This window comes from Buteo buteo, chromosome 3, assembly GCF_964188355.1.
Source record: "Buteo buteo chromosome 3, bButBut1.hap1.1, whole genome shotgun sequence".
Classification (NCBI taxonomy): domain Eukaryota; kingdom Metazoa; phylum Chordata; class Aves; order Accipitriformes; family Accipitridae; genus Buteo; species Buteo buteo.
Window position 1 is genome coordinate 64,286,966 of NC_134173.1, and position 243,793 is coordinate 64,530,758.

General features: G+C 40.2%; 3 protein-coding genes across 12 annotated transcripts in view; 2 read left to right on the forward strand and 1 right to left on the reverse strand.

The window, feature by feature from the left end:
- Positions 1-6,406, reverse strand: part of DSCC1 (DNA replication and sister chromatid cohesion 1) — a 15,312-nt gene extending 8,906 nt beyond the window's left edge. The window contains exons 1-3 of one of the 3 annotated variants that reach the window (XM_075023864.1): positions 6,159-6,406; positions 4,072-4,240; positions 1,529-1,663 (exon numbers count right to left, since the gene is read on the reverse strand). In XM_075023864.1, coding sequence (XP_074879965.1) covers positions 1,529-1,663; positions 4,072-4,240; positions 6,159-6,328 — 474 coding nt within the window. In that variant the 5' untranslated portion in view covers positions 6,329-6,406. Of the gene's footprint in view, positions 1-1,528; positions 1,664-4,071; positions 4,241-5,205; positions 5,997-6,158 lie in introns of those variants that run through there. The other 2 variants (XM_075023863.1, XM_075023865.1) reach the window with 2 other exon arrangements.
- Positions 6,407-21,276: 14,870 nt separating this feature from the next.
- On the forward strand, positions 21,277-99,416 carry DEPTOR (DEP domain containing MTOR interacting protein). Of its 2 annotated transcripts, XM_075023867.1 has the most exons (10): positions 21,277-21,345; positions 21,520-21,615; positions 51,620-51,798; positions 53,818-53,941; positions 59,636-59,814; positions 73,950-74,135; positions 74,768-74,902; positions 78,042-78,112; positions 78,779-78,883; positions 98,008-99,416. In XM_075023867.1, exons 2-10 carry the CDS (start codon positions 21,530-21,532, stop codon positions 98,134-98,136), a joined length of 1,194 nt encoding a protein of 397 aa, XP_074879968.1. In that variant the 5' UTR covers positions 21,277-21,345; positions 21,520-21,529; the 3' UTR covers positions 98,137-99,416. The 2 variants fall into 2 exon arrangements, with proteins under 2 accessions (XP_074879968.1, XP_074879967.1); XM_075023866.1 differs by having other exon boundaries at positions 21,291-21,615.
- An 18,794-nt stretch (positions 99,417-118,210) lies between these two features.
- COL14A1 (collagen type XIV alpha 1 chain) lies at positions 118,211-243,312 on the forward strand. 7 transcript variants are annotated; one of them, XM_075023875.1, is made up of 49 exons: positions 118,252-118,687; positions 122,512-122,633; positions 128,331-128,447; positions 129,564-129,707; positions 132,946-133,032; positions 155,403-155,558; positions 156,318-156,437; positions 157,849-158,013; positions 158,415-158,576; positions 160,022-160,173; positions 161,151-161,280; positions 166,578-166,723; positions 168,061-168,190; positions 171,401-171,540; positions 172,994-173,120; positions 174,198-174,337; positions 177,447-177,579; positions 178,641-178,712; positions 179,515-179,666; positions 182,920-183,049; positions 184,285-184,407; positions 185,830-185,979; positions 186,657-186,773; positions 188,654-188,800; positions 191,066-191,140; positions 192,499-192,638; positions 193,863-193,986; positions 195,028-195,171; positions 197,184-197,348; positions 198,871-198,909; positions 199,126-199,264; positions 201,590-201,732; positions 202,658-202,767; positions 204,437-204,595; positions 209,047-209,124; positions 209,400-209,486; positions 213,182-213,235; positions 213,637-213,732; positions 214,978-215,031; positions 216,258-216,311; positions 224,684-224,737; positions 225,673-225,744; positions 227,679-227,714; positions 228,138-228,204; positions 229,711-229,899; positions 239,760-239,837; positions 240,789-240,944; positions 241,741-241,814; positions 242,303-242,395. In XM_075023875.1, exons 2-48 carry the CDS (start codon positions 122,546-122,548, stop codon positions 241,776-241,778), a joined length of 5,379 nt encoding a protein of 1,792 aa, XP_074879976.1. In that variant the 5' UTR covers positions 118,252-118,687; positions 122,512-122,545; the 3' UTR covers positions 241,779-241,814; positions 242,303-242,395. The 7 variants fall into 7 exon arrangements, with proteins under 7 accessions (XP_074879970.1, XP_074879976.1, XP_074879971.1 ...); XM_075023872.1 differs by lacking the exon at positions 241,741-241,814 and adding an exon at positions 242,489-243,312 and having other exon boundaries at positions 118,253-118,687; XM_075023873.1 differs by lacking the exon at positions 241,741-241,814 and adding an exon at positions 242,489-243,312 and having other exon boundaries at positions 118,253-118,687; positions 179,515-179,657.
- Positions 243,313-243,793: the final 481 nt, after the last annotated feature.

Here is a 243,793-nt window from a genome sequence, read left to right on the forward strand (position 1 = left end):
CTGTGTACTAGCCCATTTATAAGTTTTCCTGTAGTTTGTTAATTCACATCACTATGCAACAGGCTTCCTTATAGAGCTATAGTTTCTTATGGCTCTTTTGCTGTGGTGCTCTGCATATGATACAATACAGAAAACCGTAAGAAGCTTACAGTAAACCACCAAAAGAGAGTAACCTGTTTTCAAACAGCTTAAAGGTGGCTTATTAGTTGCCAGCACACAATAAATATTAAGTGCAAGCAAACAACACAGTGGAAATCTTTACTACACATGCATTGTTTGGGAATCCAATGAGAATTACTCCCACAGGAAAGACAGCTTTCCCATGGAGAGCTTTCAGATTCATTTAAAGTTCCACCAGTGGCAAGATAAAATTTGTATACATTTATATCAGATATATCTAGTTGTTCTCCAGTAAGCTAATATAGGAAATACATTCTCCTTCAAAACAAACGGAGAAGATCAGTCCTCAAACTAGGCACTAATGTTCGGCGAGACATTGACATATTTTTATAATATTCGTTCAATATTGCCAATAAATATTATTGAATGTGACATTTTTTGCATTGCTAGCATTTGTCAACGTTTATAATTTCTGGACAATTTAAGCCCTTTTGCCTTTGCCATCCCTTACTTTGCTGTATGTAGTTCTATGCCTAGACCAGAGTAGGTGGAAAAAGGCAATGCTGGAGGAAAGATTCTGAAACTGATCAGAAATTAGTCTGTTAATCACCCATAAAGAGAGAGGCAGCATTTCTCTCCAAGGGAGAAAAGTAATATCCAAGCACACACAAATGATTTGTTGGTATCAGCTTCAGCCAAGCCTTAGTGTAAAATACTTTGGAGCAACCATTTCTGTTTTTTAAAGTCAAAAGGAAAACCAACTAAAATAACAAAACCCCAGGATTTTTATCAGCCTTTTATCTGAGATCATATGCTGCAAAATCCAAATATCTCCATTACTCTTTAGATCCCAAATTGGATTTCCTGGAAACATAAAAGGGCAGGAGGACAGGATTTCATTTGTGCTTTCCCTTCTTGTAGTGTCAGTCTTATATCATCCTTGTCATTCTCTGCAACTCCCTGTTTCTCCTTGTCATCACAAATTACTGATTGGCAAGTGACTTGCACATGGGTGTCCTCTGACCTCATACTTTGCTCATACATGACATGTCATACTTGACAGCCCCAAAGGAGGAAAGGCTGCATTATACCTTAGTAGACATATAGCTCTCAAAACTTAGAAAAGGTTCTCAAGGCTGTCTTCAAGAAACTTCCCATATAAAAAGCAAAATCCTTAGTCTCTTTTGGTGCCCCTCCTTTTCCTCTTTTTACTAAAAAAAGGTGCTTATCTGCTACTCAGTGGAAGTACTAATAATTACCAACTTGTTTAGAACAGTAGGCTTAAAAAATTGACTCAAAGCAGCACTGTGAAACATGGGAGGAAAGGCATTTTTCTAGTTAAGAATGTAAGTTCACTTTAATTTGCCCATTACCAATTACAAGAAAGTAGCTTACGTAGCTAATTTACCTTCGAAAATGTCAAAGTCTGATCTTTCCGACTATCTGGCCCTTCATATGGATCTTCCATTAAAAGCTTCCTCAGTTTCTTCAGTTTTGGTCGACATCTCCTTAATTCCCAGTAGTTATTAGAGAAGCCAGCAATCTACAAGAATAAGCAGTGACTCTTAAAACATTTTAATATAGCATTTGGATTCAAAGCAGCTTACCAAAATTATCAGCAACAAGTGTTAACCTGGTCACTGGGAACAAGAGTTTATTAATAGGGTAATTACTTTAAAGATGAAACAATCATTGTAATATTTTCAATTAAAAAAGTTTACCACAGGCAATGAAAAATAAAAATCCACTACTGGTTGATAAAAACACGTTCATAGTGCATATGACAAAGGGAACAGCTCACCTCTACATGCAAATGATAGAGTATCACCATTGGATATATTCCTGCACAATTCTTGTCAACATTTCTTTTCCACTTAATACTAAATTATATTACTGCCATAAAACCCCTCCTATATTATGAGGGGGTTTCCATCTTCCTCACTTCTTCCCATGCTTGGGATCTACTTCATGGTCTTTTTACACCTTAATGAATCATAAACAGACATTAATGAGACAGAGCTACACTTGCACACAACTAAAAAGACATCTCTGTTCCTTACTCTGATTCAACACACAAATTAAAAACATGCAACAGGAAGCTCAGGTGTAATTGATTCAACAGGACTAATCTAATAAAACTTTACTTTCAGAGCAATCCTGAGGTGTTTCACAGGGTACAGCCTCGGTTTCCTAGAAGTTTCTCTGAAGAGGACAGAGTATTGGAGGCCTTTCAGCATTGTTTCTGCCATCTACCAAACCAACAGAAGCGGGTACAGAATGGCAGAGGCAGAACAGGCACCTGGTTCATGACTCCTGACCCAACCACTAGCCCCCTTGTAAAAAAGCCTCCATGAAAAAGCATCCAGATAGTACTTTCCAATACCCTAAATGCTTTACTAGGCTACTTTTTTTTTTTTAAACGTCATCCATTAAAAACACCCCAAAACTTTAAAATAATGTTCCATTTAAATCAACTATAAACAAACCACCTATATGTAGAAGTCCTATCCAAATTCTGAGACAAAGAAAGCTCTCAGTTTTTAATCTAACTATTCCATAGCTTGCTTGGCACAAAATTCAGGTAAATACTAATTTCCTGATAAACTTCTAAGCTTTTCTTTCCCTCCATGTCAAATAGCATTTACCTAAGTGTTAGATTTTTTTTTCCTGCCAAGTTCTTTTCTGAGCAATTTGGTAATGCTGCGCAGGAAAGAAAATAAATAATTCTAATTTATAATCCAAAGCTCGTAACTGGAGCTGGTCTGTGTGAGGTGAATAAAACGTCAGATGCTTTGGCTGTGAGCATTAGCCTTGCAAGTGGCACAAAAAGCAGCACCAAGACTACAGAAAAGCAGTGAAGCCCCAAAACACTGAGTCAACATAGTATCTTTTGCTATGTTTCATAATTTGCAGTGCCAATACACTAGGTACGGTTTTTGAAAACACTAAGAAAGCTCTTAGAAATACAACTCAAAAAATAATTCATAAGCAAATCACATTTATATTATATTGGCATGCGTGACTTCAGAGAACTAGTGAGATCATTAAACATAACAAGAAAAAGAATATGAAAGAATATTACTTTCTCATTAATCTACTTTAGTTTGAATTAACTTTTTCCATTAGCTGAACTGCTGACCTCACAAAAGAAATTATGTTGTTTTGATTTATTATGTTCATCTCAGGACAAGCAGGATTACTCCTCAGTGATGTCATTATATCCTTTACAGCAAATAATGACCTAGTAATAATATTTGCCTAACTATTTTTAGTAGAATTCTATTAACTATGCTTCAGAAGAGCAGTGAACAATGAATTCTTTAAACTGAGAACTCTATAATCATTCACTCCAACAAATCTTTCCAGATGCTAGTTGAAAGAGAGTCACCTTTGAATTTCTGTATTTAAAAAAATAATATTCAGGCATGACATGGTGTAATCTGCCTTTTGGGGAAAGTGCTCCTAAGAATCAATTTGAAAAAAGCTTATTTTAAAAACAGCTGCTATAAAGAAATCAGATTTTCTTTGAAAGCTTTTAATACCTACTGCAAGTAATTACTATCCACTGAAAATAAACCAAAATTTTAACTTCTTAGAAACAATAATTATCATACATTATGGATAAAGTTCAGTTGCCTAAAGAAGGGCCCCAGAGCCATTTTGGACACCCTAAGGTATAGCCTGCCCCCTGTGTATAAAGCGTATTTATAAAGACATCCTCCTGGGGCTGTTCAATATACAAAGAACCTACAGGAGACTCATGTCCTTCTGCAGTGGCAGCTCGTAGCTAGACCAATACCACAAGGCATCTAAAATGGCATTAGAAGCCTATGTTTAGGCAACTGAATACCAGCTGGGTTTCACATGTGCATCTTGGATAAAATACAAGAAATTATAGAGAATAAGAACATAGAGAATTAAAGCAAACAAACAAAACCCAGAAAGACATACCTGTGAATGAATAACATTACAAGATGCTTGATCTGCTTTCAGCTGTTCTGGAGTTTTGCAACCAGGAATAAACAGCAGCATATTTGAGGTATCTGCTATTTTCATGTCATAAGTTTTATCTTTGCTGCACAACACTGCTTGTTCATGCTTTTCACCACGGATTACCAGGCTGGAAAAAAAAACAGCACCAAAATAAAGATGTATTTTTACCTCTATTTCAGGATGAACACCTATTAAACTTGTCTGATATTTTTTCACATTTATACATTGGTAAAGAAGTTACAAACTGCAGTTCTCTTTGGTAGCAGCAGTCACAGTATACCAAAATACAAAGACATAGTGTTAAGATATTTAGATTAATTGACAATTACGTTTTTTCCTCTCCTCTTCAAGTTTTTGCACTCTGAAAGACGAGCATTCAAGGTTTTTCTGCAGATCACGGTCAAACCACTTCACCTGCCTATTCAGATGACCCCCCTAAAACACTGATGAAATGATGCTTAAAGCCTGAACTAGTTCACTAATCTTAGAAATTAGATTACAACTAGAGTTGTTTTTTAATAAGGACTGAAACTAGCCCATTGTGAAACAAGAAAGCAAACAGAAATTGTGTCTGTTGCGCAGTGCCCTTCAGATAATTCTCTCTCAAAAGCATACACATTTTCTTGCAAGTAATTCCACACAGGAAATAAGACCATCTTCTAGAACATTTCAGTACAAAGAATCAATGCAAACCCCCTCTTCAGCTTACATACTTGATTAAATAGATTCTTAGTGAGGATGTGATAATACTGAAGCAGGACCACAACAAGGGAACATTCAGTTCCTCCCAGGCTACACTAAATTAAGTGCTCTCGTTCGATTTAATCAAACTGCTCAACTTGCTTCCAAAAGCTTGCATGCATGAACAGAGCTCAGCTGTGCCACAAGCGGTCCTCAGCAGGAGTCAGGCCTCCAACCAATGACACCTTACCAATGTTGCACTGAGTGTGAACAGGCTTAATAACATACATCTCTGAGGACTATTTTCTTTAGAGGGAATTCTAATATTGTATCATTTTAAACATTTTTATTATGTTATGTCCCTGGCATTGGAGCAAAGGAAGAAATTTTAGAACAGTACCAAAAACGTACCTAGAATCTGTTCTTGGTCCAGAGTTAGATGTCACGTAACCATGCTACCAAATGCCTATGCTAATATTGTACGTCCTTCGCTGTTCCGCTTGTCTAACTTGTAGGCACCCTGACATCCACCTGATGTCAGGATTTCCAGTAAGAAAAACTCAGAGGCCAGAGGGATTCTTTTACAGACATAATCTCCTTTCCTAAACACAAATTTTCAGGCATCTATCTTTATATGCCCGGCAAGAAACTCTCCTCAGTTTCTGCTAGAAATCTCATGAGAAGCAATTTTTCCATATGCAAAAAATTAAGAAAATGAGAGAACAGTCCTCCTTACAACAGCCTACAGAAGTGGGAAACCTTAGCAATAAAGTTGCTACTCTGATCAGATTCAACAGGCAGGGAACAGGAACTGAGCCTTGTTACTGACTCACACCGTAACACATGAACCATCCCCTATCCCATCTTTTTTTTTTTTTTTTAATGCTTACAACAGTTATTTCGCTGAAACACTCTAAATGTGTTGTAAATACCCATCATAAAGTGCTGGTTATGTTCGCTTTGTCCAGCTTATTTTAGGCGGTGCCAGCTTTTAATTTCCAATACAACTGAGCCAGGCTTAAGGGACAGTTACGCCTTCACCCTCTCAGAAGAATTAAAAGTCTGGGAAAAGCGCCGTTTAAGAGCCACGCCAGCTAACGGACGCTAAAGATGAGCCCCATCCGACTCTCCCACTCACGGCGAGGCGGAGCTGCAAGGGCGGGAAAACTCCAGCCTTCCACCGCCGGTTCCTCAGCCTGCCCCGGTCCCCCAACCTGCCTCCGATCGACGGCCCGGGGGTGTCGCCGCCTCCCGGGCCGCGCTTCGCCTCAGGGGGCCGCGGACGCGGCCCCCTGAGGCGAAGCGCGGCCCGGGAGGCGGCGACACCCCCCGCCCTCCAGGGGGCGCCAAAAGCCCGCCCGTACCTGCGTCCCGCCTCCAGCTCGGCGCAAAGACCCGGCTCCAGCTGCAGCAGGCAGCACTCGCCGGCGCCGGCCTGCGGACCGAAACTGAGGCAGTGCACGACCGGCACCAGTTCCGCCGGGTTCAATTTCGCCGTCCGTAACGTAGCCTCTACCTCCGCCCGGCTCCGCATGGCGCCCGACGGCTCGGGCCTCTGCCGAAAAAAAGCCGCGCCGCACCAGCCCCCGCCCACGCCGAGGGGCGGGGCGGCAGGCGGTGAGGCGGGCGCCGGCCGGGTGGATTCGATGGTTGCTCGCCCTGCGACCGGGCGTGGTCGGCGGGGCGGGCGGGAGCAGTTCGGGGTTACGCTGAGGGGAATCGCTCTCCTCAGGCGCAGACGGTTCCCGCCCGGCGAGGCCCGGCCCAGCTCAGCTCGCAGGAGTGCCGCTCCTACAGCGGGTCTGATCCCGATTCCTGTCCTCCTGCACTAGAGCCGGGCTGGGCTGCAAGAAAATATCTCTACGTGCCAATAAAAGGCCATAAAAACCCACAAAATGCCCTAAATAAAATATATCTATAAAATACAACAAAAAGAGGCCCAGTATGGGAGCCCCTGCCCAGCTCTGACTGAGGCAGCACCCTCTAGGTGTTTCCTTGAGACCAGAGCATGAGAGCAAGGGTGGAGAGAGAGAGGCCGACCCTCCAAGCCGCCATTACGGGGCCTGGCTGTGGCTGGGAAGACACAGGGTGAGGCAGCTGCAGGTGGGCACCCACTGGCATCACCCACCCCTGCTCGTCCTGTCAGGACAGCTGTGGGGACAGTGTGACCGATGGCAAGTATCTGCTGGCTCTCGTCGCCTCGTGATCCCTTAGGAAAGGGATTGCACAGGCCCCTTCGTCTCTCCGTGGCTCAGGGCCCAGCTGGGCTTTGCGCTGTGGCCTGACCTGGGCCCTGTCTGCTTGAGGAAGCTGTGAGGAAGTGCTTGAGCTAAAGCCATGACAGAGATGAGTAAAAAACACAGGCAAGCACAATTACTGCAATGGAAAATAGTCCGCAGCTCAGAGGTTCAAGAGGAAGTCTATTGACATCGTTTAACCATAAGAAAAAAAACAAAGCGGAGGCTCAGAAGACAGTGGCTCAGCACCGCTGAGAGTCAGTCCTCTGGAAGGAGCAGCACAGGATGCCTCTTCCCTGCCTCATCCAGGATGGCCAGCTTTGCAAACGCTGAGTTCTTGCTGCAGGGCATATTAACACTTGGCCTAGTAGCGTGTTAGTCCTAGCTGTCTGCTGTGTGCATTAGCTAACAAATAATTACTTTGTACTCCTAAGTTGTGTATATCTGCTTCCAGAGTTCCTCTGTGCTTGGTATAAGCCTGCATGAAATGGCCCACACAAGGAGGTAGTACCACGTTCGTGTTGGAACCAGAAGCAGGAGCCAGTGGGATGGAGCTGGCTTGGTTCGGTGCCCAGCCCAGCAGAGAGCAACTGTTGTCACATGTGACTGAGTCAGGCATCTTCTGCCTTCAGAAGGTCCTTTGCCTGAGTGGTGCCAGCAAGACAATTGGCCTTGGAGAAAACTTTGACTGAAGTAATGAGGCAGTTACCTCTATCACATGTGCAGTGGCTTGTTCAAAGACTCAGCCATCTATCATATTTTCATGTTTTATTTCAGTTACTGAAAGGTGGAAATACAGTCACTGTGTACACAGGAAACCTGAGGCACTCTGACTAGTTTCTACTAATTTGTAGGTGCAAACTGTTATGTGTACAGCCTTATCCGAGACTGTTACATTTTGCTTTAATGTAAATCTGTTCCTGCACACCTCTCAGGTAAACCAGAAAATCACTGTTCTATCAAGTAAATGCTCACACAATTTTTAACTGTTTAAATAGCAGCTTAATTATGCTGGTTTTAATTTATACCTTAATTTGTGCAATTTCCCAATGACCTCGCATGCCTGCTTCATCTTTCTCCTTTTCATTCTGTGGAATAAAAAAAGGAGATTCTGATATAGCCAAGGAACTTAACCCAGTACATGAATTCATGGAGTTTGTATCTTAAGAGCTCTGCTACATAACAAAAACCCAATGCAAAAAAAATCCCAAACCCGAATGTTAGTCAGGAGTTGACACTGATTTGTGGTCAGGAACATTTGTACTAGTTATTAATTTTTCCAACCAGTTTTGTTTATCCTAGTAGTTGTGGTTGTAGATGCTTTTCATCTTGTTTGCTAAGGAGCTGAAACGTATATGCTTGTGCTGCCTGCCATCTTTCTCTGCCTGTCCCTCACTTACCACGCTGGAAGTTGTTGTTCAAGTTCAGGCAAATTTGGCAGGTAAAGTTCCTAGAAGTTTTGTGGAAATCAGTGGCTGGGCAATATATTGGAGCCCCTACTTAGGGGGAAAGCAGATCTGATCCATTCTGAGAGGCAGCAGGCAACTGGCCTATCAGCAAAAATGTGGACATAAATCTATAGGAAACATGGCTCATTTCTCAGGAAACAACTTGCATTATGCTTCGGTTTTCACTGGGAATGCTTCAGAGCAGTGACCTAACTGACAAAAACTGGTTTGTGTAGGAACTCATGAAATTAGTTTCTTGAAACACAGATGAATCATTTAATGAATTTGAATTGCAGAGAAAATAAGGAGATGCTGAACTATCAATGTTGCTGTCAATATATAAGGAAATGCATACTATGGCAAGGGAGCTTGGCAGAATCCTGAAGTCCTTTTATAATGACACTGTGGGATTATTTATTTGCTCTGGAGTTGCTGTAGCATAAATGAGTACTGTTTTCACTTTGAGCTGGTGTGGTGGGCTGAAACTGTCAGGGTTCAGGAGCATGTAGCATTATGGTACAAGCAGAGGTGAAACTCTCCTGTAGCAGAATGGAGGAAGGAGTTGAGGAAGCAATTAATTCAGCCATCCCAACTTAACTGATCACCAACTGAAGTCAGGCCCCCAAGGTGCACGTCTTGACGCTTTCAGTGACTGCTGTGAGTGTACAGCTGAGAGGTACACCTCTCATTATAAGAGAGAGGTAGACAGAACCACTAAATAGCCTGCATCCTCAGCTGGGGTGGGGAGGGGAGGCAGGAATGAAGTCGTCTCAAGCAAGATAAGCTTTGGTGTAGTTTTTCAGTTGACTAAAGTTAGTGGAAATTAGTGTCAACGCAATCTGATTCACTAATATTGAGTGAAGTTAGCAAAACAGAAAATGGATTGTTGAAGATTATTGTAGTCTTGCTTTTGAAGTTCCTGGTCCTGTATAATGTTTCCCAGGACTCAAACATCAAGGATGTGAACAGCAAAATAAATGAAGGGCATCTGTGACAAATCAAAGAAAGGAAGTTCAAATAACTCCAAAGATCCACAACCAAGGCATAAAACAATGAACCACAAGATAACATAACGTATGTTGTAACAGTGCACATTACCAGTGTCAGGCTGTAGTTATCAGGCAGCACATTAGGAGGATGACTTCCTAGGTGTGATTTCAAGTGCTTGGGAGCTCTACAGTAAAATGTAGTGAGAGAGCTGGGCTACATAAAATGGGGTGTTTAAATGTCAAATAAAGATGTACACTCTAGAAACTTCTGAATGTCCTTCAAAGCACAACATAGGTAGTTCTGAAAATAAAAAGATAATAAAGCCAGCACTGGAAAAACTGACACAGCACCAAAGTTGAATACTGTAACATGCTATCAGCCTGATGATAATTACACAATTCATATTTACAGTTCTCGGAGATTATTCCACAAGAGAGGCTAAGTTTGATTAAAGCCTCACAATACTTGGTTCAAGGATTTATCTTTTCAGCTGAAATGCCATCTGCAATATTTAAAATTAGCATGTATGTTACATTTTCACCATTAAATGACAATTCCTCATTGTCTAGAAATACCTGTTAGTGGATGTGCCCATTGTGCTTCAACACAGAAGGTGATCGTGGCAGCTGGACCTGCAGGTGTGACTGGAGTTAGAGCACAAGAGCTCTGAATGCCGTTTCAGCAAGTCGCAGACACCTGTGAGACACTGGAAGGGAGAATAACTGTCTACAGTGAATGTGCTGCATTTTCTTCCTAGGAAAACAAGAAAGAGAAAAAAAAAAACCAAATAGAAAATATAATTATGCCATTGTATAAATCTATGCTGCACACATATCTTGAATAATGGTTGTCTAGTCTGTCTCAAAAGTAAGATCTGGGGAATATTGCTAAAATGAACAGAAAGCAAGTTATGGATAACAGGAGAGAAGACCTTTCTATGCAACACATTGTGGATCTCGTGATATGTGGTAGAAGTCAAAATGGGTGCGATCCACAAAAGAGTTAGACAAATTCATAAAGGTTAGATGTGCTTGTCTCTGTTAGTCACAATGTTTAGGTTTTAATCATAGCTCAGGACCCTAATAAACTCAGACCCTCTAAATCACCAGAGCACATGCTTTTCTGCTCTCTAGTTGGTTATTGAGTTAGACATGTTTCTACTTTTTTTTTTACCTTTTTTTTTTTAATGAATAGCTGAAATAGCAAAGCAGTGGCTTGCATATTCTATGTTCCAGGCATTGATTAATTTGCGTCATCATGTCCCAGTAAAACTGTCATACCTGATGATGTCAGCCAGCAAGCACCACAAAGCAGGACATAATGAGTCCAAGACTCAAACAGGGAAAATTCCAGCCATTTAGTAGAAAGAATAACCAGATAGCTCATTGCTACCTCAGATAACTGCTGTCTTGTCACTTATAACAGGCCAACAGGGAGATGCAAAACAGTTATATTCAGATTAGGAGAAAATAAACAGTTGTAACCAAACCTAAATATTTGTGTAAACTCTACAATAGCTTGGAGTATCTCAGCGACATAAAGTTGGTTCTGTGCTGGAAACAGTGGAGAAGAAACACTCAAGCACAAAGCTGCAGAGCACATGCCAAAATAGCCAGGGCACAAACACTATCAACACAGTTAAGAAACCACTTTGAGAATTTCATAGTACACAGTTGTAACAAACAAGAACCCAGATGCCCAATGCTGATGAGACAACTACTGCTAGATACCTGTTCCGTTGTTATGTCATTTCTCTGCAAGGCCAGCATGTGTAATTGCAAACAAAGCCAGAGGATCAGTCATGCCACAATGCTGTCATTCATGATAAGGAGGGGTAAAATCTGAACAAGCTGGTACCCAGCCTACATTCATAGCTTCTCCAGTCTCAGCAAGTCAGCCAGGACATTCTTAGCTACAGAGCGTGTCCTCACCATGTAAATGCTGATGCAGCGGGTGGGAAGGTACAATGATTTCTGTTAACATTGGCATGAAAGAGCAGGACGTTTTTTTTCAAGAATGTATTAATTATAGGGACACAGTCCCTTTTAGATTTAGAGTATATGACAGGCATGCATGTAATTTAATGCATGAGTACACCATGAAAATCTTTTGCTCCATCTACATTTTCCGGATAGATCTCCAGAGTGCTTCTATCACAGCAAAAATTGTAATTCAGACTCAGCTGATTTTGCTAGTTGGCAAAATTAACAGCAATACTTTACTGCGGGCCCTAAAATTTAATCACATAATACACCTGCTGCTAAAATTATTTGAAACAGTGTTATTGTTATTGTCTAGGAGATAAATGTCTATAGATAAATGAAATTAAATGTAATTTTTTTAAAATACTGTGTAGAGTGGTTTGTGGCTAATTCCAAGGCTCAGTCTGGAGACCTTATTAATAGTGACATACTAAACATCAGTATGTGTCATCTGGCAAGTTATCATATTGTCTCGCTTCTTGATTAATTAGTATCTGCATAGTAGTAACCTCAGAAAGGTTTTTTTGTGGTTAATGTATTATTATTTTTTAAGACATTGCTAGGGCTAAGCGTTACAAGTATATCCCAGCAAACTACAAACCTACAATATCGGTATGAATCTAAAATAAATAATACATTAATTAATTAACGTGAAAACCATAGCTATATTATGCAAAATAAAAAAATCAGGAAGATGCATCAAATGTTCTATTTGTGAAGAGTATACAATGGAGGAGTAGAGCGGTACAGAATAATGATAGTGGAAAATAGCTGGATGAAAACTCAGATGAGAACCATGAAAAAGCCGATATAGGAAAAGCTTGTGTAACAAAAGGAGCAGAAGCCTCACAGAGGGAAAAATTAAAACAACAATACCAATAAGCACATTGTAAAAATTCTGTCCAAAATACCCAATGTTGGCATGATCTATAAACTGCAGAATAAATACCTGGTGCTGTTAAATTCTAGTTGTTTCTCTTGTTTCTGCTTGAAGGGCCTTCTAGTCTCACCCTCAGTTCTGTTGAACAATGAGATCTCAGGCTGTAACCATCCAAGAATTACCAGTTAGCTCGACTTTGTCATTCTCATCTTTCCTCCTGGTGCTGAAATGTGAGATGAGCAGGGTATTCCCTTCCCATCCTGTTCCTCAATATACCTAGGAGTCCTTCTTTTCCCATGTCCTTTTTAGACCCAAACCATCTGCTTGACATGAAACTGCAAAAAACTCTGCAGACATCTCTGCAAGAAACACTTTGTTCTGAAGATTTCCATCTACCCCCCTCATCAGGTATTACCAGGGCCTATGCCAAAAGCATGAATGTTTCTGTATCAATTATATTTTTATAGGGTTTTTTTTTCTGTGTAGTTCCTAACCATCTGTAGGGTTTTTGTCTCCTGCTGCTGAATACTAGAGCTTGTCATGAGGCCAAACGTTTTTTCATTGTAATCGCTGTGTCAATGAGGAGCTGGAATTTTTTTCTTACAGCTCTGTGAGTAATGATTAGTAGTGAGTATATTACAAGGGATATCAATGTCTTAAGATGCTGAACAATTTGACATCATGGAGCAAGCTATAACTGGACAACAGAAGTAACTTTCCATTCATCGAATGTTTTGGCCTCTCAGATCTGCAGTGACTCTCAACTCAGAAAATAACTTCATTGCCTCCACAGTTAAGAGAGATCCTTAGCCTCTCATCTTCTCCCCTCTAGGTGTTGGAAGCTGGGTCACCAGTTTTGGCATGGACCTTACCTAACAGAATTGCCTTTCCCCGGGAAATTATTTGGTAAGTGGATGATGAGGCTGCTCTCATCATGAACTTCTTGAAAAGAGATGCTGCGTGAGGCTTAAGGGGAGGTACTACCCTTCAAACCCTCTTTGAAGAGCTAAATGAGTTTTCCCCCCACATTTAACAATTCAAATGAGAGAAACATCAAAGGCAATTAAGGAACTTAGAAATCTTTAATTAAAAATTCTATGCAAGTTCCATTCCTGGGGGAGTGGGCACTGGGGTCTGCCAAATTGGGTTATAGGAAAAGCACAGGTGTAGCCGATCCTATTGCATGGTAGGGATGTGCAGTAAGTGGGTCTCCTGAGATGCTTCCAGGCCAGTTTTCTATACTGACTTCTTTAAGAGTGACAATTTGGAGGGTTTCTCTCCAGAGAGAGGGGTCAATGCAGACAGGGAGGAAAGGTCTCTTCTCTGCTGGTTGCTGTTGAGACAGGCAGCATCCCACGGTGAAGACAGTGTAATACAGAGGGGAAAAGCTCTGAGGGACATCACAAAGACGATTTATTCCTTCCACCTCCTACCGCAGCCTGGCTCTCTTGCTGCTGTCTTCCTTCCAGCCTCTCTTCCCTTCCTGATTCTCTCCCTCTCTTTTCTTCAGCTCAAGCCCCACTTCTTTTCTTAGTGGGACTCTTCTCCCCATTCCTTTTCTCTTCACAGCTCTTTCCTGTACCTTTTTATCCTCATTTCACCCCTCTTCCCTGGGTGAACTTACCTTGGTGAAGTTTTCTTCCTGGACACAACTACAGACTATTTTTCTGATGCTTTTTTTCTGCTGAGATGTTGAGAGCAGGACAGCATTCCCACTACAGTTCAGCCCTTGGCAATATTGTTAGCAGGTTCTCTATTTCAAGAGACCTGAATTTGTTCTTATGAACAAGCTTATGAACAAGCTTATGAAAAGCTTGCTGTGTTTCTGCTTCATCCCCGTTGTGTCTGTTGGTGCCTCCTTCCACCATTTCCTTTGGCACCCAATTTCCCTGCTGGAGAGCTACAGCAAAACTCTTCTCCATAAAGAATTCTGTTTCTCTGTAGCACCAAAAATACCTTCTCTTTGGTTCAATAAAGGGACTGGTCATATCCGATCATTTTGCTATATCTCAGCGCAATGCAGTATCTGACTTATTTTAGAAGCATATTCTACTGAGTTTATCTCATTGCTTCAGCACTCTATGAGATCCATAAATATTTTGAGAACCCAGGAGGTCCCAGACAAACGCTTCCTTGCAGGGTGCTTTCACAGAAGACAATATTGACTTATCTAGTATTTTACTGACTTTAATTTTTCATTTTGACTAGATTGGGTAGTTATTTTGGTGTTCATTGCAGAGGGAGATTAGTGATGGAGTCAAGTATGTTTGTGTTTGTAATCCTGTGCAAAAATTGTATTGTCTAAACATTATTCCCTTTTAAAATTACCATTAGCTTCATTTAACAGTTCTTTTGTCAAGCATCAGTTCACAACGATTTTCTAACAGGCATTTTCATACTTAAATTCTTGAAAGGACCACAGGGTGGCAGAGTGATTAAACATATCTGCTGGAAACAGTTTATTTCATAGACAAACAGACCGGAGTTAGGTGAGCCAGAGTAGCTGCTGGTGGTGATTATCCCAGTGGAGCTGAGTGATGCCATCGGTTTGTAGTGCTGCTGACATCCCGCAGCACTGGTGCCGTAACTGCAACGCGGTGTGCCTGCCGCCTGTGCCCCAGAGAGGCCCGTCAGCCAGAGGAGCAGCTTCGCTGGCCGGGCGGGTGTTCCTCAGCCATGGGACGCCTCTGTGTGCCGCACAGCCTCACCGAACGACAGGATGCCATGTGGTTAAGGATGGAGACAATGCTGAAACCTCTGCTTTGTAGAGTGCTTTTTGACAAAGACTCTTTTTTTCTTATTAAAAGCCTCATCAATCATAGGGGAGTACAGTTCTGCAACTTATGGCAGCAGCTATTTGGCATCCTGTCAAACTGTTTGCATCTGTTCCTGCTACCAGAACCACGCATCCACGGATAACGTGCATGCTGCCTGCTTGTACCCACCACCCACCCCAACGCCTTGCTGTGGTGCTCTCTCCAGGGCACAGAAGAGCCAGATTGCCTAAAGCAGAGTGTGCTCCGCCACCGGCAGTGTGGAAAGAGCAACAGTCAACAGAAACTCAGGCTGAGAAGCAGCAATATGTAGCCAAGGACTAGTAAGGAACAGTGTCTTAGACTGAATCTCAGCTCTTAGGTGTCGCCTCTCAAAGGAGAAAAAAAAAAAAAAGCGCCTGAGCATTCAGGGCTGGTTACAGTGCAGAGTCAAACCGTCAGTTCAAGCCACGGTGGTTTAAGCTAACCTTTTTGATCTTGTGCATTAACAGAGATGTAGCTGGGGGACAGCTTAAGAAGCTGGCTTTTACCACTTAGCTAGTAGGTGTTGTCTTCACACTTGAGATGTGGTTTAGAAAGCAGTTCCTTTTCAGCTCTAAGTCACACTTCCCAGCTGACTCACACCTCCCAGCCAGTGCACTAAGCTGGATACTGCAAGAGTCCCAGACTACGACCTGGGCTAATCATACGATGTAGACAAAGCTCAGGCTGAATGAGTACGTAATTGCTATCAGTTAAATGCAAAATAAAATAGAGAGAAAACAAACCAAAAAAGAACTACTGGAAATACATATGAAATCTGGAAAGATTTAAGGTTGCTGCCAGTTTTACAGGTGCTTTTTGACAGGTAGATATTTTTGTGATGCTCAAAATTAGAGATTATTACAAAACTACTGAATATACGAAATAAGAGAAAATAGAAGATGTTCCAGGTATAATAGATAAGTAGAGGGACCTGTGTGTATAGAACAAGTGACATCACTGTCACTGGGTAGTGCAAAATGCTGGTTTAGCAGACCATGCCATCAACTTGAGTTACTGGCTCTGCTGGTCTGATGTGCATTTCTGATCTTTTTTCTTATTGAAGCTGTTTGTTTCCATAAAATATTTATGTGTTCACAGGAGCAAGCACTAAAACACATACGCATCTCCTGGTCATGCTTTAGCTGTCAGTCTGCACAAGAATCTCACTGTCTCTGGCCCAGTCAGTGTTTGAACATTTAACACAAAATAGAAAAGCTGAGTAAGGACAGGCTTAGGAAGTCCCTTTCAGATTGTCTCTGCATATCTCAGGATCAAAATGCCTTTTTCTCTGCACTTCAGCTCACTGTTATAACAATTACCAGGTCAATGCTGCAAGAAATATAAGAATCTAAACAGATATGAATCTCACTCTAGTGCTGAAATGTTGGACAGATTATGATAAATTCCTCCTGTTATCTCATCATGGTGGCCTTTGCAGGAACTTGGATGTTATAATAGAAAAAGAGAAGTTTAAAACATACCGATTTTTTTTTTGCTGAAAACTTACTAACTTTTCCTGTGGTTTATCACAAGACTAAAATTAGCTCGGCCAGATGCATTCAGTCCTTTGAATCACACAAACACTGATTCTTCTGACCGGTTCCTAGCAGACAACTTAAATTGTTTGAACTTAGAGCAGCAAATAAGCAGCAATGAATGTAATCTGTGCACTGCCAAGAATGGGAAACACTATTGTACATACCCTGAAAAGAGGAGGGGAGACTGGACAATACCTGGTAGTTCCTCTGGTTCCCCTTGCCAGGCCTCTAGAGCTAAGGAAGTGAACCAGTTGAAACACAAAGACAAGTCAGCTCTTTGCAAATAAGCATGGGAATATAGAAAAAAAACCCCACACTCATTTTGTGTGAGTGTTGCAAGAGCTACTTAAATGAAAGGCCAACTTAAAAGCCAAAAAACTATTTTGAATTTGTCTTCCTCAGTAAGAGAGGGACCAAATATTTCTAAATTTGATGTGTACATAATGCTGGCTCTTATACAAAAGATGTTAGGAAAACCAAAGCTGTTAACCCATCAAACAGCTTACCAGCTAATGTGTTTTCTTCCTGAAGTGCTTCGCCATCTTTTGCATGAGGTGATCAATGCCTTAATGATTTGTCTGTCATTTTCCTGTTTAAAAAGCTCTAGTCATCCCAGCAAGGGAAAGACAAACAACCTTATATGGGACTCAGGAGCAATGCCATAGGAGAAATGAGAAGTACACACATGAATATTAGTAGTTTTTTTATGCGAATATCTCATGCTAAAATAAGCTTGTGGAAAGTTAATTAGTGAGACTAAAAAACTAATTTATCAAATCTCACATTAATTTATCAAGTCAAAATGTAGGCCACAGATGCAATATACTCTAAAGCAGTGAAAGCAATATTCTTATTTCACTATGTAAATATTTAGCGTTTCACCACTTGAGCATTTACTCAGTGAGATAAGAAAGTTTATACAAATTACTAGAATGTTTTCTAAAACCAGTACTCTAATACAATGTCCCTATTCATGCATGATGTTCCACAGAGCATCATGACCTTGGGGGGTTGAAATGTGTAGCCTAATACCTCACTGCATGCCAGAGAGCCTCCAGCGTCATCAAAAGTCACTGGAAGACACTTGAGCTTCCCCTCATGCCTGCGGTACCAACTCTCCACCAGGCCTATGGGGCCCTTCTTATTCTCTTGATGTGGTGGAGGAGGAGTTTTAAAGTGTCCCAGGGCTCCAGCTCAAAGATCTGTCATGCTCCTGGCTGAGGAATGCCTTACTGTTAGCTAGCTACCTTCATCTCACTTAACTCCAGCCATGCTAAGGTAAAATGCAAGCATGTATTCATACCTAAAAAAGACACCAACTCCTAAAATTGATCCTATATCTATAAAAAAGAAATCAATCTACTTCCCGGAGGTTACCTCGGAGAGATGTCTCTCTCTCTTGCTGTCAGGATTTCAGACTCTGCACATGCTGTCCCACCTCTTAGAGGAGCATCTTAGTCTTGGTAGCCAGTCTCCCCTGGGAGGAAGGGTCAAGACAGCTTAATCTTTTGCTAGACCTTATGTTCTGTAGCAGTCTGTATACTAAAAACAATATACAAACATCTAACCAGGTTATTTTATGTAATTCATTACTGGCTCTTGGCTGAGATGTGACCCTTTGGGGTTGTGTTAATTAGCCATTTTTTGATGACAGCAGGTTTGGGGTGCCTGATACCTAATTCCCTCCTCTTAGGCACACTGTAACTGTAAGAAATTTCACTGTGAACATGTGGAACAAATTGCAAATGGGATATCAGTGCACAAAGGCAAACATGGCTGTGTATAATCATTAAATAATTCAGTGCAGGAAATTGCCCTGGCCTGCATTTTCCAAGCTGCAAGAATATGCAAGAAAAGTTATGCATTTCAGGCTGCAGTTTGCACAAGCACCCTGAGTCAAGCCAATAGCTTGTCACTGCCCAAAGTTTCTTCCCCCTTTTCCTCTCCCTCTTCCTCCTCTTTTGTTCCTGCTCCCAGCTGCCCAGTCCCACTCCACCTCGGTGTCAGCTCTGGCACCTGTTGGACCCTACAGCCATCTGCTCAGCTCTGCTCACTAGCCCAGAAGAAACTCCCCTCTTTGCAGTGCTCTTCCGCCTGTTCAGTGAATTGAATTGCAGCAAGCAGAAGTCCTAAAAGTGAGAAAACTGACATAAGACACATTTTCAGATTGTGCTGCCGGAGCCGAGAAGCACAGTGTTTCCCCTTTTAGTAGTGGTGAACGGCTGAATCAGGCTAACCCAGGTGATGGAGCCGAAGGCTTACCCAGAAATGGTCTGCAACGTACAATAACATTCTCTTGAAATTGTCTTTCCTTCAGTCATGTGATAAAGTGCTTGATAAAAATTACTGTGTAAATTCTTTGTCCTAAAGATAAGGTCAGATGAGACAGTTGTTTCAATTCCCTTTTTGTTTCCAGTGCTGTGAATCTGTACTTTGTATGTTTGCAGTATGAGTGGAATTAGAGGGTGTTTGCAAGTATTCAGATTAAACGCATGTCTTCTGAATTTACAGCAAGCAAGCTCAAGCTGTAGTGTTCACTGTCCTAAGGTGTCCTTCCTAGCCCATTTCATGAATGAAGTGAAGGTAGATTCTGTTTTTCTCCCTATGCCACCCATGGATCTCTAGTGGTCTTTGAGACCCACAAAGGGAAGTGATCGTTCCCCTGTACTGGGCACTGGTGAGGCTGCACCTCGAGTCCTGTGTTCAGTTTTGGGCCCCTCACTACAGGAAAGACATGGAGGTGCTGGAGCGTGTCCAGAGAAGGGCAACCAAGTTGGTGAAGGGTCTAGAGAACAAGTGTAATGAGGAGCGGCTGAGGGAACTGGGGTTGTTTAGTCTGGAGAAAAGAAGGCTGAGAGGAGACCTTATCGCTCTCTACAACTACCTGAAAGGAGGCTGCAGTGAGGTGGGGGTCGGTCTCTTCTCCCAAGTAACAAGCAGTAGGACAAGAGGAAATGGCCTCAAGTTGCACCAGGGGAGGTTTAGATTGGATATAAGGAAAAATTTCTTCACTGAAAGGGTTGTCAAGCATTGGAACAGGCTGCCCAGGGAAGTGGTGGAGTCACCATCCCCAGAGGTATTTAAAAGATATGTAGATGTGGTGCTTAGTGACATGGTTTAGTGGTGGACTTGGCAGTGTTAGGTTTATGGTTGCACTCGATGATCTTAAAGGTCTTTTCCAACCTAAATGATTGTGTTATTCTATGATTCTATGAAAGGAAACAACTAAAACAACTATACTGGGTTGAACCAAAGGTCCATCTAGTCCAGTATTCATCTCACAAGTGGCTATAAATAATGTTTAGGGAACAGGAGGGAAAGCACATATGAAACATCTCACAAGTGCTTGCCTAGCTTCCAATTATTTTTAGCACAGAGAATTTCCTGAGCTGGATGTGGCTGCTGTCAGCTTAGCAACCCTCTGTAGATTTCTTTCCGAGTACTTGTCCATTTTTTCCTTGACTCTAAGTCCATTCTTTCCCATCCAGAGCCTCATTTGGTAATAAACACTGCAAGTCCACTGTGGACTGTGCAGAGAACCACCTCTTTCCCGTTGTCTGCAGCCTGGCTTCTACTAGGTTCACTTGATTCCCTCTTAGTTCTTCTCTTGGTTCTGAAACGATGGTCTTGGTCCTGAAATGCTGACAACATTGCAAACATTTAAGCACATGCGGTTTCCATGCACACAGAGTATGTGTGGGCAGAACTAGAGGCAATGAGTAGGCAATCAAGGTATATCTTAATTGCACGTGTTTGTAAATGAAGACCGTGGTTGGACCACTGCAGACGATGCCTCCAGGACTTTTTTTAAAAAAGGCTGGTTTGGTTTTTTTTTTCCCCCATCAAAAACGTTGACAAGCAGTGCTCACGACCTTGCAATTCACTTCCCACCGCCAAGACTAAATGCTCCTCTGCCCTCCCAAGAATTCTGCATCCGCCGTCACCTGGAGACAAAGAGGTGAGGTGGGCAGGGGACCGGTGTCTGAAAATAACCCCCGGGTAGCAGATGAACAGAAATCCGGACAGCAGGAGGGCAGCAGCAGTTTTTGAGGGTGAAAATCCGGACCAACAGCTCCCTCTCTGACCGGCTTCCCCCCCCCACACCCCCAGTATCGCTGAGGAGAACTGCCAAGGCGCAGCTCGCACTACCGGAGCGGGCTGCAGCAGCATCCCAGCGGAGCCGGCGGCCCAGCGCCCACCAGCCCCCGCCCGCCCGGCTCCTCCCGACCGCCGGTGTCCCCCCCCCGGGGGGGAGAGAGGCCGCGGGGTCTTTGCACCCGCGGGAAGGGAGTCGCGGGAGGGAGGGAGGGCTGCGCTCCGCCGTGCGCGGCCGCCGCCGTCTGCCCCGGCCCCGGGGCAGGCGGGGAGGGGAGCGGCGGAGCTGACCTCGCCGCGGCGGGGCCGGGGTGGGGGGAGCCGAGGCGGCCGCCGCTCGTCTGGCAGCCGGCGGCGGGGAGCCGGCCCCTTCCCGCGGGGGCCGGCAGCGCCGACCCTGCCGTGTGACAGCCGGGGGGGGACGCTGCTGCCTCGGCGAGGCTGGCTGCGGCTGCGGCGGCCGCAGCCGTGTGTTTCTCCGCCTGCCTGTGACACAATAACACGGGAAGCGGGCGGGGGGGGGGGGGTGGGGGGTGGGGGGGATCCGAGCCTGCCGAGGGGAAAAGTGACCTGCCCCGCTCAGGTGAGCCGAAGCGGCGGGGGGAGGCTGCCGCTGCCCTCCCACCCCCGGCGACAAGGCTCCGCGGCCGCCGGGGCCGGGCGGGAGGCGCCCCGCGGAGCTGCCAGCGGGGGCAGCGCGGCCGGGGGCGGCGGCGGGTCCCCGGTCCCCCCTCACCCGGCGGTGCCGTGCCCGCAGGCCGGCGGCGATGGAGGAGGGCATGAGCAGCATGCAGCAGAAAGCGGCGGAGCTGGAGCACATGGCCGAGGTCCTGCTCACCGGCGAGCAGCTCCGGTAAGCGGTGCCTTCCCCCCCCCCCCCCCCCCCCCGCAACCACCAGCTCCGCTTTGCCGGGGACGCGTACCCGGGGGTCGGCAGCGGCCCCCCCCGAAAGGCGGGAGGGGGATCTGCGGGGCGGAGGGCGAGGGTCTGTCCCCTCGGGCTTCCCTTGCACCGGAGCACCTGCCCTGCTTCCAGCGCGTCCCCGGGCTCCGGCCCCGCTTTCCGCAGCGAGGAGGAAGAGGAGGAGGAGGAGGAGGAGGAGGGGAGGTGGCAGCCGACGCTGCCAGCCCGGGGAGGTAAGTCACCGCCTCGGGGGTCTTCTGCCCCGGGCACCTTTGCTCCCCTGCGTGGGATAGGAGGCGTCTGGGGGAAAGGCTGCAGCATCGCTAAAGGGATCAAGCGATGCAGAGGGACAGTTGCATCTTTAAAGAGGAAAAAAAAAAACAAACCCCAAGAAACCATAAGCCATAAAGTGTTTCAGCACTCCAGCGAGAAATAAGCAGAGCGCGGGGAACCGCTCCTGCACAAACGCCGTGTGCTCTCCGGCTCCCGCAGCGGTGCCGGGCAGTGACCCTGCAGAGGTGCTCCTTCTTCCGAGGGCTTGTTTTGATTTTGCATCAGCTGGTCCCAGCAGATGGAAGGGGATCCCTACTGTCAGTGCCAGCAGTAATTAACAGTGCTGTGTGACTGGAGTTGTGCACAGCACAGAAACCGTTAACAAAAATGCCTGACTCAGTTAATTTTTAATTTCTGTGATGTATTTAGTGTGCCATCTGTACCCATACACTACAGAGGAGAAAAAGAAATTTTAAGACTTTCAGCTTGTAGATGGAACATCTTGTGATTCAGGAAGAAAAATCCTATTTTTATCATGTGTTATATGTGTAGCTAGAAAGAGACTGTAGAAATATTCTCCCAGTAGTTTTTGCTTGAATTTTCTTTGAACTTTTTGCTCAAATGCCGGACAAACGCTGCAAAATGATAGAAATGTTGCTTGATTTAGGAGGTGCCATTATTGCTGCTAGTACAGACGCTGACATTGTTACTGGTCGGATCCACATGGTGAGGACCATTGACACCTTGTGTTGCACACCAGTGATACCTGTGTTTGGGGGGTAAAAGTTGTTTTAGTGGTCTGGCTCCAGTACACCAGTGTGTGCTCTAAGCTTGAGATTCCTCTTCAAAGTAGCCTGAAGTGAAACCTAGGGTGACAGGGTGCACCGGCACACAGGCTCTGCATGGTGGACTTAGTGCAGAATTGTTCATCCAAGTGCCTGATAAGAATCCTGCTGTTCTTAATTTATCTCACTAGAAGTTGGAAGATCGAAGGCTAATACAACATTTCTATTAAGATCACATTAATATTTTTATACCCCTCATAGTTAAATGTAAAAGCAAAAGCTTTGCAATCTTTCGGGAAGGAGAAGACTGAGGAAATTTCAACAAATCTGGCTCCTGGAATCAGCTCATTAGTCTCACAATCAAGCATGACATTTGTCATCTGATTTATTAAGGTAATGAAATATGGTGCTGTTTTGGGGCAGGACTATCTACAGATACAAAATAATTATTCCCCGTCCTGTGAAGTTACCTATGGACAGTCCTTTGCGGATCTGTAGGAAGTGGCCTAGATCTCCTTGGACTGTGGTTTCATGAACAGCTCAGCCTGCATCATGTCTAGCTACTGCTGAATGGGGAGATCCACTCTCTCCCTGACCCTTTTCCTACTCCCCACTCCTGACTGTGTAGTCCCACCTCCTCCCTCATGCCGCTTGCATACTTCTTGCACCTTCCTGGGAGCAGATCCAATGCGGCGATGCTGTAGGTCAGTTAGTTTTCTGAGCTGCTGACTGCCGGAACCCACAGAAGATAGGTGGTGGGAATGTGGAGCCAGGAGCAGGAAGAGGAGGTAGCGGAGAAGAAGCAACATCTCCCATTTTGGCAGCAGTGAGCTGTTGGGTCAGCTGGAACCGTCTTGTGAAACTGCACCCAAAATTGTCTCTCTTCCCCCAGTGTTTTGTTAGCTTTGTTCTGTTTCTCTGTCAGGATACTCTATGCAAAGTGTTAGTTGTCTTCAGTTTTCCAGACCATAAAAGCCACCAAATACGCAATAGAAAACTGGCCGGTAGACAAGTTTTAACCAACCCTGCATTTAAAGCTTCTCTTTTCCTGTCCAAGAAAGGTATATAATTGTTAAGTCTAAATGAAATTGTGGAGGATTTTCAGGATCAAAGACAGGCTATCTCAGCGGCCTTTGGGGCAGGCAAACAGATGATAGAAAACCAGCACACGCACTCAAGGAAACATACTGTACTCTATTCTTAGTGATGCTTACAAATGCCAGATATGCCCCCAGCGGGAGTGATGCAGCCAGACAGGTGATTATGTGTGTATTTGGGTGAAAGTGCATATGAGCAAGTGTTGCATACTGCAAGATGAACACTTAGGAGTAAAAGTGTAAAACGAAACTGTGAGCATGGTGTTGCTTACACAAAGCCAACCGAATGTAGGTATTTAAAGCACTCCTGTACTAGACCAAACAGTGCATGTGCCCAAACTCAAATACTTATGAGAGGTGCTCAATTTAAATTCCTTACAAAGTTCCTACTGCCAGTCTCACCCCAGCCTCACACATTGCCTCATAGCCCCCATTCCTGTGGCCTGTTTGTTGCACATCTGTCCCTCTCTGGCAGGGATTTTTTCATGCAGTAAGGGCTGAATTCATCTGAGCAGCACCTGGGCAAGCCTGGCTTTGCACGTGGCAGCGCTGGCAGTGGGGATGGAAGCCTTGTGCCCCCTTCCCCTCCCCAGGCAAGTGCAGGCTGGCTAGGGGAGGGAGAGGAGGAGGCCAAAGAGTTTTGTCCTTCTTGTTACTGTCCTTCAGTTGCTTGTGATCTGTATTTCTCCTTTGCGAGGTCAGGAGCCTCTGCCCCGGTGTGTGCTACGTCAGCTGGCAAATGCTGGCTCTGGGCTTGCACCCACCAGCTTCAGTCATGAGCAGTTTGTGGGAGTTGAAGCAGTGATGTAAATCCTGGTCCATGGGTGGCGTGATTTATGGAAAAAGAAACAGGACCTTGAGCTGTATTTTAGCTAATGTGGTAAGTTTTTACATTCAGTAGTGTCCTCTGCCTCTAACCCCAGTAGCTGGCTGAGTGAATACCTAACTAGCTCTTACTTTTGGTTAATGGGAACATAATTTTTAAAGTGAGGACCTCTGAAGTTTAGCTCTTGATAGGCCTTTTAATTATCAAGCTGACAGCCATGAAACAAAGCAAAAGATCTCAGCAGTGTGGCACTTCAGGACAGACCCTTTGGCAGCTTCTCTCTGCCACGCAGAAGACTAGGAGGAGCAAGGCGAGAGCTGCGATGGGCACGATCCAGCTGTGGGCTTTCCAGGCACCGACAGCCCTGCAAGGACAAACTGCCTGACAGCTCCGAACACCCAAACCCCCAGCTCTTCCCTCTGTTCTGCTGCAGTTTCAGAGACCCTATAGCTGTTCTATTCACTGGTCTTCCAAAGGTCTCACTTCAGGAAGATTATCACTTTAAGAAAACTTCTTAACATATTGGAGTGCATAACTTTCAGACCCTATAGCTCGCTCTTTGGAGGATGCCTGCAACAGAGCTGCCCCTAAAAGGCTCCGTAAATTACAAGTGAGGGGTATGGACCCGTCTCCTGAAGAAACTGCGAGCTCTGCTCGGGAGGCTCACGGGCCCTTCAGCTTCCTTGGCGCTGGGAGAGCCCTTGGAAGCCTCCCCCCCCACTGCTACGTCCCTGCCTGCAAACACTTGCCTGGGGGCAGCCCCAGGGAAGCGAATGGCCCTGAGCTTCCTCTGTGTCGCTGGCTGTGCCTGAAGGAGGGTGTCACAGCCTTAGTGCTTTGGATAGTCATTGTTGGAAGCATAATAATGGGAACGTAGAACAGCACTACCGAAGTCAACAAGAATTTTATCAGAAGCAGAGCGATTCCAGGCTCATTTCCCTCCCCGTCGAAGGCAACAGATTGTGCCCATTTCAGCACTGTTTGGGAGAAGGATTAAAGTATCTCTGCCTGAGTTTGAGCATTAACTTAGTTAGAGCTGACTCTTGCCTCTGGCAACCAAAAGCAGTTTCAATGGGCATGTTTTGATATACATGCTGGCTGCCTGTCTTACAAGTCAGGGGCGTCTGAAATCTTGCTTGTCTGCTAACTGGTTCTTGATGCCAGATTGTCACCAAAATCTGGTACATCTTCCAAGAGTCCCTCATTTCTTGCAGAAAATATGCCTAGTCATTCAGGGTGTCTTCAGGCTTCAGTTGTCCGAACAACAATATTAAAAGAGCACCTTTTTTTTTTTTTTTTTTTTAAATCAGAAATTGCAATTGTATGTATGGTGCAGTTCTCTGTAGTAGGTGTAACTTGAATGACATTTAATGTCTCTGCAGACTTTTGGATACCTCTTTATCACCAGCCTTTACAAGAAGCAACACCTTTGCTGATTCACACTTATGTTAAATAGTTGGGTAAATAATTAGGAAACTTGTTAGATAAGCCAGTGGTTTTGATAGAATAGTTCTTATAATTCAGCATCTTCTTTCTTTCTGCTTAGGGAAATAGGAAGCATGTTCCTTAGAGATTTTTCTTTCTTTCAGAAGAGACAAAATGCAAGATATGGTTCAACAGAAATTTGTTTGCCTTTTTATCAGAGTTTTTATATGAGTTTCATCTTACAAAAGAGGTTTTACACGGTAAACAGCTATACGTTTTGAAGCTGCAAGACATGTCAAAACCAGTATTCACTGGTCTTCCAAAGGTCTCACTTCAGGAAGATTATCACTTTAAGAAAACTTCTTAACATATTGGAGTGCATAACTTTCAGAGTCATTAACTTCTGAAGGGTGATAGCACCTACAGGTCCATAAATGTTTTTCTTATTCTGAGCAATAAATAGTCAACCTTTTTCACAGTGGTAAGGTTCAAAAGTTCATTGGCACTCTAAGGTGGAAAGAACCCAGGGCACATTAACAGTAACAGTTTCTAGAGGAATATAATCAAGAGAGCCTTACCGCTAATGTATTGCTATAATATAGAAAAATATTAACCATATAGTTCCATAATTTATTAAATGCTATCACTATGTTCGAAAGTATGTTAACACTCTAATGATGCACTACTACAACTGTGTAAGCTTGTACGCTCAAAGGAACGTAAGGATTTAAGATACAAAATTGTCTAGAGGTCACTTCCTCTCAAGTCAGGTCCTCACTGATCTTCAGATGTCAAACAAACCTATATGCCATTTTTAGAGACAGAACTCATTAAGATGAGATTTTGTAATCTGCCTAAGCCAATCCAATATTGTACTTCCACCTAAAGGGATGTTGTGTTTTTCTACCCCCTGCACCTTGTTCTTGCAACCTCCTTAGTTCTCCACCAGTGGTTGCATTTCCCTTAGCCAAGAGCTACTGATCGGGCTCAAAGGTAACCCTGAAAAAAGTAGTTTTCAGTTGTCTCACTTGAGAAGGCTCTTGTCTGCTGACTTCTTCAGGGCAGATAGGACAAAGGAGATTGTATCATCAGATCTCTGTGGAACAGAGTGCTCCAGAACTCTCTGTCCAAATAATTTCACTTTCATTAATTTGTTTTCCAAAATCAAGCAACCAAAAAATTGGCAATATCTTCTCTGTGAGGTTCCACCAGAGTAATACACTGAAAGAAAGGTTTCAAAGTGAAGGTTGGTAGAGCTGCAAAATGAAGTGTTGTGAAATCAAGAAGTTTCCCACTAACTCTACCCTATCACAACACTTTCAATTATATATTTTAATTAATACAAATTATTTTAATTTTAGAAAAAGCATGTGCTTCTCAAATTTATATGTTCATTTTTTCTAGAATCTTTGATACCTGGTGCACCTTCTCATGTGTTTCAATCTTGCCCATTTGTACTAATTTTAATGGCATCAAGTCCCATAGGTATACATAAGCATGCATATATATGCGTATATGTATATGTGTATGTATATGTATATGATTTTGGGGCCAGGAATCTCAGTTTCTCATGTCCTTCAGTAAAATTTGTGGCTATTCAGCATTTGTAGAAATCAAGACGTAAGGCTTTTGTTTGCTCAGTTCTTTCCTTTAAGCTATGCCTTTTAATAATTCACTCGTTCCCATCAGCAGCTTTCCTCAAACACAACTCAGAGATCAAGTAGTTAACAATGCATGTGCAAATAGCGATCGCTCTTTCGCTATGTACACAAGAAGGCGGATGTTGTACGGGTGGTTTGTGCTGTATATTTTATGTATTCCATTCCAGATGGAGTCAATCATTAACTTTTGTCTCAGGTTAGCAGAGATCAGCAGGCAAGCAAAGGATCCTGGATGTGTGTAGCATGTGCAAGAATATTTTTATTTATTTTATGTTGGAGGAGCTGCCCATGAACAGGTGAAGGAAACTGTTTTGATGTTGATGCTCGTGCAGGGAGGGCAGAATTAATGTGCCAAAAGCAATCTAGCTTCGCATTTACTACACGATCCCTGCTCCTGTGGGGGCAGTGGCCATAGGCTGGCACCATGACAAAGAAGTACTATCACTTGTCATTATTATTTACTATTTGTGTAGCAATAGCGCTTAGGAATTTGAGCTATTTATCAGGTCGTGGCAAGGGTAGGCACTGTATGCTCTGAAGAAAAATAAAGTCCTTGCAACACAAATCTTGGCTGCAATTCGTAGCAGTTTCTTGCAGCAGTAGCGGGCTCTGGCTGGTGAGGGAAGGTCTGTGTGGAGCTGCCAGACTTGGGGAACCAAAGTGGGACTCTGTCAGGATTGGGATTTCTGGTTTGGGAGGTCAGACACTGAGCTCAAGCGTGGCATCCCAAAAGCGCAGAGAACAATACCTCCCAAATGTGGAGATGGAGAGGTGGTACTGTGTGTGCCGGGATGGGTCAGGAGTTCTGGGTACCATGTTCAGGAAAGGATCCGCTCTTTTCTCCCTCCACAGTCACATCTGTAGAGTGAGAGACCAGACAAGCCAGGAGGGAGGCCAACCAGCTTTCACTATTGAATAAATGGACAAGGACTAGGAAGGAATCAGTGCATTTGTGCATTTCATTTTAATTGAGGTATTTCTTATACCTGTAGACTCCAGTACTTTTTGAAATGTAAAACTTAAAGAATTTCAGTACTTTCTGTGATGTAAAACTTAAGAAAGTGAAGGATATTGTCACAGCAGCAAACGTGAGCTTCTCCACAGTCCAGCTAAGTTCCTGACATAGACTTCGTCATCCCCATCACTAAGTGCCCAGGCACTGAGTGCTGGCTTGGGTGGTAGCTCTTGGCTTAGGATCTGCTCTCAGAAACAGACATTCCCTCCTGAGGCTCTGGGTCTTTCTATCTTTCTTGCCACTTAGTCTTTTTTATTTTCGTAACACTTGTATTGTGGTTAGCACTTTTGCCTCTTTCTTCCTTTCAGAGCAGGCTTGTGTGAGTCCTTTTGCTAAATGAAAGATACTTTTTTTCCTGTGTTCAAGGCCAGGGTTGAATACAGTCATCTCCTCAAAATAAACTTTTGTGGGAAGAGATTAAACTAACTGATGAAGAATTGGCAAAGGGGTGAAAGGCTGGGTAAGAAGCAAGAGCTAAGCAGGTTTGGTTTGTGTACTTGGTCCCTGAAGAAAAACTGCATCGAGGCTGTAAAGGTTAATAAAGACAGAAACTGCAAAGCTTCAGGTCTCGGCAGAACCACTGCCATTCGTTGAGTGAAGGATGCACTTCACATGTTAGTCATGGGTTGTTCCTGGTTTTCTTTTCTTAAGCAAGAGCAGGACTTATAAACCACATATTTTAAACAATTTTAATGTATTAACCACTGGAATTAAATACAGTTTAAACCTATTTGAACACAGGCTTACAAGGGTCTTTAGTTACACTGCTTCAACTAAGACTATTCGTATTATAATAGAATGGAGAGACAGATCTACAAAGGCAGTTTGCCTTCACTAGCTAGCAGAAGGAAAGCTGAGAAGGGATTTTTAATCAGTTTCATAAATATTAACAGTAATGCCTTTTTAAAATTTTTTTTTTAACTGTTTGGAGATTTGACCTTTCCCTTGAATCCCACATTTTTCCTGTGGCCTTAAGGAGAAATGACTGTATTGTGAATATACTTTTGTTCCTTGCAGCAGAAAGAATAAAACTGATTGCAGAGTTAAAGAAAAATAAAATATTTAAACCTACACTGCCAGGAGGGTGCTATAGCAGGAGTGGAAGTACAATAATGTGCAATCTTACTTTGTTATTTTTTTAAAACCCTGAAGCATTGAGTTGCGTGGAAGCATGGAGAAAGGGAAAAGATAACCCACAGACTGTGTCACAAGCTCACTCAGGCTCTAGAGAAACCTGTGAAGTCAAAGGAGCCTCCTCGGGCAGGTCTGCTTCTGTTACATCTATTTCTCTGTTCCTCAGCAGGGCTCTTTTTGTCATGGTACAGCTACACAGGGATCCAGGTATGCCTGGAGCTAGAGAGGCAGAGAGGGGCTAATAGTTTGGACAGCTAAAACTTCCAGCTAGTACTGCCACTGAAAGCAGTGGTCTTCTCTTTCTTGTACCCACACCAACATAGGTTTTTCTGCCTCCTGGTTCCCTCCTCTGTGCTTCCGCTGCTTTAGACTGGCTTAAGCATCTCTGGACCATCACCATACGGTAACCTGCTGTCGTGGTTTAACCCCAGCTGGCAACGAAGCACCACACAGCTGCTCATTCACTCCTCCCTGGTGGGATGGAGGAAAGAATCAGAAGGGTAAGAGTGAGAAAACTCACGGGTTGAGATAAAGACAGTTTTATAGGTAAAGCAAAAGCTGCATGCACAAGTAAAGCAAACCAAGGAATTCTTTCACCACTTCCCATCGGCAGGCAGGTGTTCAGCCATCTCCAGGACAGCAGGGCTCCATCATGTGTAATGGTTACTTGGGAAGACAAACGCCATCACTCCAAACATCCCCCTCCTTCCTTTTTCTTCCCCCAGCTTTATGTGCTGAGCATGATGTCCTATGGTCTGGAATACCCCTTTGGTCATTTGGGGTCACCTGTCCCAGCTGTGTCCCCTCCCAACTCCTTGTGCCCCCCCAGCCTGCTCGCTGGTGGGGTGGGGTGAGGAGCAGAAAAGGCCTTGGCTCTGTGTAAGCACTGCTCAGCAATAACTAGAACATCCCTGTGTTATCAACACTGTTTCCAGCCCAAACCCCGAAGATGGCCCCATACCAGCTACTATGAAGAAAATTAACTCTATCCCAGGCAAAACCAGCACACCTGCACTGGGGAAGTGATCAGCAGGGCTTTTGGATGGCTGATATTTCAGTTGGGTCAGTTTTACAAACCAATTTACCACATGACCACATAAAAGGTTTCTCTGAAGAAGTGCGGGGGGGGGGGGGGAAATGGGTGCTGGTTTACTCCACGTCACTGAACTACAGTTTAAGGCTGCGGTTTTCTGATATGGCAGGTCTAACTGCAGTCTGCTACTGCCCTGCTCTTATCACTTCTGTCGCACTGTGCACTGGCATTTGTCTGGGATCAGAAGTTCAGGCAACTAAAGCAGCTGAAGCCAAATAAGAAAAATTTAACTTTCTAAACAGGCTCAGCATGAGGTCAGATCAGTGCCAGCACTGGAGTGAGGGAGCCGGCAGAAACGCATGGTCAAGGACAGAGAGAGAGGGAATGGTGGCAGCAGCCACTGCTGGGTTTGCTTGGCCACCCCCTCAGTGCTTAATTTGCCTAAACTCAACGTGGGTTAAACATTTGCTGGATTCCCATTAAAAAAATTCAGACTCCAGTAGAAGACAGATTATAAAAATCATGTTGAGTTTAAATGCCCAATGCACATGTTGTTACCAGATAGGAAGAGAAACTATGTTTGCAGTTTTCCTACATTATTTCTCTTTCAAGGTTTTTAACTTTACTTCTGCACTCTTGTCAGGGTATTGTGCATGAATAGAGACAATTACTGACATTTCATATGTTTTGAAATTTGTACTATGTAATTTATATGACCAGCACATCACAGTGCTGCCAATGTGACAGCACTACTTCAGAATGTAACCCCGTACCTTAATTATCAGCCCTATAATTTTACAGTCTTCATAGTTTGCTTCTTAGCAGTGCCTCGATCAAGTAAATGCATTCAGATCTCAAAGGTGCATTTACGAATAATTAAAAAATATGCCTGATTGGGCTTGCTAATTCAGAGCAAATACAGAAGCTGATTTTCACACGACAAGGCCATAATTCTCCATTTCCTTGCAATTGTGTGGGTGATTACATGGGCTACCACAGCTGTGTCACAGGGATTTGCAGACAAATGCGAGTTTTCTGGTTTCTGTGGAGAACCGGTGGACTGTAAGTCACGCTGTGGGTTTTACAGCCAATGTGTGTAGCTGCGGCTGCAGAGCAGGGCAGCCCGGCTCCTCTGGATCGGGGCTCCTGCTGCTTGGCCCGGTGCTGCTGCATTGGTGCATGTCTGACCCCATGGTGAGCGGTCTGGGGAGCTCAGCCAGGTTACCGTCATCTCAAACTAGCACCAGTGACAGTGCAAAGGGTAAGGTCAGCTGGCCTGGGGTCGGGGGTGAGGACCCCCACAGACCCCCCTTCTACTGGGGGACCCTATAGTGAGATTGGCTTCTCATGGAGGCAAACCCTGATGTTAAAGCACAACTCTGCCAGGCCAGGAGCCCCTTCTCACCCCTTTCATCCATTCTTCCCCTGCCCAACCCGCTATTTAGATGTCAGGGTTTTGGTGGAGATGGTAGCAATGCTGGACGGGATTTGGGGGACTACATCCAGACAGCTCTGTGGCTGTTTGGGTGAGGGTGCCTCCTGTGTATTAAGGCAGCAAGCACAAAGATGCTCGCTTGAAGATTTAAAACCAAATGGCAAAACTGGAACTAAATGGCCAGTCAGAGCAAAAGCCAACACCACCTGAGAGACGGTGATAGCAAAGGTGGGAGCTTGAAAGTGAAGATAAGCATGGTAATACTGTGTTTGATGTGACGGAAGAGGTGGAGGCAGTGGAAGGAATGAGGGAGATGGGCAACCTTATTGAGATCAAGAGCTGTGGAAATTATCTTTCCAAGAGCATTCCAGATAAATAAGAGCCAGACAAAATTATGTTTGTCAAGGACAGTGCATAGAAGAAACCTTGAGGTGTAAGATGATAAGGTAAGAGAACTTGGAACAGAACTTGAACTTTCTGGGAGAGAAGTATGGCTCTCCTGGAGGTGCATTGCACCAGGAATCTGCAGAGACCAAAGTTCTTCTGCTGATAAGCAGCACTATCATGTTTATCATTTATGGAGCCTGGTTTGGGAAGATTCTCCCACCCCCAGTAGCACAGCTACCATCTAGCACAGTGGCCTTTGACTTGGAGTTGTGGAGGTTTATGTGGGTTTGTTTCATTGCTTCTCACACAAAGGGCCATTGCCAAAACAGGTATATTGCTGTAATGTTTCTATTAGTGTTCAGCTGAACTGTTGTGCAATCCACTGACTCTGTGTATGCACCGCTTTCCTGCATGTTGGGCCAAATGAGTTTATCAGCAGGAGTTAAAAAGAAGTGTTCGTATGTTTTATCTGTTGCTCTTCATGTTACTCATGTCTTAAAAGCGCTGAGGCTGCTTAGGGCAAGCCTGTGTATTCCTTTGTGTTTTCGCAAGCCATTCTCAGCTCTGATTTAAGACGCAAACCAAACACAAGGCATAATTACAATATGGTTCATAAAAGCAATGATTTTTAATTTAATTCCAGTGAGTATTGCAGAATATTCACAGGAAGCTGAAGTTGTGAGTGCTTGTCTGAAGAATCAGAGTCCAGCACTTATGCTCATCCTCTTTAGGAGGAGAAGCTGACAACATATGGCAAACACGTCACTCAAAGTTAGGATTGCAAATAATGGAAATGACTTCTGAAAAGATATTAGCTAAGCATTATTTTAGTGCTGATTGCCAGCGGTGGAACAATTGCCTTTCATTTTTTGCAGAAAAGATCCTTCTCTTGGTAATCACACATCCTTTTCTGCAGTAGCATATAATTGTATAGCTTAGAAATCAGGATGATATAATAGAGAGCTGTTAATTGTTTCCTGATGCTCAGGATGTAATTAACTTATACTTTCCTCTAGCTATTTTTAGTAAGATGTAGAAAGAATAACTCCTACCTTAAACTGCTATTTTGCTGCTTGGTCAGTGCAAACAGGGGAAATTGTAGTGCGAAGAAGCTAAAAGTAGCATTATCATGTACAAATCCCAAAAGAGATTGTACAAATACCATTTTGAGAATTGTTTGGGCCGAGAAGCTTAAAGACTTGTGGACAATTAAAGTATTTTCAAAACTAATAGCATTTGGACAAACTCAGACCTTTCAAGTCTTTTGGGAAATGGTAGAAATAGATAAGGTTAAATTAATACGTAGATCTCTGTGACAAGAAAAATGGCTCCATAATAGGAGCCATTGGTATCATACTGCTGCTTGTCTAATTAGACAAGGCAATGAAAGTAGGTTCTTAAAAGCACACTGAACAAAAAGAAATAAAACAAGGTTTATTAAAAGCTTATTATCTCAACCTTAATTTATGCAAAATTATGCAGTTATCGAAAATAGACAGCAAAAAGGTGGTTTCGTACAAGAAATGCATTGACGCACTGGAGCAAGCCCTAAGGAGGGCTGGCTCTCAGGATGGGGGAGGGCTGGAGCACACAATGTACGAGGAGATGCTGAGGGCTGGGTCTGCTCAGCCTAGAGAAGAGAAGGCTCAGGGGGATCTTAGTGCTGGCAACTGCTTAAACGAGGAGGTGTAGGGAAACAGGGGGAGAGTCTTCTCCAAGGTGCACAGGGATAGGACAAGAGGCAGTAGGCAAAATTTGGAAAGAATTATTCACCATAAGGGTAAGTAAAAAAATTGGAATAGGGGCCCGGAGAAGCTTGGAAATACTAAAATCTTGCCTGGACATGACCCTGAGCAACTTAGTACTAACTGGACATGCTTTCAGTATACTTTGGACCAGATGACCTCCAGAGGTCCCTTCCAACATGAATTACTCTATATTTCATGAAGGCATAGTGTGATGTCCTCTTTAAGCTGTAGTGGCTGATATTATCAGCATTTTGCTACTGGCTGGTAACCAGAGGTTATTATTCACTCAGTTGCACTGGTGGGAGGGCTTGTGAGAATACTTCCTAACCTATTTCAGTGCAAAATCAGCTGGGTTAGTTTGTACAATGAATGCAGTGGTGGAGAGTACCACTCCTTTCACATTGTCCAGCCTTTCAAGCAAATTTAAGGATGAGAAGTGTATCCACTTCCAAATGAATGCCCAAGAACTTTTGAAATCTCTCTGTTTCAACTGATTTTTTTTTATGCAGATGTGAAGGTGAGAACCTGATTCCTTTGACTGCACTGTCTTCAGTCAGGCCAGGATTTTACCACAGATCATGTGAGATTCATGAGATGTCAACATCACCACTCTTCCTGCCACCAAGAGAGATTTTCAGGGTGTCTGTGAGGTTATCTGTAGATCCATTTCTTAGGCTCTTGGGGGACAGAAACCAACCGCATATGTAGGACATACATACTGGTTTTATATCAGTCCTTGAAGGATGAGAATAGAGAAAAGGCTGGGGGCAGTGTGCAGAGCAATACATGCTGGAAGGCCAATAGATCACGTTAGTGCCAGAAACCTGCTGGCTATGTCGTGCTGGCACTACAAGAGGAACAGTAATCTCAGGGCAAACCACCTGCTCCTCCGTTCTCACTGCCTGCATGGCGGTTCAGCAAACAGATCAAGCACTCTCAGATGCTCTGACACTGTGCACAAAGGGCCCAGTTTGGGAGTTTATTTGTGTGCATAAATTCCTGGTTTTCCAAAGTCCTGCAGCTCTAGCTTTGCTTGTAGAAGGTGGATTTTCAGTCTCATGTTGAGGGAAGAAGGTTTTCGAACTGTTAACACTTTCTTCCCTTGGAGGGGCATGTCTTATCTGATAATCCATTTGGAAGGTATATTCCCTTGCCTCCACAGATGCAATCAAAGACGTGATTAAATCAGGCATGTGCCCAACCATTATCCCGCCTTTTTGAAAATAATACCTCTTTCAACATGCACAAAGCAATGAGATTTTTTGCTTTCTCTGTATGCTGTTGTGCTTTATCACAATGCTGCAAGGCCTAGATCCTTTAAAAATATTTCATAACAGGGAAAATCCAATCATTTTAGGTTTCTGTAAAGCAGTGGTTTTTCTGAGTGCTATACTTTGGGCCTACTGTAATGAATCAAACAGTGGTGGTTGAAAGATAATTGCTTGCATTCACTTTGGCTACAGAGCTGCTCCAAACTAATATATTAAGAACTTCATATGACATTTTTTTGTTAAATCTGTAAATCAACACCAGCTGAAACAGTGTATCCTACGTACTTTCACATGAAATATGTTTGTATTCTGTGTTGATTTCTTTTCTGATGAATATGGAACATCTGAGTTTATATGAGGCCAGTAACAACGGTACTCTTGGGAAGTACATTACTGGGGCACAGGAGGAAGAAAAAAGGATTGCGTAAACTGTTTAGGAGAAGCACAGTAAACACAGAAAGAAGAATTTATTTAAATATATAGTGGCTAAGGAAAAGTTCTAGTGGACTGGAAATTGTGACACTTTGCTTGCAGGCTGAAGACTATATGCAGCACATCTTTTCATGTAAAATATCAGTATTCCACCTCAGAAAATGACAGACCTGTGGAAGAAGGCACAGAAAAGTATTGGCCACTTGATCAATGATTTCATGCCTTCAGTGGCCACAAGTCTTTTGCAGTTTCAGCAGTTCATATATGCACAGCCTACTTACGTATGGAGTGAAATCTTGCAGAGTTCAGCATTCAGAAAGCTCATTGTAGTTACATTCAAATTAAGACCTAATTGGCACTGTTTGTATTGTGCCTTGATAACCAGGGCAAGTAATGGAGTAAACCTTGGCATACTCTTTAGCATGCCTCCACGTGTCTGGGTAGCTACAAGAAGAAGTGTCCGTGGTCCATCTGCCCAACTGTGGTTGTCAACACCATCTGAGGAGCAACCATACCCACGTTCCTACAGATCCTGCCTTTCTTCAGGACATGTGATGTCAAGGCTCGTCTTGAGTAAATGAATTGAATTTAGGATTAACACACAGTGTTGGGTCATTTACACCGATGGTAGGTGAGTACCTGAGTCTGTGTAAAGGCACAGTGCTGGCCCTAACCTCTCACCTCCTCTTGTCCTGCTGCCCATCTAAAGCCTATCCCTAACCGTCTGTGCAACATGTGTTTTGGATTCAAGTTCAGGCCTGACCCAGACTTTGGAGCAAGTTGTAAACATAACCATATTGTTGTAATCTAAGTCGACCAGCATTCAACTGAGGCTGATAGCATATGTAAAGCTGATGCCGTTACTTGGTGAATAAGGATCAGGGTGCATGTTCTGAGTTATTAAAGTAGTAAGAAGTCACGGTTTGAATTTATTGTCAGGGCACATAAATACCTGTTCACTGAGCTTTCTGCATGTGTGGAGAGGCAATTTTGCCTAGAATGAGAAATGGCAAACACATGGCCCAGCAATGGGAGCAAGCTGTTCAGTAGAGCAGCAGAACTTCTCTGGGCTCCTTATTGATTTATTTAGTATTTTAAAGGAAAAACTCCATTTAATCTTAAAAGCAGAGGAAGAACGCTTCGGTAATATTTATCTTTTCAAAGCTTATCTACTTGTGAACATTTAACAAGGCCTAATCAAACAAGACAAGATCCTTGATAGCATCCTGACAGAAGGAACTATTCTTAACGAGTTGTTATGCAGCAGCTGTGTATCTGTTCATATCATATATCAGATGCAGAAAAATGCTGAGCTCATCCGAAGAAACCATCTCCAGGCTAGATTTTTACAAAAGTAAAAACCTTTAAATAGAATTAGTGTTTAACTAGGATTTTTATCAATACGTTTTCCTTAATGATAAAGTTCTTCATTAGCCTGCCAGAATTTAAGCAGTGAGTAACTTCATGCCATTAATTCCCTTATATTCATATAGCATAATTCTTCATGTTGCATGTTTGTATGACAGATAAAGAAAGAGATTTAAAGCAGATAGGACAGATCTTTATCATTAAAACATTTGTGTCAGAGAGCAATTCTTGCTATGTTTAAAAAATGAATACAGTAGTGTTATGTTGCAGAATTGCTGAGTAAAATCATCGCTACCATTTGGCATAGGTGCGTTTGGAACTCATTCAGTGTAGTTTGGGGCAACCAGTAGCTTTCTGAGACATTTTCATTTTTTCTCTGTAGATGGTGATTAATTTCTTCTTTTTCATTTGGCACTCACAGTGAAACCTTATTGGATGTTACAGGTTTCTCTTTAAGAAAAACATATATAAATAAGCAGAATGTTAATTAGGATTGTACTGATTTGTTGCCTCCAGCTGGCTGTGAAGGTCATACTGGCTTATATGTTACAGTCAAAGCAATGTTTTTCTTAAGCAAACATGACAACTTAAGGGACCTGAAAAAGGCTATAACATGAGTCTATTTAGGCTTCTATCCTATTTTGATTTATTTACTTTAATAAATACATACTCTATATTATTTCAATAAATAATTTTTTGAAAAAATCATATGCCACTATATAAAATTAGACAAATTCCAGGCTTGAAAAGACCAGGGTGACTATGACTATATAGTCAGGTTCTTCGTGGTAGCTTCACAAGATCTCAGATGAGGGGCTGGAGGTTCCTGCAAACCTCATTATTTGGGTCCCAGCGGGATGAGTGGGTGTTGCATGTGGAGGCAGGAAAGCCAACTGAGTACAGGCATGTAGAGGCTTCACCCAAAGGTAAAATGCAGAGTTGGGCCATGGTGCTGGGAGAGGGATCCTCAGCCATTGCAACTTCTGGCTTCTATGCTTTGATTTAGCAAGGATGCAGACCAGACCCTTGGCCTCTATGCCTGCTGCTGGCCAGCTAATGGGCTTTCCTCACAGCAGTTCCCCAGCCATTTTTTGAGACAGTTGTATATCACAAAGGTCATAGGATTTCCCTCAGACATTGGAGGAAAACATGCCACTAGTTTGGTGTTGACTATATGATAATAGCAGGGCAGTTACATACCTATCTTCTCAATCAGCCACGTAAGGACTATTGTATGCTTGCACAGTGGAAATGAAAACCAAGTAATACCCTGTTGCAAAAGCAGGGAAGCATACTCACACATACGGACGTCTCTCGTCATACTTACAGCTCCTGTGCCTTGGCAAGCACATGAAGAATATCTGTGTATCTGCATACCCACTTTTACTGAAAGCCTTAATATAAACAGCAAATGTCTTAATATAGGCAGTGCTTGAACTTTTCTTTTTTGCAGCTGACATGAAACAGGACTTTAGAAAGGCTGTGAGTCCTGGTATAGTGCATTCAAAGGCCAGCCTCTGATATTCTTCCTCCCTGTAGTATTCCCAAGGTTGTTCACAGAAATTAGTGTAAAAGTCATGTAATTATTAAACACAGGACTTAAGGTCTTCTGCAGAATACTATAACACATGATCCTGTAGTATATTTATTACAGTTCTCTAAAAGTTAGGTAAGTTCTTGCCTCGAGTAACAATTAGAAAATTTTGCTCCCAACCTTTGTCTGATTTTTACCTTAGGATCACTCAGCATGACTTAAATAGCTTTTCTTGCACTCTGCTTTTAACTCACCTGAAAGATTATAGACAACAATTCTGTTCCTCTCACTTTTTGTTCAGATAAGGCTAGACTCCCAAGCCAGTAACTTTTTCTCTCTGTTCATGAGACTGGCTCATCATTTCTCATACCAGCGTAGCACTGCTTCATTGCATCTCTTTGAGCTTATCGTTTTTGAATGAGGATGGCATGAACAATGCAAAATATTTAGATGATGTCCTGTAGTATTATATACAATGACATGAACAACTGGATTTCCCATCGTTTCTGGAAACATCTCAGTTAGTTAGTACAACCTAAGATTGCCTTTGGTGTTTGTATTGTCTCAGCCTGTTGATAGCCTGTAGTCAGTTTTATTGGCTTTCTGTGGCAAGGTTTTGGTAGCAGGGGGGGTTACAGGGGTGGCTTCTGTAAGAAGCTGCTGGAAGCTTCCCCTGTGTCCGACAGAGCCCATACCAGCCGGCTTTAAGACAGACCCACTGCCGGCCAAGGCTGAGCCTATCAGCGATAGTGGTAACGCCTCTGTGATAACATTTTTAAGAAGGAAAAAAAGTTGCGGGACAGACAGAAACGGCAGCCGGAGAGCGGAGTGAGAACATGTAAGAGAAACAACCCTGCAGACCCCCAGGTCAGTGAAGAAGGAGGGGGAGGAGATGTTCCAGGTGCTGGAGCAGAGATTCCCCTGCAGCCCGTGGTGAAGACCCTGGTGAGGCAGGCTGTCCCCCTGCAGCCCAGGGAGGTCCACGGTGGAGCAGATATCCACCTGCAGCCCGGGGAGGACCCCACGCCGGAGCAGGTGGGTGCCCAAAGGAGGCTGTGACCCCGTGGGAAGCCCGTGCTGGAGCAGGCTCCTGGTAGGACCTGCGGATCTGTGGAGAGAGGAGCCCATGGAGCAGGTTTTCTGGCAGGACTTGTGACCCCGTGGGGGACCCGCGCTGGAGCAGTGTGCTCCTGAAGGACTGCAAGCTGTGGAAAGGACCCACGCTGGAGCAGTTCGTGAAGAACTGCAGCCTGTGGGAAGGACCCACGTTGGAGAAGTTCATGGAGGACTGTCTCCCATGGGTGGGACCCCATGCTGGAGCAGGGGAAGAGTGTGATGAGTCCTCCTCCCGAGGAGGAAGGAGCGGCAGAAATAACGTGTGATGAACTGACCGTAAACCCAATTCCCCGTCCCCCTGTGCTGCTGGGGGGGGTTGGTAGAGAATCTGGGAGTGAAGCTGTGCCCGGGAAGAAGGGAGGGGTGGAGGGAAGGTGTTCTGAGATTTGGGTTTATTTCTCATTACCCTACTCTGGTTTATTTGTAATAAATTGAGTTAATTTTCCCCAAGCTGAGTGTTTTGCCCATGATGGTAATTGGTGACTGATCTCTCCCTGTCCTTATCTTGACCCACGAGCCCTTTGTTATATGTTGTCTCCCCTGTCCAGCTGAGGAGGGGGAGTGATAGAACGGCTTTGGTGGGCACCTGGCGTCCAGCCAGGGTCAACCCACCACATCAGTGAAAGTTTAGCTACTGCATATTCAGCATTTTTTTACTCTCTGTTGCTTTTAGCGTCCAAGTTCTCAGGTTTCAGCAGAGCATTTTGTTGTTAGTGCACAGCCTTGCATTTCATAGTCATACCTGTTCCTCCATTTCTATTTTTGCTCTGTGAAGATCATCTGCTAACAATTAAATAACCTCTAGGTGACCCAGTGAAATGGATCATTACTTTCAGTGTTTAAAAATTTGCATCAGTTCCAGTTTTATTTTATAGTTTAGTGGTCAACCACTGGATTTCAATAGACTTCTGGAAGACAGTGGAAAGAACTCCCTTGAATCATGTCTTCTGTCAGTGTAACATCTTGCATATTACAATATTGCCAGCTGTAGGAGGTAAAAAAAAGCACGAACCAGTGCCAAAATATGGTAAGATTATTTTTTTTATTTAAAGAAATTCAATAGAGTGCCTTTTCTAGTCAGTATTTTTTCACTTACTGCTTTCACAGCTTCCTTGAAAATAAAATAAAACCCAGTAATGCAGTTATACTAAACATGAAAAAAAGGAAACTATTCATTTAGAATGGGAAGAGATAAACAAAGTGTAATGGTTTTAATACAACAGACTGTATATTGAAAGAGTATTGCATCTATACTCATTTTAAGATGAATCTACGTATTTGTTGGAAGTGAGTAAAAGTCTTGAATCATAGCCTCAATATAAAATTGGGTTTCTTAACAATAGTACATAGCACTAAGTGTTTTATTACTCATTTTATTACCTGTCAGGTACTGGCTATTTGTGCTTAATGACGCTCATGATTACACAGCACAGTAATTGGTTAAGAGTTTTGTGCAGAGATGGAAAACAATTGCTAAAAGCAATTGAGATATTACTGCAGTATGACACATTATGGTGATTCTCACTCTCTACTGCACTCTTGTGAGACCTCAGCTGGAGTACTGCCTCCAGCTCTGGGGCTCCCAACATAAGAAGGATGTGGACCTGTTGGAGCAAGTGCAGAGGAGGGCCACAAAGATGATCAGAGGGCTGGAGGTCGTCTCTTATGAAGACAGGCTGAGAGAGCTGGGGTTGTTCAGCCTGGAGAATGCTCTAGGGAGACCTTACAGCAGCCTTCTGGTACCTAAAGGGGGCCTACAAGAAAGCCAGAGAGTGACTTTTTACAAGGGCAGATAGTGATAGGACCAGGGGTAATGGCTTTAAACTGGAAGAGGGTAGATTGAGATTAGATGTAAGGAAGAAGTTCTTCATTGCGAGGGTGGTGAGGCACTGGAACAGGTTGCCCAGGGAAGTTGTGAATGCCTCATCCCTGGAAGTGTTCAAGGCCAGGTTGGATGGGGCTTTGAGCAACCTGGTCTAGTGGAAGGTGTCCCTGCACATGGCAGGGGAGTTGGAAGTAGATGATCTTTAAAGGTCCCTTCCAACCCAAACCATTCTATGATTCTATGATCATAGAATGTTTTCAGCAGGGTTGCCAAGGACTGCTGAAAGGAGTGCAAACAGTTGGTGCCCCTCTGAGGAGCATAAAATATCTGGGAGAAGGTCTCCTGCAGGTCTGCAGTGCTCAGGCTAAGAGCAGCCATGCCTGGAGGGACTTTGAGATCAGGGGTTACCCAAAGCCATAAAACATCTCAGCAAAATGATTTGTCACTCATCAACAGGGTGGGAGAAATATCACAACTGCACTTGAGATAAGGCACTTGGCTGTTTTCAGTTGTCCTGTGAATTTCTTGGGTTACCTCTGGCAGATAATGACAACTTTTACTGTTTGCAGTGCAAACCTGTTCAGTACTGCAGTGCTTTCTGGGTGTTAATGGATTTGCTCTTCCCCAAAGGCGCTTGGGAGATGAGTGGGTGGGAAGACCTCCTCATTTCTCAGGTCTAAAACTTGCTGCACACAGTGCAAGAGCGTAGCAAGGTGATACTCAGCTTTTCCCTATGGGCAAGTATAAAAGAGATGTCAGCCTTGGTGCATAAGGGACCTCAGCCTGTAGGTTTTTTTGGCTCCCCTACCCCCTTGGGATGGAACGTGCATCCAAGAGAGTGGCTGTCACACAGCAGAGCTTTCTGGCACCCACAGCCCCTTGCGTTCTTGCTGCAGCCCTTCTTCTTGATGCCCGTGACACAGACCTGTAGTCCAGCATCCTATTCCCCAGTTCCCAGTCTGTCTCTCCAGGTTCCTGAATGGCAGTGCTAGCTGGAATAGCTGTAGCAGTAGGGCTTGGGCTGTTTGACCCCTATTTGCCCTGTTTTGCCAGTTTAGCATTTCAAAGGAACATTTGCCTCTCCTGGCCATGTTACTGAGATAACAAACAGGTCTTCATTCCCTAACAGAAATTTCATTGATATTTACTGGCCTCCCATGAGACCTACACTGCTCCTTCCTCAGTTTTCTATCTGTAAAATACTTCCTTTATTGAAAGTGATTTTCAGCATAAGTCCACAGGAGTTGGTGGGCTTTTGGCTACTTTGTTAATCCAGTCAAGAGATTTCTACAACAACAGTTGTCTTATGGTTTCTGGTCTGCACTTTGAAATTTTGGTGGTTTATGGTAGAATTCTTCAGTTTAGTTTTGGGAAAACATCCCCAAGAAAATTAGTCCCCACAGTACTTACTGATTTAGTAAGCTTAAGAATATCCTTCCAATGGAGAAACAGAAAAATAATGTGAATAAAACCTAGTTGATGGACATAAGCAAAGAGGGCTTGTTCTTCAGTGAAAAGTACATTGGTTCTTTTGGGGATCCACATAGTAGTATCACAGAGATCTTGACTTGCATGTATTTGTCCCATATGTGCATCCCAGCTCATCCATACATGAGTGAGAAGCACAATTCTATTTGACTTCCTTATAGAGGAGGAGAACTGTGAGTTCCTGAGTTCTGACAGCTTCAGCCCAGAAAGCAATCAGCCAGAGCGAAACAGGCAGACTTCCACTTTCCTTATGACTAGGGGCAGGTGAAATAATAACTTGCCTGCCTTTTGTGTTTTCATCTTCATAAAACACGGGTTTATGCTTTCCAGCAAGACAGAAGCTCTCAAGGTTCAAATGCATAGGCAGTTGGAAGTATTATTCATATTTGCACACATTTTGATTAAAAGTGAAGTGAAAGTGAAATGGCTTGGCAGGCAGGGAGGTTAGCCACTTCACAGCTTCCTGTGGACATGAGGAGAAAGTATTGTTAGATCTGTAACCTTGCAAGATACTGAGTTTTCCTGCTTCTTGAAAAAGAGAGGCGAACAAATATTGTTCTAATTTGCTGATACTGTTAGACTACCCTCACACGTGGGTATACCATAGCCCAAAGAGAAAAGTGGAGGGGAGTCAGCAGTCCACCGAACACATTGCTTCCCCTTACAGGGTCAAACCCTAGAAAAATGCCAACATAAACCTTCCAAAACTTGATATAAAAGTTATCTAAAGATCATACTTACATTCACTGTTTTACCAGATCAACATTATGCTGTGTTGTTTTAAATGAAGACCAGATAGAGGCTTAGATTATACTCCTTTGAGGTTTAAAAATCCCAATTTTGGTTTTGCAAGTGGTCTCTAGTTTTATGACAGATCAATAGAAACACACAGATCTAATTTCCTCTGCAGTCTAGAGTACTCACAAGGGAGGCTGTGGGTCTGCATTTCTGGCCTGAATTTGTGGGCTGAAAGAGTGTCTCTAAGAGACGTCATTTTGATTTCATCCTAGACCCTGAGCCATGCTTGTGTCTGTTCCCCAGAGCTTGCTTTGACCCCTGCCAGTGTTGGTAAGGTGTTATGAGTATTGGGGATGTCCCTGTGCACGCTTGGTTGCAGGCTCAGTGACCTTATTACTTTTGAATTTATAAAAAAGGGCTTCACAAAAGAGGCAGCCCCAGTGTTTTATTTAAAGCCACAGGGGCGCTGGTGAACTGTCACTTCTTTGGAAGCTTTAGGCTCTCCTCCGCAGTGCACCAAGAGGTGGTTTATCTGATACCTCTCTATCTGGCTCTGCAACCTGGCATCTCCTCACGTTGACTACGTGGCTGTGGGCAGAACAGTGGAGATAAACACAGTGATGAGAACTGATATCAGGAGCTGCTTTGAAGACACCCTCTCTAACCCTATTTCAGATGGTAGAATTCCTTCTCTGCCACAGCTACCAACACAGAAATATATTCATCCTATTACCAGTATGACCCCATGTTTTAAAGGGTATTTCAGCTCCTGTGAATATCAAGTAACAGAACTAAGTGATTGCAGAGCTGGAGCATAAATAGAAAGAGGAACAGGCAGCAGTGAACTGCTGACACTTCAGCCGAGACTTGGCAAGCCCAGATGGAAATGCTTGTCCCAGCAATACACATCGCATTTGCAGAGTACCTTCACGATTGCCTCTCTGTACAAAGTTTATATCGTCACTGACCCTTTTTTTTTCTGACAGTGCAAAGGCAAAAGTTTAGTATAAAAGACATTTCGTGTAGTTCTCTATTTTCCTGGGTGTGTACATATCCACAGATGCTGCTATAGGCTCACTTCTTTTGTAATGAATTGGGTCTGCAGCTGACCTGTAAGTTTTAACTTTCAGTGGGAATTATGCTTCTAAGTCACTGAGACACTTTGGAAAATGCCATCTTTTAGAAAGATGCCTGTCTACCGTGCTGTAGACAGGTCATATGCTTACAATCAGAAAATAGCCAAACTTAATGACCTCTGGGAGGATACAAAACTGTTCTGTTTTCAACAGAAAGGGGCAATTCTACCTGCTGGTGGAACACCTGTGATGTCTTTTGAGAAGAGGTATGGAAAACCCATACTCTTTAGCCACCATGAATTGTCCTCATCTTTGGCAAGATATTTTTTTCTGTCCATGTATGTTTGTCACAAAGGAGGTTGTGACTTGCTTTACTTGGAAATAAGTAAATCCTTCTCTGACAGAAGTTTAAAATATATGAAACTTGTGAATTAATTTGAAGATGGCAGAAACCACCTGCAATGCTTTTTCCCTCTGCATATCACTGTTAATTTTCAAGGGATCTAATATGGTTTTGTCCACAGTTTACCTTAAGGTGATAAAAATGTAGTAGTGCAATGCATGCTGACTGGCAGTGCTCAAGCTGGGATAGTCCCTGAAACCAAGAGTATATGCTAAAGTGAGGTGTAACGCAGCAGTAACCTGTGGGCATGCTGGAACTCAGCAGCAGCAGTTGAGCACTCTGGGGCAGGACATGCTTTCTGCCATGACTAATTACAACATCAGTGTATATTGTTAAGTAATTAGTAAATTCTGCTAAGAAGCGCCATTTTAAATGGTCTCTTCACTGGTGTTTTGTTCTTCCATTAAAAAGAAAGTTGTTCTGTAATGATGTATTCTGTCATATAGATGATATATATCTCTCATATATATGATATATAATATATGCCATTTTACATGATATATACAAATATATCATACAAATATTATATATCATTTGTATATATGTGATTTATTTGTATATATCATAAATATACAAATATGTATGCACACATATCTATATATCTATGGCTTGGCTTCCCCAAGCTCAAGTCTTGCCTGACCAACCTAGTGGCCTTCTATGATGGAATGACTACATCAGTAGACAAGGCAAGAGCTGCAGATGTCATCTAGCTGGACATCTGTAAGGCATTTGACATGGTCCCCCACAACATCCTTCTCTCTAAATTGGAGAGATACAGATTTGATGGGTGGACTGTTCAGTGGATGAGGAATTGGTTAGATGGTCACATCCAGAGGGTGGTGGTCAACGGCTCAATGTCCAGGTGGAGATCAGTGTCTAGTGGTGTCCTTCAGGGGTCCATATTGGGACCAGTACTGCTTTAATATCTTCATCAGTGACAGTGGGATCGAGTGCACCCTCAGCAAGTGTGCAGATGACACCAAGCTGAGTGGTGCGGTTGACACGTCTGAGGGATGGGATGCCACCCAGAGGGACCTAGACAAGCTCGAGAAGTGGGCCCATGTGAACCTCATGAGGTTCAACAAGGCCAAGTGCAAGGTCCTGCACCTGGGTTGGGATAATCCCCAGTATCAATACAGGCTGGGGGATGAAGGGATTGAGAGCAGCCCTGTGAAGAAGGACTTGGGGTTACTGGGGGACGAAAAATTGGACATGAGCCAGCAATGTGTGATTGCAGCCCAGAAAGCCAACCGTATCCTGGGCTGCATCAAAAGAAGCATGGCCAACAGGTCGAGGGAGGTGATTCTGCCCTTCTACTCTGCTCTTGTAAGACCCCACCTGCAGTACTGCGTCCAGCTCTGGGGCCCCCAACATAAGAAGGACATGGACTTGTTGGAGCAGGTCCAGAGGGCCACGAAGATGATCAGAGGACTGGGGCACCTCTCCTATGAAGACAGGCTGAGAGAGTCGAGGTTGTTCAGCCTGGAGAAGAGAAGGCTCCAGGGAGACCTTATTGCGGCCTTCCAGTACCTAGAGGGAGCTTATAAGAAAGATGGAGACTTTTTAGTAGGGCCTGTTGCGATAGGACAAGGGGTAATGGTTTTGAACTACAAGAGCGTAGATTCAGACTAGATATAAGAAAGAATTTTTTTACAATGAGGGTGGTGAAACACTGGAACAGGTTGCCCCAAGAGGTGGTAGATGCCCCATCCCTGGAAACATTCAAGGTCAGGTTGGACGGGGCTCTGAGCAGCCTGATCTAGTTGAAGGTGTCCATGCTCATTGCAGGGGGTTGGACTAGATGACCTTTAAAGGTCCCTTCCAACGGAAATTATTCTTTGATTCCATGATTCTATGATATATGCATATGTATGTGTGTGTATGATTGCTTCAGGAAGGTTAAAAGTGGTGAATGAGTGGAGCACAATATGACAGTCTTCATATCACGTTGCCTATCGGGTGTCAGGAACCTACCTGTTCCCTGCACATTTTTACTGAGCCTTGCTGGGATAAACAGGGACTATAAAGGATGTACTAGGAAATGGTAGATGAATTATTCAGAAAATTACCAAGAAGAGCAGGAGGCTTTTTGTCCTTTCATGCATAGAAATCAGGACTGAATGGTGCTCTGCAAGATCTGTGTTAGCCAGGCACAAACTGCTAGACTTAACAGAGGGAAATAGCTGGGTGAGATATTTGGATCATGGTCCAGTTAGTGACATCATTACTGTCTTCAGCCAGCAGGCTGGCCTTTTCTGGGGTTTAAAAGGAAAGCTAGACTCTTGTGCAGGCATTGCCTTTGCAAAATCCTTAACCATTGGTTCAGAAAAAAGATGCAAGAAACTTCAAAATACATAGTTTCCCTGGTGGAAAACAAAATGCAATTTTCATGTAGCTGCAAGAGCGATTTCTTCCCAAGTTCGTGCCCAACTCTTCATTTCTGGGTGAAGATTCTGATTTTTCAATTTTCATGACTTTTCTGACAGTTGGCAAAGAAAATGCCTAATGGCCTCTCAACAAATAACATTGGTCCTGATTAACTCTGAGCGTGTTTACTGCAAAGCAGGAGCACTGTTTTCCAGGTTAGCCCATTCCACGCTATGCAGCAGGAAGATACTTCTATTTGGAGCAAGAGTCCCTACATGTTGTTAATTAGGAGCAACTCCTGTTTAGACAAGCCCCCAAGAAAACTGTTCCAGCATGCATGCTTGCAAATACAGACTGTCTTTATTTGTTGTATGTATGAATAAGAGCCATGGATATCAATCTGTAAATATTAAAGGGTTGCATATGCCTGTTACAGTTCACAGGCAATTGCTCAAATGCTTTAGTTCTTATGTTGTTTTCTGCAGGTAGGGGAGACTGTAGCCCCAAGTGCAAAATCTGGCAGGTAATCTTGAATAATATATGGAATTACATTCGGATGATGTACTGGTGTACACAAGATTGTTTTCTGGTGTTAAGAGATTAAGTTGTAGAAAGAGGGACAGCTTTTCAAAGGCTTGTTGAATCAAGGTGTCCTCCCCATCACCCCTTGTTTTTCACCCTCTCTCTTCTCCCCTTCTCCCCTCAAACTGGTCAGGGTTTGTCAGTGAGCTAATTCTCCTAAGCAGCTCTTGAGAAAAACTTCTTCTAGCGAGAGAAATGTGACTGGTGTCAAGTTAGATCTTTTCCAGTCATCATGCAGACTAGCTGACGAAAAGTGATTAACATTACGTAAAGGGAAAACATCAAGGTTTTTTGGTGAGAAGCCTGTTTCCCAATGCCAAGGGATAAAGAATTTAACACTTCACTTGAGCGTTGGTTCCAGTATATAATTACATTCACTGCTACCTTTTTTTCATTTTTGTCCCATTTGATTTGGCTCCTGATAAATATTTCTGAACACGGACACTTTTTTAGAATTCCTGCCTAAACTTTCGATTTGCATACTGCAATATATGCTTAATAACTTTACCCGAGGCATTTATATTTGTAGTTTACACTAGGTACAATTTCAATTTATTGAGCTACTTCTTCTCCATACAGCCTGATTTTTAGCAGGTTTGTAGAGGTGAGGGAGCCCTGACAGGGAGAACAGCACACACCACCAGGGAGAAAATCTGAATTCCCTTTCTGTTCTTTATTCCAAATAAATTAGCCTGGATAGAATTCAGTACAGATACAATTGCTATAGACTGCAGAAAAAGTTCCCACTTCCATTTGGAAATTGTGGATAAATTTGGTTTTTCAGGTTTCTTGAGGCTTATATGATCATGCTCTGTTTGACTTAATGATTTTGTAACCTCTTAGCAAATTTGCATCCACTTTAGCAAGTGGGTGGAGATCATTAAGATAATGAAATTTCTATGAGTTTTATGAATATAGGCAAAAAGGTACAGTGAGAGACCCTATAAATGCTCTGAGTGAGGAAAAAGGTTGTAGTTGGAAGCCATGTCTTTTGACATGACAGAGAACTTGAAATATTTATAAGCCCACCAACCACAGGAGAGCCTTCAGTCAGAATATAAGACATAAATACTCATTTCTGGGGCTCTTGGCTACTGGCTTGTTTGTGGAACACCAGACCAGTCCTGGCACACTCCTACACAATGTTTGGACAAAGGATTTCATAGAAGCGGGTTTCCGTTTTGTATCAGATGAACTCTGTCCATTTAAACTTACAGTGATGACTGAAAGCTGGGTCAAGCCGTCTGCATATGTATTATATGCTAGTTTTGTTCTCGCAGATTATCATGCGACATAAGACTGGCTGAACTTTAACAGAACCTGGAATATATTTTAAATGTAAAGGTCCATCAGACATACTGATCATTGCATGTTCTATAATTAAAACTGCGTAGGCTTTTCTTTCTAAGTATGGCAACAGCTGTTAGAGCACATCTGGAAAATATGCTTTAAGCAAAGGTATTTTAGCTCAGAGAATTTCACAATGCATGGGATATTACCAGCACTTCTTTCCAGAATACTGATCTGATTTATCAGTATTTTTAATATAAAAGTCTTCTTTTTTTTATGATGTTTGCAAAGCTGGTTTTGAATTCATATCACAGATTGGCCACTCCAGTGTAGTTCAAAGCTAAATGCTACAAAATAAAACCATTGCTTTGCTACTATTTTTAGGTAGAAGCCTACGTAGGCCTTGTCTAATGCCCTAATAATATTTTCTTCACTGATTTCAGCCAAGTATTTTCCCTTTCTTTTATTCTAAAAAGAAATAACTGTTTCATACTGGAATCAGATTGAGAGGAAAATTGGTTGAACTCCTGCTCTGTGCTTCCTGAGGCTCATGTTAATGCCCTTTTGCGCTATCTCCCTCTCTAGAAAATATAGTTGTACCCCCTACAGTTATTGTAGCATTACTCAGAACTTCTTTGAAGTTAGTGAGGGTGTTTACAAGGTAGGATCATGGCCACTTGGAAATGAACAGCAATATTTCTGTTTGTGATAGGAGCCCAAGCATTGTGGTTTCTATGCTTTGTTCAGAACTGCTGTATAGACATGGCACTACAAAACCAGTATGGTTAAAATTAGGAATTAAAATGGAAACATAAAAAATTTTTAAAACCTCCATCCATTAATTTATTGATAATGTTACTTATTTTTGGGGGGTGGGGGGGTAATGACTAAAAGTAAAGATGCAGAACTCCAGAACCTGTACTAACAAGGTAATACTCTAATCAAGATCTTGCATTCTGACCCAAGCATCTCAAAACCAGCCAACCAACTTGTTTTCAAAATGATGGGGGAGATTTTGCAGATAGGTAGCATTTACCAACAGTTCCCCAAGTGAGAAATCAGTTCTCCTTTATTTGGCGTAGGAGGCAACTTTTTTATGCTAGATAACATTGTGTTGGAACAGCTTTGTGCCTGAATTTTAAATCATACATGCTTTGCTTGTTGTGCAGCTAGAGGCAAAATGCAGTTACCCAAGGAAGAAACTACAGCTAAAAAAATGAATGAGTTTAAAAAAAGAAAAAAATCTACAGCAGAGATACCACAAAATAAAAGAGTAACATGGAATGTGTTAGTGGCAATGTGGGAAAATTAATTCCAAATTATTGACCGTTTAATTGACCTACAGGAAATATTTTAATGGGCTTAGTATGCTGCGCTGTTCTTCATTTTTTAATCGTTTCCACTGGGCAGAAGACCAGTTTTTCCAAGTATGGGGTTTAAAGTCATAACAAATGGTTGCTGTGGATTGCCTGGTGGTCAGATGCCAGCAGTGGACGTGTGACCGAGTCTCCTCCTCTTCCATCCAACACCTGCAAAGCCCGTCCTGTGAGCAGGGCTTGGGTGCCTCTTCTCCACTCTTGTCCCAGTCTTGCTAGTTACAGAGGCTCTTTGCACTTGATATTCACAAGGCAATTTGACCCCCAGGCTCCGACTGCATGAAGAAAAGGTCATTAAAGATCGGCGTCACCACCTCAAAACATACCCGAACTGCTTCGTTGCCAAAGAGCTGATCGACTGGCTGATTGACCATAAAGAGGCCTCTGACCGAGAGACAGCAATAAAACTGGTGCAGAAATTACTGGATCACAGCATTATCCACCATGGTAAGTGCAACATCGGCTGCTAAAAAGTTCTAAACTAAATTTTATTGACTGCTGTGAAACAAAGGGAAATCCCACTCCTGTTCTTCAGCCAAGTACAGGAGAGGTAGAATCCTTTCCCTGCCAGAAAGGGAGCATCTCCCTTGAACTGTGCTGCTCCGCAAGGTCCCCCATGTCTCGAGGGACAGCGAGAGGCTGAAGAGGTGTGGAGTGACATTCCCCATGTCAGTGCAGGGAGGGGGAAGTCACTGGAGACTGTGCTGTTGCTTCCTTGCCTCCAGAGCAGCCCCAGCTGGATCCTGTCCCCTCTCATCCCACTGCCCTCACCTCCCTGCTCCCCAGAGCACATTTTTACAGCTGAAAAACCCATCTGAAAAATCAGCCGGCAAAAAAAGGTCATTTTTCTCACGTGGATTAGTTCTCCGGCCCTGTCCCTCACACCAGCTGCACAAACATTAGTGCTGGTACAGCTGCAAGAAGGTTAGTGGTCTGGCTGTGCCCTGATTAATTTTCTCCTAAACTTGTTGTCTATTTGAGATCTGTTCCTTTCAGCTTCTTGAATACCAATTTACACTGATGAAAAGGAGACTGCCAATTCAGTGGTACCATTTAGTTGCCTTTTAGTACACAAAAAGGCTAGGAAGCACACAAAGAAGATCCAATCCCTTGATTTCAAACATATAGTATTACCCATTTCAAAAAGGCAAAATGTACCATTTGTTTCTTTTTTAAGAGAAAACTGAGCGACTGTGAACAGACGAATGTTGACTTTATGCAGGGGTCACTGTATGTGCAGCAATACTGCTGCTATCTGCAATACATTAACAACACCTTAATTAAAGTAAGAAATGCACATATTGAATGAGTGCCACTTCTACAGCTTCTACTTGGCTATTAAATTAAAATTCTGGGTTGTTATGGAAACTGCAACTCATGGTAGATAGTTAAAGAATAAAGTAATTATAGGGTATTCAAATCTGACTACTTAATCCTCTATTGAGAAAATGTCAGTGAAGAGTTGCGTGGATGCCTGAGTGGCTTAATTTAATTGAGCAATAGATGTTTTATTGCTGAATGCTTGTTTAAAGCTTTAACAACCTTCAAATGTTTTCTACCTCAGGATCCAATTGCATGCTGTAACTTCCACACATATTTTACATACATATATATGTGTGTATATATTACACATAGTGCAGGTGGCTCTTGAAAATGTTCATGTATTGCACTCAAATCTAAAAAAATAGTTTGTGAAGTGAGCTAGGGTAAATTCAGAGAGGTTCAGTCAGGTTCTGCAGGATGCTCAGAGCATCCTTGGGGTACCAGTTCCTGCTCCTGTAGTGCAGAAGGTGAGCCCATGTATGTGGCCTGCCAACTCTGCTAGGAGCAGCTTGGTTGGGATATCTTTCCCATTAATTTATGCCCTCGCTGGAGCTCTGTTCTGCATTTACAAGAGCCCATCGTCAGCTGCTGTCTTATAAACATTATTTAGCATTTCTCAGTGTGCTCCTGTTGTACCTACCATTTGCTAGCTGGCATGGCGGAGCAATTGAGACAATTTTAAGAGGGCAGTAGGCTTTGATTTTAACTGTTTCTGCAGCAAATCTCAGGCTGCCTATGGCATTGCTCAACTGATAAAAGTAACTTTAAGAAGTTTGCCAATCCTTAAATTATTGGGTGTTCTACACTGGTAACGTTTTAAACAAACAAGCTAACAGACTGTTTTCATGAAAAAGTTTTCCGGATATATAGCAGATGGATGCTTTTTTGCTCTTTATGTTCACAGCAATGCTCACAAAAATGATGAACACCTATCCCCCTCACCTAGAAATGTGGTTGCCTATCTGAAAGTTTTCTCCAGCCTTTCTTCAGTTATTAGAACTGAATAAAGGTGTATGCTCAGAAAAACAGGGGGTTAGGCTCCATATGTGCTTGCTTTGAAGTTCAGCAGGTGATACCTGCTAGATGGATCCTCAACTCCTTGACACCTATATGAAGATTTTTTAATTTTATTTTATATTTCAGTCTGTGATGAGCATAAGGAATTCAAGGATGTCAAACTGTTCTATCGCTTCCGAAAAGATGATGGGACATTTCCACTGGACAATGAGGTGAAGGTGTTCATGAGAGGACAAAGACTGTATGAAAAGTATGTTGCATTCAGTATCCATAATGTGTTGATAATAGTACCACGGGAGGCAAATTATACTTGTTTATCTATTTTTGAATAGTCAGAGGCTTTCAAATCATGCAGGAATGGGTCTGGGTAATCCTGTGACTTTAGCTGGTAACCCTTCTCTGTCTTTCCCATTTCTTTTTTACTTTTCTACCATATTCACTTGTAGCATTTTCTTTAAAATGAAATAGCATTTTCTGAATCTTCTGGGTAGTCCTATATGAGAACCCAATGTAAATTCAAGTCCTTGCACTCTATTCTGTAAAAATAATTACTAAAGGATGATTTGTCATGTAAAACTGGAATTACAAGACCTAAAACGTTAGTACATGAAAATGCACTGAACAAGTGGCTACATATCTGTTGAGAGTCCATATCCACAGCTTCACCAGGAGGTATGATTTTAAATAATAGGTGAAATTAATCTTCAGTGTTCCATTCTGCAAAGCTTCTACATCAGAAAGGTTATATTAAAAGTAGTTTCAAAAAAACCCCATCCAAGAGCATCTAATTAAGATTTGAAACAGATGATTTTGCTGAGATACTGAATATCCCACTGGATTACTTCTGTCAAATAACTAGGCAGCTTAACCATACTTCCCAATCTATAATTAATGACATTTTTATTCAGGATGTAGAGATTGTGACACGCTACTTTCAAGTAGAGAGGATAAAATACATGTTGGCATATGCTACAAACTAATGCAAAATTTGTGATGTGCTATTTACCAAAAAGCTGGAAGTACTGCTCTGGACTAAATCCTACCCACTCTCCTGCTTGGTTAGAGCAGAAGTGTGCAGCAGCTGGGAGAGATGCTGTGTTTTCTGGCTGGAGTAATTTTGTTTCCCTCTTAGAATAAAGCACTCAGAAAAATCCTAAGTTGAAAAGCTGATGACAAATATTATTTTCAAGGTTAGAAGGCTCTGAAGGTCAATTTGGTGAAAGAGCAATTAAACTGAAATGTAAACCAATAGTTGTAAATGCCACTCCTTTCGTTGCATCCATCATATAAAATTCCCTGAGACTCAGTGACTGTGACTATTGAAAGTAAAAAAAGTTGTGTAAGACACAAGAAAATACACCACTGGAAAAAATCCTTCATTGGATGCACTGAGACAGATTAATTGAATGACCCACCTCCAAAACCTTCTGTGCCTTACTAAGCACAGCATTTGCTCCTTTACTCTGTAACATGTAGTGCCTGCAAGCCTGGCCCATACTATGAAAAGCTGATCAGTGTGTCTACAGTAGCAAACTTTTTTTTTCCTATTTGTTTTCTATATTGCTATTTCTATTCTTCTGTGAGAAAAATATTTTTTGTTAGTGAAGCTGATAACATGAAGGAGCCACAGGGAGGAACTCTGTTCTACCAGTGTCTGCTTCCATCCCCATTTCTCTGCATGGAGAACTATCCCCAAACCAATGTCTAATGTCCACTTTGTCCAACACTATACTAGCAGAAAAATGTTCACAACAGTATAGATTGTTCCCATCTTGGAAAAGGAGTTAATGCCAAAAGCAGCACCTATTTCTAAATATAACTGCATCCTCATGAGGTGGTTGCTCCTAGGCAACGTATTTGAAGGGTTCAGAAACTTTTAAAACCAGCCCTGAGTGCTAAATATAGTATAGATTAAAAATACATGGCATTTCAAAACCAGTCTGTGACAGCCAAAGCTAGTAAAAATTCTCCATGGATCATTGGAAATATTTTATATTCATGGGAGATAAGAATGCATACCTGGGCTATCTGGGCCTCACTTTGTTTAATGTAGCAAATCCAGTGCGCAGAGCACTCAGATTTCGTTAGGTCCCTGGTCCATGCATGCTTATTAGTAACACCTTCATAGTTTCATTAGATGCATTTAAAATTCAAAATCTAATACTGAAAGTCAGGCTACTATGGAAAGAGTTCTGCAATTAAATGTGTGTATGTGTTGTATCAGTTTGCTGATAGTGTTGAGAAAGAAAATATTAATTCAGTGCAATTAAAATAGTTATTAAATGGCAACAACTGGAGAATAGTATTCATGCACAGACGTGAAGTTACTTACCAATATATTCAACTTGTTTATCAAAATGCCTGTAGGACTATTTTCAAGAGAAATGCAACTATGCCAGAGGAAATCTCTCTGAATCCAACATATTTGAAAAATCTGTGTCTAATTTTGTAGATGTTGCTGATCTTCACTAGGCTTTGCTAGTTTAAGACAGACATTATAATACTATTTCCTGCTCTTCTCCACCCACCGCATTAAGGCTGGAGTACTGTTACATTCAGAAGCCAGCGTAGTATGTGCTTGCCACAGTTGTGGACATGTTATCCAACGTCAGTCCGTGCAGATTTGTACCCTCAGTGGGTAAAATCAGCAAAATGCTTCAGGAGGATCAGCAGGTTGTTGCATGGGCAGAGGAATGGATGCGTTAGGCAGGTTCCCTGCATTCAGACTGTTTTGGGTAAATGCCTTGTGCTCTCCCCTGGGACATGGAACATGTCCCCCTGCTGAGGAGCTCCCTTACCCTGTCTCCCTTCTGTGTGATCACAAAGCTCCTCATAGCCTGGATTCTCCTCTCTTGTGGCATTACCTCCTTCACCTACTTGTGAACATCTTCGGTGGCTGTACCTGTGCAATTAGAAGATTTAAAATCAGTCTCTGATTGTATTCTCCCTTCATTTGCACTGAAAATCATAAATTTCTGATGTTCAGATTCCCTGCACATCATTGCAAACTTTGGTAGTCCTTTCTGTGAACATGTTTGAGGTTCAAGTTAATAACTAGAGATGAAACCTACTGGATTTCCTCCAGTTTTGTCTGAAAATTGTTGAATAGTTTATTAAGTCCAAGGATGATATCAGTTTTCATACTCTACAGGACTGACCAGATAGATTGAATGAGATAAACATGTTTCCTGTTCAACAAAACCCTCCCTGCAAATCTTAAATATGTCCAGTACAGATCTTTCATAGCTTAAAAAAAAAAAAATCAAGTTGTGCAGGCATCCTATTTTTATGATGTTTGCAATTCTCAGTAGGTTTTGGTCAGACACATGATTGTTTTTTCTGGTGCAGTCGAGTTTAGGAGCTATAAGTCATCTCATGATGTTGACTTCAACTGAGATTTTTCAACCCGATTTCACCATGAAGGAAATGCAGATTTATGGTTTTAATTTCAGGAAATCATTCAGATAATTTTGAGACTGCATTCTTTGAATCACTTTCATTTTAACTCATCAGTGGTTAAGTCAAATTTATCCTCTGGTGCAGTTATTTAGACAAAACAAGCTTAAAATTTTCTTTTGAAAAGGGTTTGGATTTCAGTGTTTGGCTAAATACATTCCCTTAATGCAGGATAACACCAGTTTTAGCAAATAATATGTTTTGACATGAATAGCCTCATGTTTTTTTGAAACAAGGAGAAAGTGGAAGAGATAGAGGCAGTTTCCAATTCTGGCTAATGAAAGGCCAGGTTCTTGGCTGATGTAAATTGGTACAGCTTTGTTGACAGCTGCGGAGTTACAGGGATTTACTTCAGTTAGCAATGTAAGTCTATGGACTGCTGTTTCTGGGTTTGCTAAACTGTCAATTTGTCGTGTCTATTTGTTCACAAGTCCAAATCTTTTGCAGTGCTATTCTAGGCACATGCAGAAGGGTGTGAAATGTCAAGCTGAGGTTTTTTCCACTTGATATTTTTCCAAATTTCTTTTGTGTCTCTGGAAAAATCTGACGATTAGCATCTCTTTTTCAAGAACCTCTCTATCTGTGACTTCAATGGTCAACTAATTATAGACTTATCAAAGAACAATCAACACAATCCTAAGGATTTTTTATTTGGTGCCCGCAGAGCCTGGGTAACCAGTTCTGGGTAACCATGCAGCAGATGGTATGAAAAGACACGAGCCTTGGCTTTGCACTTTTTTTCTGGGCGGAAAAGAGCTTGGTGAATGAGACACATTTAAAGATGGTCCCTTGGAGCACTGTCTGTATTAGATGTGGTCAGTGCGGGACAAAATGTTGCCTTGCATGCGGATGCTTGTAAATAAAAATATGAAAAAGAATAAAGTCTTTGCAAGAGCTCTGGAGTCAATACCTTGTCACCTGTGGCACATACTCTTGCCTCATCCCTGACTTCAGCTAATTTTGACTTTCTTAGTTCTTACTCAGCTCAGAGGTGCTGGCAATAATGCACCAACATCTAAACAAGGAGTTCATTATATCTGCCACTGACATACAGCTGTGGCTGAGCAGCCTTTGCCTGCTTTGATGATCTGTTGCCTGGTGGTCAGATCCAGGCAGGTCAGGCTTGAGGTTAGCTCTAGTTAAAGTCAAGGGAATAAATCTTTCAGGCGAAATCACAAGGGCTGGGTCCTGTAAAACCTCCTCACTGTAATTTCAAATGAAACTTTTCTCTGTGTTCTTATGGCACAGACTTTTCTGATGCCTCCCAGAGGAGGTGACATTATATTGCATGAACTCTGGACATGGTGGCAGTTCAAAAGTGATGGCCCATGTATGGTTTGAAATGAAAATTTTTGATCAGAAGGGCAAAGCTTTCAGAATTTTCCTGTTGTAGTTCAGTTGTGCCCTGAATTTCAAAATAGTTAGTAAAGGGAGGGGACTTACTTAGTCTTATATGGAAAACAAAAAAACCCCATGCCATTCTTGGGCTGTTATTCTGAAAGTCTTACCACTAGTCCTATTATTAAACTATAATAAATAAAATAATTATGAAGAAAAATGAAATTAGTAAACAAGGAGGCTATGGTGCTCAGTCTCCCAACAAAACAAAAAAAGAGTGGGATTCTGTATTGAAAGGGAGCAATTATCATTTCTTCTTTCAAACTGTCTTCTCTCTCCAACTGTCAACCTTACTTTTGCATCAACAAAATACTGAGGCCTTTTTTTCTTTTCTTTTTTTTTTTTAATACTATGTCATTTGTGTAGGTTACTTGAATGGAGAAGAATTTTATTAGTATATTTAAGCTATGTACATGCCAATTTCTAGAAGATTTAGAGACGTCTCAGGATGTTCCTCTAAACTCTGGTGTTACATGGAGCCAACTGAGGCACAGAGACTCTGAGACTCAGATGTTAAAATGTGTTCAGGTGTGTAACTTCACTAATTGCAGCTGCATCACTGGGTGTTGGACGCTAAATAGTTATCAAGCACCCAAACCACAAAACTACCTTTTTGTTGTTCCTCTTCAGTTTTTCTGCAGCTGTATTAAAGCTTATGGGGAGAACTTTCAAAACCACCTAAATGACTTCGGGGCATAGTTCTGCTAACTGTAAAAATTAATTAGGAATTTTTGAACACATTAGTCACAATCTGGTGCTTTTAGACTAATTTTGCTTCAAAGTTGATTATACAGTAACTTTTAGAGAAACTAAGGAACTAAATAGGGGAATTGTGAAACTGAGAAACCTTGTTTTCTTTTAGGGGAAAAAAAAAGGCATTAACTTCACACGGATATAAAGCCTAATTTTTTTGGCTAAGCAGTATAATTCACATCCTAAGTTTAGATTGATAGCTTGAGGAAAGATTTAGTAAGTCAGTGAAAGATTCAGATATGTGTGCTTAATATCAATGAGATTTGCCAGAATAGATCTGAAGTTGCCTTTTTGAAGAACCAATTTCCCTACAAATTTTTTCACCCCCCCATACCAGGCTGATGAGTTCTGACAATACCCTTCTGCAAGCCAGGGAAGAGGAAGGAGTCAAGTATGAACGGACCTTTGTGGCATCAGAGTTCATTGACTGGCTGATCCAGGAGGGAGAGGCCACGACACGGACTGAAGCAGAGCAGCTCGGCCGCAGACTTTTGGAGCATGGGATTATACAGCACGGTGAGAAATTTACTGCCAGGTAGCAAAAGCTACACTTTTTGTAGCCCTTTCTTCAGGTCAAATCATGTGGAGGGTCTCTTGTCGTCTTGGTCATAATATGTCCAAGTTCTAAATAATTTCAGGTAGGAGTCTATGTAACTTTAATAAAAGGTTGGCTTTTTCAATAGCTCGTTGTATTAGTTCTGAAAATTCTGCCTCAAATGTAGAATACAGCTAGAATTTGGGATTGTATAATAACAGCATAAGGATGTGGATGAAAATCCATGCTCCTACACTTGTAATTAACTTGTAGAACTTGTTATCAGTGTTATGTATAATTGAGGTAAATAGCTTTGTAAGAATCAAGTAGGGATTAGAGCCATAAATAAGCTAAATTTTCTATGTAGAATAAAAATGACAGGTTGTGTATATCTTCCTACTTGCGGACAGGAGCAGAGCACAGTCTGATGCCAGAAAAGCAGCTTTCCCTCTTGGTCATGTTGCGGAGTTGTTCTAGTATGTTTGGGCCAGAAAGAGGATATCGCCTTCGGCTGAAGTATTATTATATTTGTCCTGGCGGTGTAACTTCTTTGAGGCAGGAATTGAATATTTCTTCATGGTCCAGCACAATGTGTCTGGCAGATGCACCTTCACCAAGGAGCTCCCTCTGTTAAGGGTGGAGGAGACAGAGTTTTCTCTCCATATTGCCCCGAGGGTGAAGAAATGAATGCCCCTGGCACTAAACCCCATTTTACATGTTGTCATCATCTACTCTCGGTGCAAGCTGCCCTTCTGTGACCAGGCGTTTTCCACCATAAACGCGTTGCAGTGCCTCTGGGAGTGATGAAGGGGTGCCAGGAGGTGACAGAACAAGCTGGCAGAAGCTGTTCGCTACGTTGCTTAATGCACAACGGGAAAGTAATCAGATCCTGGTGGCCTGAATGTTGTCACATCAACGCTAATTCTGACAGAGAACAAACAATTCATGATATTAACAGGTTCTTAATATACAAGGTGCTAGATTGACTAGGTTGCTTGTTGCTTTGTGAGAAAACCTAGTTTCAAGGAATAGAGAAAAAGGGGGTGTAAGTGACATGCACCGTTCCTTCGTGGTTGTAATCATGCTCACATTATCTTTAGCTTCAAATTACTAGGAGCTACTTCTCAATGTTTACAGTAATCAGCTTCCAGTTCTATAATTACCCCTGTGCTTCCTATGATTTATAGGGTGCCAACTGCTTGGAGCTTGACGGACAGGGAAGGTATGCCACCCCTCCTCTTTATAGCAGTAATGATTTCATTCCTATTTTTACCCAAGCATTTTCTGTGTATTATATATGAAGTAAACTTTCCTTAAAAAAATAAATTAAAAAAAAGACAGAAGTGATATTTACGCTGCTATTGATGTTTTTGCAGAGGAAGTAAAGTCAGGACTTGACATTTGGTGCAAAGCTGGATTTACTTTGCTATTGAAATCTTTGCAGAGCTAAGAAAGTCAGGATGTGACTTTTATTGCAGATTAACCATTGTTTCAATAACTAAGGCAAATGCTCAGCAGTGCACCTTGGCAGGGAACTAATTTTGCCCCTGTCAAGCCAGGTTTCTGGGTGTATTCCTGAGCGATGCTGGCCCTGCTCACCTTTATGGATTGCCCTGGCCAGTTTTGCAGATTTATCCCCTGCCCATCCTCTTCTAGCAGTCAAAAGGGCACGCAAAGTGCTCTCTTAGAAAGAGTTTTGAAACTCATGAAGTGACCACAAAAGGAGTGCTGGGAATTGGTTGAGTGCTGAGGAAGGCACTCACGCCAAGGTACCGTCACCTTCCTCACTCAGCTTTTATTGTGTCAAAGGTAACTCTGGGGGTTTCATGCTGACTTGATGGGGAAGCTGGAAATAAAATAAAACTGAGTGATGTCCGTGAGATTCATCTTTACCAGTGGACATGCTTTGTGCATGCTCCTAAGCAGGAGATTTCATTTTCCTGTGGATTTCACAGAAACAATTTGACTAGATAGTGTTAGGAATATTGATGAAAGTACTAGCAGAATTAACACAGAGCTGGTTTGGGGTTCACCTTAGCAAGTGGATACGATCTGTACATTTTGAAGGTTTATGTAATGCTGGCTTCCTCTAAGAAGGGAGCTTGAAATGAGAACTCCCAGTACAGAATTGGGGCTATAAACTGTAAAACAGCAGGAGTGCTATTCTCTTTTTCCCACCCATCTCACTGAATTCTAGGTAAGCAATTACAAAAAAAAAAAGAAAGGTATTTTCCTGTCTCTTAGTACAGTAAATTCATTTCACCCTACTATGCTCCCTTTGTTTTGTATCTCATCAGCAGTACCAAAATGTTACTTGACACTAATTGGCATCCTTCTTGGCAGAACCAGCAGAAAGACTCTCGACTGAACAGGAGTGGGGAATAAAACATTTTCCTGCCCTAAAGGCAATTTTTTGCTAGCAGTGTTGTTTGATATCCACAATATGGAATAAAATAAAGCTTGCTCTACTATTCTTACGAAGTATTTATTACCTTACTTAATGCAATAGAAAGTAATAGAAATAGTTGCATCAAGCTGCCAATCTCAGTAGTAATTTTCCAGCCACAACTGAATTGTGCAATTTGTTTTTACGGATACTGACTTTCATTTCAATTACTCAGAGAAGCTCTACTCTGCAGCTGAGGTACTGTATTCAAAACAGCTTCCTGACACATTTATCTTCACTTTGATTGGTCAGAAACAAACCAGGTTTCACACAGGAAACAAGCACTGATGCTAATTTTAAAAAGGAAAAGAGCAGTTTAAGAGGAATTGTATAAATGCTGTAAAAATATCAAAAGTTTCAGTTTAAAAATAATCTTCCTGAGCTCTTTGGGCACATGTAACTATACATATTTCCCCTGCCATACACGAAAATGACGAAATGTGTTTAAGTGCTGAATTGCTTCCTTCCAAAATCCCACTGGTGCATACAAATCGAACCCACAAACCACCATTTTCACAAATGGGAGCCAGATGTCCTTTCCTATGGGCTGTTGCCCCCAGGTACTACTGAATAAAAAACATATAGGTAGCAGAGTATTATGCAGTGTACATTTCTTGAAGGCTTGTGTTGGCAGTGTAATTGCCGCTCGTTACTCTGCATTTGCGAACACTGATGGTCTTCGCCAGACTATAGGAATAAAGATTGTGCAAATAATTATAAACACAGTGATGCGCATTCAGTAAGGGCAGGGACAAAAGGTGCGCAGAAGACATTTCTCAGCTGTAGAAAAGCCCCTTTCTAGTACGGTGAGGTATATAGAGCTTTGCAATATTAACAGAAGACTTTCCTCCAGGAGACTGGATCTTTCCTAGTTCTTCATATGGAAATGGTAAGACAGATTAGCTACTGTGGTCAAAATTCACGTGCAGCACAAGAAGTAGGTTCTCTGCCAGTTCCAGGGTAGATCAGACCAAAGCAAGGATGGGCTGGAGGCAGGCAGAGGACAGTGTGAGCATCCACACATAGTCACAGCCCTTGCTCAGTCTGGAAAACAGAGATACTGAGATGTCCAAAGAGGAAAGAGGGTATCCACAGAGCTCTTTCTGGCATCATTTTTTGGCTCATACTTGCTTATGGCACTTGCTGCAGCACTTACTCTGCACCTGCAGCCCCAGCAGCAGAGCACCACTGACATGACAGGCTAAGTCCTCCTGTCCTCCTCCGAGGACTTGTTGGGTACAGAAGCTTGGGGGATGGAGAAACATCTGCCTGCCTTGCAGACAGGTTTAAGGACTGCAATCTCAAATGATAAATACTTTGCATTTTAAAATTTCTTTAATACTGTTAAGAGGAACCTATGCCTTCTTAGGATAGCACTTGCACTTTGCAAGATGAATATTTGCATTTCCTCTGTGGCAGCGACCAAACCATAACACATTTAGAAATACTTTTCAATGTGTTGTGGAGTGTAAACACGTAGTGATGGCCCTGCACCACAGACAATACAGCATGTGCCACTCTCCCAGTTGAGCCTGCGAGAAACTTGGGTCTGAGCAGCAGTGCTTGCCTTCCCTTGCCAGATCACATTCTCTCTCTTTTGCTGTTGTTACTTTCCAAGCTGCTGCTTACCTTTGCGTGGATGTGCTTGGTGTTATTTCGTCTCTGACATCCCTCCAGCACCTTCCCCAGGCAGTGACCACAGCACGGTTCAGCACAAAGCTGTTTGCACGGCTGTCTGCTCTGCTCCAGAGGGGTGGGAGGCAGATTCCCAGCCTCAGACCAGCAGAGGAACACATGTGTGATGGGTTCCGGAAAGGCCATAGACTTTGCTTTCCTCAATGAGCGAGGGGTGGAAAAATCTCTTTTGGAGATGACTGGCTAGCAGGTATCTTCCCTTGAAACATTTTATCAGTGCTAGGATTTTATAATGATAGTAAATATGTGGTAAGATGTCCTAGGCGTGATATAAGTGTCTTCTGCCCCCACGCCCCTTTAGAATACCTTTTGGCTTTAAAAAGTTTTATTGAGTTAATTGCACTTGGCCAGACCTGGTACATTCAAGGCAGGCATATGTTCTGCTGGCTTAGCACAGAAGCAGGTGCTTACCACCTCTCAAGAGTTAATCTCAAGAGTTAATCTTTTATCAGCAAAACTCCACTGTGCAAATTACTTTCAGAGATGAAAACAAACATTTTGTAGTGACTTAGTGAGAACAGTAAATATTGACATATGCTATCTCCCTGTCTCAGCAGAAAAGTCTTAAAACATGTATTTAATTTTCCCTATTCTTTGCAAGGACTCTGTACCTTTATACAGCAAAATTTCCTTTAACAAGACGATCAGTGCGTTTAGTTTTAAGCATCAAGATACATGGTGCAGTTGAGTTTGTTATAATTGTGGAAATAGTTTAAATATCTAACAAAGTGTTATTTCTTTTGATTTTTTTTGAAAAGCTTTTCCTCTCATCTAAAACTTCTGTAAACTGTGAAGTATGTGTTCTTACATTTACTTTTGATGTCCAATGGCTTATGATTAGCTGACATTTCTTACTTTGTAAGCGAAAACTTGCCATATATGTGAAAAATACCCTTCTTCCTTAATTTGAGATTTCTCTTTGGAACCCCTTTTTTTGGAAATACCAACGGCAGGTAGCAATTTATAAGTGCCATTGAACTATCCCATAAATCCTTGACATAAATGGTCATAGAATTTCTCCTCCAAAATTAACACACAGATTTTTTATATAATTTTTCTAGTTGATCTAACACCTGGATCACATCAGCTGTTGGATATATCCAAGCATTCATTGTGTATACTCCATGCTAAAAATTATAAAACATCACATTTTTACAGATGGTGCCTTGATTTATCTCAGTAAAACACAAGCCTTCAGTTAGTCTTTGAAGTCCTGCAACACAACTTTGTTTTTATTATAAGCCCGGTTCCCCCTGCGACGATGCCATGCAGAGGCACTCAGTTGTTTATTTGTGTGGCAGTTCTTCCCCAGCAATTCCCATACATAGGGACAGTAACGTCACCCACAGAAATTCAACTGCTTATCCTAAATCTGGAGACCACTATGCGTATTTTTCATGATTTTGCCCTGGTAGGAAAGTCAGAGAATAAGAACTGTATAATCTTCCAGCTTCCTATTCTATCGGCTTCTCATTGTGCTCTTCTTGGAGTTGTCTTTATCTCAATCAGGAATGGGTTTAGTTTTTGAAAGAGCCACATGCTGTATGCATTATGTAAATAACATATGAAGACTTCTTTTCATATTAACTACCGAATTCTATTTTTCTGACAGAGAATGGGTTTCAGTTTTTAACAGCTGCAACAGAAAAAAAGATACCCAGATGGGCTTTTTCATTTTCTTCCCTTGCCACAGACTGTACTTTCCATACTTTATTTGGAAGCAAAGAAAAGCAGTTGGCTCTGTTCTGTAAACTTGCTAAATTAAAGATGATAAATCTTCATATACAAACTGAAAAGACTACTGAAATGTGTGTGATTCAACACTGGCTTTTCATGCTAGAGTAAGTCGCGTGCATTTGAAAATAGACTGCAAATAGACAGCAAACCTACTGGAAAGACAAAATGTATAGAGAAACACTTATCTGCATACCTATTTTAAGGCAGCTGAAATAAAATGTTAATGCACTGAGCAGAACATACCACTTTAGTAAGAGCAGGTTACTCTGTATTTCAGTTCCCATGGAACTCTTGACAGTTGTCTATTGTAATCCTGATGCTTTAAAGGCAGTATAAAAGTTGTCTAGACTTTTTTTGCACTATGCAAATATACCACAGTCCATTGAAACAGTTCAGAAGACATGGTTCTCTAATGATATCACAGCTTTTTTTCTGGACCTACTTACAGGTCCAGGACCTGCTTACTTCTGGACAGATTACTGGCTTCACCTTTAGCTAGGATGAGCTGGAACGCCTCTCCGGATTTTGTATTTCAGGGCCAGGATCTGTCTTGCAGTTTTATGCAAGAGGGTCGGCGGAAGCTAGAGCAGTTCAAGCTTAGATCTGTTGTCCATTCAAAGTGAATTCTTTGTAATCCAAATGAGAAAAAAATACTATTTAGTACAGCTGCACTGCTAGGAGTTTAACATGCCTGTTGAGTACATTCACAGGTGGACTTATCTACAGTCTACGTAGCATATATACATTCATAAAAGGTGGAAACACAAGTGTTGTGCTTATACGGTGCAGGGAATCCAAGACCCAAGGCCCTGCGCTCCCTGAACATCTGTAGTCTCTCCTCCTTGATTTGAGGGAGCTCCAAGCAGGTGGAATTCATCAACGCGTAACAGGAAGCTAATCTGAATAGGTGCCATTATTAAAATGCATTTGCAGGTGCCAGATTAGCTTTGGAAAAACAGGAAGGCTTTAAGAGGAGCGGGAAAAGCATTGTCCGACGCAAAGTGCCGGTTATTCTCCTCCAGCCACCCGTGTGTCGGTGCAAGGTGGGAGCGGGACGGCCGTGGGGCAGAGGCGGGCGGCCTGGGGCTGGGGCGAGGAGCGGCCGACAGCCCGGCGGCCGCCCCGCACAGGCCTCTCGCCGGCTGGGCAGCCTTCTCCCAGCTCGCGGGCTCGCCCTCGCCCTGCGAAAGCCCGGGGGGACGCGCGCGCGCACTTCCGCGGCTTTTCTGGCGAGGGACCGAAACGGAGCTGGCAGAAGGCCCGAGGCACAGAGGAGACGGGCTCGGCGTGCTGTGCACTACCCACGGACAGAGGCGATCTTCTTAAGGAACCGTTATTTTGCCGCGTTGATTTGTTTCCTTCCCTTTTAAACACTGGTTCTGCTGAGGAGAGGGGGGGCGAGGAAGCAAAAGGGACAGGGGGCTGGAGCCAGACCCTTCCCCGGGCATGCTTTGGGAGCTCGCGGGGGCAGCTCGGGCCAGGGCCCCCTTCAGATAAACCAGCAGCCCCCCGTCAGTCCCTGCGGCCCACCGGCGTGCACCTCATGGTCCTGCCTGCGTCAGCTCTTCTGGGGCAGCGTCCCGCCGCTTCAGAGGTCAAAACCGATGCGGTCATCCGCAACTTGCTATATGAAGGCGCAGACTATTGCAGCCAGGAATAGTGAAGGTCCAGAATGATCTCCTGCAGCTTCCAACTGGGTTTAACGTCATTTTAATAGAGGAAGCTACCTCAGTAAAAAGATAAAGCGTACTGGCGAATAGACCGGGGCTGCTGCCTCGTGCAGCGAAAAGCTTGGATATGCGTTGTGCACCACCGGAAAGAGTTCAGCGCTGCTTTTGTCTTTCAGTGAGGAAAGACATGATGTATCAGCGCTGAAAACTTCGTATACTCTGCTAATGCTTTTCTAACCTCTTCCTCTTAACGCCAGCGCAAGCACACGCTCACACAAACAAACAAGCGCACACTTCAACGTGTCCTCTGCTCTCCTGAGGAAAGCCGCTCATCCGGCTCCTCAGGGAACTTTGATCTCTTTCCCACCGCTCCCTCAACACGGAGCAGCCGTTCCCCGGCTCCAGCCACAGGCTCACTTGGTGACAGCGCCGCGTTTCTGGGGACGTGCAGAGCAGCTGGAGCGCGTCACTGGATGTGTTCTACTGGGAACTGCAGCTTTCGGCTGGTAGAAAGCATTAATCACCGCGGTGGAGATGTACACAGATTATCAGTGCTAAAAATCAGGGGGAATTGAAGAGGTGGGAGGGATTTGGGGGAAAAGCCAGTTATGAAAATGGCCTGATTTTTAAGGCATGAGTCACACCATTTATTAAAATAGGCTTTTGTACTTTCTAAAGCCTCCTCAGTTCTATGAAATCAATGTCAAGCTAATATTTCCATCTCTGCTGTGCATCAGCCTCCTTGCAAAAGAAGAAAAGGCTGTTTGAGCCCCGTGCAGATCCCAGGTTTTTAGGTCAGAATCAGAAGCTGAAAGAAGATTTGCATAGATGTTGCAATTTATATTTTATGTATCTGGACAGAAACCGTGAAGCAGCCAGGCACAAGAAGCACCAAACCTGCAACATTAGGTACTCCCGATCGGAGAAATGCCAGAATAAACATTCTGATTTTCCTCTTCTTAACAGTAATGTAAAAGGGAAATGACCAGCTAAAATCCTTGCTAATGAAGTTTGCAAACTCTAGGGATAAATAAGTCAGTAAACAAATAATAGAACTCTATTAATTAAATGGTCATTACCCCAGAAGAGGCGTGGTTTTGTATAACTAATGGTATAACTAGAAGGCAATACATCTAGGAAATGCGAATACAGGCTCTGCTTTTGGGTGTGAAGCAACGCTGTCTAGGGAAAGGAGGATGTACAGGGCACAAAATGTTCCCATCTTATGCTTTTTGTGCAGTACAGTTGTAGTAACTGTTACTATGAGCCTGAGATGTACAAAAAGGACAACAGGAAGTAAGAGGAGGGGAGCGAGGTTGTAACTGAGCTCATAGTTCTGATAGCTGGATTTTAGGAAGGATAAAGAAATTCTGAAAAGGACTTGAGGAGGGCTAAAAAAAAAGTCAGAATTTAAGGAGTGTTATTTATTCAGCTGATCAAAGATGTGTTTGAGAGTTGGCTTCACCACTTCACAGACTTCTTTACAAAGATTTCTGACCAGATCTTATGTAACTTCCTGATAAAGGTGTGACAAAGTCCAGGGATTAGCAGCTAAAGTTAAATATTCAGCCTTGAGTTAAATCTTTATTGCCTGGCAGGGAAAGTAACTGAAGGCTTGAACAGCTCTTAAGGGTAAAATGGTCATTACAGGCTGCTTTAAAGTATGAGTAAACTATATTTTTGTAAGATTAAAAGATAGTTTTTGAATTCTATTTCTGGGAGAAATTTTGTGGCCTGTGTATATGGGAGATTAGGCTGGTGGGTTGTGACCGTACCTCCAAAGTTTGACATCAGTGACTGTGAATTAATGTTGGTGCCTTTCCCTCCAGGAATGTAAATGCTCTTGTGCACTTTTATGATTTTGGAGGTTGCCAGTCACCATATTTTTACTTTACTGTCTTTGGTACATTTCTTTCTGTTTCATAAGGTGCACGTCGTAACTTGAACATGTTGCCACATGAACACCGGTGAATTAAATTGGAACGAGAAACCCGTGAAGTCACCCCACCTTGCTCTTTACATCACCCTCATCATGTACAAATACAGGTCCAGATACTTGTCAGCCATGCCCTGACTTTTTAAGGCAAACTGAAAGGGGTGCCAGTTTGCTTTTCTGTCCTTCTTTATGAAGGGCAGTGAACTAATTCGGGAGTAGTTAAGACAACCCCTATCTGGAGGCAGCAACTTCCCCAAGAGGGAGATGTACCTGGAGCAAGAGACTTGTCAGCTGCCACAAGTTTATCTGCTGCTGCCTCTGAGTCAATACTCCACGTTAGCTCGAGGTAACAACCTCTAAATTACCTTTAAAGAAATCCCTTCCAAGCAAGTCTGTGCAGTCCTCTCAGCATTCTGCAGTCAGCTTGGAAAAGTTCTTCACTCCCACGTTTCTGCTGATTGCAGCAAAACACGGACTGTTAAAGCAGTGGAGCTGAGCACCCATGCCTGTGCCAGTACCTCTCACCCAGCATGTACTAAACCTAACAAAAACAACCTTCTGTGCGTGCTTTGCATCTGGCATTCACGTCCTTGTGATTTATGAAGGACGAGGGCATGTGTAATGACTCCTCCTGGTTAATGCTGAAAGTCAGCCACTGCACCTGAGGAGGGCTTCAGAGGCAGCCTGCACCAGTGTCTGCCTCCCCCTCCTCAACCTCTTCCTTCTGATCCACCGTCTGGAAATCCCTTTTTCCACATGGTTCCAGATACACTTATCCTTAGGCAGAGTCACAGCATGGACATTTCATCCCAAATCATGAATATGTCAGATGATTAAAAAAAAAAAAAGCCCCACGGGGCACACCAATAATTTTGGTGCAATACTTCATTTGATGATGTATGTACAACAAGGCAGTCTTAACTAACTACTTCTGTTTGTTTTTTTAGCTTCCTCTTAAATATGCAGAAAGTTACATGGTGCTACAAATATGTTATTTGCTCAAACTGAGGATGCAGGCTGTTATTCTAACACTGTCACATGAAATGTGAACTGTCAGTAGAAATGAGGAATTAAACTATGAAAACCAATGAGCACTCCAGATTCTGTACTAGTGCTACTTGTCATAAGCATTCTGGCTACAAATCCTTTGTTGTGTAAAACATATACAAATATTCTACAACATACAGTCACTGGTCTTACCTTTTCCACTTGTATTCATTTATTGTATAAAAATTCACCCTTCCATGGACTAAAATAGTTACAGCGGGGATGAATTACTTCACTATAAGACCTAAGCTTTGCTATTGTAAGTATATAAATATTACATTATTTTGGTCAAAACAAGTATTCTTATTCTAAAATATGTTCAGTATCCTGGCATAAAAAAAAGTTTACATTATCTAGTTTCATGGTCAGTAATTATTGTAGAATTTCAGTGCTTTACCATGTCTGCAACACGAGTGTGTGTTATCTCTGATTATCATAATTTCTGAAGACTGTCAGAGCACTTCAGTTAATGACATGAACAGAATAGTTTTAATTAAAAACTGTAGTGCCATAATATTTAACTTGAATCAGAAACCATGCTGATATATCTTATATTGCAAATGGTTGGCAACAGTCATTCTACTTCCAAGGCAGTATTTGTGGGGACCTCTTTCATTTAAGATTATGGACCTCTTGGAGCAAGTCCAGAGGAAGGCCACAAAGATGATCAGGGGGCTGGAGCCCCTCTCCTATGAAGACAGGCTGAGAGAGTTGGGGTTGTTCAGCCTGGAGAAGAGAAGGCTCCAGGGAGACCTTACAGCAGCCTTCCAGTACCTAAAGGGGGCCTACAAGAAAGCCAGAGAGTGACTTTTTACAAGGGCAGATAGGGATAGGACAAGGGATAATGGCTTTAAACTGAAAGAGGGTAGATTGAGATTAGAAGTAAGGAAGAAGTTCTTCACGGTGAGGGTGGTGAGACGCTGGAACAGGTTGCCCAGAGAAGTTGTGGATGCCCCATCCCTGGAAGTGTTCAAGGCCAGGTTGGATGGGGCTTTGAGTAACCTGGTCTAGTGGAAGGGGGGTTGGAAGTAGATGATCTTTAAGGTCCTTTCCAACCCAAACCATTCTATGATTCTATGAATCCCAGTAGCGTGCTGAATAAGTAGAGCTTATCTTTTTAAGTTTCAGGGAACCGTTTAAGATGTCATAAAAAAAAAAAAAGGAATTTTTTCAGGTTATTCTAATAATGTGGTAGGATATTGCAGCTATTGCTACTTTTACTTATTGTGTTAGTGATCTGAAAATGAGACTGGTAGCTGCAAACACCTACATACTAACTCTGCCTCTGATAGCAAATCCTTTTGTGGATGTAGGCAAGTCTCCAAATCTCTCCTCCTTTATTTCCGTTCTTCAAAAATAGTAATTGTTAGTAAGTGTTGTTTAATAGTATTGCATACTATATGTGTCCAAAATGAGGAGCACAGCAGCAGTTTGTGCCTGCAATAATTAACGTGTCAGAACACAGTAACGAATGGCTTGCAATGCTATACTTTATGTACCAAAGCCTTTTTGCTCATGGAATATGCATATGGCTGATTTGAGAAAACAACAGGTTCAGCACCAAAATGAAGCAGAGAAAAGCCAAGTGTCACTGGCTTTTCTGAAGCTCTTCAACAGAACCAGGCAATCTAGGTAACAGGGGTCTTTTGTGTAGATGGTACTTGAAACGTCGCAGTTTGGCTGACTGGCATGACCCTTTTGCTTTATTCATGAAAAAAAGGTAGAGTTTCAAAACTCTACCTTTTTTCAAAACTCTAAGAAATGCCTTACAGCCTACACCATGCTGTGGGACTCAGGCAGACGGTCTGCATGGCAGCTCGGGCACAAACGCGGGCAGTTCAGAAAGCTCCTGTGTTCTGATTATTCCTTGTGTCCCAAAGGCAAAAGTCCATTTGTACAGACAGTGTCCCCTCTCTGGCAGTGGCCCAAGCAGGCAAGAGACATTATTCTTTGCAAGACAGACATATGGTCTGATCCCATATGGCATTTTCTATATCCGTATGGAGGGCTGTGCCCTGAGGATCACGTCTAGGACTGGCATCTTCTTTATTGTCTGCATGGCTTGACATCCCTGGCATGAATATATTGGAGAAGGTGACTGGGTTTTTTCCTCCTTGAGGCTATTCCTTCAGCTCACAAGCATCAGATAGCAGTTTATGTCTAAATACAGCCTTTTTTGCAAGGCTACCATGTATGTGATATACTTCTGTAGGGCTCATGGAGAGCAGTCTGAGACACATGGAGGTATTAAGAAGGGATGAGAGCAAGAAAGAGTGTGCTGGGGATATGAGGACGAAGGGAAAGCAGGCCAGCAGGGCTCCAGGCTTTGGATCTGGTGTAGCACCTTGGGCTCTGCTGCTTTTGGACCCCACATGTTGGGCAGAGCAAAGAGCAAGGCAAAAGTTCAGTGTCTGCAGTAGGAGACTGAGGCCAAATGACTGAGTCATATACTCAAAGACTTGACTGACCTCTGAGTGCGTATCTATGTTGTTTACACTTCACATATAAATACATATAATCCACCAGTTCTTATGATTCAATATTGGAAGACATGCAATTTGTAAACTAGGTAAATCCAGAATCTAGATCCTTCATGGAAAAGGTCAACTGTGGGAAGTCATTTCTGTGGAACGTGATCGCGGGAGCTAGGTGAAGATGGAGAAAACACAGCCAAAACATCTACTGCAGCTATTTAAGATGCTGCAATACTAATACAGGGAGTACGCCAGAGGGCTTTCCTGCGACCAAGCCTTGAAAGAGTCAGAGCACTTTTGGGACCTGGCACAGAGCTCCATCTAACTGCTGCATTTTTCATTGCTATTAAGATGCAGCATCAGTGGCAGCAAACACGCAGACGTTATGGTGATGCTGCAGTCTGCGGGTAGGCTCGGCTCTTTTGCTCTGACACCAGCAACCAGGGATTTGCTTTCAGGTTGTAATTAAGACTTCTGCTCATTATGTAAGAAATGATTTTTGGCAGGGTGCCTGTTCCCAAACCTTGCATATCCGTGCAAAGTGGGGGAAGGGGCCTGCAGGAAGTGTCTGGGACACGGTGTCTGTGGTGAACAAGGCAGAGGAAATACACAAGTCTTGATTCTTTGCTGCCCTGTAGCTCCAAACAAGGTAGTCGGTCGGAGCTCCCAGGGGCTACCCTAGACTGATGAATTTACAAAATCTCGATGTAAGGAGCTAAGCCTGATTTGTAGTGACCAGCAGCAGCAAACGGCATAAAGAGGAAGCATGCGTGGAGATGGACCATTATGCAACCTGTCACAGAAAGATAAAATACTTCCATTTCCACTTTACAATAAGAAGTGCTTGTCATTAATCAAGGTAATGTAAAAGATTCCTCTCAGCAGTGGACACTAAGGTTCCTACATTGTTATCGATGCTATAAAAGCGTGTATATTGAAGCTACCTGCATGAAGCTGACCACCTTCCTTCTTTTTCTGAGTCTGCAGAGGGAAGGTGAGAGCTCACAGTGTTGCTTCCTTACACCAAGGTGTGCAGTGCATACACTGCAGGTAGGTATGCTCTGATTTCAGTCCTACAAGGCATAGACTTTCTATCCATTTCTTTTCCTAGTGTCCAACAAGCACCACTTTATGGACAGCAACTTGCTCTACCAGTGCAGAATGAATTTCCGCCGGCGGCGACGATTAATGGAGCTCCTCACCGAGAAATCTCGCTTGATGCCAGAAAGCCATGACAGCCCGTTTTGCCTGCGCAAGCAAAACCATGACAACAGAAAACACACCAGTTTTCTCTCAGGTGACTCATCAACTATACTGCTGTCTGTAGAGCAACTCCATGGGATGTTAAAAAATCCTTTTTTGGACAAAGGTTTCCAGTATTTGTCTGAAAAAAAGCAGGGCTTGTTATCATGTGTGCCTGTTCGTAGGGATTATCCATTCACTCTACCAAATCTTTAGTGAGCTGGAGTGGTTTTGTATCTGTATCGATAGCATTTCAGATCCTGATCTAAATTCGGTGTCCATGAGCAAACAGGACTGGTTAAAATCCCCCAGGCCCAACGTAATTTGTCATATATACTATGTGGAGTTTTTGAGAAGATTAGAAGTGAGGGGAAGGGGTCCTGCAGCATTTGCTGTACAGCAGCATCTAGTAGGAACTGAAAGAATAAATGTGAAGTAAAACTGGAAAAACTTACTTCCCTACATTGAAATGCCTCTGAGAAGACACTGCAATGGGAGCAGTTCAGCCATCGTATTAGCTACAGCATTATACTCATGCAGTGACTCTTCTAACTGTGTAGAACACATTAACCCCTTCCCAGTGTTGTTGGCGCAAGCATGGCTTATTGCTATTGTTTTAAAGAAACCAGGGAAATGGGTTTAATAATTGATACCGGTTCCCATTCTGTATTTTCTCTCTGTTTGCAGTGAGTCCCACCAAGGAGATAAAGATCGTGTCAGCAGTACGGAGGAGCAGCATGAGTAGCTGTGGCAGCAGCGGGTACTTCAGCAGTAGCCCAACGCTCAGCAGCAGTCCCCCTGTGCTCTGCAACCCTAAATCTGGTGAGCACCAGCATCGCTTACGATGCACACGAGCCAGGGCACAAACATCTGTTTGGGGAGAAGGCAACATGAAGAATGCCTAGCATCGCATCTAAGTTTATCTTTTCAAGGATACATTAAAAATTCACAGCGTCACAGGTTTTGTAGGCTAGAGGGGACTATTATCATCTTCTAGCCTGAAGTCCTGCTGAACACAAGCCAGACGTCTGCCTCCAATAGTCTCTGCATCAAGCCCATAATTGTGGTTTGAGCTACAGTTTATCTCGTAGGAGGACATGCAGTCAGAGGCCCAGATTTGCCTCTTCATTGCCAAGCTCTGAACCGATTCAAATCTCCTCCTAGAGACATTCCTTTGGTGCAAGTCAGAGAAGAGTTTAACTATCCAGTGGCTGGTTGAGTTGCTATGAAATAACACAACTCAGAAAACAGCAGCCTCTAAAAAAAGGGGCAGCATTGTTTCAGCCTGTCAGGGACCATTTCAACATTTTCATTTGTTTAGGTCTTACACTGGTCTGTTTAGAAAGGTAAAAGTAGTGTTGAAGCTTATTTTCCTTTTGAAAGGATTTCCTATCTCACACCGGAAGGTTAAACACACCCTTTCTTCCACAGTTCACTTAAAATTGTTTCTTACTGTATGTCTGAGAAAGGGAAAACAGACCAGGATAGATACTGTTTCAGCCTCTCTGTTTCCCTCAGAAACAGCCCTGAATTTCAAAGCAGAGTCACTGCTGCCCTTTGTGCTCCTTATTATTTCAAACTTACCGGGTCTCTGCCAATGGTGTGGGGAGTGTTTTGCAATAGGGGAAGGCTTCAGAGGATATGTGTAAGCTTTGCTTTCAAAGGGATGCTGGCATTTGAAGTGATTGCTAGAGAGTACCTCAAGCTCTGTATGAATCCTGTTCAAAACATTGACAATTTACTTTGGAGATGAGTGAGCTAAAGTGCATTTCATTCCTGCTGTGCAGAGTGGCCATCAGAGAGGCATAGTTATGGGTATATTTTCTTTCTCTCTCCGTTTAGCACATTTCCTTCTGTCTCCTTAGGGTCTGCTGGGAATTCAGTATGAGGCTCTAAATTAAAATAATTGGAAGGACTCAGTAGGATTGCATGCCCAGAAGCCATAACCCCCTACACCAGACTTGCTGTCCAGCCTGGGGGAACGCTCTCAGTGCTGGTGGTCATTGCATCTTTGGAGTATGTTGCTGTGGGGCGTTCAGTACCACCTTCCAGTGTGTTTACCCCCATATGCAATGGGTTTGCCCCTATACAAAGAGTGCCACAGTGCCACATTTTTGCAGAATCTCTCTCACGTATACTTCCCAGAAGTGGTCTGATAGATTTTGTATGGGCAGCTCTTTAGCCCCAGCACATCATTAATTACATCCTGGAAAATTTGCTGGGACAGATAAAACAGCATTCATGCACTGTCCATAAATGTGTGTATTATCTGAACTATGCCGACTATTCCGTTCATTTATGGTTCTGATTATATATGAAGTGTCAACCCATGGATAGTGAGAACAAGTTTATTTTAATGCAGCTGGTTACACAACACTGGAAGAAAAAGGATAGGCTGATGTTGCCCTTGCATAAATTCTTTATTTTTTTAAAATAAATTCTCCCTTAGGACTAGTTTTCAAACTCTGAATAGCTTTAACAGGCTCATATTTGAAAGAAGACAGCAATGGGCTTATAAACAGACTTATTTTTAAGAATTATACAATTACCAGCAATGTAAGGTAATTTCTCCCATAGCGCAAGCACAGATCCACATGTCATCTCGCTTAGGTTAACATAAGGTTATCAGATGTAAACGTGAGCAATTCTTAATCCTCTGCTGGACTATAAAGTGATCTTTTTCACGAACAGTTTTCTGCTATCCAGACCCAGAGCATGTCGCTGAACTGTGTGCTGATAAACACAAGGCAGAGGTATATTTATTGTCAGATGAGTTCTCTTGCAGGCAAACACTTAAAAAAAACCCAGGTCATGACCTAACCAGTCATATAGAAAAACAATCATCAAACAAAAAAAATTTCTGGAGATATAATGAAGAGAGGCACGCAAGGGAGTCCTGCATGGATGATTTACCTGATTCTGACTTGTCGGATGAGCATAATTATTCAGGTTTTTTTACGTTGACGAGGCACGCTCTGCAAAGTGTAATGCTGGCTAAATGGCAGTTTGTCAGAATCCATGGGAAAGTAAAAAAAAAACATACTGGTTTGTATGCTAGAATTCTCCCTGCTCCCATGAATGTCATTAAGAAACTTGTTAATGTCTTTGAATACCATCTGTGGGAAATTTTATCTTCCACCTGTGACTGAAAAGGCAGACATCATCAAAATTTTTTATCACTGAAAGAAAAGCAGCCATAACATTAGAGGTGAAGCAGGCAAATACAGTGAACAACATATATCTTTCCATTGTACTCCATCTTGTGAAGCATTTATAGACAGATGAAAAATGGTACACAGAATGGTATTGATTTGATTTGGCAGAACTTTACATTTAATTTGTTCAGGGGAAAATTATCCCAATGCATAGCAAGGCAATGGGGAATCACCTGCAGAAACTCACTGGTATTTCCTTTCATCTAAAATCCCAGCCAGCTCTAGGTTACCTAGGTTGTCCCTGGATAAGATGAGGTTAGATGTCTGTGCCTACAATTGCAGAAATCTCTTCATTGGGATAATTCCTGACTCAAGCAGAATTTTCTTATTACTCAATTCTGTGATTCAAACCTGACTCATGAAATAGCAGAAAGCACTCAACATGCACAGAGCAAGCTGGGAAGAAAAGCTGCTCCATGTCAGGAAGGTTGGTCACTAGTTTCAACACTGGACCCAGGAACAGCCACTTCTGATGTTTGTGAGAGTGTTTAGTGGATCTTGATTGCAGACAACAAAGTCTGTTGGCTAAATGCCCTGATTTTCCAAAGCTCTTATCATTTGTACTTGGAGTTATTCTGCTGCCTTTTCCTTGGCCCTTTTACTAATTTCAAGTAAGTCTGCAGGAACTGAAAGACTGTATGGGAAGTGGGACCAAAAAGATGTTGTACCCCAACACTGTATTTTATTTATTAGGAGGAACTCCAGGGGAATGTTTATATTGAATATTCATTTATGTATCTCCACAGTATTAAAGAGGTCTGTGACTGCTGATGAGCTCTTGATGCCTGGAGCCCCATATGTAAGAAAAACTTTTACGGTATGTCTCCAGTATTTTTCTTTATTTTCTGCATGTTGTATGCATAAGGTAATCCAAACAGCCATTTTCTGATGGAATAATTAGAGCTTATTTGCATTTGCAAAGGTTTGTACTTTAAAATCCCACACTCCGTTATCAGTACTTCCACACATTTCAGGTCTGATTCTGCATTTGTTTATCCTGTCTTTATGCCAATGTAGTACTGCTGACTTAAATGGAGTGTAAAATTACATAAAGCCAATAACATTTGTATTATACAAACTCATCTAGCCTTTGTGCTCCTGGTAATACTTGCTCTGCAGGAGTGGATTACCTACCCAAATTGAAGTTTCCTACTTAGGTCTTTCTAGACTATGATGGGACAGAAATTTCGATTCATATTCACTGTTAGAGAAGGCCTTTCTGTAAAGATATTTTTGAACCTAGTCATTGGAAGCATTGCTTTTTACAGCCTCCTAGTTCAACAAAAAATGTTCATTAAAAGCAAGAGGAATCACTTGGATAGAGCCTTTCCCATGAGTGATATAGCAGCCTGTATACAATGCCCTTTACTATGTGTTGGAAGTATAGAGACGTTGAAATTATGTCTTGCACCATTTGGATGTTACCCCCTTGAATTTCCTGGAGCTGCTTGAAGGTGATCATGTCCTTCTTTTCTCTTTCCAGATTGTTGGCGACGCGGTGGGCTGGGGCTTTGTGGTGCGGGGGAGCAAGCCGTGCCACATCCAGGCCGTGGACCCCAGCGGGCCAGCAGCCGCGGCTGGGATGAAGGTGGGTTTTCAAAAGGGGATGATTTACCAGGGGTACTTGTGCTGCTCAGTGAAGGTCTTGGGCTGGGGAGGGAGAAGTGGTTTTGTTTCCACAGTTGAGTATCTTTGTTTCAGTTTCAGGCATTTGTGCACAGTGAGTTCTGCTGCCTTTTACCCCCCTCCTCTTTCTTTTCTTCTGTCTTTGAGATTCTTCAAGTCCCTTTTCCACGTGAAACTTGTTTATCCTTTCCAATTTGCTTTCTTGATCTTTTCCTTTTTTTGTTTTGTTTAGGGGTTTTTTTTGTTGGTTAGCTGGGTTTGGTGGTGGTGGTGTTTTGGTTGTTTTTTTTTTTATTATTTTCACCTTTTTCCATTTCTGCACTATTTTAGCTTCCCTCTTTACTTTGCAATTTATGTGGTTGCTGGTATGCAGCTTCTGGACTTTGCCTATGTAGGAAGAGGCAAAGTCAGACATACCTATCAAAAGTGAAGCTAGCATAACCTGTTGTTCACTGTAAAACAGTTAAGATTCAATATGTTTTGGAAAGAAAAATTTATGACACTTTCATATTTCATAAAGAGTTGAAATAGTTTCATACGTGATTTAAGAATAAACAAATACAAATTCCATGTGAAGGCTTTTGTACTGCTAATGCAGAGCCCATTGACTTACCTGTGGGTTTGGATCACATCCTGCATATATCTGTGAATAAATCACTCTCTTGTACAGTGGGAAAAATAAAAAAAGCATTATGCCAAGTATAGATAAAAGCAAGAAAGGGAAACTAGCTACTACATCTACTCCAATGTCCAAGCTGGGCCAGACACAAAGATTAAATTATCAGTTTATGTCATGCTTTATTGTATGATAACACCACAGATGAAGGCTTCAGATGTATGCCACGTGCAGCCCAGTTTGCCACAAATTTTGTCCTGCCTTCTAATTCATCTCCCTTTTCCATCACACTCACCCCAGCTGCCTCTTGCCCGTATATTCACGCCCACCAAGCTGGAGGCAGCACGTGCTGCCGCGACTCCTGGGATGCGCATCCTGCCCATCGCGCGGTGCCAGACCTGCCATGGCACCCTCCTTAGCAAATGCACTACAAGGGTTTCTCCTCTCCGGGTGCTGCTTTTTTTTTTTCAGATGAAACTTGGAAGAAGGTACTGTCTTTGAAACATTTACTTTTTTTGAGCATGGGCAGGCAAAACTCCTGGGAGGGGGAATGGCAGCTGCAGAGCCTGTTGGTGCACGCAGCACCCTGACGCATCCTGGCAAACAGCTTGATTCCTGAGGGAGCTGGAATTTTTTATGTTTTATACAATACCTCAATATAATGTACAGTTACATTTTTTATATGAAGAGTATCATTTTCAAATGGCAATCCTGCCTAAAATTTAAGGGACTTAAATTGAAAAATAATTAATTTATTCACATGTATGTTCTAGATCTTGAACTTGGGAGTATAGTACTTTACAGCATTTTTTACTCTCTGAATATAGCAGCTAGCAATAAAATAGATCTATTCTGAAACCTGACTTGTAAAAATAACTGTGGTGTCATATGTATAATCTTACAGATTTCACTTCTGCACTCAGCAGCGTAGAGCTGAATATGGTGGGACTTTGGTTTGTTTTTACTTTTAGTTTCATGCTGGCGGCCCTGTGACTAGACACTAGGATGTTTCAGTTAAGCTGGGTTCTTTCATAGTTCACCTCTGAAACTGGTTTTATGTACCAAATTATGTCCTCATATCTTCCATTTGTGCTCTCCATGCACTCATGTACTCTGAGGGGGTTACAGAGGTTTGCCTGAACCATTCAAGACATAAGAATGTAAAATAGCTTACTGTCCTGAGGGGAGCAAACAGTATTTTAGACAGTAAAGCTGGAATATATTGCCTTGAATTTGCACAAAGGACAGATCTGATTATTTGCAAAGGTGCTATCTTTATATAAAATCACTTTTCAGAGCAGAATTGCACATAAAACATTATGGCTATATACTAGATGAGTGCCTGTTTAGACACCAAAATTGGCACCCCATTTTCAGAAACGCTGAATACCTTTAGCCCCTGGTGAAGAAACGCCAGTTTTATTTGAAACTAAGGGGGTTTGTTGAGGTGTTCCCATGGCAATAGGTATGTAAATTATAGTGCAGTATTTGAAATTTTTAAAAATCTATGTCACTTAATCCATCTGTTTACAGTACTCTTCAATCTGGCGAATTTAAAGGAATCGCATGACAGGCTTTAGATAACAGCTCCTTGAAAATAAACCTTCCCCTCTGTGGAAGCTACAGGAGGAGCACTTTGAAAATAGACTATTGGGCCTGGTAACTTGTGGTGGGCTGGTGCAAGAGGCTTTTGTCTGCCAGTGTTGCTCTGAGTGCTACACCAAAGAAGCGCTAACAAGGAAAGTTGGCTATGATGAAAAGGGCAAGAATTTGAAGAAGAGCCAAGACTTGGCGTTGCAGTTTGTAGAAAAGTTCTTGGCAGTAGCAGCAGGGTTTTTCCTCCTAAGGAGATGTATCCAGTGTAATCGTTTTTGGAAGTGTCTTTGTTTGTAAAGCTTGTGATTTTACACTTATCTCTCTTGGAGAGCGCTATAGTCCTGCTCTGCATTAGGCTGGACAAACTGTTGAGAAAGGACTGCTGCCTACAATCTCATTGTCGGACCTCAGCCTGTGCACTTAAAACTCTCCCGTGTATTACATATGGCAGTAAACATTACAGGCTCAACCTACCTGAAGGACTTTATGGTGGCTTGCTTTCAGTTTGACCTTGGCTGGGCTCCTGGCCTGCTCCAGAGCGCTGTGAATTGGGGTCTGGGTAGAAATCTCAATGAGCTTGGGACGGAGCTCTGACCGCACACAGCGGCTCTGCGGTGGGCACGGCGCTGGGCGGCTGGGATGCACGGGTCTCCGCAACACACGTGCACCTCTGCATGGCAGCGCTTGCCATCTCCTTATACGTGGCATCCTCTTCTGGGGGAATTTTCAATTTAATTCTGAGAAAATTGTCTGCTGAAGAGGTGTGAGAGTGTGTTACATTTTTTTGGCTTTAAGTCTTGATACCTCTTCTGGGGCTGGTAAATAGGATTACCATTTGCAGTCTGAGGTTTCAAGTATGAAGCTGAGCAAATAATTTAATAAATATCTTGTCTATTAGCTTTATTAAAGTATTTTTAGACATCATTTGTTGAAGTGCGGTTGCCTGTGACCGCGTTGTGAAGAGCGTGGTTGCTGTAAGCGCATTAACAAGTGGGAGCTGGAGGCGGCGCAGGGCAATGAAAGGAGTCAGTGTTGCGATGCGTACTTGTAAGTTATTTGCAGCTCTGTTTTGCTGTCTGCTGTCGTCAGCAGTGAAAGACAGGAACAGCAGGATTTTGAAGTTTCCAGGTTGCTTTAATATTCAGTATTGACTGGCTGCAAAATTCAGGTCTCTGCAGATGACACTGCTAAATATTGCCAGTTGTTGTCAGGAAAACTCTTTTTCCCCTTTTTTCAGTGTTTTATTCTGTAAGTTAATTTCTGTTTTTAAGGTACAAGTATTCTTTGAAAAGTTACATAGCTTGACTTCAAACTAGTGACTTAAATTATGCATTACATGTTGTTATTTAGTGTGACGTCGCTGCAACAGAGTGTGACAAAACAAGCAGACCTAGATTAGTGTGAGGCTTGTGAAAGAGACAGATTAGTTACTCATTTTGCTGATTATCTGTTCTTTCCTTTGGCTGGAGAAATCAGTGCCCAGCTCTAACCTTTGAGGCATGCTAAAGAATATCTGATTCCTTAAACTGATTTTGAGCAAATTAGTATTTATACTAAAATTGCCAACAGCCACTTGAGCTTTTCTATCCTAGTCTATTTCTTCTTCATTTCAGTTAGGAGCAGGGAGTTTGGGGACCATGTATAGTCACTGGTACCAACCCCTTCTGTTTTGAGCTCTGCTTGGGGATTACAGTTTACAGCCAGGACCATTTCAGCGTGGTTCTGCTCTCCTGATCTTTAAAGACTGGTGCAGGGAGGAGGTCAGCCTCATAAATTTTCTGCCGGTGCTGTTGTCTTCTGCATTGACAAATTATTTTTTCAGGTCTAGGTTCTCAAGTGATTTCACTAGCAGAATAAGAGCCAAATCTCAAGTGTAATTGAGTAGCCACTGTGTCATGGAGCAGATTGCTGTCAGGTTCATCAAGGTCATCAGGCTCAGTCTCCCTGCCATCAAAGGAACATAGGTACTATCAGGTTAGACCAAAAAGTCCAAATACTGCCACAGTCACAAAATATTACAGGCTTGTAACATAAAGAACTAAAAGCTATGCATTATAAGGTGCCAAGTGGGGGGAAAACCAACCCCAAAACATGTGATGTCAAAGAAATTGCCAATGCCTTAGATTCTTGCAATAGGAAGAAATTTGAACTGTGAGATTTTCAGGAGGTCGAATGTACCCCATGCTGCAGAGAAATGCAAAGCCCATTCCATGGTCCTTGCCAATCTGACCTCAAACCTAGGTCTCCAGTGTTTTACAAGATAGTGGGAAAAGCAGAGAAGCTTGGACATCATAAGTGAGAAACTTCTTTGTAACTCCTAAAGGTAGCCTAGTGGGAGCTTGAAGGCTGGGATTTATATTGTATAAATAAGGCACAACGAACATGCCTCCATTTAACCCTCTCCATGAAGCTTAGGAAGGGAAGATACCTCAGTGTTTGGTGCTGGGACTCTAACTCTTTAAAGCACCAGGGAGATGCTTCAGTGCTAATTGGAGGTATCCGAAGGGTACTTTCACTATCTCATGTGGCTGAGCTTTAAATGAGAAGATGAAGTAGGTTTGGATAAATATTTATACTCTGCACTAGCATATGGTGTTGTTGAAGCAGATGCAATTCAGTCTTAGAATTCTTATCTTATACCAACATGTTACTGATTGTAGAAAAGCATAAATTACACAAGTTGCCATCTGTTTTCAATTACAGCATGAAAACGCTGAGGCAGGTTGGTATTTTCCTTTAGCTGTGTTATCAGCTTGCTGCTGAATTTGATAATTACATTAGAGTGAATTCAGAATGAATGTATTTGGTAATGTGAACACTCAAAAAAAGCTGCTGACAAACTGCTTTCATAGCTTGTCCATAAATAGAGAAGCAGCAGAGTTAAACGTGCATAGCCCTGCGTGCCATGAATGACACTACTGTAGGGCTTGAATATAAATGTGTATATGAGTTTCAAACATGTCTTCATGAGTGCCTCATTTTCTGATAGTATTTAAGTATAAACTATAACATAAAGGTCCATTCTCCTCCATAGAAATGTGGAAGCTGTATTCAAGCACCTATGACTTTAGAGAAATCCAATTTTAAGAAATCAGATTTGATATTTTACCATAAAATCAACTCTGGTTTTGCAGAACCAAAGAAAATTCAAACAAATTTTAGCTCCATCTTTCACTTTATGCAGCTGTAACCAGAACCTCAGATTTTATGTGCTACTATCCATCACAGAAATTGGAGAGAGTGAGCTGAGTAGGGTAGCCATTAGCCTCGAACATCTTGTAAGTCATGCTCGAGAAGAGTGGTTGTCACATTAGGACGTGTGTTAAGAGCATAGTAAGAATATAATGGTCAAGTTTGGATGCAATTTTTTTTTCATTTGATCTTTAGTAGAAATCTTTCTAAAAGACTCTAAAGAAAAATTTAGTAAGGCAGCTGTGTTAGTTGGTGGCATGATGATTCAACAGAAGTTGGAAGAGATCAAATATTTGTGAATGTGAAAATACTCAGCTCTGCCATCGAACTTGAAAAATGGATTAGTGGTTGGTTGTCCTTGACAACTGTTTAGCAGCATGTATAGCACTCACCGTACTTTCCTGATCGATGCATGAATCTGTGCCTGGGTGTTCCTACTCTGTGTCTGCCTTCTCCTTTTGGTCTATGGTCATCATTTGCTCAAGGAGTTTGCTGGTGAGCTGTGGTGATGCCTCTGTAACTGTCCCAAAGTTTCCATTTCCAGGGGGTGTGTTTAATTAACCTCAGTGAGTAGTTCCCAGATTTTTTAGAGAGTCCTGCTACCACTTTTCTATCCTAAAACCATGTTACTCTAACTATACTGGGATTGTTGCTATCAAAATTATCATAGTAACATAGTTCTGTGAGTACTGGGCAGCAAACTGCATTACACCCATCTCCTCTTGTCTGAGAGTTTTCTGAATTCAGCCCTCTCACCAAACTAGGGGCTTCTCTTACTGAAGGAAAATGTGATTTTGGGAGCTGCATTGTGTTTCACTGCCAGAACTTTGCCTGGTTGCCAAAAGGAGACAAGGTTTGGCAAATATTTTCTTTGCTTTCATTACAGAATACTGCAAGTGCAACAACAGAGTCCTTATGTCCTTGATCATCCTTTGCATTAGCACAGTGTCTTTAGGCTGATTGAAATCATTAAATGTGCAGCGTGGTATGAGCTGCTAATCAGTCTCTCTTCTGCCCCTTTGCTGTACCAGCTACTCAATCTGTTTTATTCCTCTTCCATCGTAGAAGCCCTATCATTGTTGGACTTCTCTGAGTGTCAGGAGACTGTCTCAGAGACACTGTGCCACTGGCCTGCTGGTTGAACCTGCCCCATGGTGGTCACATGGAAGACACAATTTGGATTTGGATTCTCTTCTTTACCTTGTCACAAACCCTCTATGCAACTACGCTGACTGTTTTCCTACCAGAATACATAGGTATAGTAGTTTGGGTTTAAACAGATGGAAAATGCCAACAAATCTGACATATTATCAAACATAATCAAAACATTTGATGAGTAGATCCATTTTGATACCAGTACAAATGAAAAAACCTCTAGGTTTGCTTAAGTTTCCTTGTGTTTTGTGGGGCTGTGGTTCACAGTGTATGGTCTAGGGTTCCCAGTCTCAGAGCAACATGTAGATCCAAATTTACAGACTGGACCTACCAACTCCCATGCAGCAATGTTACACTGGCACAAGCTCCACTGAGTTTCAAACTTCAGTTTGTACAAGTGCCCTCTTTCTAAGCCAACGTCTTCCCCTTCCTGATGAGAAATTTGTGTTTGTATTAATCCCAAATACTTTCTTTGTGATGTAACACTCTGCCATCCCTGCCCAGGTTGTAACTGTTCTGGGGGTAGAGACTTTCTATTTCCAATGCTACCATATTCCAGTCTCTGCTAATCTTTACCAAAATTATCCTCTGTTTTGCTCTGTTTTCCACTAATAAATCATTAGACTCTAAGTATGCCATTTTAAAGCCATGATAAAGCTCCTGTCATCTTCAGACATGCCAGAATTTCATTCTATGTTCCTACTTCTTTTGGTAGATCTCCATTTTTCTGCTTGTTTCCTTTGTTTGCCTTGCTTCTTTCCCCACAGAGTTGTTTAAGGTTCAGTTTGTTTTGAAGACATCTCTTCTGAGGCCGCAGTACTTCTATTGAAGTTGTTTGGGATGGTTAAGTGAAATCCACCCTTGTAAAGATGCCTCTGAGTGCATAGTCACCACCAAGTAGATGGGGTGCGGGACTGCGCTTCCTTCAATGGACTATGGGCTTCTGTTCTTCTGAGTCAGTGAACATAAAATCACCTAAAAAAAATCAGACAGCTTTATATTGGACTAGAGACTAGGTGCTTGCTGTGGCTATCAGGGACTATTACATGATAAAGACATCAAAACTCTGCGTGTGAAAAGTCACCCCCCTGAAGTATAGAAAATATGGGAAAGATCCACTTTCATGCAGACGGGCAGTGCAGTGCTCAAACATCACTCCAGCAGGATGTAAACCGCAAACTGCACACACGAAAGAAAACAGAAAAATTCTTTTTCTGATTTTCAGTCCTGTTTTTGAATGACAGGGTCCATGATAGTCACTATGGAGAAAGGAATTAAGGCAGTGGGAATTCCTATGTAAAATATAAAAGGAGTTAGTTTAGCTTTTCTGAGTATAAATGTCACCTTTAAGAGTGAATTTCCTTCCCCCCCGCCCCTCCCCCAAACTTACAGGACACAGATTTAGCAAGGTTTTACTTGCTTATCCCAGACCTGAATTTTGGCCTGCAGAACAGTATTAGGTTTCCAATAACTCTGTGTGATTTTTTCTAAAGACTCTTTTAACAGAGAGAGAGTTTTACTGGGCAATAAAATGACTTTTTTTTCTTTACAACAACTGAAACCTTATGCAAATACAGAAAGTTTCATAATACCTCAGAGCTCCTTTTTCTGCATTCACAGCAGTTTAGTTGACATTAGAATCGAACTTGTTTGTAGGCCAGCCACCTAAAATGCTGTTGGGCAACAAGCAACCTACTATACTTGTGTCTGTACATCGTCTCCTTCTCATCAACAGCAAGTACAATTCAGAAAAAAAATTTGTTCACAGGTTCATAATTGGAGGTCAGTGGTTTGTTTTTTTTAATTTAGTCACATTATTTTAATAAAAAGTAGGTTTAAAAATTCTTTTTGAGTAAATGGTGTTTTATGGCAGGATAACCCGGATAGCTGAACACCCTGCATTTAGGAAAGTGTTTTCTTGATTGTTTCTGAAGTCTTACAGCTGTAGCCATTCAGAAGGAGAGAAAGCAGTCTTGGTTTCAGCTGCACTGTAAAACAGGGCTGTGCTTGTGTTTTGATACAGCTTCCAAATTCCAGCATGGTCTATAGCCCATTGAACGGCGAGATTTAGTGCCAGCCGGAACAGCTGGGATCTCACCCTTGCTTGAGCTTTCTTAGGCTATTGCAGGTCACTCTTAGGTAGTCCAGGCTCTCTAAAGAGAGGGCTATCATCTGAAAAACTTATCTGCAGAATGGCTGAAATCTTAAAAAGTGTACCCTAAGTGTCTATAAAAAAGATACAAAATTTGAGGCCAGTACAGCAAATTGCTGGCATTTTGAACTGCTTTTACTCTCAACTGAGGTTGAAAAGCATTTTGTATTATTAGGTTCGGTTGCAATATCCATTTCACTTGAAGTCTTGAAGGGGTCCTCGGACGCTGTTGGGTTTACAGCATCGTGGCTATCACAGCTCTTTGCCGCCAGCACTTTGGGGATGCTGCTGCTCCCCGGCTGCCTGCTTTACAGACCCTTCCCCGCACTTCTCCGTGTCTTTTCTTGTTTCTGCTCAAGACACAAGCTGGCTTCCTTTCATGATATAAGCGAATGATTTGGGAAACATGTTGCATTAAAGCCAAGGCTCTGTTTAGCTAGTCAAACACATGGAAAAACAATTGCACTTTTGTCTGCGCAAACAGAGAGCAGCTGTTTGTCTCTAATGGCGCAGACCGTTCCTGCTCGTTACAGTCTTGATACCAGAGGGTGCTGAGGGTGCCCTGCATAGGTCTGACTGCCCTCGTAACTCCCTTGTTTGGGCTGGTTTAGGGACTGTTTTTAACTAATATGGGCCTTAAACAAACTACATTTAGTTAGTTTAGCCTAATTATATTTGACCTTGTAAGTAAACTGATACATAGTTTTTAAGTTCTTTACTCATTATATGTGTTTTCCTTTAGCAAATCTAGTTTAGGTATAGATAGACCAGGAAAAAAACAAAACAACAGAACACTAAAAGGTCAGCCCAAGCATAAAAAGACGTTATTTCTAAGCTAAGACTCTATGTTCTTCTGCTACTGATGCAGTATTTCACCCAGAGCCACCTTTAGCCATTTGAGTTATTTAACATTTTCAGAGCTGTTCTGTGGTAGGTATCAAATTGCAGTATACAATAAAAATGTTTATAAAGTTAAGCATGTAGTCACTGGTTTGCTTTCCTGATGTGGCCCAGTCCAGCTCGGCTTTACCTGTGGGTATTACCCGCTGCAACTCAGATTAAGTCAGTCATTTTACACACCAATTCCCAATTAGGGCCATGAGAAGCAGTGACCTGTATTTCCCTACTCCCTATTTATGGAAGGTTTGCATTTCAGGGTATTAGGTCCTTAGTGTTATTACCTTCCAGGTATGTACAGATAGCTTTCATTTACCTACGTGAGCAATACCCGTTTGCTGTGTCAGTGTTTGTCTGACCACTCCGTCAATCCATTGGGGAAACTGTGCCGCTGCAGAGCTGAGACTTGCATGCAGACTGAAAGCCACCCACCCCAGAACAAGAGTTGTTCTCATGGGCTATTAGGTCAGCTGTTTCCCCCTCTAATTTGTCCACTCTATTTGTGGAGTTTGCACAGCAATGGTTTCATTCTATTCCTGTTAAAAAGACTTAAATTTCCATTAATTCCCATCTGTGGGGGAGGGAGGGAGACAAGACACTATCTGAACTAATGATGAGGCCCTTTGAGAATCTAGGACTTAATTTTATGTTTTGTGAATTGTTATATTATGTTATAAGATATTTTATTAGATGTTTTTATGTTTTATTTTTATATTATGTAGTTTTTATATGATGCTGTTTAATTTCTGATTTTTTTCCAGTTACAGGCAGATGAGTTTGGAATACTATAAAAAATTTAGCCTCTTTTTTAAAAACAAAAAGAAGAATTATGTAGTGAATGTATGTAATGAAAATATGTAATGAAGCCTTGCCCAGGCAAACCATCCATACCAGACTGCAGCCACAGACCAAGATGGAGAGCCAGAATTACACGCTTATGTTTGTAATTCTGCAAATGGAGTTGGTTTTCTCTGCTATGCATTGTACCATGCTCTGCTGGTATCCAGTTTCTAGCCCACTGATGGGACAGTGGGCCAGCTTAACACTGGTGTAAAGAGTGAACAAGAAATGTGTCCCTTTAGAGAGAGAATCCTGTGTTTACGCAAGACCTGGATACTTGCCTACTCCCACACCACCCACTCTACAGCCAATTACACATTTGCTAGAGATATTTACAGAGCTGAACACACAGCTGCAATTTATTCTGTTTCATCCAGTAACCTCAATTATGTAGAAAAGGACATTGCATGATTTTTTAACCTTCTGGCGACACGCAGTAGGTTTTGAATTGTTAGGTTTCAGCTTTGATTTATTGATCCTAGCAAGATTGCATAAATTCTTTAAAAAAAGGGGGGGGGAGATAAAAATCTTAGCTGGAAACATAGTTTTCAGGACCTCTGATTTTCATCTCTTTTCCTCATTGCCATGTGACAACGTGCAGAGTGGGAGCAAATACTTCAATGCTGCCTGTGTTTGCTTTTATTTAGGAGGTTAGTCTTGTGTCTTGGGCTCTTCTGTGGCAGCACGTTCAGCATCTCTGTAGCCTGGGGTCTTTGCTGAGCACAGGGATTCCTCTGCTTTATGGCTATGGGTTACCTATTGAAATAGAAGAGACCGTGTATCAGCATAAATGCAGGTTGTGTGTGTAAGGGTGTAAAAGAAGTTGAGCCCTGCGCCCTCCCTCCTCCACCCTTGTTCTCCTGCGTCAGATTTCTCTGCGCTTGTTCCTTCTACCCTAACATCCATCTTCCCATTGATTTCACTGGGACTTTATGTTATCTGAAAACTTAAGCTGCAGTTTACTGATCTAAGTGAAGCTGCTGCCAGAAAGGTTGATTCTGTCTTCACCTCCTTTTCATCTCCCTCTTTCCCTTTGCCTCCAGCCAGATACGTATCTATTGCCTCCTTCCTCCAACCATGTCAGGCACATCAGGGAACTTATTTTGCCTGGAGACAAGTCCTTTCATTTATTTATTTTTGCTGGCACAAGATTAAAAGGGAGTGGTGCCTGGCTTTGGCGCACTGCTCCCTGGAGCCAGCGCAAAGGGACTGGTGCACCTCTTGGGAGTAGAGGCACCAAGTCCTGCTATGAACCTTCCTCCCCTTTAGAAGAGGTTTGATATCTGGATCCACAGAGTCCTTGGCAATTCAGGCTGAGGGTATTCCTTTCTGCCAGCAGGAGGGGTTGTGGGGTCCCAGATCAGGTTACTGCTCCAGCTTTTAATGAACAAACCTTTTTCTCCCCACATTTCTTTTAAAAGTAAGATTAGTTCTTTACACCCTAAGGAAAGGGAAACTTCATTCTCTGGTGTTGTCACTAAGGGTTTTGTGTGCAAACCCATGGTGTGGTGTGTGAAGTAGAAGATGATGATATGGTAATTAGCTCAGAAGATTTATTCAAGAGATCTAACAACTGGCAGGGCAACCCTGCATGGTTACCCACTTGTAAATAGCTCCTTTTTAAATGGTAACTGAAATAAAAAGTAGAAGCAGTGTAATTTTTTGTTCCTCTGTGACAAAATAATAGCCTTAAATGGGAGTGTTTACTTTCACTAATTTCTCAACTCCTTCTATTTCATATTTAAACTAGATTTTAAAAAATGACACCTTGGTTTCCATTTGTTTGCTTCAGAGTGCAGCAGTGCTTGGGAGGCAGGAGTGGGAGCAGCAGTTCCCAACATTCCCAGAGGAGCAAGGGGAATGTGAGGGGAGGAAATCCCATTGGAAGGGTAACTCTTCCTTTAAAATGTTGGAAGCTTGGATGTCCCCTTCCGCCTTGCTGAAGGCTGGAAAGCTGTGTTTCAGATGTTACATTCTTGTAGCACCTAAGCCTTCCTTCCCCCAATTTTGCTGAAATCTGTCAGCAAGACAAGAAAGCCAAAGCAGGTATATTGCTTTTTTAAACAAGTGATGGTAAAGAGTATCTTTTCTTTTTTTGCTTTGCTTTTTCCTTCTCGGTTTCAGCAGTTCAGTAACTTTCACAGGTGAGAGCTATGGCCATACCACAAGAATCAACCAGTAAGTTTTCTGTCTTAGAACTGGCCCAGAGTTTTAAAAAGTATCTATAAAGTGTGAAGAGCTTAATTTGTTTGGTATTCTGCTTAAGACATCTCCAGGTCACCGGCAGTTGCAAAATGTTAATCTTTCAGCCCCAAATTGCATGGGTGCCTGTAAGAAAGGGTTCTTACTGAGAGCATGGCCTGATATTTAATAGAAACCAGGGTCTTGCAGGTCTCTCATGCAGATTACACATAGAAAATAGATGGTTTTGCTAACTACACATGAAGAACCTTTCCTCTGGAAGATCACAGTGAGTTTCACAATACCATAATGAAACAATTATAAGCCTGAGCTACTCAAACTGGCCAGCTGATCCTTGTCCCTGTAGGATTAGTAGGACATGAAAAAAGCATTTATTTGTAATTATTGAGGATATCTCTAGAACAGAAATGTAAGCAGGCTGTTTCTGTAATGGATTTCATTTTAATTTTCATTAGCAAGAAGAAAACCCAAAACACTAACATTGGACTGTTCTTTTTGAAATAGTTATATTGTCAGTTCTGGTATCAATTTTATTCTGTAAAATTGTCAAAATACACTTTTCTTTAGACAGCTCTGAAAGAAGTTATACTTAGAAGCTTTTATTTTAGTTCTTAGGAAAATTGCTGAAGAACTTTCCAGTGTTGAAAATAACTCCTACATTTGCCTGAATTCATCATTTCTGTTTGATGCTAATAAGGTTTAAAAAAGTAAGACCAAAAAGAAACCAATACATTTTTCCATGCATTTTGGGAATGGCTTGTCTTAAAGTAAAAATTATCTGTGTGACTTTGGCATCACATCAGATGATAAGAAGAAATAATAGTCAAGGGAGTGTGTCCTAAACTATCTGATAACTAATGTAAATCAGTGTGCGTACAAATAATGAACAGAGCAAAGGGTGGATGACTGAGCCAGCCCTGATCCGCACACAGCTTTCCCAACAACTGCATGTTTCCATGCAACATGCTAATAAGTTTTGAAGTACCTTGGTTTCAAAGGGATCTGCTTTGCAGCAGGACGTGGCCCTGGTTTGAGCTGCCAGCTTCTAGAAATCTGTTTCAGATCTCCACAGAGTCCAGGGGTAAAATCCTGGCTGCTCCAGAGTGAAAGATTAGTGCAAGGCTGGATTTCACTCTTTCTCTCGCCAGCCTTTTTTAAGATTTTCCTTCATGCAGTTGCCACATGTACAATAATATTCGCACCTTCAGTGGAAATGGATTAGTGGCAATGTTTTCAGCATCTCTTTATGCTGTTAACACTTGATGCCAGAGCATCTATCAGTGTCAAACAGCCCGTGAAAACCTTGCCTTTTGGTTGACCTTGGTGCTGTTGGGGGAGAAAACTCAAGTGTGCTGGTAAAGACTTTGTGCTTTGCAGTCTTAGACCCTGAATGGTCCTATTACTGCCCAGATAATTGGGTAAAATATCAATACTGCTGAAAAACAGTATTTTTGCCACTAACTTTAATGTGTCATTGCATAATCTAGATTTGTATTCAAGAAATTCAAGACTAAGTTGTATTTGGTAACATTGATTTCTTTGGTACCTATTTGATCTGTATTTGTAATAGTCTTTATACTTTCTTTCTTAAAGAGAAGTTAGCAAAAAAAAAAAAAGGAGAGTGGATTCCGGACACTGACCTTGACACTGAAATGTAAATTATAAATCCATTGAGAATTAGAACCTTAACCCATGGCCACTGAAATGAGGTGCACATGTTTGCTGCTGTGGAGAAGGGCAGTCCTCCAGCCCCTGCCCAGCCATGCTGCCTCCTGTATGCTGGAGCAGGCATTTGTGTTACTCTTCATCTCAAGCTTTTTTAAAAATTTATGTCAAATTGAAGTGACTGTGTAATCATGGTCTTATTCTACTGTTTTGAGATGTATTATCTGTTGACTCTGCATAGCTGTTACTTGCTTCACGACCAGGGATGAACAGTTGCACTTACTGCTTCTTTAAAATCATATGCTTTTTTTGGGGCTGTCCCAAAGAACTTTGCAATCATCACTTAAACCAAATTCTGCAGTGGGAATTTCCAGCTCTTCATGATCTTTCACAGCACCCTTCTAAAAAGTGTGCCTAGAAAAAGAAAGGAAATTTTAAATGGATTTTTATATTTATATATAATATTGAAAAAAGTCCATCAAGCAAGGCCTGTCTCCACAAGGACGGGTGACTAAAGCCTACAGTGCAAACGGCACCTGAATATCCGAGTATCTGGGCTAAGTGCCTATCCTCAAATAATATTCCTGTAGCATTCACAAATATTAAGGTCATCCTGAGGCAGAATGCTAAGTAAGAATTAGTGACAGGTATGCAATGTTTTTAGTCAATAGTTTGCTTTAAGGTAGTTGTGCAATTCCATGCTTATGCCTGCAGCCAGTCCCTGACATCCCTTGGGAGCATCCGGCAGTCATCCTCACCACAGCTCCTGATCAATGCTGGCTCAGCCATCCAGCCCCAGTGCAGGCAGCCCCGGCGAGGGAGCGGGGCTTTGGTTTGGCTGGCGGGCAATTCTCTTGGCAGGAAAATCAAGGGGTGTGGATGTACATCTCCAGGGCAGCTTGGCAAGATCAAGGAGGGGCAGGCAGCCAAAGCTTGCTGTGGTGGGAAGAGCAATAACCAGTAAGGGGGAGGAAGGGTTGTACAGCTCCAAGTACAGCACAATCCTGATTTTGGCCATTAAACGTTATGGTAACTATTTATAATTCCTCTTCTCACCATCTTCAGTTTGATGATAAATGGCATGACAAACCCTTGCTAACTTCTTTAAGCGATAGGTTCCCAGATCCCTTCTGTTCAAACGTAAGCCCAAAGTTGAAGTTTTCCTTTTCCTGGGAACACCTGGATTTGGTTAAACGTTCTGTATGTGCTAGTGGAAACCTGCAGAAAGACAGAGGTGCCTTTTCTGCTATCCCTACTTCTGTGGGCTGCTGTATGCCAAGGTGGGAAATTGAAATACTTAACAATAAATGTTTATTACTGTAACATTTAAATATTTGAAATTAATTAAGGGAGTCTTTTCATGTCAGTGTTGCTTTATTTAACTGTTATTGTTTCTGTGGTTTTTAGATCGTCACATCCTGACCAACAAAATGGTTGGAATTTATTCTGGGCTTTTCATTTCTTGAAGTCTGAGGGATGCTTATCTCCTGTCAAGTTCCTTGGAGAGCGATGAGGAAATGAGCAATAAAAGGCTCTTTGAGGGTCTTTTAACTTTAGTTTATTATCTATTATAGTTATTGATGTGTGGAAACCAACAGAAATTTTACATGTTTGTAGTTACAAAGCCCTTAACAGCTGTAGCTATGAGCTGAGCACTTACAGCTTTTTGAAATGTGTTTTTATAAATGTAACATTAAATCATCATGATTTTGTAAACCAGTCTCCTTAAGAAAATTCCTGAGATAATAATATGTGGGTTGATATACTCAGTCAGGGCTGGTTTGTGGGTCCTCGCTCGCTCTCGCTCATTTTGTAATTCCACCAAGAGAGCAACCCATGATGTGGGCTTTTGGGGGCCAGGATTGATGATGGCCAAAATGCACAAAGCAGCACTGCATTTCATTTCCCCTTGCTGGATGCAGCACTGAATGGAAAAACAGGCTGGGGAGAAGAAAACTGGGTGAGTTGAGGCCACTCAGCATACTGAAGGGCCCAGGACTGTGAAAACCTCTTTCCCCTCATCACGACTGGAGGACACAGCAAATGGCTCCACATTTCTTTATCCCTGAGGGAGCCGGATCTGGAATTTGCAGAGACTCAGCCCTTGGGGGCACTGCCCAAGTGATGGCCATGAAGAGGGCTTTCTGCCCCTACGGTGACTGCCTCTTTATTATCATCTCCTGTTCCTCATGGGCCTTTCCATGCAATTTTAGGAGAGAAGTACGCTATTCTGTGCATTGTCCTCCTCTCTACATTTCTCTTCTCATCTGGCCTGGGTGGACTTTTTGCATCTAATCCTATCCACTGGAAATGGTGAAACTAATAAGCCATTTGGATCCAGTGCAAAGGACAGCACGAGGGGGACTGTTCTCAGCCTGTAGACATTGCTGATTAATAATACTGCCAAGGGCATACATTAAAACAAACACATCAAGAACGCAGACGTGTCAACTCTTGTCTTTTGCATAAGAAATTCACTCTTTGGGATCCAGATTGCCGTTCAGGGCTGCGGTGCCTGTACCGTCCACATTTACACTACTGCAGCCCTTGTGCGAGTGGCTGGCCAGTCTGGAAAGTCTGTTCCTCTGCCAGGGACGTTCCCTGGAGGCCCCTGAATGCCCCTGACGTGATCCAGCATGCAGATTTATCCATCACACGCTTGCATGCCTGTCCCTGGCCAAACACAAGTCCCATGCATTGGGATTCCAGTAATTCGAGAAGTCTGAGAATATGCAGCAGTAAAAAAACCATCAGCCATTCAACTTCCAAAAATTGCATTAAGCCAGAAGAGACAATGTTATTTCTGCAGGTCTGTTTTAAATCAACCCAAATATTATTCTGGAGCCAGAGCTATAATTCAGTAAAACTTGATACAATCTTGGAAATCCATAGAAAGCGTTAGGAAATACCACTGGAAGTTAAGAGACCTATAGATACTGCAATAATCTACATTTTAAACTAAATAGACATCCCTCTTAAATACTAATTGTGGCACACTGCAGATGATGGTGGGTTACTTTTTCAACCAAAATCCTTAAAATTCAGAAGGCTTTGTCTGCATGCAAAAACTGAACTGTTTTCCCAATGCTACTTGCAGCTGAAATATAGCATATGAATGTATAGGAAAGATACATCCATACTGCCATGGAAGTTGGCTAAGTGGTATTGCTGATTGCCATACTTTGATGATCATTTAGGCTACCAGTAAGGTTGACTTCCAGGATCTTCAGCTCTGCAGAGGAGTTCTGAGGGTAAGGGGTAAGGTGCAAGAGTGAGGTCTGCCCTCCCTTCAGGGACTGCTGCTGCTGCTCTTCCTGTGCAGAGGCTCTAAGGAGCAGAGATTAAAATAATTGGTGGCATTTTTGATGAAATTTTACATTTTTGGATTGGCTTTGCTTCCTCTATAATTTTCCTTAAATGGAACATCCATAGGTACATTCTGTACATTTTGCGCAAATACAAATTGAGTTTCACAACACATTTTACTTGAGAGGGAAGGTAGTTGATGCACAAAAGTTAAATGACTTGGCTTGCGAGAAAATCTGTTTTAGAGCTAGCACTGGAAGACACCAGAGCTGCTTCCCACCCCTCCTGCATACATTTCTGTGTTGTGTTTCTGCCTAAATAGGAAAGGCAAAAATATAAAATAAAACCTGAAAATTTCTAGTGATACTCTCCTCATAGCTTCTTTCTTACAGACTCAAGATGACTTATGAGTAAGATAACCTTCTAGTGAATGTATTGTTTTCATTGAAACATCAGGATGATATTACTGTTGCTTCAGGCTCCATATTTTTATCATTAAAAACACAGATCTAGACACTACACATTTTTTGCCTTTTTACCAATACCATAATGTTATGATTAGATACAGAGAAGGCTTAACGTTTTTGAGGAATCAGTACTGTTATCTTTCTTTTCCTCCTCTGTTTTTTACAATGGTGATGTGACTTTTTCTCTGATTAACTCTTTTAAGATATACAGTGGTGTTGGTCCAAGTATTTCTATCAAGACTTTTTGGACAGAATACGGCCTCTGATGATAAAAGACTTTCAGTGTTTGAATTTGTTATGGCTTTTAAAAACAAAATATTAGCATATTTGAAATTAATTAATGTCCCATACTTGCTGAAAAAAACCAAAAACCATTCATATAAAAAGTAAATCTGTGTAGGAGTATCTTCTGAAAATGGCAGTGACATCTTAATCCATCCTACTTAATCTTCCGTGATATTATTTCATAGAATTTGGATCCTTTGGGTTCATGTTGTACCAGTGGAGGTTTTGGTACGGAATCTAGTGAAGTCATCATCCAGACCTTGCCCTGAGCCTGGAAACATGATGCATAGTTTTACTGTAGCTACCAAGAACTGTCTAAAAGGGTTTCTATGAAAGTGTTTAAGACAAACTAAGGATAATAGACTCTTTGCAATGGCCAGAGCTGTCTTGTCCCACATTGTTTGCAACGCACCATTGATATCAGAAAATATCACTGTTCTAAGAAAAATATTGTTATTAGAAAAATGATTGATGTAGGACTTCAAAATTCCACAGATTTGAAAGTTGCAGTGATATTGCAAAAAATTTTACAGAAAATTAACTTGCCAGATTAATTCTAAAAGAAGTGTGTGTTTTTCTTAAGAATGCTGAATGAGATGGTATGAAGAATTATGGAGGTTTTGCACACTCAGGAGTTGATAGTACATCTGTGTAAATAACCTTACAAAAAAGTGTAATGCCTAACCTTTTTTGCTGGTCGCTTTTCTCCTCAGGTTTGCCAATTTGTTGTATCTGTCAACGGCCTCAACGTTCTCCACGTGGATTACAGGACAGTGAGCAACCTCATCCTGACCGGCCCTCGAACGATTGTGATGGAAGTGATGGAAGAAATAGAATCCTGAGAAGGAAAAAAACTCTTACTGGACATTTTTGTGAGAGAAATAGTGACGACCATGGAGCAGCCTGACACAAGGAGGCAGAACATTGCTGTGTCTAAATAGATGATTTTGCTTTTAGGGGAGGGGGGCTCTCTTTCATTTAACAATAATAGCACTGGTGATTATGCTAAGAAGTGAACAATACATACTGGCCTATTTTCACTAGGGACTTTTCCTTGCCTAACAGTGACAAGGTTAAGGCCTTTAGGTTGTCTTTCCAGCCATGCCTGCATCGGTCAGAATGGTTTCCCACCTGAGAGGCCATGCAGTCCACCATTGGATCAAAGCACTTCAGGAAATGAAAGAACCAAACACCATGGGGTCAGGATGTCACAGACAGTTTGCATGACATACTTACATTGGTAAACATCCTCCTGGTGTCCAGCTTTGTGCCAGGAGCATGTGCTGTCGCAGTTGCTCTCTCCTTGGGCTGAGGGACAGCTGACTAAATGCTGGCTTGATTGCAAACACAAACAAACTGCAAAAGCATGAAAAAAAGCTGTCCATTCTCTGTGGAGGGTACTCTGGTACGAATGTTTGGGCCTGACCGAATACATGGATTAGTCTAGAAAGAAAAATCATGCAAATGGAAAAGCGTGCAGTACTTTCACAAAACCTGTCTTTGAAAATCGGGCTTTTTGTTTAGATGCCTACGCACTGGTTTAGGTGCTCAAGTATAAAAATGTTGATCTTGTTTTTTTCCTTATCTGTAAAGGAAAGGTGTCTTGGCTTTGCTGTTTGTCACTTTGCAGAAATTTTGGACACCTTTATTCCTAGAAGAAGAAGATTTGGTGGGTTGAAATGGGAAATTCAGTGTTAGCATTAGCAATGATACATCGAGATGCTCCAGTAGAGAAAGTACATTTCAAATGGAAGCAATGTACTTGAATGTACATTAAGCTTGTTAGCACTTTCAAATCATCAAATGTTCTGCAAACTACAGACTTGGCACATGAATTGCATTTGACACTATTACTAATAAAACATTGTATTTAACTGACTCTTACTCTTTTTCAAACAGGATTTCTTTGTTGATGAATTAATGCATCAAATATTTTTTAAAAATGTATATACAAATTCCATATTCTGCAGAGTTAGGTGACTCCTCAACTCTATGACAAGAGGACTGCATGGGTTTTCTTTGATGTTTGAACTGAATAAACACATCCTTGTCCACAAACTTATAATCATATATTGCAGGCTTTATCTGCTGTCTAAATTTTACAATTAAAGCTTGACTTTCTATATGAGCATACCACAAATCCTTCAATTACGGGGTGGGGAAAGTATTTTTTTCCTCAAATAATTTTGAAATATGTTTTATATTAAAAATTGTTCTCACTAAATACATTGCTCTTGCAGTATGTTTTTCCCTCACTCAAACACTTCTACATCAGAGATGTAAAAACAGCAAGTCTTCAAAATCACATATGCCTGCAGCTTTGTAGGTAGAAGTCCATGTGTTCTTTGTTTCTGATATAGTATATCTGTGGTTGATTCTTCACCATGAAAATTTCTCATATTCCACTAGTATGCAGCAGTGCAGGGAGGTATAAAACTGCAGCTGCGAACTTGATACTAACAAGGGACAAAAATGTTTGGAGGATTCTTTCAATCTGTCTTTTAGTATGACAGTTGTTTATCCTGATTGCACCCCAAAAAAATTTGGTACACATGTATAACCCATAGCAGATTATACTCTACAGTTCATCTAAAATAAACAGTTCAGCACATAATGTTATATGAGATTGTAACAACTGTTGATGGTATCCACTAAGAACGGTTGGAAAAAATCCTGTTATCCCAGAAATGTGTCAGTATGATACAAGTTTTTGATTTTGTGAATCCAGGAATGCTTCTCTAAATACTCTTTTCTTTTCTTTTCTTTTCTTTTCTTTTCTTTTCTTTTCTTTTCTTTTCTTTTCTTTTCTTTTCTTTTCTTTTCTTTTCTTTTCTTTTCTTTTCTTTTCTTTTCTTTTCTCTTTTCTTTTCTTTTCTTTTTCTTTTTTTTCTATTTTCTTCTCTCTTCTCTTCTCTTCTCTTCTCTTCTCTTCTCTTCTCTTCTCTTCTCTTTTCTGCCTGGGTTGTTTTGGTGGCTTGCTTGGTATATACTTTGTACCACTTTCAAATAAAAATTCTACATGTTAGGCTAGGTTAAATATTAAAATGTGAAGTATTTCTGTAGCAAAATGCTAATGATACTCTCTAATGCCATCATGGATTCTTCTGTCTTACATCTCTTGCCTTAGTTAATATTCTGCTACAAGTTCCCTGTAGCTTACAGATAATTAAGAAACTGGGTCAGAATTTAGCTTAATAATGCATTATAGAGTGCACTTTAGAGTTGAGCAGAAAGAGTGGGAATGGGGGCAGGGAGAAATCTCTGCATATCATTATGTTACAGATTGGAGATGGCATTTTCATTTGCAAGATACATTAGTCTCTATCACAATTGGAGCACCATTACTTGCCTGCTGTTTAATGGGGATTTCCATACCGTGTTCTCAACTCGATTGGCAATACAGAATTTAATTAATTCTTTCCCTCTTCAATGTGACAAAGGTTTTCAAATTATCTCTGGTATGAAATTTTGTATTTTTGGAAAAAAGGATGCAAAGCTAACAATTAAGCTATGAAATGTATCATTTCTGATTAAATTGCAGTCTGTCTGCACATAGTGATACATACCATCCAAGACAGTCCACAGGAGTCAGTGTCAAACTCTCATGCACTTCAGAGGGCACAGAATTTTGAGTATAATAGAGCACCTTGCTTCCTGCAAAGTACCAGGGGAAATGTAAGATTATTCACGGAAGTGAGGCATTTCAAAATATGCATGAATATCGCAGTATGAACTGAAGCAAGAAACCAGAAAGGAAAAAAACCCCTGGCATCAGCAGTAATAACTTCTTTAAAAAGACAGGCATTTTTGTAAGACTTAGTCTCTTAACATGATCACGTTTTTGGTTACTATAGATCTTGTGAGATCCTCTAATAAATCTTTATGCCTTAATAACACAGATTAGTGCCAGTCCTCTGCACATGTACATTTGCAAGTCATTTATGGAGCATCTTCAAGCAATATAACAGTTAATTAAACTCAAGTAGCAGTTAAGCTAATTGGAGCATTAATTCATTGCAATATTTCTCCTATTTTTCTTCTGTTATATCTCCTACAAGATACACCATTTTGATTATCAAGATCAAATACCATAAGTATACTATTGAACACAACTGGTTGCACAGCTAGTCCCATGGAAGGCATTTCACTCATGAAATAATGCAATAATCAGGTGTATTAGAATTTGATTGTCTGCATTTTAGGTCTCCAAAGAAGCTGCAAATTAGATTGTCAGCATTGAAAAGACACAGTTGTGTCACAGCAGCATCTGCAATACAAGTGGGTCTGTCCTACTATCCTCTTCCGTGAGATTACCTTCAGGTAGAGGTCTGGGAGGAAAAAGTCATGCAGTAGGAATGTTTCTCTTGGTATTTTCTTCCTTTTCTGGTTATATCCTCACTAATAACTACAGAGTGCTAGGGACGTGTCAGACACTGTCCCACTATTACTGGTTTAATGGTCAGCATGTCCCCTCAGCATGGTCTAGACCTCTGAGAAAATTGCCTGAGCGTAGTTCAGAGAATAACATGAGATCAGAATTTGGGCATAGGGGTGCAGGCTTTGTTGTGCCTCTTGCCCTTAGGACCAGAGAACGGTCTCTATACTGATTTGATGTACTAACATAGACATAGCCAAAGAGAATAGTCTGAGGATGAGGAAGAAGGAGTGACTGACTGACTTCTTCATCTGCACTGACAGCTGTGATACATGGAGGTTTCCTTTTCCCTGTGGATGGAGACAGAATGATCAGATTATGGGGTAATGCTCTATTAATTTCAGGTAACACTGGGAATTAAATACTAATTTTTAATGTTAATTTTGCTAAATAAGAATTATTCTAATTTTAGAGACAGGAAAAACTGAGACAATACGGTTTGCAAAAATGTTTGCCTAATGTGAGACAGACTGAGAAATCGGTTGTTGCAATTATGAGTGTTTTCTTCCTAGTGTATAATTAGAACTAGAACACTTGTATAAGCGAAAAAGCATGTGTATGTCGCATGTATAAGTAAAGCTAGACCACACCACTCTTCAAACAAAGTGAGAGAATTTCTAAACTTTTACAATAAAACTGCCATTAAAAGTTTCCATAGATCATACTTTTGAAATTTGTCTTTCTTTATCTGGTGAGTGATGTGGCTTATATTTTTCACTTATATGTGTTACTTATAAAAACACAAATAGTAACTGCCAATGTAATAATTCCTTTTGTATACACACAGTGCAGATAAAAATATCATCGATGTTCCAGAGAAGCTGAGTGATTTTAAACCATTAGATTTCTCTACAAACTTGTACATAAATAAATATTTACACATCCATTTTTAAAATGAGCCATTAATGCAAGACATAATCTAAGAATGTCAACCAATGTCACGGGATTCAATGATACAGTTAATTTTTACTATAAAAAATGTTTCATGCATAGCTACTTAGTCTTTATACTTGCAGTTCCTCAGGAAAAATGCAGAAATATTCAGAAGGGACTAGCTATATCTGTCAAATGGAATGTCTACTAGAAAAATGGCTGTTGTTTTGCAGTTAGGTATCCATGCTCATATTGTCCATGGGAGCTGTGAATTTCCAGTACTGTTGAAACGCAAGTTGCATAGGCACACACTTAAAATTAAATGCTTAACTTCAAGAGCACGTGTTTGAAGCAGGCACTGTATGCTAGGTAGCACAAATCATTGTATTGCCTTGTATATGAAAATGCTGCCATACACGCATAGCTTTCCCATCCTGTGTCACCATAGCTCTTGCTGAACTTAAGAGTACAACAGTTGCCTACTGGCTTTTGCATGGCCTTGTCAGATAATAATCATTTCTTTTCAGAATTTGCAGGTGATTGGAGCCGTAGGAAATTCTCTTCTTTTTACGTGCAACTTCTTGCTTCTGTTCCTAAGGCGATTGTACCCAGAGACTTCTACAAAATGGTCTCTAGATTATTGTACGTGGACAGCTAGTGGCATGCCAGCCACTTCAGAGAGGTATTTACATTGTGCCTGAGCAGCTGGGAAATTCTCCCACTGCTCCTGCTGCTGCAGCTGCTGCAGGCACCCAAGCAGGCCAAGCTGAGGAACACTGGTCTAAAGGACAGCTCGTGCCCACCAGACTGTTTTGCCTCTACCAGTGAGTTATGGACATATTTTGTTTTCTTTCCTATTCTACTTCTTTTGTCACATAGTTAACAATGGTCATACTTTCTGCTTCCAGCTCAAAAATTGGTTCTTGAAGGTCTTGATGGCCCTGCTTTCTCTGTGATTTTTACTGGTCTGTTTTTGAGTGGCTCTTTACTATGATCATCATCACTAGCTTTTCATAAATTAGCAGTACTTATTTATCAAGCCTAAGATTTCAGAAAACGGGTGAACTGGATGCTACTTTACTATCAAATGATAACTAACATGCAAACAAAGCCTTGAGGTAAGAGAACAAAATAAGACAAAGTTACCATAATGTTGAAATAAAATTAATTTGAGTTATAAAATACCACTACATCTACTCTTAACAAAGCTTCATATGGTTCATAACACAGTATGGGCCATAGCTTTCATGGACTTTCTCAGATTACAGAGAGAAAAGGTGAGAGACCTCCAAAGACTGTTGTTTTCCTCCTGTCCTCTGGATGAGCTATCACAGATTCTCTGCTCCTTCCCTCCATCACATCCTGGCTGGAGCACTGCCTCCCAGCCATGGCTGGGCTTAGAACCACATAAACACATGTCTTCACTGCAAACTGTAAAACACTGGAGAATTCAATCATAAGGATTTTTGTTTTCCTCTTCAGGTTTTAGACTATCTTGTATTAAACAGAAAAAAAAAAATTCTCCCTCTATTCTATGCTTGTCCAATTAGAAAATGATCTTTTTCGCCCCTCATATTTCCAGTGGAACTCGTGATGAACAGAAATCATACTTTTCTCTTTGTGCCCAAGCGTAAGTCAGGGAACACTAGTTCTTACCTGCACTTCTTAGGCAAACTTCCACTGAGTCTCCCTGGGAAAATTTTACCTGAGCAAAACCTGCAATATGATGCCTATTACTAGATTGTAGCTGGAAAATACATAGTATGTACAAACCATTAGTTTTTGCAAAAAAACCAAGTTAGCTTGTTTTTAAAATCTTACGATTTTGAATTAGAAGCAAAACAAGTGTGGAATCCAGAGGAGCATCCATCAGGCAGGTGCGGTGATAGGGTGTAGTAGGGAAAGGTTCTGTCCCGTTATCTTTCTTAATAGCAACACAGAGGAGAAAAATGTTGTAGTTTTATGACTAAATTTACAATTTACATTCTTAACCCTGTCTTCTCAATAAGAACAAAGTTGTAACTAATACTTGTGTATTTAAGAACATTCAAGCATAAAATGCACTAGATAAGAATATAGTAAAGATATATGTTTGTTTGTGAAATACTTCAGTTTCAAATATAAGAAGCTACCCAAACAAAACATTTCCTTTAAAGAAAAAATTTCCATTAACAATATGAAGTAATTAAAACTTTTTTAAAAAATCTTTGATTTCTTCATAAAATATTTATATATATGTGCAAACACTGTGTGTATCAACTAAAAATAAATACACATGCAGTTAAGCACGCTTGACTGAACAACTTCTTTGTCAATGGAGTCCAGCAATGGGGCTAAGCTGAGCTCTTCATGTTTATTAGCAAAAGTTTAATTAAGCGTGATGTTGAGCAAAGCCTGGGAAATATTAAGTGATTTCACTTGGAAGAAGTTCTTAGTAGTTTGCAGGATCAGGAATCCATTTAATTTCTGTTCTCAAAGTACCCTAACATCCTTGCTTTACCTGCAAAGTATTTCTAGAAACAAGACAAGATTTTCTTAAAACTCATATAAATATTGCAGATGGAACCCACTAGCTTTTATGGGTTAACTTGGAAAGGAAGAATCATGAAAGTATTTAAGATCTTAATGTCACATTTTCCTATTGCCTGTTTTGTTTTATGAGTTTTGTCAGGTCAACTGCTTTTTGAAGATAACTTATTGCACCCTTTTGTTTGTTACTGCAGTTTGGGATGTGTGTGTGCTTTGTTTGTTTTGCCAGAATCAGCAAGATCCTGTTGAATATTAAAAAAATTCAATAATTCGTTTTCCATTACACTCCAGCAGGCAAATCGTCTACTACAAAATATGTTTAAAAGAAGCATTTACGGAAGGGTGCCGAGTTGCCCTGTTACATGTTTGATTTTCATGATGAAATATGTGTTACACTTTTTAAATTTTGTTTCATTACCCACTGTACACGTATCTGCATGATTGTATTATTGTTCATTCTCCTAAGAGATTATTTTCTGAGGGTTATTGATTCACCTTCCTTATAGTAGCATCAGTATTCCATTCCAGAGACCACTTAAATATAAATCCCATTGACCTCATCTCCTACATAGTCACAGAAAAAAATCTTTTCTTATGGTTCAGTTGGAAATTGTATTTGGAAGATGAAGGCACAGAAAACATTCACCTTAACTCTTGCTGATTAGTGTTTCTTTTGCAAAAAGCAGACAATGCTGTCTTAATGTGCAGAGCTTCAGGAAGCCACGTAATACAGGAATAAAAATTTTATAATTAAGGTCAAATTGTCCACATTTTAAAGGCTCTTTGATGATACCCTTTTCCGGTAGTTATCATGATTAACTCCTAACAATGGGTTTGTAATTGCAAAGATGACCTTTGGCACGTGGGCTAATGCAGTGCTCTTTTTGCCAATCTGCAGATAAACTTTTTCAAAGCATCACAGCAGGGTGATGGCATCTACTTCTACTTAGCTAATTGGAACCTGAACTCAGAAACCAGGGGCTTGGTTCTGTTCCATACATGTAAATGTTGAGTGCCATCAAAGGTGCTTTAGGGTATTTGAAATATTCTTATGGAATAGAGAGGACTTATGGGGAAGCCCATGCCTCTTGGAATCACATCTAGAGACTAAGTCTGAGAGGATGTCTTAAATACTGTAGGATACTTCAAATAGCACTAGACACCTATGTGTGAACAACTGAATGACATTCCTAATAACCACTACTTAATATTGGCTAATTCAGCTGTCTCACTGCTGGTAATTTTATTGGCGTTACCCAGCTGTATATTCAATTAGCGCTTTTGACGGGAAAGAACTTCCTGCCTATCCAGCCAATCCTCTGAGAAGTCGTTGCACAATTGTATCATGCAGAACTGAATGTGATGATGTGCTATTATTAAATGTCCCAAGAAATGTGTCTCCTTTTCCTTTCCTCTTATGCTTTTTGTCAAGATGCAAAGTGGCCCCTCACCCAAGGACAGCTTTGTTTCTGAATTGTCTATTGCCAGTCAAGGGGACCAGAGCCATTTGTCAGTTGAGCTGTAATCTGTATGTATAAGTGATCATACATAATTACTCTCTCTCTGTCTCAGCAGACTCTTCCTGCTTTTTGGGTGTTACTGTTTTGAAGTTGTCCTGAAAAGTACTAATTTCACCCAAGGAGGCACAGCAAGGCAGCAACCTGCTCCCATTAGGGAAATGAGATCTTAAGAACGAGTAGCAGATACTGCAGCCACAGCAGATGAGAACAGAGGCAGCAGCAGCTGAGTATTTCCACTTGAAACTGAGTTTTATTTCACTGCTTGCAATATGACTGGTATTGTAGCTCTCAGGTGTCCTGAAATATTTATACACCTCCAGTATGCTTCCCTACTATGTCCCTTGCACCACAGTCAGTCATGTATCTCAGTGCTTGACATCTCAGCCCTTGGTACAAGGATAGCTTCTGCTCACCCCCTGCAGCAGAAGCGGCACTGTGCCAGTGTCCAAAACTGAATGAGGAATTCAAAGTGAAATTTATAGAGAATTTAGGTGCTGACATAGGAAAAAAGTTAATAAAAAATACCTGTTAACCCACACGGGTGTTTAGAGGGCCACCAGCATTGAAGATTTCAGCAGTAGTCACCTAACGCGTTGTGACCGTAGCCCTACTAGCTGGCTTATACACCTCCACGTTCAGCAGGTTTTACAACTGGCAGCACATCCATCCACGGCAGAGAAGGTAAAACCCAGATAGGCAACCTGGATACCTAAAGTCATCCAGGAAGCCTGTGGAGAAGCAGAGCTGAAACTTGCTCTCTCAAGGCCTCGGCCGGCTGGCTGCCTGCTGGACCACCCTTCTACGCCACGGGCCTCAGCGGGGCAGCAAGGCGCCCGCCCGCTGACGCAGAAAGACAGCACTCCCCTGTATTGACTGCAACCCACGGGCTCCGTGGCTGTGGAAAACCACTACCGTTTACGTATTTTGAATCTTCGGTAGCCGTAAATATGCTGTTTGCGACCCTGTATGTTCGGTTTTGGCAGGCTCTCCTCACCAGTGTGCCAGGTACCCGCCACGTGCAGTCAACCTGCGAGCTCCTCAGCTCCACAGCCCTCTCCAGGCCCCTTTCCAAGCTTCCCTTCCTCCCCACCTTTCCGAGGGAGAGGCTCCCTTTGCAGCACACCTCAGCGCCAAACTCCGCAGCCTGCCGGCTGAGCTTGCTGAGGGCTGGATCAGGCCCCGGTCCCCGGCGCGTGGGAGGATGTGGAGGCCAAACGGCAGGCCGCCTTGCGCAACCGGCCCCGCGCTGTGCAGCCAGAGCCATGTTTGTGCAAGGAAAGCCACAAAAACAGTCTGCGGTTCGTAGAGAAGCCGGTCGTACAAAACACCTTCAATAGCTCTTTCAGTTCAGGGCTTGATTCGCCTGGCACGTTCCTGCCCATTGCTGAAAAGCAAGCATCGGGAAGCCCACAGGCTTTTTTGGAGGAATAACGTCATGAGTAAATAATGAGTATTGCTACAGTTCATATAATATTTTTAGTAAAATAAGTGGGAATTTGTAAGTAAATACGACAGGTTAACATCTTTTGAACTATGATGACTGTAAAATGTGGGTTTCACTCATGTAAAAAGACTGTGAATGATGAAGAGTTCAGGTGTTTAGTTTTACCTCCATCAATAATTCTATTACTGACATTAATCACATATAGAAAGCCCAATAAATCTTACACGCTCACTAGGTAAGTGAAGAAAATTAACACTAGTTTAAGAAATAGTGTTGAAAATTCTTTGAGAATGCAGTTAGGCAAATGACAATAGTGAATATAAATATTTATGGTGAGCTTCTGTTTTATTTACCCACTTGAAAATCGGGAACAAATCCATTAACTGTACAAAAATGCCACTTGACTATAAGAGTAGAAGCAAAATTACAGTCTGACCTTTCATTGGCAGGTTGATTTTAACAGCAGAAAGATAAAAGGCAACTCATATTTAGGAAATTATTTTGTAAATCTGAACTGGACTTGCCCACCAAATGCAGCCTTGGTTTAATAGGAAATATTATGCAATGTGAGAAGCACGGATTTGACTATGATGATCCTCTAAATCACACTAGGAAAAAAAAGACAACAAAGGAGAGAGCAGTGCTCATAGTGACTACTGCCAAAACAGAATTATGCTGTCCCTCTAAGATACAAGGTGGTTATTCAGCATCACTAAAGCACCAAGTCTTGTTCACTTATTTTAACGGGTTACTTTAAGCGTGGCACACTAGGCTCTCACCTAATCCTGTGAACCCAGAAAAAAATCATGCCACTGCACTCTTACAGTGTTCCTCTGCTGAGAAAATTGTATATACTATGAAATATTTTATAAGTTTTATGAGGAAAATTTTTGAAAATGAACAGAATGTACATAGCAATCTGAACTTACTTGCCCTGTCTTGTGGTTGTAATACTTTGTGAACATGGCAAAAGGCCGTGGGTGGAATTTATTTTAGAAGATAAAATACAGGAAGAATGTAGTACACTGGAGAAACAAAGGTATTCTTCACTTTTTCCCATTATTTCTTTTTTTCTTTAGCATGCAGGCAATAACTACCCAAGTTTTTAAAACTATCAGCAGTTACAATGCAAAGAAAATGAACTTCAGACAGTAGAGAAGGGCAGAAACATGATTTTAGGAAATTTACCTTTATGCTTAACAGTTGTTGTCAGTAACAAAATGCATCGTTACTGCCTGTTCTTTTACTGATACGGCACAGAAGCAACTAACAGACAGACACCTGGATGGTTCAGCATGACCTGGTGGAGAACCACTCAGGGAGAGCTGAGCCTGAAGCTTACTGAATTTCAAAGGTGCTTATACCTTTCTTTGAAATAAACTGACCCCATCCTCCCTCTTCCCTACCAATGAGTTTTGCTCTTCATTTTAATGGAATACAGTCAAATCCCAACCAAGTTGCTTTTATCGTTACATAGATTCAAGTCCTTATTGTAGACTCCTACAGTTTGCATATCTTAGGTCCAGTGAAGAATTATTTTACTGAGGAAGACTCATTGCCCCCAAACCCCATGCTCCTCCTATTCAGCTTCCCAGGTAGGCTTTCCAAGCTGGCAGTCTGAACAGCGATGGATAGCCGGGAAGATGAGAGGGGGAGCTTTCCAAAGATTAACGTCAGTCAAAGAATAGTCTGACTCCCCTATGGAGAGTTACCTGTGCTATATGGGAGACAGGGAAACAAGTTATTCCTTTGGCTGGCTTTGGGAAAAAAGAATTGAACAGGATAGAATAGGATCATGATCCATCTTGATTTAATTGATCTGCTGCCTAATTGTCTGTATACTCAGTCTCTTACACAGGCTAATATTAGCTCTAACAAACCAACATATGCAGAAGCAATATAAACATATGGTTTGCTACTACAAGGACTCACATGCTTGCTACTCAGTGCAAAAGCATTCAGAGCTTCCAGATTTTAAGGACTAATCCTCCAAGTCAAACCTTGCTAATATTTGAAGGGACAGATTGGCTGATGTCTCAAACACCAGTAACTCCTTTCATTGTGCTGAATAATAATAATAATAATAACAGCAACAACAATAACAATACTAGTACTACTACTAATAATAATCATCATCATAACCACCAACAACATTGCTAAATGCCCAGTGGCCTAAAGCAGATGTTTTGGCTATTCTTCCAAGACTGCAAACCTTGGGACAGAGATTTTATTTGTGCTTGATCGTGAAGAACATCTACTATTCCACCAGCATCTCTGAAGATTGTGCTGTAAGAAACATTGTGCTCTTCAAGGCTTTGTTTTCTGCAGGGCCCTGTTGTAATCTAACTTACCTTAAGCACTGTGCTAATTTAAACAGGCCATGGACAAGCTTTTTTCTGTAAACCGTAAGATAAATAACATTACTGCGGCCAGTGCCACTATTACAAGAACATTTAAACTAACATTTATGAAGGATGCCACTGGTAAATTAAAGATTACAGTAGGGCCCAAACAGCAATAATCTAAAGGAAACAGCAAAAAACAGATGACATGCCGATTACAGTACTTTCTCAAAAAGTCTAAGATGAAAAGTCAGTCACTACAGTTTAATGAACAAATAATGGAAAATGGTGTAGCATCATGGATGGAGTGTTGCCAAATGTCCTATTTTTACCTGGGTTTTGTGAAGAACATGGATTGAGGTGATGTTCAGTGCAAGATCCAGATGCTGCAAAAACTTGTACAACTGCATAAAATATAGCCTCTGAGTGTTGCGGGGGGGGGGGGGGGGAGGGGCGGGGGAAGGCTAACCCAAAAGCATTTGAGATGTTATCTGCTTTTTGTGGTTGTAGACTGCTGCCTCTCCTTTTTTCAGCTTCCACATTCTTTGTCACAATACCCTATAATTCTTTAAGTCATCAGATAATTGCTTTGGAGCATAATTACTGCCAGCTATTTGTTTAAGGCTAGTATATACACTTGCTTTCCTCCTCTGTAATTTCCTGTTATTTTTGGCTTTATGTTTAAGGTACTTAAATCATGTTCAATGCGAAGTATCCAAGCATTTCCTGGGTGCATATGCGACACAGAGAGCTAGTTCTGCAACACGTGCAGAGCTGAACCAAAACTTTGCCTCCTTCTTCTCTTCATCCCAGCAATTCTTGGCAAATCTTGAGACAGCAAACGGCCATCTCAGCCTTAGGGACAGCTTATTGACAACAGTCACACATACTCTTGCAGTGTAGGTACCACTCTGTGACTTTTGCAGTAATCCTGAGCAGCACGGCAGTCCATCCCATGGTAGCACCTTCTTCTCCGTAGAGGAGCTTCATATGAGTCAGCTTTGGCTGAGTGGAACCCTTCTGCACAGAAGCTGAGTAATACAGGTCTTTACAGCTGAAAATTCCTTGACTGTTACAATGTAGATCAAAGCACGGTGACTATTGAAGTGTTGTGTTTTAGCACACAGTACTTGAATTTGGATCCTCAGAAGCTGGATAAGTTGTTAATACACAAAAGAGATTTTTGTCCAAGACTGCCCCCCTCTGTTATTGCTTCACAACTGAAAAAGAATGTTTAAACCTACTGTAAATTCTTCTTGTACCTGATAAGGTGAGATTTCCAGTGTACTGATCTTTAGTACTGATATTTATTGAAAAAATTAACTGACAGTTATTTCGGCTGCTTAAATGCCCCTGAAATATAAAAATGGAAGGCATACTGAATTTCTTCAGTGAGTATTTGAGTGGGGGTAATTTTATTGAGCTGTCTGCAACAAATAAAAATATTAATGTTTCTCTTGGTTTTCTCCATTCACAGTATGTATAAAATTACTCTGAAACGCAGGCTACAGCTTTTTACAAGAACAGCTTTTTCTTTGGCAAATACAAATCGCAGTACCACTTCTCTTTTGTAAAATTTCTGCTAAGGTAAATTAATATTTTATGCATGGAAAGCTAACTTTATGTTTATATGCTTAAATAAATATTGGAAAACTAAGTCTATTCTTGAAAATTCCAACTGTAATGCTTAAAAATGTGTAGGGGAACAAAGCACCCATCTCTGAATCTCATCATCCACTTCGAATCCCTTGAAACGAAAGCAGCAAAGAGAACCAGGCTGCTTAAAACTGAACAAAGGAAACAGTTTAGATGAATAAAATTTGTGAGAAGTATCAAGTACTATCTTAAAGGAGAGTTTTGTTTGGGTGTTTATTCAGCGGCAAAAAACTCCCTATGTCTTGTCATGCAGTATTATTCTAGGAGATAACTCTGTAATTATTTTTCAGAGTGTAATGAACAGACATGCTTTTCTAAAAATTGAAAATTAGAAAAACTGAAAATTCATAGTTTTGCATTAATTGACCAGATGGAAAAATGGATCATTGGGCAGCATTTAACAAATTTTGTTCCTCACATCAAGCATTTTACTCTCATGGCCACGTGTACTAGAAGAGTGCCTGAAGTAGATTGAGGCAGACCAGAGATGTGTAATTATAGTGTTCAAGAGTGTATAGGGTAGGAGCTCAGACAAGAAGCTCAGTAGGAGACAGACAAGAAGCTCTGCTTCTTTTAGGAAATAGCTTAAGATACATGATATTTGTAAAGGAATTCTTCCTTGTTCCAGACATCTCTTGTATTCTTTACTCAAGGTATATATTACAGAGACCACTGTGGTATTGCTTCCAGCTCTTACTGGGTTTAAATATTAATTTCATCCTTGATTTCATTCCAAAGAAAATTACTTCTGGCACAGACAGACAGAATCTGTAGGTCTTCTGCTTATTCAGTAAAAAATGTGGGAAACCCTTCCATCACTGTGTTATATTGTACCACTGGGTGGTGGGCTGCAACTTAATCTGCACTGCAGCATAATCCAGTGAAAAGAAATCTGTGCTCACTTTTGCCAGCCTAATGCTGTATTTATCCCTACTTATTTCCAGCTAGTGGTAGATCCAAACATCCTAAAGTCTGGTCTTTCCTCTTTCCTCAGAGCACCCTGCCTCCATGCTGACAGCCTCCCAGGACCTGCCCATCAAATGCAGCGCTCTCTCGGGACAGTTGATGAAGTTTCAGCATGCAGTCTGAGAGCAAGTGGGAGCAGTGATTATGGATTTGGCATTTTGACTGCAATGTTGTTTATCTTAACTTTAGTAATGTTTTTCTCTCATAACTTCCTCACAGACACACTGATGAAATGTGGGCTAGATAAGTGGACAGTGATGTGAATTGAAAACTGGCTGAATTGCTGACCTGAAGGGGTTGTGATCAGCAGTGTGAAGTCCATCTGGAGGCCAGTCACTAGAGATGTACCCCAGGGGTTGATATTCAAGCCAATACTGTTTAACCTCTTCATTAATGTACTGGTCAATGGTGGAGAGTGCACTTTGAACATGCAGATAGCAAAAAATGGGGAGAAGTGACTGATACACAAGAAGGTTCTGCTACTATTCAGAGTGTCCTCAGCAGGCTGGAGAAATGGTGAAACAGGAACCTCATGAAGTTCAGCAAAGAGAAGTGCAAGCTTCTGCCCTTAGGGAGGAATAACCCCAGGCACCAGTACACACTGGTGGTCAACTGACTAGAAAGCATTTTTGCAGAAAAGGCCCTGGGGGTGGTGGACAGCAAGATGGCCATGAGCCAGCAGTGTGCCCTTGCAGCAAAGAAGGCAAACAGCCTCCCAGCCTGCATGGGCAAGAGCATTGGCAGCAGGTTGAAGGAGGTGATCCTTCCCCTCTACTCAGCCCTGGCAAGGCTGCATCTGGATGCTGGGTCAAGTGCTGGGCTCTCCAGTACAAGAGAGACATGGACTTACTGGAGTAAGTCCAGTGAAGGGTCATGAAGGTGATTAAGGGCTTGGAGCATTTTTCATAAAGAGACGAGACTGAGAGAACTGGGACTGTTCAGCCTAGAGAAAAGAAGGCTTAGGGAGATCTTATCCATATGGATAAATACCTGATGGGAGGGAATGAAGAAGAGGGAGCCAGACTCTTCTCATTGTACCAAGCACCAGGGTGAAAGGCAATGGATTCAAACCGAAACACTTTAAATTCCATCTGGACATAAGAAAATGCCTTCTCCCCCCCCCGCCCCCCCGCCTCTTTACTGTAAAGGTGGTCAAACACTGGAATAGGTTGCCCAGAGAGGTTGTCGACTTGACATGGCCCTGGCCAACCTGCTCTAGCTGACCATCCTTGAAGAGGGTGGGGTTGGACTAGATGTTCTCCAGAGGTGCCTTCCAATGATTCTGTGATCCTGTGTAATGTTCATGGGTCCAGAACATTGCCCAGCAGCAGACCAGGAAACTCTTCCTTCTCCTTGCAGCCTGGGGGAGAATGACCACACACGTGCCCTCCCTGTCCAGTGAGGTAAGATGGGCTCCTGCCCTGTGACCACATGCACATCAGAGAGGATAACATCACTTTTCTGGTGGACTGCCTTTTCACTGCAGCTGCAAGGAGGCTGTGGGTGCAGGAATTAGCGGCTGGGGCTCCAGTTTCTCAGCAGACTGAATTCTGCTTCCCTGCTGTTCACGGACCACAACGTGTGGCTGAACTCCCTCCCTAAATGGATCTAGATAAGCTACACTTGTCAGAGGCTAAGAGGGAGCTTAGCTCCTGGCCGTGTCTCCGGGCTCATACAACTATGTCTGTTCCTCAGCACTGGCCAGAAGAGGGCTCATCAACAAGCTCGGATGTTGAAGTGTAAGTAAACACAGGATAGATGAATCTCACCTCACAAATCTAAAGGGATCTAATTCAATTGGAGAATGAAAAACTAACTTTATGAAACACTAAACTCATTCTTCCCATTACCTTCTGGAAGCCTCATACCAAGAGATGAACAGAAAAATACATGCCTGAGAAATATTTGTATTTTTCCATCTCCCTATGCTGCCTTTGCCCAGTTTTGCTCCCTTTCCTGCAGGTTTGGAGGAGCAGGACCAACCCTAAACATGAACAGTTAATGGCATGGCATCAATCTGGCTTCCTATATATTCCTTTCACTTACCTCATTATGTGTAATAAGCTTCAGATGAATAAACCTAGCAGCTCACTAAAGTGCTGACAGCACTGAAATCATCTGCTAAAAAGTATCAAGGAAATGAAAATGACTCATCAGACATGCCAACTGATAACGAAGCAAAGCTGGACTACTGTGACAGTTCCTGCGTAAAAATAGAGCTGCAAAAAGCCACATTTGTGAGGTTGATATCAGAGAAATAGTTGTAGCACAAAGAAAGTCACTAGAAAAATAAAACTCACAAAAAATAGCTACCCTTTTCAGAAGTCATTTCACAGCATATTTGTAACACAAAATAATGGTGAAATTGTCTTAACTAATGAAGAGAAGAAACTTAAAAGTAAACATGGCTAATATGTTAGAGAGGGTGTATCACAACTACATTTTTCATTAAAATATTTTTTCTCTATTTTTAATTTTGGAAGAATACAGTCCCAAGTCCTTCTCCAACATCTCAGCTCATGACTTCATAAATCACTTAATTATTGCAAATGTTGACAGACTGATCTTGGCAAACCACTTTTCAAAGAAAGAGCATTGTATGCACCATTGTATTTAATAATAATTACAAAATGCAAAGTAAAAGTCAGTTATGCTTTACTTCAACTATTACCTCTGTCTGTGTTCTTTAGTTCTTTAAAAAAAAAAAAATCTATGAATTTTTGTTAGGACTGGGGACTAGTTCGAGTCATGCAAATGGACGCACCATAGTCAAAACCTTTGAATGTGACTGGAGTTTTTGGATGCTGGGGGAGAGAAGACATTTAAAAATTTACATCTCTATAAAATATTTTAGTTTAGGAGATAAAAACACTAGTCACCTTTAAAAACATGTAAACACCCCCCCTCCCCCGTAATAAAAGAATACAAGACTTGATTAGTTTTTAATTATTTGCAATTTAAAAATATCCCCCAAACTTGATATTCTGTTTTCCTAAGTCTTGTGAAAAATGGCATGGCAACAAACATTGCATTCATTACTATATCAAAAAAGTCAGCAAAATATTCTAAGTGTATCCTAAAAAGCAGAAGATATTTGAAAAAGGTGAGGATTGATAATTACAGCATACTTTTTCCCCACAGCCACCAAAAACATCCATTATTTTGGTTTCTGTTCAGTTCCCACAAATATTGCTGTCAGTGATCCGACACTGGTGATTGAACATTGGTTCCATTGTACCATTAGATATTCAGCACAGCTCACTTTGAGCTCACCAGCCTGCACTAATTCTGTTCTTGCATTGCATTAGTGAAATTGTTTTCAGCTGTATTTTCAGTATCATTCCCATGTAATCCTATTTATAGAAATTTTGTGGAATCTATGCTAGCCAAGCAAAGGATGGTCCATATCTTGTTGGTGTAAATACTTTTAAAATGTGGTGGCTGTAAATTGTTCTTTTGAAATCACTGAGAGTTGGCCAATTCGAAATAGTGGAAGGTAAATTCACACTCACTAAATTTCTTCTCAAAACTCCAGGGTTTTTTTGGGTGGAAGACAAGAAGGAAACATTGGTAAATTATTTGTACATTAATATTGTGCATATTGTGATCTTACTATATTTCCAATGTGCAACTTATACAAACTCTTTCAAGGAGGCTTTACCTTTTAACTTTTATCTTGAACTTTTGAACAACATATGCTCTTCCTTGTAATTATGCAAGGAGATCTGTGGTGCTTTCCAGAGACAGCTGAATAAAGCTCAGTATTAACAAGCATGATTCACTCTAAAAAGTGGACAAATAGTGTAAAAATAGCATTGTAAATAAGGAAAATAAACTGACCTTAATAAAATCAGCTGAGTTACCCTTGAAAGCGCACACTTCGCACTAACTTAAAATATTAGTTTCATTTCCGATGCAAACAGGTGATTAAAAATTAAAGTATAAAGTTGTTTGAAGGCTGCAGAGAGTTACAGAATCTATTTACCGGTCAGTGGGATCGTCAAGACTTTTTATTGTGAGTCCCAGTACTCTGACTAGATGCAGCCACAGGATGGTGCTCATGGACTTTGCATACTACATTATAAATCCGGGAAAAAAAAAAAAAAAAAGAAAAAAAAAAGAGCGCGAGAGAGACCCAGACTCTCCCTTTGGCAGGCTGTTCCTTGTCCTGCCCTGAAATACATGAGCCAGCAAGCAGTCATGGATTAGGCTGATTTATCTCTACATCTACCGAGTCTTCAAGGGCATTGCAAATAGAGCTATCCATCTGCTTCCTTGTCTTCTGGATATTATTGTTTAGCTAAATACATAAACTAGGGACTGAAAATGTACAAAATGTATCACATTAATGAGCTGAACATCTTACTGCTTCAGAGGAATTGTTATCTTGTAAGCTACTCTCTTCTTGACTGGTGCAAGTGTTGGCCATTGCACACAGCTGGCAACGCAATAGAATAACTGCAGATGATAGGATCTCCCACGTTCCTAGATGTGGGAGATGCTTTTTAGATCTAGGAATGCTTTTTAACCTTTGTTATAGAAAACAACTGGACTCAAACACTTCTGTAGTTTCAGTGGAAAGACATCTGTGCACTGTGAATTTGGACAAGAGTCTGCAGGACTGGGAATCCTACTTGGCAACAGAAGGTCCTGCTTTACAGAGTCAGTCACAGTCGTCTCCCTGAGACTTACTGCCTTCCCCTTCCCTGGAAGGGACTCTTACATTAAGAAAGGGATCCACATCTCTGTTTCACCTACGCCTGTTGTTTCTTCACTGCAGTCCTTCGGTGATTTCATTTGTAATTTTACACAGATGACCAGGCACGTTGTAACGACAATTTTCATTCATCTCTTAAATTCTCGGGACTTCCAAACTTTGTGCCTAGCAGCCTTAATTGTAGATTCAGTTGGGTATACCATAGGCTAACTCGTATTTCTGTATGAACAGAGATTCTGCAATTCCACGTCCCCACTGCAGTGTCTATGCATACGGCAAAAATGCGCATATGTACTACGAGGCTTTTAATCAAGGTTTATACTAAGCCAGACAAGTGCTGGAACACTTTAATATAAATGTTTCCCCGATGAATCATTCCTCCACACATCGCAATACCCGGCACTGGGGGATACTTGCATTCCAAGCCGTACCGCCGAGCAGGCACCTTCTAAATCATTTAAAACGCGGTGAACCAGGACCTTCGGGGAGAGGAACGTGAGTGGAAAGGTAGCAAAACCAGACGAAAGCGGACGCTGAAAAGCACAGCACCTGCACGCGTGAGGCTGCCCGAGCCCCCCCGCCGCCCACGCCGGCCCTGCCTCCCCGCGCACCTGGCCGCGCCCCCGCCGCGGAGGTCGGGCTCGGGGGCGGAGGGTTGGATCGCAGGCATCGCTCGTGCCTCTTTCTTTTTTTTTTTTTTTTTTTTTTTCCCCCCTTCTTTCCACCTTCTGCTCTATAACTGCCCGCCTCCTTTCGCTACCCTTTCGCCTTATCAGATGCGGCGCGGCGAGGGGAAGAGCGGCCAGAAGGGAGGGAAGCGGCTCTCCCGCAGCCGTCTCGACACCCACAGCCCCGCGTGAACACGAGCGGCCGTACCCCCACGGGCTGCTCCCCCGCTGATGCCCGCGCAGGTCGGTGTGAGCTCCGCTTCGTCTCCCTCCAGGGCTGGGGCGAGGCGGGCGGGGGGTCCGGGGCAGGAGTGGGAGTGGGAGCGCTTTCCACCCACCTGCCCGGCCACGGGAACGGCGCCCGGAGGGAGACTTGGGAGAAGGGAGGAGGAGATGGAGGGGTGGAAAGGGGCGAGCCCGGCGCGGGGGAGCCCCTTAGAAACTCGCGCGAAAGCCTTACTTTTAGAAATGATCCTAACTGAAAAATAAACAGTCACACTTGAAAACGGAGGGTCTGGCCGCTGCCCCCCCCGGGCGCATCTTCCCTCTCTCCCTCCCTCCTTCCCTCTCGCTCTCCCGCGGCGCGTCGAGGCAGATCGCTTCGCCGCGGCTCCTCCCGCCCGGCGCCCGGAGCGTGCTGTTGGAGCGGGTGGCTGCCCGGGCAGGCGAGCCCGCCCCCGCCGCGGCGGGCGGCTGCTGCCGGCGCGGGGGTTCCCGGCAGGCAGCCGCTGGGTCTCACCGGGCCCGTCCCTCGCTTCGGGCTCGGCGGAGGGCAACCAGCTCCCCGCTGTCCCCTTTCTCAGCGTGGGAGAGAGAGAGGCCCGTGGGTGCTGGTGGCGGGGAGCGCCCCGAAGAGGAGTCGGGGCGGGGGGTCGTGAGCCGCGGCCCCTCAGGCCCCCTCAGCCCCTCCGTGGCGGGGGGGCTGCGGCGAGGGGGACGAAACGCGCCCACCGGGCCGTGCCAGCGCCGACGGGTCCGCCAGACCCGGGACGGCGTCCCCGCCTCGCCGCCGGCCCCCTCCGCCGCCTTCCCGCCCTTCCCGTGTGGGGGCGGCGGCCATGGCGGCGGGCCCGGCGGCTCTCTCGAGGCCGCGGCGGTGCCGGGGCAGGTCGCGCTCTCCCCTTCGCCCAGCGGGGACGTTAACCCGCGAAACGCGGGCCCGTTCCCAGGCGGCGGGTGAAGGCCGGGTCACGCCGCTCCATAAGGAGCCACCGAGATAGGGAGAAATAACCCCCGGGCTCCCTTTCAGGAGGGCAGCGCCAACTCGCCCGCCTTGGGGAAGGGCGCCAGGCCTGTGCCGAGGCCGTACGGAGCACGGAGGTGTGTGTCACGTTTCTCCCGCACTGGGAGGTCTCAGAGGCAGGTCGTTCCCTCAGGAGAAGGTGCCTGTTGCCAGGCCGGTGCCGATGTCCCGGGCAGGCAGGCAGGCAGGCACCCACCCACCCGGGAGAGGAGCTGTGAGCACACGGGGGAGTGGGGCTCACCTCATGGGCAGGGCTCTTGGCTTGGAGGGTTTGGTCCCTGCTGCCAGGGCTATTCTGTCAGATAACTGTTTTACCAAATAGTTAAGAAAAGGCGAACTATATAGAAAGCTGGAGGATATTCCTTTTTATTCCCAGATGATGTCAGCCACAAGGTGGCTGCGGACTGGTGGCTGCCTTTCCTAGTTCGGTGAACCTTGAAGTGCCGGTCACGGCAGAGGTGAACTTGTGCCTAGTTTATCCAGCGCCAGTTGTATGTATCGCAATAAATCTTACTTCTCTGTGCAATGGCTTTTCTCTAAAAGCAGCAGTAGAGAGTGTTTTTTATGCAGGATTACCTGTCAGTATTTATAGCTCTTATTTGGGAGGAGGGTTTATATCAAATCTAGCAGATGGGAAATTGAGCTACCACTGTAAGTGAATATTTTAATGTCTGGGTTATTACATGGAAAGAAATCTGCACATTGTCAGCGCTGACTGCATTGAAGAATGAGTTATGTGCTGTTCTTTGAAGTATCTGCCTTTACTTGCTCCAGGTTGTATACCCGAGTGAGGGGAGAAGCATCGATACCCAGTGTGAGATACACAAGGGGTGGATTTCAGACTGTTTAAGACTTAACTCTCTTCGTTCTTCCTATTGCCCGTCACTAGGCAACTGTCTGCTGACTGTGCTGACTCGTCTGGATCTAGTCCTTGGGTGTCTGACTCTTTGTGTTCATGTAGTAGGAAGCCTGGACATTTTGCTTGGCTTTCTGAATTCCATCTAGAGGATGTGTCCTAAGAACCAGGCGTAGCAATACCTAAGTTTCTGGTGCACATTTTTGTTATTGGATCTAGCTATTTGCCTCTGTCTTGAGAGATTTATACTGTAAGAGATAGATTCAAAATATATATTTAAGTAGTGTGAAATTTGTTGATAATTTGGCTAAAACTTAGGTAACCTCCTGTGGGGATGGAATTCACAATGATTGAGCCTCCTATATATTTCTAGGTGGCATATCAAGCATTCATGATTGGGATTTGCAACAGTAGACCTACCAAGTCCTGGGATAACTATGGCAAACTGCAAATACTTGAAGAGAGAAGGAGATGTAGGTCTTATCCTCTTATCTGTTTATTAATGGTTGAGGTGCTTCAATCTGCCTTTTATATTAGATAGTGGTTGAACCACTTGCTTTGTGCCTTCCTCAGAAGACAATGAAAACACAGAAGGCAAATTCAATGACGGTATGTTGGGAATATTAAAGAAAATGACACAGGAGGTAAATGGGAGGACCTGCAACACAGAAATACATAAACCAAAATTTACTGAAGTAAACCTTCAAATGCTGACTCCTTGTTGACAGTAAGAAATGTACTATTAATTATCTTAATTTAATTCTCCTGTAAAATAGTAACAGGAGAGGGCAGCAAAAATTCTTCTTCCTGGCTCAGAAAATTGACTAAACTAGTGCAGTAAAGTTGAGTGATAGATAAATGTTTATAAGCACGATGTTATGAACATGTTGATGTATCTTGAGAGGTGCTTCTATATATGTTGAATAACTGTACTGGAAAGTGTTAAAGGCCAAGTTCAGATAATGAAATTTGTACTTGTTTAAACCTAGCTTCTGTGGGACAGATAAATCACTCCTTCTGGAACTTGTTCTTTGGCACCAGAATTGCTTCCTGTAACCCAATGAGTTCACCTAGGACTACCCTGAGTGTTCATATAGTGCTGCACTCTAAAAGTGTTGATGTGCGTAACTGATTAAATTAGAGTATTTTTGACCATGGTATTACCTACAAATGGAATTAATGCTTACTCAGCTGATACCCTGCATACCTTCTGAGCTGTGTCTGCTTTAGTCACTGTAAGTGCTAGGTAGTACAACAGAGCACAGAGTAAGTCGAATAAGACAGAAAAAGGAAAAATAGAGTAGGCTGTAGAGGACGGTGAGAAGAGGACTTGTGTTTCCTCGGAACAAAGTTCTGCCTTTTTTGACAACTGATGTGGAAAATTGCTCAGTTGAACTCATCAATGATTATTTCACTGCAGTTATTGAGTCCATGCATTTGCTATTTTATGGTAGGCTTGCAGGGCAGTTCTCATCTCATTTTTTTTATTACAGAATCCCAAAATACGTAATTTAACATCCCATTCTGGATGCTTTCTGGATATAAAGTAGATAACAGTTTCAGTCGTACTTTGTTATCAAGAGCTTCAGCTTCAGAGTTGTCTACCACAGGTATCTTGATAAGGTGCTTGCAACACTGGATTGTATAGAGATATCCATTTTACCTTGTTATACATAGCAAACTCTATTTCCAATACTCATGCAGGCTTAGCAAAGAATATCAGTTTTCTCTTTACATGGGCTGAATTTTCAGAACTGTCGAGTGGCCCAAATGGTGTTCTTCATCCCTTTCAGGTAAAATATGCTTTAGTTATAAAACTGCTGTCAGGACGAAATCTTGACTCTGCTGATGTCTGTGGCAAATTCCAAATTTTTTTTAATGGAATCCAGATTTTGCCGACACTCTTCATTAAAGTGGATGCCTTATCTTTGCAGGTCAAATAAGTCTTTTTGTTCTCTGTGTTTTCAGACCTGCTGATACTGTGTGTATTGAGGGGAAGAAGATGCTTTGTCGGTATGAGATACAGAGCTGTTTCTTCTTGGCTGTTTTAGCTGTCGCAGCTTTCTTCATCAGTGATGCCCAGGGCCAAGGTAAGTCATAAATAAGATGATGGAGCTTTTCACTCTGATGTACAGAAATAGACTTTCTTATTCCAAATGCAGGTGTCACTTCCCTCTTTGTAGGATGTGGATCCAGTACTACTGAAATGAAGCAGGAATTTTGCTGCTGATCTTGGTGGGGGACAGGGTAGAATTACGTGTTCATGTGTGCTCTTTGAACTTAGTATCTCAAATAGCAACTTTTTGCAAATTCAGGTGTCTCAAAATGAGTTATATGGAACATTTTTTTTAACTCTTATTTATATGACAGTACTGATCAGAAATTGTTGTGACTGTCCTTTACGTAATCAAGTAAGTTTGAAGGTCCAGCTATGATACTACGCTTGTATGGAATATATATTTTTTTTCTTTGTTGGAACAGTAGCTATTTTAACACATCATACAATATTGCACAAGACTGTTAAATGTCACAGACTCCTTCTGCAGCTTTTTTTTTAAATCTCCTTTGTGGGTATTAAAGACACTGCTGAGATTGTTAGGCTTAAATACTTGCTGGATCGTATTGACAGTGGTTTGACTTCTAGAGAAAATTTATCGTATTGCTTGGGGAAGAAGGGAGGAAGAATGCCAATGAATTTTTTATGATTTCTAAAGAAAGATGTTTCTCTCAACTTTATATTTATGTAATCCCTTTGATATGAGACTGCATAGGCGTAACTGGGAGCAGAATTTGATCCTGGGTCTCTTTTAAAACATCTTGTATAATGCATTATTCATGAGCACATTTGGAGAGTAGTGGTAAGTTGAGGCCTTCCAAGTTCTGGTAAATGCAAATAGCAGTGCTGTCCAGTCTGCGTGGCACTCAAGTACTGGGCAGGCATGCCATCTTGGATGTTTGGGAATCTGCGAGCGTTCTACAAGCCTCTCCCAGAACATAGGGACACATGTAAGCAGTAATATTTAATGTGGGTGATGTGAGGTGAATGAAGAAGTACATGTTCCCAGTGTTCAACACATAAATTCTGGTCAGAAATGAGGTCCAGAATGTTTGTGACTTAATGAGCCAATAAAGCAAAGCATATGGTTAGTCGTCTCTCTGTGTATTTCAGTACTAATACATATGGTTAAGATTTGCAAAAGAGGATTGGGGATTGAGATCCATCTCCAGAAAGTTTTGCAAGATTCCTTGAGCTTGGAAAACCATACTCTCCCTCCCACTCTTTTTTTTTTTTTTTTTTTAAACATTGATTTAATCGGTCATATATAAGGAAGAAAACTCTCATACTATTAATACAATGAAATGAAGGTCAGAGAGAGTTTTTTCCACAATCATCACACGAGCAGAAGCTAGAGTTGGTGTACTTGATGAATAAAGAACAATACTTCCCTTGTTCTTACACTCTTTCAGCAAGCATCAGCTGCTGAATGCTGTCAGCAGTGTGATACTAAGCTAAGTGGACTACTGACTTGGCGCAAAATGTCTGTTATGTTATTGAATGGGGTGATACAAAGTCTCTATTCCATGTTCACAGAATAAAAATATCTCTTGCTACACTTGAAGTAATAAGATGTTTCTCAAATCTTGTCTTTTCTCAAGGTTGCCACCCCTTGCAGTAAACTCTTCATGCAGCTGGCTAACTATTTACAATTTAATACAGCACTAACAGTATGTTTGTCTGTTTTAAGAAATTGTACACTGCCAAGTTGTAGGAAGAGCTGGTATTAGTTCCAACTTGTGTTTCCTTCCTTTGGCATAGATGCTTAGGTAGAGGTGTGTAATGTGACTTCTTGGAAAGGAGAATATGTTTTGGAGGCTGAAGTCAACATGCCTGAAGCTACAACTTATTCCTTCAACTGAGGAGTTACCTGCACTGAGCTACATGTTTTTATCTCATTTATTGCCTGAATACCTTAAAAAACACATAGTGCCATTCAGTTTTTACTCAGCAATTATTCTTTCATCACTGCTGTTTCTTCCTCATTCAGCATAATGTCACTTAAACAACAGCAACCAAAAAATCCAGCTTTTGTCTACTTATGTTCTTATATAGTACACAAAAATAGTGGTGGGCAAGAAAAAGACTTCAGAATTTTCCATTTATTCATAAAGTAACTTGCTTTAAGAATTTTCCTTCTGTATTTAAAGATGGAAACTTTTCTTTGTGTACCAGTTATTTCCATGTGTTACTAATGTAATTCCTATGTAATTGCAGTGCATATTAACTTGTTCAATTCTTATGACAAAAGTAAATTGGAAGCCACAAAGTTTAGTTGGTATCCAATCTTAGACTATTGGATGTCTTAGCAGCACATACGCAATTTATGGTATTTTTCCTTTCCATTAAGGTATGGAATAGTTCAAAACACTCTTTCCCTAGTTGTCCACAAGAGTCATGTATTTGGAGTGCTAATTTATCTGGTGACATAAACCAAAGCCTTGAACTTGTCTGTAGTTTTCTTTTGGGTGACTGCTCTAATGTTGCTGACGGCCATTCACTTTTGCATTCCTGTAAAACCACTTAACGAGCTCTAGCTACTGATTTTTATCAGTTAACTGACTCAGCTTGGATTAATTTTTTTCCCTTTCTGCAAGAAGTGAGATTTTGTTCCACAGACAATACAGGTCCAAAGAAATAAAGATATCCTCTTCAGGTTGGTGAATGTGTAGTAATTCCCATCAATATTTTGTTGTCTGTTCAAGTGTTAGATTTTTAACTTCCTTAGCTATATGTACTTTTCTATGCCAGAACGTTAGTCTTTGCACAACTAAGACACAGTTGAGTATCTCTCTCTGGTGAATAATTCTTTTATTCCTTATGGTTACTTGCTGTGTGGGAATGTCCATTCCACTGCACTGCCACCTTTGATACAAAAAGTACCCAGTGAAAATTGACTAGTTATGTAAAGACTATTCTGGCACAACTTTTCTAGTCTTTCACATTGTAACTCTGTAGTAAACAGAAAAACTTTTGGTGATTGTGTCCTTCTTTGCTTGTAAGATCTGTGATTGTTTTTTAGGGGCTCCCAAAATTTACCTGGTTTGGTGATGGCTAATAGCAATTAGACCAGAACTATGCTTCTTTGTTAGAAAGTGCTTTCATAAGCACTGTTAAGTCGAAAGTAGAAGAGAATGGAATGACAGGGGAAGGAAAAAGATGGCAGAGAAAACAAATTCTGAAGTTCTAAGACATGATTTTTTTTTTTGTCAGTCCTTGGTGTTACTTTGTTGCTCTCTGCTCTGCCTCTTAATCCCCATACAAATTTACCACTTAATCTGGGTAAAATCTGTAGCATTTTATGCATACTGTCACTGTTCAAAAATTTATTTGCTATTCCTTAGATGAAATAAATAATAAAAGGAATTGCATATTTTGCAAACTTCCAGGTATGATTTGTCACTCTTGGTTCATTCAGCCCCAATTCATTGTGACTTGCATATAGCTCAAAGACAGAATGAATCTTGAGAATGAATTAAAAGCTGTAATCCATAAGTACAGTCTGCTTGGCTTTCAGAACTTTTTGCCATAGTCTCTGTCATTTTATTACAATCATAGCATGCTGAATGTTCTTGCAGAAACCTGCCCAGAAAAACATTTTGCAATACAAGGGCCAAATTTTCAAAGAACTGGTTTTCTATTTGCAGTGATTCCTACACACACTCTTGCTTGCAGCCTCTCTTTCTCTAAACTTCAGGGAGGTGACAGGCACTCTGAAGACTAGGTCTGACAAGATTGTGCCCAGCAACTGGGGAAATGCACTGTTTGGGTGTAAGCCCAGTGCTGCAAATCAGAACAGTTTTGAGTGTGTGGAATTGGTGTGCTACCTGCTGTTTCTGTCCTCTTGCCTCTTCTTGAGCTTGTTCTCTGAAGTCTTTGAGAATGTGGAGGTGTTACTAAGCTGTTCTTGGTGCTTACATAGTCTCTGTTCTGCGTTCTGGTGTTAAGTCCCTTAAGGCAGAGAACTGCAGAACCTGCCTTTGGTCTGGCAAAACTGTCCCTTATGGATTGAGAGGCTGGGTGCAAGGGAATACATCTCTTGTATTAAACCTCCAGATTTTTACTTATAAGACCCAAAATGTTTTTAACAGTAGAAGACATGAAAAAAACATGACCCCAAATCTCAAAAAAAGTACAACCTGCCTCTTTCCTTCTTCTTTCTTCCCCCAAGCTGTTGGAAAAAGGAGCATGTAGGAAAAAGTAATCCGTTCAGGACAGGTCTTTGGCTGCTGCTAGTGCCAGAGCTGCATTGACTGTAGCAGGTCAAATGGAGAGGCCAGAGACTGTTGACTAGCACATTCGGCCTGTTGACTCAGATGTTCTGTATGCTGTAATCCTCATCTCAGAAATATCATGAGAACTCTTGGTATATTATATCTAGTGGACCAACCAACTGTGGGCATAAGCCTAGTCAATTAAGAGCTATCTTGGGTCCGGGGGAAAAGAAATTGCCACTTCCCCCCTTCAGATAATTTCCCTTATTTCCTAGACTTACTAACAGAAACCTTAAGGGGGGTGGTGGCAGAAACACCAATGGTTTGGAAAATGAAGGAGAAATTTCAGGGGGCTGTGGAGGTAGTGGGAAGAGGAGGAGTAAAGTTCATGGAGGAGTTTGTTAAGCTTTTCTAGCCCTTTCTGTTGTTGAGCCTCTGGGTAACTTCCCTGGCTGCCTTTCGCTCTACATCAGTTAGTTCTGCGAGCCAAACCCTGTTCAAATGTATAAAGAGTTCCCCTTATTGGCCGCCTTGGATACCACCGGCTGTACAACTGGCAGCTCTGCCTCAGTTATTTGCTGTGAAGGAGGTACGTGGCCCCCTGAAACAGAGCAGAAATGCTATGTAGATGTGTTGTCCAGCATTTCTGGAGCTTGCCTGAGCAGAGGGATGCAAAGCTGTGAAAAACTAGTTTACATGCATAGATACAAAGTTGCTGACACTGCAGTAAGAAGTAGGGTGGATTTTCCATTTGTTCCTCTGTGCATTGCTTCACTGAAATATCACCTCTTAATTGTTTCATGCTTTTATTCATTTCACCTGCTGCTTCTATCTGAAACCTAGGTGATGGCACAATATAAATAGAAGCCAGATTTGCTTACCATCCAGATTGCCCCTGTCTAAATCTCGACTAGCCTGTTCATGCCTTCTAGTCTTGAACGAGACTGAAGCAGTGCTTGCAGCTGGGCCAGTTTGTGTGCTGCTTAGGCCAGGTTTGCAAATTGGGCAGCTGATGTTCCCTCTGCCTTGTGCATGCCTGTCTTTCCTCTTGGTTATTGTGTCTTCACAAGGCTTTGAAAATTTGGCCCTGAGTGACCTTAAATGTGGGGAAACACCCATGGCAATGCGAGGTAAAGGAGGCTAGGTAATGCATATCATCAGTGTAAGCAAGGAGAGCAATTTTAATTCCCATATATTAACAAAGAGCATTTTTATTACCAGCTTTGCCTGCTAAACTAGAGTCTTAACATCTAACACTGTTTGTCTTTCTGTCCTCTGCTGTTAGGTTGTTAGTTTGTTTTTATAAAGAGATAAATAAAAGGTATGTCTGAGGGAAGTAGTGCACCTGGGGATGTCATTTTACAAACTAATAAACTGATGTATGTGACATTTTGAATAACTTGCATCCTTTATCATTAAAATTTTGTGTTGTCTTCCTATGTGTGTTTATGTTTGTTTAAAATTGGCGGTTGCTTTTTATTTGAATTTAAAATGTTGTTTTATTTCCCCACTTGCAGTGTCCCCACCAACAAGACTAAGATATAATGTAGTCAATCCTGACAGTGTACAGATCTCTTGGAAAGCCCCCAAAGGGCAATTCACTGGATATAAGCTTCTTGTCACTCCAAGTTCAGGTAAAACAAAAGTCTGTATGTTCTTTTTTAAGGTGAAAGGACTGTCTTCCTAAGGCTGAACAACTTTTCAGAGGCTAGGGTCATCCTTCAGGGCTAAGGAACTCTAAGCAAGCAGTTGATAATGGAGTATTGGCTGGTCAACAGAAGAGAAATCAATCTCACCAGAGGGTGGTCATAGGCATAGAATATGGCAATCAAATGCTTAAGCTAGTAGATGTGGGTGGATGCTAGTTATGCTTCATATGTAGTCCTTGGTAATTGTCACTGATCATCTGTCTTTACCTTTCTTCCAGTGGGGTGTAAGGAAGTCTAGGAAGTGTTCAAAGGAGAGCATAGGAACCCTATTTCAGTCAAAGCTTTGAGGTAGATCTCCGTGGGCTTTCTCCCATAGTGAGCTCCCCAGAAAAGACGAAAAAGATTTTAGACCAAACCTTAAAAAAACCCAAAACAAAACACAAAACCTTTTAAATTTTTTTTTGAAGACTTGAAATGTAAAGATAGGCAACAAAGTGGCTGTATCAGGCTACCTGTGTAGAGGCACTACTTCTGTACGTATTTAGATATAGATACACTTTTAACATACAGCTAAAATACATATTTGTACATATGTGTAGATGATCTTTATATATATGTATGTATAGAAATGTTTAAAATTTGTATTTATACACAAGAATTTCCTTGCTCAAAGGAGGTGGGCAAAGAGGCTATTCAGAGATGATGTGGGTATGATGGGGTCAGAACTGGCAGCCAATCACAGAGCAGTGTGAAAGCCTGTGGGTATGATGTTACCAAATTTGACAGCTCTTTGTCAAATGTTTCTTTCTTCCTTAATTAATAGTTTTGCTGGACACTGTGGCTATTCCATGAGGCCCAGATACAAAGGCTGATTAATTGATCTTAGAGTGTTTCTATCTAAGAAAACTGTTCCATGCCTTTGGTCAGGCTGCCTGACTTCTTACTTTTGTGGGATGTCCTCTGGCCTGGCTGTGTGGGTGGTCCCAAAAGTGGGAACACTTGGGTCATTGTAGAGCTTGAGGTAGTTGTAAGTTATTACATTTACCATGCTATAAGAAAAGCAAAGTTGTGTATTTGTGGGTTTTTTCTTTTCTCTTACAGGTGGAAAAACCAATCAATTAATTCTTCAAAACACTGCAACCAAAGCAATTATACAAGGTCTTATTCCAGATCAAAACTATGCCCTTCAGATCATTGCATTCAGTGAAGACAAGGAGAGTAAGCCTGCACAAGGCCAGTTCAGAAGTATGTGTCTTTTTATGCCTGACGTGTGGAATTTATCAGATATTTAATGTAACTTTTGAAATGTAACAAAGTCTGACACAAAGGGGGACAATGGAAAAACAGTTTCTTCTGTGGTGGAAGGCTAATCAGAGCCACAGATTTTAACTGGTACATAGACAGCTGGAGGCCTGAATTGATCGAGTCAGTCTTGCACAGGAGATTCTTGCTTTGGGCTATCTTTTATTTCCACTGGTTTGGAATTCCTTTCTTCCCCATTCTGTTATGAAATTAGCCAGTATCTTGTGAAGAAGAATCTTCAGTGAGCGGAAACGAGAAGGGAAGTGCTATATTCTGATACTTAAAAAATTTCCTTCTCTTCTTCCAACTTTTTGTTAAAACATTCTTATAGCTGTGCCAACTGGCAACTAGTTGCTAGTTCAATGATACTGTGAAAGGCTGAATTCTTACTGGTCTTCAGCTGTTAAATATGTTTACAAATTACATTTAAGACTTTTTTTTCTGACCTACACATACTCTTAATGTCTATATCATAGTGATATATATGTCTTAGCTGATTTGTTTTGATCTGCATCTGAAACAGTTCAGTTAAATATGGTCAGTGGAGATTTGGTTGATAAAGACAAAAATGTGACAGTCTGGGATTACAGATGAAAGCCTACTGAATTCCCTTAACACTGAATATTTCTCACTGTCATTGCTAAACCACCTTTCTCTTAGAACCAGCACAAGATAAAATATGCTGCTTGCTTGATGTGGTGTGTGTCAAAGTCTTTCTAGCTTTTCATCACTGCAACTGTGTGTTTACTACTTTCAATTCTATCCCGGTTAGGAAACCCATGAAACCACAGAGTACTTTAACATTAAAGGGCAGCCCACAGAAAGCTACACCGACTTCTATAATATTAGCTGTGGCTGTTTTTTAAACTACCTCTATTCTTCAGGAAAAGTAGTGCTGGCAACTTGATTTAAGAATAAGGGTGTTATGTTGTATTTAGTGTACTTTGTCTTTGCTGCAGGTGAAAACATGTAGTAGTTAATGAGGCTGGAGTTTCATTTGACAATATGATACCTTGCATGAGTAAAACCAAATACATCAGGTATACAAACCCTTTTTTGCTATCCTGTATTCTATGGTTTCTTCCCCTTCTCTAACAAGTGGTTGCTAATTCTTGAGATGAAAAAAGGTCAAACATATACAAAGCTTTGAGAATATCCTCTGGTTTAGTGCATTGGAAGTATGCTTTTAATGCTGCTGAGTTGTAACTGATGTAGGCTTGAGAATTCTTTGTACAATAAAATTCTATTGTTGAAAGAGTATTCTTCTTTATATAGTCAGGTATACTTTCTTATTTTAGTGTTGCTTATAAGTTATTGTACATAGTATGTAATTAACAAAGATCACTTGGAAATTTTTTCCTTTTAAAATGCAGCTGTAAAATCATGCACTAGGTAAGTTTTCTTGTCTGTGCAAATAAGTAACACTGGTGTCTTCTTTTCTGTTCTTCCTATGTGGTTAGAATTTTGACAATTAGAAATGGTTTTCCCAAATCCAGAAATCTCTGTCAGGATGTAACCAACTTGTCTTCTATGAGCATTTTCAGACTTTTGTACTGTTTCTCTGGAGATTTGCTGCTCAACAGCACTAGCGTTAGAGGAGGCCATCAAGCAGCTCCTTAGCTTGCTCTTAGCCTTTTCTCAAAGGAATGCTCTTAGAAGGCTAAGCAATGGCATCCTTTTTGACTAGTATTATTCTGGTAATTTAATGTCTTTTATTTTAGTTGGAGACTTGTTTAGGTAAGGATTAAACTCAGAATTCTGAGTAAGACCTGGCATCATCATGGCTTTATCTGTAACCCAGCTAATAACCAAAATGTACCTTGGTAAAAGCTGACTCCTCAGCAAGCTTGTTGACCTGAATTTTCTTCTGAACCAGTTTCACAACCATTTGCTAAAGGTAGAGGTGATGTACAGGTACACAAACTGTGTTAGTAAGGAGTGGAGTCAAAACTTCAGCTATTTTTTTTTTTTTCCCCACCAGTTTTCCTACCTCTATACCTGGAGCGTGAGGGTTATCACACTGAGAAGGTCACACTCAGATGTTTGACAACGGCTTGTTGTCTTCCTAAGACCTTAAGATGGTCTTGTGGTTACATTTTGGATTAGAACTTAGAGCACTCTTGGCTGTTTCAGATATTCTATATACTGTTGAGTAAATTAATGAAATGCATTTGACTTTGGTTCCACTTCTGTAAAACAGAATACTTGCCTATTTTATATCATATGTTTCAAGAGACAGATAACCTTCTTTCACCCTCTCACAGTGTTTTTTGAGCAATGTAGCACAGACAGACTCTGATCCTGGCTAAGACTCACTGCCTGCTTGGATGAATGTCAGTCATAATCCAGCTCTACATAAAATAAAGATTTTAATTGGAGTAGAATTTTATTTTCTATGAAAGATATTCTCTGTTTCATTCTTTTAAGCTGTTCCTGGCCATTGTAGACAGCTAGGGCGTTGACACCAATTAGCGTTCCAAGGAAATTCTGAAAGGATTTTTTTTTTCTAGTATGTGACTTTAGCAATGAATTTACCAGAATCTTTCAGACTATGAATAGAGTGGTACTGGCTACTAATGTAATATTAGGAATTGCTAATCAAGCTGGGTTCTGCTTGACTGTTATGAGAGATCTGGGACATAATAAGGTAGGTATCCCACCCACTTGTGGGACAGGACACTGTTGAAGTCTGAGCTTTGGAGCAACTTTGCTCTCATGGGAGTATTTGGTGCCCTGAACACAGATTTGGGCATGGGATCTAAGCTGATTCTTTGAAGAGGATAATGTAACAGCTGGCTTATGTGCTTTTGTGTTAAATGACTTGGAGTGGAACTCTGCAATGCTGGACTTACCCCAGCTAGCTTTGCCAATTTTCTGGACTATATTTCCAGTACTGGATCTTGTCAGCGTGGGCTTAGGTGCTGATGTCACTGTATTTGGACTCTCCTTGTGTGAGGAGAGTCACTTTCGAGAACTTTAATGATGATAGGATGGGGAAAGATTCATAAAAAGAATAAACCCAAAGGGAGGGAGGGAAAACCCAATAACAGTCACTTGTTACCTAAGCATATTGCAAGATGTTGCGTGCAACTTCTTTATCTGGCAGAAGAGAATTACATGCTTCTGACTGCACTGCTTCTAGTTTGACTGATTTTTTTTTTTCTCCCCCCTTACTTTTCAGTTAAAGATATAGAGAGAAGAAAAGAAACGAGTAAATCCAAGGTGAAGGATCCAGAAAAAACAAATGCGAGTAAACCAGCTCCAGAAGGTCAGATCATAACACATATGACTTGTGTGATATTCTGAAAATAATCAACTTTTTTATATAACTTGGCCATTGTATAGATTTTCTTTAAGTCAGTACTTTAAGTCTGGTTCCCAGGGTTATGTTAAACAGAAGGGAAAAATCAGTGTTTTCAGGAATATTGGAGAGTTGCTGCAAGAGAAGTATTGCTTTTAGTTCTGTGTTTTGCTTTACCACTTTATACAGTAAGGACTAAATACCACCATGAACAGCATAAAAGCAGTCTTTGAACCTGTATTAAAAAATCATGTTGCCTGTACTTCCCCACTGGGTGCACTTTGAGTAGTGAAAGAAGTGCGTGCGTGTGTATATACGTAATAATAATTTCATATCATCTTGGCAGCAAGACAGACTTGCAGTAATAATTCCCATCTAAGGTCAAATTGGTATTATTGTATTATTAGGCACATAATAACTTGATAACTCTGTCTGAATGTAGGTCATATATATATGAAAACATTTGAAATATTTTGTCCAGTTGCAGGGAGCCAATCTTCTGGTGAAACATGATATTGCTTGTCATGAGAAGCTCGTCTAGTATGGACAGGAAAATCTATTTCAAGCTTAATATATAACTCTATTTCCTGTTATTCTAAAATTCAAATAACATCTTATTTATGAAGTAACCCCAACAGTAATTATTCCCTTCAGTGGTTATTTATGATGTACAGAACAAGCACAGACGAGAATAGCTTGCTATGACCTTAAATAGTCTCTCTGTGAATAAATTGGACAGTTTCAAGGATCCCATTTCTCCCATCTCTTTTAGCTCTGTCTCCTACTAATGCCAGTATCAAAGACCTCACCCAAAGCTTCTTGAAGCCCATGCAAATTTTTCTCACTTCAGTGGGTTTTTCTTCTTACCATACATACTTGTGTCATGTTGTATTTATTAACACTGTACAAATTTGTTTCCATACAGCATTTCTCAAGCCAAAGCATCCTTGAATTCATCACATTGGGAGCATTGGGGAGAATGTTTGCTAGTATTTACAACACTTAAAGAATTAAGTTATACCTGCTAGGGCATGATGGGGTAGTGGATAGATGATCTTTCTTTCATGTGTAGAGGAAGACTGAGTTGGAAGAAATGAGAGAACTAAAGAAGGAAAATGTGATTTGTTTTCTTAATGAAGGACAAGTGATAAAAGTTGAAGGAGGGAAAACTGGGCCTGTAATAGGAAAATGTTGATTAACTGCAGACAGAGGAAAGTGTCTGCCAGACTGTGGGAGAGGATTTATGCTTTTTCAGGGAATAGGGGCAAAAACACAGTTGGCAAGAGAGATTGGATCTGCAGTCTCTCCACTTTTAGGATTCTTGTTTACTTGAAAGTCTTTAGCTCAATCACTTTCCTCCTCCCTGCACAACTTCTTACTCATCTAAACTTCAGTTGTATTGGGGCAGTTTGTATCAGGGCAAAATACACTTCCATCCAGCACTTGTGAAAAGCTATTGCCTTACACTTACTGTAGCAGGTTTTACTAGAAAACTAGGGTATATATTTGAGAGAAAGGCAAAGGTTACAAACTTCTCAATCAGCAAAACTGACCAAAAAGAAAAAACCTTATGCTAATTTTTATGAATTCTTGATTTTGTTTAGCTCTATTCCCAACCCAGCTATATTTTAATGTAAAGTAATAGACTTTTTTCCTACTGTCTAGCTATTGCATATTTCTTCCCTTTGCGCAGTATAACGATTATTCAAAGTGATGGAGATTCCAACTGAATGACTTCAGTGGGAGTAGAGTGAGAGTCCAAGCAAAAACGTTCTGCAGAAATAACAGCATCAGCAAAAAATGTGTAGCTGGGGTAGAAGTGAATTCAGAACCGATACACAAAGAGTAATGGTATCAAAACTTTCCTACTTTAATATATAAAGACCGTTCCACCTCAAATTGAAATTGGATCAAAAAAAAATAAATAAGGAAGAGTCTGTGAAAGAAATGGATTAAAGAAATAAGAGCAAAATTTTATGGCAAAACCATGAAGAATAACTTGATCCTCTGCAGATGTTTGGCAGGAAATTATCTGAGTTTGACCAAATGAATTCAGGCCAGCAGTTAATTGGTTTCATAACAATTTATTATGTGGCTAAATTTGGTGGATTTAATAGCAACCCTGCTTCCTTCTGTGGCTGTGTTATATCCTTGATCGAGTTGGTAAGACCTTAAGAGTTAACAGTACAAAAGAAATTATTAGGTAGTATTGTATCGTATCTGAAAACGAGAGCAATCTTTGCCCACAAAACAAATTGAAAACAACCGTTGTCCAGATTGGTATTGTCAGTGGTTGTGGCTTCTGCTCTTGTCTTGATTGAAAGAATAGCAAAAGCCTATTTTACCATTTCTGCAAGTATTAGAGTCAAGTTTTGATGTAAGGAGGTGCCTTCTGTGAACATCTGCCCCACTTGTTACAGAAGGATGTTTACATAAGAAGAAACTAGAGTGTCTTTGCAAGCCTTAGAAAGGCAGAAGTCATCAGTCACTCTTCTGCATATGGAGAATTTTCTGGCAAAATTCTCCAGTGTCAATATTAGGACAGATTTGGCAGTTAGTAGGCCAGAAAATCTGAAATCAATGTTTTGGGACAAAACTAATAAGGCACAGCAATACACTGCTCAGTGTGTATGAAAAATCATGTGGACTCTCTCAATAATGCAAGGTCCAGTTTGTGCATTATGATAACTCATGTATCCTGCTGATTTTCCTGAAAGGCACAAAAGGCACATAATCATAGACATTTGTTGTTTATAAATACTTAGCTAATATACTTGCTTCAGGGTCACATAATAAACCACAGAAATTTCACTTTCAGTTTCAGTGGGACAAAGATTTCACCATAACCCTTCTGCTCATAGAAACTAGCTCTTCATTAAGAAATACAAGATGGATAACTATATTAATGATTCCAGATGGTTTCAAAGCTTCTCACTCTTATTTGCATCTGTGGTTTGGAGGACTGATTCTGCAGTGCTGTCCACTATTTGATTGCCAACTGTCTGATGCTCTAGGTAGTGCTGGGAGGTATGGATGTCTTCTCCTAAACTCCCAAATCTACTTTTTTCTTCTGTCCTTAAATTAGACTGTACTTGGGTTTTGCTCTGTCTTTCTGGAACTCTGTCAGTGGCTTGTGTGGCTTGCTAGTAATTTTTCCAACAGCTTCAGTAACCTAGATTAAAATTTTCCATCTATTCTGTCCTTCCCATTCAAGTAGTTTGAAAAGATTTGCTCCTTTCTTTCCTGCTCAAAGTACTATGCTCTTATCTCAAACAAACCTCCAGTGTATATCCAGTAATGTCATTGTGCCAGATTAATTCAGGTTTAATGTCTAGCACTCATCCATCAAATGTTCACTTTATATTTGATTTCCAGAAACCTTCTCTAGTTCTTCTGCACAACCACTTTCAAGTCTTGACTCTCCTTTCTATATTTTTCAGAACCTGTCAGTTTTCAGCTTACTGATTTATTGCTGCTGTGCACGCTTATATTAATAATGTCAGAAGCCTTTTCTCTTTCTCTCTGTTGAGATAAAGCTCACAGACTCAGCTGCTTTCAGCACGCACTGATATTTGAGTACTTGTACCTTGGCGCTTCTCCAACTCCCTCATGTACAAAGCTCCTTTCTGTACAGCGACAGGGGTTAATACATTCTGTGCCTTCTCAGATGTTTTACAGTTTCTCAGAGAGCTTCTACGAGTGATTCTCTAATCAAATCCCTTTGGGGAGGGGAGAATCACAATGTTTTGACTATCTCCTGTGGCAAATATACGACTATATCCTTTCTCTGCAGAGTATTTCTCCATGTGTCTGAAATGTTTTTAGCCACCCATTTCAATAAAAACAACAAAATACTAAGGGCCAGTTTTATTTTCTTGCTTGTGGACTTTATTTTGGGGGTTTTTAGTTGAGAGCTGTGGTAAATTAGCCTAGGCTAGCAGCCAAACTCCCACCTAGCTGCTTGCTCACTCCCCTCCCCAGCAGGACGGGAGAGAAAATGGGAAGAACAGGAATGAAAAAGTTCAGGGGTTGAGATAAAGACAGGGAGCCTGCCTACCAATTACCATGGTAGGCAGACATACTCAACTGGGGGAAAATTTACTTGATTTATTGCCAATTAAAATAATAAAAAAAAATTAATAATGCGGGTGGTGGGAAACAAAAAGACAAACATTAAAAGCAACAGCTTTCCTCCCTGCTTTCCCAGGCTCAACTTGACCTCCCCCCTCCTCCCAGACTCCTTTCCTCCTCCCTTGTTATCACTGCAGGTTACACTCAGTCCAAGTCCCTTCAGAGAGGAAGCAAGCTGTGCAAAAGGGGTGTTGAGGGGTTATGATCAGGACGTAGTGATTTCTCTCTGCCATTCCTTTCTTCTCACACCTTTTTCCTCCTCCAGTATGTGTCCTCCACAGGCTGCAGGGAATATCTGCTCCATCATGGAGCGTCTCATCCTCCAACCTTGGGGTTCCATCTGCTGTTTCTCTCTTTTTTTCCCCTCCTCCTCTCTCTGCCTGGCATTTTCTGCCCTTTCTTAAATATGTTTTCCCAGAGGTGCCACCCACAAGATGTGCAAAGGCACAGGGGGGCCTCTGGTCTCTTCTCAAAAAGGCCACCTCTGCAGCTTCCCTGCTGCCAAACCTGGGCAGACACTCAGTACAAGAGATCCTCTATTAATGCTCTACTAAAGTGTTTACACAGTCTTAAACCTGTCCTGTTCAGAAATTCCCCTATGCAAATCTCAAATCGGGATGATTTAGGACAGCATAGATCATGTATGGACCAGATGTCTTCTGAATCAAGTTTTCACAGGATAAGCCTTCTACAGACTGTAGACTATTAAAACGATGAGCAATAAGCTCCCATAAAAGTTTATGTGATTTATGTAGGATGCAATGTAACAGTTACTTTCTCATCGTAAAGTACATGTAATGTAGTCATATAGTAAGTATGACTTGTTAGGGAGGTCAGAGTTCTTCACTGCATAGCACAGAACATGCTGGTTAGTTCAACCTTCCCAGATGAAAATTGCATTTTATAGCTGGAGCAGGTCCATTAGGGGCAGATGTGTTTTTTGGGTGTTTTTTTAACCGATTCCTATGAAAATCTAGTGATGTGTGGCCTAGTTAAAAAGCCTGGGAGAACTGCAACTTTTTAAATCCCTTAGATGGTTCTTTCTGATGGAGGCACCTTCACCACAGGTCAGGAACCAAACTGGCAGAACATTGCCTGAGCTGCCTGGGCTGGTGTGGGCCCAGCTGGATGACCTGAGGAAAGAGGTATTGCACCTCAGTTCCTTGCCCAAAAGGAGTATACGGGAGGAAGCTTTAGGGTAAATCAACTGACAATAAAAGCTAGGTTGGAGTTTCTCATCATGGAAGACTGAGATAAGCAGGTAGAAGCTTAGGAAAGAAAATGTATAGCTAATCTGTTGGGTCATGGGTATAGAAAGGACAACTAGAAATGGAAAAATTAGACACTGGGTGAGTGAAAAATAATGTAGAAATCATAGTGGGCCTCAGAGATAGAAAAAATTGCAGAAGCTTTTTTTAATGAGCTATGTAATGCCAAACCTTGTCTGCCACAAAGCATAATAGAAAGGTGCAGATGCCAGATTATATTATCTGTATGTAGGTAATATGAACTATTGTTAAAAACATTGAATAGTGTCTTTGTGTATCTTGATCGATATTCCTGCATTTGTATATTAATTTAAATATAAAAGTTTTTGAGGAAGAGGTAAAAATGACCTGTAAGGATAAACAAATGTTTCCTTTGAAAGAATTTAATAGTGATCTTTACTAGTGATTTTTAGTGAATTTAGTATTATTAGTGATATTATTATTATTATGGATATAGATATATATACATACAAGTTATAAATATTGTGGAGAATGGCTGCTAAGTCAGAGTTCACTTTGGCACATGCTGGTCCCACGCTTTTTGTGTTCTTCACTACTCAGTGCTGCCCAGAGAAGAGATGTTGGTTGTATTGTACTAAATTTCAAGTTTTTAGCACTTTCAGGGTTCAGTATTAAAGTCTCCTGGAAAGTGACCTTGAAGCCATCTGTCATGTGACACTTAGCTGCTAAGTATTAATAGGAATAAGTATGCGTTCAGTTTCTTTCAGGTGAGTGTGGTCTGCCAGTGCTTTGAATCATGCAGCAACAATGTCTTTTTGGTGCTGGATCTTTTGTAGTTTTTCTTGTGAACATAAATTTAGCTTCCTGATCTATGTCTAGAAAACAGGTGGAGTTCTCAGCTGACTGAAAAACTGTGTAGACATATCCAGAGTTATCCTGTTTTGCAGTGAGATACTTTTGGGCTTTTTTTGTCTTCCCAATGTATTTTACATTATTAGTGATATTATTTACATTATTTCTACAATCTTTCAAAGTAAATGTTTCTGAATGATTTTTTGTTCATATTTTTTCTTCCAGTGCTATGCACACTATCAGAATGCAAAAGGCATATCATTCCTCAAAATGACAAGGTATACATATCTGAGGTTTCTATTATAATAACTCTTGCAGTGAGGTCACATCAGTCTTCAGATAGTGACAGAAATGAGAGGTGCAATAAACTTGAAAAATACGCTGATTTGCTTTCTTCTTCCAATACTGCTATCACCTTTGATGCAAATAAGCTTTGACATTCACTCTGTAGCTGTTGAATGGCACTATTTAAGCAGAGTAGGAACAAATCTGCAGAGGTATATTAAGATACTATTCAGCAGAAGAGACTAATTATCTAATTTATTAACTTGTCTGTTTAGTTAATGACAGATGCTTCAGTAAGTATTACTAGACAGTGTGAAATGAGTGCTATGAGGTTTTTGACTAAGCCACAGGAATGAATACCTTCTGAACTTCTCTGTTGGCTGCATTTCATAGTTTTACTCACTTCATCCTGGCTAATGTAACTACAAATGTTGGTTTTAGTCATGACATTTTTCTATTTTTTTATTACTTACTGAACTCCTAGGCTATGGAACTCATTAACTATGTCTTTATGCAACCTATAATTGGCCTTACTAACAGTGTTTCCTTGAGCTTTCTGGAGGGCACCTTAGCTCTTGTATTGTGAGCAAGCAGAAAAAAGAGATTGTAACTATGTTGTGCGGGTGTTTTTTTTCCCCAGTGCCATTCTGTTCTTCCTAAACAATCCTTATCTTCTCAGCCCTTGCACTTTAATCTGCTTCGGCAATCTGAGGGTAAAAGCAAGGTTTATTGGAAAGTACTTGGCTTTTCCACTGTCAATATGATTTCTTTTTTGTGTTGTGTTAGGGATTACTGAATCCTGTAGCCCAGTAGAAGTACGTAGGGTTGCGCCAACTCCATGCCCCCAGATCCAACCAGCAGCAAGACTGAGCCTGTAGTCCCAATAGGTCTGGGGTGATCAAGCACAGGGCTTGGCCAAACAAGTACTAACCAGCCACCTCTGTAGATGGAACTGGCCCCCTTTATGCCTTTATCTTTCTATTTTCCCATGGTTGTCCCTCCCCAAACTACCTTGATCACTCCCTTTTGTTGCCTTTGGTTCCTCCCCTAAACATATCATACTAAATCTTGTACCATCCCCAGATACTCTTTTCTGTATCCCATAAGTCTCATTACCCCCTAAGCAGTAACCCCCACCAGGCTGAACCATGAACAGACCATGTTATGACGTACAAGTTATAAGAATGTGAGTACAAGCTATAAAAATGTGTTGCTGATCTTGGAAGATACCAGCAAGATGAGACCCCTGTAATTAATGTTTAATTTCTGGGTCTATGCTGTACTTATACAAGAGGCAAACACTGAACTACTTGGCCTGAGGCTGCATAATAGGTAAGGCACAAGGTTACCAGGGAGGTATCTTGTGAATTTTGATAATTCCATGATTAGTATTTGCTGATTAGTGTTTTTGTTTGTTTAAAGTTTCTGCTTACCTTCCCCCCCCCTCCCAATGTAGTGCAGTATAATATCGAAGAGTTGCTTGAACTAGATGCAATCAAGTTTACTACAAAACTAATTGCAGTGCAGCTATGTTGTCCAGTACAGCACTCTCCCCGGTGAATCCACTAGCCTGCTTAGAACTAGCTAGCTCAAGGACTTCTACCTTATTCTCTGTTAGAAAGTGTAGACATAACCCTGGCCATTAGTCTTTAGTATCAGTTTCTTAGATGCTGCAGAATAGGGGTAGATGCATTTCCTACTTCAGAGATATGGTAAGTTCTTTAAACATTGTGGAATACTTCAATATGATAGGTTCAGTTTTGGACATATGTAAATTAAAGTCTGCATCAAAAAGTATAGTGAAGTTTAGAACTATTGATTGCATTTGTCTAAATGGTAGGCTACTGTCTACGTTTTCCTAAAAGTTGTATATACATCATACTGAGACTTGAATATTTCATCTTTGTAGTGTCTGTAGGGTATGTGGATGCATTACCTTGTCGTGCATGAAACAGGATGCATGTCTGTTGTCATTTAACTGCCTCACAGCTGGGGACACATGCTCTGTGTAGGCTGTTGAGTTACTTCAGGACTGGTTTTTTTTCAGTTTACTTTTGAGTTCTGTGCTTACCATCTTGACAAGGTTTTTAGTAGTCTTTACCAAAAATTGCTTTTCAGCACTGTGTGGCATGCAGTGGCATGCAGTCCTTTGACATGATTGTGAATAGCTCTTGTGTGTGTGGTATATATCTACTTGTTCTAGCATTTGCTAATCAATTAAAGGTAATATGAACATAAAAATGAATCTATTATCTATGCTTCTTTGGGGGGGTTGCCTCAGATCCTCATGCCTGCCTTGAGAAGACTGAGGAATGCTTGGACCATGCTCCAGTGTTCTGAGAACATTTTGAACGACCACAAAGCTTTGGCAAGCATTTATAATTATGCTCCCCTCATCACACTCTTCGAACCGCTCTGAAGCTGCTTAGACCAGGAATAATTTTATATACCTATTTTGGTTTCAGACTCTGTCACTTTGGCTTTGGACTCACTTGGCTTTGTTCTGTCCAACCTTAGCCCAAGCAGAGGATCCATGATACATCCTATCTCAGCTTTCACTAGTGAAAGGAGCACCTGACCATCTGGTCTTTGCCAATAGGACTCTCACTTAAATGCCTGCAGCTGGTCTGTTGTGTCAGTGGTTTTGCTGCTGGTCAGATTACCATCCTGATGTGGTGCTAAAAGATCGCTGCTCTGGACTCCACTTAGAACCTGCACAGTAATCCTATCAGCAGGCCCCCATCCATGCTAGGTTTGCAAAGCATGTTTTTTTTGACAGTGACTATTTTTTAACTTGTGCCATGAAAGTGATGACTTTCCATTCTTATTCTGTGTGACTCCTCATAGACTTCTTCTTTCTCAACTTCAGGTGATGCAAATAGCTGTTTAAAAACAAGAGATGAAGTAGACTTATCAGAATATACCATTGCTTTTTTTGACGTATGAATTTAGGTTACCCCATCCACGCCATGTTGGTTTCTGTGCTTCTCAGAAGGTAGACTTTAATGAGAGGCATCCATTAAGTTTCCAAGCTAGTCTATAAACCTGTGAGCCACCACGCAGAGCTTTGTACATTAGAAATTCCTTGTTAGTCACTGGAGGACTTACTGGAGGACTCTGTTGCAAGGAAACTCATGGGTAAACTCCCCTTCACTGTCTGGAAAGTTTAGCTCATTGTGCTGTGGATGATCAATGCTTATTCCAGGAGTTCATCATACGAATTTCTCTGGAGGACATAGCTAAGCTTTTGTATTCTTTGACTACTACTTGCAACTTAGATTTCCTTTTGCAATGGCAATACTTTTATGGACCTGGCCAGGATCCTTCGGCAGACTCCTGCTTCCTGCCTCCCACGACTGGAAAACCTGATAGGAAGTATCAGCACTGCCATGGACAGAATTCTTAAATGCTTTTCCTTTGCCATCATTTTGGTAGTTGCTTTGGAGCAAACCAAGCAAGCTACATTTAGAGATTGCAGCATTTACATCTGCCATCTGGCCAAACTAAATAGCCATTAGTTTACTTGCAAGTGCGTTGAAATCATCTGAATAAGAGAGAAATACGTTCTTGAGAGAAAGCAAGCTTGAAACTGAAGACCCAAAAGTGGCTATGAAGGCTGGAATTGGGAAATGGTTCACTCTGAGTGGTGCACTTTGATCCTGACAGAAAGAACCCCTGACTGAAGTGAGATCAGGGAAGACAGAGGAAAAGAGAAAGATTGAGGAGGGAGTGGTAGATCTTAACATAAGAGTGGTATGATAGATATTTTGTAACTGCCTTGTCTGTTTTGGTTATCTTTAAAATTGTGAATAATTTTATTTATTTACCTTAGCCTGGTTTGAGATTCAGTATTAACATGGAGGTTGCTGGATCCCTTCTTCAATTTGTGTATGCCAGACAAACTCTGGATTTGTTCAGAAAATAAAAGGGTTAGCATTAGAAATTATGGCCAGTCTCCATTCTTACCCAGGGATTCCACTTATCTCCTGGCTCCTCCTTTCTGTAGGAGGAACTGCTTTTCTTCCATCTGTCAGTATGTTAACATCAAATAAATGGTCGTGGTTGTGCATTACCTCTCATACAGTGTTCCAGGCCAGGCAGAAGCTGGAGATTGGTCAGATTGCCTTTCTGTTATCCACAGTCTCTCTCCCTGTCCCTCTTTAGGAACTCTCCCTGAATGCATCTGCTTCATTGAAAAGTAAACACAGCATTGACATAGATATCTAGGGAATCCGTAGCTCAGGAAAAAAAGAAAAAAGCTTTATAGCTCTCTTTATACTCTCTCAGTCTGTGTTGACATGTTTCATTATTGAAATACTTTCGTTAATACCACGCTGAGACACTCCTTAACAGTTCATCATCTGGTAGCATGAATTCTCATAATCTGAAGTCTGTAGGCTTGCTTATGATGGTGTATATTCTAGGCAAATATCTCAGTTTATCATGAATGATGCTTGTCTTTGATATAAGACACTACATAATCTTTGAAACTGAAGCTACATAGCAAAGAGTTGAAACTGGGCAGGTTTTAAAATTTGTATGGCAACCTTGAAGGGAGAACCAAAAAAAGCTTTGGGGAGGTGGTAGCAGACAGATACATTAATAAACACTGAAGTGCAAGACCAAGACCCTCTTGTAAGAAAGCTACAATCATAAAGGATTGATGCATTCATCAGCAAACTCATCATGAATTTGCATTCCAGTTGTATTGTATACCCTGACGAACAAGCTGCATTGCTTTGTGCTCTGGGCAGCAAAATGGGAGATTAAGGTTAATGTTTTGGTATCTCTTTTCAGGGACTGTCATCCTTGAGATGGTCTTGTCTTGAATGCAACTAGAAGGTGCCAAATCTTTTGCTTTTCAGCTGTCTGCTGTACATGTTCCCTTTTAAGGCTGTTGCTTACACTTTGAGAGGGGAGGAGTCTTGTTTCACAGCCTGTCCCATTCATCTGATACTAACCCTGTTGATCAACATCAAGCAGGAGCTTGTACTGAGGAGAAAGGATTTCAGGGTCATTTCCACCGTCACTGCATAATCTGAGGTCTTCATGTTCTTTCTGGACCTGTTGATGCATTTTGTTGATGCTGATTCTGGGCTCTCTCATGTCAGCACCCTTTGCCTGGTGCCCTGTGTGCCGAGTAAGCCTTGGTGTTACAACTGAGCTATGCCTCTTGGTTAAAAAGGTGCTATTTAGTAGCTGAAACAGAACTTAACTTACCTGGCTGAGTGGTCCATGTTTTCCATCTCAAAGGTGTTCTTGCCTCTCTGGTTAGCTGTACTGCTCATACTAGTCTGTCTGCATATAACGAGGGAGTCCTGTTTCCTTATCTGTCTGCTGGGTTTCAGGCTTATGTCTTTAGCTTATAAAGTGTTTGTTTGTCTCATTATTCCTCAGTAAGTGGAGCCATGGTATTCTTGTACTCGACTCTCCTGGAATCCTCAAAGGAGCTTCTCTGGAGCACCAGCTTGATGCCTGAGCATATTCAGTTTCCTTGTATGCAGGAAAGTTAGCAGAATTAGGGCTGCATAGTGGTGCAGACAGCTGTTTCAGAAGTAAATGTTAGTCTCAGCATCTTTGCTTGGGTTTGGTTTGTTTATGTGGTTAAAAATGTGTGGTAAAATTTCTGGTCTTTTGCACTGATCTTTCTAGTAAGTATGACAAAGGAAGGAAAACTGTAAATTGTGAGCGTGGGGATGGTAGCTCCTTCAAAAAGACTAAATTGGCTGTGGCCTGTGAAATGCTACTTATCTCATCTATTGTCTCCCTATCCTGTATCTCATCTCTTCTCTCCATACCCTCAAGACCTTTCAAACTCATCATCCATATTTAGCAAATACTTAGGAAGCAGGGAGGTGGCATCAAACTGTGGTGGATGTTTCTGCCTTAAGAGCTTCATAATCTTTAGTGTTCTTCTGTTCTCCAAGAAGCAGTAATAAAGTATCAGTTGCAAGCAATAACGATGTGTCTGTTAGAGGTTGGTTGAGATACTTTTATGACTTTGATGGGGCAGTTCTGTTTAGCTATACCTTAAAAAAAGAGAATGATACTCAGAAGCTCATGTTTTTTATCAACAGAATCACAGATCGTTTGCCAGCCTTGCAATTGTTAGTATTTTATTAATCTGGGAATAGGAAACAGATGGTGGGAGGGAAACCCTAAAACTGATCTAATAGAATGTAATTATGCAACAATTATTATTTATTGGAAAAAATTGAGCAAGAACAACTGAAAAATACTTATTGAATATTGAATAATTATTTATTGAATATTGAACATTTTTTCTTTGGAAAAAAATTTAAAAGATCCTCTGTTGAGCTCCATAGTTGGTTGCCCTCATCCTGCATTTCAGGCATCAGGGTGTTTAACTATATGTGTGCATGTTGAAGTACGTGGTATTAGTTAAGGGCCAGCAGTTTCATTTTGATTATGGCTATTGTAAATTGCTGAGTAGCTACCGGCCAAACTGAAAATAAACCCAGATGTCTAAGCATAGTCTGTACTTTGTGATTGGACTCTCCTTCGGTTTTGACAGCTCCCGTAACAGTTGAATACTTTGGGTAGCAGCCAGTAATTTGTCTAAATTAATTAAAATAATTGTCTTTTCCTCAGTGCAAATTTTAAATTCACTCTTAGAGATTTAGAATTTGCCATTGTTTCTGGAAGGTGTTTTAAAAAAATCATATGCATGTAATTGTTAGAGTCTTATTACTTCCTATGAAGACCTTTTCTGTAAAATCAGATTAGTATTTTTCTCTTATGTCTGCAAATTAAAGATTAAAAAATTGCCTTTATCTGTAGAGTGAAATTGTTAAGAAAGTCCCTGTACTAAAGTCCTTAGGATAAGATTCTGCATTAGATTTTTGGTTTTATTTTTAAAAAATGCAGTTGGCTTTGGAGATAAGACTTGTCATTTTGTTGTAAAGCCTTTGAAACACTATGAAGAAAAGTAGCTATAAATGGTATTGAATGGAAGAAAATATTCTGTAAATTATTTTGAGATTTATTATTAGTCCTTCCATAGTTTAAAAATATAACTATCCACCATATATGATATTGCATAACTGATGTGCCTATATGCATTGTTTATCTGTCTAGCTGGATGGTACCATAAGTACAAGATCAAAGAAACAATAAGTGAATGGAAGATACTGGAATCTCAGACAGAAAGAAATGTTGCAGGCTTGAAGACAGGGGTGCAATCTGCCTGAGGGGAAAAATATGTAACATGGCTATTTAGTAATTTGTTTATGGTAGGGAATAATTATTTTAGTGGATGAGAGGAATTCAAAAGTCTGTGAACTAGAGGAAAAGAAAATCAAAGGTTATCTTAAATGCTCACTTAGGAAAAGATATCTGTGGCATGTTTATTGCCGCTCAGCCCACTGATTGGTACTTCAGTACAGGGCAGTGACACAGACTTTTGGGATTCTTCTTTTAAATTGCTCATTGGGACATAACCAAAGAACCGTAGAATCAAATCCTCCAAGGAAGACTTTTTTAATATTTGTCTGCTTTTGCTTAGTAGCATGTCTTTTAAGAGGTCGGGATTTAAATATATGGAAACTAATTATGGTAACCCTGTTGCCAGGATCTCTTTGCATTGGGTGGCAAACTATCAACTATGTGGCTCTGGGGGCAAAGGTCAAGGGCATGGGGGTTCAGGTGGTCTTCTACTTGATCCCACTTATGAGGGGAAAGGGCTTGAGGAGGACTGGGCAGATCCTATAGGTCAACAACTAGTTTTGCAGCTGCTGTCAGCAACAGGGTTTAGGTTTCTATAATGATGGGACCCTCTCTGAAGCCCAATAGCTGTTTGGAAGAGATGCGATCCATCTGACTAAGTGGGGCAAAATCATCTTTGCTAACAGGCTGGCCAGCCAGGCGAGAAGGGCTTTAAAATAGGAATGATGTGGGAGGGAGATAAGAACCTACAATCACATGAGGGCTGGGATGGCGGGAAAGAGCACACCCTCAGCAAGTTTGCAGATGATACAAAACTGGGAGGAATGGTTGATACACCAAAGGGTTGTGCTGCCATTCAGAGCATCCTCAGCAGGCTGAAGAAATGGGCTGACAGGGATGTCATGCGGTTCAAAAAAGGGAAGTGCAGAGTCCTACCCCTGAGGAGGAATGACCCCAGGCACCAGGACATGCTGGTGGCTGACTGGCTGGAAAGCAGCTTTGCAGAAAAGGCCCTGGGGGTCTTGGTGGACAACAAGTTGAACACTGTTAGCAGCAGTGTGCCATTGTTGTAAAGAGGGCCAACAGTCTCCTGGGCTTCATTAGGAAGAAAACTGTCAGTAAGTCAAGGGAAGTGATCCTTCCTCTCTACTCAGCCCTGGTAAGGCTACATGTGGAGTTCTGTGTCCAGTGCTGGGCTAGATCCTCAGTAGAAGAAAGATGTAAACTTACTGGAGTGAGTCCAGTGAAGGGCCATGAATATGATTAAGGATTTGGAGCATCTTTCATAAGAGGAGAGGCTGAGGCAGCTGGACTGTTCAGCCTGGAGGACAGCAGATTCAAGGGATATTTTTCCAATATGTAAAAATCCACATTTGAAGGCGTGAAGAAGGCACAGACAGACTCTTCTCAGTGGTGTCCAGTCAAAGGACAAAAGGCAGTCAACTCAAGCTGAAATAACTGTAAATTCCATTTAATCAAAGAAAGCACATTTTTTACTGTGGGGGTGGTCAAACACTGGAGCAGGTTACTCAGGTTGTGGAGTCTCCACCCTTGGAGAGTCTTTAACCTGACTGGACATGGCCTGGAGCAATCTGCTGTAGTCGCCCCTGCTTTGAGCAGGGCGCTTCAACTAGGCAATCTCAAGAGGTCTCTTCCCACCTCCACTACCCTGTGATTCTGGGAGTGGGAGATTTTTCAGAATAGGGTGTTCACTCAGACATCTCTGCTCATTAGACAATGGATGAATTGCTACATTCAAGAGGGCACAAGTTTCATCCCGAGCTTTTGTGGATTGACACATGACATCCCAAATTAGTGATGCTTCTGAAGATCACTGCATATTTATATTTATACAAGCATATACATTGGTTATGTTTTGATAATATCATTTCAAGAAATGCTTGAAGTTAATATAGGGACTTGTATTTGAAAGTCTTCTGCACTGTAACTGTACTGCACCATCTTTTTTGTTTCTGGACACACTGGCCACAACATCATATGTACCTGGTTCTATAATGCTGAGCTGTAATGCAACAGTGTTGTAGAAGTTTACTTCAACTAATTTTTTAATTAGTTGTGTTAATGGCTTTCATAGATAGGCAGCTTGTTCTCTCAGGCAGGTTCTTTTCTGTTACTTTAGCTATTGTGTTGCAGCTGTAACTTAGTTATAAGCTCAGGCACAGACCAGCTCTTTATCATGATTTAGAGGGATTTATACATAGAGTATAAATTAATACAGCTTAATTAATGTTGAGGATTTCTGAGTGATTAACTGCCTTCTAGCCAGCCAGAGAAAACTGTCTCAGGGATTTCATACTTCACTAAAGCAAAGGGAAAAATAACCCTTTTAAATCCTGGCCTATTTGTTACATAGGAATGGTGGATTAATATGACCATATTAATAAAAAATTGTAGTTCTCTGCCTTGAAAAGTGATTTAGACTTTGAGACAGCTGTTTCATTTAAAACATTCATGCACTCAGTTGCAGAACTGAGAGCAAAGAGAAGTAGAGGATTATCGCTGTAATCTGCAGAAGAGTTTCTTAGGTTTCATGTACTTTACAGGTGGGTTGTGGACCATCTTCAGTGTAAATTATTATGGCTAAATGGACACAGTATCTTGCCATCTTGAACTTCAGTTTCAGGAAAGATTTCAGCAGTGTGCTTTGTTCTGTGTTGACATGTTGCCTGTTGGAAGATAAACTAAAGTAAATGTTTTAAACTCTCAGTTTAAATGTAGGGGGATTCTGAAATATATTTTTCTATCAAGGTACACACACCAAGAGAGTTTAGTGTTGCTATTTGGGAAGCTCCTGCAGACATCAGGTGCTTCAGTGCTATCAATCAGCAATGGTCTGCCAGAAAACATCAGCACTTTCTTTCATAGTTACCTTTTATATTTATTTTGTCTCTCAAGTAAATTAAAAAGTTAAGATGTAGGAAAAAAGTGATTGCTTACTGCAGAAGTACAACTATCATTGAGTGTGTATGAAAAGGTGCATAGAAAATGGCTGTATGCTTCCTTCTCTCACAGTTGAGAATTATCACTAGTATAGGTAGGCAATTAACATATTTTATCAGCTACTGCTTTAATTAGTTTTGTGACTTCACATTTAGAAGGTACGCTTTAAATAATGTTTATTTATTGCTGTGTACTTTTTGAAAGAAGCAAAATTATTGAACTACAGCATTCACAGTCAAATGTGACATGATTAGACACAACAGATTCAGTAAATCTTAATAGTCCAACTCCACCAAATAACAAATTTGTAGGCCTGCCATTTGGGCTATATTAGTTTCCTGGAACAGAACAAGGTGCATGGGAAAGGGCTGGCTGCTTTAATTTATTTTGCTGTTTTTTCTAGGGAGCAGGGACAAACTTCTAACCTCATTGGGCTGCTCTTTCAACCTAATGATGTTCCAGCATTTGAGTCCTTCAAATTCAAGCTATGGTTGGATCTAGTTCAAAGAAAAGCAGTTATGTTGTATGCATTTGTCTGGTCTGTAGCCTGACATATGGGATGCGTTAAACTGAGGTCTAAGTGCAATGATGATATCACCAGCACAGTGCAATAATATCAATGTCAGAAGCGTGGACTAGTGAGTTGCTGAATTTTGGAGCTGAACCCTGCCTTACGTCCCTTTATGTTTTTAACCCTTTTTTTTTAAAAGAAGTGATGTAGATTTATATTGCCCTTGTCTTCAGTGGTGCTTCTGCTCTGCTGTGGTGCTCTCAGTCACTGTGGAGGACTGAGTTTTCTCTGTCATTCATGCTTTATTCACAAGGTATTTCTCACTCTCTTCTGTCATTAAGCTTCTTGCCTTTTGTGCTTTGTTACCCTGTGAATGAGTCTTCCATTCATACTGTATTATTACTGACCTCTACTTGAACTTTCTTCCTTTCTTTCCACATATATTATTTGACTTTTCCACTGTGACAGGGAGTAAGAAAGGAAACGACATATTGCAGGCTCAGAAAGAATTATAGTCTTAACTTCTTCTAAGCAGAAGAAGTGTGTGTTTTGGCTCTTGAAAATGAGAACAGGGTTTCATACCAAGGGGAGGCAAAATACCAAATGTGTTTCTGCAGAATGTATCATTACTGCATGCAAACTGAACTGGTTCTTCTAAGGCATTGAGTCCTCCTGGCTGGCAGTGCCTGTATTTGCTGCTTCTTCGTTTGCCTTTCAAAGAACTTTCAAAGAGTAGTAGTATTAAGTCCAAGAGCCAAAGAGCCACTACTCTAGTCTAAAAATCATAGTTTTGTATTTGTGTCAAAGTAAAGCTTGCAGGTTTTTTGGTCAAACTTCTGTTTTTCAGCATTGCTCGCTTGCTCACTGGATGCATGTGTGAAAGAATAGCAACAGGTTGAAAACGCAGCCTGAGAGAGGTGGTCAGTGTTTACAGAAGTTTGCAGACCCTGCTTTTGTTCTGTGCATCCCCTGTACTGCCAGAGCCCCTCCCAGTCCTCACTCTGCAGTCCATTCCCTTCAATGGGACGTCTCAAGGGTCACGTTTTGCAGGCTCCAATAACTCTCCCTCTATCCCAGAAAGTTCTAGCTGGATCTTTTTTTCAGTGTTGCCATCACTGGCTTCACTCTCAGCCAAATTCTGACATAGGTCTTGATAGTGCTATAGCACTTTCACATTGGAATTGCAAGCAAATACATCACCTTTAATGTCTGGGGGCTTGAGGGATCAAAGGCAGGAAACTTCATTTGGTAGATGCAAAATTCCTTCAATGCTAGTTATTCTTTGAAAGATTTCCCTGAAACAAAGGAACCTAAATTCTTGATGATGATATTACTGTTGGTAATACTGAAGCAGGTTTTGACTAAATAACTTGTCCTAATACATTGCTAGTAGCCTTTAGTTGTATGCTGGTGTCTTTGGAGGTGAAATTTTGAGCCTATGCCTTCATTTGTGACATGCAGAAATGAGCAGACCAAGCCCCTTCCTCCTCAGTTAGCTTCCTGGTAAGAGTGGCAAGTTTCTTATGCCAAATAATGCTAGGAAGATTGTAAATTTGTTATAGAAAGTCCATTAATTTTTTACTTTCTCCCCATAAAACTCCTCCACCTATTGTAGGTGGATGCACTGAATACAGTTGCTGGTGTAAAATATATAAAAGGTCTTTTTGTGACTTTAGGATGTTTGCAATTCTGTCATTTTCTCTACCCTAAAAATTGTAGGCTCTGCTTTTGTTTGTTGTTGTGGAATGCAGCACTTGAAATAGAATACTGCTGTCTATATAACATTAGGAAACATTATACAAAATTAGGTAACTGGTCTGCTCCCTACTGTCCTGCTCTTGAAACTGGTGAGTATTGTATAATTCAGAAGAAAGTGGTACCTTCTCTCTCACTACTGTTTTCTTGATGACCGAGTAAAAGGGAAGTAGGCACAACCTGATCACAGTATTGAAACTTGTAGTGGGCTAAAACACTGCGTGTTGGAAACTTTCTTTATATAGAATTATATGCTGTCATCCTCCTTTAAGAAATGTTTTTGAGAAAATTGCCTATTAAAGTTACATTTAGATAGTTGAAATGTTCAAAATTATCCTCAAACCCTATAGGAATTCATGACCATGTATGGTTGTATGGAAAGACTATTGAAAAAGACATTTGCTAGAACTGGTAATGGAAACTGGCTAATCTCAGTGGAGTGCGTAAATTATTTGCTACACACTGTGTCTTTTAGACTAACTTTATAAACTAGGATGATATGGTGTTTGTATTCCTACTGGGTTTTAAAGATTTCTGTACAGTATGTTATTCTGTTTAATATCTCACTGTTGTTTATTCCATTTTAGGGAACTTTCTACAATTCTATTAAGTACAACAAGGAGAAAACATAAGCAAATAGTGGGTGTACAGAAGTAACAAAACCTAAATGTTTTATGCAGAAAAGATTCAACAAGTATCTCCTATCTACGAAGAATGAATCAAATTTTCACATTTTGTGACATTGCAGTACAATCTTGGATCAAACCACACATGCTTTTTTAACAAAAAATAATTGAATGATACTATTTGCACTGATCTGATGATGTGGAAATAAAATATTGAAAGGAATGCTGTTATTGTTTTCTTTATTATTTGGGTTTTGCTTCACTGAATGGATTTACTAAAACCAATAAAAGGTTTTATTCACAAAGCCATCACTACAGGATTAAAGAAACCTTATAGGCAAAACTTGTTGATATGAAATGAGTAAGACCTAGGATACTAACTGGGTTTCATAGTAAGCATAAGATTTTAGAAGTAGAGAAGGGAAATACAGCCACACAAATCCTGTTATCCTCATTGGGCTATATGATTAAACTGCTGGGATCATACTGAAAAGGTACATCTGTGCTATAGTACAGCTACTTGGATGTGAATCAGGGGTCCAGTTCTATCATTCTTACTGGTGTTGAGTAATATTTTACTTTGCCAGTAGTTCTTTTAAAGCTTAAGAAGCTAATCATGGCCAGTGTGAGAATGGCACAATTGAACTGTGTGTTAGTGGAAGGCAAATACTGCAAGTAAGGCAGGCTGATTAACAGGAAGTTTATTTGGCAAAGAGATTTAAAACATGAATTTTGCCATGACCAGTAAGTTCCTATTAAATCACAAAACAGATTGCAGTCCCGCTGAAATCAAGGGAAGTTTTCCTGTTGACTTCAGTGATACAAAGATTTGGACCCCCTTTGGATTTATCTTCCAATTTAAGATCATTTTTCTGATGCTTACTAAATGTTCCCCAGTGTTTATACATTAAAATGTGTTGCCAATTCAAATAGCGTTGTCTTGTACTGTAAAAACTAAAATAAAATATTTGTTTTGGCATCTTTGTAAGTGGAATTTCTGTAATGTGTTTAGAACTTATTCTACACTGCTAGCTGCACGTAGGAAATGTTCCCTGCTCTTCTAAAAACATTTTTAGTACATGTTTAAGACATTAACTGTAACTTTATGGATTGGGTTTCTTGGTCAGTGGATTTGCACTACAGTACAAATCTAAGAATTATTACCAATTGTTTGAAGTCCTTCTGCACATCAGAATGTTTTTACCTGTGAGACTATAATTTTGTCTTTAATGAAAAGATTGTCATTAATAATATGGTGTTAAAGTTGCTAACCATGTGGTTAGTTCCCTCTCTGTAACAGGAGAGCTGCTTGTGAGCTAATGCAAGCACCTTTTTGATTATTTCTCATTGAGTAACTTCTTTTATTTGCTGAGTATCTCTGCTCAAGATCAGTTTATTTCTAACAATGTACTTGGTAATTCCTGTTGGTACGACCTTAGGTGTTGGTGTTCTTTGTCAATTAATTTATGTAGTGGATCCTGAAAAAAATGGTGATAAAAGTTGGGTTGCAGCTTACTTCACTACTCTGCAGGTTTTTTACTGTATTCAGGAACATGATTTTCATCTCTAAATGGTTTGTGATGCACAATACCTTTTCTACTAACATGCTTTGCTTTGACTTTCCTACTTCCACCTTATTCTGTAGTCAGTCTGGTGGGGAGTTTTCTATTTTTATACTTCAAACGTAAGCTCGTTTGGTATACCTGTGCAACATCACTCATTTGTTTTCCTTCCCTACAATATAAATCCACTATTTCAGCAACCTTACTTTTACAGTCATTCAGCCACTTCTATGGGATGTGGCAATTCTGTCTGAGGTTATGGAAACCTCCTCCTTTCTCTTACTTCCCTTCCTGTCATTTTCTCGAACTGAATGTGGCACTTTTGTTTACATTTCTTGATTTCTTAAAAATGTGTATCCCTAAAAACCTTCTTGTTGGCTTATCTTGCTATTTGTGTTTAATATCTATTTCCATTTCCTCTGATTTCCCCATTGGTTAGCTAAACCTTAGAGTCAATAATATGCATCTCTGCTGATTCTCATCAGGTCTTTTCTGTTGCTTTTTTTAATGCTCTTTTATTTTTGTGTACTTTTCCATATATCTGTAAGACTAAATCTTCATGTGGTGCTAGTTCTCATAATGATTGTGAATTTGAATCTAAGGTCTTTGCATTTTACCTTTGCTGTATTGAGTGCCTCCTACTTAGATTTAATACAGCATATTCAATTGACCATCAGTTTTACTCTGTACTCCCAGGGTGAGATTCACTTCCCGCTTTAGAAGTCTACAGTGGCAGCTAAAGAAGTTTTTCTACAGAGTTGTTGAGATGTATAGAAACAACTGTTTTTCTACGTTGACTATAAAAGGGGTCTTGATAACTGTTTTGGATGTCTGCATCTCTAGGTAGCTCTCTTGTCTACACCTAAGGTTAAGTGTCATGAACTGTATACTGTGTATGTATATTCTTGAGAATGAAAATGAACTGCTGTTTTGATTGTGTTATACAACAGTTAACTTTTTTCTTTCTGAAGTATTGTATTTTTAGGAGCAGGATTTTTTTTCACGGGTTTCCCAACAGTAATTTTGAACAGCTTAATGAAAGAACTGAAGTAGATAATGGCCAAACCGTTCTATTACTAAATTTAGAACAAATACATTTAGTGATTTTGCTTATTTCTCACTTTGCCCATGGAAGAAAGCTTTAAGTATTAAGCTTAGTGGGAGGACGAAGGTATACATTTATTGAGTTACAATTTTATTGTTGAATTAACAATATTGGTTTCATTTTAATGATTTACAGGAAGCCTGTTTACCTGTAAAACTCCAGCAATTGCAGATATTGTGATACTGGTAGATGGTTCTTGGAGTATTGGCAGATTCAATTTCAGGCTTGTTCGACTGTTCCTGGAAAATCTGGTTTCTGCTTTCAATGTGGGATCTGAGAAAACAAGAGTAGGTAAGGTGTCGTATTTTTTTCTTAATACTTCTGTAGCAATGTAAAAATTTCATGATTTCAGAATAGTTAACAGCTTAATGCTACTTATTTGTGCAAGATTCATCCTCACCTGGAACTAGCAGTTCTATCATAAGAGCACTTCTATCATTGCATGCTGCTGGAATGTTTGTAGTATCAATTCCTCACGTTTTACTGTGATACTCAGCTTAAGTAAACTCTACTGCAATGTCACTGGAAAAGAAAAAACAGTGGAAACAGTCTTACTGACTTCAGTCAGCATTAGATCAAACCCTTGCAGTTTAATTTTTGGAGGAAGAATGTGCCAATGGATGGCTTTTCTTATGGTTTAAACTGGCTCAAATATTATATTTCTATTCTGCTACTTATATTGTAGTCTATTCAAAAGCATATTATATTGTAGTCTATTCAAAAGTATATTAAATAAAATTGGTCTTTTTTCAAAAACCAATTTCTTGGAATCTTACTAAATTCTGAAAAGTTGTGTACTCCTCATTTACTTTCCTTAGCGCTTGAAAGAAAAGCTTTGAAAATAAATTGAGGAGTTGCCACTAAGAACAACTTTATACTATATTTTTTTTTTTTTTGGCATCAAGCAATGCAGTTTTTCTAGTATGGTAGCAAAGTTACTTATGGTATGCTTACTATGGTAACCTGTTGGTAACCAAGTACATAAAGTGTAGATGCTTGAGAAGAAATGCTTTGTTGTCTAATGGATTACCTTAATTTCTGGTTCTTTAGGTCTTGCACAGTATAGTGGTGATCCCCGAATTGAATGGCATTTGAATGCCTATGGCACAAAAGATGCTGTTTTGGATGCAGTCCGTAATCTACCATATAAGGGAGGGAATACATTAACAGGTACAGTGTATGTTTTAGCTTTTGCCTTTCACTAAAAAACATATTCTGCTGCACAGACGAAGAAGTGTTAGTGCTTATTATGAAGGGTAAAAAGGATAGGCTTTTTGCAGCTTGCTAATGGCTTTATCCAATGTCAGTGAAGTCTTTTCTGAAGTACTTGTCTCATTGGCTTCACTGGGAATCTTACTGGTCAGGACAGGCTCTCATAAAACAAAGTGTACATGAACTCTCTGTGTTGGAAGTAAAATATTTTACCTGCTAGGAAGAAAATGCAAAATCCATTCATAGTGTTCATGCACAGAGCTTTCTTCTGGAGAAGGAAAGAATGTTGTTTTAATATCTGACAACTGGCAATAGTAACTTTTCAAATGATCACCTGGGGCTTTTAGATTTCCATTGACCTTTTAGTAGTTAGAGCACTGAAGCCCCAGAAGACACTTAGTGATGGATAAATGGGGGTTGCCTGTCAACCTGGGAAAAATACAGTCTCTGAATACAATTCCAGTGTCATCAAAGCAGCAGTTAGTAATATTGGCTGTCTTGCCAGGAGAATGATATATCCAAAGACCCAGACATGGCTTTAAGTAAATTGCTCCTTCCTTTTCTTTTTTTTGGCGAGGAGGGAAGGGGAGAAAGATCATGAAAGATTCTCCTTCTCTTCTGCAACAGCCTTTATTTTGGTAGAAGGAGTGATTGCAGTGGAACAGACAGAAGGACTAGTACGATTCTAGGAATGAGATTACTGTGAGGTAGCAGGTAGTAAATTATTATGATTATTTTATATGGATTTTAGAAGAAAGTGAGTTAGAAATCTTTGCTTTGGGAGACTTAAGAGAGTTTTCAGATAGGATCTTATTGTGACATGTAGGTTTGTCCTGAGGAGTTGTTCTTCTTCCTTCCCTTTAAATAATTAACAGTTATTAAAATCAGATTGTTCCTAAGCTTTATTTAAGCTTTTCTTTAGCTTGTAAATTGGAAAGAACAAACAAACAAACAAATTAAAGTTAAGTTTGATGTGATTAAAGTAACTATGGTGATGTATTAAGCTATCCAGAGCATGTGCTTTCATATAAGCAAAGTAGGTAGAAGGAGAGGGGACTTCCTATTCTAACTTTGTAGAATAAGAAAGAAAAGATGATACATGCAGACAGAGTAAGATCAATTTAGGTTTCTATAGGCAGTTTAAAATACATTGACTGATCAAAAGGCTGCTAAAGATGAACGTCACCTTCTCTGTAGTTTAGGTTGCTTGTTGGAATTTAATCTTTTGGTAAATAAATTCTTTTATACTTAGTCTTCATTAAAAGATTTCTCACAATTTTTAAATTGAGTGGAAAGACAAACACTGTTATTAGCAAAATCAATGGACATTTTTCCCTCTTAAAGTCTTTTAAAATGTTTCCCTTTTTAGGTCTTGCATTAACTTACATTTTGGAGAACAGCTTTAAGCCTGAAGCAGGTGCAAGACCTGGAGTGTCTAAAATTGGTATATTGATCACTGATGGGAAGTCCCAAGACGATGTTATCCCTCCTGCTAAAAATCTACGAGATGCTGGCATTGAGCTGTTTGCTATTGGTGTGTATTCTGCCATATCCACTATATATTGTGTCCCATTATACTCTGGTGTATTTGTATCCATTGCCCTCTCTATTAAGGAAGTGTTCTTTTCTGTCTCTATCCAGTAAGTATCATCATTAATTTAAATCATCTTAAGTTCTCCAATTCATTGCTGCTATAACTAGAATTTAGCAGTATACATGGATGCTGCATTATCAGGAGACAGCCAAAAAATGTCAGTTATGTTGGCAGAAATTGATGTCTTGAAGTAACATCTTAACAACAGGGCAATCCGTAGTTGGTCATCAAAACAAAAGGAAAGAATTGGATCTTAGTAATTTTTTATCAATCCCTGTGCATACAAGATTTTTTTCTTTTTTTGTTGCAAATATTTTCTTTGTTTTTCTTTCCAATGAAAGGTGTAAAGAATGCAGATATAAATGAACTCAGAGAGATTGCCTCTGAACCTGACAGCACACACGTCTACAATGTTGCTGACTTTAACTTCATGCATACCATTGTTGAAGGTCTTACAAGAACAGTGTGCTCACGAGTAGAAGAACAGGAAAAGGAAATCAAAGGTGAATAAGAAACAAGATATAACGTAACTTAATATAACGAACTTAGAGCTACAAATCCTATTCCAAATACCTGCAGTTCTAAACTGGCTTCTGGCACTTGACTCATGCTGTATATTCTTTTGGTCACAAGAAAGTACATTGTCAGGGAAGTTATCTTCCTAGGTATGTTTCATTCTTGATTTGATATCTTTGATCTTTTGCTCTCTGTCTTTGATAGTGGTAAATATTATAGTATTTGGTAGTACCAAAAAATAGAAAAATTTACATTAATTCTGCTGTAACTGTTTCTAAGTGGTGGGTAAGGAAATTTTTTTTATAATACACAGCTTTGGGGATGAATTACTTCAGCAGCTGCACATGGAATTGTTACGTTTCTGCTGTGTTTTCCATCTTCTAACTTACTGTTTTTATTGTCTCATAAGTTTTCAAAAATTGCAACTATTACGATTTCTTTGTCCCCTCCTGATGATGGATTTTTTTTTCCACTTTCTTATTTAATACACAAAAAATATATTTCAGAGCATAAGGAAAGATGGTGGTGAAGAAAATTGTTCTTATGTAAAAAAGACTTCTCGGACTACAATATTTTTTTTTCTTTTCTGACCAAAAGAAATGTCTATGAAAAAATGTTGCAATTTGCTAAAGAAACAGTCCTACCTAAGGAAATTATTTCTGAAAGGCCTGAGTGGATTTTGTTTGTATTGCTTAGTTTGTGATTCTATAATATCCCAAAAATGCTGACTGATTTTTCAATAAGCTTGTAATATATATCAGTAAGGAAGGCTGTCTTTCACATATATTTCTACCTGTGCCATGAAAAAGTGTGTATTAGTGAGGCTTCATTCCATCTTTTTCCTCTTTTATTCACTTGGAAATTGGAAGAAATACAGAATATTAGGTGTGTCTTGTGGGGGGGATAAGCAGTCAGTTGGGAAATTGAGAGGGAGAGGATGGGGAAACCATAAAGAGATGAGACATCTTTGTGGAAAGAAATGATTGCCAGAGAAGATGACCCATTTGCTACATCTCTTCAATCTGCTGACAGGCAGCATATCAGTTTCCAACCTGCAGAGGAGCACAGGAGATCACAGCTGTATATGTACTTGGATGTTTTTCATGATTGGAAGGAAAGCAACCTGAAAAAAACACCCAGAAAGAAAGCGCTTGAAAGAGTAATGGGAGGAATGACAAGAAGGCTTAGTTCTGTATTTTTGTCTCTTTCATATAAAGGTTTATGAAAGACCAGGGAGGCTTAGTCCCAGTGAAAACTCCATGTGCAGTACTCACTACTAGTTCTTTGTTTCCATTGAAAATTACCTAAATAAATGTGCAGTAGCCAATTTGATTTTCTGATGAGGAGCGATCTTTGGAGCTTCAGCAAATACAACAGACCAAATCATTATTTTGCAGAGGGGAATAAAAAATTTGTGTTGTCTCTAACCTAGGAACAATTGTTGCTTCACTTGGGGCTCCTTCGGATTTGGTCACATCTGAGGTAACAGCTAGAGGATTCCGGGTTAGCTGGACCCATGCACCAGGCAAAGTGGAAAAATACAGGGTTGTGTACTATCCCACTCGAGGAGGACAACCGGAAGAGGTAATAGGAGGAAAAGGAAGAACTAACCAGACAGAAAATCCATGGTCTTATTTAAATCTACCCTGAAATTCCCTATGTGGGCTCTGAAGCCCACTACAGAAAGGAGATATGGTCACATTGAATGGTGGTGAAGGTTAGGTAGTAGTTAGGCTGCTTTTCTGTCAAGTAATTTAAAGTAAATGTGCTATACCAGTGAGTGCTTTTGGGGCAGGGTGGTGAGCTGCCTGCATTTTTGCTTACACATATGGTTACTTAAACCAATTCTATTGACTTCCCCTGCACTATTCTGTTTACAAGAACAGAAGAGGTAGGAGCTGATGGTAAGCCAGATTTTCAGTTCTAAGAAAAAATAATTCATAAAAGGAAGATGATATAGGTTTATGTTTTAGGACATCTACAATTGGTCATTGAAAATTTGGAGAGAGGTGTTTATTTGAATAGGACTTAAGCATTTTGGAGCTGGAGAAAAAAATGCAGTGGAACAAGCTTTTGGCTTCAGCTAACAACTTACAAAATTGAAGGGAAAGGCAGAAGAGCAAAAGGATTTAACTATGGATATATTTCTTTTTGTAGTATAAACTTGTTTAGCATGGATATATATTAATGTCAGTTTGAAGTACTGTGTGTGTACATACGTAGTACTAAAGAAACATTCGTGATGATATAGTAATTATATCAAAAAGTGCCCAATATACACTCTTAAACTGTAATCCATACACTTTATTTATCTAAGCAATTCTTTTGTTCTAAATGGCTACTTATATCAGCTAAACATTTTGGTTATGTATATAGTTGCTGTTCTTTTTCACACACCCCACTGTACATAAAGGTAGCAAAAACCAATTTGATTTATGAATTGAACTTTAGTGTATTGATTCTTAGATGCTAGTGTAAAAATTGCCTGAAAGAGGGATTGATTTGATGGTAATATATTTAGTTTGCTTTATGTGTATTTAGTTGAATTTTCTTCTAAACAGGTTGTGGTAGATGGAAGCTCATCAACAGCAGTTCTGAAAAACTTGATGTCTTTAACTGAATACCAGATAGCTGTTTTTGCTATATACTCAAATGCTGCTAGTGAGGGCCTCCGTGGAACTGAAACTACACGTAAGTATCCTTATCATGTTCATTATGGTTTTGACTGTCTACTTTTAATCACACTGTGTAAGCATTAGTCTTTGTGAAAAAGAAATACAGAAGGGAGTCTTTTTCAATTTAGCTTATTTTAATGCATTTGCCTTAAATTAATTTCTGTTTGAATTAATTCTGGGCTAAGTTCCTAAGGTCAAATGCTCCGTGGATATTTAAACGCTGAGAAAGGTTTTATCTCTGGGCTGAACTTTAAAGTTGGTTTTATTGAACCCTGAATTAGGACATTCCTACACTTTGGGTGTGCAGCCAAGCTTTATAAATTAGGTTTGTGGCTGAAGCTGATCTTATGAGTGGAGGATTAGGTGGGACCAGAAATACCTGCATGTGATTCTCACCAGTGCCAAAGATTTCAAGGTAACTTCTACAAGTTCTTTTCTCAATGATTCTGTTGTTTTCTGTCTATAAAATGGTGACTTGGGATATTGTTAGAATGAATACATTTACAGTTTGGGGTTCTATAATGAAAACTATGCTAGCACCTGAGATAATGTGCTGCTATTGATTGTATCAGTATTATGTACAGTTACTTTTTTAGTAAATATGACAGATATTAGGAATGGAAGTAAAGAGTAACATTTTAGTTCAAACTAGGAGCCAGGAATTCAATATGTGATATATCAATAGCTGATATCTGCTGGAAGAACTATACAGCAGGGCTCAAGCAATCTAGAAGATTTCTAAAGTGCTTTGACAACAACTTCCTGACACAAGTGATCAAGGAGCCAGCAAGAGAAGGTGCTCTGCTGTAGTTGATACTTAAAAACAAGGACGAACTGATGGGGGGGATTTAAAGTCACGGGTAGCCTTGGATGCAGTGACCATGAGATGGTAGAACTCAGGATTCTAAGTGGAGGGAGGAGTGCAAAAAGCAGGACCGCAACTCTGGATTTCAGGATAGCAGTCTTCAGTCTCTTCAGAGATGTGCTTGGAAGAATCCCAGGGAATATGGCCCTGGATAGAAGAGGGATTCAGAATTGCCACTTGATACCCAAAGATCACATCCTACAAGCTCAAGAAGGGTGGATACTGCCAAGTAGGAAATCAAGCAAAGGAGGCTGGCATGGATAAGCAAGGAACTCCTAACAGAACTCAGACATAAAAAGGTAGTGTATAAGAGATGGAAGAAGAGACAGATGACTCAGGCGAAGTATAGAGTTGCTGTCTGATCTTGCAGGGGTAAGTTTAGGAAAGCCAAGGCCAACCTGGAGCTGAATCTGGCAAGGGTTGTGAAGAGCAACAAGAATGGACTCTACAAGTGCATAAACAGTAAAAGGAAGACTGAGGAGAATATGGGCCCACTCCTGAATGGGACAGGGGACCTGGTGACAAAAGAAGTGGAAAACACTGAAGTAATCAATGCCTTCTTTGACTCAGCCTTTACCAGTTAAAATGGCCTTCAGAAATCCCAGGCTGCTGAGATCAGTGGGAAACTCTGGAGAAAGGAAGACTTACCCTCATTTGAGGAGTACCAGTATAGGGAGAACTTAAGCAAACTGAACACACATCAATCCATGGGACTGGATGGGCTGCACCTGTGAGTGCTGAGGGAGCTGGCTTATGTCATTGTCAGGACGGTCTTGATTATCCTTGATAGGTCATGGTGACTGAGAGATGTTCCTGAACACTGGAAGAAAACAAATGTCAATCCTTTGTGAAGCAGGATCTGGGGAACTACAGGCCGGTCATTGTCACATCAATCCCCAGGAAGTTGATGGAGCAACTAATCCTTGAAACCCGTTTCCAAACACATGAAGGACAAGGAGATGATTGGAATTAGTCAGCATGGATATATGAAGGCGAAAACATGTTTGACCTCATGCAGTTCAACAAAGGGAAGTGCAAAGTCCTGCACCTGTGGAGGAATAACCCTATCCATCAGTACACACTGGGGTGACCATCTGGAAGGCAGGTCTGCAGAGAAGGACCTGGGGGTCTTGGTAAACAACAAGCTGACTGTGAACTGGCAATGCACCCTTGTCACAAAGAAGGCTAAGAGCCTCCTGGATTGCACTTAGACAAGGATTGCCAGCAGGTTGGGGGAGGTGATTCTTACCCTCTGCTCAGCACTGATGAGGCCACACCTGGATGCTTGGTCCTGTGCTGGGCTGCCCAGTACAAGAGAGATGTGGACTTACTGAAGTGAGTCCACTGAAAGCCCACAAAGATGATTAGGGGCTTGGAGCATCTTTCATAAGAGGAGCGAATGAGACAGCTATGGCTGTTCAGCCTGGAGGAGAGAAGGCTCAGGGTGATCTTATTGATATGTAAAAATCTCTGATGGGAAGGAATGAAGAAGAGAGAGCCAGACTCTTCTCAGTGGTTCTCACTGACAGGACAAGAGTCAATGGGCACAAATTAAAAAAACATGAAATTAAATGTGAACAGAAGACAAAATTTTATTGTGATGGTGGTCAAACACTGGAATAGGTTGTCCAGAGAGGTTGTGGAGTCTACATCTCTGGAGATATTTAAAACCCAGCTGGACATGGTTCTGAGCAACCTGCTCTAGCTGACCCTGACTGAGCAGGGAAGTTAGTTGGACTAGGTGATCTCAAGAGGTGCCTTTCATCCTCAGTGGTTCTTTGATTCTGTGTCAGTGCTAATCTTCCCAATCTGAAAAGGAAATAAAATAGGGTCATATAAAACTGAAACTTCTATTTTAGTCTCAGTCTCCCAAAATGTCATCTTCAGCCACGTTATACTGCATAATATGGTGTTAGGACCAGTTTAATTTATTGAGGCAGAGAGAACAGTCACACACTGAGCCGACAGGATTGTTTTGTATTGCAGATGGTATTCCTTTGAAGTCACCTTAGTCAAGTTCTGACGGAGCCCAGCCCTGCTGGCTTTACACCCCAAGGTCATGCAGCATCAAGCATTTTATAGAGCTGTCTTTGATAGTGTGTTGGAAGTAATAGTCTGACATGTGCAAGTATTAATCACTCCACATGCTAAAATAGCTGCAGTTTGAAAGTAATTTTTTCTATCCTAATAGAGAACTATGGAAAACTGTAGTTTACATTCCTGCTTTTGTGTGAGACAGACTAAAATAGCCACCAATCATGTTTGTTCATATAGAACATTGAAAATAGTTTACCGGTATGTGAAATCTAAATAGACAGATTCAATATGCATAGTGTACAGATAATTAGAAAGGTTTCTGATTTAATAGTCGCTCCTAACTTGAAATAAATATGAAATGCATTCACATTAATTTGCTGCAAATATATTTTTACCTGTTTTAGTTTATTCCAGTTGGTTTTTAGTAGATTTAATTTATCCCTATGTTACCAGAGTATTAGGATACTCTGGTAACTGTCCAAGATGTAAATCAGCATTATCTACTGGATATTTGTATTTGAGATTCTAAGCTCTTCAGCTCAAAATTCTAGTAGAAAATATCACTTCTTTAATTTCCAGTCACCTCTTCGTTAATTATTATTTATATTGCCAGAGTATCTAGAAGTTCCTGTTGAGAGTTAAAATATGAGTCATAACTTAGAGTTAAAGGATACTTTTCTTGTAGATTTTTAGAATCAAAATAAGGAAAAGGACAGGTGATGGATATTCTTTCTGTGATCCTGGGGCAGTTCGAATAGGAATGAGACAATGTGGTAGAAAGTTCCTTCAGAATATCTCAACATGTAGTTTCTTTCTGTAGGTATCAGAGGTCTGAGTGGAGCTCTGAGGGAGGAGACTGAAGTACATTTGAAAATGTTATGGGTAGTTTCTTCCTATAATTAGAGGAATTGTGGGAATTCTTGGCAATACGTGTCAACACATCGACAAGGGTTTAAATAGGATAGAGGTAGGCTGTTAAAGGTTTGGAAGTGAAGATAGATGGGTAACCTGGAGGTGGAAACCTGAAGAAAGGCCTGGGCTGAAGTTGTGCCCATGGTTACAGACCTGAACAACAGATTGAGTGAGCAACCTCAATGAACAAGAAAGGACGAGGCTGGCATGTTTTGTACATGGGAAGTTAAGAGCTCTGTTAGACCTTGTTGAACATAATATAATAGATATACTACTCCTTGGACATGTCAGCTAGACAGGCTGCAATTTTTGTTTGGACAAGGAGATTAGAGAAGCTCTGTGAGTTATTAGCATTGTAATTAGAATTGCTTGCTGAATCTGTGTTTGCAGATCAGATTCTTCAGAAACACGTAAAGCAGAGCTTTGTAGAGGCCTAACATCCAGCCTATTACAGTGTCTCTGAGTTCCTAATAGGAAAGATTTGATATCAATTACCGATTGCCTTCTGTTTTTTTCAGACCCTTTGAGTCATTTTAGGGACTATTCTCGGTGTAGAAGTTCCAAAGGAACAGCCAAAGTTCCCTTATATCTCTCCAGTGACTGGATATTTTTGTGGGATCCATCAATGATTTAATAGCAATGGAGAGGCCTTGGGATGTTATTCTGTGAGAGGAAGAAAGCGAGGACAATCAGAGAAGTGCAAAATGCTACTCTAAAGAGTTACAGAAATACAAAGAAATATTCAGGAACCCAGACTGGTGCTATGTTCTGGTATTGGTGCCTTAAATTCACAAGTAAACCTCCTAATAATGTTTAAATTTCACTCAGCCTGCTTAGTTGTACTCACCAGGTTAGCATTTGCCGTGATTTGCAATGGATGATCTTGCCCACATTTGCATAATCCCACTGACATTGGCCTGGGAGCCAGTTTGGACAGTCCAGGCCTTAAACACACAACAGTTAGTCAAAATATTTTGATGTGTGCAATGTGCTCATTCAGGATTTCCTCCAGGGTGTGCTACCTCATGGCTGTCTCTCCCATGCTCTGGCTTGGGAACTATTGTCAGAGAGAGCCACCTCGGGACTGCTATTTGTTCCTAATAGCAACTGTGCCCATTATTTGATAGCAAGTGGTCATCCTCCTGCAGATCAGGGAGAAGGAAGGGTGAGATCTGAACAGAGTGATTTGGTGCTTAAAGGACAGAAGTCCTCCCACTTGAAATGTTCAAAGCCATTTAGGACAAAGAGCTGAAATGCTTTGTAAAGGCTAACTCTACCCTGGCATTAGAATTCATTAGACCATCATTTCCTTGTTTCTCTAATTCTGCGTTCTTTTATATACTAATCAGCTCTTCATAGTTGTGGCATACAGACAGGATACTTCCATGCCTGGAGATAGCTATATTCCTTTGTGTTTCCTGGGGTAAAATAAACTGTTTGAAAAATAGCTCGTTGTTGAAGTGAGGCAACTGAAGTGTCTGTCTCTTGTCCCACTGTAGTTGCCTTGCCAATGGCATCGGATCTGCAATTGTATGATGTGTCACAGAGCAGCATGAGAGCGAAGTGGAATGGAGTAGCGGGTGCCACAGGCTACATGATCCTATATGCTCCCCTCACGGAAGGATTGGCAGCAGATGAGAAGGAGGTGATGTATTGTGCTTTCATTTGAATAGCAATTATTAAAAAAATAAATATTTTAAAGAATAAACTAGTACATGGCCTTTAACCTCCAACTTGATCAGCAAATACTTTGGGTTTTTTTTCCATGACTGCCTTAAGTACTGTATGTGTTACAGACTTACGAATAAAGTGCAAGTACCAGTTGATTATTTTTATATGTCATTGCCATAAAAATACAACAATTTCAGCTGAATTAAAGTGACACTTCTGTAATGATATATGAAGTGATACTGTATCATCATATAAAACTAACACTCAAAGAAAGAAAAAATGAAGTAAAACTAAGATATTTTCTCAGTGTGTTATCAGAATAATATGAAGTTTAGCCTTTGTTCTAATCAGGACCTTTAAAAGTAAATAAAATTTGCAGGTGTGACCTTTATTGGTTTTCTTTTAGTTCTGTTCAACTTTTATTTTTAAATTTAAAAATAATGACTTCCATCAAAAGTGATTTTGAGAAGACATTTTTAGGAAGAGAAGGTGGAACAAGGTAAAGTCAAGTCTTCTGTCACTAAAATAGTAAAAAAAGTAGACTTTTCTAAAGTTGTGAGCATAATTCCAATGGAACTTCTGGTCTAGGATTTAAAAGTTTTTATGCTCAAGTTTCTATATGTATAATTAAGATTATGTACAACATCTCTGTTCAAGCAAGAATACTAAAAAGCATGCAGGGACATGTGAACTTGTGGAGAGTGTAGGAAGCTACTGAAAGCTCGCATAGACTTGTGCTGTCTGCTAAATAAGTGGCTGTGAGCACATAATTCTGTCAAAAATGGGGCCTCCCTGAAAACTAGCTGATTCAGGAGGACTGAGCCTTACCCTGAAGAAAGACTTTTTTTTCAATAAATAAGTCACTCCATGTTAATGTGGCTCTCAGTGAAGAGAGGAAGAAAATGATATACACCTTAAATAGCAACAAATCTGAGCTTCGATGTGCACTGAAATCAATTCCTCCTATGAAATTTCAGTCCTGTGACTGAAGATGAAACAAGGTGTAGCTGGGAATGAAAAGGCCTTAGTAGCTGCACATTCTAGAGAGCACTATTTTGTCATTGCTAATGTGACTAGTTACTTTTAAAGTTCTCTGACCTGTACGTTGGCTTTTGGCTTTTTGACAATTTTGTTCTTTTGATTATTGTGCAAAATCCCAAAATCTTGGGCCAAGTACTGCAGGCACAGTATCAGACAAATGCTCAGCAGAGCATTTGATCACATATCTCATTTCAAGGGTGTAAATAATGTTCTTCCCCATCACAAGCTAATTCAGAAATAATGTGTCTTTTTTATTCATGGTGTTTTTAGATAAAAATTGGGGAGGCCTCAACAGATCTTGAACTGGATGGACTATTGCCAAATACAGAATATACAGTCACAGTTTATGCCATGTTTGGAGAAGAAGCTAGTGATCCCCTTACAGGACAAGAAACTACATGTAGGTAGCACATATCTATATTCACTTCAGTGTTGATAAAACTTCAGAATAGTCTTTGCACACAGTAGAACAGACATCTGATTTTAAAATCTGATTTGAATAGTCCATAGGGCAAGGTGTTAACTGTACTTAAGTTTCTCAGTGTGAATACTTAATTTACAGAGGCTGAGGATGTGAGTTTCTACAAAACAACTTGATTTTGGAACAGGATTGTGAACTCTTCTCTCTTGTTGGTAGTGGTACTATGGATATCCCTGTTGATCTTGATGGAACTACTGATGGTTTTCTGAACTTGCTGAAGGTGAATGAAGGTCACCACATAGAGCTAAATTGAGACTGCTCTGTTTAGCCTCCTGTAGCAAGAGAACCAGGTGTGTGTGGGAGCCTGCTCAGATGGAGACGTTTATTCCTCTGGCTCAGTAGTAGTACAGATGGAAAAGAAGCAAAGAGAAGATTTCTGTCCAACCCCTGCTGCCTAACATCTGGTAAATGAAGGGTTGGAAAGTGCTGGTGCACTCATGATAGATGGTCTGTTTTTAATAAGCAGCAAGAATTTTGCCAGCTAAATTCTGTCCTCTGCTAACTGTACAAAGCGCTGTATGTCAGCTTTCTAAATAGCCGCAGCATTTGGAAGATAAAGGAATTGAAGATAAGCGCTTGTGCTGCTGGGGATATTTCTGGGACTGCATTCAGTGACATCTCTATTGCTCCAAGCAGTGGACTGATTGCTTCCTCTTGTTTTGTGCTCCTGGCATGAGTAAGGCAGTGTGAAAGTGACTTGCATTTAATAGGTGAGAGAAGTTCAGGCATGTGAGTGCTAAGAAAAAGAAGGGCCAGAGCAAATGCTTGTAAGGTCAGCAAGTAATGGTGGAAGAAGCTCTAGGAATGCTGTTTGAAATGGGTCACCTCTGAGAGGACAGCTGTAGACAGACAAGCGCCAATAGAAAACTACTGCAACTGGGCATGCTTGTGGACTTGAAATGAGTGTAGAACATTCTTAACACTTGGAGAATCAAACCTTTGGCTCTTTGTCCCTCTGTCCCTTTCTCCTTCTCTTTGGCTCTCACTCATTCTCTGCCCCACCCCCCAGCTTTTGGTCAATACCTGCCCAATATCTGGTTTTCATTTATCCTAAACAGTAGTTTATGTAGTTTATAAATGTGCCAGCCTGAATTCACTTCATGTCATATGATCTTGGAAGTTGCACAGCTCTAAACCTGGCTAACACATTGGATGGAAGATCACATGCAAATTCCAGATACATTGGCACAAGCTGAGGATTCAAGACCACAGCATTTGATCACAGAAGCCGGTAACATATGTTAGTCAGCCCATCATCACTGCTGTTACCAGACCAGAATAAAAAAAAAACCCCTAACTGCTCTGCAACCTTCATTTATTTTTAGGGTAACTCAATGCAGCCAACTCTGACTGATATTTAGCACTGTAATATGAAAGAAGATTGATTCTAACCTTCCACATGCAGCTATTCAATTAAGCCCTCTTCTAACAGGCTTTGATTGATCAGGCGGTGGGGCAATCCGGGAGGAAAGAAAGCTCTTGGTGAGCACACTGGTCGCATATAGTCAGTGTTCAATGGTAAAGTCTTCTCTGTCCAGATTCAGATTTAAGCTACTTTTTTTTTTTTTTTTTTTTTTTGTCCTTTCAGTGTGATTATTTCTGGCTTCCAACTAATGAATAGACTACCTAGTATTTTCTTCCTGGAGCATATATCTGCCTGGAGGGTGATCTGCCTAATTTGCTGCAGTAATATGTGTAGTATCTGCTATTCTGTATTTAGTAAATAATATTATTCTACATACTGTATTGTCTCAGTTACTGTAGTGAAATGTTTCTCTGTGCCAAACAGAGGCATGATGAGCAAGCTTATTCTGGGGTGGGGGTTCTTTTTGGGGCCAGGATTTATCCAATACTCACTGTAAATATCATGTAACTCTGGCATCAGGACTGCCTGTCTGGTTGAGAGCAACGTTGTCAGGAGATTAGTTCCAAAAAGGAAAGACCTGAGACTGAAGCATTTTTTGGTATGGTCTGATTGGTGAAATGAAGTGCATTCCACGACTGACAGAAAGTATAAAGGAAAGCCAGCACATGATACTCCCTTCACTAGACTTGGAGGAATACATTGAATGCTAGAAAGTGTGGCAAACCCATCTAATACAATTCCTATGTGTTCCCATCTTCTCTTGTCTCATAGCCAACTTGACTTGACCATTCCTAATCTGGTGAGGTGTTTGCTTGCAGATTCTGAGTTGATATATGGCCTGGCTAAAGATCCCACATAATATATGGGGTTTTTTATCTTTTGCTTTTTCCCATGTGCTCTTGTGTGAGGGAAACAGCTTCTGAAGTGCTGATACTTATCTGTCCACATGGAATGGTGAGGAGTGTGTGTGTGAAGGCAGGATGGATAGAGAAGGGTTTCACAATTCAGAAAAAATTAGCAGATGTTGGGCTAATACAGAACCTACTGCTGAGAGCAACAGACAGCACAAACTGCTTTCTTTGGTGTGACAGAAAAGTGGATGCGGTCTGAGACTGTCTCTTGCGTGACCTAGTTTTCCTTCAGCTCATGATAGTCAAGGAATATATAGTATATAAATACAGCTTTAAGCGGGGTTGCTGTTAGGAAACAGCTTCTTTCTGTAATAAAAGAAGAAAGGTTAAACAGAGGTAAAAAAATAGCATCTTTGGAGGGCTTCTGAGCTAGTTACGCTTTTGGGGCAAACTTACCCTTATATCAAGGACTTTTAGGATTCAAAAAGTTTTTTGCCAAAAAACTACTGTCATGAAATATTTTTGCTCGGACACTAACAGAAAACAAATGCATATAGGATAAAGATCTAGTTGAATTAAATTAATTCAGAAATACAAACACAGATTTATTGCAAGTATTGTGTAGGCTAGATCTTGCTATGATATCTGCTATGAACAATAACGTAATTTCTTTCTTTTTCAGTATTAGTTGAGATGCACTTAGCAAGACTGAAAGTTCTGTTTAAGCAAAAAGCTAAGCCATTTAAATGCCTTTAAGTACTTGTGTAGCTCCATCAATGTAGGTCTTTTAATCTAAATATTGGTGATAAAAATTTTTGAATGGAAAAATGTGCTGTTTATTTTCAAGACATGAAAAATTTCACAGCTAAAACCTGGAATCACTTTCATGGTTTCATCTCTTTCCTTTTCAAGTGCCTCTAAGTCCACCAGCAAACTTGAAATTTTCTGATGTTGGACACAGTAGTGCTAAGCTAACATGGGATCCTGCTTCCAAAAATGTAAATGGCTATCGCATCATGTATGTTAAAACAGATGGAACAGAAACCAATGAGGTAAATTATTAGCATCTCTCTTCCCTTAACCAATCTCAGATGACCCCAAACTTCTGTAATTATTAAGGATAACTTTTATAAACGAAAGCTACTTTGCAAGCTTTAACAAAAGATTTGCTGGAAAATTCTGAAACTTAGTGCAAATAAGAGCTGGCTTAGTATCGTTTATACATTCAGAGTGGATCATATGTGTGGGGGACAGTGCTCTGAACTTCTTAAATACCAGAACAGTCATTGCTGGTGCACATAGACTGAAGGAAACTACTCAAGTGAGCGATAGTTTGTAGGTGCAGTATCTTGACTAAATGTATGGTGTGGAAATATTTATTCTTGGTTCAGTCCAGATAATGAGACTTTTGATATATCATATGTCATGGACTCAAGCTCATTCAAAAAGACTGTCTGAAGGCTTCACCACATTTTCTTAATATTTATTGCTTTAATTATATATTGACAACTCACTTCCTAGAAACAGGATTTGGCTTGGAATGAATGATAAGATGATACCAAGATGTTTTAACTTAGACTCTTGCATTTAATGATATACTTATGCAATATTTAGTTATGCCTTGTTACTAAAGCTGCTTTATAATAGCTTTTAGCAGCATGAATTCTGTGATAGAATGAAAAATGGGATGGAATGATATTAATACAGAAATCTTAAAAAAAACAGAAAAAGTTTTTAAAAAATAATTGCAGTAAATGGGTCCAATCATTAAAACAGTCCAGATCCCTTACAAAATAAGTTGTCACGGAGAACTTAGCCCTCCAAAAAAGTCTTTAATAGTAGTTATGTGTAATTATGTTTCTTCTGGGTCATATCTGGCTTTTCATCCATACAAGATGGAATATTTGTGTTTAACCTGAAAAAACTGTTTCTGAGTTTGGAAGAGAGTATACCTGTGCAATGGTGCCGAGCTAACGTGACACTGAATAGTTAGACTGATAAACTGTCAGTTTTGAGCTGTATACAGCTTTGAGTTCTAAATCCCTGGCAAAGTAATGTTAACTGCAGCCTGGATAGAGACCAGATGAAACTGTCATCTTGTCTCTTGACAAATGTCAAACAATGGTTTATGCAATGATTATCCATGATAAGGGACTGGATTCATTAGCCCCAGAAATTTCTTCCCCTTCTGGGTTCCTGAACACGTTGTGCTGATATGTTAGTTAGTGAGTTAGGCTTACTAAGGCTGAATTCTCCTTTTCGCTAGTTTGTTATAATTTTTACAGATTTTTACAAAATTTTCCTTTTCTCTAGTTTGTCTATTTTAATTGATTTTGTCAGCTTTTGTGGCCCTGAATTTATATTTATACTTGTTCATAGTTTCACAGAACTTCTCTACTAATTAGATAACATTCTCTTTCTGTATCATTATTACCCAGCAGAATTTCAGACACTGATAATATGAAGTGTATGATCAATATCTATTGCAAATTACGCTTTCTGTAGGTGGAAGTTGGTCGTGTTTCAACCCATACTCTAAAAAGTCTGACATCCCTTACAGAGTATACTGTTGCTATTTTCTCCCTGTATGATGAAGGACCATCTGAACCACTTACTGGCAGCTTTACCACAAGTAAGTATTGCCGAACTTTTGAAGGCTTTCCAAGAAGAAATTTTATACTCTCTTACTTTACTGGAAAGTAAGACTAGTAACAGCAAGTGCCTCTGGCTGTGAATTCAGATATGAAATGCTTTCTGTTATTTTCATTGGAGTTTTCAGCTTCTTTGCTCCCTTATTATGGGGCCAATTGCATCCTTACTCATGGGAGTAATCTCTTGACATCATGAAAACATTTGTGTGGATAAGGTTCGTTTCTTAAGTCTTTCCACATTCAGCCGTTTTAAAGCATATTTTATTGCAATTAGGTAGTAAAGCATTTGTCTCCCCGGCTTTCTGAAGCATCATTCAGTGTGATGGCATTTGTTTCTCTAGCTGAAGTATGATGAGTTTTGTATTATACATTTAACCAGTGGACTATCTAGGCAATAAAAGGTAGAACCTTATATACATACAGAGAAACTGGAACATCAAAAGGAGAAAATGCGACATTTAAGGCTCCTGTAGTCAGTTTAGCACAGTTATAGTTTCTGTAACTGTAGTTCTGCATTAAACAAATGGCTGATGACACTTATTAATGCTTTCCAATGTAACAATGGGAAGAGAAGGACTTTGAGGGAGGAAAGAGAAACATGAGGTGGAACAGGAAGGAGAACATCCATGTACGGACCAAGAGGTCGATACTTACATGCAAACTGCAAATGGAAATACACACAGAGTGTCTGGAAAGGACAGAGATTGGGACTTTGCTTTGAGGTAGAGGAAGAGAAAAGACCATGGTGCACAGAGCTCTGAGCAAAGGAGAGGGACTGAGGGTTGCATGGAGCTCCTTCAGTGTAGAGAGGATAAGGAGGTTTGTCCAGTTAGAGTAGATAAAGAGCATGTATTGTGCATATTCCCCTCCCTCAACTACAAAACCACTTCCCTAAGTACAAATAAGTGTGCAAAGAATTCTGTAGTGCCTTTGTTATCTACCTCCCATGTTATACTCTTTGTAACAAACTGCAGGTAAAATCGTACATTCTTGACATTGCCATCTATGCAAGCCTTAGAGAATAATTTACTCTCACTTTTCTTTTGCATATTTTGCAGAAAGAGTTCCAGCTCCTCAGCATTTGGAAATTGATGAAGCATCGACAGATAGTTTTAGGGTCAGCTGGAAGCCCACCTCGTCAGATATTGCTTTTTACAGATTGGCATGGATTCCTTTGGATGGGGGGGAATCTGAAGAGGTGAGTTGCCTTGACTTTCTGAGGATGTGAAATGGAAGAGAGAATTCCATTCTGAGGACACCTATGCTGCAACTTTTGCCAATTAAATATGGCCAATTGACTTACAGAAAAATCTGCCCGGCTGCAAAGCTCTCTAAACCAAAATCAAACTAATATTCCAGTTTCTTTTTGAAGAGGAAGTGAGGAAAGAAGAGGCTTTTTGTGAATAGTCAATCTAATCTTTAATGTACCAACTGCCATAGAACTACCATTGCTGTTTGATGCTCCTTCAGTTTTTACTGGTTAATGTTCTTCACTTTGCTGTGAAGATGATGATGGTATCTGAGCCAGAGCAGTGATATCCTCACATAAGTCTCCACATCTGTCTAATGTGGTGGCCACAGTAAAATTGCCTGTGAAGCGTTAGTTATGTAATGTTACAAAGGGAAAAGTTTACACATAGTTAATTTATTAGATTGTTCCTTTATTGCTCTTTACAGTTCTCTTTTCCCCCCCATGCTGTATTTTTTGCTCTAGGCCCTTGTGTGTCTTCTTCATAGTGCCATTTTCATCAGTTTGAATTTTTAAATGATTTTTCATCCCTTTAGCCTTTCCTGGTTTATTCTCTTTTTCCAAGTAGAAAAAGACAGATACTTTATCTCCCTTTCCCAAATTTTCATCTTTCATAGTCTGTCTCATTTCCTCTTTCCTTTTCTTTCTTTATTTACTCATTCTTTTGGCTTCTTTTGTACTCCTCAGTCTTTAATGACTCTCTCAAACATCTTACTCTCTTGGCATCAGTACTGTGAAGAGAGGCCACATCTGCAAATTGTTTATCTGGGTACAGAACTCAGTGGGGAAGATGACATTTCCCACCTGGCCCTAGGTTTCATGCATCATTTTGTCATACATTAGGGCAGAAAGCAGTCATTGCAGCTTAGGTTATGTGGCATTTTTTCTGTAAATTTAGCTTAGCCTCATTCTTTCTTCCCTTTCACCTAGCGAGAGGTAGTCATGCAAGAAAGAAAGAAATTACAGGAGTGAGCAGGGAAAAGAAGTTGGCAAATGAGTGGACACAGGTCATTCCCTAGCATTTTCTCTTGCAGTAGATGAACTGATTTGTTTCTGTTTAAGTTCCAGTGAGTAGCTGTCAGTGAATCCTTTTAAGCCATGTGCATTTTTAAGTGAGATTTGATATCTTGTGTTCTTTGAGTGTGAGAATAAATGATCAAGAAATACTTGAACAGTTAAGGTTCCACTTGTTCATTGTATTCACTAAGAACTGCTGGAGGCCCTAATATTTTAGTACGTTGAGATATTAAAAATACCCGAGCTGCTTTCTTGTTCTCCTTGCATGACCTCTCTAATGGGGTCAGGCTTAGGATAGCACAATACCTCCAGGCTGTTGCCACTTTAAGCTTCTTTCCCAGCTAAGTGATCAGTCATGCAGAGAAATGACATGCACTCTCTCTGTCATTCTCCCAAGACCCAACTTGCCAATTAGCTGAGTGGGGTCAGGAGGTGGTGGTGAGAATTACACGCTTCTCGGCTTACTTCACCCACACTGCTGGTAGGTGAGGAGCTTTTCTTGGGTGTTAGCACTAAAAAGCCAGGACAAATTTAAGAGTGACCTTTTATTTCTAGGTTACAGTAGAGAATGCATGCTGTTATACTCATGTGCATGTTACTAATCTTGCTTCCGTTATTTGTCCTCTCCACTTGAAAGTTCAGCACTTTGTGTTCTTTTTTTTTGTGGTCTTCTCTGTGCTAAATTAGCAGGGAGTGGAGGGTGATGGAAGTGATTCTCCAGAAAGTATGCCAAAATTATGTGTGAGACAGTAACTATGTATAGATATTTTATAATGATTTGATACACAACTAGAGGCTCTGGGGAATTGAAAAATGTCGTGGTATTACTTATACCTTTTTAGTATACAGCTAGACTCGCTCAAGCTTGTTTCTGAAATTTTCCCAAGAAAGTCTGTGCCAGAAAGTGTGCAGCACGGGATGCCTAATTCATTACTTGATAGTTGTAGAAGGCATGGCCCCAACTCATTTCTTTCTGCTTTTGTTTTCTGTATCTGAGTTCAGAAGGTCTGTGATTGTTTTATTGGTCCCTCTTCCCCAGGACCAACTCAGGAAATCTCCTGTGGTAATTAAAAGAATGAAGTGTGATTTACTGTTTCTGCTAACCGCTGTAGTAGATTTTATGCAGCATATACCTATTGTTTGATTTCCATTATAAGTCTTTGTGTATACAGTGGCCACCTTTAAAAACTTGCCAATGTTAACCTTGAGAAAGGTTGTTGTATTGTAGTATCTGTCTGCGTAGTGCAAAAACTACTCCCCAAACCAGTCAGTCCATTTCACCAGAGTTACTGCTCAGGCTCCTTCCATTCTGCTTTACAGTCCCTTTAGCTCCAACTCCTGCCCATCTGTTGGTCCCTTCCAATAAAATAAATGAAACACACAAAAATCTGAAGTGAAACCTACTTAGAGTTAACATTGCACATGTGAATCTTCTGCTGCTATCATAGGTAGAAATAAGGTAAATTACTATTAAAAACATCACACCATATAGCAAATTTCTCATCAGCACATCTCCCCTAATCCCCAAGCCTGCAGCAAATGTTCTTTCAAGTTGCATTCAGATGTGTGGAACTGTAACTCGGATTATAGTTCTAGTATAGAAACAGCATTTTGTAAGGCTGTAGAGATGCTGAATACACTTGTCATAGTAGTGCTTGAATGGTAGAAATATGAATGAAAGTTAATCTACCCTGTTATGTTGCTTTAATTGATGAATGTTTTGAATTTGATTTTCAAATGAACTTCTTATAGTCAACTTAGTAATTAATTAGTTGTGGGTGAAAATATAAGACTACACATCAGAATAGTCAAGCTAGCCACAAAATAATAAATACATTTTAAGTATTCTTACCAGTGTTTTTTCCAGATGTACTCAGTGATACTTTTTATTTCAACATAGCTAACAAATTCTTTGGGCAGATCTGAGTGTAGATTTCATTTATTTTAAAGGAGAATCCATTTTCCTTCTTTCATTTCAGTCAATTCATATAAATTAATCAATTGCAGAACTGATTTTCTTTACTCTTACTGTGTTACTTAGGTTGTCATAAATGGGGACACAGACAGTCATGTTATTGAGGGTTTGTTGCCCAACACAGAATATGAAGTTTCTTTGCTGGCAGTTTTTGATGATGAAACTGAAAGTGAAGTTGTTGCAGTTCTTGGAGCTACAAGTAAGACAAACTCTTGATTGTAATTTTTAGAGATGTTTAAGTGATTTAAATTCAATGCATATATTCTATATTTAAAATATTGTCCATCTATGGGTAGCTATAATATTGAAGACTGTAGTGGTTTAGCACCAGGACTTTCCTGACTTCACTTTTTGCTTTTCTTATTTAATATTATGTGGTAGATGGCATTGAATCAAAGTGATGGTTTGGCTTCCTATGTGAGCTGTGATATTAATAACCTTTGGATCTAGGTAGATCCATCCTACACTTCAATATTTAGTCTTTGAACAGGGTTCCTTATGAGAAGGTATATTACATTTGGGGTGGGTGGGTTAAGTGTTTTAAATAATTTAAAAGAATTTCATTTAAGACATTTGGCATTTAGAGTATACCCTTTTCTTTCTTATTTATGTAATTTATACTTACTAGAGGTGAATTCACTCTTGGCTGAAATAGTGGTCCAAAAAGCTTACACAGGCATCCTGTGCCATTAACATGGAAGTAACAAAGACAAAACTTGAAAATCACGTACAGTGTATTTTATAGTTTATAATGGAAACAGTGGCCAGCATTTCAGGTAGATTGCTCTATCTATTCTCTTTTTATGCATAGTGACTTGGTTAAGTAAATGACTATATCTTTCATGTGTAAATTCAAAAATTTATTTGATTCTTAGTAATTTAATTGCAGGCTTAATCTTGAACCTTCCGTTAGGACAAGAAGCCCTTACTGATCCAAATGATGCTGATCTTGCCCAGTGTTGCTGAGTGGAAGTCATTATGCATAGTTCAGCCAGAAATGTGGGAAACTATATGCATTCTCATTTAATTGTACAGTTTATAATTATGTCTTATCTGTAGATTTAAGTGCTAATCCTGCAAACATATGTGCCTAAAGTAAACTAAATGAATTCTTCCCTTGTAGTCTCTGACATGCCTGAAGTGTGTGGGATACTTGTAGGTGTGAACACATAGTTTCATTCTTATAACTAGAAATACAAGATAAGTACTGTGACTTCCATGTCTTGTTGAATGGTTAGTGAACTGAGTATTGTTTTTCAGTTGCAAGGACTACCACAATACCTACGACGGTGACTACTACCAGTACCACAACTTCTAAGCCCACCACAGCAGGTAAACAGAGCAAATGTCAACAGTTTAAATGCTGAAGGCAAAGAGCTAAGACTCCCCACCAGCACACCCAGGTCTAGGGGCAGAGAGCTGTGATGTTCCCGAGGAGTTGTTAACCCTGCTTCCTGATCGTCCATGCGGTCAGCACACTGCCACGGCAGATCTTGTGGAAGTGTAGACGCAAGCAAGGGATATCACTGGCTAAAGGTGCACACTATTGCCCTCCTGCACCTCCCTTCTGTGTGTGGCCAGCTCCCTGCACATGCCATGCGTGGATGAGGAGCCAACCTATAACACAGTGTAGGGACTCTAAATGATACCAGCGATGTTACACAGCAATACAAAGACGAATTTGGAAAATTCAGCTTTCTCTTCTTTCCCTTTATAAATATGAGCTTGGAAACTCTTCAGAACTTTGTTTAGTTTTGAGTGTTCTGTTTGTTTTCCCTGGAATTAGAAAACTGACTTTTAAGGATCAACAGTTCTGGATTATTTATCTTCTGTAACATTCTAGCTGCAGTGGAGTTTTGATTATTCTAAAGCTCCATAAGCTGAATAATGTAATCAAAGCAGATGGGGTAATATATGTTAATGGCAGTGTAGGATAACTATTATTTTATTAAATGGTTAAAGTTTTTATGTTATTAATCCCCAGTATGACTGAACTGTATGGATTTGCCCCACCATGGATCTACAGACCCACTGTGATTTCAGTAGAGCTTGCAGCTACCTGGTGATAATTAGCACAATTTTAAATCTAAAAATATAGTTGAGAAAATATTAATTAAATTATTTTGGGCTTTAGTTTTTCGAACAGGAATCAGAAACCTTGTTATAGATGATGAAACAACCTCAAGTCTGAGGGTGATATGGGACATTTCAGATTACAATGTTCAGCAGTTCAGAGTGACCTATCTCACTGCAAAAGGTGACCGTGCTGAGGAAGCGGTAAGAATGGTCTGTATGGATTTTGCGAATGGCTTCATAAGCTGGAAAAGTTTGTTTAATAATTGCTAAGGCATAGTGTCTCCTTACATGATATTCTTGTTGCAATTAGTAAAAGATCCAGGTTTGGTATTACTGTGAGATTGAACTTCAAGGTTTTAATCATATAGCACCTGCTGCACTGCAGGCAACAACAGTGAAATATAAGATCAAGGCCCAGTCACGCAGATGTTTAAAGAAGTCATAATTAGAAGACTAGCTACCTGTCCTCTCTTTGCTCTATTTTTAAAATTTGTCTTAGGTTTTTTGGATTTTTTTGTTTTTTGCTTTTTGGGATTTTTTTACTCCTAGGCTTTTTTCTATACTGAGATTGTGTTTTAACAACTCTTAAATGTTTGTACAGGACAATCTTAAGTAATTTTTTTTCTTCAGCAATTTTGCTCCTTTGGTAAAAGTCTCATTTTATGCTAAAGCAATGTGATTAAAGTTCAAATGCAGAGTTTTCATACTGCTCGTTAACCTGAACATGTCACAATAAGGACAGCATTTTTTAATCTAAATGCCTAAGAATATTTGTTATTTTTCTAATACCATATGATAATCAAAATTAAAATTGTCTTACACAGAAAAGTTTCTGGTGATCAAGATTTTGGAAAATATTTGAAAGAATGAATAGTACTATATGTACTCTTGTGCATATAGCAAATAATTAAAAAAAGAAAGAAGCCCTAGCTGTATTTTTTTTTTTAAGATTTCACAATTTTTGAGATAATTTCAGAATTCTGGGAGGCCAAGTGCTGCTTTTTCTTTTTTTTTTTCTCTTTTTTTTCTTTTTGTTTTTAATTGGTGAAATCTTAGTATTGCAGTGCTTGGTTTCCACAAATACCATGTCGTAAAATTTTGAGATAGCTCTATAACAAAATAGATAAATTTAAGAGGTTAAATTGGATCGTTCAAGGTTATTTTCTTAGTAAATAGCTCATAATGCAAAAATATTCTCCATATCATTCTCCTTCTGTGTATGTCATGTGACTCACTTCTGTTCATAGAACAGTTATATCGAAAATATAGGATATTCTTTTTGATGCTAGGAGCTGACACTTTTAGCCCTGTGTCAGACTATATCAATAAAAAATATTAAAAGGATTTAATTGAGTATCTCTTTCCTAGAATAATATGATTCAGTCTTTTTTCTTTTTGGTTTCATTCATCTTTTATGAGGCCTTGGTAGAAAATTACTTTTTAGCCATGTCTTTCAATTATAATCTGAAAACGAACTTTCAATGTAGTGGTTTCCTTTTGGACTGGAAAACATGTTTTATGAATTTACCTTGACTATATGATAGTATAGTATATAATATAGTGGCAAACTTGCACAGCATAATGGCACAAATTGTACTGTCCTTCTGACAATAACCCGAAGTTTCTGAAATTCAGATCTCAGATCTATTGTTTCAGCCCTGGAAAGCTTAATCAAATTCAGTTGGATGATATAAATGTAGTTCTGTTTTAGTATTCACTGACTATTATTTTAAAAGGAAATTAAAACTGTAGGAAAGGTATTCAAATTCTGGCTATTCGAAGGATGTTAGAGTTAACTCAAAAACTCATTAAAGAAAATTATAAAATTGTAAGATTACGTATCTTGGCTCTAATTCCACAAATTATTTAATTTTAAGTACAGTCTCAAGTCTTCTTATCTTTGGTCGCAATTCAGCAAACAGATTAACCATGTGTTTCATCTTTGAAATTAATCACGTGCATAAATACTTTACTGAATAAGAAATGATGTAAGATTATACTTACATTTAAACACTTTTTAAATGGGAAGAATGTATTTTATAATGTGGCTTCAAGCACCTGAGAGGTGCAACACAGATGTCAATAAAACAGCACAGACGTTCAATTTTTAGGGGAGTGTTTATATGTTTAAGTGTATTTCTTAAGCAGCACCAAAAAGTTTTGTGGAATTTGGGCTTAAATATACTATAGCGTGACAATTCTGTGGTGGATGCTTAAATTTTTTGGCTCTGATTTCAGTGATATAAATTTCAGTTACTGCTCCCTTTCCATAAAAATATTAATAAGCTTTTTAATCCTTGATGCAATTGGCTGAAAATCAGGGACTAGAAAATGTAATAGAATACTTTTCAATACAGAAGGGTCAAGCCCTAAATTGCATGTGTGTTCTTGGGTGTGCTGTAAATACTGGAAGGATCAAATTTTTCTTCTTTCTTAAAGTCAAGAATGTTTCTCTGAACACTGCTGAAAACTATATTGTTCTGTAGAAGATCTCTGATGTGCATGTGCGGAATGGAGAGAGTTCTTAAGGCTTGCATCCCCTCTCCCTAAAAACCCCAAAAGTTGGTTGTTCTTTTTTCAGAAACTTGGTTTGTGTGTTTTGAGTATATGTATGGAAGAGTTTAGCATGGCAATCTTTCATGGACATGTATTTACATGGTTTTGTCCAGTTTTGATCAATGAGTGAAGTACTTTTTTGACAAGTCTCAACACCTGGGTGTACTAGATTAATTTCCTTCTGTATGTCACTTGCCAAAATTAGAAGTAGCTTGAATGTATCCTGGAGCATTAAAACTGGTGAGAGCTTTCTCGTCTGAGTGTATGCTTCAGAAAATTTTGCTCTGCCATCATCACATGCATCAGTCTTCTTTGAAACAACAAAACGCTTTTAGGCTCAGTTTCTGCTTTTTCCCCTTGAGTTTAAAGGGATTATAGGTCTCTCAACTTCTTGCCAAATATGTGCGGTTGCTGGCTCAGGTGATAGATTCACACAATGGACTTGGGCCTGGGAGGATCCAAAATATGAGGTTGGACCTTGGGACTGTTGCTTCCAACAACATTGCTTCAGAGCACAGGTCTGGTGCAGGAAACACAGGGATGGTTTCTTTTTTTTTACCATGTCCAGTCCATGTGCTAGGTAGCTCCTGTTCAGGCTTTGGAGTCTTTCTGAGATTAAAATTTTACTGTCACATTAAAAGGTTGCAAGGCTTTACTTGGGCACCTCTACCACCACTATTGTGATACTAGTTTTTGAGGCTCTGGCTAAAATACCGTAATCCATTGAATAGTTTCAGAAATAGCTGCTTATGGGGAAACCTTGTACTGTGTTAAAAGAAGCAGTGCTTAATTCAGCAGGTTGAAACATTTGCTCTAGTGGAACGTGGTGTCAGAGATCATGTAAGATGTACAAAGGTTTTGGCCCTAGTCATTAAGCTTGATTGTTTCTTTTTTCTTGACCATCCAGGTAATGGTGCCTGGGAGACAAAACACTCTTCTGCTTCAGCCTCTGCTGTCTGATACAGAATACAAAGTTACCATCACTCCCATCTATTCTGATGGAGAAGGAGTCAGTGTCTCAGCTCCTGGGAAAACTCGTAAGTGCAAACTTTCTGCTTGTCTTTGGCCATGATACGCATGAAGAAAGGCTTACTCTTTTGGCCTTTTTTCCTTGGCTGTAGTAATATATTTTAGTATAAACGTGGGCTTATTTTGCATGACTTATATGACTCGAGCTTTAATTAATCTCAGTTCATTGATTTATAAACAATGGGTTGCTTCTAATTGGCAAATTGTATTTTATATCCAAATACTGTGAGTTTGCAGAAACTTGTTGAGTAAAAAAAGCTGGTAAGTCTTTGATAGATAGCTCACCAAGGACAAGCCAACTAATGCAGAAAATAAAGTAAACAATGCCTGCTGGGATAGTATCAAACCAACCATTGTACTGTTAGATTTTCTTTTGTGTGAGATCATTACTTCCTAAAGGTCATTAGAAATGCTGCTGAACTTTTTATAAAAGTGATTGCATTATGTCTACAGTTCTGACCAAGTACCAAAAGATTACTCAGCTGTAGCTTAAGTTCCCTCTCTACTGTGTATTGGTAAAAAAATCATCTCATTGTGCACTGCTACTCATGATAGTATAATTTTATTGAATTATTCTACTAATTTACATAATTTCTGCCTAAACTGAAGTGCTATTTGTGCAGACACTTAAATCACTTGTAAATCATTCCTTTGATTCCATTTGAAAGTGTTAAGTGTTCACAAGAGCACAATTTATACAATAAAAGCTTTGGTGCACTTGGATTAAAAGAAACTATATAAATAAAAGATAATTATCTCTGAATTGTCTTAAGTTCTTAAAAAACTGTAGGGACAAAGTTGGGATTTAATTTGAAAATTCATTATAAGACTTGCTTTTCAAGTCCCAGGATAATGTTCCAGGTGGTGGCATGGGGCACGGGATGTGTTTCCAGCCGTCTGGTTGTTGTTTCCACCGTTGTAAGCACATGGTGTTTTCCTTGGCAGGTTTGTGGTAGTGTGATATAGTCAATCTGCCAGGCCTCCCCATATTTATATTTCAGCCATTGTCCTCCAAGTTCATAATTAATCCTTGGTATAACTTGGTATAACTTCTTAAATTTATCAATATTAATCCACTGACATAATGGCAAGGATGAATTTGATTAAAGGCTTTCATCCTGGCAATTTTACCTGGAAATCTGAGAGTACTGGGTATCACACTATTTTCTTGTCCATGTCTTGAGTTTTATGCATGTGCTTGTATGAGATAAACTTGTAAAAGCTCAGTTTGGTTTCCTTTTAGTACCCCTGTCTGCTCCTAGAAATTTACGTGTCTCAGATGAATGGTACAACAGATTACGTATCAGCTGGGATGCCCCACCATCACCAACAATGGGTTACAGAATTGTCTACAAACCTATCAACAGTGAGTTTTTAAACTGATTTTTTTTTTTGCCATTTGTTTTTGACTATACAATGTCTTGAAATCATCTTTTGCTGAATTTTGTACTTAAATCCAACAGTTGCAGTTACAGCCTTGAAAGTGCTATTAACTTAGGTGTCTCATGTTTTAAATATGAAAGTTTCATAGTCACAGAGTGATGCAGGTTGGAAGGGATCTCTGGAGAGCATCTGGTCCAAGTCCCTGATCAAAACAGGGCCAGCTTGGAACAGGTTTCGCTGGACCTTGTCCAGTTGAGTTTGTAATATCTCCAAGGATGGAGATTTCTTAACCTCTCTAAGCATCTGTTCCAGTTTTTGACTACCCTCATGGTGAAATTGTCTTTCTTAATATCTAATCAAAGTTTCCCATGTTGCAAATTTTGTCTGTTTTGTCTTCCTGTCTTCCTGTTTGCCTCAGAAGACATTCTGTCTCAGTCTTCTCTATCCCCTCCCACTAGGTAGGTGTCGGCAGCAGTAAGATTCCCCCTTAGACTTCCCATCTTAAGGCTGGTCAAACCCACCTCTTTCAGTCTGTCCTTTTATGTCATTTTACTATGACTCACTCTATTTATTTCAGAGACTACCTTTGTTGTCTTTCTGTTCCTCTCTTCTGTGTTCTCCTATTCTTCAACTTCCTTCCCCTCACAATACAAAGTTTTAGTTTCCTTGACTTCCACTCTACACCTTGCAAATACTTGACTTTTTATTCATTACCCATTTTGTCTGTGGTGCATCCTCTGCCCACCTGCACATCGCAGCTAGACAAGGCACCCAAGTTCCTGCAAATTTCTTTAGAAAAGTGTAGTTCTCTATCAAGAGTGAAACACAAAGGTGTGACCATTAAGGGACTAAAATACTGACCAAAGACAATACTGTTGCCTGGTTTCTGAAGTGTATCCAGAACAACTAAGAGACATGACAAAGAAGCTGTTTGCAGTTCTGATTTGGGAAAGTTTTATTCTTTTCTATTTTCATTATAATTTTTGCACAGTGTTAAATGATGCTGTTGTGTAAGAATCCCTTAGGGACTGTATTGCTGGCTGGCATCTGCTGTCCCCCCCCGTTGGTGCTGGCATACCATCAAACTGGGGAGATCTTTGGCTGCCTATTTAGGGCAGTAGTAAGTCACTGAAGCAGAACAAAAGGGTCTTAACAGATGCCAGTGTCTAGCCCTGCCCTAATGAATCCCACTGCTGAATTTCCCAAGTGTGTTGTGGCTTCTATCCATGTAAGGACTAAGCATAGTGTCTTTGTTTTTGTGTATGATTAAAAAAAACTAAAGGCAAAAAAATAGCAGTAACTTTAAGAGCACATGTAATTTTGGATGTGTCTTAAGATTTGTTTTAACTACCTGCTAATTAAATGGATGAGCAAATGATTTTCTAATTTATTTCATTTTTTGCAGTTCCTGGTCCTGCGTTGGAGACTTTTGTAGGGGATGATATTAATACCATTCTCATTCTAAATCTCTTCAGTGGAACAGAGTACAGCGTTAAAGTATTTGCTTCATACTCAACAGGCTTCAGTGATGCCCTAACAGGCATTGCCAAAACCTGTAAGAATGATTTCATGCTGTTCAGATCTCTACAGGCTGTTTTTTGCTATAACTATGGCTTTGTGCAGCTCCCTGAATAAATTTTCATATGGAAGACTTACTCAGTTGTGTGCAAATTGTTTTCCTGAAATGAAAGTCTCTCTTTTTTTTTTTTTTTTTTTAATCAGACTGTATCAGGCTTTAAAATAATCTGCGGGATGTTAGGAAGGCAGGGGTCATAAAGCAGATGTTATTATTTATCAGCCAAACATATTTGCTTAGTAGTAGATATCAATCTCCTTAATGGAAAGTCTATTCAGTGGGGTTTGGGGTTTTTTTCCTAGCTCCATATATATAATATGATTTAGTCTTTATATATCTAAAGCTCAATTTTAAATTGGATTTTGACAGAAATATTGCTATAATGATACTTTTATACTTATTGGTAGTAACGGAATTTTTAGTAGTGTTCATTATTTAGTTTTAATTAAATTGACTTATGTTCCAAACCTTTGGTCTAAAGATTCACTTTTTTGTCCTTCGTGTTTTGGATTTTCTGGACATAATTTTTTAAGCAGCTTTTGAAATTATTTTTTAAAAATGAATTGGCACAAGTGTTTCACTATAATTCTTTTGTAATTTTTTCCTGTATGTCTTATTAGAGGTGAAAATCTAATTTTCTGGTGTTTAATTTTCAGTGTACCTGGGTGTGACAAATTTGGATTCCTATCAAGTCCGCATGACTAGTCTCTGTGCTCAGTGGCAGCTTCACAGACATGCTACTGCATACAGGGTAGTTATAGAATCACTTGTGGGTAAGTTACTAAATCATTCAATATGCAGCTACAGCCTAACCCAGAGAATTGAATTGCATAAGTTAAGAAATTGTATGCAGTCGGACCTGTAGACTGACTCCTGAAATACTGAAAATGATGGACAGAAGAGAGTTGTGTACACATTTGAAGTTTCAGGAGTAGGAGTACCATACCTGTCCTTTTATATCAAACAGTTGTTGATAACTCGTCCTTTTTATGGGGGGGAGTTTTATCTACCTGTAGAAAATAGGTGATTACCTGAGTTTTTCACTAGTGTGAAGGACAAAAGATGGATAAAGGATGAACTGAATGCATCTAATACTGAATGCATCTAATATTGTAAATAAACCATCAGTGATAGCTCTGTAGGATTAGGGTGGACATGAGAGGAGGGTAGAAGGGCAGGGAAAGCTCTGATTGAATCTGGACCATGCTCACAGAGTTGGAACAGCATCCAGTTTTGTCTGTTCTCATTCCATTGATTGTTAATTACAGCTAGTAGTAATGTTACTCATCTGGATAAGCACGAGATATTTTTACGCAGCCACACATGGTGCCTTGATGCTTTTAGCATTGAATGTTTAGAAGGTGAATTAGAGCCTCTTCCATCTCACTGATTCTCAGGTGTAGCCAGAAGAGGTTATGGAAAAGTCACTATTTGTGCAGACTAACCCTCTTATCCCCAGTAGACATCAGTGATCTTTTGGATGGTGACAAATTAAAAGCTTGGATAACTTGAGAGAAATGCAGTAGTAACATTAATGGGATCTATCAAAGGTATCATGGAAAATAATCCTAATTTGGTTGCAAAAAAATAATGACCTTTCTGTGGAATGGCAAATGGATGGTGATATGGTTTATTTGAAGGCCTGGAATACAGACAAGCTGTTCAGAAAGCAGAGATCTTGGCGGGCACAAGACAGCACAGATTTCCTTCTCATCTGGGAGCTAGTCAACATTCTGCTTTCATCATATAGAACTGCCAGAATTGTTTTAACTGAGCCAAAAGAGCCTAAATGTGAGCAGAATGAGCTAAAGTGTGAACAATTGCTTCTTATTAACATCTATCATGAAAAGTTTCAATTGTCAGATTGGGTGTATGTCTCGTTGAGGCAGTGATCAATTATTTTTATACTAACGTAACACCTCCTGATAAAATGCAGGTGTTTTTTCCTTGGCAGTGAATGACTGTTTGGCACTTTTTGTATATACTCTGTAAAATGTGAGATCAGTTGCTTGTATTTCACTTCCTTCTGCCACAGATTATGAATTGTGCTGAAGGTTTTCTTATTATTATTAAGATATGCTTTATGCTATTTCCAGTACCTGGGCTTTTTCCATCGTCAACATGTTTTCCAATTCAGAATTTAGCAGACTTAATTGTTGAACCCTGTAAATACTATTCCTTAACCAACTTGTTAAGTGGTTACTAGTGGAAGCTGGAATGCAGTCTCTAGTTCAGTCTCTCTTGCAATTACTAAGCACATTACAGACTCTGAGAACCAGAGGCATAGACAAAAGATGCCGTAGAATTACATAATGCAACAATTCCTCATTAGACTCTGATAATTTAGGACCAGATCCAAAGCCCATTGATGACAGTGTTAGTGATTTTTATTAACTAAAGTGCATGGGGTGAAATTCATCTTTTTTCCTGCAGATGTCTTACACATTCCTCAGCTCCTACTTAATATGAAGGATGAAATGTTACAGACACCTCTGCACAGAGGTGAATTTCCAGAAATAAGGCAGCATTTATTAATTTATGTCAACCACTTGCCCTTCATCTGCTGTCATGTCCCCTTCTTATTTCAGACTTAAATTACATTATTCAATAAAACAGTAAAGAAATGTTTTAACGGTTTCTTTTATAATTCCAGATGGGAAAAAGCGAGAAGTAAATCTTGGTGGAGGGACGCCTAGACATTGTTTCTTTGAACTGATGCCTGGAACTGAATATAAAATCAGTGTTCATACACAGCTTCAGGAGATAGAGGGCCCTGCTGTAAGCATCATGGAGACAACATGTGAGTAAAATAGATCAGAGTTCAGCCAGCAGCGATAGTGCTTGATTGCTTCTCATGTTTTGACCTTTGCTCACAGATGTGCTATTCCTACACAGTTTCCTTTAGCTGAGTTTTTAATTTTTCAACTACGTTGTTACTCCTCCACAGAAATGCGGGATCCTTACACCACTGCTGTGTATTATTTGTGAAGTCACATTCACCAACTGTATTGGACTTGATGAGAATGAAACAGGGAGGATGGTTTAGCTTTCTTTATAAGTAGTCCCACTAGGGATACTCTGAAAATCTGTGACTTTGAGGAAAAAAAAAATAATCCAGAAAAATGAAGCAAACAAAAAAACAGAGAAAGTTTTGCATCCTGCAGCTCTTGTTATTTAGTAAAATTTTACCAGTGTCTGAGTAATTTACAGTTAAATGGGACCTTGATACCCAATCTACTTAGGTATTTTAAAACAAAGAAACAAACCTTTTAATTATTATTCTCAATAACACAAGACAGGCAACCCACCCTCACCCCCCCCCCCAGCTCTTTATGAAGGCAAGATCCCGCTCTCATCAGTTCAAAATACTGCAAAACAAAATACAGGATGAACAGAGTGAATATTTTAACATTATCTTTATTTTTTTGAGCCCATTTTCAATCTCGGTGATACCCTTCTTCTCATACTATATTACTATACCACAATGCTGTTACCCTTCTCTCAGGGTAGATAATGTTTATAATTTTCCTCTTCAGGTGAACCCTCCCACACTTATGGTTTCACATAGGAAAAACTTGTACAGATGCATGACTCCACTTTTCAGTTGTCCAGGGCTCATTCTCAGAGCAGTAAGGAACAAGCCAAGCTTCTCCTGCTTTTTGGAGGAATGCATTTTGTGTGCTCTGCAATTCAGGGACTTGGGAAACATAAGGAAGAACACACTTTGGCCTACATGTCCATTTGAGAAAGGTGGTTTGTGATGCAGACGAATTATTGTGTCACCTCAGAAGAAAACACTCTCCAGAGTGACCTGTACCTTTCTGGTGCTTAGAGAGCAGCCTTTCAAGTCACCTTACTGCAGTTGTGGCCCTTTCTACATGGGTCTGGTCCTAGTCGGTCTGTGGCCATGGAGGTCCTGGGCATTAGTTTCTTGTAGGTGTTTCAGAGTCTTGGCCCTTTCTTTTGTTGAAGCCAGTGGGAAAACCCACACCAGTTGCAGTGGGAGTCAACTTGGATGTGGACATGAGGCCTGTAATGAATCCTGTTTGCACTAATCTTTCCCAAAGATAGGTGCCTTTTCTGAAGTTGTTGTATCTAACTCTATCCATTGTCTATAAATGTAACTTATAGCAAATAAGAAGTGTAGTCTTACTTGAAGGAATGATGTTCTGTAACCTGTGGCTTCTTACGCTAATTCCATTGGAAAAAATTGGAAAAAATGCCCTTGAACAAAAGTGGAAGCTTTTCCTCAGATATAGTTGTGGGATTCAACATGTGTATGTTCTCTGAGAATTCAGCCAAGACTCTGTTGAAAGGCACTAAACAGAGCTTTTGCATTCAGCAAAGCTGTCCATCAGTGATCATATACTCAGCTAGGTTTCTGGGAGGTTGTCATTCCAAAGCTTGTTTTCAGAAGGATGAGACAATTTTCAGAAACTCTATATAGTAACCTTAGTAGAAGTTGCTGGAGTCAACAAAGCCACAGTCCTGTAGACTTGTGGTCGGAACTACATTTCTAGCTGGAAACATAACAAGGTCTTCCACCGAATTCAGGAAAATCTTGATCAGGGCAGTGATCTGCTCTGAGTGCAGGCACTGGCTTTCTTATTTCACTGTCTCTTTGTATTTTGGTTTGCAGGACTAATATCTTCTTCTTTCCAGGGTGGGTAGAGACCTATTTTCTGTGACTAAGGACTGGTTGTGGTCAGAAAGGAAAAGGACGCTGACCTTTTACAAAATGAATTATGGATAGTAGGTCAAGAACAGAGCTGCCACATGGTCTACTACACTGGGGAAACCCAAAAAGGGGCAGTTCTAGTAGTAGTTCAGTTGTATCACTGTGTCATTCACACTGAAATGCAGCCATTAATTGCTCTGTAATAGTACTATCCTCTTTCAGGTGGTCAGTAGAGTAGGACATTACATGCACGTGGTCACCTACATTTCTCTCCAATTGCATAATGAATTTTAAATCTGGAGATGAGTAGAAAATGCTGTGTTTGATATAGGTAAGATATATTGGGCTTTGAAGTTTTTTTTAATATTCCTTCTTTTTATTCTTCAGTACCATTTCCAACTCAACCGCCAACAACACCGTCAACACCACCTCCACCACCTACAATCCCTCCTGCAAAAGAGGGTAAGTGCTGCATGTGTGGGTTTATAATAATTTTAAGGTGTTGTTGCGATGTTTTTCTGCTTCTGACACTATTTTAGACCTGTGGGGTTCAGATTTCAAATTGTATTTTCTACAGTGACACTGTTAAGTCAGCTGGCTTAAATTTAACAAGCCAAAAATCTGAGATCATTAATGTATTGCTGAAATTTGCAGAAAGGAGGGTTAATATGTGCGAGATTTTCTTTTTCCAGAACTTCTAAACCATATATATTTTGCAACTGAAGCAGACATCCTAGGGTATTTAAACTTCTAAAACAGCATGATTTTTAAAAACATGTCTACTTTAGGTAATGTGAAAAGTGTTGGCCATGTTCAGTCTCTTCTCTCTTTAAATATAGACTTCCTTCTATTTATTATTTGAACATGTAGTGTTTTGTACAGCCTCATAAATATTTCTGTGAGGGGAGCATTATTGTTGGAGACTGAGGGTCAAATCCATCAGCTTGAAGTTGGTGGGTCAAACTGACATATAGTAATTGAGAATTTAATACATAAATAAAGAGAAAAAAGACTGTGTGTGTGTGTGTGTTTTAGAACTGCATAGCAGCAGATGGTTTTTTGTTTTTAATCCAAGGAGTAATCAACAGAAAACAAGAAATACAGGTATGTATCTTCCTGTCCCATTCTCTGCATTTAGATGAACATTTTTCTTCAAGATGAAATATGTTGAAAAACATAACTTTGCTTTGAGTCTGTTTGTTTCTGACCCCAAGCAATAGATTTGGATTCTGTAGAGTGTTGAAGGTTCCCAGTTCCCATGGAAGAGTGAGGAACTTCTGTGAGCAGGTGTACAGCTCTGCAGGCCATTTTGCATAAGAACATGCTGGAATAGGATGAGATGGGGGAAACCTGCATTGCTTCTAACTAATGCAGTTAAAGGGGCGAGCATTAGGCACTACAGAGCTTAGGGTAACTTTTTGAATGGACTAGTTTCCCACTGGCAACCTCCACAGTTGAAACTCTCTCATCTTGCTTACTGTGTCATGCTAGGAGTCTGGGATTGTATAAGTTCATGTGTGACTTTACTTAACAACCTAAATAAAAATAAAAATGGTTAGCCAGATTTTAAAGAACCGTTATGACCTTGAAGTGTATTCTGTGATAGGATCTGTCAGTGCAGACCATTTACCCCTTGCAGAGTGCAGCTGGTTCTATACCTGCACTGAAGTCAATGCCAGCAGGTCTGTTTGCTAAAGCATTATTAACTAACATTAAACAAAGGCTCTTCATGACAGTTGCATTTCTTAAGTGATTTATGAGATTTCATGAGGCGTTGAGGCATTGTTCTAATTCCAAAATACTTGCTTTTCCTTTCTCAGTGTGCAAAGCAGCCAAAGCTGACCTAGCGTTCCTGGTGGATGGGTCATGGAGTATTGGAGATGACAATTTCAATAAGATAATTAACTTTCTCTATAGCACTGTGGGAGCTTTGGATAAGATTGGTCCTGATGGAACGCAGGTAATCAACATGTAAAGAGACAGAAGGCGCAGGGTATTTTAGACTGGCACCCAGTGCATTCACTAGAAGTGAAATGAATCAAAAAGTAATTGACATCATTTCACAGTTCTTTTGAAAACATAAACTGCTTTAGGACACCATTTTTTTTTCAATATCATCTTTTAGACATACCATATGGTGAAATTCATGATATGAGTTTTGCTAGCGCAAAGGCTAAGTATCATTTCAGTCTCCTCTAAATCACTCTGAGATTTAAGTTGTGTTACTGTTTTTAGTATCGCTATGCACTGTGGTGTTTATTTCTAAATAAGCTAAAAATGGTGTTGATAAGGAAAATTAAAGGTTCATTTATTTAAAATCATGTGCTCTACAGAATCTACTGTACTTGAAATAAAATGCAGTATTTACAATGATTGTTCTATTTATGTGTTTAGAGAGATGAATGAATCTGCCCCAGAAAAGATTATTAGCAAATATATTATTGTTTTAAGTGTTATCTGTATAATATGCAGATTGGGATAGCATTGAAAATTATTTTTAACTTGTCCATTCCCTGAAGCATGCTCAGTTTTTACTGCTTCTTGCTGTACAGCTATTTTCCCAGAATATAGTACATGGTGCTTTAGAAACTTATGCACAAGCTTAAACTTAAACATGTGAAGAGCTCCTTTTAAATCAGGGACACCACTTATAGAATATGAAGTTCCATATATGTTTTATGAGTTGTAGGGGTTTAGTGTATAGGATTGAAATACAGGGTCTGGACTCATGTAGAATCATATTTGGGAGAGGCAATATTTCAGAATATTTTCTTGCAACTTTCCATTACTTGCTTCAGTATTGCTCCCTAACTTAAGTTACTTATGTGCAGCTATTAATTTGTGGAGCCTGAGTAAAGTCCCTGCAGTTCTATGTCTGAGTAACTGTACACATGTGAGGAGCTGTAACTAGGATTTTGCTTTTGGGCTCAACTGTGAGTGCTTTTGCCATAGTGGGTATTACTTTTCTCATCCTGTTTGCGGCAAAATGAAACCAAGGTGGCAGAGAGTAAAATTAAACTTTATTTAGTGAAAGCTTCTTGAAGAGAAAAAAAAATTCTAGCTTCAATTAAAGGATGAAGCAAAGTTACAAGATAAATCCTTGTTTTAAATGTGCTGATTCGGTTACTTTTTGCTTATACACTGGGTGGTGCTTTAGTAATGAACACATCTTCTGTGTGCACAGGTGGCAATAATTCAGTTCAGTGATGATCCCAGGACAGAATTTAAATTGAATGCATACAAAACAAAAGAGACTCTTCTTGAAGCTATTCAGCAAATAGCCTACAAAGGAGGAAATACCAAAACAGGTGAGAAAGGTCATGATTATGATGCAGAGTTTCTCCCTGCTACTCACTGTGCAGTATTTCTTTCCCATTTGCCAAGTGGTTTAATATAGCAGTGCAAAACCAGTGAGAACATGCTATCTCCACACTGGAGGTGAAAGGTTGGGCTTTGAAGTTAGAAAGTCTTCGTAATCTGCAGTTTACACCCTTCACCTCCTACTGCTGGGTATTCACCCCTCTGACCAACAGTGATGTCAAGGATCAGGGAGGAAGGGAGAGAGGCAGCTAGGTATTAGTGAATGACTTTGGGGATTGTGGAAGGTGGAATGGGGAGTAATATGAAATCAGCTTGGCAGTGGAAAAGTGGGAGGGGAGAGAAGGTGGGAGGGAGCTTGCAGAGCATGTAGAAAACAGCAGATAGAGTGGAGGGTCTGTATGGTGATCAGCCAGGACAGTTAAACCTCAGTGGTATGTTTAAGACTGGGCTGGGGGAAGATGTCTGTTAACTGAATGTAGTTACATTTTAATTAATCCCTTAAGATAGCTCTCTGATGTGAAGAAATTAAAGATGAGTGCTGAAAGGGTTAAAATCTGTTTTAGTTGGAAACCATATGTTTTATTATTCTCAGACTGCACAGAAATTTCTTGCAGCTGTTGCATCGCATCTAATCTCAGTAGTATCAAAATAACACCTTTTCCATTTACTCAAGAAAATGCTACAATGGCACTTTCAGTTGTTACCTGGACTGTGCCTTACAATCCAGTAAAGGAAGATTTTGTTGTCTCAGACCTGCACAGAATACCCTTTCCCACACGTCGTGTTCTTGATCTTCACCTTCTGGACTGAAAAATGGATGGCTGAAACCATCCAATTTCCAAAGGCTAGGGTCAAAATTAAACTTTTCTAAATTTCTATTTTAATAACTACAGAATGCACTAATTTACAGACTACTCAGGACCCAGCAGATTTCTCTTTTGATCACTGTCTAACATATGATATGAGAAGCCAATAGAAATTGGATTTATGTTACAGTGAAAGTATGTTGTCAATTTTTTCTGTTTCAGGCAAAGCCATTAAACATGCAAGAGAAGTCTTGTTTACTGGAGAGGCAGGCATGAGAAGGGGCATTCCAAAGGTTTTGGTTGTCATTACTGATGGGCGATCACAGGATGATGTGAACAAAGTCTCCAGAGAAATGCAGCTAGATGGTAAAATGTGTAGTTTTAAGAACTATTCACATTTTCCTTTTCCTCATTAATTCTAACTACGTAAGTGTGGGCATGAGATAAGGGTAACTTTTGCTCCAGGAAGATTTTGAAGTTTAAAGAAAACAGACAGCAATTACTGAGAAACTCAGAATATCACTAGGATATGTTTAGATTCTGGATTTTTTTTTGGTGATTAATACTACTATTTTTAATTTTGGCAGCAATGCTAAAATCACGTAGTAGTCAATGGAATTGCTCCCATGATGAATTTAGGGGATGTGATCCTGAGAATCTGGACTGTCACCTATGAAGTATAGTCTTGTGGTTACCAGCAAACTGAACTGTTTTGTTTTCTATACAAGAGGTCCTTTGAAAATTCTTTCATATATTCTTTTACTGATTCTGATCTGCTCTCATGTTACACTAATTACCTTTAGGAATTTTTTTTTTTTAAACCACCAATTTTAGAGCTTTAAGCAGCCGCACAGTGTTGTGAGTCTAAGCATAAAAACTGGGTTAGTTGTTGTAGAAATATCTGATACTGAGGTTTGTATCAAAACCCAAAAGGCACAGTGTGCCACATGGAACAAAACTGAAGGATGGAAGAAAAAAGCTATCATCCTTTTAATGTGAGGAGATCTAAGAAGAAATTACATTTGTGCTTTTTTATTTGCCTTTAGACTTTGGCAGCTATGAAGTTACCAGTGTATATTACTGATTCCTGAAACTCAATGCAATCATTGAGATTGGCAGCCTGCATGTATTATTGCTAGATACTGAGTGCAGTGGCTTCATAAATAAAATGGTATCACAAAATAGTAGAGCATGCATAACTTCTTTTAAGTAGCAATCAAGAAACCCCCATATTTGTGAATAAATTGGAGTCTATGTCTAAGCTGAACAAAAAATGTTCAACTGTCAGGTAAGTCTTGCAGTTGTCTTATTAACTATTAGACTGGCAACGACCTTGAGAGGAGATGGCATATGATGGAGGTTCAGTAGCTGACTGGGATGTGTCACCTTGGCCAAATTACTTCCTCTCTCCCATTTCCTTTTATGCATGTGGTATGTTTAGGCTGTAGATAGGTTGGAGCATGTACTGACTTGCACCTATGATAGAGACTGGCATGAAGACATGCCAGTCTTGGATAAGACATGCAGATATTGTTAATACTATATTAAGTCAAAGTTTTGTTATGCTAAAAGCTCTGCAGAAGGTGATGAATGCCCCTTAGTCTTCTTCAAACTTAAAGACAAGATTGCTTGACTGGAGTAAATTTGGGACTGAGCCATGCAAGAACAGTACGTCCATTAACAATATTCAGCCTGATGTAGACAGGTTTTTTCTTTATCTTTTATGGAAAGGAAAATGTTGAAAAACTTTTATCTAGTTTGCTGCTCATCGAACATAGAGGATACAATTTCCATTTCATTTAAATCTTTGAAGTCAGGCTCAGATTTCAAAATCTGTTCATGCAGAATATCTATTGAAAAGATTCAACCAGTACAGTTAAGTTGCTGGTGAAATGAGAATGCATTTATTTCAATGTTCATGAGGCAGCAGTGGCTTGAAAACTCTGATTAATATATGGCACAGAAAAAAAACTGTAAAAGGCCTACAGGAAATTAATTTCTGTGCTTTGTGTTTATGATATACTTGATACATGGATATTTTTGTGTGTATTACAGTATAGCATTGAATTAGAAAAGCATTTAAACATATGCTAAAACTTTAAACTACTGAGTAGTCTTATATGTCTTCAAGAAAACACTTAAGCATTAACTTTAATTAACTGATTAAGCATAGATAGCCAAAAGAAATATATCACAGAGAATGTATTACCTTTATTTTAGATTACATGCATGATTTTTTTTGTGTTATAGGTTTATAATAAAATTTCCAGCATTGTATTTAATCAGGAAAGGAGCCAGTGCAAATACGGTTTTGTTCATATTGTATTTCCACTCTTTAAATGAATGACTTAAAAGAGTGTTCTTTTTTTGTTTTACAGGTTTCAGCTTTTTTGCTATTGGAGTAGCTGATGCTGACTATTCAGAGTTAGTTAATATTGGCAGCAAGCCTAGTGAAAGACATGTCTTCTTTGTGGATGACTTTGATGCCTTTGCAAAGATTGAAGATGAGCTGATCACTTTTGTTTGTGAAACTGCCTCAGCAAGTTAGCCATTTTGACTTATACTTGTTTCTAAATAATAACTGCTACATACTGGGGGGTTTGTAACTATTATTTTTCTGTTAAGAGGTATTCTTGAGCTTTTTAACATAATTTACTGCAGATGATATAACTCTAATATTATTTCCATAATAGATTAAGGAAATGAAGGTGTTGTGACTTCAAAATAATTAATGGTTGTTTGCTATAAATCCAGAATTCATCCATTGGTTGTCAAAAAGTTATTTCAGATTTGAAACATTGTTAATGGTTCAGAATTTAGTCATAAAAAGTTAATTATATTTTATTTTCTAGGCTACTTTAACCATCTGTAAGAGTAAAGTTAGCTACATTCATTATTATTCATATCATGTGATTAATTTATTAATGGAGAGCTAATCATTAATGTTTGTATTATCAGAGAAAGTAGAAGAGTTGTAGCCTAAGGAAAAGCATAAAACACACTCAAACTCTTTGAAATCTGTGAAAATGACACACTTCAAACTCTTTATGAAAATGAAGGGAAAGACATTCTGGAACAACACCTAATGGTTAGAGGTGAATAATTCACATGCTTTTAGGTGTGTGCCCTCAATATGTTTCCTTATGTATAAGCCAGGAAGTAGGCAGTTTATAGCTGATGTTAATGATTTGTGATTGTAGGGAGTCCTTGTGCATAGGACTGTGAATTATCATGGAACTGTGAGTTATCAGAGCTGGTAAACACAAATACGTTGCTTGTGTTCCATCAGTTCTTTGGTTTTGACCATTAACTCTACTTTCAATGGTAGAGAGAACTTTGAATGTTGAGAATACTCAACAGTAGCATTTATTGGTCTCTTGTGCTTGTATTCTAAAAGTGATCTCCGAATATGAGTATCCTGGGGTGTCATATTGACATCCTGTGCCTAGGCTTATTGATTTCCCAGGGCACCTTTCCTTGAAGAGATTAGTGTGCTTTCTTCCCTGCTGGAAGAAAAATATAAACCAGATTTACAGCTATTTAAAATGGGTGCACACATCTTAAGGACTGCGTGCAATTCTGGTCTCTGTTGCTCATGAAAGCTATTGTGGAGTTTTAAAAGGTACAGAGAATGCCAGGTAAAGTAATTGAGCTTGAGCTGGAGTTAGGCTGGAGAAGCTCACAAATAGAGAACTAGGGAGCTCTTGGTTAAACCCCAGTATAAGACACACGTTTTTACACAACAGACAGTGAATTTATTGCCACAAGAGGTTGTGAAGGCAGGTTCGTAGAAGGATTATACAAATTCATAGACAACAGATCTGTAAAAGGGTATTATATGGAACACATAGGGATGTACCCTTTAACATCTTTGCTACAGCCCTTGTGGATCCTGAGTAACATCAACTGAATGGAGTGGAATGGGGCCAGATTTGCATGCCCTTTCTGAACAGCATCTCCTTTTGCTGCTGTTGGGGATAGAGCACTGGGCTGAGTGGAGGATCATTGTTCTGACCCAGTGGGACATCTCTTGTATCCTTAAATCTGTCTTTCCTTCTTTTCCAGCCTGCCCATTGGTAGTTAAAGATGGCAACAATTTTGCAGGTACAGTATTTTTGTGTTCATCTTTGTTCCTGATTTATGAAATTGTTTTCATTACCTGATTTTCACAATATTAGGCAATAAACTTCCCTTTACGCTAACAGCTGTTAAACAGATGGTGATATGAAACTCTTTGATGCAACTGCTTTGTCCTCTTTTTGTTTCCTGTAATGCAGTATTAATTTCAATTAATAGAATGTAAATTTTGATGCCTTCCAGGATTTAAAATGATGGAAATGTTTGGTTTGGTTGAAAAGGAGTTTTCAGCTGTGGAAGGGGTTTCAATGGAACCTGGTACATTTAATGTTTACCCATGTTACAGACTGCACAAGGATGCCCTGGTATCCCAGCCTACCAAGTATGTATTAACATATAAATATTCATAAACCCCATGAAGGTACTTGTCCAGTGCAGGCAATTATTCATTTCAGGGACCAGTATTTTCACGTCAGAATAGCAGAGATGCTAGTGTATATCTATGTTATACTAATGAATAGGAAGAGTGTTTGGTTTCCTGAGTCCTCAATCAGTTTCATTCAAAACTAGCAGCTGGGGATAAAAGTAGGTAAGCCCACTGGCTATTTTGGGTTTCCCGCATGAGCTAGTTTGGGGCTTGTGCCAGTTTAGCATCAGGCAGTTTTGTGCAGGCGTATGTCTGGGTGGATTCCAGTATGTAGTACTTTGTGAAAGGTGCCTCTGGAAAGCAGGTTGAAGTCTTATAGAGTGCAGAATGTCTTTGAAGTCTGAGTCAGAGTGGGAACCTGCTTTAGGTGTCAGTCACTTTCTGCATCAGCCTATGCCCATTCATTGATGACAAAGGAAGATTATCTCCTTATGCTGAAATGAGTCTGTGTGAAACACCATCTAGTACCTTCCTGGGAGGCAGGACATAGTTCAGTCACAAGGACTGTGTCCTGGGAGAGGTATGGAGGAGGCAATGCAGAAGCCTCCTATTGAACTTTTACAGTCATTCCTTGGAGAGGAAGTGATGGAAACTCTCCATTTTTACTATGAACAATGTGTACATTGTGTTTGGTTCCTCTCAGTCCAATCCCCCACTTTTGTATTAAGTGGCACCAGAGAAAAGCAGTAGCCCTGCTGGATTAAACACGGGAAGATGTAACAAAAAGTATTCTTTATCTGAGATAAAAAAGAAAGAAAAACAATGAGAAATTACTTTTAAGGTTTATATTAGATGTCATCTTAGTCTTTTTGTGTGATTATCCTGTTGTGTTCCAGTTGGAGCTATACTTCTTGGAGCTGTTTCTCATTCTCCGTGTTGAGTTTCCTCCTGGGTCTAGTTGGACTGGAATTTCCAGGGAATAGCATTTCTCACTTCTTTTTCCCTTTCTGCTTCTTTCTAATTGGATCTGCTGCATTTATATGCTCTTCTCTAGCTGCCACTCCAGCCTAATCTTACTGCTTCATTAGGCTTTCACTCCCTTTCATGGTTCAGAGAATACCTTTCTCTTGATGATCTACAGGTATGTCTGAATAATACCACTTGTTTTTGTCATCTCATCCGTGCACTGAATGTCATTAATGTTACTCTCCTTTTTGAGCTCTGTGTCCCCAAACCTTGTGTTTCCCCCACCTTGCTTATTGAATTTGCTTTCATTTCTGCTTTGTACAATGGGCATACTGTAAAGCTTTGTTCTTGTACCTACTGAGTTGCCTCTCTCTTTCTCTATGGGAAATGTGCAGTGTAACATCACCTTTGATCATCTATAGACACTGTGCAGAATATATTGATTATATATCACATTTAACTCCTTTTCCAGCATGATTCATATCTATATATCTTATATGTGCCAGAAACACTTTAGAAGCAATGGATCATATTTGGGGAAAAGAAATTGATTAAATAACCTCTTCAGGCTTCTTTCCGATCCCTTTACTGTAATTTTAAAGAATCAGGCTAATTAACATTTTCAAAATACTGTCAGTCATTTCAGGCACTTGTCCAAATGTCCCACTTTGGGATTTGACAATGAAAGCTTAAATTAAATTGGAAGTACTAAATAGCAAATTTTAGGAAATGGCATAAAATGACATACTTCTTTTATATCATAAACTTCTCTCTTCTGCAAAAATTCTAGGAGAACAGATTGTATATCTGTATGTGTGATCTGTTTTGACTTCACTTTCTTACATATTGGCTTTGAAATGTATAAACTACATTCCCTACAATATATAAAGCTTCCTGTAACAGTCTCTGTCAGTCCTAATTTCTATCCATTACCGATGATTTAATGACAAAGGATACATCTGTTGAGATTGGTCTTCCAAGCAACTTCTATTTTCATTGTCTGTTAAACCAGACAATAGCAAAGGTCTTGTGAGTTGCTACGATTTTTAAAAAGCTTTTAATATAATTAATTTCAGCTTTACTTCAAACTGACCTCCAATTTGATCTTCAAATTAAAAAAATAAAAATAAAAATAAGGGCAATTTTATACATTTCAAGGGAAAAGATAACTTCTCCTTTCTTCATAGGCATTCTTTTGATAGTTATCAAGTTGAGTAGATTTTGGAAACACTTATTCATATTGCTTCTCAGTCTTGATTTCCAAAGAAATATAGAGTAATAGAAAGTGAGAAAGTGTGTTAAGTAAACATCTGGTGAGTAAATCACCAAATTTAAAGTTCGTTTCAGTTTAAAAGACATTATTTCTCTTAACAGGTATTTGCATCCTGAAGGTCTTCCTTCTGATTATACCATTACGTTTCTCTTTCGTATACTTCCCGACACACCTCAGGAGCCATTTGCTCTTTGGGAGATTTTAAATGAAGAGTATGAACCACTGGTTGGAGTTATTTTAGATAGTATGTATTTTGTATTTTATCAGTGACTGTATGAATGATTCATTCTGTGTCTATATTTATTATTGCCAATGTTTGAATCTGCTGCCAGAACAACTATCTGAATCTGGAAGGTGGTAGTGTCTAATGGATATTTTTTAGATTTAATTTAACTGAGTTTAATTTGGAGGTAGAGTCAAATTTTGAATATGCTGCTCTAAACTGAGAGCAATGATGCTGAAATCCAAAGAGCTGTTCTAGATGTAAATTCATGTAAGAGAGCTACTCATTTGCTTTTAAAATTTCCACTGCTCTGAATCTGGTTCTAATAGAATCTATTTTGATATATGCCAGTGGTAGTGACAGTACGGTATACGTAGAGGCAATGCAGGCTGGTGGATAGCAGACTTAGAGCTAGAGACATTAACTCTTGATGATTCTTTTCATTTCTACTTGATTTGACTTCCATAACTGTAAAACAGGGATTATAACTTAGAAGATTTCCATATTCACTGTTGAAAACATATAGATACTCTGATAGCTGTTCTTTACAGCTGCCAATTTTAAAAGAGATCTATTAGTACTTATCTTTCTATCTTTCCTAGAATTTTTTAGATAAGTCACCTTGAAATAGGTGGGAATTAGGCATTTAGCTACCTTGAGGATCTGTGCCTCCCTTTCTTGTCCGAGTCCCACAGAGAACTAGTGGAGAGTAGGATCAGGTAGACATGGGTGAGGTAGACTCCCATCCTTCCTTGTCAAACCAGGAAAGAACATTTCTCCGAGATAACTTGTTACTTCCGGGTCAGTGTATCACTTATGAATGTGTTTTACTAACATTTCATCTGACATCTTTGGTTGTCTTTGTTAAACACAAAATTGACCCTTTTAAATAATGTATCCGGCCTTTTCTTCCTCTAACGGAGCCCTTATTTTTATTCTCACACAGATGGTGGTAAAACCCTGACTTTCTTTAACTACGACTACAAAGGAGACTTTCAAACTGTGACTTTTGAAGGTCCTGAAATAAGAAAGATATTTTATGGGAGTTTTCATAAGGTTAGTAGTGGTAACAGGAAAAAAAGAAAAGCATTCTGAATAAAGGTTTGGGAGTGTTTCATGTTTTGAAATCTTCTTTCATGTGGTCAGCTGCTGCCAAAAGGAATGTATTTTGCATATTCAGAATCATCTACCAAACTGTCTTAAGTCTCTTTGCAATATTGAATTAACATTAAACAAATCATAGCTTTTATGTTGAAGCTGATGTGATCAATTTTCATCTCATGCTTTGTGCCTGTATTTTCAAGTCAATTTAAAACACTTGCCTTGAAAAGTAATCTAGAAATACATTGGCTTTTTCTTTTAAGGTTTGGATTGGAAATGTCACTCAAAATGGAAAGAAAAAGTCCAGCAAAAAAAATTATCCTTCTTTCAACCAGAGTTGTTATTTTTAAACATATTTTAAGGGCTATGCCATGTCGAAATTTTCTTGGCTGTTAGAGAACTTGTAACATTCTTTCCAAAAGCAGATGAAGTAGTGCTGGGATCATAGCATATATTTGTTGTGGAAGGTGCTTCTGTTCTTCACTTTTATTCCTGATGTTTGCATATTTCCTAAACAAAAAAAAAGAGACTGTGGATTGAGGGATAGTATTTACAGACCGTAACTTTTCTGTACTTCCTTTTTAATTGATGGTGCGAGAAAGGGAAGGTGGGTCAGAGCTGGGGTCTAATTCTGACTCTTTTAAGTTGTGATTTGGAGGAGTATATGAGGCTTTACCAAATTCTTCTCTTAAAGCATTTTTTCTGCATTTTGAATGATGATCCTTGCTACACATGTGTTTGAAAGCCACAGGACACCAAATTCATTGCAGCTTTTCAGTTATTTAGTTCCAGCTGAGCCCAAAGCAAAGCAGCTTCAGGACTCCTTCCTGACATTCTCTTACTTTGGGCTCTGATCTCCACATAGTGTACTGGTATAGAGCAGATCCTGCATTTCTACCAGCTCTTCATCAGGTCTCTCCTCGCCTCCCCTCACGCCCCCCCGCCCCCTTGCTGTTTTCTTTGCTTTACTGAGAGTTTGCTTGTGGTTAGGATTGTCCTCTCTGCTGGGAATGTCTTTGCTGCATCAGCAATGGTCAGCAGAAAGAAGTAACTTTGTTATTGTGCTCTGCTTTTCTGTACTGTGTTTGATGTGATTTGATTCTTTTCACTGTAAAAACTTCACTATGAAAGGTTTTGCTGTGTGGTTAATGTATAATTTACAGGCTAAATTTTACTGTTTAGTTTTGGCTTTCGCAGGTGGCTATAAAATATGTATTGGTGAATTCCAGTGCTATGTAGCAGGATCATACAAGGCCCAGGAGTCATTACTGACCACATAAATCAAGGGTTGTTTGGGATCTGGGTGGTATACGAACATTGTGTAGATCTTTTGTCAGGAATAAATTATTTTCTTACTAAATAAATTATGTAAGGTGCCAATTTGTATGCAGATGTCATAAGCAGAAAAATAAGCTAAATTCATTAAACAGATTAGAATCATAGAATAATTCAGGTTGGAAGGGACCTCTAGAGGTCATCTAGATTATTTGCTATGGATTATTCTCCGAGTTTTGTTAGCAAACATGGAGTTAGGAGCTCATTTCAAAAAATGCCCCCTTTTCCCCGGCAATTAACATATCCTATGTGCTCCTTCGTATGTTAAAACATCTTTTCTTTTTCTTAGTTGCATGTTGTTATCAGCAAAACTACGGCCAAAATAATTATTGACTGCAAGCAAGTGAGTGAGAAGACCATTAATGCAGCAGGGAATATTAGTTCTGATGGCATAGAAGTGCTGGGAAGAATGGTCAGATCCAGAGGACCAAGAGACAACTCTGCACCAGTGAGTAGAACAAGAACAAAAATCTTTAAACCATTTAAAATATCCTAAAAACAAGTGTTAGGGATCTTTGCAGTTAGTTTTAAGTTGAAGCAGAGTGAACTCATATTTGAAACAGTAAAGTTCCAGCATTTCAGAAATTCTGCAAAAGCCTGCAATAGTTCTTAACTTGGGCAAAATCTGGTTTTGATTCTTTTAATAAATGACACTAGATCATCATTGTTCAAATGTTATTCTCAAACACATATGTGAACACAGTCGATACATTCAGATAGGACTTGTGTTTCAAACTTCATGACACAGAGTGATACAGTGTGTAGCTCTTTTGCCTGGAATCACTTAAACTTTGTTTTGAGTGATAATTATTACCCATGTCTCTTATTCCCTCTTACTCTTTGTTTGCCCCCAAGGTCACTGTCTGTTCATTAAATAATTGAACTGGTTTGACACAGATGGCCCCCAAGCCCCCTGTCTTGCTATATCCAGTTCTTTTAGAATATAAAATATTTTAAATGTGAAAGATCGTCCCCAAGATTAAGTACTCTTTCATTCCTCTGAGATTATTCTCGTAGAAGCAGTAATTGATCATTCTGCTTGCATGGCAACCTTTGGGAGTCTTTCCATTTTGCTTCAGATGTCATTAAGAAGGTTTGTTTGGGTTTTCAGGTACATTTAGTTATTGAAGAAGAATTGACAGTCTGGCGATGATCTTGGAAAGGCTTCTTTGCTATGCAGTACTGTTTGCTAATTTTCTTTGAACTTTCTTGACCCTAGAATGAGGTTAGCAGAGAATGTGAACTTTGAACTCAAGGCTTGATTTGAATAGGAATGAGGTTTCAAATATGTATTTACTTGCTACTGTATGGAAATACTCTTTTTTTAGTAAAAAATAGGCCCTCAGAATATATCTCTGTGTACAAAAAAGAGCCTTTAGGCCTCAAACTTATGGATAATAATTATATCAAGCCTGTAAAGACAATTACACAGAGAAACCTTTGTAGTCGCATTCCAATAGAAACAGAAAAAGGCAAACTTAGGATATCTTGGAATTAGAGAAGGCTTTGTAAAGAAGTGGAAAGAAATGGTGTCTTTTGTTAGAACCCAGGAATCTATAAAAGATAAGTCAGACTGTGCCCACTCACTGAAAAATTTGGTTTTGTGCAAATGAACTGTAAAACTGATGTAAGACTACAAATGTGTAGCTGAAGACAAAAATTCTTTACTCCATAGTACTGTTTAGCTGCCTTCAAGTATTACCACATATACTAAATTACAAGCAGGTCAAGAAAGCACCCAAATACCATTCTTCAAAGTCTTCATTCTGCACATTTTATTCATATTGAGTAGAACTTGCGTGAATAGTCACATTTAAGGCATGAATGAGTTAATTTCCGCTACTCCAAAAATTAGAGGACATCGAAGGAAGTTAGTAGGAGGCAGGATAAAGGTTCTTCTCACAACAGGTAATAGATCAGTGCAGCTCCTTGCCATAAAATTTTGTGGGTGCTAAATAATTACATAGATTGTAGGGAAGCCTAGACAAATGAATGAAAGGGAAATGTTGGTTGTTAACAAATCTGGGGCAGGAGATCCCTGATCTGAAAGACATTGGAAGCTAGTAGACTGTAAGGTAGAAGTATGACTTACACCCTTGAGCTTCATTAGATATCACTTGTGCCACCATTGGAAATAGAATACTGGGATTTATTCCATTCCAGTATCTTCACAGTTTTAAGAGGTTCATGAAGGCATGCATACAACAAAAATTACTTTTCGTAAAATGTTTTGAGAATTCTTTTGAATTGGTATGAAAATTGGTGTTTGTTGATAGTTCTGAAAAGTTCTTTTTTCATTAGCTGTATTTTCATGAAATGCTTTAATCTTACTGTTAGAGATGCTTATTAGAGAAAAACACGCAGGCAGTTATTTTGGAATAAAATTGTGGATGTTTTGTTCTGACTATTCACATGGAACAGTTTAACATTGTCAGAATGTTTTTAGTGAGGTTTTTTATGTAAATTAATCCAGTGCAATCACCTGCATTTTGCAAAATGTTTCAATTTTGAGGGAATATAATTGTATAATAGTTATTTTCCCATTGATGTGTATGGTGTGCAACAGGCAGAAATAGAGATAGATAGGATAAAAAAAGGACAAAAAGAGGATTGGGCTAAAGGTGCCTAGCCCTTTTAACATCCCTTAATAGTAAGGCATCTCTGGATTAGACAACCTAGCCAGCTAGAGCAATGAAACCTGACTGCAACATGCGGCAAGTAATGTTCTTTATTTGTTCAGTGGGATTTAATGAAAAGTCCAGCTTTAAAACATTGTTTATTTACAATCACAAACCTTCTCTTTATTGATGTTTCCTTTTTGTTGAAATTGTTTACCTCTGTGTATAAGTACTGTTAAAAAAAGTAATGTGTGATGTGATCTGGTCATGAGAAATCTTTGCAGAACTGTAGTCTGATCAGATGAGGATGGGCAGACTTTTCTGTCTTACTGGTTCTGCTTGCATGGCTGGATATTTAGAAAGCAAAATCACTGTGAATATAGAGAATTATGAATAAATGTTTAATGGTAGCAAAGAAAGCTTTGTTTAGTTATTTAGCTTGAGTCAGAGCAACCCACATAATACTTTAAAATAAGAATACTGAGTCATTCAACATTTGGATGGTGAATACAGCAATTCAGGGAATGTCTATTTGCTCTTTATTTTACACCAACATGCTTTATTGCTATGGATCTCTAGATTGTCTAATCCAGAGAAAATGAATGCATATACACGCCTGTGTAGGACTGCATAAATTTAGCCAATACTGTCAACCTTCAGTTGTTCCGGATAACAGAACAGCTTGGGATGGACTGTGTTATGGAAAAAGTGGCAGCAGTGCTTACTTCTGAACCTAAGCTGCTTGCTGCACAACCAGCTCAGGCGTTTCTGCACTCCTTTTCTGGGATGTCTTATTTACTTAAGTGTAGGATCATGCAAATGCCCAGGGTCATTCAGAGTCCCAGAGCAGTATGTTCATGTGCTACTCTGCTCACCTAATGAGTCCTCGAGGAATTAGTAGCTTTGGGATGTGTAGCGAAGAGGCATCTAGGTGGCTGCACCTGGAGCCAGCTTGCATTTGACGCAGCCAGGGATACAGACTTCTTGGACTTAGGATAGACCTTTGTGGAGCCAAACCAAGCGTCCAAAAGCTGCTTTCATGCTGCACTTCGACTGTCTAAGGTGTTTAGCATGGAGCCAGCTCACGTGTGCCTGCATCTGTAGTACAGCATATCTACAAATCAGCTGCTCTGCTGGCAGATAAGAAGAATTTCTATGTATATGAAAGTATTCTGTTGTTTAAAATATAATAATTGACTTATATAAGAAAAAAAATAAGGCAAAACTGAAGGTACACATATGTAGTTCATTTTAACAGCTTTAGAAGCAATGCAGTTTTAAGAAAGTCTTTAAATTCACTCCTCTGTTCTAGTGTTAAAATAATGCCACTGAAAATAATAATGGGAGCAAAACCAAAGAGAGTTCTATCTCTAGCAGTTCCTCACACTTTTTAATGTGCGGAGTTAATTTAATGTGATGTTCTGTTCCATTCCCCTCTCTATTCAGTATGCACATAAAAAATGCATGGAAAAAGAATAGAAATAGTAACAGAAGAAAGCTTCATCTCTCTTAGACCCCTTTGTTCAGTTCAAGGCTGTAAAGGAGACAACTGGTTTTACCATTGAGTCCTATTTAGTATATTGTTTCTGAGTACCTAGCATCCATTTTTTTTTACCAAATGTGTGTGTTCTTGTAGATTAAATTCTTGTCCAAACCATGTTCCCAGACCTGTGGTGGGAATTTTCTTCCCAATCTTGTCATGTGTTGAGCAAGCTTTTCACCATCGTTAAACTTTCGTTGCCTAGGGATAATATGGATAACAGTGGGCATATTCGAAAGTAAAATAAAACTGGAGAAGATGATAAATATTATTTGTGGCTCAGCTCCAGTGTAAGTAATAGGCTACAGGAGACCTTGTCCCAGATAAAATCTGAGCACCATACCAGTGGGTTAAGACAAATCACTCAGTTTTGAGAAGCTAAGCTCTCTTTTGCCTGTCTCTTGATGCCTCCTTTGCTAGAAAAAAGTATTGGGAGGTACCATTGGGCAAAGTCAGGAATTTAATCAAGGAGGTGGGGATAATCCAACAAATGCCTGCAGCATTTAACTGTGAACAGCTTGCTCAATCGACATAATGCCTGATAGTTCAGACAAGTTGGTTAGAACACAAGCCTTTTACTGTTTAAGTTACAGTATTTGTGGTTAGCTGCTCGAAGTCAATAGCCTTTCCTCTGTCTAATCTGAGTGCTTGAATTAAGGTAGCTTTTCTTGCTGATGGCTCCATTTTGCGCTGATCTTACAACTAACATTCATCCTGTACATCACCCTTGTTTTGAAACAGTTGCAGTTACAGATGTTTGACATTGTTTGTGCTACCTCATGGGCCAATCGAGACAAATGCTGTGAGCTTCCTGGCTTGGTAAGAAACCTCTTTCAATAATTGTAGAATTTACCTTTTACTTTCCCCTTTATTAAGACAAATGTTTTAATGGAAATGAATGGTTAAGAGTTTTCAAAAAAGCCCAAGTCTGCTTGGATTACTTGTCCTATTGAAAGTCAGTGTGATGTATGTTTCTAAATCAAGTAGGTGCTTTTGAGGCATCCACACAGTACTGTGTCTTAGATGCATAAAATTCTTAACTTCTGAATCGAAGTTTTGGACATCATTCTCTTCCTATCTTGATTTTTCCTTAGAGAGATGAGGAAAATTGCCCTGCCCTTCCTCATGCTTGTTCCTGTTCAGAAGCTAGTAAGGGTCCCCTTGGACCTCCTGGACCACCGGTAAGGTTTTATTCAGGTTTGTAGTCAACTGTATCAAATAGTCCCCTGCGTGCAGACATGTGTGTTTCTCTGCTCATGCTGTGTCCTGTATGCTCCAAGAGCATGTTTTGAAGAGAAAGAGCCAGTGAAGAATGCGAAGGAAAATAAGTTTCTGAAAAGGTTAAAGTATGCAAATTACATGAGACACATGTTCAACAACAAAATTAACTTGCACAGAAGACATTCATGTAATAGATCCTAGCAGACGTTTATCCTAGTAAAAACTCAGAGGTTAATCTTTCTGCAAGAACTGTTCTTCAAGCTCTGGTACAAAAACTTGAAAAGGAACTCAGGAAAAAATTCACTGAAGAGGTGTATCTTGAACAAGGAAAAAGTATTCTGTTCTCCTGCTTGAGTGTTGGTTATAAATCAAGTATGGATTAAGGTTTTAATTTCTGTATACAGGTGTCCAATTTGTGTTCTGTGAAAAAGACAATGGGATGGTTCACACAAAAATGAAACTGAAATTGAGTAGTTTGACCACATTTTACAGTAAAATGAAAAATGTTTAAAAATTATTTGACTGGAAGGATGTCTGCTACTATAGTTCAAAACATATACAGGTCAGGGATTGCCAAAGCTTAATCCAGCAGTAATGTAATGTACTTGTATTTATTACATTTAGGATTAACAATATTTTGAGTAGCATAGTGCCATGCAAGAGAAGGCTTAAAATCAAGCAGAAAAATCACTGCCTAGCAGGGGAGTATGTGATTCTGGAACTCAGCCTCTTAGGAGTGATACTTTTTTTGCCAGACAGTTAGATGGCATAGCTCTGCAAAAAAGTAAGAGGCCTAGGAAAAAGCAGAGCAAAAGAATAAACTCAGCATTCATCTCTGCGCCAACCAAAAGTCAGAAAGTCACATGTGCTATGTCTGGTCAATACTGCTCCAAGTCATTAAAATGTCATGTGACTTTTCTCTAAGCCAAAGATTTCTCTGTTTAAGGGATCAGGATTCTACCATGTAGCCAGTTTTAGAAATTAGATTCAAATACTCCAAATAAAAGGCTTCCATTTGTTTGGGATAGTATCTCTGGAAATATTTTTTAAACTCTTTTAGGAAGTGGGTCATTTTGGGTAAGACAAAGTATCATTTAAAGTTAAGATCATCTGGCAGATTTCATTATGGGATACTGTTTTTATGGCTTAATCTTTGCCAGAATTTGAGCATCCTGTCTGAAGTTCCCCACGCAAAGTAAAAGTAAGATATCACACAAACCTGATGCCTGCATTTTGAAAGGAGTGTTGCAGAACTAGAGAAGATGAAGAAGGAGATAAAAATTATTGGAAGACTGGAGAAGTTTAACTGCAATGAAAAGCTTTCAGTGCTTCATAGGTTTTAACTATTAAAAAGAAATAAAGTGGTGACTTGATAACAATTGATTAAGAACTGTTTCTGGGGGAAAGCGTTGGCTATTCAGAAGTTATTTAAAATAAAGAGAAAAAGGCATAGCAGGAATTCCTGGCTCAAAGTAGAAGCCAAAGAAATGAAAAATCTTTAATTAGTCACACAAGCTTAGTAGTGCTAGGAAATAACCTCCAAAATGAGTTTATTAGAGAAATGGGGGAGGCTCTTGTGATGTCTTCAACTTAAATCAATGGTTTTCTGGAACTTGTGCTTTTACCAAGCAAATGTTACTGGGTTTAAAACATGGACAAGTGTACCGAACTCAGTGTGAATCCAGAAGCATACAGTTTAATAGCTCATCATCAGGCTATTTTTAAATATATATCTTTACTCAGTAAAAAGTAATCGGTTTCTGAGAACAAAATGGGAGAAGACTCTGTGATTTTGTTTATGTTAAAAAGTTGCAGTTATTTTGCTGAGCATTTACATAGAAATTTTTAGTCTGAGAGAGAGGTAGGAGAAAGGGAGAGGCAGGAGAAAGGGCAGAGGGAAGCTACTGGGCTGGAATGCAGAGATGTGAGGACCCGGAATTTGGGAACTCGCAACTGGAACACAGTTCTGTGGAGAGCGTGGGATGAGATTTTAGGGTCAGAGCTGATGGAATGGGTCTTGGCCAAAGAGCTGTGGGATGGAAGTGAGAAGACTGAAGGAACTGGGAAAAGGAGTAGAAAACTGCTCTGTGATCACACATATGAAGACTGTATCATGATACCTTCACTGAAGAGCAAGAGTACTCTGGTACTTCCAAACATTTCTGTTATTGGCATTCCTATTTAAAACCTCATAGATACTACATATGCATTTAATCTGATAAGCATGTTTTCTATTTTTACATCTGTCGTGGTTTAACCCCAGCTAGCAAATAAGCACCACGCAGCCACTTACTCACTTGTTGAGATAAGAACAGTTAAATAGAACAGAAAAGAAGAAACTAATAATGATAACAATAATAAAATGACAATAATAATAATAACAACAGGATTGGAATATACAAGTGATGCACAATGCAATTGCTCACCTCCTGCCGACCAATGCCCAGTTAGTCCCCAAGCGGCAATCCCCCCACCCCCACTCCCCCCAGTTTATATACTAGACATGACATCACATGGTATGGAATACCCCTTTGGCCAGTTTGGGTCAGCTGCCCTGGCTGTGTCCCGTCCCAGCTTCTTGTGCCCCTCCAGCCTTCTCGCTGGCTGGGCATGAGAAGCTAAAAAATCCTTGACTTTAGACTAAATATTACTTAGCAACAACTGAATACATCAGTGTGTAATCAACATTCTTCTCATACTGAACCCAAAACATAACACTATACCAGCTACTAGGAAGAAAATTAACTCTATCCCAGCCAAAACCAGGAGAACATCTTTAATGTAACTGCTGTTATTTTTATAAGTACTTGTTGTTATTATAGCCTCTAAAGAACACTATTCAGTTATGGAGCCTAGTTGTACAAGGTCCTTTTTGAGTACAAAGAAGGGCAGAATCCCTGTAAAGCTTGTATCCCAAGAAATTAAGCAATATACTCAGGTGGAGTAAGAGGGAAATTGATCTGAAAAAAGTGGGGAAAAAAAAATCTTTATTTGTGCTGTCCTAGAGGACAAAGTACATCCATCATGTAATGTGCAAAACATGTTCATGGCAGCCATTCATAGATATATGCAACTCCAGTGTCTCAGATGATGCTAGTAAAGAAGGCAACAGTTGGTTAATAAATGATTAAAAGGTTTAGGCACCGCTGAAAAAAGCAAAAAAGAGAAAAATGGGCAAAAGAGTATTTTACCTAAGACTAGCTCTAAATTAAACCTTGGTATGTCTAGTAGATCCTGGAGTTGTCCTGGCTGAAAAATACTCCTGAGTCATTGGAAACTTAGCCTTTAACAATGTGGAGATCTTGGGGAGAACAGAAAGATGTGCAGAAGGTTTCAGCAACTGGAGGGGAACTTGTGACCACATGTATACATTTCCATCCCTGTGGTAGCTTTCAGTGTTATTTTGATGCTTACGTGGTGTGCATTCTTGGCTCTAGAAAGTAGTCACATCTGTGTTTAAATCTGTTCCTGCATATGGCCACGCTTAAGTATGTTCTCAGTTTAATTACTTTAGTGGAAGGATATGGACAGGATATTCACTGATTCTTAAACACTGATTCGGGAACAAGAAAAAACTGTTTGGGCTTCTCTGGATTTCGTTTTTGTTTATTTGAAAGTTTTGGTTTTCAGCAAGTCCTGTGCTTGTGCTTCACAGGGTGGTCCAGGTGTCAGAGGTGCCAAAGGTCATCGTGGTGATCCAGGTCCAAAGGTATTTTGTACATCACTTTACAGTTGACAGAGGCACAGGTTCTTGGTTTCTCTCTGCTGCATGTAGACCTTGAAATTAATTCCAGATTGTGTCTGATGTCGCTGAGGAAAAAGCATAGTGAAATGCCATTGGCGTTTGGTGTGTCTTTTTTCATAACAATTGCTTGTCCTGTTTGTTCCTTGATAAAAGATATAAAATTCAGACTGCTGCTGTCACAGCATAAATCTTCATTGTTTTGTATTTATAAAGGAACCAGGCAGTTTTAAATTGAACCCTAACTGCTCAATGAAATGTTAACCCATATTTCAGATGTTTTTGAGTCTATTGGTATTTAATTCTTCAAACAGAAGCTGCCTTTGTCCATATGATAAGAGTTTAACTTATGTCCTGTGCTACTTTAGGGACCAGATGGACCTCGAGGTGAAATTGGTGTTCCTGGACCACAAGGACCTCCAGGACCACAAGGACCCAGTGGACTTTCTATTCAAGGGCTTCCAGTGAGACTTATAAAATCAATAGGTTCTTTCCTGTGATGTGTTGAACAGCACATATCTTAGACTAGACTGAAATATCTTTTGGTGTCCTGATCTGAATCTGAATTTCAACATTTGAGGTGAAATCACAGATTTGAGCTTGACCTATAGTGGATGTGGGTTCAGTGCCAACATTCCTGTTTGTATTTGGATCTGAACTCTTAGTTAGCTGGAAGGATTTGATCGCAAGTTGAATATGACCCAGGTATTAGCATCCAAGCCTGGAGACAAGTGAAAAAAATTGCAGTGGGGGTTTGTAGCATGGCCCCAAGCCAAAATGTTAATGTTTTATCTTTTTCTGATTGTGGTATTGCTCATCACAGATCCGTTCTAACTTGAAAGGTATACCCAAGCAAGAACATCATATTCACTGCCAAAATTAAGCAATAGTATTCACTACACTTACAGAGTCTATCATCAGAGGAGATGATTAGGCCTGGAGTTTGCAATGCTGTTGTGAAATAAGGCTCAGAATTTCATCATAAAGATACATTGGTAGAATAATGAACCAGTAGTGCTAATCTTGTTTCATATACATCTCTGGTAGATGGGTACACAGAAGCCTTGAAAGGTAGTAGATACATATCTTTTTCGGCTAGACTTTTTTTCAAAATTTACAACAGTATAATACACTTTCTTCTTTTTACCCAGTCTGTATGATACTGCTGTACAATATAATGAAGTGATTTACCAGAACTGTATATTCTTGATGATGCTGTCATCAGAATAATACAGAATACATTAATTATAAGAATAGTTACTTGATAGAGAAATTGTGTTTCTGCATAAAATTTAATTAAGATTAGTTTATTATCAGAAAAGTAGATCTTTGTCATGCGTATGTACTGTAGAAACATGTCTAGTTTCCATAGAAATCCCTTGGTTTCATCATTATAGGAAATACTGAGGGCTGAAGAGAAACAGATTCCTTTGAGGAAAAAAGAAAATAACTACCTTTTTTGTAACATAACGGCTATAGTTTTGTCACGTTAATTCTGAAGTATTTTAAAATTAGTTTTATTTTCTATATTTGTAAATTCTTAATTTACAGTTTTGCAAACAGAGTCTGTAGGTTTGCTTTCAGCAGGAAAAATAGTCTGTTTTCTTATTGGTTGCTTGGTTGTTTTTTTCTAAAGAAGCTGAAAGGAATATTAAAAATAGGAAAGTAACCATATATTTGGTTTACTATGTGTGATTCTTAATTTGCAGGGGCCACCAGGTGAAAAGGGAGAGAAGGGAGATCTTGGTTTTCCTGGTCTGCAGGTATTCCCTTAGTTATTGTTTAACCTGTCACTTATTAAGTTTGAATGTTGAATTGACAGCATTGTGAATTTAGGACACATATTAAAAACTGCTGAGAAGTGTGTCATTAGGGTGAATTTGAACGGAGGTTTAGAATCAGGAGGAATCTAGGGTATGCTGGTGTGCAGTGACCAAATCATTCAGGGCCTGCAGAACCAGTTACTTTCTTGACCTTGTTTAACACTGAAATTGGGTCTCCACAGACTCAAAAACTATCCACTCTTAGATTTCTGCTTACACAGTGGATAATTAGCATCTGCTTTTTTTCACTTTAAACCCATTAAATTCCTCCTGGAATTATCTAGGAGGACAGATCAGGCACTTAATCTTTTTGATGCCATCTTTCACAAGATCAGCATCTTAAAAAGCTGTAGTATTCAGTGAATCGTACTCAGTTTGGTGTCTGGTATTTAGTTTGGAGATTGCATTCCAACTTATTGCTGCTTTTCAGGATCATTTGCTCTTCCCTTTTTAGATGCTCCTCTTCTGCTGATTATGTCCCTCCAGTATTTGTTGGGTGTTACCAGGTTCCCCCCTCTTGTTCATATATACTAGGGATAGTAAACTCATACAGTCTTTCCTCATACATCAGTTTTGTTAGCCTTCTGGACCACTGCAGTAATGGTCCCAGACTGCTGCTCTGCAGCCTTCATGAGCCAGAGTGACATTTCATATGAACAATGGGCAACTGCTGGATGTAACTTGTAGTCCTGCTCAGGAAGGTATTTCCCCTTTGATATTGTTGCACTGACTTGAAGCATTATGGTAACAGACTTCATTTTAGCAATGAGAGAGAGAAATAGCAGTTGTATTTTTAGGTTAAGGTACTGATCTTGTGCAGTGGAGTTACACTGATGTGACACTGGAATGATGTAGGAAATCAAGCTCTTTTCGGTTTAGTGGCAGAGGAAGCCTGACTTGATGGAATTATCAGTGTTCTTAACAGAGGATTGTAGTGAGGTGGTATGAAGCCTGTGCATTTTAACAGTGTGTGTTTAACCATCTCTCATTTCACAGAAATACTTTCTTTACTGAATCTTTTCTATGGCCGCACCCATTATTGACCTCCCTAGTTGATTTATCCAAAACATTTATCCAGAAGCATGTCATACAGTTTCACGGGAAAGTGATTTAGTTGGATTCTGTTAATTTGATCTCATCATTTGCCCTCCCTTTATAATGCTTAGGGTGTCCCAGGAGCATCAGGTTCACCTGGAAGAGATGGAGCTCAAGGTCAAAGGGTAAGGTAAAATGAACATGTTTTGCATTTGTTTTAAGAGTTTCCATTCCGTAATGGGTATGTTTCCCAGCATGGTTGATTTATTATAGTATATGTCACTTGTATTCTATCATTTCTGGAGACCTATATCTCGGTGCCAATCAGCAGAGAGGTCGAAGATAGAGTGGGGTATCCTTCCATCTGCTAGATCTGGGTTGAGAAATACTAGACCAGTAATGGGGAGCCATGCACTATGTTTGTGTTTAATGCATTTGATAGGAGTAGATATCACTTGTGTCCAGCACTGCCAATTAGTCTATTTGCTTATACATTTAAAATTAGATGGTAGTTAAATGGTATATAATTAGCATGCAATCCAATGCAGTGATCTAAATTTGCTTTCTAGCTAGTTAATTAATGACAGAGACAACTACAAGGGGATTTAATATTGAATGTAAAACAATACCTGTAGAAACTGGTGACATAAGGAGAAGGTATAGAATAATATCAAAATTTAGTTAACCTTATTCTGCTTCTGGTAGAACAAATGAAGATACTTACAGTCTGTCTAGGAATCAGTAAAAAAATTTTCATATTCATGTGTACAGTTAAACCTATCAGTCCTCCTCCCTGTCTCCTTGGGGGAGACTTTTGTTTCGTTATTAGGCAGTCACTGGAAAGTTATTGTTAGCATAATACTAGGTTACTGTCTACAGCAGAAGTTTATTAAATATGACTTTTCAGTTTCATTTGAACAAGATTTACATATTCATGATCCTTTTTTGGATATTTTAATGTAACTTGAACTTCAGAGAAATCTGGACCTTGTTATAAAAAAAATCCCTATAGCGAAATGTGTATTTGAGCTCAGTATTATGAATATAAATATTGGCATATATTTATGTATAGAAGTTTCCACTGAAGTTACTGGAGAATCTGGGCAATGCATAGATGTTTTTTTCTCTAAAATCAAGAAAAGAAAGTAATTTTATTAAGATAAAGACTTACACAACATTATCATCAGATGAATAACCTTCTAATCAGATTAATAGCCTTCTAATTTTCAATTAAGTTGTGGTGAAATAAGAAGGTAAATATATTCCTTTTCCTACTTTATAATACTGTGATGCTTTCTTCTGTATGGAAGCTCATTTTTGCATGTTTTTAAAGATGTCTTTTTGACTGCATTGGAATTTTTCCCTTTAAATTCCCCAAGCTTTGTGTCACCTGTTCATCTTCAGGTTAATAAAGACCTGGAGCCTGATGGACATTTGGATTTTTCCTACTCTGCTGTCTAATCTTGGTCATAGTTAGGCTGAGGTGACTTGGTGCTAGATGCTGTACATGTGAGTGTGCCTCTTCTTTCAGCATTCCTGATCACGAGGGACACTGAGCATCCTGCAATTCAAGGAGAAGAGAACTCTGTGTTTTTACTTTATTCTGTACCTAACTTTATATTTAGTAGTGAATGCCCTCAGTTATGTCTTGATGTCAGCCAGCGGTTCAGAAATGGTCTAGTTTTCCCACATGTGGAAGTCAGCAGGTTGTTGCAGAGAGATGGTATTTCTGAGAAAAGCTGGCAGGAAGACTAGTGCAGCAAAGGCTTTTGATACAGCCTGGAAAGATCATGCATTGCTTATTCTGTAGAAGACCCCAGTGTTGTCTATAATAAGGTAGGGCAATTACACAAATTGCCGTTTTTTATAGATATGGTAATAATTGTTCACGTGTTCACTTTCTTCTGGTATTAATCAAAGGAGCTGGATAAATAACCTAGATCTCATAAAGTTAGGTCTGTTAGCCTGTTATTGTCTCTGTACGACCTTTATGCAATATTGTCCGGCAGTGATTATTTCTATGGCAACAAATAATTATGTTATACTAATTTTATGGTGTTGTAACTCATTTGATTCCTGTGAAGTTATGACAACATAAAATTGCTTTTAATGGGTAAAGATTCAAACCAATGATTTCACCGCAGTCTATTTGGAGGCCCAGTGCTTGAGAAAGGCATAATTCTAAAGGGCATAACTACAGCAACAGCAAAGGGGAACTGGAAAATTCCTGAGAAGTAAATTGCCTTTTTGTATAATGTTCCCTTTGTTGGGCTTCCTCCTGTTAGCCAAGATGCCAAACTGTTTTGCAGCTATTATACTACTAGAACTGAGATTTTCTATGTTATTCTTAGCTTAGCTATCATTTCCTCTTTAGTATTTATTGTTCATTGAAATATTTTAATTATAGTGGTACCTGTGATGTAAAGTACTTAAACAGATGGCTAAATCACACTGATTTTAATGGGAGGTAAACATGGGACTGATACATATTGGGAGATCTGTGAGAGCTTTGCTGAACTGGGGATAATGTGATATTAGACCCAAGAAGTCCTGGAATGGAGGTTTTTCCTTCCAGTTGCTGGTAGTTGGAATCACTTAACTTTTACAGTTCTTTTTCCTTCCTTTTTGTTTTGATTTCTAGTGTTCATTATTTCTGTTTTTATTTTTTAAATCAGTTGAGAAAAGGTCTTTTTTTTCCTCTTAATGTTTTAATTCAACAATTAATGTATAAAGGTTCTTTTTATATTTCTGAACTTCTTTTTAGTCCCTAGTTTATTTGTTTTTCTTGGTTTTTAGAACCTCATTAAGAGATAGACCATCTCTGCTGCCAGTTGTGTGAATTCATGCAAAGATCATTTTCGTAATGAAATACCTTCCCTATGAAAAAGAGTGCGACGTAATAAAAATACCGTGGGAAGGTTGAATCAGAGTAAAAAATGTGTTCTCTGATAATAACGCAAACTTTCTGAATATGCATGATAAAATTTTATACCTGTCTGGTAACTGGTTTAAATGTACATCTCAGACTCCACACGAGGAACAGTCCCCTCCCCTCTCATCAGCTTCCAGTTATAAACAAGTGTCGTAAAAGATTTTGTAAAATACAAAATGCTTTCTTTTTATTTCATGGCTGGGGCTGTGGTTGTTTGGTGTCCTCTCTTGCTGTGTTTTTATATTTGTAGCTGGCAGTATAGAGAGGTTTTACTAAAGAGAACAGAATCTGTTTCTCCACCAACTCTCCCAAGCATATCATGTTGAAAGATATAGCTTGAACTGCACATAAGAGAGAATCCAAACTGACATCATGTTTCTGGTGACTATGTAGACAGTAATTAGACTCTCTTGTGCTTATACTCTTTCAGCCAAGAGTATAAAGTTTGGAAGGAGACTGGGACTGACCCTTGTTGAGATGTGTAGGTAGAGGGGGGAAAAGTTTTCCCTTTCCCATATGTCCATGGCTACAAACCAAGGTCAGGTCAAAATTGCAATCCCTGTTATTTCTTGCAAAGTGCAGGCCACCCAAGAGGGCAGTTCTACACAGCTGTGACAAGAGAATCCTAGTATATCATCCTGAGTGGGAAGCATGCTCTGCTTGATGACACAATGTAGGGAGGGATCTCCATCATTCTGAATCCCAAGTTTGTATCTCCTGTGCCTGTGACGTTGTCACTGCTGACTGTCACCTGGTTTGCCCAGGGCTGTCTTCTCCTGGCCAAGCTTCTGCCTGGTAAAGAGGCATCGTTCTTATTTAGCAGGTAAAAAGTTCTGGAGGAAGCTCTGTTGGATGTGCTTCCCTATATGTCTGCTAAGGGTGGCACCACAGAGTTGAAAAGTCAAATGATTGATTTCTCTTGCTCAGCTGCTGCAGCTAGATTGGAGTCTAGAAGCATTGACCTTCCTTACCCTGCTTGAAGACACTGGTCTGCAGTAAGATATCCCTAAATGATAAAGAGGATGATTCAGTCTCAAACATTTCTTCAACTCCTAATGGCTCCTGTTCAACTTACTCGCAGAGCAGGAGGGCAAAAAGACCAGCTGTGAAACGCAAAGCCTGTGTCTAGACTAGTAAATTAGATATTGCCCCAACATGGTTTTGAGCAGTCTAATGCTTATCATTCCCCTTGGCAGTGTTGGACTGGGCCAATTACAACTCTTCCAGCACATTGTTCATGGGATAGCATAGATCAGAAGCCATTTCCAGTAGGCAGTTTAAATGCACACTGTTTTAGTGGGTTTTATAGAATCATAGAACTAAGGTTAGAAGGGACCTTCAGAGGTCATCTAGTCTAACACTCTGCTCAAAACAGGTCTGATCAGTTCAGGTTACTCAGGTCCATATTAAAGTCAAGCCTTGAACACCTCCAAGTATGAAGATTCCACAATCTCTCTGGGCAATCCAGGACAGTATTTATTTGACCACTTTCATTGTAGCATTTTTTTCCTAATGTCTAATCATAATTTCCCCTGTTTCCACTTTTGTCTGCTGCTTCTTGTCCCATTGCTGTCCCTCTTTGCGAAGAGTGGTTACACCTCTTTTTCCTCTCGTTAGGTAGTTTAGACAGCAATAAGCTTGCCAAGCAGAGCAAACCCACTTCTTTCAACCTCTTTTCTTATATCCTGTGCTCCAACCCCTGACCAGCTTGGTGGCCCTCCACTGGACCTGCTTCAGTACGTCAGTCTTTCTTGTACTGGGGATACCAAAACTGGACACAGCACTCCAGAGGTAGTCTTAAAAGCACTCAATAGAGGCAAAGGAACACTTCCTGAACCTGCTCCTACAGCCAGACTGTGGTTGTCTGCCTTTGCTGCAGGGCCATGCTGATGACTCATGTTCAACCTGTTGTCCCCTAGGAATCCTGGGTTCTTTTCCACAAAGCCACAGAAATGCAGTTATGTATGTATGAGCTGTGTCACATCTTTTTCTCTAAGGACTTGTTTAATTTACAAGCAAAGGCATAGTCAAAGGGGACAAAGAAACACAAAGAAAGGAGTATTATCTTCCAGAAGTTAATCTTAATAGCACACTGCAAGTACTGGAGGAGAAATATGACTGATTAACAAAAGATATGCAAGAAATATATTTTATAAGAACATAAAAGAATTAGTAGTAAAATAATTTCAGACTATCAGCTTGTAGATAGCACTGGTAGTTTCACAAAGAAGAGAGGAAATGCTAAGTCAGCATTATTGTGTGTTAAGACAGAACTAGCCTATTTTGATTAAATAAAGGCTGTGTGTTCTGAACAAAGTTTCAAACTCCCCCCCCCCCCCCGCTCTTTTTCTGGGTTAGCTTTAATTTAAAATAGCTCACTCTGGTGCAAAATCTTTCGCAAGCTACACCTCAGATTAATACACTGAGATAGTGTTTAGTAGTATTTCTCTGATGGTCACAGTGGTTTATCTTGAAATGAGGAACATTTGTTTTTTAATTTTTCATCAGAAAAAGAAAAATTAAGGATGAAGCAGTCATTGGTCCCAGGCTGCAGGGTTATTTTAGACACATTTAAAGGTAGCGCATGAAAATCCTTCAAGCCTGGGCTCAGTAGCTTCAGTTGAGGTTTTGCCACTGTCTAGTCCTACTTCAAAACTCATCTCTCCACAAATACCCCAAACAAATTCCAGGCTACCAAAAGCTAGAGTTTCTAGTGAAGTCAGCAGCAGTCTCCACTGACTTCAGCAGACTTCAGATTTTACTGGGATTTAGGTGATGCCTACATTCTGTAATGCCATTTGTATTCTGGCAAATAAAACCCCTTATAAAAAATTCTGTCATAGCTACACTGTTTCTCCGTAACTGTTTTTCATGCCATTAGCAAAATATGCACTGATTTAAGTTAACCTTCCAAAATAATATACATCTTGATTCTAGGCTGCCCTACATCTGAGGTCACACATCAAAATCTGTCCCATCCTGCTCTTGGACATACAGCTCCAAGGAGGAGATTCAGTGGCTGTGTAGAGAGTCACTCCTGTCCTGGATGTGACTGCATCAGAGAGAAAGTGCTGTTGTGCTATGCAATTCCCCCAGTCATTCTGGAGATGGATAAACAAAGATGAGACTTCAATAAATGGGAGAGTAAATAACATCTTTAAGGCTTCAGTAGTCTAAATACAACTTCATGAATTCTCACAGTGCTCTATTTTCTTCTACATTACACAGACCAAAAATAATGGGAGAAAGAGCCAGAAGAAATACATTCCTAGTTCTCCTGCCAATTCCGTGGTACCTACTAATCCCCTCTGCTCACTACTCACAAGTTCAGAATGAGTATCATCAGATCCATTCTGGCCATCAGATGGCCTGAGTAACATCATCTTCAAACCCTGTTGGCAGCACAAACAAGTATCTTTGGTCTTTTACCTGCATGAGAGAATAGGTATTGCCATGCTCCTTGTTGAACCCAACCTCTCTTGGACTTCAATTATAAATAGCAATTTTCACATCTAACAAATACAGTAGGAGGCAATTTTATGTGGACAAGTGATACAGACACAGTGCCAAGAGAAAATGAATCCTAGGAGAATAGACAGGAGATGATTCTTGAGCAGCCAAGAGCAAGAATACTGATCAGAAGAAAGAAAGAGTGAAACATATTCAAAGAAAATGTAGTAGTTCTGATCATACTGTTAGTTCTACTGTTTGACTTGGACGGGAGGAGGGAGGGACATACCACGTTATTTTTCTTTAGAAGCTTGTATGAATCCACACGAGATCCTAGAAGTCAGTGGAAAGCTCTCCGTTTCCCTCCTCCTAGTTAAATTAAGTCCTTTAGAAGGTCCAACCAGTTTTCATCCTGCTTTAGGACTGAACAAAAATAAATGCAGCTTTTAAATCTTTGCTTTGAAAAGTGAAACATACTTGTAAATATGAAGGTATCAGTCTTCCTGAAGGTCTTACTGTTAAAAAACAAGTCTAGTTTGCATTATCCTTTAGGGACTTCCATGTTATTATGAAACTGTGAATAGCTATCATTGAATTTTCCAAAACAGTGTTTACAACTAAATGCTTCTTCCAGAGAATATCAGAAACTCTATTTTATAATTTTTAATGCATTTCAAAGTTTCTTATATCATTCTGTTTCCTCTAGAAACACCAATTTTGAAGACTGAACACACTTTCCGTTGCAAATTTACTTAATTGAGCCCGGCTTGCAATCTTTTCTCTGTATATGTCTTAAAACTACTGTGATAGAGACACTACTAGTATCTTTATTTCAATGCCGCTTAAATGCTGTTACATTTGCTTTAGTTCTTACTGTGATAGGGGAGCTGCTTTGGTCCTTGAAGCTTTAGGAACCATCTGGCTACACTGTGAAATAGGAAAGTATTTCCTTATCAAGACTAAGGATGCATAGATGACACAATATGAGTTGACTATGTGGCTTATTTTATCATCGAAACACCCTTCTGGTGGAATTTTAAAAAAATCCTTTCCAGATACATGGCAGATAATATTCCCCAACCAGTTTTTTTATGCCATATGATAGCAGGTTTGAATCATAGTTTCCAGATTATGTAAAAGATAAAGCTAGTATTTCATACTATGTTCATCACTGAAACTCTGTCAGAAATAAAATTTCAGAAAAAATGTACAAAACAAAAAAGTTATGAATTGTTTTTCTGAAGCTCTATGAGATACTGAGGCCTAGAATGTTCTTTACTGTGTGCGTCAGCATAAACACTTTCAAACCCTCTCTTTCCTTCTACTCTTACCTCCATATTCTGGTCTTGAGCCAGAGATAAGATCATATTTCTCCTTTTTAGGCTGTGTAGTAATTAAAGAATTGACTTATCACCAGGCTGGTCAGAAACCTATGCTTTATAGCATGTGGATACAAAATGTGCATATTGATTAATTTGCAAGACTACTTTGTTAACTAGTGTATTTTCTTCTACATCTGGTCTGTCTTTTTTCTATGATTTGCTTGCTTTCCAGTTCCAAGTTATCTTTAGGTTTTGGCTCTCATTTCTGGAAGCTCTGAAGCACGTTCATAATGTAAACCACATGAGCATTCCTGCTGCTTCCTGAATCAGGACCTCGGTGATAGCTAGTACATATGTACAGTATTGCTGGGCAGAGAGATAGACTCTCAGTTGCCATCTTTCAGCACTTAATCAGTGGGACTGTGAGTAGTTGCAACCAGTGAGAACAGATGTAGAAGTGTAACCCATCTTGTGGTGGTGAAGTCTTGACAGCAAATGCTCTCATTTATCTCACTACAGCAGTGTTATAATTGAAATTCACTCAGAGGTGAAAATTGCCAGTACAAAGAGTTTTGCATTGCTGCTTCTTACTTCAGATGTATTGTGAGACTAGTTGGATTTTTTAATTTTTTTTTTAAATATCAGCTATGCTATAGTTCCTTTTCAGAAGTAAACTCTGCCCAGGGCAAATAAGGGAATTTTCTTCTAAGAAACCACTACCACCAGTTATTAATTTAAAAAAAAAAAAAAAAAAAAAAGGAAAAAAAAAGAAAAAATCTTCTAGATGAAATGGAACAGATTCGTGAAGTACATATAAAAAACCAATAAAATTGCATATATTTCTCTTTTATAGGGCCTTCCTGGCAAAGATGGACCCACAGGCCCACAAGGACCTCCTGGCCCAACGGTGAGTATTGCCCATGGAATTCATTACTGTAAAAATCTGCAGGATTTTGGGTGATTGTAGATCACTGTTATCTAGGCTTCAGTGGATAGACCAAGGCCAAGGGTTCTCCCTGGAAGTTAAAATTCTAATGACCACAGGGGTTGGCAAAGAGCTGCTTGTTCAGTGTAATTTCTTTCCACTCTTACTTAGCTCAAGAAAAAATGTCTCCTGTGGGAAGGGGGGACAGTTGTTCCATCAATAGATTGACAGCTTGTTCTTAGTCAAGTAACTGCATTATATAAAGGGAATTGGTGCTCCTAACATCTGAAATTACTTTCTTTTCTTAAGAAATTCCAATTAGTTTTGTTAGCTGAGGTGAACCACCAAGTTTTGCTTGGCCTGGAGGCTGGAGATGAGTGCAGGTATTCAAATGCTCTCATAGAGTAATGAAGAAAAATGGCAGAGGCTGCATTCAGCCTTCAAAGCAAGACATATGTTGCCTCCAGAATCGGTCTCATCCTTCTCAGCTAGGGCAGTCAGGCAAAATTAATGCCACCTTGATAGATCTAAGAAGTTAGGTGAACCTGCTGATGGTGTTGAGTATTCTCCAAGCAATCCTGCTCTTTTTACAAAGAATGTTCTGAGTCATCCCTCCTAGACATGGTAGTAATGTCACAGGATTTAGTCTTGCAGTTCAGCAATCCGCACCTGTTTCTGAAAGCAACACAAGTCCATTTTTCTCAAGTGCTTTTCTCAGCTTGTGCTTTCAGTGCTCTTTTTCCTGCAACATGTACTTCTTAGTCCTCTCTCCCAGCATCTCCAGTCTTTGACTGGCAGAACTGTCTGCGTACTGTCTGCTTTGTGCACTTCTTCTCCATCACACAGTTATTTCTCTCATCAGGATTCATGGATTTTGGTTGTCATCACCACTGTTTTCTTTCTCTTTTTCCATGTAGGGCATACCTGGTGCTCCAGGTGTTCCAGGTGTTACTGGAAGCCAGGGGCCACAAGGTGATGTTGGAGCTCCTGTGAGTAAAATTAATTAATATTGCTATATTTGCTGTTGTGCATTAGTTGATTTCTCATCCTGGCTTCACTGTTTTACAGAATTCCTCAATATTTATAGCTTATGATCTGTTTGCAATTAGTGACTAGAGCAAAACATCATATTGGTCCTTCTTTGTTCATTTTTCATAATTAAATTTATTTGTTGATCTTACATACAATGTTTGGAATATAGGGATTACAGAGTCAAAACACAAGATTAAAACACAGAACTTAAAAACGTAACAGTACGTGAATTTGTAGTCTGTTTGTAATTACCTTCTCCTTTTTTTTCCTTTGCACTTCAAGCAACTCTTGGGCAATTAAAGTATGCCATTTATTAACCTGAATATTTCCAAAATATTATTCTGATTTTCAGATTATGAAAATATTGCATGAATAAAAAACTGGCTTTTGTGGTTACTCTGTGTTTACATCAGGACAACTGACTAATGATCAGGGCTTTTCTAGAATGTTGTTATAAATTTGACCATTAGTTTCATTGAGTGGGAAATTACACCCTCTATACCTAAAATTAGTATAGAAACCTCTAATACTAAGTTTTTCTTTCAGATATTATTTTCTTTATTATAAAAAAAACAGTATAACTAGGAGAAAGCATTACAACTATAAAATGAGTGTGTAAATTACATAAAAGAAGATTTACAGTGGACCTCTTTTTCTCTGTAACAGTTCAGATAATATTGTGTATTCACATTTTAACATTTGACCACTTGGTTAATGATAAAGCCTGCTCAATTTTTTTCCATATGTCACAGTGAATGTTCAATTTAATTTTTAAAGACATCAGAATGGGACAGTGTGTATTTCTGACTCGATTTGTAGAACAGAATTTTTTTTTTTTTCAAAATCCAATTTGCTTTGGAGATTTAGTCCAATGCAAGCATTTTTATTTGGTTGAGTGGAAATGAAATGACTGATAATATATAAGCAAAGATAATAACCTAATACCTAGTTCTGCATAGTTTCTAAGTGTAATCATGAAATCTACTAAGGAGATTTGATGAGCTATGGAACTTATTACTATCAATGTATAATATGCTGACTATTCAGTTCCTGTCCAAACACATGTTCCAGATATTGAACTGAATTTCCTAGAGTGTAGATATTCCTGTGAGTCATGTAAGACTCGCTCTTCTGTGAATGTTTAGACTCTAGTAGTTCTGAAAAAAACAGCTGGGTGTGTGAAAGATTATTGAGCTTCAATAACTGTCTTTCCTAAAAGGTAGAATAATAGAAAAGACACCTAGAAATAATCTTGCAGTCTTTGTAGGAGTTTCTTCTTTCCAAGGATAGAATAAGCTGTGCTTTAACCATGCATCAGTCAGCTGGTTATCTCTTCATGCAGACCTTTCCTCGCTGTCTAGCCTACCCCAAAACCCTCCATTGGTGAAGTTGTAACTGCCCTAGACAACTTGTTCCAATCCATAGTGAACCCTACCATCATTAAAGTATTACATTATCTTTAATGTCATACTTAATTTTCTGTGCAGTTTAATCCTGTTGCTGACTCTGTTCGTAGCGGATGCAGAGTCCTGGTGCAGAAAATGCTACAAATTTCAGACTGATATTTTGTCTCCCATCAGCCCTCTCTTCCTTATAGTCAGTGGTAATTAGACCCATTTCAGCCATGCTGCCATATTAAACAAGAGAATTCAGTACATGACAAACCCCAGAGAAAGTAATTGTTGCCATGTAATTGCCAAAGGTGAACATTTTGTTGAGTACTGAAATGGAAAAAGTATATTCATTATTGTCGCAGAGCCTCCTGAAACCTTGTTCCTTGTTTATTTTTTTCTCCTTTTACTGTGGTGCTGCAAGGGAGACAATGTTTAGGTGTTAAAAATTTTGAGTGAGAATAAAATGAGAATTAATTTTGTATTGAATCTTTTCATAGGGTCCTCCTGGAGCTAAGGGTGAAAGGGGTGAGCGGGTAAGTCTATGTTCACGTTAGCTACCATTTTTTTCCTGTCTGGCCTTCTGTCTCATAAAAGGCTTTATCCAACAGCTTATGTTTCTCTGTGTTTACAGGCACAATAGTTTTCTCTGTGCAATCAAGCAAACTTTTCTTCTTTTCCAGACATTGTCTTATAGATAGCTACATTAATGTTTTGAAGGTGAGAAGTATGTGTCATTAAGCATGTCCCCAAATCTCACCTTGTCTTCTCAGACCTCTGTATGCTGGCTAAAACCAGAAATGGGAACCATGTCAATCCCAAAACTTCTTTGGCTTTTTTTCTCATCTCTGAGGATATAATCTCTCAGGGATAATAAATGTCTTTTATTGCTTTAAGTGTTTTCAAGACAGAAATGATGCAAAAAATTGTGTTATGACACTGCTGATGTTATTATGCAGGGTGATCTCCAGTCCCAAGCAATGGTGCGTGCTGTTGCTCGTCAAGTGTGTGAACAACTCATCCAGGGTAAGTACTTCAATAGTTCATATGCTTCTATCTCTAGAATGGATCTTTTCCTGCCACAATTACTTAAAATATGATACTTTTCAAAGCATCCAAGGGGATCTGTTTGTTTCAGACTAGACAGTCAGGATTTATGTTTCAACTAGATTTATGTTCAATTAGGTTTATGTCCAACTAGAGCTGATTAGCATCAAGCATTGCCGTGCTTTAAGCTCAGTCGGTAACAAAGCACCACGAAGCCACTCGCTCACTCCTCCCCCTCCAGCCCTGGTGGGATGAGGAGAAACTATAAAGAAAAGCTCATGGGTCGAGACAAGGACAGGGAGGGATCACTCACCACTTATGGTCACAGGCAAAAGACAGGGTCAGCTTGGGGAAGAAACAAAATCAATTTAATTTACTGCAGATCAAATCAAAACAAGGATAATGAGAAGTAGAACCAAACCTTAGAACACCTTCCCCCACCCCTCCCTGCTTCCCAGGCACAGCTTCACTCCTGGATTCTCTACCTACCCCCCACAGTGGTGCAGGGGGACGGGGAATGGGGGTTGGGGTCAGTTTATCACACGTTGTCACTGCCGCTCCTTCCTCCTCAGGGGGAGGACTCCTCACTCTTCCCCTGCTCCAGCATGGGGTTCCTCCCACGGGAGACAGTCCTCCATGAACATCTCCAACGTGAGTCCTTCCCATGGGCTGCAGTTCTTCATGAACTGCTCCGGTGTGGGGCCCTTCTGCGGGCTGCAGTCCTTCAGGTACAGGCTGCTCCAGCGCGAGCTTTCCCATGGAGTCATGGCCATCCTCAGGGGCATCCAACTGCTCCGGCATGGGATCCTCCACAGGCTGCAGGTGGGCATCTGCTCCACCGTGGACCTCCATGGGCTGCGGGGGGACAGCGTGTTGTCTCACCACGGGCTGCGGGGGCATCTGCTCCTCAGGCACACCTCCTCCCCCTCCTTCTTCACTGACCTCGGTATCTGCATAGGGGTTTCTCTCACATTCCAATCTCCTCCCCTGCTGCAGGTTTCCCCTTCTTAAATATGTTATCCCAGAGGTGCTACCACTGTCACTGACTGGGTCAGCCTGGGCCAGCGGTGGGTCCGTCTTGGAGCCGGAGAAGCTTCTAGCAGCTTCTCACAGGAGCCGGCCCTGCAGCCCCTCCCCCGCTACCAAAACCCCACCACACAAACCCAAACCAGCCATCAAAAAAAAAGCTTGAATTGTCTCCAAGCTATTACAGTACACAGAAGCTTCTGCTGTAACAATTTAAAATTTTTATAGACATAAAATACAAAAAAAGCCCACCAGAGCAAGGAAATAAAATTCTACACAATAGTTCTTCCACTTTCTGTGTACTCCCTAAACACTATTTCTCCACCAAGAAGCGTACAACTTCATACTATCACCGCATGACAGACCACAGCCTTGAGAACCTGCCAGTGCTCTGTTCAAACTCAGCTGAAACAGATTCTCCACTGGAACTTGAAAATGATGGCACTTTTTTCTTGACAGGTCATATGGCAAGATATAACTCAATTCTGAACCAGATTCCAAGCCAGTCTGTCTCAACACGAACCATCGCAGGACCTCCTGGTGAGCCTGGTCGGCCAGGGGCTCCAGGGCCGCAGGGTGAGCAAGGATCACCAGGCATGCAAGGGTTTCCAGGAAGCCCTGGTCAACCAGGAAGACCAGGAGAAAGAGGTAGGCTTCGTACTCCACATATATAAAAATATACCTCCCTTTCCTGATACATTATAATGGCTTTTGTCTCCTGTCTAAATATGAAAACAACAGTTTTCTCACTTGTTGACTGGTGAGCTCAGCACAGACCATAGTGAAAGCTCTGGAGACTCTCAGTCATGAAGGTAATGCAGGCTTTGCCAGGTGTGATTTGGCAGGATCAGACACAGGTTTAATGCCTAAACTGCTGAAGATCAGTGGCATTCAATTGGCCTCATCCCATCACATCATGCTTTCATCTTAGGACTCTGAAGTGAGCTGGAGCTGTAAATGTATAAAAAAAAGGAGCTTTCGGAGAAAGTCAGCTGCAGAACTGACAGGTTTGTGTTGAGGAAAGATTGAGCTTTTCTGCTAAACTTGAAATGTGTCAGTCTCAAGATTTCTAAGTTATGATAGTCTGAAAGGAGCAAGGTTGATAAGAAGAGGGAAAACAATCCTAGTTACAGTGAGATCAGAGAGAATACAATTAACTGTTCATTTACAGTAATTCTCTGTATTCTTACTTGTAGGCTAGATCCCTTTCTCCTTTCCTCCTCCAGCATTGTGGAGGAGCAAGCTCCATGTTTTGATTTACTCTCTCTCTGTGTAACCCTGGCAATCTTCAGTATACCAGAGTAGCCCTGAGCTCACAGAAGCAGTACTGAGTAGTACTGCGTAGTAGTGCTATGATTGTGAAAGTGCTTTAAAGACCATCACATGATGAAGTGCCCAAAACCCCAAGAGACAAATGTCATACTCAAGAGTGATGAATTGGTGTTGCTGTTACAAAATCTGCTAACTGGGTTTTTAAAAATGAATTGCCATGAAGTCTGTTCAGTTCAGGAGCTTAATAGTTCCAGTTCAAAGTAGCCATGATGACTAGAGTTAAAGCATTGTTTTGAAAAGAAAGTCTTTGAGTGAACCTGTGAGTGGGTCCTTTCTTCCCCTCAAGACTGTAATTCTAATTACCTTCTTGAAAAAAGAGGCAAGGTTTAGGGTACTAGCCTCTCAGTCATGCTGCTGCCTGCTCCAGCTGCACAAAGACCAGACACTGTCCAGAAAAAAGAAGGAATGAGGGGGTGGGAGGCAAGTAGGAAAGAAAATTGGAAGAGATGGCAAGTGAGGAACTGACTTTAAAAGTGGTTACCTGGAGAGACTGAATGCAGATTTCAGGGTAGCTGCTTAAAATACTAATGTATTTTAAATGGCTTCTCAGGCAGGAAATGTTTAAGCACACAGAATATTTTGCTGGGGCTTCAGGAATGGAGGAACCACAATGCCAGGCTATGAAAAGGGAAACCTGTCTGGCATTTACCATGGTTTTTCCATTGTATTTGTTGTGCTGAGGCCCAGACCAGCATGTTGTACTACTATGAAATCACTGAGTAATTAGCTATAGTCATTTAAAAGAAACATGATGTGGGTTAATTCACTGCTGATAATATTAATATCTGGGAAGCAGCATTGGCAATAGCATGAGTACAGAAAGGGTAAAAACACATTAAAAAAGAATATCTTTTCCTCTCTATATAACTGATGTTAGAAGGGACTGATTTTGGCAGGTAGTGCTTGTGGGGAGTTTCATACTTGGTAGAGAGCAAGCTCTTACTGAGCATATTCAAGAATTATAATCAGTCAGCCAGAGCTCTCTGCAGATTTTCATAAAATGTGATGCCAAAAGTTGGGAGTGTTATACAGTACTTATAGCTTAAAATGACACTGTTATAAGAAAAAAGAATCTATGTGTAAACTTAAAGACAAAATAATTGTCTTTATTCAGAGTGAAAATGGCTTTTAGGACATTCAGGTAACTGTAGCCTTGCACAGAACCTGGAAGGAAGAGGAGGGAGTTCATTCAGAACTTAGGAAAAAATATAGAATAATTTATTAGTCCTTGAGGATTTAATTTCTTCAGAAGAAACTGAAATTTTAGATTGATAGTGTGCCTCATGTAGTAGCAGTTTATTTAACAGAAAGATACCTTTTGAGTTGTACAGACCCTTGGGATATCTCAGAATCCATTTCTAAGGAATTGCTCTAAGTTAACCCCAAAATGCAGCAGTGAAAAGTAAAAAATATTTTTACTAGCTTCTCATGCTTGTGGACATTGATTGGAAGTTTCTTGCGCCTTCCCAGTTCTCACTTGATTCCTGACTACATATCATACAGTGAAGTAGCAGATTAAAATTGCTCTGCTTCTGGATGGAAAGGGTTTTAGTTTCCAGTGACTACAGCAAGGAGGGTAAATGGACTCAGACCCCATCCCTTGCTGTGCTCTGAAGCATTGTTTGTGTTTAACTTGTTCAGCAAGTCACAATGTATAGTCCTGTGCTGAAGATTTCCAGCCAGCCACTTGGAGGTCTTTATGAACTATGTGTTTCTTTTTGCTGATGTCATCAGCATTTTAATTGTATATGAAGTCAATATAATGTTCAAAACCAGTGCCAGATTAGCAACTCTGAAAAGTCAGCCTCCACCTTTAAGTACAGAAAATACACTGCAACAGTGACAGCAGCGTCCATAGAGAGTACTAAAAAGTAATAGACACTAAAAGGAAAAAAAAAAGACCTGTTGTTTATCTAGCAGAGTGTTGCTTTTTTCCCCTGGGTTCAAACTATTGGGATTGCTGCAAAAACCTGTTACTGCCAGTGAGCTGAGTGGCAAGGTGCTGGTAGAACAGGAAGAGGAAAGGTGGGGGAAGGCTGGATGTTTCCTCCTACTCACCTCTCCTGCCTACCCCCATTCAATCCCAGTCTGTGCGAAGGGGGAACTTCTGAAACCAGCGTGTGGAACTGGTTAGAAATCATGCACCAAAGAGAGTTTTTTTACTGGAAAACGTCAGCAGTGAGGGATCTTGACATCAGTCATCTTCCCTGCTAACTTGCCTGGCCAATAGCTTCTTTTCCCTCGTTTACCTTGTCACTCTGCCAAGCATTAATCAGATGTTTTGGAAGGAGGCTTGGACTGAGACAGTGTCTTGGAGTTTTGCTAGAAACCTCCACTTGAACTTCTAGGTCCAGGGTGTCCCATTCCTGGATGTATTGTCTCACTAGTAAGACACTGAGCTGGTCCTTCCAAGAAAGACCACCTCAGTGAGAAAAGATAAGTCATTCTGTTGACAGATTCAGTTCTCAGTGTCTGTTGCCAGCTGAGATCTATTTTTTCCAGTGTAGATGTAAGTGAATGGATTAGGATCACGCTAAGACATTTGTTATTTAGTTTTCCTAGTTGATTATTGTTTTAGCTGTACACTGTGTGGTCTTATCTGTTGTATTTTTCTAATGACATGAAAAGAAACATCTCTAGCAATCTCAATATTTGTTAGCAATATTAACATTTCATTGGTGCCCCAACAGGCTATTTGAATTGGACTGGTGATTTAAAGATTAAGGAAGCCACATTGTGTTATCAGGCCCCTATAGTACATAATCCCATATAGATTACTAGGATTTTGCTCCCTTACATATTTGCATAAATAGAGGAGTTTGGAAAAACACAAACTCAAACACTGATTATTCACAGCACTCATCCCTATTTTTATTTTAACTAGTTCACTGCACTGGTTTCTATTTTCATATCAGCTAGTTCAAACATCTTTTGTTTTGATTTTATGTTTATGAACTGGGACTTAAATAACTAGTGTCTGGCTTCTGAGTGTTCAGAAAGTAGTTAGACTTCTGCAAATTAATATAAAAAAAGAAAAGATTCACTGTGGGTTTTTTCTTCCTTTTTTTTTTTTTAGTTATTTTTATAATACAGGGGTATTTTTCTCAACTGTGAGAAAAAATGTAAAAGCCATAGTAAAAATTATGCTGAGGGACTGCTAGCTTTCAGATGCTGTGAAAGTGCAGTTGTTCTTCTACTACTGCGTGGACTTCTGAGTTTATGATGTGTCCTGAAGTGATGCACAAAAGTTACTGCTACTCAATCCATCCCACTATGATTAAAATACAATAAATACCTAAGCTGTCACTGGGAAAGGCACTATTCTAAAGTACAGCTTCATCCATATTTGCTTCCTGGCTTCATATGAAAGAGTTAGTTAAACATGTGTTATCGAAAGCTACATGTTTATAGCTCTGACGGCAAAATTCCAATGGAATTAAATGGAACTGTTGCCAGTTGAGTCAATTAAATATTTTTATTTCCAGTTTTAGCTTTATCTGGATAAAAAAAATCACCGTGTTATTATATGTTATGTTTACAACTGAACATCTTTGAAAGAGGGCATTTTTGGTAGCAGTTTAATTTTTCTTAATTGCAATATGCAGTTCTGCTCAAAAGACAGTATTCTCTTAAAGACAAAACCAGATAAGCAATACCTAAGATTTCCTTTTGTGCAGAAACCATGGACATTTAATTTTCTTTGCTAAAGAATGTGTTCATGATCTTGGTTTTGTTTTTAATAACTGATGCTATCAGAGGTATCTTTAGCAGAGCGTTGGAAATAATTGATTTCAGTTGCTTATGATCTCCATGGGGTTGAACCCAAGCCATTGCTTATTCTGGCTGGCAACAAAACATAAAAAAGTGGTTAGCGTGAAGGGGGAGAGAAAGTTTGATGGTATTGCTGAAGTATGTCCACAGCACAAATATGAAAACAGTTACTAGAATTTGAAGCCACTCTAACTCAAATGACAAATTTTGATACACACTTTTATCCCTGAGAGTGATTAACCATTGCAGTAACTTACATGGAGAGTGATGTCTTGTCTGGTTGACTTTCTGTAAGCTATGCTCTAATGAAATGCAAAGATGACCTTGAGAGCAAGCAGAATGGGTGAATTTTGAATGTTCTGTCCCTCCCAATGGAGGGAGCCATTCATTAACTATGACCAAGAGGTCTGTGAATCTCTTAACTTACTCTCATTAAAGAGCTTTGGTGAAAAGTCCATTAGGGAATCCCATGGAGTGCTTGATTTTAACTCATGTGAGTTTTGCCTTAGGAGTAGGGTATTCTTGCTTCAGTGTTTGTGTTCTCTTTCACTTGGGTAAACTTCACTGGAAATGAGACTAAAAGAAACCTGAAGCAGACTTGTATCTTGGCCTTAAGTATGTTTGCTTTAGGAACTTGATATCCATGTGATTTCAAAGGAGGTTAGCCCTGCACAAGAGCCTCATAACTTGTTCCAGAATGAACATTTCATTCTTAGCCTGAGTAGATTTGTTCCATCTTTATCATTTCTTACTGCAGTTTATTTTGTGAACATCACATATGGGTATGTGTTCTTGTGCGTGTAAGGAATAATAATTGAGTGCATGGAAGGCTGTGATTTGAAAACATTGTGGCCATTGTCTTTGAAGTCACCATGTAATGTTGTCGTACAGTAGGATAAGCAATGGTCCTTGTACTAAACATCTGTATAGATTCCAGATGGTTATCATGGGCCAGTCTTCTTATGATCAAAGCAATCCACACATACAGACTTTGCCTTTTGAAAATGGCAAGCATTTCCTTACAGGCCATGTATGGTAAGAGACAATTTAGATGAGTTTACCTTGTTAAAAAGCCTGCAACAGAGAAATCACTCCATATGTTTGAAGCAAGCCAGGGCTAAGCAAATTTTAGGTATCTAGAAACTGCATTTGGAATCCAGGACAAGAGGTTTGCCTGAGAAATTTGTCTTTAAAATGGGTGGAATTCAGCTGATCACAGATGACATGTTTTTTTGGCAGGTTCCCCCAGGAATATAAATGTAGGTTAGAGCATATATCTGCCACCTAGGACTGCTTCCTACATACACTATGCAATGCAATCATTCATCAAAGGTTCTGGATAGCCCTTCTGACTGAAACTGCAATTTCTGCTAACCAAATGCTGGATTGCAAACAGGAGGTTCATACTGGACTTGGAAGACGGTCTCTGAGAGCAGGAATCCCATGTATTATGTTACTAAGAATCCCAGAAGAAAATATGTTAGCAAATTTCAAGATGTCTGAGTAGTGTAAACACTTAAGACCCATTGACCTTCAGTGAGATTTAGGAGCTAGGGCTACCAAAGGCTATGGATATAAAATTCCTGAAAATTACCTTTTGGACACTTTATAATCTGAAAGTCTAAAACGGTCTGTACAAGACCAATAGATACCTCATACAACCATGAAGTAAGGTAGGTGTACTGCAGTATGTTAGTACACAGGAGGCAGACACAAATTTGCTGTGCTGTGGTCCTGAGATCACCAAAATGGTTGTATTACCAGACTGCTGAGCCCTTCCTTACCAGCAAGGTTGTATTAGCTCAAGGCTACACCTTCAACAACCTGGTCACACTGCTTTTAGTAATCTTGTAGTTTGGCCAGAGGTTGCTCATTATCCACCTGCAAAAGGCTGCTAGGAACTAATTTAGTTGTGGTGTACAAGCAAGACAGAAAATGGTAAGGTTATATGTGAAGGAGGCTTGGTAGAAGAGATGGCAGTGCTAGTTCCTCTCCAGATTTTCTCCAGTGGCTAAATGGTTAGAGCACAACTTCAGAAAATCTGAAGCTGAATTCCTTTCCTACCTACTATCAGCCCTGGGAGAAGGTCTTGTGGTCCAGTTTGATGACTATATTCCTCTGTGTTTTGGATATTAGATCTTGGAACAATGATTGAAACAAGGCCACCCTCTCTCTGATAAGTTTTTAAGCAGTTAGGCCAGAGAGTAATTCTTAATCTTTTTGGCCTATTGTACTCTGAGGTGGTTGTCAGAACCATCGAGTAGGGGAGAACATACAGTCATGTATTCAAGCCACATCATCAGGATTGTCTACACTTGAACATCCAAGATTTCTGGATTTCAGCTATATGCCATCATCTAAAAATCTGCAGAGCCTGCATGTGGGATGGGTCTCAGCATGGCAGAGCCACTTTGTGCTGCTGTCTGCACTGTGGAATGAGCTCAGGACTTCTCCAAGGGGCTCAAATACAGTGGGAAATGGAAAGGTGCTAGAGAAGGGGAGAAGGAGATCCCTGAAATTCTACTGGCCTCTTACGCAGACCAGGGCTCATAAAAACTAGTGGGATCATGACACTGATATAATTTAAATCTTTCAGTGTGCAAGCATTTACCTGTTTCTCTAGATAGCTAGAGAGGTAAAACGTGTGCCCTGGTGAGTCAGCTCTGGAAGCTGTTCCTAGAGGGGTACATTCGTGGCATGCCTCCCTTCAGCATTTCTTCTCTATTTAATTGTGACCACCATAGCACTCTGGCTTCTGTAACCTATTCTAAATGCCTAGGTCTCTTTACTCTCGAGTGAGTGTGGGTGCTTAACTGAGTTGTGCACATCAAACTTGGCTTCATTCCCCTGCTAAGCCTAAATGCCCTTTGAAAAGCTAGCTTTGTGGCAGCTCTGTAGGTTTTGAGACTTGTAGTTACAGATCGTTTTGAGAATTTCACCTAAGGTTTTAAACAGTGGAGGAGGTACTTCACTGTGCATTGAGTGTCATGGTAAGCACAGGTGAAAGTATTAAATCAGCAAAGGAGAACCCTGCCCATGGTCACAAGAATTGCAGGTCCTTGAATATCAGTGTGAAGGATCCCTGGAAGTCAGTGTGAAGTGCCAGACATGGGATAACAAGTTACGCCATCAGAAATCTGGTTACTGGGCATGATATAAGCAAGAATTTGCCAATAAGCTTGGCAGGCAATTCAGGAAATGAAGAATTATGGTAATTAAATCAATGTGTTTGTATTGGGTCTAGCTGGGATGGAGGTAACTTCAGAGGCATGAGTTAGAGTCTCCAGATCAGAGCACATTCTGGGGTACACCCTGGCACTTGGGTTCCTACACTGGTCAAAGGAACATTTGGTAACACTTCTAACGTGCTAACATAGGTAGGGAGTAATGTTAGACTCAGAAGAAACTGATGCAGCACGGCAGTCATCAAGTGACTAAACAGTCCAGACAACAAAACACAAAGATTTCACTTTTAGAAATACTTTTATAAATATTTTGTTATCCATAAATTCAAGGATGAGGTGTACAAGACCTTGCTCTGTCTTGCCCAATATCCTCTAGAAGCAAGAAGGAGATACCCGCTATTTGTAAAATAATGATGTAAACATCACCCAGATTATCATACCTGCTCTCTTTTGCCACTTCTGCTGATTTAGTTTGGCCATGGTATTTCTTCTCTTGGTGGCCAAGTCTCTCCTGTAAAATACAGTGTTACTAGAGACACTTGGAAAGCTTTGGAGACCCCCTAAAGGAAAATGCTGCGAGAAGTGGTTGTGGTTGTATAATATATCTATGATAAAATAATTGGTCACCAAAAGACATGGTTTTTTAACTCAACGACAAAATTGTGTAACCAAAGGAAATAAAAGGTACAAAATGGAAACTGGAAATACTTAAACTATGCCAGAACAGTGGCAAAAAGCCTTGTAGAGGTAAGACAAAGAGGTCATCATGCTTTGGTTAAAAATGATGTGCTCAGTATGAAGTCACTAATTGCAGTGGTGTGGCCTGTGTTTTCCACATGATTGGGCTACATTATATATTGCCCTGGAAGCCTCCTGTTCTGTAGAAGATCTACAACTCCTCAACAGATACGGAATCCCCTGTAATTCAGCAGACTCTTATTTTGTAAACTTGATCTGAGCAATTCTTTGTCAGTGATGGGTTTTAATTACAAATTTTTCCACACTTAGAGTTTGTTCTTGCTTACTTGCTTCTATCAGAAATTAGCTTAGAAAGGAAAAAAAAAAAACCCTTCTATTGCTTCCTGCAAAAATGAGGTGTCCTCCAGATGTTTTTCCCTAAAAGGTAATGGTTACCTGAGCAGAAGGGAACGAAGGACGCCAGTCACTTGAAATTGTAGATACTGTCCTATCAAGGGGCAGCAGCTGTTTTCTTTCTACTTTGTTTCTATGTTGGCTTTGACTCTGAAAGTATGGAAGCTGTGAAGCAGTGAGAGCAATTACCAGCGCTGGGAGGTCTGGAAAATGGGGGGAAGGTCCCACAAACCAGCCTGGATTTGGTGTCTCTGAATCATCCAAATCAAACACAGACTTTATGAGAGTTTCCAAGTCGCCGGTGGAAACTCAGGGTCTGGAATTCGTAGTTTTGACACCTACTTTAGTTCAACACCACTTATTGTGATCGCTGTGTATAGAAAGTGTTTTTATAGGATGCCATAGTGGTAGTGCAGAAGGAGATGGAAAGCTGAAAGAAGGTAGTGCCTTCTCTGGATTACTAGATCTGTGATCTTCATGGATCAGACCCAATGATAGAAATTTAGGGCCATGACAATGGCTGTGCATGTTGGAACATCAGAGTTTCGTAACTGGGAAACTCTTAGATTGGGCTTCATTTGGGGGTACAGATTTTGACTGCACTGAAACTCCTTTCTTGCATTTTAGCAAGACTTTGCAATAACCCACTATAACTCTCTCCATTTATGCTTACAATCATCTTATGCTGTTTGGTGGGTGAATGTTTGAAGGAAAATTGGCTGTAGCATTAAAATTTGACTTTTCTGGGCCACACAGTAATTTATAGACAGCTTTGTAAGGCTCTGAGGATTCTTCTGACTTACAGTAGTTGTACCTTGGTATAGTCCAGAGGCAGCTTTCCAGCAGGAAGTGCAGCCTGGAAACTGGCTGATGCCTCTGCATACCACCTCAGTGAAACCACCATGGCAGCAGGAATGTTTAAGACCCCAGGAATGCCATGTTTCCCTTGAGAGGCTGTCAGGGAAGGGAGGGAAAAAGTACCAAATAATTCTTTATTTTTACCTCCTTCCTTCTTTGCCATCTGTTTTTAGATGAAAAATAACATATGGAACTATAATCCTGGTTAAATAATAAACACTGCACACAGTTTTGTTCAAAATGTGACTTTGATGAGTACTATTTCCTTAGGTTTACCAGGCGAGAAAGGAGAAAAAGGCAATCCAGGTGTTGGCACACAAGGACCCCGAGGCCCACCAGGATCTACAGGTAAAGTTACTGTGTTTGAGGTATCTGGATTAGACCACTCTGACCCATGTGCAAAGCAGCCAAGGCCTGCGTGGCTCTGTTCGCCGCATCTAAGGTTTAAGCAGCTGAAGAATAAGTAGTTCAGGCACCTTAACTGTCATAATGTTCTTACTATGTCATATGATGTTGTGATGTGCCATGTGATGGTGTCATCATTACACAAATATTTTCCTTTTCCCTGTGATAAACTGCTTCTCCAAAACCTTCTTTTTAAATGTTTTAACTATTTTTTTCAGAGATAGGGTCTGGAAGGGGAAAAAATTAATCTGGATTAATTGCATTTGTTTTCTCATTGACTCAAGGTCATACCTAACTGTGACTTGAGAGAGAAATGTATTTTAATTAAGCACATTAATCATAGGGATTTATATTTAGCTCCTGAAAAAGCAGAGAGGGTGATATCCAAGTTCTGTTGAAACAGGTGTAAAATTGCATTGACTTCATTAGGATATTCTGGCCATTAGAACACCGGTATCAAGGCACGGCATTACCCAGAAGCTGTATTGAAAGGGAGTGGGGGAATCAAGAGCTGCACAGGCATCCAGGGCTGTCCTCCCCCCCTGAAACTGCCTTTCTGAACATCTGACGCTCGGTCAAACATTTGCTCTAGTATGAATTTCTGGCTAAAAGCTGTCTCTGGCAAGGAAGACAAAGCAGTGGCCAGAGAGGCGGCTCATCAGGAGTGGGTCTCCTCTCCGGCTGCTGCTTTGACTTCCTTGCCAGAGGAAGGCTGCAGCCTTTCCCTCAGCTTGCCCGGGGGAGTCAGAGCCAGGACGCCTAGCTCCTCCGCTCAAGCCATCTCCTGGAAGTAGCACACTCAGTGCTGTGTTTTCCAGGCCTGGAAAGGTGGTCTCAACTCCCTGCTTTTATGAAAGACGCTACTCAGATGGTTCATCTCCCTTTTCTACGCAGGACCTCCAGGAGAAAGTCGAACCGGCAGCCCGGGACCACCAGGATCTCCAGGCCCACGAGGTCCCGCCGGTCACACAGGACCCCCGGGCTCACAAGGTCCTTCTGGCCCGCCGGGGTACTGCGATCCGTCCTCCTGCGCTGGTTACGGCATGGGAGGTGAGTAGTCAGGAGTCAGGGTGGCTGCTGTTTGCGGAAGCAGGGGTGGCATTTTTTAACAGCCAAAGTAAGATGGAGGCTACTGGTGAACCTTGCACTAAAAGGTGGCAGCTCCCCAAAAATATGCGTGGCCAGTGCTGCTGTATTTTGTGGGACTGCAGCACGAAGAGAAGGTGACCCCAGCATAGTGACCAAAGGAAGTCCACCATCTGATCCCAGCCTGTAAAACGGATCCCGTGTAGTGGGTTTTCGTCCTGTACGTGTTTGTGTAGTTGTATGAGCCTGCTCCATCTCAACAGTCTGTGTGTTGAACCCCCACCTCCTAATGTTCGTGACAGCAGAGTTTTTATTTGTAGTTTTTCAAACGTGTTGCTCAACTTCCCCTTCTGTGTGCCTCTGAATGGCATGAGAGCATGACCCTTACTAAACCCCTAGTAGTGTAACCTGACACAGGGATGCACGTGTCCGTCATTAACCAGTGAAGCAATCCGGAGAAAATGATTCTTTCTACATCTCCTCTGCATCCTACTTTCCCGTCTCGTTATAGCACGGAGAGGCCGTGGGAGGAGGTTAACATAATCACCAACAATTACGTCGCCCAACCTAAAACTGAAATTTATTAGTAAAGCAGTAGTTACTACAAATGTTACACATAAGGCATATTTGTTTGATGTTTACGGTTTAATCTGCCCGTGGGCTGATTTGTATGTTTTACTTACCTGAATGTTTTTGTTGTCGTCTCTTCCTATCCTTTTCTCCTCACTTCCCCTCCCCGTTGTTCATTTCCTGTTTTAAGGCCCAATCCCTTACAATGGCTACCAATCCCGAAGGTGAAAGGCTCATTCTGGTTCAGGTCTCATTTGGCTGAAGGTCAGAGATGGATGCTGAACTGCTCTGTGCTTTCCATCAACGATATTGACTACCACTAATGAACTTACTAGCTGCTGTATATGCACTTAGCTTCCTTGCACTGCTAAAAATTATTGCCTGACCCATTTTTGCCTGTTAATCATGTACTCTAGACCATAATTGGAATAAGCTAAAGCAGGCAGATTGTGCAGTGTATAATAAGTACAGTATTACAACTGGACATTTGACAAATTGTGGTGGTGGTTTCCAACTAACTTGGCTGTCTGTTGGTGGGTTTCCAATTGCTCCAGCTTATTAATGTTACATGTTTTCACTGTTCCTTTATGTGAATAAAAGATGTGTATTTAAAGATTTTATATATATACTCACACACATTATATATAAATATATCTATATATGAAATGTCAATTTCCTAATGAGTGCTTTAATTTTCTACTCCCCTTCTCCTGTGTTAACCATATGAATACTCTTGGTGGTGGTGGGTTAAGGTGGATACGGTGAGCCAACTGATCAAGACATCCCAGTAGTGCAGTTGCCACATAACTCCTACCAAATCTATGACCCTGAGGACCTTTATGATGGTGAGCAACAGCCGTACGTAGTTCACGGGTCCTACCCCTTACCATCCCCATACTCCCAGTCCTCCTATCCATCACCTCATCTTGCTCAACCAGAGTTTACTCCTGTTCAAGAAGAGATGGAAGCCGTTGAACTGAGATCCCCAGGAATTAGTCGCTTCACAAGGAAGATAGCCAAAAGGAGCGTCAAGACTCCAGTACGCAAAAGGGCGAATGGAAAAAAACCCTCTCAGTGAACTGCTTAAAAAAAAGGGAAATATTTTACGTGCATCTGTGTTTGGCCTTTTGTCCAGGTGCCTAACCTGTCACGGAAGATGCTTACAGGCTCTTATATTAAAGGAGAAAAAAAATGTACATGATCAGTTGACACAACAAATAATGCTATTATCTTGCATGCCAGAAATTTAGTATGTTAGTGGGTTGGTGCTAGATGATGATGAAAGGTCACTTGTAGATCTTTCTCTGGAGTACTGTTCCACACACTATTCAAACTGTATCTAAAAAACCACATCCGGCTAGTTGGTATATGTGGAACCATTCAGAAAAGTTAATGTTTTGTTATCTGTGTTTTTCCAGTTGATTATGTTCTGTTAGTTTTGGATGAATTGCTTTACTAGCAGAGTAACCTGACTAAATTCACTGGAGAACAATGCATAATCAGGTTTCCTTGAACCCAGCTTATTACCCTTTTGCAAAAAAGTCTTATGTTAATGGAATATTTTTTTTAACCCGCATTATATAAATACACAAGAAAGTTCCGTGGGAGCACACTGATAATTTATTGTGAACCTCTTTCATTTCTGTTTCATATGCAAATAAAAGTGGCAAGCTTTTATACGTTAATTCTGTATTTGATTGATTTTTAAGTTGGAACAATTGTATCAATCTTTGGGAGACAGAATGTAAAGAGAAGAAAATGTTTTCCTTTTTCAACACTTCTCAGCAACAGTTTTATTTTAAAGGATATAGGCAGTTAGTATGAACAATATTTAGCCTTACTTTTAAAATTATACATGAACAAGTAGAGACAATAAATATGAGATGAGGTGGTCATACCATCTATGGGCATATATTGACATGCCAAAGTCAAAAGCCCAGCAGGTATAGTCGCAAAGGCAACTTGAATCAGCTGATGACGAAAGGAAGGAAAACCCCAACCCAACTGCTTGAGGGGCACAATGCAATTAATGATGTCAGAACAAACCAGGTAAATTATAAAGTGACTCAATAAACAGTTTTGAACAGCACTGTGGAGAACAAGCATCAAAGAAGGATTTAAAGTAGAAGGCCAAAAATGTTCATACATTGAAGTCATTGGTTTGGAACACTTTTAGTCCATCCCTGTAAAGACACAGAGAGAGGACGGCCTGTGGATCCCAGGGCTGTGCTTCTGCTCGCCCC

Excerpts from the sequence above, each read along its gene's own strand:
- DEPTOR (XM_075023867.1), top strand. The coding sequence starts at position 21,530 with ATGGAGGAGGGCATGAGCAGCATGCAGCAGAAAGCGGCGGAGCTGGAG. Across the intron at positions 59,815-73,949 it reads GCATGGGATTATACAGCACG|TGTCCAACAAGCACCACTTT; the intron begins GTGAGAAATTTA and ends TTCTTTTCCTAG. Across the intron at positions 74,136-74,767 it reads ACACACCAGTTTTCTCTCAG|TGAGTCCCACCAAGGAGATA; the intron begins GTGACTCATCAA and ends CTCTGTTTGCAG.
- COL14A1 (XM_075023869.1), top strand. The coding sequence starts at position 122,546 with ATGCTTTGTCGGTATGAGATACAGAGCTGTTTCTTCTTGGCTGTTTTA. Across the intron at positions 192,639-193,862 it reads TTGGTCCTGATGGAACGCAG|GTGGCAATAATTCAGTTCAG; the intron begins GTAATCAACATG and ends CTGTGTGCACAG. Across the intron at positions 225,745-227,678 it reads AAGGTGATGTTGGAGCTCCT|GGTCCTCCTGGAGCTAAGGG; the intron begins GTGAGTAAAATT and ends ATCTTTTCATAG.